The sequence below is a fragment of the Falco punctatus genome (assembly GCF_963210335.1).
Source record: "Falco punctatus genome assembly, chromosome: Z".
Lineage (NCBI taxonomy): Eukaryota > Metazoa > Chordata > Aves > Falconiformes > Falconidae > Falco > Falco punctatus.
Window position 1 is genome coordinate 55,506,631 of NC_137586.1, and position 288,358 is coordinate 55,794,988.

Below are 288,358 nucleotides of genomic sequence, written 5' to 3' on the forward strand. Positions count from 1 at the left end.
TGTACTACCATCAGATCTCATCCTCTCTCTTTCTTGAATTTTAGCCTCTTCTGTTTCTTTTGGCACATCTGAACCAAAAGATGAATATGTTGATGCAGTGACTTCTAACCAGAGTGTTGACAGCAGCTAACTCTCATCTATTCATACCTGATATGTTTTTGTCCACCTGCAGGTACTGGCTGAAGAGAGCTCCTAAGGGTTATCAGATGGGCAGTATGGATGGCAATGTTCCTGCCTTCCTGGTTTGTGATGGACTTGAGAAGCTGTCGTGCTTACAGTAATATTTTGATACACTTATGATCTGTTCTAGTTGTTCCTTTTCAGCCAAGACATGTCTCTAACATGCAAGAGAAATTCTTGTTCTTCCATCTGCAGTCACAGAGAGTTTGCAATGTCCAGAGAGGTATCATACATCTCAAAATATATAATAAAAATCTCTCCTTAATTTATCCTACTGCAGAATGCCCGCCTCTGCTGGCATTAATTGTTTATTCTTTCTCATTATGTTTAATGCTCTGACCTCTGGCACTGGTCCTGACTGGTCTAGAAATCTAGGTTTTGACATTTTTATGGAACCTCTTTCTAACTGTGGATTCTTCCATTTTCTGTGCTCTCTTAGGCAGACATGCTTTATTGCATTGTATAGGATTCTTTCCCACATTCTTTCTCAGTCATTAGTTATCTCAGGATAGTCATGATTTCTCTCTGAAAAATATCTTTTCTTTATGCTAATATTTGTCTGAGGGGAAAAAATAGTTCAGGCAGCCTGCCTGTATCTTTTTTTAGCTTGCTTCAGTGCTTCAGTGAAATATCAGCTGTGCTCTGCAGATTCATTGGCTTTTTTTGTGCAAATACATACTAGAAAACAAGCAGGACCTGGTTTGTTGATTAGGCCACTACTTTTGACAGGCCCTGCCAAGCTTGGCTTTTGAGCTTTCTACGGTATTTCTGATTTCATATTCCAAAACTAGGGGAGGTTTTGTGGCAATCTTTACTTTGTCTGCTAAATGCCTAATGTGACTCCACACCAACACTTTAACCAGCAGTTCATCAAAGAAACAAAACCCAACATCTTTTAGCGACTGTGAGACCCTCAGCAGTGATCCAACCATACATGGCTCAGGCACTCAGGGTACACAAGGTCAGAGCAGGGAAAATTCAGAAGAGCTATGCAAATCTAACATGCATATGTTAGCAGACAGCAGAGTTTAAAGTTATACTTTTTTTTTCCTTACTTTTGGTCTGTGATTATTTTTTTTTTTAGGTTTATTATGGTAAATATGATTCCCAGTGCAACAATAACCATTTGAGAGCAAAAGCCTCCATGGCAAGAAAAAATCTTCTGAAAACTATGATAAAAATAAAACTGCTAATGATGTTTTATTTAAACACCCTGAAGGCTCTCATATTTACAAGATACTTCATAAAACTATGACTTGTTTTTCACGCAAAAAAATCCAAGCAGTTTTTTTGTGTGCTAGAGGTAATTTTTACAGAACAAAGCAAGAGTGAATAAAATTAGGTACCAGCTCATCACAGCCAAATTTACTGCAGGGATTGCATAAAACACCTTCAGAACAACAGGGTGCCCACCCCAGGGAAGAGAGCACTTACAAAGAGCTCTTTCGACATCCACCAGCTTTTGTTTTGCCAGATACTTCAAGTGCATTTCCTACTAGACAGAAGTATTTTAAGTGCACACAACAAAAACAGGCCCATTCTAGTGGCTAGTTAAGATTCAGGATCAAACCAGTGGCATCAGATTAGTGATGGGTAGTTGTGAGATGAGGTTTTCACAGTGCTGGTACACAGTGTAAATTTATAGCAGGGGTAAAAGACTTCATGTCAAAGACAATGATTCCATGTTAGCACATAATCAGCTTGTGTAAAAGACATTGCTTGCTTCAGAAGCCTGTGAACCAAATATAAGATATAAAGCATATGGTGGAAAAGGTGGAAGGAGAAGAGCGTACAGTACTTACCAGCATGGTGGTAAGAAAGTCTGCTTCGGGAGGGTCCCTGCTGTGATTGTGATCAGGAGACTATTGCATGTTGAGGAAGTAGTGATCCACAATACAGTTAACCTGAGCTCACCAGCCCAGTGCCGTTTTGTGCTGAGCATAAGCATGGCCATCGTGCTTACGTTGTGATGCACAATACCTTGGCAGGATAAACTCATCCAACTCATTGTAGCTACAGGCAGCTCCCACCTGGCACCAGTAATTACTACATCTTCACAGTCTTGCCTTTATCTAACAGAGCAGCAAGAAGTTTTCATGAGAACACTCTTTCTGTTTGACAGCATAAATGGTGAACAGAGCTGTTTTGCTGTGACCAAAATGAAGGAACCTTTCTCCACAGAGGCAATCATCACAGCATGCCATGGGAAAATCCATCCAGGGTCTGTTCAATGCTGCACAGTCACGGGTTTCCCAGCACCTGAAGGACGTAAGATTTACTTGCTATTTATTTTGCTCTTTTTATTCTCTCTTACTAAAACAGCTATTTTGTTAAACCTTCTTTTGTCAGACCTTTCTCACTGAGACCCCGAAAGAGCCCTGTACCATCTCACTCTTTCTCACCTCACCTCACCTCCTTCCTGCTTGCCCTCACCCTCTCACCAGCGCATAACAGGCCAAAACCCAGCCTACAGTGGAGAAGGTCCCTTGGGTTTGGCTCACTGTGTTTAAATACCTGGATGGGAGTACAGGGGTGATAAAGACTTGGCTCTCTGTAGGGGGTGGTAGGAGCGGAGAAAGAAGAATCTGTCAAGTACCATGGTGAGGGGACTCTGTAAGCATAGACCAGAAAGCCATGCACAGGCAGAGAGAAAAGCTATTGAAGACAAGCAGCTGTCAAAGGCTGTGTCTTGTAGACTGGGGACTGGGTGTTTGTGAAAGCCATGGTTACTGATCCAATGTTAGATATGGAGCTGAGATGTCTGCCAAGTCTGTTCTGTGCTATTATTTTTGCTAGCCTCTGTCACAGGGAGGGGGGGAGGTGGAAGGGACAAATCCCAGCATTAAACCTTTTAACCTTTTGTCAAAGACAGAAAAAGAAGTGAATCAAGCTAGAGTGTTTTATATGTGCATTATAGCATGTGGCTTTCATTCAGCATTAACTCTTGTTCCTTACTGTTTAGCTGCTGAAAGCCTTTAATATGGAAAAGTCATGTCTGGCAACCCTATAGCCCAGAGGTCCTCACACTTTTTAACCAGGGCCCGGCGCGGATGCAGTGGCAGGCAGCCATCTGCGGCTGCTTGGTTTCCCCCCCCCAGCCCCCGGCGGGGGGGGCAGGGGGGTCTGTAAATACCAGGGGCCGGATTGAGAACCCTGGGGGGCTGTACCCAGCCCGCGGGCCGTAGTTAGAGGGCCCCTGGTATAGACTGTATTAAAGAGAGGGGGTGGAAGGCAAGGAGAAAAGGTCTGTTTAGATGTCTAGAGCTTCTGTTGTCAGTCATTTGTTTTCCTTCAGACACGCACATACACGAAAGTGTAGAAAGACAGCAAAGATAACTGGGGTTCAGCCTGTGGTGCTGACTTTGATTTGGAGAGCCACTCCACGTGGTCATCCACTCGGCAAAGCAAGCGATCAGACTGCATTGCCTTCTCCTGAAACATTGCTTTTAACTTGCCTTCAGATCATAACCTTAAAGTAGAAATGGAAAGGGTAAAATTACCACGGCTAAAACAAACCCTTATCAGAGGCAAAAGGAAATAATATGCCATAAGCAGCAGGTGGCATCACTGGAAATCTAAGGATCCCTTACAGAACCATGTTGAGGAATAGGAAACTATCTGATTTCTTCTTACTGGTGGCATGGAGGTATGGAGAAGATCTGTGTAGAAAGACGGGAATGAAGTGAGGACAAGCTGTTTGCAGAAACATTTCCTATTTATACATGGGTGAAGGTTCTGTTTTGTCAGCTGGTGGTGGCCTTGAAAATGTATGTAAAACCACTGTCTCAGCTCTTTCTCTGTGTCTGCTGAAACCTCTCAGCACTGCTGAGCTGGAGCTAGGGCTCATGGGCATCATACTAGATTCTGGACTCCCAAAAATTAGTGGGAGGCTCTTTCACAGCCTCTTTATATTGTCTATTTCCCTCACAGGCTGGGGCAAGTGACCTCTGAGCCAACAGTGCTCACATGGGCTGGCAGTCTGTTCAAGCATTTATCACTCCCAAACCCGCCATACTCTCACATCAGGTTTTCCTCCCAGCTGTTCTGCTCAGTTACCATTCCAATTCATGCCTTTATAGCAGCATCCGTAAGAACTCTTTTAGCACCATTCTCTTAAACCTAAGGAGATCCAACTTTGTTCCAGCCATCCTGCCTCTAGCTTTTTTGATTCTCATAATGAATTTTATGGAACAGGCTGAGCTGGATTTTTGTTGCTATGGAATATGTGAGCAGGCAGATCTTTACACGGTAGGGGCCAAATAAACCTTTTGAGAACAACTTAAATTTCTGCACCACTCACCTTTGCAACCCTTAATATTATTTTTTGTTTCACAGAGGAGGTAGGAGTGGTTTTCTTGTGTGTAAACCTATGAGTTAGGAAGGAAATGAAGTGTGCTTATGAATATGCAGCAGCCTGCTTAATGGCAGGCCATACAATAGGTCAAGGGAGGGAAATGACTTGCTGTATGCAGCTCTATTTTGCATTTGAATGCAAGCTACCCTCCTCTGATTACAACTTGAGAATCAAAGTTTGTCACCCTGTTAGAGGTTACCAGCCTACCTAGCACATGGATGTTGTGGCAAAGGGAAGGAACTGCCCTGTCTAGGATTCTAGAAGTGATCACAGAGACATCTGGTCTTTGGCAGTCCCAGGGATGTAGTAGGACCTAGATCAGTAAAAGTCAAAGGGCTGCATAGCATGTTCAGGGAGAAAAGACCCTCAAATAACAACTTTCTTCTGCAGGTGGGTATATTCATAAAGAAGGTTTCTCTGTGTCTGTCTAGGAGTCAGACAACTCAAAACAGCATTCTCTGCTGCATGCAGGAGGGCTGGGAGAAGTGTTTTTTGAAGTCAGACAGAACGATCATATATGGAGTTTTCCTCAGCCTGGTACTGATCTAAGTCAGGTCACTTTCTCCCCCAGGGCCCCAGTTTCCTGCACTATAAACAAAATAAACTGTCAGGTTTCTCTGTGAGGTGCTTTCAGCTTTACTGGTATAAATCTTATAAAATAGTGATTCCTAGTTGTCCTTCCTAAAGGGATGGATTCGTGGGGTATTTCATTCATGTCAAACCTGTTAGTGAAGCAGAGGATTTATTACAGGTAATCATAAGATGCCTGTCAGGAGGGAGCTCTCCTGATGGACAGTGAGCCTGGGGTAGAAGCAGGAAGAGCTCTAGGACCACTGACTTTTTCTCAAAGAAGCCACGTTGTTGCGAGATAGCCTGTGAGGAGAGATACTGGCTGCATATCCATTTATTCTTCTCTTTCCATTTCCAGTTTACTTGGGAAAGGATTTGATTAGACTGCTGTTATGCTGGTGGAGGCTTATTCAGGTGGTCATGGAATGGCTATTAAGTCATTTAGACTTAAATGCGTTCTCAGAGTGAATCTCATGCTTTCAACATGGTGGGCTTTTTAGTGGGTCTTGCATATTTTTCTTTTTTTTTCCCCTAAGCACACTGTTCTCCATAACAATCTTTTATTTTTGTTATCAACCTTGAGCCTATTTTGAGCACTTTATATATGCACGCAGGCTCATGAATATCTTAAATGTCACATATAAATGGAGGCATCATTTTTTCCCATCGTACTGATCACACAGCTGGTGACAATCATTCCAGCTTCAAGCTAGCTAAGGTCAGCATAATTAAAAATTATACTAAGGATGATTTTACTGAAGAAAGATTCATGGCAATAGTCAAAGTTTTTGCAGAGACTACAGATCATGGAACCTCGTGATTTTTTGTTTATTGGAGTAGAGTCTTCCTGTCTATTAATTCTGATTTTTGTATCCATTTCCTGTCAGTGCTATTTTCTCATGGCCTATCCCCAAATTTTTCAATTATCCTGATGTTTCTTTGCAGAATTAGCTTACTACCTTCCCCTATTAAAGTCAACTAGTCTGTGGCAAACAGGAGGAGCATAGTTAGGCGTTGTTTAATAGCAGTATTCAATATTTGAATTCATATGTGGGTTTTGTTGTGTTTGACTTTCCTTGTGAATTCCAATTTTCCATAGATCTGAAGGACTCTTCAGCATGATACTGCACAATATTGTAGTTAAGTCCACACAAGAACTTACTAGGCGCAATAAAAACTCACAATCTGAAGCCAAGCCTGTTGCAGAAAGATTGCCTCCCATTTCTAGAGACTTGTTAAACACCCACAACAGCAAGCAGTTTGCTGGCAAATACAGCTTGCTGGAAGACAGCTCTAATCCTAAAACTGTGACTGCCTCAGACCAAAGATTTTTAACCTGTCAGTGACTCAGCTGGCTTTGCTGAGATGCTGAGAGAGGAGCCACATCTGCAGGGAGGGCATGTGGCTTCCTTAATGAGGATCTTTATCAGTGTAAGTTCACAGCTGTACATGAAACATGTTAGTGTATGCATGCTGGGGACAAAAGACAGAGAGGGGAGAGAACCAAGAGCCCTCAATGCTTTTTCTTCTGCTACAATGTGAACAGATGTGTTGATATTTTTTATAGCCTTTCTAGGAAAGCACTGTTTGTTTCCTCCCTGAGCACAAGGAGACCATGGAGGCCACAATCTCAAGACTGCTGTTCTTTTCCCTTGAAAATTTAAGCTTGACGTGAAGAGCTTCTGAAGCTGTTTTCCCACCACAAAGAGCCTCACAGTTTAAAAACACAAGTAAGTGAGAGGTAAGAAACAGAACACTTTACTGCATCCTTTCTCCTCATGCTGTAGAGCTGGGCTTTTCTGGTCAGAACATAGAAATCTCCTCTTCTCCCAGAGCGGTTTCTGTCGCCCTGTGTCTTGGGTTATGGCCAGATGTACTGAACTAGCTAAATCAGTGTGCTCTTCCTCTTCTGAGAGTGTCCTGACTTGCCGTTCAGGGCAGCATACGTCAGACGTGCTAAGGAAAGCACGTTGTTGTGAGAGGAAAAAAAATTACAGGGAAGGATCCACAGGCTGGGAACTACTTAACTTACAGGCTGAAAACTATTTAATGATGGTCTGTGGTGTACTGTAAGATGAGACAAGAGGAAAGTTGATGGCTATTCACTATTTTGACTTAGTGTCTTGTGTGATCTGGTGGTAAACTGGCTTCCTGAAAGAAGATGACTGTAGGAATGAGATTTGGATCTCCCCCTACATACTGCCTGAGGCTCAGAACTGTGGTAACTTCTAGCAATAGTGGTCCTCCTTTTCTGTCTTTGACCATTTGGCCGAAGATCTCTTTACCTACACTGACAGCTGAGGCTTAGTGTACAAGCTAAATACAGACACACACCAGTTGGCGGAGAGAGGCAGAAACAGCTCTTGCAATGTCAGCTGGATGGATTTCCATACTGTCTGAGGATTTCTGATGCAGGGTGGGCTGGTAATAAGTAAGATTTTTCATGGCTTCTGGAGGAGATTTGGTCACTCACATTAAATCACTGGGTCAACAGGTAAAATACATGGGTGTCAGGATGGGTCAGTGATGGTACTGAGAGTTGAGAGATCTTGGTATATATACTGGCTTGTTTGAAGAGGACAGCCTTTGGTGAGAAGCCACTTTGCCTTATGCACAGCTACATCAAACTGACCCCAGGTGCCAGCAATGCAAGTCACATCTGTTGCAAAGCAAGGACTTGAACCCCATGTACTCAATCCCTATTAGAGCAGGTTTTCTTTCTGCAAGCTTTACCATGTACAGTCAGGGAACTGAGTTCGTTAAGTGATGTTAAGAGCATGACCACCTCCTATAGCAGCCCAAGAGTCCCTACTGCCTGGCTGCTGGCGTCCAGCCCAATGCCCGGGAATCTGGAGTCTCTGCCCATGCATCGTTATCCCAGATCTGGGTTCTTCACCTTGTGCACAAAAGCTGATCCGCACACTGATTATCGCACATCTGCGATTGTACAATTACATTTAGTCACACTTAATTCTCACTGGTTCTTACAAGCCTCATCTCCATTTAAAGGTACAGTGTTCTTTTTTTTCATAGCACATGTGTTTGGGGAGGGGGCTTTGTAACTGGGGTCTTCCTTTGTTCTCTGGTGGATGTTTTAGTATGGTAATTAGGACAGTTCACACATAGTTCCAGTAATTTTCTGTTTGGTCTCATTTACCATTTGGTTCTCTTCGAGACTACTTTGTTGTGCCACAACTTGACTATAGTGTCTATTCCTTCTCCCAAGGCCAAGTTTTGTTAACCGTCCATAAGGATTTAACAACATCCTCTGTTTTTCATATTCTTTCCCGTTTTTCACTATCGATATTTACAGTTCTTTTTCCCTCTATTTTTCGTTCATAAAGTAAATAATTTTTGTATCAGGATGAGGCATGTGGCTCTTGATTTTCAATTGGCACGTTTAAACAGCTGAGCACACACACACACACAGAGGACACTGTGATGTCCAGTCACACACAGTGCCACAGACGAGGCACTGCCTTGCACAGCACCCACATGCAGGATGCACATAAACACAAGGACAGCCAGCCGAGTCCCTCCTCCACATGGGCTGGCAGAGAGGTCACTAGTGCAGGCCCACACACATGACAGTCTCCAGGTTCACAAGCACACACAGGTTCATGGATATCCCAAGTGCCATCATGGCCCTCTGACTACCCGACACCTCTGCCTGGATCCCAGTTACTCGAGGCCACACATGATATATGGCAGAGTACATGCACGTTCATAGTACATGAAATATTCATTCTCATTCACGCACAGGGCTGGGTACAAGTTTCTCTCTTCTAATGCAAAGTAGCGCACAGCCTCAGGTAGCATGGCTGGAGGTTTTTCCCAGCTATGCAGGCTCCCTAAGCAGGGGCTTTCGGGGTGTGTGTGTGTGCGTGTGTGATATTTGAGTTGGAGATCATGATCTCTCACTACACTCCCACTACCACAATTACCTTCGTCCTACTTTCAACTAATTTTCTGTGGGTTGCAACACCTTATCAGCTTGTCTCCTCTTGAAGCCAGAAATTTCTCACTTGGAGGCTTCTTTCTGCATAATTTAGGTAATTGGGTTCTTATAATGATTGGTTCTTTGTTTCCCAGGGATTACTCCCTTGCTTAAAAGTCCTTCCATTCATCAGTTTTGATGACTTGAGAGGGTGGGTCAGTTTGACCTAAATTTTGTGCACATATTTGTTTAACATATAGTTAAACAGCAAATCAGAGTTTGGTGATTTGGGAATTCAAGAAACACTCCCTGTTCCCCCGCACTTTGCCTCCTTGGCTGGCGTAGTCCCACTGACCCGCTCCAGCACCCTGGACCTTCAGGTGTGCATCCTTATCCGTTGCAAAGCCCCAAGTTTGCCTGAGGTTTCTTGATGGCCCGTCAGCTGATGTAACTGACCCAGTTTGTTTCTGGTTGTTGGCTTCAGTAATGCTAACTGCTCATATTGTTTGTCTCCCTTATTGTCACAGCTGAGGAAAACTTTGTCACACTCCACATACCTGCGTGTGACTATCTCGTTTAGAATCTTTTCTGTCTACCCCACCTCCCCTAGCTTCTGCCTTTTCCTCCTGCATGTCCCTTACGTGTCTGTACAACTGTCAATTCCCACACACCCCATTGGGTGCCCAGCATCTCCCCACTTATTCACAAGTTTATCAGTTGCAAAGATCGAGATTCTCATGCTAGGCTGGCCCTGGTAACTGCTAGATGGCCCATCATTTAGTGAAATTGGCAAGGTTAATTTCTTGCTCATGTCTTTTTGTTTGGGTTCTTTGTCAGATCTATGCCCCAGTATGCTTGTTTTATTGTCTCCCTTTTCCTTATCACCCCAATTACAAGTCCTCAATCAGATGTATTGCTGGTATAAACTTTCTCAGCTCCACTACTTTATTTATCAATTAGAGCAACTGAGCAGATTTCTTCCTGGTCATTGCCTTTGTTAACATCAATTGATGTTTGTTCTCTTCCCTTTCCTGTCATATCATCCAAGTTTTGCAAAGCCCCTTGTCAGACAATCTTACTTCAAAGGGTAAACATTCCCACACTTAATGTATTCTTTCAGCGTTGTGTGACAGTTGTCTCCAACAGAATTGTCAAATGAATGGAAAAATTGAAAAGTAGATATTCCAGTTATACATCTGTCCGGCCACAAAGGTTGAACTGCTGCTTAGCTTGCCCAGCTGCCAGACTTCCAGTCTTCCAAGCTACCTGACTTCCCATCTAGCTTGAGCTGTATTGATAGAAATAGTAAGAGAAAGACATTATTTAAAGGAAACCCAAATGACTATACAGGGTTTGTGGTTTGTTGGTTTTTTTCCCCACAAATGAAATTACTAAGCAAATTCAGTCCCCCAGAAAATGGTGCTTATTTATATATTCATTCTAATTCAGGATGGAATAAATTAATATTTGAAAACTTGGTATTATTTTAGAGGCTGAAAAGTCCATTTGCTAGCCTTCTCTTGGTCTTGATCTCTTTCATAGGCTTTTGGAAAAGTGGTAACTGCATTACACAGAGCCACATACTAAGGAAATAATTACTTTTTTTTTTTTTCTTTCTTCCCAGTTTGGAAACTGACTCTTTTGGCACACCACAGAGCTTTGTAAGATTTGCTAAGTGGCTGATTTACATTAATAAGTAATACAGTTGTAGAAAATAATATGTTTGTATAAAACGACCAAAGGGTTTTGCCAAGTAATACAGTTTTAGAAAATAATATGTTTGTATAAAACGACCAAAGGGTTTTGCCAAGTAACCCAGGAAAAACAATTGCACCAAAATTGGGGAAGTAAGCCTGATTCATTATAACTTTTTTTCTATGGTTTCACTTTATGAAGTTAATTCATTAGTTTCTCCTCAAAATTGTTTAAAACAATGTATCAAGGAAACAGAAGATATCACACAGGAACTTTTAAAAAGCTTTTGAATATAAGATATGATGTGACCTGAAAAAGATTGGATTAAACCACACCTTGGAATGAACGAGAAGTTAAATTTTTCATTTTCCTTAAAGTCATTCCTCAGTTTGAGGAGGTATTTTACTGAAAATAGGAAGTGACTGCCAGCAAAATATCAATAGAAGCTCTGCAAAGGAGGTCTATTTGAGAGTTTGCCTTTGAACTGCACATCAAAACACAGCAGTTCTTACCAAAATTGTACGCATTTCTGTCACAGACAAAATCTCACAGCTATCAGAAAACTCAAGACTGTTCTGTGTAACCTCACTGACAATATGCAGATGTAAAACATACAGGAAAACACCAATCAAGGAAAGGAAAATCAGCTGTGTATTGTCACACCTGACAGATTAATGGCTGAAGGAGGAATTAAGATTATGATGGAGCGATTTAATAATTAAACTGAATTAGATGAAAAATGCTTAATTGTTACTTATCATGATGTTGCTAATGCAGTAAAATCTTGAGCACAAGAAAAAGTGATCCATTATTTACTCTTCGGTTACCTAACAGAGAAATGATCAGAAATTCATAGTGAGAAGTGGGAATGACCTTTCTAGCAGAAGAAATTTTCAGGGGCCTTACGGTACTGTTCACAGAAAGTTCTGAATAATTTAATCACCACTTTAACAGCTCTGGGGCAAAGCCTACTTCTTTGCTGTGCTGTCCCATAAGTTACGGTCCTGGTTTTACTGGGACAGAGTTAATTTTCTTCCTAGTAGCTGGTACAGTGTTTTGGATTTAGTTGGAGAATAATGTTGATAACACACTATTGTTTTCAGTTGTTGCTGAGTACTGTTTAAACTCAGTCAAGGACTTTTCAGTTTCTTAGGCTCTGCCAGTGAGAGGGCTGGAGGAGCACAAGAAATTGGGAGGGGACATGGCCAGTGACCCAAACTGGCCAAAAGGATATTCCATACCATATGATGTTATGCTCAGTATATAAACTAGGGGGAACTGGCCAGGGAATCTACAGATCACTGCTTGGGGACTGGCTGGGCATCAGTCAGTGAGTAGTGAGCAATTATTTTTTTCCCCTTAAGTTTTATTTCTCTTTCTCTTTTTATTATCTCCCTTTTCATTACAATTATTAGTAATTAGTCTTATATTTTACTGTATTTCAATTATTAAGCGTTCTTATCTCAACAATGGGTTTTACCTTTTTCTGATTCTCCTCCCCAACCGTGGGGAGTGAGCAAGCAGCTGTGTGGTACTAACCCTTGCATAGAATTCAGTTAATTAGTGGCTACTCAATCCATATTTTTCCCTTTCCCCACTTCAACATCCTTCTCTTCACTGTGTAACTGCTGTCTTCCTGTGGTTTTTACAGGGACACACACTGGGCAGTCTCTTGCAGGAACAGCATTTCTGATTTGTGTTTGATTAATCCTTGTGAAAGGAACTCTGATGACAATGCCAGGCCTTCACACAATAAAAATGCTTTTTAAACTCCTGATGCTCTTGTGTCCAGCCTTGGCTCTCATAACCACAGGAACAGAGGTCTGCTCAGTGTCCTTGGAAAATGCTGATTTTTCTGTAACAAGTCACAGAATCACAGGCTGGTTGGTGTTAGAAGAATCACAGAATCACAAAATGGTCAGGGTTGGAAGGGACCTCAGGAAACCACCTACTCCAACCCCCCCCTAAAACAGGTTCACCTACAGCAGGTTGCACAGAATTACTTGCAGGCAGGTTTTGCATATCTCCAGAGAAGGAAACTCTACAACCCCTCTGGGCAGCCTGTTCCAGGGCTCTGTCACACCTCAGAGTAAAGAAGTTTTTCCTCATATTCAGGCAGAATTTCCTGTGTTTCAGTTTGTGCCCATTGTTCCTTGTCCTGTCACTGGGCTCTGCTGAAAAAAAACCTGGCCCTATCCTCTTGACACCAGCCCTTAAGACATTTGTACACATTGATAAGATCCGCTCTCAAGTCTTCTTTCCTCCAGGCTAAACAGGCCTAGCTCTCTCAGCCTTTCCTCATAAGGGAGATGCTCCAGTCCTCTCATCATCTTTGCAGCCCTCCGCTGGGCCCTCTCCAGTTGCTCCCTGTCTCTTTCGAACTGGGGAGCCCAGAACCGGACACAGCACTCCAGATGTGGCCTCACCAGGGCAGAGTAGAAGGGAATGATAACCTCCTTCAGCCTGCTGGCCACACTTCCCCTGATGCAGCCCAGGACACCACCAGCCCTCTTGGCCACAAGGACATGCTGCTAGCCCACATCCAACCTGGTGACCACCAGGGCCCCCAGATCTTTTTCTGCCAAGCTGCTTTCCAGCTGGGCAGTCCCCAGCATTTACTGGTACATAGCATTGGTCTCTTGCTGCAGGGCCTTGTACTTCTTCTTTTTAAATTGCATGAGGTTCTTGTCAGCCCATTTCTCCATCCTGTTGATGTCCCTTTGGATGCCAGCACAACCCTCTGATGTCACTCCTTACAGTTTTGTATCATCAGGAAGCTTGCTGAAGATACACTCCGCTCCATCATGACAATTATTAATGAAGATTTTAAATAGGATTTGACCCCATATTGACACCTGGGGTACACCGCTAATGGCTAGCCCCCAACTAGACCTCGTTCCACTGATCATCACCCTCTAGGCCTGGCTATTCAACTAGTTTTTAAATCACCTCATTGTTTGCTCATCCAGCCTATCTTTCATCAGCTTCTCTATGAGGATGTCATGGGAGACGGTGCCAAAAGCTTTAAGTCAAAAGTCAAAGTAGACAATATCCACTGCTCTCCCCTCATATACCAAGCCAGTCTTTTAATCATAAAAGCTCATCAAGTTCATCAAGCATGACTTCCCCTTGATGAATCTGTGCTGACTTCCTAGAAGTGTCTGGGGGATTTCCCTGTAACATTGCCCTGTAAGCACCACATTGCTTACATGGAAATGGTGGAGCTGACTTTGTTTAACCCCCATTTCGTTGATTTTGTGATACCTTCCTGTCACTTTACCTCATGCCTTTTCCTTGTCAACCCTGTCCATCACTGTTTCACACAGCTGATGATTACTTTCTCCCTCCCCTGTCATTCCTAGTTTAGCCTTGCCCAGTTAGCTATCCAGTTAGCTGGCAAAAATATCTTTGCCCTGCTTAGGAAGGTGGATCCCATCTCTCAAGCAGATGCTGAGATGTGTCCCATGTCCCATGGCTGTAGAACCAAAACCTTCCATCACCAACACCAACACCAGCTCTGCAGCCAGTTACCGACCTGCATTATCACTGTCCTCCTCTCACCCTCTGCCCTGACCAGCAGGGTTGAAGAGAACACCACTGGGGTCCCCCTGCCCTTGACTACTTAATACTACGTGACTAAAGTGACACGGATACCCAGGTGGAATGAAGATTTGAACATAGCACCTGGCTCCCTGCATTGCTTCAAGGTATCTTGGAGCAATATTTGGAGTGCTTCATGCGACCCCTCTGCCAATCCCACCTCTGTGTATGGAGGTGCAAGTCTAAAACCAGCTTCTCCTGAGAGCAAGTATGCGGACGTGGTCATTCATTGCACATAATTGCTATGTGGACCCACAGAGTGTAATGAGGGCTCAGATGACAAGGCTTTAGTTTGGGAAATCTCAGGAGCTCTGTATCCAAATACTCTGGATCAACTAAAGCCTTAGGGCAAAAGCCATCTTCTAAACATCCAGGGCCTTAGGTGCTCCTTCCCCCAGTACAGACAAACTGCTTCTTTACAGCCCTCACAGTTTAATAGATATCCTGTGGAAGATACAGACATTAAAAATAAATGTCAGCAGAGATTTCTCTTCAGCATAAGGCATCTGTATTTTGAACAATCCTTATATCCTGATTTGCTTTTTTCAGGCATAGCTACAAGGACCAGTGTAATAAAAATATTGTCTCATGATCTGTGCATTCTCATTTGTCTCTGTTTATTTCAAAAACAGTGCAGACCTTCAGAATGGATCTGGACAGCACTTCAACAATCAAAAAAATGGTTTCACCCCCAAATATTTTTTTTCTCTGAGGTTTTAATTTTTTTTTCATTTTTCTTCTTTTCTGAGCAGCAGAATGAGAACTGAAAAAAGCAACCATAAAATTCCTGAAAAAGAAAAATGCCACCACTGCTCAGAGCCCCAAATCTAAATACTAATGATATTTATGAAATACTTCCCTGAAGAACTTCACATTTTCCATAGGACTTCCAGTACAAAAGGAACACTGACAGGTAGGAGTCTTTGTATGGCACACTGCGTAACAGGTCCTCTGCACATCTGACAATCTTCAGGTGGTCCCTATTCTTGTTCTCTCTGTCCCTCCCATTTACACGTAGCAGTGTTTTTCTTCCAGTGTTTTGGTTTTTTGGTTTTTGGTTTGGTTTTTTTTTTCCCCAAGTAATGCTTTAGACCTTCCAAATCCATCTGCTTTTTTGCCTCCAGTCACTGACCTATGGAGCACTATCATTGTGCCATGTGCCATGGACATCATTATGATCACCAGTAGCTGACTGTCACTAGACCAATTCAATCAGTTTTTAAACTGACTTTATTAAAATACAACCAATAAAGACAAATGTATTTAAATTCCCAAATCATGCCTAATTTAAGCCTTTTATGGAAACACTCTGGTGCTAGTGTTTCCAGAGTACCTTCTGGCAGTTTATCCAGAATATCCCTTTGTGTTTGATTTCTGCATTTTTAACAATATTTATTCTTTTCTTAAGGCTTATTCTTGTTCTAGTCATTCTAACCGTTCTGCCTTTCATTTTAATGGAGTAATGAAAATAACTGAACCTGGTCTTATTGTGGCCTGTACTTGTGAGCACTTAGAGTGTCCTTAGGGATTTCCTTTATGTAAATGACAATCTTTTCTTCAGTTGGCTTTCATTGCTCAATTTCTCTCTGATGAGATGAACCTTTTTTTACTGCTTTGGGGTACTTTTTAGCAATTTTCTCTAAAGGTTAGCCAGCTGACCTGGGGAAAAATAACAAATATATAATTCTGTGGCTGATTCAAAAAAAATGGAGGAAAAATCCAGAGTGAGTCTGACCAACAGGTGTTATCTTTTCTAAATGAGAACCCAGATCCATTTAACTTTAGCCTGTTTTGTACTGATTTTTGATGCTTCCTAAAAAAAATTGAATTATTTAAGCCTTTCTCTAAAGAACTATTTATCCTATTAATTGAAGACAGGTTAAAAATGCTATTTGTAAATGAGGGGTGTCTTTTGTTTGCACAAAACCCACAGAAAAACATTTTTATTGACTTAAAGCAAATTATAACTTAGAAAACAGCAACAAAGATATTCTGATTTATTTTTTTAAAAAAGTCCTTATTTTTGACAAAAGCATTTGTTAAAATTGGCTAGCTTTTTGTCCTTTTATTCTAATCATATTCTCTGTTCATTCCTTATGCTTTGCCTAGTTCTAGTTACATTCTATCCTATATCAATTTCTCATATAGTGGTATCGTTCTGCTGGGATGCGCAGATTCACAAAGTATTCACTACTCATATGATGATGCTTTCCCATGTATAACCTATGCAGTGTGCTTTTCCCCTCAGTTTTCCACATATTTGCAGCAGCCAGTGAGTTAGGGAGCTATTCTTGGGACAGTTTGGCACAGTGAAATTGATGGAGAGCGCTGAGCTGGTTTCATACACTTCTCCATATAGGTGTTTGGTGGATGTGCACTTGTGGGTGCAGCATGGAAAACATTCAGCCGTGTGTGTTGCTCAAGAAAATGAGCAATATTTAATTCCTACACAGACAGGTTCAATTATGAGTGTCCTGAGACGTAAATGATTTTTTCTTTTGTTGGCCCTGGGATTTGGCTTATAATTGTCCTTTTTATACAACTCATACTGCAGGAATTTGTCTTTTCTTTATTATTTTTAAATATTACATACAACCAAACAGCAACTAAACATTTTCCCATCACTTCTACAGATGATATCAAAATCTTCTCTTTATCTGTTGGAACTAGGTCAGTACCTGTCAGTAAATAGTCTGTAACTCCTTTTCTTTTTTTGATGAAGGCTTTTTGTCTTCCTCATTACACTGCAGATTACAGGAATTCACACAATCCCTCTTTTTAGAAATCTTACTGTAGACATTTACATTTTGAAATGAAGATCTTTTCTGGTCACTGTAAAGGCAGCCCAGAGAGTTAATATGATGTGGTAAAACAAAGGAGGTGATAGAAAGAATGTCCTTTAATATCAGAGGAATGTTTGGGGATGAGGAGGCATAAAAAAGGAACTACAGAAATTCATATCTATGCAGAAAAAAGATTAAAAATTACAACAAAGCCTGCTGTGTCTCTAGGGCTGTGCAGTTCTAAATGGAAGTAATAACAAAGAATTATGGCTAATTTTTTTTACAAGTAATCCCAATGCCATTTTATTCTCTTTAGTGCTGGATGTATGTCAGGAAATTCTTTCCTAACAAACACTTGCAAATGTAATGGCTCACAGAAAACTGATCTGAATGAAAATGCTCACTTACTTTCCACCCCTTCAGCATGGTTCTCATCAGGCATAGGTGCTCCTAGAAAACCAGGTGCTAGAGTGATGGTGTAGGGAGGGATGATTCACAAACAGCTGTCATCTTGCTTCCTCTCCCTCCTACAGGTCTCAGGAGAGCTACTTGCCTGAGTCCTTTGTAACCCACACTAATCCTGATAGCATGGTTCATGGTGGGAGAGGTAGAAGTTCCTTGGTATGCTACCTCCTTCACTGGCAGACCTGGGTCTGGAAGGGGATACCTGTGTACAGCCTTGTAGGTGGCAACACAGCCTGCTAACAGTCCTTATAGAAGTGACCTGTTTGATATGGAAAGAGGCTACTGCATCCCAAGGTCAACCTGCAGTGACTTGGCTTGCAATTATTAACATGAATCACTCAAGTCACAGGGCAGTGAAGAGCCTGGAAAGAATGTTAGCAGGTAGACCATTTCTGATACTGAAAAAATGGCAAAAAGAAAACCCTCTAGACTTTATTTTGTAAGTTCAGAAGGCAGCCATTCTCTATTGCAGCACTGGGCACACAGAGATTAGCATCTCAAATCAGGCGCACCCATCGAACCAGTAGTCCTTAGTTTACTACAACTAAGCATACATATTCATCATATGTCACTGAAATCTAATACATAGTATAACTACTTCCTCAAAAGATCTACATATGCGTAAGGCACTTTCACATGCGCACTTTGTTCCTGGGGGTCTTTTGAGACTGCTGGTGGTCAACAAGTTGATGAACTTCAGCTGAACTTTCTTGGGGAACATGCGCACTACTTGTATTCTTATATAACTTCATTCGTTCTCTGTGCTGTACTGTTTTGACTGCAATGCTCCATTACCCCACTTCTCTTGTCTATTGTTATATCCCAGGTGTCTCAGAAAGCATGCTACATCTTAGTGAGAGTATTCAATAGGTCAAGTTAATTATTGCTTTAGTTTCAGCCTCTGTTAGTGATTCTTTATATCTTAATTACATCATTTCCATCTTCCCATTAAGGGTATTCACCACTGTCTGGTGACTGGGGCGTTCTTTTCCCATCGCTAGAGAGCAGGTTCCTCTGTGCTTTGCAAAAAATGATTGCCACTGTGGTCCAACAGGACCTTCAGTGAGACATTTAAAGCCTTCTTTGCAACATCAGTGTCCCTGATGACCTTGGTTCCAACTCACTACCAGTGATGTGAATCTCATAGATATCTTTGCTTGTCCACAGGTATCCAGGGGTGATTTGATCCCACCTCTCTCAGAATGCTGTTTTGAGACTTTGTCATTCTACAAAGGGAGCTTAAGGAGGTGATTTGGAACAGATATCTGACTTTCAGACAGCTGCATTTGAACCATTGGAACCTTCACTTAGGAGATCTATAACCAGCTACTGTGCAAAGAGCATTGATATCTCTTTCCAATTCATGGAATAGGTTGAACACCAACTTTCATCTAAGATGACTGGCTCTGCACTTCGCCATGGTGTTATCATTGAACAATACAGCTTATATCTCCATTTTTACTGGTAATAGGTGAGTCAATGGAATAATTCCTTACAGATGTTCTCTGTATCTTCAAAGAGAAAAAAAAAAAAAAAACAACAACTGACCCAGGGTCTTCAGGTCCATCTCAGAGATATGTTTGACCCATTTCAGGCAAATAAGACAGGAATAACCTGTGGCTCCAAGTTGTGTGAAAGGGAAGACTGGCTTCTATAATTATATTCACAAGGAGCCTAGAGTTAATAAAAATGTCCCAGAGTAATGAAATATTATTGAAAAGAGATAATTAAGAACGTATCACAATTCCATAGCAGCTGGAAATACAAATGAATTAAAAGAACTTGGGAATGTAATTCCAGTGCACAACAGTGTTTCCAATGGTGACTGTTGCCAATGGGATGCTGAAGATCATTAGCTAGAATAGTTAGCTCTGGTTGTGGACCTTACTTGTCCTGGGAGTTGAGGCATATCCCTCTTCCATGTTGATGGGTATGTACGAGGCTGTATCTATCACTTGTCACCCTTCTTGGAGCAGGAATCAGCAGGCACAATTGGCCCAGTGCAGCACCATGGACCAGGTTAAGTTTCATGGTAAGCACTCGTGTCAATACCATTTTTCTTCTCTCCCTTAATAGTCTGAGGATAGGTGCCAGATCAAGTTTCTCGAAAAAGAGGCAGTATTACTGATGGCAAGTCCTGAAACTCCTTTGAAGCTGAGAGTAGGTGCAATTTGCCACTGTGGGTTTTTTTCCTTCCTTTGCACCAAATGTTCAGTTAGAGATGTATTTGGTATGCAGGATGCTATAATACCAGTACGTAGGTCACAGCTTCTGCAGTATATGTCACATAATGTTAAGCTTAATATGCAAAGTGTTTTATTACGAGTCTTACGAAGACCCAGCTAGAAATCATGATAGCAAGAAATTATACTACACATGCATCTTAATTCCAGCCATTACTGGACTATTTGTCATCATCAATATGTAAGTAGAACGTATGGTTAAGAATAAATGGGACAAAGTCTCCCGGATAGAAAAATCCCTAGGACTAAAGTCTTCTGCGTTAATGAAGGAGAAAGAAGGAAGGGACGTTTGAAAATCTGCAGGCTTGATCTAGTAACTGCTGAGTAGGAAACAGCTCCATTAGCAGCAATTCCTACAGTTCTGAAAAACTGAACTGAGACTTAGCTGCTTGGAGCCTTTTCCTGTGCTTGTTCTCAGCGTGGGAGAAGACTATAGTTCAGTGGTCACATTTGTACTTGAGTGTGTCTCTAGCCTTAACTGTAGCTGCATATCTCCACATGATGTTGTTTCAGATTAATTATATTTATGATAATAAGTCACAGTAGAAAACAGATGGACAAATATTCAACTTTATCAAAAGTGCAGCTCATCTGGGTCACAAAAGCTGTCTTTCTCTGGACTCTGGTAAAATCTTAAAAGTTGTTAAAAAACCTCATAGTTCATGGTGGGAATATAAAATTTTTGCTTTCTGTGATTGGGTATGAGGTGAGGGAGATTTTTGTTAAAAAAACCAAACACCAAATACACGTTTTCTGAGAATCCAGCTCTTTTTCCCCAGGTAAACTTTGTCTGTGCACATGCTCTACTCCTGGGAAACAACCACAAAAAAAAAAAAAAAAAAAAAAAAAAAGTGCTATTAAGGGGGAAAAAATAATCCCAGAAAGAAATGACAAGTCTCTTTGTCTAGCAAGGATAAAGGAAAGCAGTGTCCCTGATCAACAGGTGGAGTGGCTTTGGGCTGCCATTGAAGTTCTTGTTTCTACAAAGAAGGCAATCCTATACTGGAAGTGAAATGAGAGAAAGTAGAGCAGTAGAATTGTTTTCTAAAAGGATGTCACAAAAAGCACAACAGTAGACTTTGCTCAAGAGATGTTTGTGCATCCATGTGGAGGGAAGAAGGGCTTAGCCACTTGAGCTTATTTGAAGCAAAAGGTATACTTGTCTTAGGTGGACAGACAATGCATATTGCTGGTCATGTGCAAGCAAGGAGTAGTGTTTTGCAGTGGTCTCCATAGGAGAAGGCAATACTCTGAGGGAGGGAGGGAGGAATGCAGAAGGTAGGCCTACATGTTTCAGGGTTTAGAAAACTTTCCTGTTTCCTGAAGCTTGGAACCTAACGTCATTTTTATGTTAGCTGCAAGACAAAAATGATCAATAATAAAAATGTGTCCAAAGAGGTATAGTTAGGGAAGCAGAAGTCTTGTATTTTACAAAGCCTTCTGCCACTGGATTCCTATATGGCTTCAGCCAGAGGCAACTGAGGGTCACACTGTCTTCTAACTTCTCTTAAATCCTATTTGCAGGCAAGAAATAATCCAGACAATAATTATTTTTTCTTTTAGCATAGTGCTCCATGCTGGACACAGTACTGTATTTGAAACCTTTTCCCTCCCCTAAGACTGTATATCCAATATTCCTGTGAACACATCCCAGGAGAGGTGCAGTAGCATACCGCTGCTGTCTGTGAGCTAGTTTCACACTCAAAACCCCTAACGCTGTACTAGCCATCTGGCTACCTTTTTTGTAATGACACATTTGTTTTCCCTCCTTAGAATGTATCACTTGTCTCTGTGGCATTTCATCTTGTTGACCTCAGGCCAGTTTTCCAATTTCTAAAGATCATTTTGAATTCTGATCCAGACCTCCTGGGTGCACCTTTCAGTTTTCTGTCATTTGCAAATCCTATATGCGCCCTTACTCTCTATCTTCCTCGTCATTAATGAAACAATTGAATAACATAAGGCACAGGACAGACTGCCATGGGAACCAGTTTCCATCTCTCTCCACAAATTACAGTGATTAATCAATAACTATTCTAACTACCTTCTAAAAAAGAAACAGACCATCTCCCAGTCAGCTGTTTGTTCCCTAGATGGCTCGTCAGAGCCATAGGTTCATGGTTTGCTAACAAGGAAGTTATGTACAGGTTTACTGAAACTGATATACATTACACCCAATGAGTACCATGAGGAGCGAGGCCAGCTATGCAGTACTTGAAAATGCCTACTACCTGTCCTTGTCTTTTCCTCCACAGTGAGCTTTGTTTAGTCCCAAAGTCTGTTGTTCATGGGGCTGAAGTTAGAATGATTAGCTCAGAGCTCTCTAGGGTCTCTTTTTCCATTTTACAAAAGTAGTGTATGTTTGCACTGCACTTTCATAGGACTTCACCTTTCCTCTACTAGTTCTCAGAAACAGTAATTTTAAGAATATTTTGGTTGTTTCGTTCAATACTCAAGGATGAGTTTCTTCAGACTTGGCCAGCTTTTCCAGTATTTTTATCCTGTTCTTTTCCTTACTCTAGCCAGTGTTATTCTTTCTTTGTAACACTGTCTGGTCACCATTTTGTGAAGATGAAATGGAGCGGGGGGCGGGGGGGCGTGTGTGTGTGTGCATGTGAGAGTGAGTGAGTGTGTGCGTGCATGTGTGTGTGTGTGTAAAGACTGAGAAGTAGAATATTTGCTTTTATCACCCATTGTTTCTTCCATGAAGTAACAGACCTATACTTTGCTGTGAACTGCTTTGTTTTGCTTGAAGAATGTTTTCTCATTTATTTTTTTTTTAGGTGCCTTATACCTATTCCTCCCCTTTTATATCCTGGTATTGTATCTTTTGAGCCTCTAGGGTAACATTTGGAGTATATCTTTGCACTTTTCTCCACAGCTGCAAGGTTTTCCATTTGTGGAAAGAAAATTCTATGAAAACTATGCTGCTCCTGAAGATGGGATAGCAATAAAAATATAGATGTGATGCCACACAGTGTCAAACTGTGAGGAACTGATGGGGTAAATGCCAAGTATGGTTGGTAAGATCATAATGGAGTGTCCTGTAGACTTATAGGACATATCTCTGAAAGGTAAGACTAAGACATGTCCTCACCATTTTGCATTCACTTCATGTTGCTGTATTACTTCCCTCTGATTAAGATGTGGGCTAGTATAATCAGGGACTAGATGAGAAAATAACAGAACCTGGGGAATTTGGACAGGGCACGTATTTTTCTGATGTTGTTCCTCTTCCAGCATCTTGTTTCTAAGCTGCAAACTCTAGTCCAACTGGTTCATTAGGAATAATCACATGCTGTTGCTCTCTAAAGACAGCTGACTATCTTAAATGGTTTGATGGCATAAGCATTCTATATGTCTCTCTGAATGATGGTAATTGAGTCTAATACATAATTGCAGACTATGGAACTTCAAGCACAAATTGTTAAGAAGAGTAACTGGAAGCAGTTTAGGACCGTGACATTGATGGAGAAGTAATACTGCAGTTTGTGGGATGAATTAAAGCAAATCAAAGACCAGTCTTGGTGGCCCAGAGTTAAAAAGTAAACACCCACACAGTAAAAGCACAGATGGTTTGCAAGTCATGTGTGAGAGGGCTGTAATTAATTGCAAGGTTGAGCTGGAGAAACAGTCTAAGATGCTTACTGTTCAGCAGGGGTTTCTTACTGCATGATTACTCATTACACATCTTACTGGATGTGGAATAAGTTTTCATTGGCTTGGTAACCAGTGGGCAGAGGCATGAGTGATGCTACCTGACCATTACAGTGCTAATTTCCCAGCTATCATCACATCTTCAGATGCTACGGGTGCATCAAACAACAGAAAACTAGTTTTTCCTTAGTGCATGTGACTGGCATAGCTTCCTGTGTTATGTGCTTCTCTGTTTGGGAATGATGACCTAATGGCCTGGCACAGCACATAGTGTGGTGTTGAGCAGGAATGGTTGCACATAAGAAAGCTTCTTCAATCAGGTCAACTTCTCATGTGAATAAGAATACAGAGACAGTTGTGGTCATATCCAGCAGGGTCATGTCTGCTTGCCTACAGAGCTGGTAAACTGACCCTTTCATATCTTGGATGTAAGTATGGGGATTAGTCCAGAGGGCTCCCTCGTGGATTTTTATTGAGATTATGGGTATCAGACATCTGTGTTGAGTAGGCAATAGGCAGCAGATGCGTGTATATACTTAGCTGCCTTTTGTGGTGTGGTTTAGTTGGTTTAAGCATGTTTGGAAATATTTGCTTTTATTGTAAGAAGCTATTTCTCTGAAGAATTAATTTCTTTGTAGATAATATGAGAAACTAGTCATAACTGACACCCCAGGAACAGTCAGGAGTTAGTTCAGCAGTAAATGTAACCGATCTATGTTAGTACAGAAATCATTAAATTTTATGTTCTCCTACAATGCTGCTTGCTGTGAAGTAATATTATGCATGGGATACCTTTTGCTGTCATTGCAATTTGTTAGGCATATACAGCATGTTTGCTTGTTAAAAATGCTCTTAAGTATGAGCTAGGAAGGCCTCATCCACATATGACAGCATTGTTTTGAACATGAAGCCCGCTCTTACTTGTTTAATGGGATCTGGATTGTGTGCACAGGAATATTGAGCTAAGAGGCAAGATAGGAATCCATTCTGTTTTGCCTCATGTTCCTGGAAAGCTTCATGTCTCCTCTCCTAGAAGTTCCTTTCCATTGGAATAGGCAGTCTGCCGTCCTGGGGAATCTCTCTATTTCCTCCAGCATGTGTCACCACAGCTTTCAGCAAGTTCCAAACTATTTGTTTTTAGTCTGGAGGGTATGATGAAGAATTATAGCCTGTAACTTCTGTCTTTTCCTGCTCAGTGAGTAGGCACCTTCTTTTGTCCCTTCTGTCAAAGAAATAGGCAACCTGAGCCTCTGGTCCTGACTTCGTCTTTAGGCAGTTGCTCAAGGCGAGACCAAGGACAAAGTGAAGCAAGACGAAGAAAAACTTTTTTCTTATGCTTGCTGCCAACAGGACTCTAGGACTCTCCTCTTCCTCCAGTCCACAGCTCTGAAGGGTTTGTGTTCTTCCTTTTTTTTTTTTTTTTTTCTCCTTTTCTTCCGTTAAGCCCTTAGTTATTACCAAGAACTTATGCAGAGGAACTGCAGTTCCATTCACTCCAAAGCGATTGGATGGGAAAGTGCCAAGAAGGAAAACCAGATATCGATGACAATATCATAAGAGAAGAAAAAAGACGTTATTATGGAAATGTTCCCCTTTCACTGTGTTTCTTCATAGTATCTGTGAAGATAGTATTCGTTCCAGGTTCCTCAAGGACAAATTTACCAAGTGTGCTTCACTTGAGTAAAGAAGTTGAGAAGCGAGCTTTGGAATTGCAGAGTCCTGCCTTACAGATTAGGTCCATATGGGACTATTAGAAGGTCTTTAGCATCAGACTAGAGGTAAGGGATTGTTATTACTGTTGAACAATAAGTCCTATTGGAAGAAAAGTGCAGTTGCCAAGGGAGAAAAACACATTAATAAATTTGCCCTTAATTGACAAATATTGTTTAGCAAACAAATATTAAGGGAAAATGTGTAAGACCTGAAACATTATTTTTAAGTTTTGGAGTTTTTTCAAGTTTAACTTCAATGTTAAAAGGTAACAAAACAAAAAAAGAATTAAAGTTGTTTGTTTCTTTTTCAGGCTCCCCACACATCAAAAACCCAGACATCTTTTGCCATAAAGGGTGGAAAAATTAAGGGAATTGGAATAGTTCTGCAGTTCTACCCTAACTGCAACTGAACTAACACAGTGAGAAGGCACATCTCTGGGTGCATTATACCAACATATGCAGACATCCAGCACTTCCAGCTTGTGTAGGCTTCACCTTTCATAACAAATAGGTTGCATCTTTGTATGCACTTTGGCACAGAGTTCAGATTATACTGGGCTATTTATAGTTAACATTAGGAAGACACTTCAATGCGCTGGTGCCATTAGGGAATGATACTAATTTATGGTGAATCGTGAACACAATACTGCAGATGCTTTCTAGGAAAGAAAGTGAAATGGCAGGACTCTGGGGACAGCTTTGGACAGTGATGAAGGAACTCTCAGGGATAAAGAGATGAGGAAGGGCTTGAAATACTGAGTTCTGAAGTGTGCAGGTCTAGAAGAATCAGCATTTCCTATGGAATGGAATAACCTGGTCATGAAAACTTCATTAATTTTACAGCCATTCATTTATTAGCACTAATGAATACATCCATAAATAAGTAAAATTAAAAGGGAGTTTGAGAATATCCTTGGGAAGATATTAACAAGAAGGTAATTAAACTACCTCTAACTCAATGCTGTGCTTCGGTTAACACACAGGAAAAAAAAGGCTTCACAGCTTTGCCATGAAATGGGATGAAGTATTAGCATATTTGAGATGAAAGAATTTGAAAACTTAAGACATTTCAGGAACTCAGTTTTGCAGCAGCAGTGGTTATATTTCCTAATGAAAATGGGTTTTGAATGAAAAGCCAGTTTCATTTTATGGCAAACATTTTCTTTTAACAACTTCAGAATTTGTTCCTGCCTTTTCTTGGGGAACAAATATGTCATTGACAAATTCCTGACCGGATATTGTTAAAAAACAGTGAGATTGATTTCTTCTTCTCTTGTGTAATATTATGATGCTATTCATGCAACTGTGTCTTTTGAATATTGCACTTCTCCTGCTGACAGCATAAGTCACGATAATTCCCATGTCTCTCAAAGGTACAGAAGCAGAGAAAATGAGAGGTTACCAGGCAGCATGTTAGTATCATCACCTCAAGACAGTATGGAAGCTTGTTTTCCAGCCAGAAAAGTTGATACAAGAGAGCAAAAATCTGACATACATTTAATCAGGGAACGATGCACAACCCGGGTTATATAAAGAGGTTGGGTTATATTGGATATGCAGTTGAGTCTTGCTATCTGATTGTGATAATAATGGGTAACAGTTATGTCAATGACACTGCCATAAATTACCAATTTTTAAGCTAGGCGCTGCTGACAAGAGTAAGAGATAACTGATCACCAGATACTCTGCAACCAGTACCTTATTTTCTGGATATGAGTGAAACAAAAAGTATGAAAACTAACTTGGAGCAGGCTGACCCCTCTGTGCTGTGAAACAGTGTACCAGTTTATGTGTTGTGTATCATAACAGCCGGAAAACTTTGGAAAAAATGAGAAATTATTTTCTTTTCTCTCATATCACTACTGGTGTCAACTCTCACATGGGAAAAGGCAGACTCTGGCCTTTGGATCATTTGCCTTATAAGACACTGTAAGGGCCATTTCTGTTTGGGTTTTTTGGTGTTTGCTGTGAATTTTGCTTGTTAATGAAGCTGCCTGGAAGAAGAAGAGTATTTTCTTCTCAATGGTACAGAACAAAATACTAGGTTCTTTTTTAATCATGTCTTGATGATATTAGTTTGGGTGTTTAGTTTTGTTGGTTTTTTTTTTTTTTTTTTTTACCTGTCAGTTTCTAGTAGGGAATTTCATTTTGCTCCAGCATATGGGAAAAATAAACTTCTGACTGGCAAGTTTCCTCACTAATGAGAACACAGAAAACCCTGAAATGACAAGAAATATTTACCAAAATAAAGCTGAAGTATTTACCAAAAGAACAAGAACACTTTTTAAAGTTGCTTTTACTGAGATACTGCAACAACCACATTATCTTTTCATATTCTTTCATGTTGTTAGAAGACTTAGAAAGGAATGAGAACTATCCTGAAAGAATTCTCACTGGCTTTAGTAAGTTTCTTTCTCCTTAGTCTAAAATCCAAAAGATTCTTTCATTCTGAAGTCAGTATTTTTAATGAGGTCAAAGCATTCCAAAGATATTGTTATTTCTGGAATAAATCTGCCAAAGTGAAAGGACCTGCACTAGGGTTTACTTTGTTGAACTAAGCCAAACTACCTGTGGTGTTAAACCAACCAATAACACACATACTCAACAGTCTTAATCTGATTTTTTGAAAGAGTGCAGACCCCAGTTTATTTCAGCAGAATGGGTTCTAAGGAGAATATCCATCTTTTGAAAAGGTGAACAACACCTGTAGATGCCACAGGAGAGTTCAGGAAACAATGTGTGTGTGCCTGCAGCTCACCATGTAGTTCTCTGATTTGCCTCAACCTCATAGAGTCCAACTGAAGGAGACTTGAAAGGTATTTAGATCAATATGCCTTGGGGACTTCTCTTGTCCCCAAGTTCAAGCTTCACTTAGAAAGGTACATGTGGTTGTTCAGTCATTCCATATCTGGAGAGAACCATCCAAGGCGTTGCTTCTTGTGCTTGATATTGCCCATAGCACATGCCCTTATGCTGGAGTCTGGGAGATGGCCTATCCAGATACCTTTGATGTTTCAGGCTTACAAGGTCCAGCAGTATCCCATGCAGGAATCATGGGATAGTTACTTAATGCTTCTTTTTTCCTGCATGAAAATTAATGCCTAGAGTGATGTCATTCAACACAGGCTCACCAAATTCATCTTCTTCCACTCTGGAAGTGGAAAATTAAACAGGCTACCCAGGCATGAAGGAGTTTTTTCTCCAAGCCACATCTCCATGCCCACAGATCTGCTTTAGGCAGAAGCCTTCGCAAGCAGGAACCCTGAACTGAAGCGGTAAAGGATGTGGCATAACTTTGAATCAGGGAGCACACACCTCACTTGTTCTGCAGTGCCTGTGTTGAGCACTGCAGCATTCCTGAGACAGTTTATTATCAGCTCCAGCTGGGGTTTACAAGGACAAATATCTGATGGAGTCTTTTTGTGTGAGCTAATGTGATTAATTCATTTGTTCTCTATTAAGCCTGGCGCAGGTCCTCTGAGGCCAACATCTTAAAGACCTCTTTTCTGTGAAACTCTGTGATGGTGAGTCACTCTGGAATCTAGCAGGAGCAGGTAGAGGCAACAGTTCCTTACTTTAAGCTGTACTTTCAGAATATTTCTGTTTAACATTACTTTGATGTAGCTGGTTGTTCCTTTTTGTCTATTAATTTTAAGAAATATATGGCAAGCTGCACTTGGTGAGTGCTTTCAGAAACCTCATACCTGAGCAGTTCCAGCTCAGAAATTGAAATTGAAGAAAACATTTGGGTTTGAAGAAAAAGGTACCCATTTAGATTATTGTCACAACCTTGGTGGATGGTGACAGACTGACAACTGTACATACCCTTTGAAACAACAGTATTGCGAACAGGAAGGTGTCAGACTTCCCAGGCTGACATGGAAATTATTAAAGCCCAAAAGCCTGTCAGAGCACTGACTGTAGAACCCAAAATGTCTGACACTGTGCTTACATTCTGCTGTCACCCCAGTGCAGGGGACGAGCCAGCATGGGAGTAAGCAGCACCATGACCAGATGTGTTCCTTGCTCCTGAAACACTGATGAGAAATTGACTAGGAGCTGTTTGGGCTGTGCACCCTTCCTGCACAGCTTAAAGAGGTCTGTGCTGCAGTAGGAACTATGGAAAGGAGCTGGGGGACTGTCTGTGCTTAAAACATTTCCCTAGTACTTCTGCAGTGAGTTGTGCTCACAGACAAATGATAGCTACAGTCGCCACTAAGCTCAGTTCACATGGGCCTAAACCAATTTCAGACCAAGGTCAGTCATTTTTCTGTGTCAGTGAGAACTTTCAGTTAGTTTGACAGGTTGGGCTAACTTCATCACAAACAAAAAATATCTGGACAAGCCCCTCTCAAGTTCCCCTTTTGAGCAGTTAAGCTCAACAATGCTTTACACCAACTGTTTCACTTTTTTTCATTTTGTTTGCAATTTCATCAAAACAGTTTCCTTAATTTATCAAGGACTACATCTTAATGTTTCCAGAGAACAAAGCAGTAATGTTTGCTCAAGGAAGGGAGCTGCCTTTTGCTGCAATTCTACTTCCCTGTACGGAAAGATGAGGCAAGCTACAGTGATACTGATGTGAAAATATGCTGTCAGCAAGTAATGTCACTGCAAAGGACAGACTTACACTTCAGTGACTTCACTGGATCTGTCACTGGTACATGTAAAGCTGTAACGATCAAAGGATTAATTATATACTGTACAAGATGAACTAAGCAATGGATTTCCCATGAGTGTTTTCTAAGTAGCAACTATTATAGAAGCTGGTATTTTAAAATTATTTTTGCAATTTTATTTCCTGCACAGTGATTAATCTGTATCCTCTGTACAACTATTAAAAGATGTGCAAAAACTGCACTCTTGCATCAGGCTTTGGTTGTGATGGTGTTCATCCTTGTTAGTTGAAAAGTGACTGAATTAATGAATGGGAACAAAGAATGGGAGCAGAAGTACCAGAGACCTCTGCATGAAAAGGAAGAAACTTCAGCTGCCTGAAGAACTGGCCTGGTTAGTAGCCAATGCTAAACTAAGACTAAGGAAACTGTTTTACTTAGCTGGCAGCTGGGAAGGTCCATGCACTGTAATCCTGCTCACAGGATTATTCTCTGTGGGTTAAATCCCTATAGTGGGCAAAATTAACTGGGGAAAAATACATGACTTGAAGCAAAAGAGGGATTTGTGGCAAGCTCTGTGCTGAAAATGGGTCTCACTCATTCCCTACAGCCCTGCTAGTGGTTACAGCAACAGATTAACCCTGCCCTGAAGAGTAAAAGGCAGACTGAAGAGGTGTGGAGAGGCTGAGCTGTCCCTCTCCATGCTCTGTGAGCCCCAAGGCTCCAGCATGCACTCTGTGTATGCGTCATTATTGGTTTTATTCCTGAAATTTTTCCTTTCATCTACAATTTCTTCTTCCCTGTGCTGTACACTCTCAACTTCTTTGCAAGCTGTGGACACACCTCAGAGTTCTCCATTACATCTGTAGCACCTGCCCTTGCCTTTCTGTCTTCCAAGAAAATCCCTCATGATTTCCTTCTACCTTAACCAGCACCCTGTTCTTGCTCATTTATCCACTGCTAATCTTGCATGCTTTTTCCTTTTCTTCCCAGCATTCTGGTGCACGACTCATAACCTCTTTTCCAACAGCAACTATTTGTTACATTTCTCCTTCCTTCCTTCCTTCCTTCCTTCCTTCCTTCCTTCCTTCCTTCCTTCCTTCCTTCCTTCCTTCCTTCCTTCCCTTCTTCCTTCCTTCCTTCCTTCCTTCCTTCCTGCCTGCCTGCCTGCCTGCCTGCCTGCCTCCCTCCCTCCCTCTCTCCCATTCAGTAGGTTCACTCAAAATAAAGTAGTTTTTTCTGTCCTCATGGTACAACAATGATTTATCATTCCAGTGACCTGACATCAAAGTTTTCCAAATCTCCCAAACTTCCCCAAACACAGGTTATATAAACAGGTTGTGGTATATTGGGCATGCAGTTTCCTGCTCAGGGTTTCCAAGTCTGCCTGTCCAAATTATCTTAAGTTTCTCACCAAAGGATGTCTGACCCCCATGTCTTTATCTTCTAGAAGAATACAAACCCTTTGTTCTCATTGCAGTTTTGCTGCTGAGTATGGTATTGTGATTCAGGAGAACCCTGCATGCATCCAGAAAAATCAATATTGACATCCTTCAGTGGAGTTCATCAGGGGATTTTTTGTGAAAGCTCCTGTTTTGCATGAAAATGGCAAAACAAACATTCACTTGACAGCTGTAATTTCACAATATCCAAAGGGCTTTGCCCTGGTATCAAAGAAGATACTGAGTGCTTCATCTCAGACAGCAGCAGCCTTGCAATGAGCTGTGTGCTGCCTATATGTAGACGTGGGTCCTCACTCCAAGTTCATGGTTATGAAAATCTGTCACCAGTCACAACTGGTTCTGATTTCCTGCTTGAATCTGGAGTGACCTTCTCCCTGTGGACAGCCTAGCATGCCCATCTTTTCCATTGCTAGGTGTATTGTTCATATTATGAAGACAGGGGGTAGGGAGAGGGGGTAGGGGCACAGGGATAAGGAAGGTCCAAGACAGAAGAGGGTTCCCCCGTGGAAAATTGGCCAAGTCCCGACAATCACACCAATATGGCTACATGCCGTGCTCACTTTATTAAACAAACAGGTCATATTTATAACTTAAACCGACCGCTCACCAGACTTTACACACAGGTGCTTGGATAAAAGTCTCTGGGCCACGCGGGCGTCCGTGTGGCTGAGCGGTGGGCATGCTGCAGGCGCCTGATCAGAGTGTGCCGATGAGAGTGTGCTGATTTCGGAGTTCCCAGGACTTGCTCTGCACCTAGCTGCTTGTTTGTGCATAGCTTGTTTTCCTTCTCACACTGCTTGTCCCCGGGACAATTTAAAACTGCTCTGCAGCTTGAACTAACACGCCTGGGTTGTCCAACCCAGACAATGGCAACATATGTCCTCGGTCCTTTAAAAATCCCTCTACACAAGACATCAGTTGATCAGCACTGTACTATGAGAAGATGTTTTCAAAATTATGTCAGGACGAATTTGGCAAAGCTCCTATAAAACAGAAAGACCGTCTTGATTTTCAGACCACATCACAAGAACCCTTGTCTGTTTAGATCTGCATCACATGGCCAAGAGCTTGATTTTACCATCCACACAGATAGCTTTCTGCCCAGAGTACTGGCCTAGGGGTTATGTGAGTGCCTTTTTTCCCCTCTAGTCTCTGTGGCTGTGCTTACCTGTGAGGGGGGTTCACCTTCAGTCTCTGTGCCATACAGTCAGCTTTTGGTCACAGCCTTCTCGCAGCCTGCCTGTTTGTGGTTCTACTTGTTAAATGGCAGATGGGTCAAAACACCTGTCTCTCCTAAGAAGCTCCCAGTCTGACAGGAATACAAGCATACCCATTAGCAAGAATTAAAAAAACAAAAACAAAAACAAAACCAACACAGCCAACATAGAAATGCACTGTGGTCATCACTTTGGCTGTTCCAAAATGAGGGCCTTCCATTTCAAGTACTCACAGAGGCCTTGACCCTCATCAGAAGTTTGTCAGAACTTCTTCCCGCCTTGGGAAGACCACACTGTCTGTGGCTCAATATCTGCCACTACAGAATAGTTTCCTTCAGCAGAATTTTCTCTTCAGAAGCTTTTCATGGTCTCCTTGACAATGGATTTTAGTGCTAAAAAAGTCTGTCAGTGTCTGTGCTTGAAAGAACATGTGTTCAGGCCAGACCTTACCATTTGATTTCTTATTTGACCATAGCAAGTTACAAAGCCTAAAATTTCAGGGCTACTGAAGAGCCTGTTGTGACTCAAATGTGATCACTAATTTTGATATCCCTGGTATCTAGAGATGCTGCAGTTCTTGGATAGAAGTGATGCCCGTTCTCCATGTTCCACATCCAAACTATTTGCATGCAGGGTTGTCTAACCTGGCTCATGAACTCCTTTTGCTAAATCCTTCCCCCTGTTCCACTGGGCAGGGAGTCAGCAAGCGACTGTGTTGTGCTTATATGCCTACTGGGGTTAAACCACATTAGTCAACCTTCAACAGTAGGCAAGAACTCCTGACTTGATTCCCTGTTCTGCTGCTCAGCCATGCCAGGAGTGGAGTTCAGAACCAGCTGAATTTGTTCACTACAGCCTTTCTGAAAGATGGTTGGAGGCTTCCCTGAAGAATGAAAAGAAAAATGTTCAAAAAATTAGGCAGCATGCAGTGAGGCAAACCCTACCTTTATTCCACAAGGAACAAGTATCTGTTATGCCTAAGCCTTGTGAGGGGCAGCAAAGATCAGGAAAAAGCCAGAGAGCTGTTAACAGGACAAAGAAATTGGAAACAGCACAAAGTGGTTCTGAATCCTTAAATCTACTAGTTTTTTGCAACCTCCTGTTAAATGCACTTGTACTTTGAGTGCCAAGAGTTCCTTCTGTTGCAGAAATGCAATTCCCATTAATATGACTGGTGCTCCAACGTGCTGGAAAGAGTACCAGCTGCCAGAATACCAGGGAAACTATTATGATAGCAGCTTGAAGGTGGCAGGAGTCAGCTCCAGTGATTGGCACTGACTCACAGATAGAGCACTAATGAGCACCCACATCAGGAGAACAGCTAAGCTGTGCCAAAGGGAGCATCAGGGAGTGGAGAAATGGTTGGAGTGGAACACAAGTGAAAGAAGGTGGAAAGGGGATAAGCTGTTTGGTTCAGAAATATGATTGATAATCCTTGAGCCAGTTAATCCATCTCAAATAATTCCTGAGCTTTCTGAAGGCAGAATTGCTTTGTCTGGAACCAGCTGGGTGAGGAACAGTTGTTCCTGAACTCACTTCCCTGTATCATACAGCTGAAATACAACAGCAGGCCAAGAAGTAGTGATTTACTGGAGATCTTGAGGATAATTAATCTTCAAACAGTTGATTCACTGTGACTGTGCTGGCAGACTATGACGTAAGCCAAATAAAGCAAATACTGTTTTTCTGTTAGTGAGTGAAGACATTTTCACACGAATGTTTCAGCTAACTTCTCACAGGCTACGATTTTTTTGCAGTGGATGTTTTTAAGTAAGTCAGGGTTCATAAAACACAAAGCTCAGTACAGAAACATTTCTTGGTGACAGATCTTAATTCGTCAACCCTTGGAAAGCAATTAACTGGGTTTTTTTTCTTGAAACTCCTTGGACAATTCAAGTTTTATTCACAGATAATGGTCTGAAATATGGCAAGATTTTTTTCCCTACTTGCAATAAAAAACCCAAAGAAATTCCCCTCCTGAAGTACACGAATGTATCTTTAACCATGACAGTACGATAGTAACATAATTGCTGATAGTAGATCACAAAAGTAGAAAACATTTTCCTGATGCTGATCTTGTTACTTTCTGAATTTGAAATTAACTGAGGCTAGGGTACATAAAATCTAGGAATAGATTCCATCGTTGGCTCGGTGAATTTACTGTGCCTTCTGGAAATTTTACTCGTAATTTAGAGTGCTGTCAAACAGAGCAAATGACCATAGTGGTTGATGAGGAGTATTTGGCATAGGTATCTCTGTCATTGCAAAAATCTCTATGAAGAATCATCAGATTCAGGTATACTTTCATATCCATTTGCAAGTTTATCTGTTGCCTGGAGGTACTGAAAAGGACTCAGCAAGGGAAAGAATCAAAGAACACTATAATCAAAGCTTTAATTCGGCAAGAGCACAACTCAAGGTCAAATGAGGACTGTCACAAATAGGAGGTTTGTTTTACAAGGTCATTTTTTCAAAACTGAGTTTTCTTCTCTCTGGCAAAACTTAATGGTCCTTTGAATATTTCATGTCTTCAAGGGAAGTGCACTTATTCTGTTAGTTCTGAAACATACTAATTGTTTCACCTTACCTATGATGTCCAAATATACCTTAAAGTTATAAAGGAAGCACTAACATGAACAGGTAACTTCCTGTAACTATAAAAATATCTGAAGGCAGTAAAACCCATTCAGAATACCATTTCAAGGCTGTAATTTTCAAGGCTACTTAAGAAAAGGTGAAGCTTTTGTCCTGATTACTTGGCCTGAAAAATCTATTAAACTTCATTCAAAATCTCAGTGCTGTCATTCAGAGAAAAGACATGAAACAAGGTGAAAATGAAGCTGAACACCGCTGTAAGACAGGTGGGTTGTCATTCTTTCTCCACATCTGTAAATAGGAAGTAGAGTTTTGTCATGTGAAAGTCTGAAGGGACAAATAAAAATTTCTTCTGGTTATGGAAAGAAAGTAGAACAAGGAAACTGCTGCTCCACTTAGATGTGCACAAGTGTATGGGGCTTGATGTGATCCACCTGAGGGTAGTGACGGAACTGGTGGAGGACATGGCTAAGCCATTTTTCCGTCATTTGTCAACAGTCCTGGCTAACTGGGGAGGTCCCAGAAGACTGGAGGTTGGCCAATGTGACACCCGTCTACAAGGAGGACAGGAAGGAGGGTGTGGGGAACTACGGGCCTGTCAGTCGGACTTGGTGCTGGGCAAGGTTGTGGAGCAGGTCATCCTGAGTGCCATCGTGTGGCACATACAGGACAACCAGGGGATCAGGCCCAGCCAGCATGGGTTTATCAAAGGCAGGTCCTGCTTGACAAACCTGATCTCCCTCAGTGACAAGATAACCTGCCTAGTGGATAAGGGAAAGGTTGTGGATGTTGTCTACCTGGACCTTATTAAAGCCATTGACACTGTCTCCCACAGCATTGTCCTGGAGATACTGGCTGTTCGTGGCTTGGATGGGTGTAGCTGGGTGAAAATCTGGCTGGCTGGCCAACCCCAAAGAGTGCTGGCGAATGGAATTACATCCACCTGGTGACTGGTCACAAGTAGTGCTCCCCAGGGCTCAGTATTGGGTTATATCAATTCTGTTTAATATCTTTATCAATGAGCTGGATAAGGGGATTGATGGATGACACCAAGCTGAGGGCCAGTGTTGATTTGCTGGAGGGTAGGAATGCTCTGCAGAGGGATCTGGACAGGCTGGACAAGGACAAGGAGAAGTGCTGCACTTGGGTCACAACTACCCCACACAGCACTACAGGCTTGGGGCAGAGTGGCTGGAAAGCTGCCTGTTAGAAAAGGAACTGGGGGTGCTGGTTGACAGCTGGCTGAACGTGAGCCAGCAGCGTGCCCAGGTAGCCAAGAAGGCCAATACATTTTGGTTTGTATCTGAGATGGTGAGCTCAGCAGGACAAGGACAGTGATTGTCCCTCTGTGCTTGGCACTGGTGAGGCTGCACCTCGAATCCTGTGTTCAGTTTTGGGCTCCTCTCTTCAAGAGGGATGTAGAGGTGCTTAAGCGTGCCTGGAGAAGGGCAATGAAGCTGGTGAAGGGGATGGAGCACAAGTCTGATGAGAAGCAGCTGAGAGAACTGGGGTTTAGTCTGGAAAAAAGGAGATTCAACAACTGCCTGAAAGGAGGCTGTAGGCAGGTGCAGGTAGGTCTCTCCTCCCAGATAACAAGTGACAGGACAAGAGGAAATGGCTTCAAGTTATGCCAGGGAAGGCTTGGATTGGGTATTAGGAAAAATGTCTTCACTGAAAGGATGGTGAAGCATTGGAACAGGCTGCCCAGGGAGGTGGTAGAGTCACCATCCCTGGTGGTGTTTGAAAAATGTAGTGTTTAGGGACATGGTGTAGTGATGGACATGGCAGTCCTGGGTTAACAGTTGGACCTGACGATCTCAAAGTTCTTTTCCAGCCTAAATAATTCTATGATTCTAAGGAAATTCAAGAGGATTATTTTTTTCACAAAGTAGTAGCTAGATCAGTTTTTTTTTAACATGCGGTCCCTGAAGGACAAGTTAACAGGTGTACAGTATGCAGTGATCTCCATTTTTCAGAAACAAGTGACTCACCATGGGGAACAGTTTTTCAGAGTTCTTGGGCAACCCATTCATTACTGGCTACTGAACTCCTTCCAAAACCCATTCTCAACCAATTTTCACTTTCCGGCTGCAGGAGTCTGAGGCCAAGACCCTGGAAAGCAAAGGGGTCTGTCCATTATTCTAAGAAATATCTAGATTCAGTGGATTCTGTAGCACAAATACGATACCAGCTTTTCTTGAGCATTGTTTTGGCTGCTGTAAAACTATCAGGAGAAGAGTGGGAGTGGCAGGATAGATAAGCCAGGAGTGGGGACTTTGTTAAGCAATGAAAAAAGCAAGGATCTTCTAAACCAAATCTTGTTTGTCTGAGTTTTCAAGCACAGAACACGATTTCAGCTCTGATTTTTCCAAGCATGGGTTTTGTGCACAGCTGGGTGCAGGTAATAAGCTAGAGCAGATCATGCTCACCCCTTCTAGGCATAAGGTCCTTGTCAGTGCTAATCCAAGCTTTCACTATGCTTTTCTAAAACAAAAAAAAATAAATACCTTTATCAGACAATGAAAATATCCTTCCCTCTGATGGCGTTAAGACACTTTATGTTGCTTCTTACCTTTACCTTTTGCCCATAATGTAGCTCAGGTGGAGGATTAGTGCAGTGCACACCGCAGATAACCATACAGGCCTGAATCCCTCTCTTGCAAGAATGCTGCCCCTGCTGTGCCTTCTGCAGCCTACTTTCTTCTGGCAGGTCCATTCAGATGACTGATTGAAAATGAGCCATTCTAAAAATACATTTTTTTTAAAATCGTCTTGCAATTTTCAGATTATTTAATAATGCAAATACATCACTGTGACATATTTAATTAAAAAAGAAAAAAAGACAGATTAAACCGATGTCTTTCCTAAATGGTATGAAGTTACTTTCAGCCATTACACAATTAAATGATGTGAGCTTTTGCTAACCATTTTCTTGAGAAGTACAATTAGAAAAAAGGGCCCTCCAAAGATAGAGCAGAACCTTCAGAAAATGTTCTCATCTGTGATGAAACAGAATCCTTTAAACTCCAGTCTAAAGTTTTAAAGTACCAGAGCACATTTTTGTGGGACTGACATTGCAGTCTTTCAGTTTTCTAAAAGGTAAATGCCCCAGCCTTTGAAATTATTTTTCGTATGCTTAGAGTGTAGTGTATCCTCAGAAAGTTTTCTCAGCTAGGTGAGATGAGCTTGGGCACAATGCTGGTCTGACCTGGGCAGCATGCTGTGTTGATTTGCTTTGCAAGAGCTTCCTCTTCTTCCTTCTGTTGTGGGATGAGAACTGAGCACAGGTGCTGTTTGAGACAGAATTTGCTTAGCCTCCACTGCTTAGCCCCGTGTTATCCCAGTGCAATGTTAACCCCCCAGCAAACAAGTATTGAGGGAAGGGAGGACTAGCAAATGACAGAAACTGGACCTCTAGTAAGCCACCAGGCTTTATCTCATGAGGAAGCAGGGCTGAAAAGGGGTTCAGAAAGAGCACATAGTGGACCTGAAGGCAGCAGGGTGAGAGCTGATGAGGGAGGAAATAGGATGCCCCGTTGTCTGCTGGAAGTGCTGGCACTGACAGCTCAGAACATTGCAGCCAAGACAGGGCAAGTAAGACAGGTATCACATGAACCTTCATCGAATTTTCTTGCAGAAAGCAAGCTCTGAAAAGCAATGAACAAATATGATTTTTTAACTGATTAGAAGCTTACAGCAAGCACTTGGCAGCAACAGATCTTAACAGCATTCTTCAGCCCTGTAAACTTGTTTTTAATTCAGTTAATGTTTACAGAAAGACATGGAAAAATACTCTTCTACTAAACCTTCTCCATGGAGTCTGTTAATAACATAGGTCAACTTTAGGAAAGCTGTAGAAGTGAACTTATCCAAGGATTATATAATTTTGCCTTAGTACCACATGCATAACTTTGTAAATTATTTCACACCCCTGAAATTAATATTTAACACAAAAATTAAATAGAAATGAATTAGTAAGAGGAAACTTCAGTAAGTTACTGTCTATCTGCACCATTAGAAATGCAAGAGCTTTTCTTTATCTGTTTTCCCACCCCATACTCTATAGCCTGTTAAGTCATGATCCTGTCTTTGTTCTGCTGCACTTAGCTCTGTAACTCTGTATTCTGGTATTGTCATCAATTTAAAATAGCACTGTCATTTTTCAGTATGCATCACATTATAACGCACAATAAGCCTGTGGTTAAATCTCAGTACTGCCTTTAGCAGTGAAGTTTTTTACTGACTGTGAATGTCTCTTTTTTAAAATAGTTTTAGTGTTATTGATTAAAGACCTAAATTTCATGCTTTTATTCTGTTGTACAAATCTTGTCTTCCAGCATGTAACATAAAGATGAGAGAACAACATTTCTCTAGATCTGGAAGCATCCCCTTGAACATTTTGCTAGGTCTAAAAGTTTGAAACCCTCATATAGTTTTCATTTATAATTCATGCAAATTTCATATTTAGGTCTGAAATCTATAACCAGCCTCTTTCTGATAGTTCCTGCAAAAGAAAAACTCTTTGAAGTCTCAGATGGTTGTTTTTTTTCTTACAAAAGGAATCTAGTAATTAATCCATTACATAGGATTTAAATCTCAGTTTCTGTGAATTTTAATTTGTTTTATTTTTAAATCAAGTTCAGCTCTCTTACCAGTTTGCTTCTTCAATCTAAATATAGATCTATATCACGATTTATATTCTGGGAGAGTCTCATTTGAAACCGCAGTGGCACCCAGCACTTGAACAAAACATCGATGTGAAGTGTACAGCTTCCAGGTGGAAGGTAACAAAAAGAAGAGGCAGAGAAAAGCCAACCTAAATCCCAGTCTGGTGACCTAGCTCCCAGTCCACTTGTTTCCCTCCAAGCCAGTGACACTTCAGCATCCTTCCTTCAGGATCCAGTTCACCACCACTGAAACAAGCCAGTGCTTCCCCAAGGACGTGAAGAAGAGAGTAGTGTTCCTCCTTCTCTCCTGTGATCATTCAGTTTCTTTTGGTCTCAGCCATATAGCATTCTGAGAGCTGGGTGAGACAGCAAATGCTGCATCTTTGCCTTATTCTAATAATACCTTTTGCCAGCCAGGTCTCAAAACCAAGAAAATGTTAGTGGAAAAATAAGCACTCACCTCAAGTTTGCTACTGTGAAAGCAGACTTTTGCAAGCCAAGAACACAGTGTTTGTGACATAACTTTGTGGGAGTTTTGTGGTCTGAGATACTGTGTCTGGGGTGTGTGTGTGTGTGTATGTGTATGCCTTTTCTCCCAGGAACTCCTTATGCCTTGTGGACTTGCTGGGCAATTTCAACAGGTCAAAGTCACTTATAGCCAGCTCTGACAATTGCAGTCATCTGCAGCTTCCTGTTAGCTCTCCAGCATTCAGGCAGTCTTGTCCTCAGTAAGGGAGGGAAGTTTTGAAGGCTGTGTTTATTGCTGTGGGATTAGCTCCTCCACTCCTCTCATCAGCTGTAATTGTTAGTTCCATGCAGTCGTTTGACAGTGACAAAACCATGCTTGCCTACAGGTTTTCATCTAAAAAGCTGTGATTATGATTAAAACCAGACCTGGTTTGTTGGACTGTGCTGCCTTTATTTTTTTTATTTTTTTTTTTAACAGCTTAGGTTGTCTAGCCTCAGAATTAAAAGTCCTGGTGAGCTGTAGTGCCACACTTCAAAGTAATGCCTGCCTCAAATGTTGTGGCCCCACTGGACTCTCTTCTGTGGTGATTGCTATTAAAATGCCAGTGCTTGATAGTGGCTATTGCATTTGTGAGTTATTTTAAAGTAGAGAGGACGTGGTCTGGTTATTGTGTATTACCCAACACTCTCACTGTTAGCAAACATTGGCTTTTCACTGTGGGGTTTGCATGTAGGAGACTTCAAAGGTAGAGGTTAAAAAATGGTGATTAGTTCAATTTTTACAGTTTCACAGATAATATTATTAGAAATTAGATTGTGCTTTATAGTTAAGCCTGAATTTAAAAGAACTGAGTAACTGCCAAGTAGATTGATAGATCTGGTCTTTGGGAAGATGGCAGGGAAAGTATTTGCTAACTGGAGCTTGAGTTTCTCACTTCTTATTGTTAGAGGATATGTTCACAGAAAATGTGCAGGACTCCAAGGATAGAAGTAACCTTGTTCTCTTCAATGTCCTCATCTTCTGCTCTATCCTGTCCCATATCTCCTTGCACTACTCCAAATGAGGAGGTTTGTTTCTCTGCTTCCTTGGAAACTTTATGCCAAAGAAGCCCCAAGCTGCATCTGGTGACTCATAGAGACATATAATAGTGTATTCTCTTCCTAAAACTACATTTCCACAGCAAGCCTGGCCGCAAGGGGAGATTAAGAGCAGGGAGCTACAGAGGGAACACCTACTATATGGAATGCAGTTTAAATGGTGTACCATAGCCATTTACCTTCTGCCTCAACAATTCACACAAGCTCATCCTCCTGCATATTGGCATGACACAGCTGGAGTACTACCAACATGTCCTTGGAAGGAAATTTGTCCTTAGCAGCCAGCCTGCAAAAGCTAGTAGTCTCCCAGTGCTGTCTGGTCCTCCCTTTTCTTTTCTAGTCACACTGTCATTTGTATCTCATTCTGCCCATGCACCTGCTGCCATAGGATGGCAGGTGTTCAGCTACAGGATTACAGCTTCTATTTGGCAGAAGGGGAATGGGTTGCTCCATAAACACGAAGAATCAGTGGAAGTGGGAAGCTTTTGAGAATCAGGCTGATCCTCACACAAGTACTTCTGTTATGCTCATGTAGACGGCTGGTACGATGGCTACCACTTGCAGGGGAACTGCTGTGCATGCAGCTTGGAGTTATGTTAAGCCCCTAGCAGAGACTGTCAATTTCAGAGAAGGTAAAGGGAGCTTTTCCAGAACTGTCTTGTATCAAGCTATTTGTCAGCCAAAGGTATGACATCTTACATTACACTGACACCTAACAGTACTGATAGGTCTTAGTAGTGTCCCTAAGACGGCATTCCAGTTGCTCCAACAGTAACAAAAGGTGTTCCTGCAGAAATTGGGCAGGGCAGTCTGTAAGCTGCTGTTGCAAGCATGATGAGATGGAGAGTTTTCTTCCATGATCAGCAATAAGGATGTCATTCTGGCCTTCACTGAGACCACAGCAGGGAGGGCCTTAAGGAAACTTGTGACACATTTCAATTAAACCCTGCTGAAGAAAGGCTTATCTGAGATGGTGAGAGACTAACATAGTCATGTTGAGATCATGCCTGCTCACATGGTCCCAGTGCTGCCCAGAGGTGCTCTAAACTTACAGATCTGTTTTTTTATGTAGTGCATTTTTTGTTTAAGCAAAGCAGATTTCTATGCATTGGGTGGTTTTGTCAGATCAGTGTCTCTTTGAACCCACTGGGAAATGGTAGAGAAAGACCATTCTTTGATGAATCAATTAAAATTAATTTCTCAACAGTCAAGCCAGCTTCAGGCTTATTAATATGAGTAAATTTCATGTTGGTCTGTCATTTTTTATCACATTCTTATAACACTGTCCTAATACCACGGAAAGCTTAGGAATAATTAATTCTCTTGAAGAAGAGAATTGCTTTTTTTTCCCTCCCTAGATTATTGATGTCTTCCTTGGAGAAGCATGAATAGAGTTTCTTCACTGTCATCTGCCAAAGTCTTTTGGCAGTAGCAAAACAGTCTGTGAAAGATGTAAGCTTAAGTCTCCATCAATTAATGAACCAGAGTAGCATTAAATGCCTGCACAGACTTAGGGTGGACCAGAGCCAGCTGTACTCTGCCAAACAGCAACACACAGGGGAAAAGTTGTGCATTATCTCCAAATACAAGCTTATAGATGTTGCTGTTACCTTTCTTCTCTGAACACTCCACGGTGACTGCACGTAAAAATGCTGCATGAGCCTGGGTGAGGCACTCACTCTTGGCAAAGAATTGGAGCTAACCTGGCTTGGGAATATATTTCTTAAACCTACCACCCAGAAAAAGCTAGGCCCCAAGGCACAAGGAATGCCCTGGCATTTTTACCCAACAATGTGGAATCTCAGTGAGAGTTCAGTTGTCATATCTGTTAGGAAGGATTTCAAACCTCCTTCCTGGCCCTCTGGTCCCCAAAAGTTGAACAAGGTCCCAGATTCTCACCAAATGCATTGGTAACCAAAGAGTCAGGCTACCATTAGGTAGACCACTGAAGGAGGTGTGGAAGGGTAGTAGGGAAGGAGATAAGGAAACAGGAAGCAAAATATGAAAGTCCTGCATGCTGTCACTGATCTTCTGTGTTCCGCTGACATTTGGGAAACCTGCTGGTGCAGTGTGCAGCTTCTGAGGTGGTCTCTCAGAACAAATTCGGACATCAGCTTGAAAAGCTGTCGAAGAAGGCCAAGCAGAGCTGTCTACTCCACTGCTTGAAACTCCTTCATCATCAGCTTCTTCTCATCCTGGGAAAAGCCTATCAATATACCTGAGATGGCTGGCACAAGGGGCAAGGAAACAAAGAAGCTACTCATCTTATGAACTGGGCACTGTGAGGGTAGGGGTCCCAGTTCTACATCAGCAGAGAGGCACAGAAGGAATGAACCCTGCAAATGTGGCAATGGAAATGTAAGACCTATTTAATGTAAAGGTGGAGCTGGTAAAAATATTTTCACTTCAAAATGTTTCATATTTTCACTTTCCAGGAAAAAGGAGATAAGTTTGGAAAGGGAAGTATGTCAGAGCTAGAGTCTTGTGCTTTTGAGATGGCCATGTGTTGCTTTGCAGTCACTAGACAGAGCTGGGAATGGGCCTTCTGTGCTGGCCAAGGAAGGTGAATTGGTTTTCTGGCAGAGTTTAGTTGACATGAGAAATGAACACATAATGCTTTGGCTCTGGTCAGTGCTTCCGATGTGCCTACAGTCAAGCCCTGAGTTCCCAGGCTTATGGAACACTGCAAGTCCCTCACTGTGCAGCAAGCTGGAGCACTGTCAAGAGTGGCCGTGCAGAGACACTCACAAACTGTGGAAAGAGGGATGAATGTTTACCCCAGCTTTGTCTCTCCAGAGCACCTCAAGAGTCCTTCAGGCTTGCTGAGGAGCCACTCCCTGTCCCATCATATGCCACATCACTACTAGTCTGTTTCTGCCTTTTCTCACTTTTTTTTTTTGTCATCTTAATCATAAAATCTGGGTACTTTCTTTGCACAGAACCAAGCCAGAGATTTACAAGCCAGAACAGACAGGGTTTAAGAAGCCTTTTACAGTCATCAGTGGGGAAGTGTGTTTTAGCACATTAACTCACTTTCTCAGTACAATTCTTGCTTTCTCCTTTCTGGTCTCTTGACCAGACAACAGTGTTATGGCACAGGAGGTCTTCTGGGAAGCAGGCTCCTACTGGCAGGCCTGTGCTTTTTCTGACAGCAGCTGGTACTGTATCTGAGACCCTGGATGTAGCCGAGCCTACTTCCATGGGGAACCTGGTCTTAAATGGAGACTTTCAGTACCTGACAGTGACTACTCTCAGCCATGGGACTATGGGACATCACTCACAATGAACTCTGCATTTGTTCAGCCCTAAGCATTGCTTTCCATGATGACTACAACCTCTCCTGAGCCCTTGCTCTGAGCTACTGGTGGGAAAGGCAGGTAGAGGACTTGCAAAATTTTTGCTCTTCATTAATCCTTTTACATTACTTATTAATATCGAAAGTCTTAAGAAGTTTATTCTTCATCTGTTTTTTTTTGGTTTGTTTGTTGTTTTTTTTTTTAAACAAGCCAAGAATTTAGTCTTCATTCCTTTTCCTGGAGGATCTTTGGTCTGGGAATACTATGATAATAACAAGTGAGTAAAATACTAGAGTAAATACTCTTAGTTCAGAGAACTTCTTGACTTGGAAGAAAAACTCATGGTGAGATATTTAACGTTCCATTTCTGCTGAGTGTTAATTTACCACCCATGCAACATCCACCGAATGCCTTGCCTAAGGCCAGACTGTCTTGTCTCAGTATTTGAGAAAGGAAATGAGGGCACAAAGGATTTTTTTTAGTTGAAAATACTTGCAGTCTCTGAGAAACAAAAAATAACTTAAGTGAATAATGGCCACTGTATGGTCAGCTTTAAAGAGGCTTAGATTGGTTCATGGCGGGGGGGGGGGGGGGGGGGGGGGGGGCGGGGCAGGTCAACAGCAGGTAAGTAAGCTTTATCCTCGATGAACATTTACATTTACTTGTAGTGAACTGACTATGTCTCTCTCGTTTGCTAAGCTGCTTATGAAGCGTAGTTATCTTTAAGGTGGCACTCTGTGCTCCACTTTTATGTAAGTATGTAGTGGACTTTAATAAATTTCCATTTGAAAAATATATGCGATTAAAAATCTGACTATCACCTAGGCTGCTCTAACTAATTTTATGTGGGGTCATAGCCTAAAGTAACATTTGGTTCATCAGAACTTTTCCATTTGTTTCACCTCATCATTCCCAAGAGTCTTTCTGACACACATTCCTTGGATATTGTTGACATCTGAGTTGCCAGAGTCCTCAGAGAGGGCTGCTTATGTAAAGAACAGCATGTCTCACTGGGACATCTCAAAGAGGGGTCAGTGTCACTATCATTATCCTCACTTCACCAGTGGGGGAAAACAAAGAGCTCTGTAGCTCTAGCTTCTTCTCACGCAGGTGAACTAGACTTTAATATCCGGGCAGTGCTCTCCCTTGTGCTTTTTGCACAGGGATTACTTTCCACATCCTATTCTTGTGCATGACTGTAGTGTTCGTGCTGAGCTATTCCTCACAACCTTGGTGAGTAAGAGGACTTGTGTAAACTGCCTAGGAATTTTCTACTGAAATGTTCTATTCTCATTTTTCTGCTCCCAAATGTAGTGCAGAGCTGTGCTGAGCTGACCTAAAAAACACATGAACAATCGCCATCTGCCAGCCCATGATTTTAACTGCATAGTGGACATTTTATTTTTCCTCTCTTTGTCATAGCCTATTAAGCTAATCTGGCTCATATGCATGCTAAAAATGGCTGTAAATCCACAAAGAATGAAGGAGCTTTTTTTTTTTTTTTTTTAATGTAAAAACAAATTATTGTTAGGAGCTTCCTAATGCTACACTGTAACATGATGTGAAAACCTCCAAATGCCTTGCCTCTCATCCCCACTTAGTACTGTGAAACCCAATTCCTTATTTAATCATCTACTTAAGAAGGGCTTTCAACCTGTAAGCTGGTGGTCTGCTAACAGTTGCAATGTTGCGTGCAATGGATGTGCTGGATTTTCTTCAGATATTACTTAGAAAGAAATAATAGTTGTGTTTTTTTTCCCCAAGTCTCCCAGATGAGTTTCAGCACTAAAATATTTCTTCAGAGAGTCAATCTCTATTAACATATTTATTTGTAAATGCATTAGCGCCAAAATGTTCACATTTTGTCTGAGATTTGCCATGCTCAGACTTCACAAAAAAAAGGATTCTTTGTGGCTGAGGGGTGAGTATCTGATGAGCATCTGTTCAGTTGTTGATCTGTTCAGTTGTTGATAAGGTAGGGAAACCTGGAAAGGTGTCTTATTTTCAACAGTTTAAAAAAGAGCTGCTAGATATTGGGTTCATGTATGCAGAAAATTCACAGCTTATCAAGCTATGAAACTGGTATAATAAAGAGTCCCAGCCCAACCATGCACGGATTTCAGGATGATGGCTTACGTAACCAAATTTGAGGTGGCTGCACACATACTTTGGCTATTTTCAGCACCCATAAAGTGAAAATTGAAACAGAATATAGAGTTAATACTTCAACTCCATTTCAGTACACATTCTCCCTTCTCATGCAGACTGACTTTTACTTGGGTTTGACTTCTTTCACCAGTACTGACAAATTGGAAAGATGATGTTCCATTTTGTGTAAATTTAAAAATAATTTTTCATTAAAAATGTAATAGAACTGAACTGAATTTTCAGTCAGGCAGTTGTTGCTTGTCATTGTCTAACCCTCTCATAGCCCAACTGAAATGTTCACCACATAGGTTTTAAAGAAGTCATTTTCTGACTCAAAACACCCTCGGTTGCTGCAGCTAGATCTTGCCAAATACACTGCTATATCTGATCCTCTAGTATAGAAATACAGTTTGGGAAGAAAGAAAATCTCAGATGAAAAAATTGCTTCCATCACACATTAGTAGCAGAATTTTGCTTCCTTCTAAATACTGAAGGCTCAAGAAAGCATGGGTATTTGGCATCACATGCTCCAGCCATTTGTCTTTCTCAACTGTGCTTTCAGCACTTAAGCTGTCTGTAAAATCACCAGAGACATGCCGTAGCACAGCTGTCTTCAACAGGGAATATCCCAATAGAGTTGTAACCTTGTTTTTCCTGAAGAGAGGAGGAACAGTTGGAGAGGGAAAATAAAAAATATTGGTTGAGATTTTTAAACTGGGGCTGATGGTGTTTGCCACATACCTCCTGGGACCTACATAGGACGACGCTGTGCCAGCATTGTCCAGTAGCCTTCATTCAAGTCCCAATTGCAAAGGAAGTTTTATGAGGCCTAGATCATCCATAGAAGAAAATGAAATTAAACCATTACAATGGACTTAGCACAACCAATGGTGATTATCATTGCACTCATCTTTTCATTTAGAAGTTTATTATCTGCCCCAAGCGTGTAGTCTGTGCCTCCATTGCTGTTAGTGAAGGCTGAGAGCCTTCTCTGTGTGAGAAGTAGATCAGTAATGCACCTTTGTAACTGGAGTGATTTTCACCAGAACCGCTCATGGTGTGCCTGCTGACTTCTTTTTGTTTTGTTCTCCTCTGGAGAATGTTTTACTTGACAAAGCATACTTTTAAAGTGGGAAAATGTAGACTGCACCAGGTTAACCACTAGAATTATCCTTCTGTATCTTTTTAATTAGAAGGCAGAAGCTGTTTCCAAAGAATAATTTACCTCCATTGCAAAATGTAGACTGTCAAACTCACCTGCATTCCTTCTTTGGCATCTGTACCCTGTCTCCCCACCACACTGATCTGATATGATTATTTGGTTCCCTTGAACTGGCTGTTCTTAGGAAATCCAATGAAAAATGCTTCCTTGTCCAGTTATCTTCCTCAAACACAGATGTCACCTGGAACTCTGAGTAAATGAAGAGCCTGCCTTTGAACTTACAGGTTGCAGTAGCATTAGCATGTGTTGGCCTTAGCAGTGCTAGGCTCAAAGTCTGAGTAGATGTTATGGGATGTAAATAATACGGGTTGATCTCTGTGACAGTCCTGTGGCTGCTTCTGTTATCAAAAAAAACCCCAAAAGTATCACCATGCAGTGGCCGTAAGGAAGAGCTTTCCAAGGGGAATGGGTATCAGCATTTCCTATGGGAGGTATGGTTGTTTCTCTTCCTTTTTCTAACATGATGCAATGCTTTTATGCTGAATGTAGCAACTCCTGATTTATCCCTGAGCAAGAGGCTTAGCTGTGTGTAGCTTGCCACTCAGTTTTGTATATATCACAAATTCTGGATCCAGAGACATATTTGATGTCATTGCAAATCAGCTTTTTACCATTTTTGGTTTAAGATCCAAACATATTCTCAGTAAACCATAGCTAGATTCCTGCGTTTCATTCAATGAAATGTTGCTCTGCCCTTCCTAAGGAAAACTAATTTGTAATAGCAAAACTTATTTCAAATTTGAGAATCAACTGTAGTTGTCAAACCTCACCACTGTTTTTGACAAAAAAGAACATATTCATTCAAATAACAGCCATGTTTCTCCTTGATTCTACTACCACTCTATTTATGTATCAGCATACATACTTTGATTTCCAAGTGTAGCTTGGTAGGAATTTCACAGGAAAGCAATACAAAAATGTGTATGAAATCACTGTTTTTTTTATTGGCTGTGATTCCATTTTAAAAGAACATAATACCATTTACCCACATCATGCAGGAAAAAGTAGCAGGCAAATAACAAACGAAATCCACATTCACAAAGTCTCTACTTCAGATTATCTTCTAGTTGCTTGGAGAGTACTGCATGCATCTGAAAGAAAGCTGGGGTGCATTTCTGCTAGAAAATGCATGGCTAAGTTGAATTTTTCTCTGTGTGTGAGAGAGAAAGAGAGAAAACAAGCAATTTTTAAATGACCGTACCAAAACATTTTACTAACTGAATGCATGAAGAAACAGTTACCTTGATAACATATATTCCAAACAGATACAACTTTCAGATACATAAGACGTTATGTGAAGGTCACAACAGCTATATTCTAACAATGCTTATTCTAGCACAGTAAGCTTGCCAAAAAGGTGTATTCAGCAGCATTGGTATGGTCTTTCTTGATGAAGGAGAGGGTCTGGGAGGGACCTAAGCCAACGCATGGTACTAGAGACAGACAGAGGAATGCCAAAGTGACTTAGCACATGATTTTATATTTTGTTTCATTTATTTTAAACACAAGAGTAGCATTCATAATTAATATTGCAGTCTGATTTCATATGGCTTTCTCTAAATAGAAATGTGAGTTCACAAGGTCAATGGCAAACTAAATCATTTACCCTCCAAATGCGGAGGCCCTTTGACTTTTTTTTACTAACCAGTAAGGTCCTGGAGCTGTGAAGGAAACTGGCTGCAGTGTCTAGCCACCAACCTTTCTGTATAAATAAAAAATAGTTAAAAAAACAAAAGACCTCATATACCTGAGATTGAACAGACCAGTGATACAAATAAAACAATGGCGTGGAAAGACAAGGAGATATTCAGAATCTAAACAATGAACCATGCTTCTCTTTGGTCTTGTTTAAGTGCTTTGACATCTGCTTGAGTGCTGAGGGGGAAAATGTCTGAGACAATGCTTCTCACATCCATACATGAGCCAGAGGTGTCTGTGTCCCATGTTGCCAGTTCAGAGTGGAAAGAGAAATGGGTGGGTAGAAGGGAGGGGAGAGTGCCTGCTCTCAAGTCTGTTCAGCATGGCTTAGGCACTTTGGGGACAGTAGAATGACTTGAGGAGAGGTCCAGAATGCATGCAAGGTGCCAAAAGTTATGTGAGGCGAAGCCAAGCAAAACCTGTGCAGTACCTGTGGTAGATCTGTCATGTTCCTTTATTGAAAGAAAAGGAAAATTAGAATGGGAATACCAGCTTACACCTGGCTGAACTCTCTGCTGTCCATGGAGAAAGGGCTGCTGTGGATATGGAGTGCTGAGGTACGAAGTGGAGACATGGCTGGGCTGGGCAGCTCCCATAATGAAAAAGACCCAGCAAACAACATCTAATAAATCACCTTCCCTTTCCCTCCTGCTCTGTGAGCCTGGCATGAAGCCTAACAAACTCAGCACAGAATTCCTATGACCCTCTTCAGGGTTTGGATCAAGATGCTCATGAAGCTCATTTCACAAAAGGAGTATTTTTAATGCTTTGAGCCCAGGGGTAGCAGTACTTGCTTATGAAATTTGAGCACAAGATCCAACTTAGATCTGCCAATTCAATCACTCAGCTGCTAAGGCAGTTAGCACAGTTAGCAAAAATAATACCAATCACTCATCCTTTTTCTCTGTTCTCCCTCTTTTCTCCCTTTTCCTTGTCTTCCCCACATATGTGCACACACAGCATATCAGGCTGCCAGGGAGGTGGTGTGTGAAAATAAACAATTGGCAGCAAAATTCTGCAAGGACATCAGGCAGAAAAATTCTGATTCTGTGTCAGGAACACTATATGGATGGATGAGGAAGTGAGTCAATGATGGAGGTTGGGGAAAGGTCAGTAGGCAAGTGGTAGAAAAAGGCCAATGTAAAGCAAAATGAGTTCATCCTCTTTGTTTGTTTGCAGAGTTCTCCAGCACCAGGCCAGGGGAAAATATGAATGGATGTGGGTTTTTTTATTAGTTGGGACAATTTCTGCTGGTTCTGCTTATGTATTATGAGATGCAGGGCACAGAGATTAGTCAGAACATTTCAAAAGTATTGATGCCAGTGTGTCAGTGTGATCTGGGTTAGATTTCACTACCAATAAGTGGCTGAAGCAAAGAGCCGGCCTCTGCCTTTTAGCTTTCAGGGGTGTTGGATTTAGTTCCCTTTGTGGCAGGATCATCAAATACAGCTGCTGCCTTTGTGACAGAAGAAGAGTTTTCATTTTTTTGAGGTTTACTTGAATAGACTCAGATTACTAGTTCCTGAATTTGCATGGGGTGAGTAGGACACTCTCCCTAGAAAAAGGTAAATTGCTCAACACTGCTATGCTATACCCAAGCACTGATTCAGAAATAAAGAGTACTCTGGGTCATTAAAGTCATAGGGGTGGTACACTTATCTTGCTTTAAATAAAAGTTATGGAAAAAAAACCACTGACATTACCCAAAAGAGCAAAACCTGCCTTCTTTTTCCTCCGGGAAGATTACCCAAAAAAGCAAAACCTGCCTTCTTTTTCCTCTGGGAAGTTTAGGCAGCTTGTACATGAATGAACATGCCTTATTTGTAGATCCAGCTGGAAATAAGTTGCACATTTATGAGCTGGTTCTGACTTGTAGATCAGCCAAACCTTCTCAGCCTCCACCTTGGCTAAAATCACTTGTAAAGAAGCAAGGACTATCATACCTGAATAAGAACTGGATGAGGAGGGCAAAATAAACATATTTCTTCTCTTTCATAATATTTTTCCCTGTTATGAGAGATGCTGCTAAAAGGCACAGAGTTCACAAGCTCACTGCCTTAACCATAGTGCAGGTTTCTTCTGCTTACCTGAAAAGATGATAGTTATCTTTAAAAATTTCTCATTCTGAGATGTTTGCCTAACTCAGTTCCACTGAACTAATGCATGAAAGAAGTTCCACCAAAGTTAGATGCTTAATTTAGGTACATAATGAAGTGTCTGAGATTGCTTTCCTTTCTGTGGTCAGTAGAAAGCATGTATTTGCTTCCAAATTTCTTCCATGTCCTTAGGAAAATTTTGTTCCGTGACAAGCTATGCTAGTTCTGCCACACAAACCCCGATTCTCTGACAAGATTATGTGAGACTGAGATAGCATGATGCTCTCACAACAGCAACTACAGAGACCTAGCCAAATGCAAAAACTCCAGGATCAGCTCTTCATATGACAAGCCAGACAGCTGATCACAAGGCTTTGTGTTCAAAATGAGTCTATGTATGTGAGTCTGTGTATGCACTAGCAAGCCAAGATCTCCAGTAGAATTTGGAATTTGGCTTATCTTACGCAGTTACTCAATACCTACAGTGCTGTATTGAGAAGCCCTCTGTATCTGTGTCTGGGAAAGGCAACAAAGATAGTAGTGAGAGAGATTTCCTCCCACCCTGCTAGCATCAAGGGATGTAACACACTGTTACAATATCAATTAGCTCCTGCACAGCAATGGAGAAGCATCCTCACTTTATGCCTTTATAGTAGGTAGAGACTGGAACCCACATTTTCACAGTTGGAGAAGCTGGGTGGGGCAGAAAAATAAGTGTCCTCATCAAGGCAACGCAGCAATTTAGCATGATACATAGCAGGCATACTCAGGATTTCTGGATCTCCAGGGCCATGGCTAACAATTCAGACCACTGCACTCTCCCACACACTGCGGGAAGGGGTGGGCGTGTCACAGTTGCAACAATATACCTGAACCCAAATATCCATTCTGTAAGCACTGCGGGGAATGGGACAGCTGAATATGGCACTGGGCAGAAAGAGGAAAGTTAGTTAATCAGAGCAGCCTGTGTAGTTGGTCATTGGCTTCAAAGGGGTTGAAGAGGTCCTCTACCACAGCACCATGCACTCTCCTGTGGTTTCAGCACTCTGTATGGCAACTGTATGACCAAATCTGCTCTTTCAAGCTAAGTGTATGGCTAATTCCCAAAGTAACATGAGTCTTGCTTAGATTCTGAGGCATTTAACTTCTACCACCATCTGAGGGCAGATGACTCACTTCTTGAACAGGTCTGAGTGATGTCAGTTAAGTCACGCATGATTTACCTTACAGATGATCTCTTACTTATGCCAGTCATGGAATTAAAACAGAAAAGCTCTGCTTCCGTGGGAGAACTGAGATATTCCTTCCAAGGGCAGATGTGCCTAACATCAAATGGCTAGTGTAAGCCAATCAACAAGAACATTTATAATTATGATGACTGATTTTATTATCAATAATAATAAAAAGAGAATTAAAGAAAATTAAAGAGGCCACTGTTCACACTCAGTGAACACTCCTTCCTGCTTTGGATGGAAATGCATGTGAGGTTGTTCCTTTTCTATGCTTAATGTACAGTTGCCTTATTTAACATACATAGTACTATGGCTTATAATAAAAGTTGTGTAGTCTGCAGCTTTTTAATCTTTACATCCATTCAGAGGCATCTACTGGATGTGACTATGTACAAAAAAGGAATGCATGAGTCTTGGGGTGGAGGGAAGGGAGAGGCAATCAGAAGGGAATGGGAAGCAAAGGGATTCCTAGTGAGCAGTACGGGCAGAGGTGGGGAGAGCTGCGTGATGGATGGCAAGATTGTAAATCCCCATTGGGCAAAAGAGAAATCCTTTGCAGTACTGTTTATGCCCATCTAACAGTCTGCAGGTATTATTTCTTGAACATGTCCTGCAGAGGCCCTGGTAGGTATTTGATGACTGTGTCTAGAATGCTCTCTTCTTCCTCTTCCTCCTCATCCCCACAGCCAGGAGGGATTGCCTTCTTTGGGCGCGTCAGACTTCCTTCAGCATTAGCTTCCAGTGCAGCCTGGGCCTCTGCTTCCTTTTCTTCCTTCTTCTTTATCCCATACTGCAGGGGAGAGAGAACACATCGCCAGTCACCCACTGAACAGGATGACTGATGAAGCCAGCCACCACACATGGCACCTCCTATTCTGCAGTATGAACATCGCTGTTAATATTCTGCTTTTGGTCTTTTACACAGACACCCAAATTATCCATCCTAACAACTCACTCCTAAGTACATCCCAGTGGATGGACAGCTTTCACAAGACAAGATGGTCAGTTGCTCAGATCATTCAGAAGCAAGCACAGAAGACAATTTGGGACTATGCAGCCATGAGCCTAGCAAAGACAATGCTAGCTGGGTTAGTTTAAGTTTTGGCATGGTATTCTACTGGTGTTGATCCTTCTCTTTTTCTGTTAACAAGTCTGCTGCTCAAATTCGTCATGTGAAATGATTTTGAAATTCCATCTGCAGCATTTTATAGTAAAGGTTAATGGATATGGCAAAACTTCAAGAAAAAATGTAATTACGAACAAAAGAAAGCAAACAGGATAGGACAGACAAGCATACTGCAATGAAAAGGACTGGTTTAGATATTCTCATGTGGGAGATATCCTATACAACCTCATACCCATTCTCTTGGTATAGGTGGACAGGAGCACCTCTTAGTGAAAATAAACCTTCATGAGAAACTGTCTGTATTTGCACACTGAACTCTGTACATCTGGGGGTAAAGCTGACTCATACTGTCTGAAGAGAAACACCCTTAAGCCTGTGAGTAGAAATTCAGATAATTGAAATTCCCTACCCCATTAAGAATTAAAGGCATGCTACTAAGACTTTACATGAGTAGCCAGAAATTCGTTTTATGATTTTATATTCATAATGCTAGATTTAATAGAGGAGTAAAGATGTGGATGAGTGAATCAGACTAGGGACAGAAGTGCTGTAGTATCTCAGCTCCCACAATGATTAGGACTTTCTTTCCAACTGCTAGTTTAAAGGCATGTCCAAAGAAAACAATTTCTGCACCACCAATCTTCATCATTCCTTAGCCTTCAAACATTTCAGTAATTCCCAGGTTTTGCTGCAATTTCCATAAGTATTTGCACAGAAATTTTGGAGATTATGGTGATATATGATAAGAAAAATCAATTTAAACTGTCACATGCAAATCTACAGCAACTAGGATACCTGCAAACTACCCTCTATATTACAGAATTATGAAATTACTTGGGTTGAAAGGGACATTTAAAGATCATCTAGTCCAAATGCCCTGCAATGAGCAGGGGCATTTTCAACTAGATCAGGTTGCTCAGAGGTCTGCTTTGTTTATTCAGACCAATTCAAATTTCCCAGACTGTTTCCATTTTCTTTGATGACAAATGGAGGTTAAACTTTCTTGATTTTGTAATCATCAGTGCAGTCTCAGGAGATGTTCCATTTCTCAGTGTCCAGCTGTACATTGGAAGGATGCTTCTGGTCCCCAAGCTTACATTTTGCAGACTGGCGGGAACATTCCTCTCGATCATTTCTAGCCAGGCACCTTTATGTCTGCTCGCACCTGCCAGCTCCTGCTTATCAGCTCGTCAGCCACCAATGACCTCACAAGCACCTGCACAATTACTTAAAATCGTTTCACTTCAGCTACATTAGAGAGGTATTTGACCTTTGTGAGGAAGAGGAAAGGCATTCAGGTTTGCTGTAGCAGCCATCAGCTTCAAAATTATTGCTCTGTAAAAGCTACTCCTTTACTTATGCCTAAATTTTAATTAAAGCACCAAATGGAATTAAGATGGCTCTCAGAATATCAAAACCATAAAGTAACTAACTTAAACTCATGCAAAGGCCAGAAAAATATCTTGCATAAAGAAGCTTGAAAAAAACTTTGAAAATCATGTTTGATTTCAAAAGTATCAAAGAATTATGTTGGTACAAAATAATTAGTATTTTCTAGTATCAATAGTATGGTACTGCCGAATAGACATGAAGTAGATGCTCTTTTCATTATTTTCTCTTTGTTTTCTCCATTAAGAATAGACCAAATTGTTTACCACTAAAGCAAAAAATGCATTGTTGCTGTCATGACTTTCTGATTTCAAAGGGCTTTTGGGTTTGACAAGAAAATCCTAAACATTTCTGAGCAAAGGCAGCATTTTTTCTTCCTTTCTCCATCATCATTAAGATTTAAGATGACAGCCTGCAAGGTTGAAACCAATAACTTCAAAAATCCCTAGTTCTGTAAGTCAATTCTTTCAAGCCAAAATGCTCATTAAGAACATTTGTCTTAAGATTTTTATACCTAGTGGATGCCAGTCACACCAGATTTCATGGGAGAGATGTTCCAAACAAATGATGTCTTCATTCACCTCTGAGGCAAAGGAAACATTTAATCAACTTGTAGTTACAGGGCTGAACATCAACCACAAAGAAGATCCAGCATAGGGTCAGCAACCACTGCACGGGGAATCACATATACTGCTAGGCTGTGGACAGTCTGTATGGCTGGGTGATACTGTCTCTCCCTCTCAAGTCACAGGTAGATTCCTCTAGGTGATTCTTAGTGTAATTTATCTACAGCCTTTACCTTCCTTTTCCAGCTAGATGAGAACAGCAGTAGTGGAGACAACACAAATCATAGTAGCACACAGGTCCCCTTCATGCTCTCAAATTCTCCATCTCAAAAATAAGTATCAGTTCCTGGGGGTTTGATTCTCTAGCTCATGAACTTGTTGAACAAACATCCAGGCCACTGGAAACTGTGGAAAACAATCACTCAAGTGCTCCTGTGTGCTAGGACAGAGGGAAGCTCAAAGGTTATATGGAGGAATTAGCACTGTACTTGTCAGCGTGTGCTGACACATCTCCTTAGGAAGCCTCTGCTGAGTGCCCTCTGCACAGCTGTAGACAGACCTTAGGCATGGCCAGTCTGACGGGACAGCTGCAGAACAGAGCAATACATGGCCTGGGAAGAGATTTTTCACTATAAAAGGGTATTAAGGAAAACCAGACTCTATTGTTCCAGCTTACTGTCACAAATGCCAAGTAGAGATATTAATTTTTCATGGTTCCTACCTGTAGTGATTCTACAACATGTGGAAATGAGTCATTTCCCCCTAGTACATATGCAAAACCCAAACATAAATTTATTTTGGACAGAATTATTCTTCTCTTGGAGAAATATGACATTGCATCAAAAACAATTTTTACAAGAAAGGATCAGTTTTGAGGAATCAGTGTTATCATTTAAACTTTGTGCTATTTTGTAATGCTTTATATTAATGAAAATATAATGCTATGATGATTCATAGGTGAATAAAATAGCATTTTTCATGTTTGAAATTGTTTCAGAGGAAATCAAATTATAGAACGAAAAGTCTTAATATGAGCAAAATCTTAAAAATCTTAGTGTCTTCACATGAAACCTTTTAGGTGAAGTCAACAAATACTTTTAAAAAATACAACTAAAAATGATGGGTTTGGTACTCTGGCTTTCCTGAGGATGGGAAATGTTGCATTACCTCCAAAAAATATGAAGGATGAGAACACTTTCATTTTTTTTTAAGGTCCACCCCGAAGTTTAATATCAGAGGTTGTATTTGTATCATTATCTGCTTGGCCTTTGCTCATGCCACCATATAGTTAACAATGCAGAATCATGGACCTAACCCAACAAGTTACTGAAACATTTTAAGTACGTAAGCCACCTTGCTGGTCCTGAAGTCATTACTATGCAGTCACATAAGGATTGTTTTCACTGGACCACATGTTGGTGAAATACCAGCAGGCTGGAGTCCTGATTCATTAGATGGAAAGAGTAGGGAAAAAAATGCCATGGCCCTTGGTATACCCCACACCTACCAACTGCATGTCAGGAGAAGACTAGACTAGCAATGCCATCAACTTCCTCCCCATCTCTTCCCTTCCCTGTTCCTTCTGCTTTCAACCGGCAGCCAAAGTAAGTACATGATCTAGAAACATGCTGGTAATTCAATCTAACTCTAATGGCAGTAAGAGTGTCAAGGACTATTGAGTGAAGCTGGACCTGCAGCTAAAATGTCAACTCACCAAAAATATGGTTAACATTTCTTATGATGAGCTAACCATTGTTTGCTAAAATTGAACCTATCTATCTAGTAAATATCTAGGCCACAGAATGATTAAAGCAGTAACACCTCAGTTAAGGCACTTGCAGACATAACTGCTGATCTATGGGTCAATTGTGGAACAAATTGTCCAGGAAGACAGCTGCAATCAAGGTGTGAGTGGTTACCTTTAGATCAGATTTAGTACTGACTCCTTAGGAACAACAACTGATTTATCTGGACTAGCTAAGGAAATACAGAAGGAGTTTTGTGGAGGTTACAAAGACAATTCAAAGATTTCATGCTGGGACCAGCAGGAGATTATCAGTGCAGAGGATCTTGGAGTGAAAATGAACTGCCTCCAAGATGAACGTCTTTTCCATTAACGTGCCAGGCAGGATGCCCCTGGTACTTCCATACTCTGTTTGGGGATTCAAAAGACCAACAGAGTGGTCTTCCTGACCTTAGCAGGTTGGGTTTACCATAACACAATAACCATAACATTATGCTACTAATATTTACCATGATTTTATGCTGCTAAATTTATTATAGTTACTTGCTAAGATAATTACTGTTATTTACAGAATTGTATCTGCTATTGTCATGATTGAACTACAACATTTTACAGTCTCCATAAACTATTAAATACAGCTATGTATATACCTTGCATAGTCAAAGCTTCTTTCATGACTGGGTATTTTCACTGCACACTTTTCTTCCTTCCTAATACCTGGATAGACATGGAATGAGGACTGGTGCTCTTAGTACTGCACAGCTGCCTGGCAGCTCAGGCTTGCAGCTGCAGGGCAAGTAAAGAAGATAAACAAAGGTCCTTGAAGCAGAGAAAGGAAACCTGTTTCCTTGGCCAGCTTGGTGTGTTCACAAGTCTGACTAATGCAAAGTTCATCTGACTTAGGATGTGCATGTGAAGCCTACAGCAGGCAGTGGGTGCAAGTAAAAGTTGTAGTGCCTTGCTATTTTAAACTCATGCAGGTTTGGATAGCAGGAATTTTATAATGCAACAGCACGCCCTAGGTAGATCTGTCTGGCCAGCACTTTCTGTGGCTGTTAACAGCTGTCAGCCAAGTCTCTTCCTCTATGGCTGCATCTGGGTGATGGAAATCTAGAGGTATGTATACAGGAACCCTGCCACACAGCTGTGCACCACCCATGGTGCTAGGCATTGCTCATGACTGGTTGTTTTCATTGCGGACAGCTGAAAACATTGCTTTTCTTTCACTTTGGAAACGCTTTTCCCTCCCAAGGTGCTCTGAGAGCTTAAAATTTGTTTTCAGTCTGCATCCTAAGAAATAATACTGCATGTTAGCTAACACTGAGCTTTAGATTCTGGGTAAAGGTTGGTATATGAATGATGTTGGTTACATTTCTCTTCAGAGAACTTTTCTCCCCTGTGTTTTTTTGTAGCTACTGGTAGTACTGAACAGGTGCCTGAACAGGTGTGGCAGATATAGCCATCTCTGGAATTACTATTTTATTTACCATCTGAGCTTTTAAAAGGTACCTAGAGACTTCAGTGCTTGTTCCTTATCCTGCTTCATATACTAATTAAGGGGAGACCTTGTCTTTTCTTAAACATCCCTGACTATTAAATTTAATTCACATTCCAATGCACAACACAATAAAGAAAGAACAAAATTATCAGCCAGACTTGAAAGCATATGCTTAGAGAAGACACTGAGAGAGCAACTGGCCCACCCTTCCACCTCAAGGGTTAACTTGACCCAAACCAGTCTTTTTCTTAGAGACCTCAGCTGGTGAAGAGCTCTTACCTGCTCTGGAACTTGATTACCCTTTACAATAATATACTTCCCCTCATGTCCAACCTGATTCTTTCTGAAATGCCTTTTTAAAAGAAAATAATCTGGAAAACTGAAAAGACACAGCTACTGCAAAAAAAGATTTATCTTTCATTTGTCCTTCTGGGCTTCATTTATTATATGTGCTGAGTTGCGGTTGGTGGTTTGTTGGTTTTTTTTCTCTTCCATTACCAAAGAGAATACCAGCCTAATTAAGATCTTTCCATCATTACCTCATAGAACCTTCTGCCAGAACTATATGTAGGACTGAAACAAATTGAGAGCAACAAGCAGGGTTTAGCTCTGACCTTTAGCTCTACAACTGTGAGAGTCTGCGGTACAGAAAAAGACTCCATATGTATTTAATTTATACAAGCCTGAAGTCTTTTACACAATTTCATTGGTCTCTCTGTGACTAAGCAGGCTGCCAAGCACATTTTTGGCTTCAATTTTAGGTGACAATAAGGCAGTGTTCAGCTAGAGGCTTAGGAAAGTATCTGACACTGAGATGGACTGTGGTTTTGTCTTTTTACTGATGCCACAGCATTGCTTACAGATCTTTCTGTGGTGAGAGTGCTGCTGTGTGTTTATGTGGCAATGGAAACAGCATATTTTTCTTCCCCTACATCTATTCCCTCCAAACCCCTGAGTTGGGGATGTTGCAGAGTGAGATAAGGGTTTTCCTGCAGGAGATGACAGTGCTGAAACCCAAAGTCCCAAGGACTCTGTTCTGAGCACACAGACCTGCTTGGATGTGGACTTGGCCCAGTAATGTGCACCCACCCCAATATTAGGGATCTCTTGATTTCATTCATGTCTCTTTTTTTGTTTGTTTGTTTTTGTGGGTCTCCTTGTCCTTCTGGTCAGTTCATTTATCCCTGGCTTGATGTCCAAGGAGTTGCTATGGAGAGGGGGAGAGGATTAGTCCCAAGAAAACTTCTGTGGAGGGCTTTTAAGATATTTGAAAGGAGGACACTATTTTTGTCCCTCATTTTATCCATTTCAGTTCTGCGATACAAAGTTACAACTACCCAGACTGCCTCAGGTAGCTCAGCCATGCTGATCCTGGATAGTCTCTGTGCTTTATGAAGAGTAATAAAGAATCACAACGTGCCACATGGGGAAGTGTGCAACTTTCCAGCTGTGGTAGAGAATAAAAGGTCAGAGAGAGAGTGCTGGGTGTCTCCAGTCCCTGCCTGGGGCGCGGGTTGTGGGATCTGTGTTAGTGGAAGAAGGCTGATTAATAATGGAGAAGAACAAGGCAACGAGGAAACTGCAGTCCTAAATTACATTGTTCAATTGCATGTAAGCCGAGAAGGAACGCAACTCAAGAGACAGGTGGCAGACAGAGAGAAAAGAGGACAACAAAACTTCAGGAAGCGGGCAATTAGGTGCAAAGGCAGACATATGGATATATGAGCAGCTTCTGCTTTGTGCCTCATCTTTACTGGAACAGACCTTCCCAAGCCATCTGACTGGGGACTGTCAGTTTTTCAGCCAGGTTTCCTGCAGATGCTGATTGTAGACATGGCTGCTGTCCTTTGAGTCCTTTACCTCACCTAAGGCTCCATCTCCCCACAAGTTCCCTGTGGCTACATGTGCCTTTCCACTTGCAACACAAACAGACCAGATGCAGATGTGGATTTCAAAGGTCTCATCTGATCTTCATCAGCGTATCATCAGCATTGTCTGGTGACACCAGGGGAATCTGACAGTCACTACATTCTCCCCTATGGCAACGTGGCTGCCTGAGAACCACACACTTGCTTTCCATGCTGATCAGCTGTGGGTTTGCAACATGTTCCTGTGGGAATACACATTGTTCCCAGCATCCAAGAGCAGTGCTGCCCAGATCAATAGACATAAAAGTTGCTTTTCTGCGGTCCCACAACAGAGACCGTAGAACATAAAGTCCTGCTTTCCTGAGCAGATCTGTTCTGTACTCCACAAGCCTTGCTACTTTACCTTGATTGGAAGTAATCACACATCTGTCTAATGTTTACTGTTTATGTAACTGTAAGTGAAAACAGAGCTGCATCTGGTTCCTGGTTACAGAAGATACTGTGAATTTGCTCTAAGATCAGATTAAAGGGAATCTTTCCATTGGTCTCAATGAAGGTAGGACCAGACATTTCTGGTTAAGAGAGAGAGATGGGAAACTTGATTTGCCTTGATCTACTATGGTTGCTGAAGCAAAGTGGCCATTTCAATGTAATCATAGAATCATTTAGATTGGAAAAGAACTTTGAGATCATCAAGTCCAACCTTCAACCCAGGACTGCCAAGTCCATCACTACACCATGTCCCTAAGCACCACATCTATGCATCTTTTAAACACCACCAGGGATGGTGATTCCACCACCTCCCTGGGCAGCCTGTTCCAATGCTTCATCACCTTTCAGTGAAGAAATTGTTTCCTAATATCCAGTCTAACCTCCTCTGATGTAACTTGAGGCCATTTCCTCCTGTTCTGTTGCTTGTTATCTGGGAGAAGAGACCGACCCTCACCTGCCTACAGCCTCCTTTCAGGTAGTTGTAGAGAGCATTAAGGTCCCCACTGATTCTGTCCTCTTCTGACTGAACAACCCCAGTTCCCTCAGCTGCCACTCAGAAGACTTGTGCTCTACACCCTTCATCAGCTTTGTTACCCTTCTCTGGCCACACTCCAGCACCAATATGTCCCTCTTGAAGTAAGTAGCCCAAAACTGAACTCAGGATTTGAGGTATGGTCTCACCAGTGCCCAATACAGGGGGACAATCACTTCCCTTGTCCTGCTGAGCACCATTTCTGATACAAGCCAGGATGCTGTTGGCCTTCTTGGCCACCTAGGCACACTGCTGGCTCATGTTCAGCCACCTGTCAACCACACTCCCAGGTCCTTTTCCACCAGGCAGCTTTCCAGCCACTCTGCCCCAGCCTGTAGCATTGCATAGGGTTGTTGTGACCCAAGTGCAGGACCCAGCTCTCCTCCTTGTTGAACCTCATGCAACTGGCCTCAGCCTATGGATCCAGCCTGTCCAGATTCCTCTGCAGAGCCTTCCTGCCCTCCAGCAGGGCAACAGTCCTGCTCAACTTGGTGTCATCTGCAAACTGACTGACAGTGCACACAAACCCCTTATCCAGGTCATTGATAAAGATATTAAACAAGACTGGCCCCAGTACTGAGCCCTGGGGAAGGTCAGACTGACAGGCCTGTAGTTCTCTGGATCCTCCTTCCTGCCCTTCTTGTAGGTGGGTATCACACTGGGTAACCTTCAGCCTTCTGGCAACTCCTTGGTTAGCCAGGACTGTTGATAAATGACGGAAAGTGGCTTAGTGAGCTCCTCCACCAGCTCCCTCAGTACTTTCAGGTGGATCCCATCCAGCCCCATACACTTGTGCATGTCTAAGTGGAGCAGCAGGTCACTAACCATTTCCTTCTGGACTGTGGGGACTTCATTCTGCTCCTTGTCCCTGTCTGCTGGGTGCTCAGGGGGCTGAGTACCCAGAGGGAAGCTGGTCTGGCTGTTAAAAAGTGAGGCAAAGAAGGCATTAAGTACCTCTGTCTCTTCCTCACCCTTTGTTGCAATGTTCTGCACTGCATCCAATAAAGGATGGAGATTATTCTCGGTCCCTGTTTGTTTCTCATATATTTCTAAAAAAATTCTTTTATGTCAGTGGCCAGCCTGAGTTCTAGTCAGGCTTTTGCCTCTCTAATCTTTGCCCTGCATAACCTTGCAACATCCTTATGGTCCTCCCTAGTTGCCTGCCCCTTCTTCCAAAGGGGTAAACTCTCCACTCTCCTTTTTTCCATGAGTTCCAGCCAGTTCCATTTCGCTCACTGCTCAACTGCTTGGACTATGCTAAGCTGTCCCAGTCAAAAATGCTTCTTTCCCATTACTACATTCAGGTGGTGTGAACTACAATTTGTGAACAAATTTACTCCTCTTTGGTAAGCAAGACTATGAGAAAGAACAGGCACAGGTATCACATATCATGAATTTTTCAGAATACTGAGAAGAAAACATGTTTTATCTGTGTTTGCAAATATATTAATTTGCTTCCTCTTGTGTACAAGGCATCCATATTAAAACAACACCCTAATGCATAATGGTCAGCCTCAGTGAGAGGAAATGTGGTTTAGGAAGTTTCAGGAGTGAATGTAATTAAATTACTGCTGAATAGCAAGACTTTGTCTTGTAAATAGAGGAGAAATCTCTAAAGTGAGCAGATAATAATAATACCTGACTCATAAGAAAGACCTTAGGATCAGAGTCTCCAAAATATTGATTTTAGGTACCTGGAGTGTTGACTGAAATCACTACTGTAACTCATGACCACAGGAACCAAGATAAGTGCTGTAACATATTGTACTCCGAAGCCTGTTAGGGCATCGGGAAAATCTCTCCCCTAGAACCCAACTCACAGCTTCAATTAGAAAAGTCTGGGTCAATTCTATCCTTCAAAGCAGTTGAGGCAGGATAATAAGAAAAAAAGTTACATATTCCCCACTAACAATTACAGCTTAATTGTATAGGTTACAGTGAAAATTTAGATTTGCTCTATGATCACTAAGATGAGGTCAAGCAGCAGAAGGTTCCCATAAGAACAGAGGCATTTTCCAGTGACGCAGAGCAGGTGCACTCCTAGCCAAGGTATGCTATGATATCTTGGGTTTCCAATGTCTGCATTTAGGTTTTTCACAAAAAACCCCACAAACTTCCCAGAAATCAATGGGAGGGACCCTGGAATGTGCAAATGCAGTTGCTTGTATAAGTTTAGAAGAATTTAGGTTACAGCTATGAATCTGACAGCGTAAATAAATCCATGGGATATATCTGTGCTTATGTGTGCATTTTGGAAGATCAGAACATGGAGTATAAGCTGCTCCTCCTCCTTCCTGCCTCCTGTAATTTGTTCCTTTGCCAAATGAAAGCTTTCCTTTTAGTACAACACTGGTAAAATTAGTTTCCCAGGATGCTGCAGTAATTTAGATTTGATATAACTGTTTATTTTCCTTAGCCTCTCTTTACCATATGTGAAAAGCTTTTTTAAAATTATTTTTTAATTAATATTTTTGCTTTATTTAGTGTTATTTTGAAAACTCTAGTCAAGTCAGTGTAGGTCTGGGCTTGTGTTTCAGCAAGAATCTAATACAAATGCTCCAGTGGATGAGGAGTGGTTCACCGCAGGATGAGGAGTCAGCTTTATCTTACAGGGCAAAGTATGGTGAAGACGCAGATAACTGCCAACAGAAATCACCCTCTCCAGGGGAACAGGAAACTCACTGACTGCTCATGAAGCTTAGAAATCATTATCATCCTGCATTGCTAGGTTTGTGCTTGCTAGGGTTCATCGTTTCATTGCCTTATTGATCACAAGCACTTTAACAGTCTGTAGGTTGAAGCCAGCAGAAATTCAGACTGAACCCTAAATGGCTGATTCATTTCAAGTTCAGCTCTCAGCAGATAAACTATGTGATCTCTGTGCATTTGATCTCATTGCAAATCTCTGGGAGCCACTAAAAGCAGATTTTTGAAAAAAACAGTTGCTGAATGCCAGTTTTGTTTCTAGCATGGTGCATCTATTTCTCTGTGAGCATGTCAGCTCTTGCTGTTATGAACTTTAGGTTGTCCTTGGCATTTTGTAGTGCACTGAAAAGTGCTCTTGAATATGTAGGCATGTGTTACCAGCAAAGCAGCAGGTAACAGAGCTCATCGTGGCTGATCAAAAAAGGAATTTAGAAAGCATTCTGGAAGTGATATTGTTCTACATGATTGAAAACATGCTCCAACTAAATTTATACTCCTTGCTGTAGTTCAGTTCCATTCAATTATACTCTTCTATTAGATAGTAGATTTGAGGGAAATGAAAAAGATTAAATTCTATCTAAACAATAACAACAGATTATAAACATAGCTTAATTGTTACATAAGGAAAGAAACCCAAAATATTAGAAGAGAGCCAACTAACAGACCCAGATATAAAAGAAGCCTTCATATCACCACTGCTGAAGTCCTGGGGCCTAACATGGAAGGAAAATAGTCCTCTAGATTCACATCTGGGTATGCATCTGCAACTTTTTTGCCAGCTTTCTGTGTGACCTCTATGGGAGAGAATTAATTTCTTCTTGATGGACAGAGAACTTAAGTAAGATTTACCCTTCCAAATGAGCTGCAATGAAAGACTCCGCATTGAAATACAGTCATTGCTTATAATGATGCCTCACTGAAGTACAATAAGTGGCTTCCACACCATTCTCATAAGGTTGTTGAGTCCTCGGTAACTCACGTGGGTTGGTAGGATGAGTTTGACAGGACATTAACCTCCCTCAAAGTTTTCTCTAAGTTTTTCTTTTTTTTCCCTTCAGTAACCTGCACCAGTGTTTTCAGTGCTGACTTTGCTGACAGCCCAGGACAATGTAATTCTGCAATAGTAATAGCTCAGGACAGATTAGTTAGGTGATTATCTTTAGTCCTTGCTGTGAGACTATTTAATCTTTGTCATCAACTCCTTAGTGATTCTTCTGTGTGGAATAAATGCTGCCATACACCATTGTGGCTAGGATCTCATTAGCACACCCACCCTGACAGTACATCTGTGGAGACCAAGGCACTGCCGCAAGCTCAGAGCCAAAACTCAGTAAAATCAAAGGCAGATAATCAATTAGTCTCAAACCTTTGACACACACTTCCCTCTGCAGTACAAAAGGTACTTCTCAATCCCATTAGCCATCAACAGAGAGGAAAACTCTAACATCAAAACACTTTGAAAATGAGAAACTTTTGACACCCAAAAAAAGCAAGTAAAGAAGCATGAGTGTTTATTCACATGCTGTAGCCCTGCACAGGGACATAAAAAAATGAGGGGTAAGTCACTTACCTTTCTCTAGCCCTTTTTGATCTGGCAAAGCAGCCTCTCCCTTTTGCAATTCAAGGTACTATTCTTCCCAAGAGGCTGTGCAAGTCATGTTTATAGTGAATGAAAGTTGATTACGGAGAATATCTGGTGCATCTTAACAATCCAACTGAAGAGCATTAACGATGTTACAGTGCTAGAGGGACCCACTCTGGCTCTATACTGCTGCAGGGCTGGATTGCTATTACAAGCTTGTAGAACTGCTGTACCTGTGAACAGCCACTACACACAATAAAGCTCCCACCATTGCAACAGCCTGCAGCCAGCCCTGGGCTAATATCTCAAAATCTGCATTGGACATGAAGTGCATGTTTCACATTTCTTTCAGGTGAAATCAGCTGTTGTCCTTTTCGCATTCTTTCTGTTGACTGGCTGTGGTCAGAGAATAGATGTTTAGCCTTGTCGGTGATACGTGAGCAGGGGCAGATTCCATGAAACTCACAACTCACAGCAAGCTAAGAGCTGTACAGCTAAGAGGAGAGACAAACCTGGTATGGAAGACCTTGCTAACTCTACTGTACATTTTTCATACTCATGCCTTTGCTTTATGGCAGCAAGATAAAAGAGTTTCATCTTGCCCCTACCTGCTTCTATTTACTGAAGTAAGGAAAGGATAAGGGAAAGCAGTTACTATAATAGTTTCCAAAGATACTTGAGCTCTTGGTTGTGACCTGCAGTTTTTCTTGCTCTCTCCATATATGCAGGACCTCATAGCAATTCAGATGTGAGGGAACAGAACAGCTGAAATGTTAACATCTTGTTGGGTGGAGTAATTCATGCTCCAGACAATGAGTCAGGACAAGAGTGACAAGCCCATTTTCTTTCTCTCTGGATGTGATTGGGTGCTTTTTATCTTTCACAGGAATGAAGGGTGTCTTTTGCAGTGCCATGTTGGCTTTTTGTCATGTCCATTTCAAAAAGCAGCAACTCTGAGTACTCACTTACATGATAAGTGTTATCCAGCCATGCTCATGTTATCATCACAAGCTGGGCAAATGAAGGCTGACTATTTCATATTGTCTGAGCGATTTGGCATCAGTAATGAGATTTTTAGTACTCTTGATGAGGGGCAGGGGTATGTGGCATGAAAGACAGCCCTTACAATCACACTGAAATTGAGCCTTGGATGATGTGAAGTGGCGGGGAGTGCCAGAAGGAAACACATTGGTAATTGAGCCTGCACATATATAAGACTATACACATCAAAACCATACTCAGCTGATCATGGTGTTCCATGCCCCCAACCATTATTTAGCACCTTTCCATAATCTTCCCTTCATAATATATGTGCATGCCTAACAGAGCCATGATGACACCAAGTTGAGCAGGACTGTTGCCCTGCTGGAGGGCAGGAAGGCTCTGCAGAGGAATCTGGACAGGCTGGATCCATAGGCTGAGGCCAGTTGCATGAGGTTCAACAAGGAGGAGAGCTGGGTCCTGCACTTGGGTCACAACAACCCTATGCAATGCTACAGGCTGGGGCAGCGTGGCTGTGTCCTGGTTTCAGCTGGGATGGAGTTAATTATCTCCTTAGGAGCTAGTTTGGTGCTGTGTTTCTGCTCTGATGTGAGACTTTTCAGTTCCTTGGGCCTTGTTAGTTTAAAGGATGGAGGGACGCAAGGAATTGGGAGGGGACACAGCCAGGACAGCTGGCGTAAATTAGCCAAAGAGGTATTCCATACCATGAGGCATCATGCTTGATATACATACCTGGGGGGCTGGCTGGAGCAGGCAGATGATTGCTGAGGGACGGGCTGTGGATTGTTCAGCGGGTGGTGAGCAGCTGCAGTGTGTGTCACATGTTTCGTTCTTCCTTTCCCTTTGGATTTTATTCTTTCCCTCTCCCTTTTCATTATAACTGTTATTGTCATCATTGTTATTATGTTGGGGTTTTTTAATTTTTATTCTATTTTAATTATGAAATTGTTCTTATCTCAACTGAGTTTTACATTCCTTTTCAACACTTCTCCCCATCCCCCTGGGTGTGTGGGGGGGGAAGTGCTGAGCAGCTGTGTGGTACTGAGTTACCATCTAGGGTTAAACCACAATAGGCTGGAAAGCTGCCTGGCAGAAAAGGAGACAGCGGTGTGCCCAGGTGGCCAAGAAGGCCAACAGCACTCTGACTTCTATCCAAAAAAGTGTGGCCAGCAGGACAAGGGACATAATCATCCTTCTGTATTGGGAACTGGTGAGGCCACACCTCAAATCCCGTGTTCAGTTTTGGGCCCCTCACTTCAAGGGAGACATAGAGGGGAGCGTGTCCTGAGAAGAGTAACAAAGCTGGCAAAGGATGTGGAGCACAAGTCTTCTGAGAAGTAGCTGAGAGAAGTGGGGTTGTTTGTTCATGGAGAAGAGGAGGCTCAGTGGAGACCTTATTGCTCTCTACAACTACCTGAGAGGAGGTTCCTCTTCAGCAGCAAGGTTCCTCTTCCCTTTTCTCTCTCTTTCAACCTCCCTTCCCTTAGGCATAATCAATTCCTTCTGCAGAAATGGAAACAGCCTAGGAATACATTTGGGTTCTGCTAATGAAAGCTGGTAATAGCTGTGAGATTCACCATAGCATGTCCCAACAAGTTCCAATGTATATTAGTCACACGCTATCATTTCACAGCTAACAGCTACCATGAAGAAAAAGTCTTCTAAAATGAAGGTCAAACTACCTTTATTTGATTGAATATATCTCTCGGTTTACTGGCATGGATTCAATTTAATGTAGTTTCAGGATAGTCTTTCTGTAATTCTTATTTCCTTACAAGACTTCTGTTGCTTGCCAGATCTTAGCTCTTTGCAAATGTGGAGCCTATCCCTGTGAGGAACTTAAGATGAGCTTCACTAAGTCATGCTCTTGGCCTTTTTTGGAAAAGATAGATATGTCTCCCCTGACTAATATCAAAGACCTTCCACAGAGTTAACAGCTTCCCAGTCAGGATGATAATACTCACTGCCTGCCCCTCAGTTGAGAAATCACAAACAAAATTATTATTTCAGCTGGGGAATGTGCAGCAGGAGTAGATGAACTCTTGAAATGTCAGGCCTGATGGCCCAGTTACTATTTATCCCTGTTTCCCTCAGTGACCTGGGGACCTTTCCCAGTGATGCTGTGTAACTGGAGAGTTCCTGCAAGTAAAAGTTCAGGGAACAAGCTTTGGTTGTTTTTCTCTGCACACCCTGGGCCACAGTGCAGTAGGCTCATCTCCTTTCTTTGGGTACTGGTCTGGCACCACTACTCTCATGTAATCTGAGGCCCTCCCAGACTGACTCCTTGAAGGGAGTTAGTGGGTCTTGAACTTTGAATGGTTGCAGGGTACTCAAATCTCATCAACAGTCAAGTTCTGGAGAGCATTTTTGTTTTCTGGGGAGAATTAAGATTTTTCTACAAGAATGAGCTTTCATCAAGTATCACTTTATGACTGTCTGAAGAAATTATGTCAGTAGTTGTGTGTTGGGACAGTCTGTGAAACTGAACATTGTACGTCGCCAAACACAGTCTTCTGTTGAGCTTTGAGCAGAATAGTTGTGCTGTGGTTTAAACAATGGACCCTAATCAGGCACTTTCCTTTATGCCCTCCAGTATGACACAAAGCCCAGACACATCACCTAGAGTTGGGATGAATCAGGATGAATTCTGAAGTAGAACATATGGATTTGTGGTACAGTAATTTCTGTGCCCACCAAAAGCAAACATGCTTCTGTCTTTGAGTTTTTCATAAACAAACTGACACATTTTTTCCAATGAGGACAATTTAAAATACAAGCAGTTCACATCCCAGACTAAGAATGTGACATGCTTAGTATAAGCCAGGACTAAGCAGGGAGGAGAAGGAGGAAGAGGGGGAGGGGAGACAAGACATAATCACCAGAACCAACAGCCCAGACTTGCTCTCTTCTTTATATGTAGTAGACGTTAAGTCACAGCCTGGGATTATAAGGGAAAGAAAGAAAAAAACTACAGAAAAATGAGCAGCAGGAATGCAATAGTAGAGCAGAACTGCAATACTGTGTTAGATCAACGGGCCTGTTGGCAGGACGGAAATTTCTGCTTTGAGAAGGATTGCAAGAATTAGAGTAATATTAAGTAAGCTTGCCTCTGGCATCAAGGACTTTCAACTGTCAGCAGTTCAGGGACATACAATCAGAATCATAGAATCATTTAGGTTGGAAAAGAACTCTGAGATCATCAAGTCCAACCTTCAACCCAGGACTGCCAAATCTGTCAATAAACCATGTCCCTGAGCACCACATTTTTCAAACACCACCAGGAACGGTGACTCCACCACCTCCCTGGGCAGCCTGTTCCAATGCTTCACCACCCTTTCAGTGAAGAAATTTTTCCTAATATCCAATAGAAAACTCCCGTGGTGCAACTTGAGGCCATTTCCTCTTGTCCTGTCACCTGTTATCTGGGAGGAGAGACCGACCCCCACCTGCCTACAGTCTTCTGTCAGGTACTTGAAGAGAGCATTAAGGTCCCCACTGAGCCTTCTCTTCTCCTGACTAAACAGTTGCCTGTTTAGCAGCCGGTTTCTTGAGCTGCTTTTCAGAAGACTTCTGCTCTAGACCCTTCACCAGCTTCATTGCCCTTCTCAGGACACGCTCCAGCACCTCTGCATCCCTCTTGAAGTGAGGGGCCCAAAACTGAACTCAGGATTCGAGGTGCAGCCTCAACAGTGCAGATTACAGGAGGACAATCACTTCTCTAGACCTGCTGGCCACACCATTTCTGATACAAGCCAGGATGCTATTTGCCTTCTTGGCCACCTGGGCACACTGCTGGCTCATGTTCAGCTGGCTGTCAACCAGTTCCCTCAGGTCATTTTCTGCCAGGCAGCTTTCCAGCCACTCTGCCCCAGCCTGTAGCATTGCATAGGGTTGTTGTGACCCAAGTGCAGGACCCAGCACTTCTCCTTGTTGAACCTCATGCAACTGGCCTCAGCCTATGGATCCAGCCTGTCCAGATCCCTCAGCACAGCATTCCTACCCTTCAGCAGATCAATGCTCCTGCCCAACTTGGTGTCATCTGCACAAGTTTGCATTTGGGCTACCATCTAGTGCTTCTCCATAAATGGATATAATGTCGCTTCTTTTTTAATCCTGTTATATTTTTGCATTTCCCATGCTCTTGAAAGACTTCTGACATGATGCTTGGAGCTGGATGCACATAGAGCAGTGCAACACACCTGAAACTGTGACAAGTTAATAACGCTTGCAAAACCCTATCTTTCTCCTACTTCACTGATGAGTTGCTAGGGTGATTTGCCTAATACCACCCTTACTGGGGATCTCTGTGATAATTTGTTGAGATGGATGCAAGTGTCACACATTCTTCTGAGTTTCCGTGTTGCAGCATCACAATTCAGGTGCTCTTTCAATCACAGCTAGAGACTGAGCTACCGCATTAAGATAAAATTCCAGAAAGCATGGAAGAAAGAGTGAGTGTTGTGAGTGCATGTGACCATTCTTTAATCTGAAGGAGCATTTATCCACTTAAAAAGCTATTATTCAACCAAATGTAGCACAGTTAGATACTCTGCTAATTGTTCATTACATATATTTAAAGACTTATGCATACAGCTAAATCTACAATCACATGGAAGTCAGGGGTCTACCTTTATTCAGAGTCAGCAAAGAAGTTTGAGTCCTGGAGAACATGCCTGCTAACTGGTTTCTCTTGCTCAAAGACGTAGTGCTGACTTGGGACAGCATATGCTTAAAGAAACACTTTTGAGCATGATCTTTCCATTCTGTATGTTTTCAACTTCAGAGGCTTTTTAAAAATCAAGTGACTCTTCAATATTTAGTGAAATCAGTTCTTTACAATCCAGCATTTGGCGTCTGTGTCTTCTCTCCAGGCAAAACTGAAATGCGCTATGAATATTTCTACACTGTGTGCATGTCATGACTACTGGTTAATTTACAATTGGCAAATGAAAAGGTCAGAAATGTGTCAGCTCTCTGTTATGTTTTGAGACTGCATAATTAGAGGATAAAAAAGAGATCTTGGCACTTCACGAAATACATATCAGATAAACATTAAATATATCCTATATTTTACCATGCTGGTCTTTATGATTGAGTTAAACATTATGGTCATAATGAGATTTTACTGAGCTTACTTACACTGGTGTGAAAGTACAGGTCAGAGCTGGCTTTCTAATTTTCCATTCTCTGAATGTACCAGATGTACTTATTCTAATTGCTATGCTTACCCTTTTCTGAGTTAAACACATCCATGTCCTTTACCAATGTACATTTTATAAATATTAAAGGCACTGGGGCAATATTTTATCTATTACTTTGTGTCCTCTCATCATAATACAAACTTACATTCTTAATATAAGATTGCCTTTTCAGCTGTGATTTCAAGCTAACTTAATGCTCCTAAAAAGATCAATCCATTCCAATTAACAGTAATGAAAGTCTTTCAATGATTTCTCTGAGCAGGGGATCAGGCTCGGGGCTGTTATTTCTTCTCCTCATCTCTGTTAAATTGATTAAATTTTACAAATATTACTCTGCTAATCACTTCACAGTAATTTGCATTTGCACAAGGGAGTCTGTTTTGCCTAGTCTGCCAGGTTCTAACTTATACAAGGGCTTTGCTTTTCTCGACACCACACAAATGATTTCTCAATCAGATTTCTTTTCTTCTTACAATATTGGAAATCAGTGGGATTACCATCTCAGGCTGAAAAGCCATACAGTTAAACAGATACAGGAGTTCCAGATACATGGGATTTTTTTTAGCTTTGCCACTAAACTGTCATGTCATCCTGATGATGTCACCAAAACCATTTTGCCTTCTCATTCTTTGTCTTTTCTCTGCTGTCCTGAACTCTTTATGACCAGCTATTTAGACCTTATTTTGCACCACAAAAGTCAATGGTAGTTTTGCAATGCTTTAACAAAACTCAAAGGGCATGATACTTTTGCTGTTTTGGAAGAAACTCTCCATGTTTGATTTTCTTCCCCCTCATTGAAATCGTTTTATTAAAAAAAAAAAAAAAAAAAGTACTACATGAGAATGAGTTCCAAAGAAACGCTGAATTTATTTGTTTTACTAACATTAAGACATTCCACTTATACTGGTCTTGTCACTTGATCTCGACAATGAGTACTTGTTTGAAGAGAAGCTTCAATATTAAAGAAAAGTATTTCCTAAGATAGAGCTGTTTCATCAGGCCAGAAACATTCCATTCTTCTGTTACTAGACAAAGTCTTTCAAATGGATGTATTTTCTTCAAAGATCTTCAACATCAGTGTTTTCAGCAACATTTTCTTCTTTGACAACTGGTTGATGAGATTTTCAGAACTATCCACAGCACACATTCTTCTCACTTAACAGAGATTTTGCTTCAGGTCTATAATGCTCCATTGACCGTAACAGAGATATACTTTAGGAAATAAGCATAAATTTATCTAAAATTTATCCTGCAGCTGTCTGTTCCTCTGGGAGACGGGAAGAATTTCTTCCAAGAAGGCTGCAAGCCCTTACTCCCCTCCCTCTCCTCCCTCACACCAGGAAAGGGCAAAGAAAGCATTCAGATTTCAGCTAACTTGGTGATTGGATTCTGGCAGCATCAATGGCTTAAGGGCAGCTAAGTGAACTGGAGTCATTAGCAAGCAGAGCTGTACATCTACACTAACATCATTCAAAGCACAAATAGTTGTTTCATTCTTGCCTTCAATTGTCTGAGAGAACACAAAGACATTTCCTACTGCAGAAAACTTGTTTTTATCATCAAATGCATTTTCCCCCTTTTATTCCTTAATGTTTAAATAATTTATATATATATATATATATATATGTATAAATAATTTATTATTTCAACAATGGTTCTGAGTAAAGCTGCAATTTTTGGAAGAATTGGATCTGCCTTTATTTCCATCACCAAACCTCAGGTTTGATGGCTGAAATGAACTCTGCCCACAGCACTGTTATTGTCACATGATGATTCACCTGAATTTTTCATGGGATGTTATTTCTTGCTCTTAATCTGTTGTGCAGAAAAGGAAACAGATTTTCTGTTCTTTCTGTATACAACCATCTTTATGTCCTTAACAAAAACATTCATTAGGTCCAGGGCCACGGACTAATAATTCACAAGACTTGGAAGCTACTTTCTTGATAAGGATTCTGTTTGCAAAAGCTTTTATCCATTTAGTATGTATTTGAAGCTAACAATTCAGAAGTGATATTGTGCCAAGCCTAAGAATGTCCTGTTACATTATGAACCGAGCTTCTAACTGCACACAAGAATCAATTCTGTCTTCCAGCTTCAGATGGTCAAAGGTAGTCTCACTGGTATCATCTTATCTGTATTTCTTTTTCTGATGTATCCACCTAACTGGCCCAGTCTCTAGTATCAGCTGTATAAATCACCTAAGTATGGTCTTTTCATGTCAGACCTGTTATCTAGCACCATCTTTGGTTATGAATGACTTTTTACATTTTTCATCTCATATACATTCTTTGTGTTTCCTGTACCCAGAAAAAAAAAATTTAGATCCTAGAAAAGCTGGCTGTGCAGTTCTCTGTTGCAACATAGTGAGCCATACCAGACACCAACTTACAGCCCATCTTGTATGTGAAGCATGAGAGTATCGGTTCAGAAGTATTTGGGATCATTTGCCTCGGAGCTGCCTCAGAAAGCACAGGCAACCCACCACATCAGAGGAGCGATGGGGAATTCAGCATACGGTGCCAAGGAAGGTCTGACTGGAGTTTAACCTTACAGTCTTTCCAACCACTAATAGAGAACGTTTCTGTTCCTCGACGGTCTAGACCACAGGCATAGCAAGTTGGTGGCATGCATCCCAGCTGTTTCCTTGCATCAGAGTGGTGTGGACATCTGTATGTACAGAGGCCCAGACAGGGGCCAAGCTGGGTGGAAATACTCTGGCTAATCAGGAACAAAGCTGTTTGGCAGAGCACTGTTTTTACATTCATTTATAAGCACTAATACTGTTTCTATTCAGATCAGAAAGGAGAGGGAGGAATTACTGACCGGCAGCCAGGAGACTGCAGCAACATGGAAGCAGCTCATGCTCCCAACTCTACATAGATGGAGTAAAGGAGACTATGGTATCATGGTCATGGTCTGAAGTACAACTATAGCGTACTTTACATCTCAGGATTGTAAGGCTGAGGTGTATCCCCAGAGCCTCTCTTGTGTTTAAGCTCTGTCAATAGCACTCCACTTTGTACCTGACAGAATCCAGCAGCTCACATCACACACAAGCCTGCTGTCCAGAAAGGTATTGAGGACTAGGAGTGATTGGCAGCTGCACAACTGTCCTTGGGAACAGGTGGCAGTTAACTACCACCATGTGCACACTCATTTATTTTTTTATAGGGAGAATGCCTTTAAACCTTGGCTTTTAGATTTTCCTTCTTTAACTTGCTTAAGTTAATGACTTAAGTTATGACTTAAAGAGTCAGAGGGCAGAGAAAATATTGTCAACTTCACTTCATATATAGTGATTGTTTCTAGCCATGTAAGAAGATCTTGGATACAATATCAGGTTCTGCCATTTTCTTATCAGTTGACATTTAGTGATACTGTTTCAAGAAACAAAAAACACCGACAGGCTGTGTGAAAAGCAGTCATGGAGCAGAAAGGCTGATATCTTGCATCAGATAAACCATAAACAACCATCTGATGCACACATACACAAACAAAACAAGTTTAACTGTCCACACAAAGAGCATTGCAAACCTTCCTCCTTTACAGTATGTGCAATATCTATGGCAAAACAACTCTACTGATTGGTTCAGAACAAAGAATCAGAGCACACCAGCTCTTACAGAAGCAAAAGAAAGGGAAAATCAATCTTTAGTTGAAAAGATTAAAAAAGTTGTGATTAACATAACAATATCATATTCCTGTATTAATCTGTACATTTGCATTTAAACAAGTTAAATACTGTAGGACATTTCTTTGCAGTTTAAAAGTTCTAAATAAAATCATCAGTTACTTTAATTTGTAGCTAATATTTTCAGAGCTTTTTTCAGTGGAAAAAAAAATCCATGCATGTATTATCTTATTGAAGCTTATAATCAGCCACATACTGTGACTTTGAATTAATTTCATTTCTTTTTTTTTTTTTTTTTTTTTATGCTCTGGCAGTAGGAGGCAGAGGGTGATGTGGAATTCGAATTCAGTAAGGGACATAGACTGCAAAGAATCTTGCACATGTCTTTGCTATGCTCTGTGATGGTCTTCAAAGTGAGACTGGTTCTTAAATGCACAAGTGGTAGGAAGCATCACAAACGTAAGTTCTGCTGTCATCATTAAAATAGCAATCTATAGCAGAAACATTAACAACACTTTTCTGCCACAGGGTATTTTCTCTTAGCTATGATATCATTATCCTAAAATGTTCTGCCTCTGATCTAAAGGCACCTGGCTGATTAAAGGAGCTGGACAAGGACCCAGAGTATTACAAAATGAATTTTTCAAGTAGGATGGGGGAAACCACCCACCAATCTGTGATTCAGGCCCTGTCATATGCCTAGCCTACACCACACCCCTCTCTGCATCTGCTTTTCCATTCAGTTTGGCACATCTGTCTAGCAGCGTCCTTAGGACAGGGATAACCCTGACACCAAGTGCATGCTGTCCTTCCCACGTGAGACTGTAGAGGCAAAACAAACGATCTTACAGCCCTGACTCAGACAATTGCTGGAAACAGAAGCCAGGCTGCTTCTTGAGACTGAGATCATCTTTTCCAGGCTCAATGGAGGTGAATTTATCTCTATTCTTATGTATTACTTCACCTTTCACTCTAAAGCACCACTGTAATTTCTGTTTTAGAAAGCACGAGGCTGCTTACCGGGGTGGTACTTACTGTATTTTGTAGATTATAAAGCCACTGCAACTCTTGAATTTTCCCAAGCACTAACCATAACTACAAAGAAAGTCCTTGCCTTTGAGTTCCACCTTTGTAAATCAGGAAGCATCAGAAGTTTTAGCTGCTGTGATCAGGACTGTATTGCATGTAAGACTGGAGGATTTTACAGGAGGGAAGCTGCATTTAAGAGCATGATCACTGGAAAGTTCATAGACTACCTGCCTTAATCAGACTAGTGAAGGCAGTGTTATGTTTTATTAATCAAAATCGTGATAAATCAATCCAATGAAGCCTTTTGTTAGCTCTGCACCAACTTATAAATTAGTCTATTTCTACAGAAATCCTATTGTGCAGCTTCCATTTTGGTTTTTCATTCATATTGTGAAGTTGTTCAGTGTGCCTTTGAGTACAGTAAAGACAGAGAGACCTGGTATCTCTTAGCAAGACCCAGGTGCTTTAATAACTATTACTCCACTTAGCCAACACTTCAGAGCTTTCAGGTTTGATTTTAATTAGAGCAGCTCTGACATTTTCAGTACTTTTTAAGCAACAGCCTTACTTCATAATCATGATGCTCTGATTACAAAAGACTGCGGGAGCAGGAACTGTGCAATGCTTTTGCAAAACAGCTGCACTAGGGAAGAGCCGTAGTTTTGTCCTGTGGGATTCTTACCAAACTCCTTAGCTGTGCTTACCTGGTATTGACGCTTTGAACTTTTTATTTCAGGCTTCTGTCAGAATCATGTACAAACTTATGTGTGCACAACAGTGCAGGGATTACTGTATTGTTTCTGTGTCATCACTGAGCAAATGTCAAGGAATTCTAAAAAAGCAAAGTTATATTTTGTGTTAAAATTTTGCAGTGTATATGTCTGAGATATGGGAATGGATTTCATGTTCAGTGATATCAAGACAGACAAAACACCTTTTGTGGTCTCACTGCACCTGAATTATCCCCACCCTTTCAGTAAATCAATAGGTAGTTCCTCAACTCCATTTCACATCAGACTTGGAAGGAATAGATGAATTTTTACATTTAGCTTTTGAACTAAAAACTCAAATTTATTTCTAAACTTTTTTTCAAGCCACTAGAGGGGAACAGTCTATGTCAGTCAAATAAATCACTTCACTGGAACTAAAGTATACTTTTTTCATTTCTGGGCACCCTTACTAAAAGCAGACAACAAATCACAGACAATCTTTCATAGAGCTACTGTGATCATGTCAGTGCTCTTATTCATGCTGCTCTGTGGTTAAGACACTTCCCAAGACAAATATTGTAGAAATAGGCAGGGAAGAGCTTTGAACTACCTTCTCCAGGATTTCAAATATTGTCTCTGCCTGCCTCAATAACATACATGAACAGCACAGGAAAAACACAAGAGGTGTCCAAATCACTGAGACTGGAAACAAAGATGTCTCATAACTGTCCACGTGGTGAGACTTCTTAAAAAATATAATGTCACTGAGCCTAAAATCTTTCACCAAAGAAGTTTTAATAGGAGTATAGTTTCATAATTTTGTTAAGCAGATTTAAATTATTTTAATGCCTTCAAATTCTGTGTTCCTGTCAGATATTTGCTCTTGTTACCTGTCATATAGTACCTCTAACATTCATGTGTTCATGTGGATCATTAAATTGAAAAGAAGAGAAAAAAATTTAAGCAGGTCAGTTCTCAGTTCTGACAGAGCGTGGGAGTGCTGAATCTAAGGCAAAGCACCCTGCCTTCTCTCCTTTGCCTCATGCCTCTGTAAGTGCTCTCAATATTCAAAAATCCCAGGTTTGCTCTTAAGAAATAGCTGTATTTTTCAAGGAGAAGCTGCCTTTTGGAAACTTAGGGGAAGGAGAAGAACACAGTCTTGTGTGTTTGGTTTAAGATGTGATTTTGCATTTGTGAGACGAGCAGAGATAAAAAGCAGTACTGGGAACATAAATTGACCATTTTATGTGAACAGCCAGAAGGTGGAAGAGAAAAATCAATGCAAATGTTGGGGTGTTGAGTTCTCCCATAATCTGTGATTGCTTTTGCCAACCAAATTCACTCAGAGATTCTTGCCAAAAATGTTGGTGAACAGCCCTGTGATTCCAGTCTCTGGAAGGGCCTGGAGGGTGCAGAGTGCCTTTACACAGGCTCTGATGTGACATATCAGAGTGAGAGGCAGATTATGACTAACACAGTGACAGGCCTTTCTCCTTGACACTCACTGGGCCTGTCAAACAAGGCTGACTGCTAAATCTCTGAGAAAATGGAAGCTTACAAGGGACCACACACACCTGTCAAGGGAAAGAGCCTCCAGAGCAGTTCTGAGCCAGTTAGATTCCTGCTGCTTCCCTCACAGTGTCAGATGCCCTTCAGAAGCAGGGGTATCCTATTTCTGGGAATAGCTTGGCGGTTTCTCATTTGAGATTCTCCCACTACCTGCCAAAAGTGAAGCCCTGAAGTATCCCCTACCTCCCTCCACCTCCAAATCCACGCCTAAAGCATGTGGCAGCACAGAATCAGCTTAAACCACTTGCCAAACACCCAGTCTGAATGACAGAAGAATGGCCATTTATCCAAAAGCAGACCAGTGTTTTTCCACTTGTTCCTGTTCGCAGATCTTCCTTCCCTAGCAAATCTCTCGGAGGAGGATTCTTTCACCATGCATTAAAATTTAGCAACAGCACATTACTTTCCTTTGCACGAACCTGTCAGAGATAGAACATATAGCCTCACCCTACCCCTACATCAAAAAAGATTGGTTTTGGGATGGGCTGACCATTTTTCAAATGCCTGTAAAGAGATAAGCCCACAGTCCTCTTGCTGTCCAAATCAGACTTCCTCAGCAAGAACACAACACAGAGCCTCCCTTGCAGGTTTCAGCTTGATCTGTGGTCCTCATATCCTCCTCTGAATTCTGCCTCCCTTCTCAAGACATGGGAGACAGACAAATGAAGTCAGAAAGCACACATCAAGGCTGAGACTGTTTCAAGAGCACATGCAGGTTATTGCCTCTTTTATTGAAGGAGACAGCATAGTTAGGACTGAGAGTTGGCTCTCTAAATTAGAAAAGACAGATTTGCAAAGGCTGAAAGACCAGCTGGTGCATGGATAGAAGACATTGGTGTTGTACTTCCTGACTGATAAAGCACTGTCAGAGTTTCAGAAGTTAACTACAGTAAGCCTGCTTCTGCTAAACAGCATCAGCCTGACAGGGCCCTCTGTGAAGTCAGGAAGCTGTTCTCTCAGATTTCCAGAAGGCTCTGCATCATGTTCGAGGCTTCATGGGGATCTAAGCATGCCTCAAACACATCTCTCTCTGTTTGTGTTTTAAATCTTCTCATCCATCTCTCCTATCAGAGCTGGCCAGGAGCAAAATCACTGAGGTATGGATGGAGAATTTCCCAGAAGCCTTGCTCTCCTAAAACTCCCAGCTTCAACTCCAGATCAAAACTCAACTAAATTCAAGTAAACTGAAGACAGTTTACTCACTTCCTTCCTTCCTAAACAGAGCTACAGTACATGGAAATCCATGATTACTACATCAGAGCACAGGAAATGTGAACACAGCAAGCAAGAATTTTCTAGCCAGATATGCAGCTGGACCAAGCACACAGACATGATGAAGCTGAATCTCTGCTGCGCTGCAACACTGTTTTGCCACTTTTGCCTTTGCTGGCCAGGATTATAATTTAAATTGGTAGGTTCTGCCTACAGCATCTTCACAAGCAATCTTCACGAGCACAAGCCACTGATTAGACAGGAAAGAAATACTTTCAGCACCACCCACTAGTCAATAACCAGGGATTCATCAGAAACACCAGAATGTGACAAAACATTCTAGAGACTTTCAGGGAGGCACAGTGGGATATCTCTATGCCCCAAACTCCTTGGCAGTAGCTGGAAGAAACTTCCAGGAAGGAAATCAAGCATACAAGTTCCAAATAAAAACCACCCACAAACCCCATTTTTCTTTCTGCATTTGAGTGAAAAGTTCTGTTCAATGGACAATTTGTCAGCTGCTTTTCCCACATCAGGCCTTTGCTTGGGCTGTCTTTCTGGTTTGATCTCTGATTGATGAATCCTTCCTCTAATTTAGCATCAATCTGTTTAATAAAGAGACAGAATCTGAATCCCTATTACAGAGCAAGACAGAAATAATCCAGCAGCTGTAAAATGACTAGTAAGATTGTATAGATATGGTGCCAGTTTAAAAAGTCCCTATAATAACCCTAAATTTCTGAAAGGTTGCTTGGAGCTCTGGCTGGGATGAAGAGCATAAAAGCACTGTACCTGCTCTACTTGGTCTTGTGAAGACCATGCCAACAGTTCCAGGAGATGCTGGGTAATTTGAATATGGTGGCTTGAAGCTGACAGGCTGCATTCTTCCTCTCTTCTTCCTGAGGAAAAGCAATTCTTCCATGGAGTCTCTCTCTCAGCAGGTAATGAATAATGTGACTCTGTGCTTCCCAGCAGGTGTAGGCATGCTTGCATGCTGTTTTAGCAAAGCAGAAGGCCTACAGCACTAAAGATTGTGCTGAAAGGAAAAGGAGGGAATCCTGAAAAACCTCAGCCAATGGAAATGATGAAAGGGCAAGATATCCTATTTCTCCCCCAGCAGCAGCCAATCTGTCTTCCTCAAACTCTGACATGGTCAAAGGAAGGCCACAGACCTTCTCCTGCATCAGCAAGAGGGCTGCCCTGGCCTGAAGCCCAGGCAGGGGACCTTGCACTGGAGTCTGGTGAAGATTAATTCAGCTCTGCTTGTGAGTGCCTCAAAGCTGGCCAGTGAGGAAGGGGAGAGAAAGAGAAATCCTGAGGGCTGTCTCAGACCCTCAGGAAAGCCATACGAATTGACACTCATCAGGAGCGGGGATGCAAGCCCTCTCTTCTTTTCCCAGCTTAACCATAAGCAACAAGCATCCATAGGGAGCAAGGACACACAGCAGGCAAGCAAGGCAGGCATGCCTCAAACTTTGGCATCCTGTCCCATGCATGAACTCATATCTGGCCTGGTTTCAGCCCTTCTTCTTTCAAGCATGTGGGGGGACTAATTGTCCCTGACAGTCTTAAATCCCAGGCTGATGAAACCGAAAGCAATGTCAGAACAGATGCAGACCTTCGTGATGAGGCCAGCATACACTCATGTCTTGCTCCAAGGAAGCAGCAGCATTTCAAAGGCTGAGCCTCCATTAGCTGAGCCATGAAGGCATCAGGCTGCATTCTCAAGCAGGTGTAACTCCACTGGTCTCATTAACTCCTGGTGAATTACCTGATTGTTCAAGACTCAGATAGCAAACTGCCAATATAAGAGACATAATGTGGCTGATGCTTGATTTTAAACAGTAATGGGAGCTCTTTGGCTGCAGCAGAAAGGGAAAAGACCTTTAAATCCTCTTCATTGACCTTCACAGTCCTTGAATTAGATTGACATAAAAAAGAACCAACAACTGTACAAGCTCTCCCTTGCTTTCACAGCTGATTTGTAAGCTGTGAAAAAAAATAAGTTACATGAAAAAAATGGTGTAGCTGTGCTTGTTACAGGCAACAGTACTCGTTAAATTACTTTCATGCCATTATCTGCATTTTGAGGCTGATGTAAGCAGCATGACCCATGATAGAACTGTCTACCTTTAAAGATCAGATGAATCAAAAGATTTAGAGAGGTTATCTTGGAAAAAACTCAGAGGTACTCCAGCCACTCAGCCAAATTTTATATCATCCTGACTAAGGGTTTTTTTCCAATGAGGAAAGAGTATTTTATTCCTCAGAGCAGCAAGGCAACAACTATGCTGTTCTGCCTCTCAATGCAAAGGGATGCATTTATGCCTTTGGTTTGGATTTAGCCAAGAAATTATTACATGTGGTCTTGGCTCTACTGGCTAAAGAAATTTGAATTGGAAGGGTTTGGGCATGGCAACCATTTCTATAGACCAGTAGCAATGAGGATGCAGGTCATACAGGCTCTGGGATGGTGTTCATTTCTAAGTCCTAACCGTCTGTTATGGACTGCTGCCTGTGAAGGTGTCCAGGCTTTCAGGAGGAGATGAAATCCCATTTGCACAAGGGTTAGACTATGCCCACGCCTCTGGCTCAGGAAACTGATTTCCTACTCAGCCGCTGCATAGTTTTAGGCAAGTTGCTCAATTTCTTCACCCATGAATCACAAACAGTAATGCTAAGTAAAAAGTATTACTATTAATAAAATTATTAATCACATTGTATACTTAATATATAATATATTATAAAATATATTATATACAGTATATGTTATATAAATACTATGACATATACAATAAAATAAAATAATAATAAAAAATCAGATTTTCAAGATCTTTTGGGAAAAAGACCTTCCTCCGTGCGGCTTGGTCTTGCTGGATGATGTGAAAAAGAAGTATCATTTGGTGACACTTAGAATCACAAAGAAGCATCAAAAAGGCAGAAACTGAGCTAACTGGTATTTCAGAGGTGAATGCATACTGTTACCTTTGTGTTTGTTATAGCAAGTCCAGGCAGAAATCTACTGCAGAGACCTGCCATTGTCTTCTGCATACAGGTTCTCAGGTTGCTATTTCCCATTGCACTGACTTGAGTAGTTTCTGTTCTGGATAGTCAGCACGAATGACTCCAGCCAAAACTCAGGTAGACGGTGGGCTGTGCCTGCTCTGCTGGGGAAGTAGGCTAAGACAAGTCTGCAGCCTTTGCAAAAAGAGAACTCTGGATTCAGCATGCATGTAGGTAGCTCTCCACCTTCTTCATGTAGTAATTTGCTGTCACATATGACTGTGAATGCTACTACCCAATAAGCTACAACTTAATAACCTCTTTATGTAGGTGTTAACCATTGCTAGTCCGCTGAAGAAGGGCAGGTTCCTCACTGACTTCCTCAAGCTGTGGGCTAAACATGGTGAAGACTGAATGCAGACTGTTACTGAAACTGGAATAAAGTAAGGTTTTATCCATGACGCAGACATTCTCTTTGCATTCATCTTCTCCTTTACGCAAAGGAAAAAAATCTTTCTGATTAAAGAAAATGTATTCAAACTTTCTTTATATACATTTCTATGTGTCTACACACACAAAAACTTGGTAATATATATATTGTTTCCATATAGTAAGACTGTTCTGTAGAAATAAAGCAATTCCTCATAGATCACACATTCTTGCTCTGCAGTGTAGTCAGTCTGTCCTTGCTCTGAAAAAACGGAAAGCTCCTAAACCAGCAGTTCAACCAGGAAAAAAAAAGGCACAAGGGAAAAAGAAAGAGAGTATGTATTGTGTTATCAGACAATAAATTATAAGTAGTTACTGCCTTCCCACCTTCCATATCCTCTGCATGGTAATGTAAGTGAATACCTGACGGGTTAGGGAGTGCTGTACTGAAGAGTTCCTTATTATGAATACAGAATAATTTGTCAATTAAAATTGTTGGATACTAGTTTCCAAACAGATCTTCTGGTAATGGGGCACCTTGATATGAGGGCCAGAAGTGTAGATTGGACTGTGAGGTGGTATAACAGCACCTACAGCAGAGTACTAGTGTCTGGCTGTTCAAAGATGCTCAGTTGCAATGGTACTGGAAGAGAACTTGCAAAAGGCCAATTTTGGGGGTAATTGTTTCTTGCCTTTCCAAGTAGGTAAGCCAAATAGGTCGCACCCAAGAAGGCATGACACACCATTCGGATATCCTTCCTAGCTAAATTCCAGCAATGATCACTGTACATCATCTGCTTGGGTTTATTTTGCACCCAGTCCTGAGTGGATGAATCTACTTAGCCCTGAGCCAGCAATTATAATAGGTTTTGCCAGCCAGCTCAGTGAGACAAAAGTTAAGTGAGGATTTCAGCTGAATTACTTTACAAGATACCCTAATCAGTGCATAACAGTAAAAAAAGGCTGCATTTCAAGAGACATTTCAGTAACTCCAGAAGCATTGCCCAGTGGGATCTCGTTAGCAAGTATCCAAAGTGACATCTACTGGTGTAGATCTGGATTAGCGTAAAACGTAGAAACGAAGTTAGAAAAAGGCAGAGCTGCACAAAAAAGCGGACTAATGAGCCCCAAAAGGTATGAGTGGGGAATCAGCAGCTGGAAACTGATCCTGCTGAGTTCTGCTAAATAATCAAACCTCTAACTACTATGATTGAGGACGAAAAAGATACCACTTTGCTTCCAAGCTCCAATGGTTTGCTCCCTTTTCTGAATTTTAGAAACTGCATAAAGCTACAGTACAGGAAGGAATCCACACAGCTTTTCCCATCAGATAAGTTCTGTTAGTCTAATGTCAAGAGATAAGACCTGGTACAAATACTTTCATTCAGACCACCTAGAGAATTCTATATACATAGGTGGCTGCAACAACGAAGACCCAGACGTGTTGTGTATCCTGGCACTTCCAAGGGAATATAAAGATGAAACTACAGGGGTTAGGTAGGAACACATGCCCTAAAATCACTTTGAAGGTGACTATGTTTAGTAATGGTCTTGGAGGTCCTTAACAGGTACATCAATCCCTGTTCTGTGCTAAAAAGCACACCTGGGAAGGCACAATGCTCTCTCAACTTTCAAGAGAGACTGCTGAACTTAGGCATACCCAGATAACTTTGTTAACCTTTGGCTTTCCAGCTGTGCTTCTTCTCACTGAAGCAGACCAGTTTATTAGCCTTCTCACAAAAGACAGCTGCTGCATCACAGACAAGGGTGGGGTTTTTTTTGAGATACAAAACAGAAAATCAAATCTGGCTAGAATTTCCAGAAGTGAGAAGTGAACTAAATCATATTGAAAAGTTCTGTGGTCTGGGAACAAGTTTGATGCTAAAGATCTGTACTCTAAGCTATGAAGAAAACTGATTCAGAAACTCAAGAGTATGGCTCAGAGGCAACACAGGTCAGTCAGGACTTCTTTGCAACAATCGCTGGGGGACAAGTTCTGGCAGAAGGTCAGAACTCTAGTCCAGATCAAATCACTTTATCCCCTTGAATGCCTCCAAATACCAATATGACAAAGATCTGCAGTGTTATGGTGCTCTTAAATCACCCTGCAAATGTTCTTTCCTTCTTCTGAATTGTCCTGGTTTCAGCTGGGATAGAGTTAATTTTTTTATTAGCAGCTGGTAAGGTGGTGTGTTTTGGATTTAGTATATTAATGTTGATAATAAACTGATGTTTTAGTTGTTGCTGAGTCATGCTTACTCTACATCAAGGGCTTTTCAAATTTCCTATGCTCTGCCAGCAAGCAGGTGTACAAGAAGCTGGGAAGGAGCACAGCCAGGACAGCTCACCCAAACTAGGCAAAGAGATATTCCACACCACAGAACATCAGGCTGGGAGAAGAAGGAAGGGGGTGACATTTGGAGTGATGGCACTTGTCTTCCCAAGTAACCATTATGTGTGATGAAGTCATGCTTTTGTGGAGATGGCTAAACACATGAATTCCTTGTTTTGCTTTGTTTATGTGAACAGCTTTTGCTTTACCCATTAAACTGTCTTTACCTCAACCCACAAGTTTACTTACTCTTCTGATTCTCTCCCCCATCCCACTTCAGGGGGCAGGGGTGGTCATGGGGAGGTGTGTGTGAGCAAGTGGCTGCATGGTGCTTAGTGGCCAGCTGGGGTTAAACCACAACATGACTTTGTTTGGGCTTACTCCACCTTCCACTGTCCTCAACAGCCTGTGAATGGAATGTGTCCAGAACACAGTAAGCACCACAGGACATTGCCCTTGCAGCCTTCTTCACCCAGATGAGCGCATGATTTAATTGCTGCAATGAGTGCAATTCTTCTTGGTTGTCACTGTTATTGGGGTTATGACTGTTCCCACCCAGCCCAGTGCCCACTTCTTGGAAAGCACAATATAATCCCTGTCTTGCAAAGCATCACTCTGGGAGTGTCATAGCCAGGCCTATTGCTTTCTCATAGCCAGAGGGCCAGTTGTAAACACTCTTTGGTCTATAGGACAAAGAGTACCTGTACTGAACTAAACTAAGCAAGGATTTTTTTTTTCTTTGTTTGTTTGTTTTTTTTTTTATTGTGAATTATCAAAAGCTACAGTGGAAGCTGGAGAAGAGTCAAGTTAATGATACTTTTCCATCTGTGCAATACATACACAACTCTGAAAATCATTTTAAGACCCATACACTGAACAGTAGCCACAGCTTCATTAGATCACAAGTGCTGGATAAAAATTCACATCCCTGGTTTAATATCAGTGATTTTAAAGTGAAGAGATCAGACAGAATGTTTCTGTTTATGGAGATACGAATTTTATCATTTGAATTACAGAAGATGATTCATTGCAGAGGACAATCTTCTTTGTTTGAGATCCTTCACCTTCTGACATGCAAAGAATACAATTTCTGCACTTTTTTCTGTTGTGGATAGTCTCCAATGAAAAATGTGCTATATTTCTTCCTCTGAAGAAAGACTGCACTTTCAAAATTGCATTTTCACACAGCAAAATTTCCTTCCTTTGTACAGGAATTTTTAAAGCCCTTGGCAATATCTGCATCTGAAGTCAGACAAGAATGAAACAACCCATAGATGTACTAATACTAAAGAGTTTAGCTAACAATGTAAAGCTGTTTCATAGCAACAAAGTTTTATCAAAGTTAAGTTTGCACTCCTGAGCTTGGAGTTTAGTTTTAATGGTCTGATATTGCTGGAGAACAGAGTGAATCCACATTCTGGTATTTTTCCTGTCCCAAGATGGGATTTTCGCAGCTATGTACCAGTTACATATGGAAATAAATAAATGAAATAGTAGAAGTAAATAATTGTATGATGTTGCATGTTGATTATCTCATGTGAGAATCTAGTACTGCAGCTATAAATGCTGATTGCCTTTTTGTCTGAGTGATCTAATGCCAAAAGTGAGTTCAGCAATCAGATTTAAAGTAAAAACAAAGAATAAAACCCCAGCACTATGAGGACACATTCCCAACTGGAGAGAACAAAAGCTCTAACTTAGGACTTCTCACATTGCTGGTAATCCAAATGTTCTCACTTTTCTAGAATTTCAAAACCACCAACCTTATACCATGGACGACCTGAAGATCACATCTTAAATATCTACAAAGTACTGAATAGATTTCATGGCTCTCCTGGGAGATGGACAATTCCAAATACCGCAAAGACTCTTACTGCCTAACCACTGAGAGTGTTTGATGGCCCAGTAGAGAAAATGGGAAGAATTAATGGCACACATCCAGAGACAGAAGGACTTACACTTAAACAGAACAAGGACTGCACATTCTCCTGCTGTGTGATATGGTGCTTGCAGGAACAAACATCAAACCCCAGACTCCACCATTTTCCTATCACCAGCAAAGGGACAAGGAAGCCCTGAGCTTTTCTTACTACGTGCCATAGAGGCTCACTCATGCCACAAGATGTTAACATTCTACTATCACCAAGGCTTTAATCACGTAACTCTTCTGCTTTTGTACTTTGCAAACAAAAAAAACCTCATCAAAATTCTTTGTTCTACACCCAGATAAATTTCCGAAGAAACCGTGTTTGGGATGAACTTAACAACTATATTCGTGAAAGCATAATAATAATAACAACACTGAATTAAATGCTTAAATGAGGAAATTCGATATATTGCTGTCAGAATTTGGATACTGCTTAGTATATGAGCTTGAGAACACACACTGTTCTCTTCATGGCAGAGATGAAATACTGAACTTCTGCTTACTAAGAAAAGCTGACCCTCAGCTTGTGCAACAGGAGAGCTGACGTTCCTAGAAGCATAATTGTAGGACCATGCAATTAAGCACTATGCCACAATCTTTGCACAGCACCCAACAGGGTCAATTACAATGGTAGAGACAAATCTAATTCTTCCAGCATTTGAATTTTCCATTTGCCACCTTTCCATACTTCTCATGCAGCTGCAGGCTACAGGCATCGTCCCACTGGCAGCCAAGACAGGTAGTGTTAATTACAGAGCATGTACTAGGGCTCTCTGAGGCCTGGGTTCTACCACAGTGGTGGAAATAATTAATCATGTAAATAAGTAATTATGGATTATTACATGAAGAAAGTAATTAGCTTTCACTGCTGAGATGTGCAAGTATATAACACAGAAAAAGATCATCTGTCTATAGAAGGCAGTATTTCACCCGAAAGCATTGGAAATAAGATGGCTGCTCCAGCACAGCAGGTTGATAGAACTCGGTATTAGCAAGATAACTGGAGAGCAATTAGCTCTCCAGTCCCGCCACCAGGGTGCTGGACACAGACCCTGACCTACCAGGCATAGGAGCACTGAAGACCTCTCACAGCCTTGCCTGCACTGGTCAGGTGAGGCACCTCTGCCCAGACACAGCTGTGGTAAGGCCCAGAAGATCTGTGAGGCAGTAGTGCTGAGATCAAGCCCAGATGAGATCAGAAAGCAAGCTCTATACATGCACCTTGGGGCAGCAGGAAGCTGGAGCATTCCCAGTTTATGTCCTTTACACTCTTGCAATCCATTTTCAGTATCAGATGCTGGACATTAAGTAGGAGCTAGAAGACAACTTCCTGGTGGTCCAGTTATTTCAAAATGTCATGTCCAAACATCATTCTTAAAAATTCATTTCCATATGAAAATGCTGCGTAAGTTTTATAAAAATACTTGATTGTTGCATAATTCATTCTGTCCTTTCCCTAAATCATTTCTCTGCCCAGCTGCCATGCTGGGCTCAGGGCACATGCATCTCAATTTAACAGATTGGATTTAAAAGCTGAAGTTAGCACATGCTGGAACATATCTGTGGTATCTGTCCCTTCCAAGCTCTGCCATAGCTCCCACATTTTCTGAAGCCCTAAACAAGAGAGTGCATTTATCACACTCATTGCAAAGCCATGGCAAAAAGATCAAAACAAACATGATGAGCCTGTCCTTTCTGTGGGCCTCACCTAAGAGCCATATTAACTAACTGATGAAACCGTCATTCCCTGGCTTGTTTCCCTGACATCCTGCAGCTGCACTAAGGTAGTATCTTTGCAACTGTGGATTCATGACCTATGCACACACTTTCAAACTTGTATTCTGCATAAATAACCTGTTCCTACTCACTCAAGTCACGTGCTCATTTCTCACTTTTTTACGTGAGAAATAAGCAAATATCATCATGGAGATCTCTAATACCTAAAACTTCTTGGATTTCATTTTTACCTGCCAGCAATAACTTGTGTATGTACCAGATAGAATCCCTGTTTCAGTTTTCTTTTCTACATTTCTGCTTTTACTGGAGTTGGTGAAGAAATGAAGGTAACTTCTAAATAAACAAGAAATGGATGGAATAATCCAGCCCTTTTTTCTAGTCTTTCAACATTTTTTTCCCACATTTCCAGCCACCAAATTCACAATACTTGAGGACAAAGTCTTGTATATTATCAAATCCACCTCCTTGTCAGGACAAAATAATCTCTCTTTTTCACAGAACTCTCAAACATAAAAAAACCCACACACACACCAAACCCACATCCCAAAACCAACTCCTTTCTACAGCTTTATCCATTTTTTCTGATTTCGTAGAAAACAGCTTCATCTTTCAAACACATACTACCTGGGATTATTCCCAGGAGAAAGCAAACCACAGGAAACTGAGGTCCTGTGTTTTCACAAGCTGGGTGCACTCTCCAAAGCAGGACTTCCTGTTGCTAATCTGAAAGATAACCCAGCACATCACTAGAAAAGCTGCAATCCAGAATTTCAATGGAGGTCAAATAACATTCCTCCAAGTGTTCCTGTTTACTCTCTCTGCAGAGCCAGCCCTTTGCTTTATCATCCAGGAGTCAACGCATTTCCAAGAGACTTGAGCAGCCAGTACCCAGCCTGACTCAGCAAAATCTAGATAGCTGACAATATCCCAGGGAAATCCTCGTTGGCTGGTTGTTTCATTGAAACTCAGGCTGTATACATCCTACTCATGAATGCATGAATTCTAGTCTAGATCACCTTGGATTTGCAACAGAGGGCATCTTGGATTTTTCAGACGCTTTCACAGCAGTTTGCCCAACAGCAAGAAAAATGCAACAACCCCGTCTGCCTCTGGGAACACTTCAATGGTCTAGCAGAAAGATGGTGACAGATGAAAACGGGGCATTAGGCCCATCTGCCTTCAAGTCAGAAATTCATCATCTCTCCCCTCCCCCCCCCCCAATGTCTAATACAGACCTATGTCATTGCTTTGAAACAGTTCCACCTGTAAATATACATTAAACATATACCGCACACATTGATATGCTTATATTAATATATTACACTGTCTAGATATGTATTAATTAAATACATTATAAAACAACAAATATTGACCAGGTAGGGGTTCTTCATCTGTCTCTCTCTCTGCTAACTAACACCCTCTTTTAAATTATCATATGGATGCCTTTCTCTGGCAGTGTCACAGGCTGACAATTCCCTGTAAGTACCGTCTTTTCTTAGAAGCATACTCCCAAATTTCTTTATTTGCAGAACAATTCTTGATACTCTTTACAAGATGCACTATCCCACTGGAACAATTCATCCTTATCTGTGCTTCCCTCCTGAACCATAAGGATTAGGTCAGAAGTCTGACTCAGTGCAAACACAGTTTTGTTTATGGACAGTTGCTCTGAGCTCTGTGATAAGACCTTGAAGCTTTCTCCCTGGCATATTCTTAGGGCACTGTAACGTGCTCAGAGGTAGGCACTGCAGAGGGAAGATCTCTCAAGATTTCCTCATTCTGTCTACAGGTATTTTCTATTGTTCTTTGGTATGTGATGTAAGTCAGCATACAGGCCTTCATTATCAGAAACCCCTTCTCCAACCATTACCCACATTTCTTTCAAAGTTATCTGAGTGCCAGGACCTCTTCCTATAAAATTAAGTTATTCTAAACAGACAGTTTTGACCCAGACTTGAGGGTGAAGCAGTAAAACTACCTTCTCCCTCCACACATCAATCCTTAAAAGCTAAAGTATAGTAACAATAGCTTCAACTATCTTAAATTAAGCTCATTTCTCTACTAGATGTTTGTTTTGTATGTTTCTTTTCAATCTCATTCTGAACTCTCACAATTATTCCTTTCTTCCTTGTGCAAAATTGTATCATTACAAGAATCAACTTAAGTAGAAGAGAGTGCTTCTCAATGGTTAAGTCCCTCGGGTAAATGAAACGTGGTTTCTTTCAGATTAACGGCCTGTGAGTAGTAGAAGCCTAAATATGAAAAGTAGAGTAGATTTGTCCCATGTCACCTGTTAACACAAAGAAAGCTTTGGAAGCAATACAGAAGATACTTGGACTGTATCTCTCAGAAACACTGAATTATGCCTTTCTCACAAACCACAAATGCAAGCTTAGAAAGCACCTGCATGGGGACAGAGATGTCACTAACATTTAAAGTAGTGCAAGTAATTAACAGATGATGAGAAAACCAGACATTTTTGTCCCCTTATCTTCACTCTCTTTTTCATCTTTGCAGAGGACTTATCTGTGTGGGAGGTATGTTTAAACAGGAACAGAGCTCGAGGGACAGTGCACAAGATTAGAAAGTTCAGTGTGGCAAAGTAATTGCCTGGCTCTATCCAGGTGCTCAGGGAACTGGTCACAGATCAGCTGAAAACTGCAGTTCTCCATGAGCATTATGAGTTACCTGGTCTGTGCTGAAAGCCAGATCCTTACCTTGTCTCGAATCCCTTGTCTCATAACTTCTCTTTCAGCCTCCATCTTGGCATATTTGGCTTTCCTCTCTTCTTCTTCTTGCCTGAGAGCTTCCTGTCGTTCCTCTTCTTTCTTGGCAGCATCTGGATCTTTCTCCTCATCCCCACCCAGCATCTTCCCCATGTCTTTGGTAGCCCCTAGAGAAAGCACATGAGAAAGTCAGCCCTGTAAGAATGTGGGAAAACCACCACAATGCCAGCATCCTCCTTCCACACTCAGGACCTTATTCCACTTCTGCAACTGCAAAGGTTTCTCCTTCCACTGAGGAGGAAGCACACTCCACACAGAGGAAGAAGGTGGACAAAGTATCTTGCCTGACCAGGTGGGTTACCACCCGGCAATGGTGGGAGAAGCACAGAAGCAAGAGGAAGAGACCATCTCTGTACACTTGCATGATGGCAAAACAATTAGTTTGCAGTCCTGAGGGGGGCAAGCTGCCATCCACACAATGTTTTCACTCCATCAGCTCAGTAAAGTGAACTGAAGCTTGATTTTGAAGGGTCGTTAATGTTACAGGTAGATGATGCATCCAGAGAGAAATGACACCAGGGCTAGGAAAGGAATTTGAAATTTTGATTGCAGGGATGAGTAATCACAGGCTTAATTGTTGCCAGAAATTACACATCCCATGACAGGTAGGAGCACACAGCATTAGCAAACATTTGGAGTTGCTGATGATTTGTAGGCTTCTACCACAGATCAGAAAGAAGCAGCATCTCTGCATGTCTCTTCTCTACCCTTGGACACCACTGCCTCTAATGCCTAGTATCTAGGAGGGACCTTGGCTTGGCTTTGCCCTCTTTATACCCCTGCATGAATAGTGGTCCCAAATTTTCAGCCTATGTGTGACTCCTGAGCCAGCTCTTTGTTATTGTGAAAAACCCTTGTACAACCACGCAAATGGGGAGGCTTCTTGCATGCCCCTTTGTCCCCACAGGGCCGCATAAAGCCATTTACCCTGTATTTCAGAGGAACCTTTACTGGCAAATGACTGTCAATCATCCAGCTGCGGAGGAAAGCAGGTGCCAGGGAAAGGGGTAGGGCATCTACTCTGGTGCATCATCACCACGGCACTGCAGGGCTGCAGCAGGATCAAGCATGGTTACATGGATGAAGTGAAGACATGTATCCTTTGGGAGTTGTGTCGGACTTTGTCTACATCATTTATGAAAGAAAGTACCTTCACTGTGGCAGAACACCGTAGGTTGCTGGTTACTGTCACAGAATGATACAACCATGGAATCATTTAGGTTGGAAAAGACCTTTAAGTTTATCAAGTCCAACCTTTAACCCAGGAATGGGTTGACCCAGTCTGAACCCAGGTCTTTAGTTCCTGGGTCAGGACAGCTTCAGACTGGCTCCTTGCTGAGGAGTTAATCTGAGATAGCCTTGTTGTAACACACATTCACATGCACATACGTGTATACACATTTAACAACTCTTGCCTTGCATAAAGCAAAGTTATCTGGTCTTTTCAAAGGCTAGGCTGGAAGGACACACTGTCAAAGTTCTTCCAAATAACTGTTGGCATCATTAGAGGCTAAGTGAAGGGAAAAGGTTTTCAGAACCCCCTTATCCCTCTCTTCTAAATTAGCTCTTCAGTGTGACAACAGTGCAGAGGACTGTGTTTGCTCTGGCTTTCCACATCAGTACTTGGGATGGCAATGGTGGAACCTTGATTGTTACAGGAAGAAACAACTGCAACCTGTCAGAATAACTCCTCCTGAATTGCCCCAGAGATGACAGTTATCAGACTAACTACTGCCTCTAACAACTACCATGGAATTTGTTGAGAGGTGAGCAGATCCTGTGGCTTTTCCCCTCCACATTTCTTTTCCAGGTCACATGTTCTTCCAGAGTCCTAAATTGAAAGCAGTTCTGAATCCATCTCCCATGGAGAAGTATGGGGAAAACAATCATTTTAAGCCTGCCAAGATCTGGCTATTATAGGTGGGGTTTTTTTGCTGGCTGGGAAATGATAACAGTAAACATGACTGTCTCCATTCAGCTAGCTAACCACAGGCCTTTCGACACTTGCATCCTGTTGGGAAACCTGCGGATAAGAAAAGGACATAGGGACCCCCCCAAAAAAACCCAGCTGGAATACTCATGGTCCCCAGCTACTGTCAGCCTTCCTCTACTGTCATTTTGCGTCCTTCCTCTGCAGGGTCAGAGTAATACAGAGTGTCTTGCACTTTGAGGGCAAATTTACTCAGAGCATCTGGTGATTTCTTTCCTGGGATGCAAGGAAGGCTAATGGAAGGCTAACTGAAATTGTAAGCAATCTAGAATTTCATAGCAAGTGGAAAGGGAATGCAGACAAGTTGAGTACCACATCCCTATTGCAGGAACCTCCCTAAGCAGCCTTATTGCAGAACCTGTTTGGGTTCAATATATCAAGTTAATCTCTTTGTAGCTTCTCTCCACTTAGAGCCATTCAGACAGTGTAACACACTAGCTACTTATGAAGCAGAATTCAGCAGCAGAAAGAGATTATTTTTTCCCCCCTAAGCACTACTTCTAGGCTATCACTGAGTTACAATATCAGCTCAGCTCATCATGTAAGGATTGAAATTGTGTAGACTTTCTTTTATCTCTTAGACAAGACCAAGATTTTGAGTGCTTTAGCCAGTTGATTTTGCAGCTATTCAGCACACAGGACACCTACAAGCACAAGAACACAGTTTCAGGAATCTCACAGACTCTCTTAACTCACCACTGATTTCAAAGTTGCTTTCTAAATGTGCAGAAAGCTGCACTGTGCTATCACTGTTAACTGACTGGAAGCAAAAGTTTACACTACATTTTAACTTCGATCTCTTGTGTTACTTCTGGTATAGAAAAGCTTTTTTTTCTGTCTCATTTGTTCTTCATCCTAAATTTTAGGCTTTGTTTTTAATGTTCCCTGGATAACAGTTTCTGGTTTTAGCAGTTCAGCAGTGGAGGCCCCAGAGAATTCATTTGCATGCAACTGAGATGCTGCAGTTACAGGCACAAGCAGAAGGGAAGAGCAGAAGTTCTGTCCTTAAGCCTAATTTTGAAGCTTCCAAGGAAGCAGAGGGGAAGGACACGCTTACTGAATCTGTTCATATGATATGCCTGGGTCTTTTTGTCTTCTTTCACACCCCAATCATAACACCTACCTTGACATGAAGAGAAGACAGACAACACCAAAGTAATCACTAATCAGTAACGAGCTTCAATCAACATTAATTCCAATATCTCTAGACAAAGCCACAGGAAGAACACAGAAGTGGCTAAAGCTCTAGGACAACATGTGCAAGTTTTCACCTTTCCGGCTATAATAAACAGCCCTGTCCCTGAAGGATAAAAAACTTTGGTAAGGGAAAACATCTCAGACGTGGTTTGTTTAGAAGGCAAGTGCCACAGCAGACATTTCAAACTAGTATTCATTCCCTTCATCCATATGGGCTGAAGAATTAGGCAATCAGGTGTTAAGACAAGTAACTATGAGTGCACTTAAGACACATTTCCATGGGAGGCTTGTTCGTTTAAGCTGTCAACAGCCGTCTGAAAAACAGTATTTTAGATGTTTGGGAACGTGTGGGACACATTCCCTAGTGAAACAGCTGGAAAGCAGGTCAGTGTCCAGAAAGCAGTTTTGCAGTAAAGGCCTTGGGATCCTGGTGGACAAGCTGACCATAAGAAGGCAATGCATCCTTGCAGCAAAGAAGGTCAACAGCCTCCTGGGCTGTATTAGGAGGAGTGTTGCCAGCAGAACGAGGGATCCCTCACTTCTACTTAGCCTTGATGACACCAGATTTCAGAGTCATGTGTCCAGTTCCGGGCTCCCAGACACAAGAGAGATATGAATCTACTGGAGTGAGCCACTTAAGGGCCATGAAGACAATTAGGAGACTTCAGGATCTTTTATATGAGGAGAAGGTGAGAGCTGGGACTGCTTAACCCAGAAAAGAGAAGGTTCAGGACGTCTCAGAAGTGTGTGTAGATATCTGATGAAAGGGAATGAATGAGAGGGAGTCAGACTCTTCTTTCTGTGCCCAGTGACAGGAGAAGAGATAATGTGTATGGGGAATCCCATTTAATACAAGAAAAAAAAAAAAAAAAGTGTTGCAGAAAGAGGCTGTGGAGTCTGTCTGTGGAGATACTCAAAACTTCATAGACCCTGAGCAGCCTGCTGTAGGATGCTCTGTTTGAGAAGGGGATTGGACTAGATAGCCCCTGTGCATCCCTGCCAACCTCGGATATTTTGTGACTCTGTGAGACCTCACAAATAAGTGGTTTAAATGGCACCAGAAAGTGGCTGAAGTGAGTTTGGCAAGGAAGAGGGTGAAAAGCACATACCAAAACACATCCTACATCTGAACTGAAGGAAAGTAAATTCTTAAACTGCCTGACCTCTGTCACAGGAGCACCACTTCCTATGACCTAAGTCTTCAACAGCTGACTGACATCAATCCAGCTTTCACACAGAAAACAAAACTCACAGAATTAGCTTGCAGGAGCAATGCTCAATTTGTTACTTGTTGAAAAAAAAATCTGCTTAATATTAACATGCAAAGTTATTTGCCACAAAAGCTACACAGAAAAGGATTAGGATTTTTAAGGATGACTTACAGAAAAAGATTAGTAGAAACATCTTGGGCATTCTTAATTAAGCAAAGCATGATGGAAATTTGCACACATCATTGCTTCAGGTAAGGTAATTAAGTGAAATCAGAAGAATTTCTTTTGCACAAATTCATTTCATATTGCAAAAAAATAGCATCCCATAGCTGTCTTTCAGGAGGGCTGAATATGTGTGTGCATAGATCTCAGAGGATGTTGCAGAAGCTTGCCCTCTTAATCACAGGTGTCAGAGGAAGGAGCAAGAAGTTTACCTGAAACAGGCATGCCCTGAAGAAATTTTGCAGGGTCTTTTTTGGTATTACTATTCGTGGCTGAGCCATATTTAGATCAGACAGGATAACTGATCTCTCAGAGTTTCTAAACAACAGCATGATTTTTATCACATCGTCTTTACAATTTGGAGCTAATCAGATAGCACTGTCCTGGAGCAGGAATGGGTCACTCATTTTTGCAGCATTACTTCAGAACTAGAACTAAGAATGTTTTATTGGTACCACTGGAGAGAGACCTTTTTCATCAAGGCCATAATGTAAAGCTTATGTCTGGTATACAAGAAGTCCTTTCCCCATTTTAAGGCGCATGAAAAGGTGAATTTGCTATTAAGAAAAAAGCCTTATAACAATCATTATGGGACTCCTTACTCTGTCCAGAAGTCAAGACATTTAATTGCTAATTTGTCAGGAAAGGTTAAGCTGGTGTTTGTATGAAGACTTCACTGAACAAAGCAATTTCATATGGAAATTTTCCCCCAATATGAATCATATCTAAAAGAATCAGATTTGTTCAAGTGTTTTTATCCAAAATCCTTAGATACTAGAGATGCTTTCAAATTATTCCCCCTGGCTGCTGTGACATAAACTTTGTCCTCTGTTGCAGCCAAAATACACACCAATAGGTGAGATTATTTTAGACAAAATACAAATTAAACTTCCGTTCCCCTTGTCCTCAAAATATGGAGCTATATTTCCAACATGTCTACCTTCTTCCAGCAAAGTCATTACATCTGCTGGTTACACCTGAATGAAATAGACTGGCTGAGAGAGCAGTTCTCACCACCAGGGTGAAATCCAGTTCCCAACAGCAATGGCTAGATTCAAGTTTCTGCTCAGAGATGTATCCATGTGTGATTGGTACCTGGCTTCCCATTACAGCAACTGGAAGCCCACTGCAACCTTCCATTGCCTCTGTCTACCGCTTAAGAGACAGGTTTCCTACAGAGCCTGAATCACAGCCCAGGAAATCAAGGCCAAAGCTGCCTCAAGCTTCAGGTAAAGCACAGTTGACCTCCGGTGAGTTTTGGTGAGTTTGCATACCTATTTGCCGTGTCAATACCTCATGTAGACTCCCTGGCCTATGTGTTTTATACAGCAGGATTCATCTCCATCCATTCTGATCTAGCAAACAGTCAGCTAAACATCACGCTGAGATCCAGATTTATATACACATCTTAGTCAGAAATAGAGTAAAAACCCCAAACTACAGTCTACAGGAACTGAAGGGGGCAGGGATGAGTGTAACTCTCCCTGGCATAAAATACAGACAAGAAACAGCAGGCTCCCAAACACGTTATGTTTGGACAGCAATCCCATTTTAATGCACTTCCTTTCACCTTTAAGCAAGAAAAAGGTGTTTCCAGCACATCACCAACTTCCCCTGCAGCTAAGACAAAGTGATAGATGAGTGATCACTAAAAGGTATTTTATAAAGAAGCTAGTTCAGTCTCAAATAAAATGGAAAGTACTGAGTATGTATTCTACAGAAAGACCTAACCCACCATCTCTAGAAGTCGGATTTTTCAGTGCTATGCACTTCCATTTTATAATGCCTTGCAAAATCAATTGAATCATCCATGAGTTTTTCTGACTCTGAAAAATGAAACAGCCCCAAACTTACTACCCAAAGCTCATTATCTTGTAGACAAATAACTCCTGAAACTTTGTTTAAATCCAGCAGGAATGTAAATTTTCCCTCTTAGGACTGGGTGAAAATGAAACAATGGCTTTGAGATTTCTAGCAACCACACGGGCCAAACAGGAAGGAGCAAAGAGCAGTCAATGATGGATGGGCTGAACAATCTTATTTTTGTCTTTCACTCTGAGAGTTGTTGACATTACAAGATGTCTTTGATGACTTACACTTCCCCATAGTTTTTTGTATCACTCTTCTTGGAAAACAAGACCAGGCAAGAACAAGCAAACTGAGCTTTTCAGGATCTCTGCCCAGGAAGAGCTCCTATGCTCCATTCTCTTCTAAGTCTTATGGTCTGTATATTATGAGCTTTTCTGATATGCCCTGCTGCCTCTCCTTTCTTAAGTGTCCCCATCTGTAAAGCAGCAATGAACCTAGATTCCAATCTCACTCAAAGACTTTGTGTTCCACACACAATGTAAGGCTGCTCCTATTTTCTTACTTTTTTTGAGTCAGTTTCCATCAGGTGATGCCTGTTTCAATGCAGGGTTTGGTACAACCCAATAGGGAGTTATCAGAGTTGACATGAGCGAACAAGGTTACAATCTGCATAATCCAAAATCACTATATCCAGAACAGGGCAGACTAGGGCCAGCGCAAGGACCCTTTACTGCATGGAAATTTTTTTCTTGTCAAGGATGAGATCAAAATAACTCATCCACAAAGAACCAGTACATACTGTCAGCTGGTTGGAATAAAGGTGCTGACTTTTCCACACCACAGGGGCAGCTTGGTTGTCTGCCTGGTCTTTCCATCCCATTGACAAAAGTGGGAAGGGCAGAGAGGGATCTGGAATATAGGCCATCATACCTGTTTTGGAAGCAAAAATCTTCCTTATATGAATACAAAACAATGCTTTTAGGAATGTTTTGTAAACTAAAGGGTACTGCTTCATGCTTGCTATAGAAAGCTGTTTTCCTGCAAATGTTTGTACATTTCTTCAGTGATAAGAACACAGATGCCTCTACTATCTGCCTCCTGCTCCTTCCACTGGCAGATAAAGGTGCGGAGTCTTTTCCTTCTGCAGTTTTATTAGCCACCAGATTGCTATTTTCCATCAAAAAAGTAAATGCCACATCAATCCTTTCAGGTGAAAAAAGCCCTGACTTCCTCCTGTTAATTTTAATAAAAATACAACAGCCCTTCAGGAGAGCATCACATGATATTCCAAAGTGGTACTTGCGTGAATGAAATAGGGTATTTATACATTAGTACTGAACAGCTCCAAAGGAACGACCACAATTTATTAATTAACTATAACTACAGACCTACTGAAGTGCATTACCAATTTCCCTTTCATAAACAAAGAACTGATGCCAAGTTAACTTGAGGAGCTCACTTAAGAAATAACAAATGGCACAGAAAATGGCATTGTTCTGGTCTTTTTGGCACAGTGGGGACCTCTGAGAAGGATTATTAGCATTGTATTAAATGAAGAAATTCTTAATGAAGTTCAAAGCTCAAAACAGACAGGAACTCTTTCACTGTTTGCTTTTCCATATCCATGCAGCACAAGTGTCTTGCACAACTGAGAAGGTGCACATTTATACACATTTCTGCTCCCTGAGCCAGTCTATGGTTTTAGGCTTATTTCCAGGTCAGTGGGATGCCTATCCCTTTCAGTGTCAAGTCTTCCGAGATACCACAGAAAAATAATATTGGAAGGATCTTAGTGAGGTCCATCTGAACATATTAAGTGTTGAGCCATGGATCACAGGTACTGTGCAAGTTATGTTGTGGCAGAACACAAATGGCCACGACGAAGGAGCAGAAAAGGAACACTCAAAGCTTCAGTTTAGTTTGTTTATAAATGAACACTGTTGAGAAAAAGTTGCACAGGAAGGTATGAATTTTGGGTTTTTTATTTTGTTCATTTTCCCCACACACTAAATTGTTAGATTACCTTCCAGATAAACGAGAATGCAAGACACCACCCTGGTATATCCCTTGCCCCAAGGATCAGTCTGATGCTATTCCTGTCAGCCTTTTGTCTGACTGCTGTCAAAGGATTGTAGAATTGAAGACAAAACAGTGAATAAAGCTGTGGCCACTGTAATACTCATCACATAGCAATACAGACATGGTCTGCTTTCAGTCTTTTTGTTTTTCCTCTATCTCCTTTTTCCAGGTTGTTGGTTGGCTTGCTGTTTTCTCAGAATCTGTAGTAATTCCCATTCCTTGGCCTGGTAGAATTCACTGACTCAGTTCTTTCTGTTCTCTGAGTGCTTATGCTGGAATCTCAAATATTCCTTACCATCAGCTAATCAGAAAAGATACGGTCTGTGGATACCCAGTACCTAGAACAAAGGCTTCACTGAGACCCGTCCCATGTAACAGATAGCAAGACAAACAGATCCAGGTGATAATAAGAAGTTATTCACAGAATCAGCACTATGACAAGACACTAAGTGATCATTTGGGTGATCAAGACTTTAGGGTGATTATCAGTACAATATCTATTCTCCATCTTTCCTTCTTCCAGATTCTGGGATTTTTTACCACACCTCAGTCTGTGTTCAGGCTGTAATGCCATAAACTTTCAAGTCTTGCCATTCCCTGTGCCTTCTTCAGAAAAGGGTCCTAAAAAAGCAGGTTTTGCTCTGGCTGTCCATGTTTAGACATATAACTCTTTATTTTACTGTCCTTGGGGACCTTTACTTCAGCCATTCCCCTTCCTCAGACCCCAGCTTTCTCTGCCTCTGGTATTTTACTTCTTTCTTTCTCTCTCTCATACTGTATCCAGCCAGACAAACTGCATTGCTCAGAGGTCATCTTGTTGGGAAATAAACTGGTAAATTGAGGAAACTCTGTGTAAAGGTACTTGAAATATTTAAGAACATTTGAAGGTATTTGGAATTCCAGCTATTTGGAAACAAATGCCTCTTCTCACCACTATGGTAATATTACATTTCCTTTACACACCCTAAGGCAGACTTTAGAGGCTGGTGTCGAACGGCCTTTTTCAAACTTGGTACAAATCCATGTGGAGGCCCACAGAACTTCCTAGAAACTATTTTCCCCCACATTTTTCTGAGATAGCAGTAGGTTCTAACATGTGCAAGAGCAATGTTTCACCCTGCAGATGGGTATTAAAGCCCAATAGGTGAGATAGATAGCCATGTTAACAGAACATAACGATTTTCCTACTTTACAAGCTACTGGAGAGCCTCCTTTGACAGACAAAAGAAAGTACTATTTTTGGAGCAAGACCCTGCCAGCCTGTTCAGCATAATTTCTTTTGCTAAAATCTTAATCTCTATGGTTCTTGCTCTGTGAAGTCTCCATGTCTGCACAGTGAAGATTTTTCTCTAACTATGCAGAGCTGTACAGTACTTGCACACAAAACAACATCTAATCTGAATGGTACTTGTGCGATTTTGCAACAAGTAGTTAAGTTCCTCTTCGGTTTTCTCTTTCTAGCTTACAACTATCAATTCATGTATTTAAGTGAATTCTTCAGTTAATATATGATTTATTCCTTTCACTGGTGCTAAGTCCTTTTTATACTGCTTTAGCTAGAACAATAAAGTTGCCTATGTAATGCATGTGGAGAAATAATTTTCAGGTGACATTCGTCTGACCTGATCTCAGACCCAGAGTGGCACTATCCTGGACATATGAGGCTTTCTCTTCTTCTTCTTCATAGAATCATTTAGGTAAGAAAAGGCCTTTAAGATCATAGAGTCTAACCTTAAACCTAACACTGCCAAGTCCATCACTAAACCATGTTCATAAGCGCAATGTCTACACATCTTTTAAACACCTACAGGGATGATAATCCCACCACTTCCCTGGGCACCCTCTTTCAATGCTTCACCACCTTTTTAGTAAAGAATTTTTCCTAATATCCAATAGAAAGCACCTCTAGCATAACTTGAGGCCAATTCCTCTTGTTCTGTCACTTGCTATTTGGGAAAAAAGGCTGATGCCCACCTTGCTACAACCTCCTTTCTGGTAGTTCCTGAAAGCAATAAGGTCCCCCTGAATGTCCTTTTCTCCAGACTAAACAACCCCGGTTCCCTCAGCTGCTCCTCAAAAGACTTGTACTTCACACCATTCACCAGCTTTGTTGCTCTTCTCTGGACACGCTCCAGCACCTCTACGTCCTTCTTGAAGTGAGGGGCCAAAAACTGAACGCAGTGTTCAAGCTGTGGCCTCACCAGTGCCAAGCACTGGGGAACAATCAATGTCCTTTTCCTGCTGGCCACACTATTTCAGATACAAGCCAGAATGCTACTGACCTTCTTGGCCACCTGGGCACACTGCTGGCTCATATTCAGCTGGCTGTTGATGAATAGACGCAGGCTCTTTTCCACCAGGCAGTTTTCTGGCCACTCTTCCCCAAGTCTGTAGCGTTATGTGGGGGATGCCGCACTTATCCTTGTTGTTTGTTACTGGTTTTGTTTGGGGGTTTTTAATTGCCAGTAAGAACTTCCATTTCATGACAAACTAGAAACAACCACTGGGCTAATACCTATTTGTTACTCAGAATGACCTGATAAGGCTTTTTCCAGGTTGAAGCAGGTACTGCATTTTACAATCAATTTGTGAAAGATGCCAAACACCGTTGATGGCCTATCAGTGGTATCTCATTTGCATGCATCAGAGTCAGTGTTCGTACCTCGTGTTGTGCTGTGCACATTCAGTTTAGTATACTTAATATTTTTAAGCAGTGAAAGGTTCACTTCAGTTGATTCATTAGCTTGCAGACCTCCTCTGCTGTAAAAAATAAAAGCACTTCCTAGCTGAAATAGCATATACTCCCTGATGGACGTTCATTCATTCCCTTTCTGCTTTGTGGCTCTTGTGAAGCCTGCAAGGCAGCATGAACCATTATGTTCTGATACGTAAGTGTATCGTATGCCAAACAGCTATTAATATCATAAGATGACACCATTTAATGTCAGGAACTACAAGATGGTGGCACATGATGAGATGATTGAGAGGAACATGCATTGTAAATGTGGGAGGACAGAAGCTGCGGGAAGGTTATCTTCTGCCTCTGATGTGGGGGTAAGGTTTTGCAGCAGAAAGAAACCTAGTACTAGTAGAGGTGTCTTGGTACAGTCTGCTGCATTTTGGTTTTGAAAGGTTAAAAAAGTCTCCGTTCCACATATATACACATCTCACATTCTGCACGAGATTGGTTTCTTTTTAATCTGAGTGCATCGTTCTCCAACACACAAACCACAATGAAGCACTTTTACTATTGCCTTTAGACACACAGGCCCTTATGAAAGGCTGACTATTACTTCAGTCACTGGTAAAAGTAATACTCCTGGATTATTACTTTTATATTATATATAGTGTATATATATATAATATAATATAAAATATATTTTTATATTATATTATAATAATACTGTCCGGAAAAACACTGAACTTACTTAAGAAGGTCCTATTGAAGATGAGAAAACTGTCTCAAAGATTACAGTTTTTCTGCAATATTTTAAACATAATTTATATTCCAGCATTTTTATAAAAGGCTCTTCTTTGGTGTGCATATGTGTTCAAGTAGCACACCTGCAACTCTAACCCTGACATACAAGGCAACATCTCATGATGCACAGGTAAAGCTCAGCGTAAGCAAGGCCAATGTGTCTAGGTTAGCCTGACCCAAAAAGATGCCTTGGGTTGAGGACATAACACTAGACAAACCCAGCTAGCTCATCACCTTACTGGCCCAGATAATTCTAAAGCTAAAATTTAGACTTTCACTCCCACATGCTTCAAGCAGATGTTTTCACAGATTATCTTGAAGGAGCATTTTCCCTTTCCCATCCCACACTGATGCCTGTGTCCACTGCTGAAGAGTACCAGGTCATGAGTCTTCAAGGTCCTGCAGCTGTGCAAGGGGCCAGGAGGAGATACATTTTGTTCCTGAGACCAACACACACAGCAGGCAGGTTCCTGAGCTTCCTTTTAAAACTTAGCTCTTGCCAGTTAAATCCAGGCAGCAGAAGAAAAAAACAAAAGGCTACTGGCATGGAGGGGCATTAAATGCTACTTCCTGTGTGGACTTCGGTGTTCCAAGTTACTCAGATTATACCAGTTACCTTCAAAACATTTTGCTAGCACCAAATTCAGATGCATTTGTCTAATAGTATTAAGGGCAAGAAAACATTTAAAAAAAAAAAATTACAAAATAAAACCAAACCAGAAGACCAGATATTTTAGCAAGATGTAATGGCTGCCTCAGTTGCCTCCTCAGTGGCTGGGTGGGAGATTATTAACTGTTGTTCCCCGCAGCAGATTTCTCAGGAACGTATGTTTCCTTGAAGGACACCCCTGTAGGAGCCTATCAGCAGGAAGTATTGGCACTGGGACTAACCATGAGCTAAACCATCACTGAAACACAACATCCTCCCACAGAAAAGTTCCAAAGGGAATGCAGTCAAATCTTCAATAATCATTACAAGCCTTTCCCACACAGTTGAGTTCTTCTGATGAGATATCACTGTGAACCTCTTCATAGCAGCAAGAGGTGTTTAAACAGCTGTAATACACTCTAATTAGTGAAATTACTTACCTGTCAGAAAAGATAGGAACTCCTTAGAAATAATTAATGCACCTTCACGTATTTTCTTAATGTACTTCAAGAAATGTAGGTGCTTGATAACAGCAGCATAGCAAGGCACTGGTGCTTTGATGCTTCTTGGCAGCTACAGCGCTAGCAGTGGGGTGGTACTATACCAAACAGAGGAACATGTTCTGTGGAATGGGCTGTTACTCAAATTAGGTGCTTGTAAATCTCAGCTTATTGCATACAATCAAGTTCTGCTTGAAGAAATGTTAACATATTTTCTGTCAGTGATTTGTCACACCTTCTCAAGCCTGAAGGTCAGTAGGTAGGCTGTGAGTAGAAAAGACAGAGTTTTCATGAGAGGCTGTGGAACTTCCATAGTCAAGAAGTAACAGTGATGGCAGACACACTACACCCAGAAAGAAACTTTAAATTTGGTTTGCTCTCAGCAGTTTCTTCATACACCCACAGACAGAAACATAACATATATGCTCACACACACAAACATTGTATCTGCTAGCCAGACTAGTTCTCTCTTCTCTCTGCAGCTTGGGCTATTTCAGCTCAATGTGGGCGTTTCATCTAGGATGCAGCACTGATGAAAAATAAATAAAACCCCAAACAGACAAATCTATCTGGAAGGAAAAATTTAAACATTCAAAGGCGAAGTGTGCCTCCAGAACTTTCAGAACAGAAGCTATCAAAAGCTGTTACCTTCCCTCAATATTTTCTTTAAAAAAAAAAAAAAAAAAGAAATTGCTTCAGAGATGTGACATCTGCAGTCATCCATGTCATAACCCCAACAGGCTTATTAACAGATTTGACATCATTTGAGGTGATGTAACTCTTTGGTAATGCTGAAAAGTTTCCTGGGCAAAAGGAGTTCTGTGGCACCTTTCACAATCCATATCCTTGCAGAGCACCACCAAAGCTGGCCCAGAGTCAGCAAAGGGGTGCACACACACATCCCTGCGGCACAGGAACAGTATAATTTGCAGTGTCTTTTGCATAGAGGTGCAAATGAGAAGTCCCAGGCTGCAAGGGCTTCCTTTGGTGAAATGGAGGCAAAGGAGTGTGTTTTCAGTTTCACATGAGGTGCTTTGAAGCCCTGCACCTGCACTGAGTGACTTCTCACCCAGGAGTCTCTGTGTCACCTGCTCCAGAGCTTTAGGTCATTCTTTCCACTTGAGGATGCAGTCCTGCCTACATCCCACCAGCACTCGTGCCCAGTCTGACCTTTCCCTGCCACTCATCCCTGGCCTTGTCCATTGCTGTGGCTTGAGGGAGCCACCTCCATATTAGTGTTAGGTTGCATATGCTGTCCTGGCAAGGAAACCCTGAAGATGCTCACAGCCCATTCTCACCTCCTGTTTCCCACTGTCTTTGATTCACAATGTTGTGTTACAAAAGTAACACAGCCTGAATGGTCTGCAGCCTCCCCCCGCCGCACACACCCCTCACAGCCTTGCCGGGGGGCAACCGTGGAACTGCAGGACAAAGGATTTCCGAAACGAGTTGACAACGTGCTGCCACCTGCAGGCAAGCTCAGAACGCAGCACGGGGTATCCCAATCTGCTGGAACAGTCGTGCAGCGGATAAACTTGCTTTTCTAGGCACCTACCTCCATGATTTAGAGCTATTAGCAACTGCAGACAGAATCAGTCCATGAAAGAACTAGCACATTCTGCCCAATGTTTTCTAAACACTGCAGCCTGTCTAATGGCCTTGGGTCTGGTTGTTACTATGGAACTTAGCAAGATGGTTGCCTGACCTTTTCAAGAATTCCATGCAGGTCACTAAAAGAACTATCTTCAGAAAACTGAAAAGATGAAAAATATCTCCAAAAGGTGAAGAGGAAGCAACGCTGGAGCAGTTGGAACCTGCTCAGCTGAGAGCTTTCAGGAGACCTGAAATGCCAAAACTCTGTCATGAGAAATAAAGAACTGAAGTCTCTTTCAGCCTAAGACATATGGCTTTATTTGTAAAAAAGTAATAAAAAAATCACAACAGCAAGGCATTCATTAACGTATTACATTGTTCCGTATATTAAGAGAGTGGAAGTGCAAATGGAAGCCCGAAAATACATTTTGAGAACTACAGAATAAAAAAATAAAACAAGAGAAGTAATTCTCTTAATGTCTAACAAAGTTCACTGAACATGTTGTTCATGCTTCAAGTCTAATAATTAGGTAAGATGTATGAGGTTATTCTCAAAACTCTCATTGTAGGATTATTCTGTGGTGATTGTATCTCTCCTACAAATCTTAAATTTTTTGTCCTGGCAAGGAGGAGATTCAGTATGAAAAGTCTGATCTGCAAGTTCTTTGAAGTCTGTATTCATAGAAGAGAGACCTGAAGAAGTTGCCTTCACCAGCATGTAGCTAAAGAGTGTTGGAGTCTGGATCTCTATGCCTCCTTGCTCAGTAAACACAGCTCCTGCATATGACCTGGCTGTTGTCTCTTTTCACATGCACCATGCTCTGGTTTATTCTTTAGGGTTGATTAACACAACTCTGAACTACACATCACTATCATCTTCCTTTCTATCATGGTGACTTTACACTTTATGTGTTTCGAGACTCTCATACACAGTCTGCAACTCAGGCATTTGAACACCTCAACAAAAAAAGCTTTGCCATTTTTCGCTGACTGTGAGCAGTAAATCTACTCTGACATCCAGAACATCCTCTCTCAGGACTTAGAACACCCCAAGGTAAGTTCATTTCCTTCAAATATCTGGAAAGAGCAAGAAATATCTTCTACTCCCAAACCAATGAATGTAGCATTTCTGTTGCACACGTTCCTACCCTGGAGGTAGGCCTTTTTTCATCCCAGCATATGTGATTCTGGGTCCTGCAGACCCCAATGAGTAACACCCTCAAGACAAAGGCTGCTCTTTCTTTTTATATTAAAGAAATAGATTTGTAAGACAGACTCTAAGGTAGGTTTTCAAATTTGCTGACAAATATAAGGACACTCCAGCTATCTGACAGTACTGAAGTTTGTACCATAGGCTGCTCTGAGGATGCCAAGATGAAGCCGTCTCCCTTTTCCAAAGCAAGAGTCATGAACGTAGCTTGTGTAAGAAAGATCCATATGGCCACCTGAAGCACCACCCAGAGTTTGGCCACACACTAACCCAATACCAACAACAGTCCTTTCCTGTCCAAACAGCACAAAAAAAAGTAAGGGAAATACAGTAGCACTGTTTCTATATTCAAAAGAACTTTCTTTTATAATTTAATCTAAACATTTAACCAATCTGAAAGGAAGAACAAGGCAGGATTTTCCTCCTGGAGGCAGAACATCAAAGGACTCACTGAACTATCCCAAGGCCATCAGGATGAGAGGCCACAATGACTGCCCAGTCTGCCATCAACTTCTGTTGGCCTTCCATCAAGACCAGGCTACATAACCCCGTCTCATACAACATAGCCAGGCTGCATAACCCTGAATCATGTAAAATCCTAATTCAGCAGCAGTGTTCACGCATCACTCAGAATAGAACCCACACACATAGAGAGCAGATTAGAAGAGTCTAAATAGCTTTGTTCTTAGTACTTTGGTACTCTTTCATACCTTGATGTCTTTTTCACTCTCCATCATAGTGAGACCTGCACAATGCTTCTAGAACATGCAAATGTCAGCACAAACATTCTTAAAAGAAGGAAGGTAACGTTTGTTGCAGAATTTTATAGTAATTTACTTCAGGAGACAAAGGCCCACAATGCTGCTAACACGGGACCAAAGACCTCTTTCAATTCACCTTACAGCCTTGATCGTACAAGATGTGCTTGTTCTATTTTTAGTCTTCTATCAGTTGCTCTTTCTCTCACTCTTGTTAATATATAGGCCATGCCTGCTATTGATCCATGCATTTTTCAGCATGGTATGGAGTTACCTTAGTCTGTAGAATTACTCAGAAAAGCTCAAGGGATCAGGATATAATTGGGCAAGAAATATAATTGATGTAATTTCTGTACTTTCTTTTTACTGCAGGAGAGTCAAAAGAAAATTGAAGGGCATGGAACACTTTTGAACCAGAAGAAAATGTTTTTTTGAAACTTTTCTGTAGAAGATTTTTAAATGTTGCCCAATTTGAGATTTTACATCCTCATTTAGGGATGGAAGATGAGGAAAGCAATATTTTAATGACTCACAGCTCTAGATAAGCCTCAACTCACAGATACTATAAATTAAAGAGCCAACAATGCAGTTCTAAAACAAAATTTATTTATATAAATGCCTACCTAGTGAAAAAGACGAGACTGTTGCTTTGACTCCTTGAATTCATCTGGATTTACATGGGAACAGTTTACTACCTAAGCAACACAGCTTCATTCATCCTGTGTTCATTACTTGTATGAATGTTACCTTCTTTTGCGCTCCAGAGAAAGTATTACAAATGGTTGTCAGAACTGCTAAGACACCATCTATACTTCATGGAGACACTTTTTCCTTTGGGAACTGCTGTTGTCTACTAAGCCTGTTCTCCAGAGACACTCTGTCCCTCTTGCTGTCCTGTAGAATGGAGAGTACAGCAGGAGGATACAAAGGAGCCCTCCACAAGTTCTCCTTTAAGAGCCACAGCCACCTCTGTTGCCTTATCCGAGCAATAGAAAAGTCAAGGTTTAAAAGAAATTCTGAGGGTACAGCCATGCCCAAAAACTTGATTACTGCACTGTGTAACAGGTTTGCCCCAGGCAAGGAGTATAGCATATGGTTCTAACCATCCTAGCAGCAATTCCAGCACAATCAACTGGGATTGCATCCTGCTCTCCTTGAAGCAATTTAAGGTGGGGAGAGTGCTATACCTCATAGCCTTAAAAAAAGGACCACCGTAGTCACTTGGTATATAAAATGACTACTTCATAATCTGAAGTTCCAATTTACATAAAAAGCTGTATTTTTTGCTTGTGGTAAGGATTTTATGCATACACAGTCTCTTCATTGGACCTTCGTACTCACATATCTGCATCTGAATTATTACTAAACTGAATGTTTTACATTAGAAGTGTGCAATATTCAATGGTTTGTCAAGCAGCTTAATCCTGTCATGGAAACATCACAATGAGGTCTCTTACCTAGAGGAAAGATGACTTGTAAATTTTCTTACTCCATTTTTTTTCCCCAGTCCAAACCCTATGGACTATGCTGAATGCAAATATGATTCAACATGTCATTACTGCCAAAATGGAACGAGAAATAGAATGATGCAGACTTAAGAATGGAGTAATTGGAAGATAACATGAGACTTCAGCAACAGATTACCTTGATTGGAAAATTCTGCAGCTCTGAGTTTGGTCCTGGTGCTCCTGTCTTCTCTCCTCTAGGCTCACGGAGAATCCACACACAGCTCATTAACTACACTGACCCCTCTTTGCTGTGAACCTAAGCATTGCAGTATTTGCAACAGGTAAGAGTATACTGTCATCAGATGTCCAGCAGAGCTCCTGTACATGCCTAGGTGTGGTGTCATAATAGTAGCGCATGTACCTGGATGAACCCCACTGGGAGGTTTCCAAGGTAGATCCTCCAGCACACTCCTTTCCAAGCTCTTGGTGATGTTAGAAGTGCTGTTGAACCCAGGTGATTCCCACCCAGTTGGGAGCCCTCTGGCCACCTGAGCCATCCAAGAGAGAGCAGGGGAATTCCTAAGAGCATCTCAACATACCTGTTGTTGTTACCTACAACATGTCATCAGGATCCAGAAACAGAGTGTCTACTACCTGTTAAGAGTGCTGTCTTTCCTTACCCCAGGCTGAGAGAGAAAACAACTGGCTTTTTGCTACCTGCATTCTATGCTAGAACATGGAATTAGCATCTCATAAAAACTCCTCATCCCTGGAGGGAGTGCTGCTGTTATACCACTTTGCCATTCCCCATGTCCACAAGCCTCAACACCCAAGGGAGCTCGAGGAACACGTATAAAGCTTTCAGTACCGAACAAGAAAATCTGATACATAGAAACTCCAGGCCCTCAAGCTTCAACTGGGATAAACGTGCATAGAGAAAGAGGCTGTTTTATCTCCACTGTCACTAGCGCAGTAAAGACACAGTTCTGCAGTGCAACCTAGTGCTGGTAAGCACATACATGATTTGTCAGGGGGAAACTAGTTCAGTCTAGGTCTTGTGCTCCCTTAGTACTTGCTCTGGTATCAATAGTCACTGGAGCAAGGCTGACATGACAGCACAAACAGCAACCTTTCAAAGCTACAGCTTGCTTGCTGTTAAAGACATAATCCAATGTGTGGCCTGCTGTACTTGGCCCTGTTCTTCCTGATCCATAACACTGTAGTCAAACACAGACTATATGCAAGGGAAAGGAGTGAAGGACACAATTAAAAGCTTTACATAAACAAATACTGTTCACTTCAATAGCCAATTAAATACTTTTAGGATCTTCATTTAAAGCCCAGAACTGCAGACATAAGGAAGGACACCAAAAGGACAGTTTCAGCATTGAGATGTTTAACAGAGGCACTCCAGAAGAATTAATAGGAGGGATTGCTGTTTTCCATCCGTCTGCAACCTGAACTGCAACTCTATTCAGTCTCATTTTTGCAGACAGATGGGCTGCAATACTGAGGAGCTGCCCATTTTTTCCTGTGAAAAGCTGAGATCTCGCCATTCCCTCTATGCATGGGGAAAAAAAGGATAAAAAAAGATATAAAGAGAATATATTCTCAGTTATAGGAAGTGAACATCTTTTAAACAAAGTCAAAATAAACTTACTAATCGAAGGTCAGAAAGATCTTCCAGCAGTAAAACAAAATTTATCAATATCCACTAAATGAAATAGTCTGAAGTGGTAACCTGGGAGAAGCACAGTGCATTTTGTGGTGTGTGTATGCACTCAGCATCTGTCACAAATAGGTGTAGGTTCACATAAACGTGTGATTTAGACTCCATTTGCACTGCAGGAAAGGTCTGTAGAGATTTTCAAGGTAAAATGACGTGAAAGTAGGTCATCAGCAATGGTGGGCATGGGATAGCTTCAATCCAATAAACTATTAATAGTATGGACCTTTCCAGGCAGGTAAAAAGGCACATTGCTGGAGCTCTGCAGAATTGAGAACTGCTGGGAGAAGGAACAACTCATCACTGTCTGTAAATACAAGAGCTAAGCAGGAACTACGGAGGAAGCAAGTTTCAAACAAGGTTAGTTGTTTCAAAACTCCAGAGAAACAGAAAAATACCTTTATTCATAAAGCAAGTAAGTGACCTGTGAAACTCTTCAACACAGGATATTGCAAATCCTATAAATTTCCATGGCATGGAAAAAAGAAAAGACCAAGAAGAAAAAGAGGGCTGCTAAATATTAAGAAACCATTTTGTGTTCAAGAAGTTCCTTAATCAGAATTTTTGGAAGTTGGGAAAATATCTGGGGCAACATGATTCTAACCTTCCTCTATTCTTATAGCCTTCACTATGAGTAGTAACAGGATGGGGAGCTCAAGTGACCTATGTTTTTACCATGTTGGACTGCGCTTCCAGCAGTGCATGATGTTGAGCCTAGATTAGGATTAAGGTAAAACCAGAGTTTACACCTATAGATTATTGAATTTCAGCACTAGTCTGGGGGCAGGGGAATGAATGGAAATTGAGGCCTTTGTGCAAGAGCCCTTTAAAAAAGAAAACAAAATGTGACATTACAAATTCTGTTATACTTTCTGGAAGCCAAGGCACATCATCTTCCCTGATGTGCCATCAAGACATGATTTTCCTTTATTCCCCACAGTGAAAGCAACATATGGGTATCTGTGTATGTATTTTACAGTGTTACCACATGGTATGGATAATTTTTTTGGTGTTCGGAAGTTTCAAAAAGGCTATTACCATTAGAAGGTTTAAACAAAAGAAGTTTATTCCACCGATTATGTTCTTTAGTAAGTAAAATAAGATATCACTAAATATAACATACTAAACTATTGCACTCGCTTCCATTCCTTCCCTAGCTGAGGAAGAATTCCTTCAGGCCATAAACAGAGTATGCCAAGGGAAGGATGCCCGAGCTCATGCTGCCATCACTTTCACAGACGAACTAAGTGCAGTAACAAAAGTGCCTTACTAGAAGTTGAATAGCCCTCCTCACCCTCCAAATACACCCACTTCTAATGAAATGGGTTTGTGCTTCCTGTTCAGGAACCAACCATAAACCAACACTACGGATGCAATGTAAGGAAGATGTATTGACAGCCTGACTTTACATAGCTGTGATGGACTTCATCTTTTCAGCACGATAAGAATTATCTTCCAGCTTTCTTTTTTTTCTCTTTCACATAAATGAACAGCATGTGTGGATGACTAAGCAGAGAAACAGGCTGTAAACCATGTAATAGTCACATAACTGTTAGTGAAGGAGAAACTAGAGCTAGACCAAAAAGAATATTGTCCTTTAAAAGGTGGAGCACGTCTAAGTATTGGTTTCTGAGTTTAACAAGATAGAGCATACTGCTCAAGGTCAACAGCTCTTCGGTTACAGACATTCAAATTAAGCATTTGGATATTTATTTCTGCTAGTAATTTAAGGGTACAAGCAACATACTCACTCAGAAGGCATTTGGGAGATAATATCCCTAAAGCCAAATAGAGTCATTTTACAAGTTCACATAATTTTGTCTTGCTTTGGGAATTAACACATTGTCTTTCTCTGCTGCTTTAGGACTGGGCTTCTATTGAGCTAGGAGCTTTGAAATAAATAGATATCCAAGCATGCTTCAGGCTTTTCGAGTTCAGTACACAGTCTAACACTGCACTTCAGCGAAAAATTGAAGGTCACAATATAAATTAAAAATGCCATCAATTTTTGCAGCAGCACATGGAGATTCTTCCTAGCCCATCATCAAACACCTTCTATGTCCATAGAGAATTTATACTTGAACAGAAAAAAGATAAGTTGCTTGTTCATCACAACTTCATTCTTTAACAAGAACGTAAATGTATTTTCTTTAATCCCAAGAAGTCCAGAAGTTCGAAGACGGTTCCATTTAAAACGAAAAGTCTTGTAATGTAAGCCTACTGTTTCTTTAGGCTAATTTTATTTCATCAGTATTTTTCCATTAGCAGTTGTCAAACTTCAGCTATGAAAGTTCATCTGTGACGTGCAATGTGCTGTCTGTATGAAATAGAGCAAGCAATAAACCCTCATCTCCCCATCTGCTCAGTGACAGAATTACAGGGCACCCAACTGGTCATGCTTTGTCAAACACTGACACAAGTACTTTTCTTTTGAATTGCAAATTTTGTGGAGCTATTTATCTAATACAAACTCTCTTTGAAGAGGCATTTACAGCTAGTAGATTCCTCCTTGGAGAGGGAAGAAAGGAAATATATATACTCAGAAATTTTATATTTTATTTAGGCAACTGCTTAAGTCCCGGGTCCTTCCCATGTGCATGTGTGTGACACTTGGCTGCAGATCATGCTGTTGTGCCGAGTACTGCACAGCAGTGCAGCTGAGATGTGGGTGCAGAAGCACTTGCCATGACAGGGCCTGGTGTCCAGAACCTTCATTCTGTTCTGGAAGCAGGTACAGCCTTCTGCCAGACTAAAAGTTTCCACTGTTACCCACCAAATTATACACCCAGGGAGAGATTTTGCCTTAAATCAAGAGTTGAATGAAGTGTTTCCATCCTCCCACTTCATTCCTCTTACTCTGTGTCTCACAAATGTCCCTGTGTAAATCTTTGCATGGCTTCTCTGAAAATGGATGGGAACCTATGCCAGAAGGAATTGCTGTGTTGAGGACGGCCACTGTCTACCATTCCTGGAACCACGGCTTGCACCATTTGCTTCACAAAATGTGAGGCTGAATGTAAAACCAGCCATTTTTCAAAAGCCTCAAGAACCCCACAGCAAATTAGCCCTTGGTGTCTTTTCAAAAAGCAAGCCGCTTTGCTGGCTGGGTGCAGATGACATATATGCTGCTAGGACTCACTACATTCAGCCAGTCATTCCTGTCCCTTCTTTTTCCTACCAGAAATTGTCTTCCTGAGTTCTTCAATTCCGGTCATGTGGCTGTGATCCAAGATGAATGTGTCAAACCAAACCGGACAATTTGATCGGTGTGGGAGGCCTCAAGTGCTAACAAAGCAGCCCGAGCAACATGTTTCTGAACCTTCAATATATTCAGCTGTCTGAGGATTCTTACCATGAAACAGACACTAGTACAAAGGTGGTTCCAAAACAGGTTAAAAGAGTATGAAACACTTTTATACAAAGGCTCCTTGTGTCTTTGAGTTTAGTCATAATACCAGCATAACTGTGCAAATATGTAATTAGGTAATCATACCGGTAACTTCCCATAGTCCTCAGCAAATTCTTCTTTGACACCACACTGCCAAGAGTATTAGGACTATACAAAATACAGTTGCCTAATAATAGGCTTTGAGTTACCTTTATTGTACAGTCCAGGCTACAGCAATAACAGATTCTAGCCTAGTAATAAGTGACTATTCTCAAGAACAGTTACTGTCGCTAGAAATAGTGACTTCCTTCTGCCCCAGGCACCATAAACAGCATTAACAGCCACAAAAGGATGCCAAATTATTCCAGAAGAGTGCTCCTGTAATACACAATGGAGTTTCCAGTCCCATTGACAGTACTATCAAATACCATTCCTGGCAGTATATTCTCCTCAGCTCTACCTAAACCATTAAGGACTATCAAGCAAAGATTTTTCACAACTAGCTATGTCCTTATCCCTGCCAGGCCAACTGAGGGGAAAATATTTAATCTGTTCCAACATGGAAATATTAACCGCACAAAGTTTAAACCTGTCTGTACAAATGGTAGGATTTGTACAGATAGTCTTTCACAGAGGATCTTTAAGGGAACTGGGGAAACAGACATCTGAAGGACAAGGATTTTTGTGATGTACTGCGACAATCTTCAGAAGAAGCAATGCAGCTTATGCAGGCCAGAATGGGAATTCAGGGTAATGAAAGTCTGAATCATGCTGAAGTAAAAGTTGTTCCGAAAACAGTAGACACCCACTGACTTCAGTGCATGGTGGAGCAGGTTTCATCTGTGAGCACTATTAAAAGCTTGGACTTCTTAATCGCAGGAGGCCTGATGCATATGATGTCTTATAAGCTGAATGGAATTCTGGGGGGAAAAAATGCAGCCACCCCCATAGTGGCTCTGCAGTCTGAAGTGCCACCTGTTGATACCTCTGCTCCATTTAGATCACTGCAGTTTCATTTGCTGTCTTCCCCCTGCCACCATTTTGGGGTTTACTACATCATTTTTCCAGCCCAGAAGCTGACATATTAAATTTTTTATAACCTTTTGGACAACTCAGCCTCTATCCTTGGGAACACTGTCCCTTGACAGGTCCCCCAGACCACTAACTATGTACCAGAGGGCAAGGCAATCTTCAAAGAAACATAAAGGTCTACTCAGAGAAAGAGTTTCTTCAGACTGCCTTCTAGGTTACCATGGCATGCATCCCTTTTACTATTCTGGCTTTTGCTTTTCACAGAATCATAGAATACCAGGTTTGAAAGGACCTCAAGGATCACCTGGTCCAACCTTTCCTGGAAAAAAGCACAGTTTAGAAAAGATGGTCCAGCACCCTGTCCAGCCGAATCCTAAAGGTGTCCACTGCTGAGGGACCCACTACTTCCCTAGGAGATTATTTCAATGACTGATCTCATTATGAAAAATTTTCAACTTGTATCCGGTTGGAATCTCTCCAAGATTACCTTTTACCCATTACCTCTCATCTTTCCATGTGACTCCTTGTAAAAATGGACTCTCCTTCTTCTTTGTAGCTACCTTTTCAATACCGGAATATCGTAATAAGGTCTCCCCAAAGTCTTCTTTTCTCAAAGCTGCACAAACAAAGTTGTCTCAGCCTTTCCTCATGTGTCGTCAGGATTCCCAGAAGTTTGATCATCTTTGTGGCCTTTCTCTGGACACACTCCAGTCTGTCCACAACTGTTTTGAACAGACTTTTAGAATTATTTTATTGGAAAAGAACTTTGAGATCATCAAGTCCAACCATTAACCCAGGACTGTCAAGTCCATCACTAAACCATGTCCCTGAGCACCACATCTACGTATTTTTTAAATACCTCCAGGGATGAAGGTTCCACCACCTCCCTGGGCAGCCTGTTCCAATGCTTCACCACCCTTTCAGTGAAGTAATTTTTTCTAATATCCAATTGAAACCTCCCTAGTGCAAATTGAGGCCATTTCCTCTTGTCTTGTCACCCGTTATCTGGGAGGAGAGACCTACCCCCACCTTGCTATAACCCCCTTTCAGGTCATGGAGTGCTCTTGTAGAGAGCAATAAGGTCCCCCTGAGCCTCCTTTTCTCCAGACTTAACAACCCCAGTTCCCTCAGCTGCTCCTCAGAAGACTTGTGCTCCACACCCTTTATCAGCTTTGTTACCCTTCTCTGGACACACTCCAGCACCTCTGCATCCCTCTTGAAGTGAGGTGGCCAAAACTGAACACAGAATTTGAAATGCAGCCTCACCAGTGCCCAGTACCAGGGGACAATCACTGTCCTTGTCCTGCTGAGCACACTATCTCTGATACAACCAGGATGCTGCTGGGATGCTGCTCTGTAAGGCCCTTCAGCCTTCAAGCAGATCAACAACACTTTTCTTCTGTTCCTTCCCTTTTACTGCTCCCAAAATACAGAAAGCCTTGAATATCTTCTGGGCTTGACATACAGACTCTGTCATTCCCTGACACATCTCAAAATGTATTTATTCTTACCAAATTCGCAAAAATCACAGTCTTCCTTCTTGCCTAAACTCTCTAATGAAGGGATTGCCTGTGATATGTCCCAGCTCATTTTCTTACTAAATAAACATCATTTTTGGATCATCTCATTTAGCTGACAAGCTCCACCAAGCATTCTACTGATCTCCCTGCATTTTCAGCTTTCCTTTTCTCCCTCTGTCATACAAGTTTAACTTTTTCTTGTGCATGAACAAGGTCTCAGTGTGACTTGGCAGCATCTTTATTTACAGTATAGGTAAAGACGTTTATGCAACCATCAGAGAAATCGACTCTGAATATTAATCTGATGTTGCTAAAAACTAATTTATTGGTACAGCAGCCTACATCTTACTCTCAAAAATCCATGCAATAATCTTGTCAACATGTATTACTGTAAATCAACTGTCAGAATAATTCTAAACATAACTGTCTTACTGGGTTTTAGGCTGCATTCAAGGCATCAGTCAATGAACTGCAATGGCCAGGCACAGCCTGGTCTGCCACTAGCTGGGCTGTAGCTCAAAATGTGCAAAGGCCCAGTTTCTTTTCACAGAGTCCCTAGCTTCCACCAATATTTCTAGCCTTTCTTGCATACTTCTTCATGTACCTTGAAAAACATCAGCCAACAACACCGGCCTGAACATAATGTTGATTGTGATGTGGTACCGAGGATAAGCAAGGAAAGGAGATCCCTTCTTACACACTTGCATGGATTCTCCCACCTCATTGCTAGCTCAAAGCATAGGAAGCTGCTAAGAGTTACTGTGATGCTGGTCAAGTACATATTTACACACAGCCATCATGGGTTTATGAAAGGCAGGTCTTGCACCCAATCTCCTACAACAAGATGACCCACCTAGCAGGTGAGGGAAAGGCCGTGAATGTTGTCTGCTTGGTATGGAGACCATATCTCAAACTGACTGTCTCAAAGCTTGTTAGCTGAGCTCCTGCAAGACTTAACAGCTGTGGCAGATAAGGAGCCAGCAGCTGACTGACATCAGTTTTTGGCCAGGGTCAAGGAAAGGCCACACTGCTGTGAGGGATGTGCCTAGACATGGATGATCACCCCTACCTATGCAGTAATCCCATGTGCCCCAGAGAGGAATGCAGTACATGTTGTTGTTTGGGAAACAACCCCCCTGAATACCCTATAAAAAACTGCCACCAAACAATAAGTGGTGATCCAGAGACGCCCATCACTGATTGAACAGAGCCTATGGACCAATGGGACGCTGCTGGATCCATGGTGGTGACTTTCTCTTGCAACTCTATCCTGACTGCTTGCTAGATTTCCTTTTTTCCTATCTTTCCCTCTCTTTCCTACCGCTGTTTTCTTACCACATCACATGAATGTTTCGTTCATGTAAGTGCAGACTAAATTTCCTTGATTAGCGGCATTTGACCTTGTTTGTATCTTAATCTGGGAATAACAAAGAATCTTCCCGGCTCGGACACCTGGACCTTATTAAATTAAAGCCTTTGACACCATCTCCCACAGCATTCTGACGCAGAAATTGGCTCTTCATGGATTGTGGATGGGTGTAGTATACAATGGGTAAAAAGCTGCCTGGCTGGCCGACCCCAAAGAGTGGTGGTGAATGTCGTTACATCCAGCTGGCGGTTGGTCACAAGTGGTGCTCCCCAGGGCTCAGTACTGGGGCCAGTCCTGTTTAATACCTTTACTGACAACCTGAAAAAGGGGATTGAGTGCACCCTCAGTCAGTTTGCAGATGACAACAAGTTGAGCACGGATGCTGATCTGCTCTAGGGCAGGCAGGCTCTGGCAGAGGGATCTGAACAGGCTGGATCGATGGGCCAAGGCCAATTGTATGAGGTGCAACAAAGAGAAGAGCTGGGCCCTGCACTTGGGTCACACCAGCCCCACACAGCGCTACAGGCTTGGGATGGAGTGGCTGGAAAGCTGCCTGGTAGGAAAGGACCTGGAAGTGCTGGTTGACAGCCAGCTGAACGTGAGCCAGCAGTGTGCCCAGGTGGCCAAGAAGCCCAGCAGCATTCTGGTTGTATCAGAAACAGTGTGGGCAGCAGGACAAGGACAGTGATTGTTCCCTGGTACTGGGCACTGGTGAGTCTGTACCTCAAATACCATGGTCAGTTTTGACCACCTCACTTCAAGGGGGGCATAGAGGTGCTGGAGTGTGTCCAGAGAAGGGTAACAAAGCTGATAAAGGGTGTGGAGCACAAGTCTTCTGAGGAGCAGCTGAGGGAACTAGGGTTGTTAAGTCTGGAGAAAAGGAGGCTCAGGGGGACCTTATTGCTCTCTACAACTGCCTGAAAGGGGGTTGTAGGCAGGTGGGGGTAGGTCTCTCCTCCCAGATAACAGGTGACAAGACAAGAGGAAATGGCCTCAATTTGCACTAGGGAGGTTTCAATTGGATATTAGAAAAATTTACTTCACTGAAAGGGTAGTGAAGCATTGGAACAGGCTGCCCAGGGAGGTGGTGGAATCTTCATCCCTGGAGGTGTTCAAAAAATATGGTACTTAGGGACATGGTTTAGCAATGGACTTGTCAGTCCTGGGTTAATGGTTGGACTTGATGATCTCAAGGTTCTTTTCCAACCCAAATGATTCTATGATAATGTTGCACAGAGGTGGGCAAGGAGGTGGAGAGGGTGAGGAATGCCTTTTTGCATCTATCCTGAACACGCTGAAAGTACGGTCTAACTCCTAATGAGGTCCATGAAATGCTTGTCTTAAATCTCAGTACAGAATTCAGTTGTTTTCACCACAAAGTACAGGCAGATCATTGGCTACAGTTCCGCCCTTGGGAAGAATGCAAGGCCTGTTTAAGCTATCATTATCAAGTACATAGTCCTTCCTGAACCATCTCTAGAGAGTAATCATTTTGCTGTTGCTCTCAAATCTCAAAGCAGCATTTCGGAGCTACAGTACAGGTCCCCCTTCTTTCCTAGGCTGGGCAAACAGTCCACTCCACCAACAGCAAGTTGAACATGCCAATAAGGACACAGAATCTGAGCCTTTTGTTATGGACTCCACTATGCACCATTCCCAAGTTGTGTGTCTTTTCACTGCCAACGCCCTAGCAAAGCTGTACAAACTTTCCTGGCTAAATTAGCCACCAAAAAGACTAATTAAAAAGCAATTTGCCATCATGCTTGTGGAAAGATTATTGCCTATAACATGGCCACAGTTTTAGCAAATCTCCATATATTACAGCCTTCATTATCTCTGAAAACCATTATTCAGTACCTGGCATCAGTGTGTCACCAGAATAACGCAGATAACCTTGTGGTCTCTGCGGGACTTTGCTGGGTCATGGGGCCAACTGGACACCCAGCAGCACAGTGATCTAGACCACATCTGGACCAGCATCTGCTTCCCATCAGTTGAGCATAGGCTTACCAGCCCTTGCCTTGCCAGCCACATAACAGTGCACATTTTAAGCCTATGGTTTCTGTTTGAAAGGACATTCTGAATCTGACCTGGGACTCAGCTTTAATCCATTCAGTATGCTGTTTGGTAATATCCTAATGTATTTAATGACAGTACACAGTGCTTACTTTCACATCCTCCAGAACCCAAGGCATTATATCAGCAATACTGCAACTCTTGTCTGGCATATCATCTCCTTTCCAGAAGAATTGGCTTAGTGTGACATGACATACTTCTAAGAAAATGCATATTGACTTGCATTAATTAAATCACTCACACTGAAGCATGCACCTACCTTCCTTGTGTCAGATATTTCCTTGATTTTTTCAGCATAGAGATGAAGTACGATCATCCTCTTTCCCTTTCAACATTTAGCTGTTTAAGTAACATCAATATTCTTCTGGACTTCCAGCAGTATTAAACCAACTTACTGGGAAAACACAATTTTACTTTTTTAGAGAGTTCCTTCTTCAGCAATTTTAAAATTTTGCAAAAGCCTTCATCCTTTCGGGATGGAAAGATTTCACGAGTTTTATACATTGTGGCTGTACCATTTGTCCCCCTAGAAATACTTACTCAATGCATCCCTTCTTGTGCAGAACACTGCAAGCTCAGCTGTCATTAAAGAAACTAGGTCTAAGCCTTTGGCCACTTGCTAATTCTTCATGCCTCCCTTGTCAGAAGAGTTGGGTTTCCCTTTCTATGCCAGCTTGCTCCATTTTGCTCATACACCCACGTAATTCACCCTAATTTATTGCCACACAAATATTTCTTCATTGGAAGTTTTTGCTTAAGGATGCTTAAAGCACACACATACGATTTTTTAAAATAAAAGTGCAATGTGATTAGGCTAGAAATGAAGCTGACAATAAAAGGAATACTTGTTTTCCAAGATAAAATATTTGCTGAACTGCTTTGCATAACTGTTTTTACAGTTCTATCAATATTTAGATAGTTATATGCACAGGGACCACTTTAAAATGCAAACATATCATGCTTCCATCACTAACAAGGACTGGCTCTATTAAAATAGAAAAGCAAAAGCCCACAGTGGCAAAATCTATTACCTTCATTTTCCACAGCTGATTCTGATGACAGTCACAAACAGTTCTTCCTTTAACTACTAGTGAGAATGGTGTGCTACTGTGGTCAACAGTTCTACAAAATGCAGCTCCATGTGTGGGATATTTCACTGACAACTTCCTTCAAGTTAAGGGAAATGTAAAGTTTCAAGTACAGTATCTTTAAAAGGGAATTAAGTGACCCTGGACTCCAAATTATTTGGGCAGGCATGTCCAGACATGCAGATATTCCCAGATGAGCTGTTCTTGAAATAGGACTTACAGATAAATCTTAAGAGAAGATGTATTTGATTGTATTTCTTTTTGATAATTTGTAGATTTTGGTTTATGACAGAGCTACCTGAATGGTAACACCTACTAAAAATATCAGTGGAGCTGCAAAACCCAAGTCTAAATTTCCAGAACTGAAAGCACAATTCTAAACAACGTCACAAGCTGGAAGCAAAAAGGACTTGTAGGTCTCCTATCTTATGAATTCAAGCCTAGATCACCTGGAGATACAAGCCTATGCCAAATCTACAGAAATGTTTCATCACAGATTGTTGGCATATGTCCACCTGAACATTTGAATCAAGAATTAAAAGATTACTCCCCAAAAAAGGAAAGACTGGGCCCATCATGCTTCCTGCTCCTATGACATCCTTGACAAGGAATCAACAGAAAGTCTTCTGGGCGATCTTTTAGCAGTAGACACAGGACACCACAATACACTGACAATAGAAGAACAAAACCTGGGACTGGGTGAGGGGGATGGCAAAGACAGATGGAAACGAAGCCTGCAGGGCTGATGAAAAATATGTATTGAAGCAGTGCCAGACCTTGGTGTTTGAAGATGATTATGTCTATCACCTTTCATCTTCTTTCTCTTTCTTTCCTTCCTTTCCCCCCATAGATAGACAAGGAGGGAAAGGCAGCAGGCTACTGGATAGCATCTGGCACCAAAGCAGGATTTTGGTGGCAACAGCTTTGGTAGTAACTCCAGGACCAGCTTTCCAATGGACACTGCTGGCTCAGGATTCACTTCTAATCTGTCCTACCTTTGTGTTATACTCAGTGCACAGGGTGACTGGTAAATTTCTATTCTGGATGACTAGCTCAGGGAAGTAGGTCTGAGGCACTTAAATCATTAGTCTAGCACCTTTGGGGTGTGGGTACAGACAGTTGTCCTGAACATTTGGCATCTCTAGAAAGGATTATGCTGCATGCATGGCCAGAGTCACACAGGCTGGAAAGGGGTCTTCATCAGCTCCCAGAACTGCTTTTAATTGTGCTATTTCTCACCTATATCCCAGCTCAACCATTTTTCCTCACACGTCTCAAGAACAGAGGCTGAAATTTCAGTCAGTACTCAGCAGGAGGTAATAAGAAGACACTAGCAGAAAATCTTACCATGTCCCGGAGCTTTTTAATGGAATTGGCACTTTTAAAAAGCTCAGCTAAAGACTGATACATCCATTTTGTAAGTCTAAGCATCCAGCCTCTGACAGATCAGACTATCAAGGTTTTCCAGTTTGGTACCGATAAATCTCTCCAGTTCCTTGACTTTCTGCTGCCTTTTGAGAAGTGAACCTTTTTCAAAACATAAATTCCATACCCATGTTCTATGTCTCTGCCTTGCTTACCATCTTATTACCATCAGACCTTGTTTGATGCTGGCATATGCATTCTGCTATCCCCAAAACATAATAAATAACAGCACATCACCACCAGTACCATGATGCTCATAGATTCAGTGAACTAATTAATGTCTCAGAGGCAGTACTTGTTTGGGAACTGACAAAAAGTCTCAGCCCTGCAAGAGAGCCTCCCACTCCTTCTCCAGGATTCTGCCTTCTTTGTGGGCTTTTCCTCTCATCCTTGTGTAAATACTGCTAGTCCACTAACATAAAGTCAACCTGACCTTTGATTTCGTGTTTAACAGAACAGTCAGATTTGCTTCCCATTTTAAGATTCAGTGTACCCTGGGAAGATAAAGTAAGATTATTTGACTTGATTCTGTTTAAATAGACAGGATTTTCTCAGGAACTATCAAGGTTCTTTTGTTTTTGTTTTGGTTTGGTTTTCTGGCATAGCATATAGGCATGAGCTCTAGAAACAAAAATCGTACCTGGCATTGAAGAACTGACCCTTAAAAACCAGAAATCTGTTAGACTCCTGTCTCTTCGTCTGAAATTTGCTGAAGTTTTACTTGGTGAAAAAGTTCTCCTTATTTCACAGTCCACACAAAAGCAATTCTGTGCACTCCCAAATTCTCCTTCCCTGGGACTCAGTGGATGGAAATGCTACAATTTTCTTGTATGGTTTCCAAGAAGGAATGTCTGAACAAGCAGTTAACCTCATGTTGTATCATACTGGTCATGAAAAGGAAAGTTCTTACAAGCTCAGTGCAGGTCTTCTATAATCTTGATGCTATTTCTAAAGCATTCCTGCAGTCATGTGGTTGGAGATGGAACTTTTTTTTTTTAATTGTGTACTGGGAAAAGGATATTCCAAGTAGCTCTTTAATGGCTCAGTAACTAGTAAGCACAGTGAATAAAAAGTGACCTTAGTATGACTTCTACACTCCCTTCATAATAGGCTGAGCCATATGACTCAGCCCTCTGCAATCCTAAACTGTCTGTTGGAGTGACTTGGCTCCAGAGATCAGGAGACACCTGCCCTGCTGCTGTCACAGCTTATTTCACAGCTTCAGTGGGACTCTAAGAGAGGACTAAGCTTTTAAAATGCTGGGGAGGCAGCAGCAGGCAGAATTGCTGCCTTCCCCATCACAAATGTATCCTTCCTGCTGCAGAGCAGCCCCAGCTAATGTAGACATCAGCAAACCATTTCCAACACAGCTAGAGTGAAGCTTAATACAAAGGATTTCTGCTCTGTATGAGGAGTTTAACGGGGGAAGTGTTCATCAGGACAACATCTCCCATGCTTACAGCATTCAGTCTTCTGCACCGACTGCTTTGCAGCCAGGTATAACCCATGCAAAGGTTCATCTCAGTTCTGCCAGCCCAGAAGATCTACTGACAAGGAACATGACTAATGCAACACTCTCTAGCTTCTTGAATTTGGACACCAGCAATAAAGAGGCAAAAGCAAGTCTTGAAGCCCTCAGGGTTCACCCAGTGGAGAGAGCCCTGCCTAAGCAGAAGAGCTTTTATCTTAAATCATTCATGTCCACATATTTTCCTTCTGCTGCTCTCATTTCTTCTTTATCTTGAACATTGTCAGGACATGACATGAGGCTATACAGACTTTGCTACATAAATAATGACAGAATGGCCTTTCAGCAGGTAGAAGATGCAAGGATTAAGGCCAAGGTGAGGATACCTGAAGTCCAGGCTTCAGCATCCAGTCTGTAAGCTGGGACTGTGTTAATGTCTCATACACTTATACACTAAGTAAACCATGTGGACCACTCAAGCCTGCACTGGCTTAAGGCATAAGTCAGCACAGTAGACTTACCCATTCTCGCACCACTTAGTCTTCTAAATACATGGAATTTACATCCTAGCTGTGAAATTCTAGATAGAGGTAGGGTCAGAATGGAGAAGAACCTGCTTTTCCATCCATAGATCTCATGGGATGTTTAATATGGAGAAAAAGGCTTTCCAGAAAAAGCCTACCTTTGGAGTGACTTGTGTTTATCAAGAAGATGTCAAGACAAGCTGAGCATTGGACTTGCATTTTGCAGCAGCAACCTAGTTGTTCCCTTAGCTGCCAAGCAGGTTTATAACAGCTCCATTCTCACTCATCATGCTTCCCTTCAAAACCAGAAGGGATATTCTTTGTATTTTCCAAAAAAGTAGGAAATAGTAGGAAGTTAGGATTCATTTAAGTCCTCAGCATCGGCAGAGGTCACCTGAGCTCTAGAAAACAGCACAAGTGGTTGAGTAGAGCAGTGCCCATGGTAGTGTGAGTAAAAATGAATGCAGATATATTACACACAGAAAAGTCCAGACTGCCAATTTCTTCTAGTTCAGAACAGAATGAAGTGACCTGGGTATGAGACTGTCTGTTTGACTTCAGGTCTTATGGATTATTGCAGAAACCAGCCTTAAGAGTTTGAGCCAGTGTACTGTCTGGAGGCTGCAGCAAGCACCTTCTGCAAATTTTTCCAGCACAGGAGGCTGACAGGGCCCTGCAAAGTAAATTGCCATTCTATATGTGTAAAGCAATGCACACTCAAAATGAAGACGCAAGTGGAAGGCAGGTTACAATTTTTGTAGAATCTCATTTGTTCATTAGCGCAGACAGATCAGACTGTGATGTTGTTTTGACATGCAAGCGGGTGGCTTCATAACTGCCAGTCCTGTTCTCTGGCTTATTATCCGGGCAACACACCTGACAATTTCTCTTTTTCTGTCAAAAAGTCACAAAGAAGTCACAGATGCCTCTCAAATGAGGCATTCGCTCTTCCCACCTTCTACAGCTCAAGCACAACAGTGTGCTCAAGTGGCTGTTTTTCTAACAGCTTGTGTTAATTTTCAACACCAAGCAAGTACGTGTTAGGCAGAAGATCTTCTCTTTCCCACCAACAGACAAATGACCTTCAGCCCAGGTCTTCAGAGGATTTGGGAGTAAAACCTATTTCACAGCAGTGGAAGAATTTATCTACCGAACTGCCATTTTGTGCTCCTGGAAGGGATCACGAAGACAGGAGCACAGCATCATGCGCTATGACAAATCCAATCCTGTCTTGGGAGCTCATTCTTCCACTGTTCTCTCAATTTCTGTGACAAAAAAACAAACTATTGAGAAGATGAACTCTGCTAGTTTTATGACTGGCAAAAATTATTCTTTATTTCCCTGACCATACAGTCTGGGGACCAAGCCTTTGCATGAAATGTAGTCTGTCTTTGAACTTTGTAAAAAATAAAATAAATATATATGTATATATAGTCTGGCAGAGTCCTTAAATTTCTCTATGGCAGGAAGGCCAGGATTCAGTGAACCTACTGACCAAACCTGAAGTTTTGAGCAAGCTCAATTGATATCCTGGTGAGGCCCTCATCCCCTGAAGCACTTTTCTTATTATTTTCCTACTTTGACTTCAGTCTCTTACTATGGAAATCAGATCTGAGCAGGCCAGAAAAAAGACTAACCTCTTTCAAACTATTGGAGAGAATTTCCCTTTGCCTGCTTTAAATGAGAAGAAGTTGGAAAGAGAGCAGCAAGACTAATAAAGAAAAATTTGCAAACTAATAATAAAATATTTACATATATCCAGATGTTCAAAGAACTGTGGCAAGGGCCCTGGTTACCAAAATACAGCAAACCCCTGCAAAAAATAATATTTCAATCACTGTTCCTTAACAAGATATTCACAAACCAGCTGGTTTATTCATCTAAAGGCTTTTTCCTACATCTTCAATTGATTACTTGCTATAAGAGCATTACTTTCTGGGGGAATCCTGAGAAGCAGTCAAAACCCAGTAGGTGCTCAGTAAAAATATCTGAAATTGCTGGAGCATTGCCAAACTTCTCTGAAAGACTTCCCTTAGCAGGGCTGGACAGGACATCATCATCTCCTCAGAAAACTACCCACTATATTACCTACTGCATCTTTTGGATTGTTTGGGGCTTTTTTTCCTGATTTTTAAGCTTGCTTCCTTGGAAGATTATTTGTACGCCACCACACTGCAATATATAAACATGCCACACTGATCCTCTCTCTGCTTTCCTACTGACAGAGGGACACGCACAGTTTCAGCCCTGTTTTCCAGTTGCAAATAGATTAGATGGAGCAGACCAGCTTGAAAGCTCTTGATGTGTTACACAAAAATTCTAAGATAGAGAAAGGTTGATGAGCTGAAATTAGCATTCACAGGGATAGAGATGATGACTTTCCCTATGCCAGTGGGCAGTGATAAGAAGTGACTATTTTTTCACTCCAGCAAGCACATTGCTTGATTATTGAAATACATTACATGCTTCCGTACACCCCCCACCCCCCACAAAGACATAGTACAGGTAACCAAGATCCCCTTGTTTCCATAAGCTTCAGTGTGGTTACATTTTAGTTTGTGTTACAGCAAGGAGCTGTGGCATAACATAAACCTGAAAAGAAGCCAAAGCAGGTAGGAAAGTTGTTCCAGGTAAGTCAGACTCTGCCCAATGCCAGGATGCTGTCTTGCTTAGCCAGCCTTTGTGGCCTGGCTATAGCTTTACCTTCCTATAGAAAGCCACAGACGTGCTACCCACAATTGTAAGCACAAGGGAAAGATTTACACCAGAAGTTCAGAGTGTGCATCCTTAGCAATATTTACAAAAGATGGAACAATCCCTGAATAATTTACCAGTCAACACCCTTCCACAATCCACTCCCAGTAGAAAGCATTTGCAGCACAACTCATTCCCTCATGAGTCTCTGCAGGGACCTGAAATATTCTTGAAGATGCAAGTAGTTACATACTCATTGCTTTACCCCAGTGCTCAGTGATGGCTTATGCTCCCATGCAATTTGTTCAAACAGCAAATGTCTGAGGGGTAACTCAAGTTATGTCTTCTAAATTTCAGAATGACATAATTGAGTATTCCTATAAGACATAGAGGCCTTGTTTTGAACAAATTTACTTTCATGAGCAAGTACTTCCTAAGAATGTCAAGGAATTATCTGCTAGGTATTACCGTCCCATCTGGAAATAAGGTAGTGTGAAATCTGTCCAGCAGTGGAGCCAGGAGATCTTTCCACTCTCCTCGTAATCAGCTGAGCTATGCACCTGGTGCTGACTTCACTCACTGCCACAGAAACAACTATGGTAGGAGCCAAGCTGGAGTCCTAATATCACATCATGACAACTTACCAAACTTCACTGCATAACCTGGATAACCCTGGCCATGCATCTATATATTAGGCAATCAAGAGCCTTGGAGATAACATGTCAAATCAAGTCACAGAACACTGCAACCATTCCAGCAAAACAGCAGCCTACTGGGGAAAAAAAAAAAAAAAAACACAAAACTACCACCCCCATCCCCTCTCCCCCGAAACCCTAAACCCCTCCTTAAACACATTTAAAGATAAAAAACCTGCAATACCAGATGCATCATATGGCAGGACTCAGGCTAACTACACTCAGGGTTAGAGGTCTCCCATTCATGGGGCTCTTAAAGCAATGTTTGGAAGTCATTGCTCATTTTCAGTCAGTCCATCATAGATCCATTCTCCTTGTACCCATGACCTGTCTTACCAGAAACAAAAGGGCCAGGGGGAAGAAACAGTGTAACTTGAATGTACCAAGTGAAAATGTTTCATCCAAGCTGCACAGTAAGAACAAGAAACACATCTGAACGAATGAAATCAATGACAAACAAACAACTGGGAAAAAAAAGTACTATAATTCCCATAGAACATGTTAATTACTACTAATAAAGTAATTAACATTTTTTAAAACCTCTGAAAAATGAAATTGGCTATGCAAGTTCTAATTAATACTGTAATAATTTATCACAACCTAAAATGAGAAATCTTTGCTCCTCATTAAAGCAATAATTCAGTAGAAATTTATCAGGGAAAAACAACCATGGGAAATAGGGCTGGAAAGATCCCAAAATAATCACACGCTCCATCCTCCTACTGTGACTAGGAAGCTGTTTCTGCATCACTTTATCTGATGGATTGTTTTCTTACCTGTTGCTAATCTTTTGGTGGAAGAAACTCTAGTCCCTGCCCACCCCCAAGAAGGAATTTAGATTTTCTCTGCCAGGTATCTGAACCCTGAACGTTGTCCCCTTCCCTCTCCTTTAAGTCAGTATAAACCAGTACTTTGGCACCACAACATGCATGGAGAACAGTTTTTCATTTCCTCCAAGCGTATATATGGAGATGTTCCAAACCTGACTGTGCACAGTCCTGGGCAGTTCAAGTTGACCCTGCTTGAGCAGGGTAGTTAAGTGGAAGATCTCAAGAGGTCTCTTTCAAATTCAACTATTCTGTGCTTCTGAGAGTATTCCTACTAAGTGTATGAATTAAGATCCAAACCAGTAGGCACTATCCTTCAGGTAAATATTTGGTCCAAGACACAGTGTTGTGCTTTTCTGGGTTGGAAAGAAGCTACTGGAGACTTCACTACTTCTCATTCTCTCACACTTATGACAAATGTCAGACAGGTCTGTCTCTATGTATTCATAGATACCTCATCCAGGAATTTGCCTCAGTACAAGATATTGTGATGGTATGTGAGCAAAAACTGAGCTCTAAAATGCAACCATCATCTCCATGTCCACTTTGTGCAGCAAGGGACTGGTGCTGTCACTGCTATGATATCTCACCTCACAAAATGAACATAGCACATAAACCAGATGGCAACTGTGCTCAAAGCTAAAAAGAAAAGAGCCACAGAAGAACAAAGAAAGATTCACAAAGCCTTTTCCTGAGTGCTGAGGAAATTTTGGACAGTTGGTTTTCTTATAAATGCCAGTTTTCTGTGTGTCTGCAACAACAACTAAAGCTTCCAAGCCATACATTCTCCAAGTTTTTCTCCTGATTTCAAGAGCACTTTAGGACAGACTAGTTAGCATGAAAAAAAAAAGTAAAAAGCAGAAGAAAATCAGTATTTCTCTTTTCTATTTCTACTTTATTGCTTGCCTTCCTGTAAGATATTTTTTTCTCATTACAGTGACTTATGAGCAAGTTCACTGCCTAAATATCAGAAAGAGATTTTTATTTTCTCTATGTACAAAATTTCCTCAGGGATGACACCGAAAGTTGCAAGTCAGGATAACTTTAGTGCACAAGGAAGGCACGGAAAGTTGGATACTTATGTTTCCTCAAATCTCTTATCCTCTTCATGATCCCACTCACTCCTGCTAAACATCAAATCTAGCTCCTGTTTTCTTTCCCTTGCATACCAGTAATTGAAATGTAAACTAATGCTTTTGTATCCAATCAAGGCATCCTAACAAATCTGCTATATCACCACATCAAGAGTGAGAAACTCAGTTCTCCACCAAAACTACTCAGATGAGGGAAACAGCTAAAAGAGTGCTGCCAATAGTATCATCTGCCAGAACTGATATGCACAGACAAAGTATTAAGGCAAAGCTGGAACCTCTCTGCTTCAAAAGAATCAGAAGCCATATTAGTATTATTCCCCACAGAAATTACTTTCTGGTTGTGACATGCATACTAAAAAATAAGCCTTTAGTCGTGACACTGTGGCCTGCAGAACATGTCACTACTGAGATTTTATCTGGGGGAGAATACCAACTTGAAAGGCACAGCCAACACAGAGCCCTTGACACTCTGCAACAGTTTGAAAAGAGTAGGCTACAGACTGTGGCTGTTTTATAGGCCAACACCATCTATGCTTACCCCACAGAAGCATGCTAGCACCTCTAATGAACTAAATTTCATCTTGCAACATCTTCTCCATGGAACATGTCTCACATCTGGCAAATTTAATTCCCTGAATTTATTTACATTGAAATATTTCTGTTCCCAATAGCAGGATGTATTGTCATCCCGGGAAACCCTTTCTAATGCATTTTGTCTAGAGGAAGGCAAGAGAAACTGGTTCTATAACCTGCATAAAATACAGACTTGGGTGCGGGCCGGGGGAGGGGGTGGGGGGTGGGTGAGCAGGGAAGCACATGTACATTATGTTTATAGACACAGTTTCCATTTTTAATATCAGAAGTATTATTACCGCTAGCTCAGGCAAAAAGCCAAGATTTGGCATGTCCCAAACACCATCTTTATACTGAATGCTTTACAAATATTCTGCACTAAAATTGCTGCGCTAGCTTGGACAGGAGAGGAAGCCTGAATTCCCAGCCCATGAAAGTGCTTAGTGGCTTAAGCAATGATTTCACCAATCTGAGAGACACTTGGAACTTCTTTAGGTCTCATGGCCACCCACATTCCATATTGATATTTGTGCATAGTCATGAGTGGGTCTGGTTTACCATCTGAGCCAGGGAGGTTATGAATAAATTTGTGCTGGCAAAGGTAGGGGGTTGTATTACACCATTGTCTTTTTCTGAAAGCAGAGGTACAGATATTTCTCAGCTACTACCTTCAGCACTGCAGTCACTTAGCTGCAAAACTATGAATGGCCCAGAGTTTCAGTTTGCACGTAAGAGAACACACACTTTCTTTGCACTGGGGCATAGGATAGGAAATCAAAAGGAATTTCAGTTAACCCTTGCTACCTCTACAAAACATAAGCACCCCTTCACACAGAAGCAATTTGCTCTATACAAGTGGCTGTCATGCTAAGGACTGCAGAGGAAAGATGCAACTGCCCATTTTCTGCTCTTCAGCCTCAATCATTTGATATACCCATCTGTTGTCAGAACAAGAGCTGATCCTTTTTCTCCATTTTTTCATTGAAGCTAATTTCCCCAGACTAACTTATAAACAGTAAGTAACAGCAACAACAATAATAACAGCAGCAATACTAGTTTAAAATTACCAAGAGAGAACTCCCCCTTTCTTCCAAAAGGCAAAAAAGATGGAGATAGTTAATGTAACGTCTTTTTTTTTTTTTCTTTTTTTCTTCTATCACTTTCTTTCTAACCACATGGGTGGGGCTATGATCTTGGTTCCTGTCTCAAGCCAGGCTTAGACTTATATGAAATGAGGTCATCCTACTTGATGAGCAACTTGAGGAGCAAGTCAGGGAAAGAATAAACAAGTGAGCCCTAATCTAATTATTCCAAATACATCCTTTTTGATGCAAGCTTCGCAGTATCACTCAATCTTCTTTCTAATTTCTGGAGGTGCTGCTGTTAATTCTCCACATTGCCATCAAACCATGGACAGAGAATTGACAAGTGATGGAGCTTTCTGAACTGTTCATTCATAGTTAGTCTGCTGCTTCTTTTTTACACCAGAAAGATAATTATTTCCTTAGGTCACACAGCATGTTCTATCACTCCTTAATTGACCTATTGAGTATGTAGAGACACCTCTGCCGAAATAGAAATGTTTCTGGCAGGTAGACAAAGAATTCCATTTGTTTACCAAGGCTGAGCTTGCTCTTGTATAGCCAGAAAACTGTACAGAGGTTGTGCTCTTAATTGATCAAATTCCCTTACTGCTCAGGATCAGAGCTAACACTTTCAAAAGTCCCTTTACTACAGAAGACTTTCAAGAGTCTTTGCAACTCTGGTTCAGTGGCACAACAGTGCTACCCCCTGCCCCCAAGTACACTGTTCCTTTCAGAATTCTTCTCAAACTGCTAGGAGGCAAAGTGGATTTTGTCACTGAGGATGTGATTTCCACTTTTGATTATGCAACCATCTTCATCAAGAAGTTCTTGAATGCTTGAGATGTGCACTGGGAATCATGCCTCTCAGAATTCCTTTAGGTGTCGTGTCATAGGAAACAATACACTTCCTCACTACAGGGAAGCATGATGCATTTTCCCTGATCCATGGACTTAAATTCAGAAAACCAGTTGAGAAAGCAAATGAAAGTACAAGGACCAAGATTCAAAACCACCAGAAAGAACTGGATCTTCATGCTATAGGTTGCAGGCTGGTGGAACACCTCCATGAAGTGCTGTGGACACTAGAAGGTGCCAAAGTTTAAAGGATAGGTTGGACAAGCTCATGATGGATAATTCCACTGAGGATCATTAAATACAGAGAAACTACTTATAGCCCAGGAAGCTGGACTAAAAATAGAGAATGGGAGAGATGAAAGAATATTAGAGGAAGTTATTATTCTGCCCTCTACTTACACTTTCGTAAAGTATCTACTTTGGCCAGTACTGGAGACAGGATGCTGACAGAGGCACTGTATACCTGCCCTTCTACACATATTTCTGGCATAATGGATCCCAGAACAGTAAAAAGGCCCTACTGTAAGCAGATGATGTGAGACACTGGTAAAACAAAGTGTGAGCTTCCCACACCACAAGTAGGATCAGAAAGGTCTGTGTTTCTTTGCTTAGCCTTTTCAGAACTTAAAAAACCCCACATTAACTTCAGTGGTGCAGGATGTAGGCAGAAATCTGCCTACCTCCTTGCAGAAAAGGACAGCCAAAGCTGGCATCTGAATGACAGTAGGCAACAGCTTTTTGGTAAGATTTTCTAAATATTATGTATCCTAGTTACACAAATGGACAGCCAATGAGTTGCAAATTCCCTAGCAGAGTCTGCCTAGCACAAGATCTTTTAATTCCACCTTTCAAGTGAGTAATTTTCAGGAAATACACTAGAGATTTCAGTGCTGACTGCAATCAGGCCACTTATCTTTACAATGAGCATACTTTTAGCAATTTTATGTTGATGGCACTCTTCTATCATTACCATGAGAGAGTATATGTCAAAATTCTTTATTGACCCCAAGCCATACAACACCAAGGCTTTCTGTCCAATGGCTTTGAGTCTTTGATTGGGACCTACAGAAGCAAAAGGCACAGAGTGCTCCACACAATGACTTTCACAGCCTTTGGACAGCCTATAAAATGTCAGCTTTTTTTGGTTTCAATGACAAATCCAGTTCAATGCAAAATACAGAACAGAGGATGGAGATCCAGTTTTATAAGACGAATGAATAACATTTTTTTTTCTAAATTCAAATCCCATATCACATTAATTTTTGACATAAATACTCCTTTGCACCCAAACAGTGAATCCTCACATTTATCAAATGTCTACAGAGGTAACATGTCTGTATCTGAAAGCTACAGCTACTGGAGGCTGGACAGTGTTTTGGGGCAGATCTCCGCTACACTTAACCGGTTTGCTGTATTCCCAACACATCCACTATTGAAGGCAACACTGGGCTAGATGGTTCTTTCATTTGATCTGCTGGAGCCATGCCATCTAATATTCTTTCGAACTGACTATAAACAACAGTGAAGCTGATTCCACACAGTTCTCGTTTGTCCACTGTTCAAAAGTAAGGATTAAATTTACAGCCTGAGGGACTAACAATAGGAGCTGAATCTTGAGGGAATGTTAGTCATGGTAGGCACAGAGTATCTGCTAGGAACTAACAAGAGCTAAAGGCACAGAAAGAGACTTTGCTGTATCAAGATTTGCCTGCCCAGCACTTCTTCCAGCTGGATTTGTAGTGAAGATTTTCAGCTTACGTAATTGCAACTGTGGTTTCAGTGATCCAGGCCAATCCCGCTACACACTGAGCAGCCTTGAGTGCCAGAAGGCAGTATCTCTCTTGCTCAGCACTTCTTCAGTTCTTATCAGGATCCCCTCTGTGTTCATCCTGCATTCATTTATAACAAATGCTTTCCTATAGGCCTGCTATGCCAAATACCAAAACTTGCTCCGAATCACTGCAAGGCAGAAATTCTGTCCCTGTGTAATTTATTCTGTCTTTACATTTCTAACCTAGAGTACGGAACAGATTCAAACAATTTGCAAGCTTTCATCATCTTCAGATATAATGTGGGTACTGCACTAACCTTCTCCCGCACACGTTAGTCAGCTTGCACCACAGTAAGTGTGTGTAAGGGGGACACAGAAACTGCTGCTTCTGAGAGCTACAGGTAAAAGCTGAGTTCTTACATTCTGTGAACTAGCCTGCAGTTAAGTGAAGTTAACATCAATGGAGAATATGCCCTGGTGACTAGAGACCTACGATCTATTTTGGTGCATGTCAGAAGAAGTGCAGGATGGGTAACCTACATGCACAGTGAAAGTCAAAATTGTAGCTCCTGCTCAGATGGAAACTGTCTTCAGACGTGTCCTTGTTTCATAAAACTCTGGACTGGTTCTGGCTAGTAACATAATCAGTGTTTGATCAAAAGGCTGTGTACGTCCTTCCTGGAATAGCCTTCCTGGCCATTCATTACCAGTAAAGATATTTGTATTCTTTGTATTACCCTCCACTTCTTTCTTCTTTTTAATCCTTTCCAATTATATTTTGGATGTTGCCTGTTCATGCATAAATTTTCTTCTTCAGTGCTCTAAGTTTGCACATGAGAGCTAGGCCCCCTCTCAGATCCATAGCAAACTGCTGAAGGTGTTCCTACTATGGGTCGCCTGAGGTGAGATTCTGCTACATCTCACATGAAAACAAATTGCAACAGTAAAACAATGTAACACACACATTTTGATTAATGTGGCAGACCCAGGATCCTGTGACAGAATTCAGTGTAGAGTTTGCTACACCAAAGAACACATTGTGCTTGCCCCAGAAAATTCTCCATAGCAAGATCTTGGTAACAAATCCTGGCAGATTCAGGTTGCTGTTGATTATGGCAGCCATGGAACATTTCCAGTACAGCTTTTCTAAGCATTAAAAAACATGTAACAAACAAAAAAACAAACAAACAACATAAAAAGATATTAAAAAAAATAAATCTGAGCCCTAGATCACTGGTACCATGGGTGCAATCCTCATCTGCATGAATGATAGGTCAGCATGGAGAGTTCAAGTCATTAAAATGCAAATGAAATTAAATTTGTGGTACAGCTAAAATTACCCTCAAGAAAGCTGTTAATAACACTGTGATGTCGGGATTGTATATTATGCTATACTAAATTCAGTTGGAGACAGTAAACCTGAGAAACCAAACAGGCCTAAGCCATCTAGGTGGACGGTAAGAGTCAGGTAGGCAGCCACAACAGCCAGAGACCGTGCATTCCAGTTCACCCTAGCTGAAGACTTGTGCTGACAAGGCAGTCTGCAATAACTGCCAGTATTAACACCACAGCACAAATCGTGTAGTGAGTCTGCGTGGCCTCAGAGCTAAGGCTTGCCAGGCCTGCTTTGTTTGAACTGGTTTTGACCCTGGGGTTACAGTTGTGCTTGGTTTAGCTCTAACAGTTTTTTTTCTAATGACCGGGCAGCTATAGCGAATTTGTCTTACTCTTGCTTACCTTCCTACAGCAAAATCATAATTTTTTTAAAAAATAGTAGCAGCAGGCAACTATCCTCTGTAGCTGTATGACTCTAGAATAATTTGGTATAGTTTAGGGGAAAAAAAATGTATCAGGGGCCTAGAGAAATAGAGACACAGGATGTTGTAAAGAAGACCTGATGTGAGCAGCCATAAAGGTGCCCAAGTAAACCTCCTGACAAAGACGGATACCTGCTTAGCCAGGTTCCCTCCACCTCGAGGTCTCCCTGATGAACTCAGTGCTTTAGTGAACTCAGCAAGAGTCTCAGATATTCCCAATGAGCTCAGCGAGAGCCCAGGTTATCCCTGATAAGCTCTCCAGGAGCCAGGACACACTTGGTTAGGTACCACTGGCAGAACAAAGAAACCGTGATGATGAAAAAATCTGGGAACTGTGTCCTATGCCCACTTATGTGTCTACGCCAAAGCCATATAAAAATTAACCGACTATCTGCCCAAGATCTGTGGAAGCTTCTCTGCATGAACTTCTCTGAGAAAGGTACTCTGCATGACATTGCCCAGATTGGACCCTCACTGGGAATGCCTGGCTGACTCCAAACCCTGTGACATGGATCATCTATGAAGAGACACTTTTCTATCATTGATGAGTCACACTCCTGGAAACAGTTTGGTGAGTACTGTATTGGTAATACTTCTCATATATAGGTAAGCATAAAGGTAAATGATCATAGGTATATACTTCCTTTTGGCAATTCTGTAATAACAACAGGTTGCCCAGAGAAGCTGCAGGTGCCCCATCATTAGAAATGTTCAAAGTCAAGTTGAATGGGGCTTTGAGCAACCTGATCTAGTAGGAAGCAGAGTGGCTGAAGATAGATGATCTTTTAACTTCCCTTCAAACACAAAACGTTCTATGACTCTAAGAACTTAACTTATACATATTATATATATATATATATATATATAAAAATTACTAGTGGTCATTTTGTAGCAACCTGTAATATATACTTGTTTTACTAGTAGTAATTTGTAATAATCTACAATAAAGAATTTTACTGAAACCCAAACCTTCATGTCCTTGTGTGTTACAGAATCCTGAGAACACCACAGTCTCAATCTTACATGCCTACACAGTATGTAAACTCTTGTAGGTAATGTCTGTTACTGCTACAGGAGCACAGGATAGAAGATGTGGCACAGGTTAGGCCTGGAGATCCTGCAACAGACTAAAAGTCAGTTAAAGAAATGCAGACCTGAAGATGGTCAAAAACAATTGCAGAGATAACAGAACAAAGGATATACATGTATGGAACCATACATAGTTTATCTGAAAAGAGACTAAAAGAGCAAGGTGTCAAAGTGTGCTAGGAAACATAAAAACGACCATAGCTGGATCCTTAAGTGAGGAAGAAGAAATCATTAACATCACCATCATGTTTCTACTGGTAAAGGACTTCCAGTACTGATGACTCAACCACATCCTCATCCAGATTGAAGCTATTCTCCTTAGGACCTCAATAAGCAGCGAAACAGCAAACATACCATCACAAAATGGGGTAGGAAGATAGACACCAGAACATGTGTATGACAATGTTAAACACATTATTATTACATTTTATGTACATATTACATGTTTATTACATATTATTATGGCAAAGTTAATTTCTGGTTTTCATTTTCTGTAAGAACTAAATCTGAACTAATTATATTTTGATTAGACAGCTTTCAGTTATACTAATAATACATTCTTGGCTTTACATATGTAACATATGTTTCCTTTGTGCCCACAACAAGATTTGAGATTAACAGAAGGGCATGCTGGATTTCTACCCAGGCTGTAAAGCAGCACATCAGACAAGAGACAAGTTCTCAGCTCTTTTGTGTCTTCACTGAGTGTTCTTTCAAGGAGGACTGACATGAACCAGCACTGAGCAGACTTCTCACACCACAGGATCACAGAACCACTTGAGTGGGAAGGGACATTAAGAGCTTTCTAGTCCAACCTCTGCTGAAAGCAGGTCTGATGCATCCTCTTTCAAGCATATTTGCTGAATTTCAGTTTCTAGCCAGAGAAACTTCAAAATATCTCCATTTTTGTCTCCTTCCCTCACATGATGTTCTAATTTCATTCCCCCCTCCTTTTTGCTTGCTGCAGAGTCTGCTCTTCTATCATAGGGATGCTATCCCAGGTGCCCTGGTGACTGAGTTAATTTCAAAGACAGTCACTCTACCAGCTGCTGCTTCAAAGGCTAACAGCTGTGGCTGAAGGTAGGAGCAGAAGAGAACCGTCTTCCAAGCCTGTGTCAGTCCTTTGTCATTCCACACATACCACAGGACAGATGAGCACTGGGGGACACAGCTGGTTCTTAGTCAGGGAGGCAAGTTCATCCTATTCACATACCAGTGAGTGGGCTTTACCTTCGAGCCTTAGCTCTCTCTTCTGTGAAAAGCAGTAAAGACCTTCCCATTCTTTGGAAAATATCTTGCAGTCTAGTGGGTTCTGGAGAAGTAAGGCCCCTTGTTGTTACTGAAGAGGTATTCCAGTGCATGCGGGAGGGATGGGGAGGGTACCATCTCCATGGCTGTCAAGAAATCTAGCTGATTTCTAAGCAAATGGTTAATTTTGCAGCAACTTATCAAATTAGAAGAAAAACAGTGGCTACTCAGCCCCAGGAGGATGGAGAGCCTTCAGACATTGTAATTACAGAGTAGCACAAGCTCCCCTAAAATGCAAACGAAAATATATGTGTCTCTGTGAGCTAATGAGCCCCTAAGCCTCACTTCCAACTAGCAGCTGCTTATCACCATTTTAAATCACCATTTTGCCATGCAAAAGAACCCAGAAGTACAGCTGTATCTGAAGCAATATTGGAGACAGAGAATTGGATGCAAAGAAAGATGGGATGTGACCTAGAAGAGTGGCTGGAAAAATTTGTGACTGCACACTCTGCAAATGGGCCAAACACCAAATGTTTGAAATGAGAGGCAAACAGGGCTTTCTGCTGCGAAGAATAAATGTCAGTGGCTGCAAGAACCAAGGCTTAAAGACTGTCTTATAAAGGAAGGTAGCAACTGATGACTGTAGCCTGGATCTCCTCACAAGTCTCAACGCATCATGGTTTTTACTGATATCCTTGCCAGCTGTTAATAATTCTGTATCCATGTTCAGTTTTCTGCCGTGCATAGATCTCAATCTACACCAAGACAACAAGGAGAGTGCAGCTATAAAAGCTGGGCAAGTTTTAGTTTCCTCATTGTGTACAGAAAAGGATAGACCCCCAACCTAGCAAAGGAGTTACACATAGCTTAAATTTTAGTCCATATTTTTTATCTTACTGATGGCAAGGGTGAATTTTTGAAATGCTTCTTTCAGCTAGGGACTTGGATAGTTTCTGACAGACCATAATTTAAAGTATCTCCAGATTAAAGCCATGAATCATCAGCCAGGATCACAGGAATCCCACTGATCTTCATCTTCCTGTGCTAAACATCCCAACTACTTAGTTTACAGAGAAAGTCATGCCTTGAGTTAAAGTTTACACTGTTAAGGCAAGAACCAACACAACTGCTAAAAGCAAATGCTTTTTTTCCCCCCTTTTAAGTCTGTGGCAAGGCTGACAGACAGTGACTTAGAGAGAAGGAGGGAGCTGGGGAACAGGTAGCAGCATCAAAATAGCTGTTTGAAGTGTCATTTTTTTGCTTAGAGCCAAAAACAAAGCTCCAGCTTCATACACAATGAAAAAAAGAGAAGACCTCTAACAGAGAACAATTTGAATGCTCTTGTGGTAAGCCTTTGTTGAGTGCCATGCCTCAGCTATGACTACCACCACAAACAGGACAATCTGATTAATCCTTGAGTCAATTCCATTCTGTTTCTTTCTTTTGCGAACACCAACAACAAATTTCCAGTTATCCAATTTTAAAAGAACAAAACAGGTTCACTTGTTTTGTGAACTCAGTGCATGTTCTCCAGTACAGAAAGAATTCTTCTCCCATTGCCATGTAGGCAGCCTACACACAAGGAGACACTACATTGGCCACAACTGCTGCGAAATCACACCTCCTCCCAATAGCTGGCATGGAAAAAAAATAAAAGAAGAAATAATAAAAAAGAGAGATTAAGTGCCAAAGCTGCTAGAATAGAGCTCAAACATGGTCCCAAGTCATCACACACCAAAGACTGCTGTGGGTTTAGATGCTTTTGCAGAATGGAAGACAGAATTAATAAGGGCTGCCTGCCTTTTTAGACTCAGAACTTGAAGTGCTGTTAGACTGGTGGGCATAACCAAAATGACTGTAACTTACATTTATGTCAGTTACTCCTGTTCAAAGAAAGTGCAACTGTGATGGATAGTAAGAGGCACAGCACATCTTATTCACAGCAGCTTCAGGCAACTTTTCAAGGGACCTACTCCCAATGCAAGCCACTGTACTCTTTTTTTCAGCTCCTATAAACCATACTTCTCTTTTTGGCAACACGGCATCTCAGCTACTTTCCCCTGTATCCTCACCTCCTATGTTCATAATGTTGCCCCTGCTTAAGATCAGCCCCTTGTTGATTCTGACAAGGGTTCTGAATTTGTGTCAGAAGTGCAACTGATAATCTGGTTGGGAAGGACAAAGCAAAACCAAAACTATCACCATTGTTGCTCCCGCAGATGAGCTACAGGAACATCAACACTGCTCACCTTGTCAGATAACTTGCCTTTGCATGCACAGAGCTGAAAGAACCAAAAGAAGTCCACCATATGACATCACATTTGCATTCCTGCCCAGCACGGAGTTTCTAGTTGTGCTGCACTGTCTCCTTGTGTGGCTGCACTCTCAATGGGAAGGTGTAAGTACCCAGAAAGAGCAGTGGGGATAATGAAACCATAGACAGACTCATAGGAAACATATCCTTGAATTGCATTCAGTTTAACAGCTCCATTTCTAACTCCATTGTGTCATGGAGCAGGAATTCTACTGCATATCAGTGCTTTTATCACTGGTTTGCAGAATGATGTGGCTTTGGAAGACAATCCTCACAAAAGTCTATTCACAAAGAGTGCATTTGTGTGGTATCTGATTTGTCTGGTATCTGGCTAACATTCTGAAGACCTCCTCCCAACTTTGGAAGTGAAAACTATGTGAGACATCTTTTCCTCCCACTTCACCTACCTCAGCTTAAGATGTCTCCACTGCAGAAACGTTGTGTACTGTCTCAGAACAAAAACTCTCCTGCTTGTTGCTGTAATTTATCCAGGTGACTAGCATGTATGCAGCACTGAAAAAGTTAAAGGGAACCACAGCACATAGAAATTACTCGTGCTGGTTATGTCTTCCTTTCTATGAAAATACAAAGCAATGTCCCTGAAATAAGTGAAACCACATTCATGCTGCCTCTTGCATACTGAATTAAGGCTCAGATGCCTCCTGCTTTAAATGCTACACTTTATGAACACAGCAATCCTTTGAGAGGACTGCATTACTCATAGAAGGCTTTAGTTTGCTCAAGAAAAGACGACCAACATCCATCAAACCAGACTGAAGAGCAGACAAAGAGAGGTAATAGCAACAGTGCTAACATGCAATAACCTTTTCCTTGCACCTATAAAGGATGCAATACATTAGAATACATAACACAAGTAACAGCTTGGTTGATTGGCTTGAGTGTAACACTGATCACACACCTTATTGATGCTTTGCCAGCATTATTATCTAAATTCTAGATTAGGGGCATGTCTTAGTTCCAGGATACTTACAGCTCCAAGGCTGCTAATAATACATGACCCGTCAGACTCCATACTGTACCAGCAGGATACCTCTTTGCCTCTCTTAACACCTTCTCTAGTCTCATAGCACCTCTCTTTGTTCCGTTTGTTTACCAAGGGGCAAGCAAAGAAATAAAAAGAGTAAGTTGTTGCAAAGAAGCTATGAAGTTGACTGCTGGTTAGCGACATGAAAGCAAGGACGGACTTTCTTCTTTTTGCAAACATTTCAAGCCAACGTAAATTGGGTCTATAGCTGTGACCATGCCTTCTCCCAGGAAGGTATCCCTAATGGGATCCATCTCAGCTAATATGGGCATCCAGCAGATATGGTAAAGGAACATTGCCTGTGTTCTCTCCATTCTCCTAAATGGAAGCCAGTGCCTCTGGAAGGTCCCTTAGAAGGTCAGTTAATGTTGCTTCTTTGAAGGGGCCTCAGAATCTGCTGGTTAGCTGCATTAATTGTATTCATCAGTACATTTGCAGAAAATGCCCCTGAAGCCCACTTGTATTGCTTTGTTTAGTCTGGAAGCTGAGGCACAATTGATTTACTGTCAGGTTGGAAGGATGCGCTGCTGTGAGAGTGTTCTGCAAGGTCTATCGCTCATTTTAATCAATTGCTTGAATGACAACATGGACACCTATCTCATTTTTGCTGTAGTGTAAGTGTAAACTGGATAATGTAAGGAAGTAAGAGATGCACAGCTTGTTAGGAGACAGAATACTTTGCATTACCAGGGGAAAAAACAGGACAGGTTTCATGCACACTAGCTTTTCTGCAGCTCTTTATCTAGATGATGGCAAGCTAAAAGGGGCTGCTACACAGAATAAAATTAACATTACAAGTGCTCTCAAATATTGGCATGCAACAGATGCTTGGAGTGCAAAACCAAAGTTGTCTATCAAAAGAGGAATATTCAAGTGCACAAGCACAAGTGCACTCCCCGCAAGGGAGTGAGGACTCACCAGCAGTTCTGCTGAAAAAGAGACAACAGAGATCTAAACTACTGTCACAGTTAAGGCATGGAAGACACTAGAAAAATGAGACTAGGTTTTGTCCTGCCTCTATAATTATTACAAGATCAGGATGAGATGGAAATCAATGCAATGTGCCAGGGAATAGCTCATATTGCAGAGTAAAGAGAAGAGCTACTAAATACAGCTCTCTCATTCTGACATACTGTAAGTGTATCGGGCAGCAAATAGTCCCAATGTTCCAAGTGATTGTGTTCTGCTGAAAATGTTTAAATGACCTTCACCCCGTTCCTTTTATTGGTGTTCAGCATATATGCCAATGCTGTGTTTCATCCTTCTCTAGCGAAGAACTACCACAGATCCTGTTAAAGACTTCATTATCACTTTTTGGACCAGAGAAAGAACACATGCTTACTCATAGGAAGAATTTGTAGTATCTTCCTCGGAGGTGCTGAGATCTGCTTGAGGAAAGCACATTTTTAAAGTGTTAAATAATGAAACAGTCTCTAATTAAAATTATTTGTGTTACCTTCCATTGTCAAGCTGGTGTATCCATTTCAGCGCTGTGATGAGCTCAATGCTTCAGCTGGAATGTTACACAGATGAGTCTGTCACAATTATGCTGAAGTTTAGATAACAATGGAGAGCTTTTCATGACAAATATATTCTTCCGCCAAAACCGGTTCAACACTCTGCATCCTTCAATGTCATGGTGGCTGACCAGTTTGCAACACATGGCTGTGTATCTGTGCTTGTGTTTATCTGTCTGATACAGATGCGCAGCAGTGAAACCACAGACCATTGTTTTTCACATGGACTATCACAGCTGAAGTCCAGCCTATTTCTGCCACGACACTGCACTGGAAAACTAAAGGTCATGCCCCAAAAAGCAGCAACAGCACCACTGCCTGTCCAGCTGGTTTCATCTCACACATTTGTGGCTACAGGAACAGTCTTGGAAGAAATGCGTATTGGGTTCAGGCATACACTCTGCACTCATCAAATGACTAAATATAACCATGCTGATACACATAAAGGTCAGTGTAGTTATAAGCCAGACTGAGATTGCTAAAACCCAAAGGTCTGTTGACAGTACATAGACAGTGTTGAGAAAATGTCTGAAAATTATCTGCCATTTGGGACCAGAAGTCAGTGACATGCCAGGAACGAGAGCTACTGGAGAAGTAGCTGTGCTTCTGATAGCAGGCTAAGGCGATGGTGAACAGGGAGAAGAAAGCTCTCTGCTCAGAGTTTCTGTTCCCCAGTGTCCCTCAGGAGCCCCAGAATATGCTGTGAAACTGATAGGACTTCCCATATTGCCTTGAAAAATTATGTAATCCAACAGGCCAGAAAGGGAGAAAAATCCCTGGATAGGCAATTCTGCCTCATTTATCAAACTGGCATGTGCTCATGACCACAGAGTCAGCCAAAAGTCAGCCAGGTCTCCAAGTGGCTGATTACAAGTTGTCCTTGAGCAGCTAAGGCTGCAAGGGTAGGGCAGCTTCTCCAAGGAGAACACAAATTATGCCAGTACTCCTCTCTCCTCTCACTGCCCCAGAGGGTGCGTCTTGGCTTGTTTTTGAGGGCATGGAAGTGGATGTGAATGATAGAAAAAAAACCCCAAACAATTCCTGTTCTGTCCAACGCAACTAATTTCTTATTTTTTAAAGAGCAGTTACTGTCAGTTTTAATACATGTCTTAATAAACACTGACTCTTGAGCTGGCTCCCTTATAAAGGCTTTGTAGTTAAGAGGAATAGGAATATGGACCTAGTTAATATGAATGCGCTGTTGAGTGTTCTACATTTCGTAGAATTATAGAGTCATAGAATCATTTAGGTTGGAAAAGACCTTTGAGATCACCAAGTCCAACCATTAACCCAGGACTGCCAAGTCCATTACTACACCATGTCCCTGAGCACCACATCTACATGTTTTTTAAACACCTCCAGGGATGGTGATTCAATCACCTCCCTGGGCAGCCTGTTCCAATGCTTCACCACCCTTTCAGTGAAGAAAGTTTTCCTAATATCCAATTGAAACCTCCCCTGGCATAATTTGAGGCTGTTTCCTCTTGGCCTGTCACTTGGTTTCTGGGAGAAGAGACGTACCTCCACCTGCCTGCAACTTCTTGTCAGGCAGTTGTAGAGAGCAATAAGGTCCCCACTGATTCTCTTTTTCTCCAGAATAAACAACCCCAGTTCCCTCAGATGTTCCTCATCAGATTTGTGCTCCAGACCCTTCACGAGTTTTGTTACCCTCTCTGGACATGCTCCAGCACCTCTACATTCTTTTTGAAGTGAGGGGCTCAAAACTGAAGATGGTATTCAAGGTGTCACCTCACCAGTGCTGAGTACAGGGGGACAATCACTTCCCCTGTCCTGCTGGCCACACCATTTCTGATACAAGCCAGGATGCTGTTGGCCTTCTTGGCCACCTGGGCACGCTGCTGGCTCACGTTCAGCTGGCTGCCAACCAGCACCCCCAGGCCCTTTCCCACCAGGCAGCTTTCCAGCCACTCCACCCCAAGCCTGTAGTGCTGTGTGGGGCTGGTGTGACCCAAGTGCAGGGCCCAGCACTTCTCCTTGTTGAACCTCATACAATTGGCCTTGGCCCATCGATCCAGCCTGTTCAGATCCCTCTTGCAGAGCCTTCCTGCCCTCCAACAGATCAACACTTGTGCTCAACTTGATGTCATCTGCAAACTGACTGAGAGTGCACTCAATGCCCTCATCCAGATTGTCAATAAAGGTATTAAGCAGGACTGTCCCCAATACTGAACCCTGGGGAACACCACTTGTGACCAGCTGACAGCTGGATGTAACAGCATTTACCAGCACTCTTTGTGCTTAGCTGTCCAGCCAGCTTTTAACCCAGTCTAGACTACACCCACCCAAGCTGTGAGCAGCCATGTTTCAAGCCAGTTACCTCTTACAAATTTCTTTGTTTCTAATTAAAAGGTTAGCAAACACAATGAGCATTTGCCAGAACAAAAGGATCTTCCAAGTTTCTCTGAATCCTGAACTGAATTTAACTACTCAGAGACTGTCACAGATATAATCACGGCTTGTACCAGGGAATCCTGGTACAAACTTGAACATGGAATGATAATAATGGGGAATGGTGGGTAACAGGAGTTGTTCTCCTACTGTTCTCATATAATCAATGCTGTCAAGGAAGGATTCCTTCTTGTTTATATTCAATGCCCTGTACAATGGCACCCTGCAACTGTGTGTACACACTAGTCCAGGGGTCCTCACACTTTTTAACCAGGGCCCGGCGCGGATGCAGTGGCAGGCAGCCATCTGCGGCTGCTTGGTTTCCCCCCACAACCCCCGGCGGGGTGGGTCTGTATGTAACCGGGGGCTGGATTGAGGACCCTGGGGTGCCGTATCCAGCCCGCGGGCCATAGTTTGAGGACCCCTGCACTAGCGGGAGGTACACAGAGGTCACCTTCTCAGAAAGGCTAGCAGTTTAGCAAAGCCAGCCTGGTGTTTTTTCTGTGTGGCAATGAACATATCTAACAGATGGAGAGGGAGAGGAAATGTACTCTTAGCACAGAATGGTGCTTCAAAGGGTGCAATGGGCCTTCTGGAAGGAGATATCTGCTGGAACTGAGATTGTGAGCAGGCTCCATCAGCTGTGGTCCATGGTGCAGTACACTTAGAGGCAGTACAGGGTACCCTGTCACCATATGAATAAGGTCCTGTGCTTACCACTGGAAGCTCCAAAGCTTGCCCCATGCATGAAGGAGCTAATTCTCTCCCCATCCTAGGTGAGGATGCAATTTCTGCCAAAGATCGCCATGCTTTCTCATTCAAGCCAAGGCCAGGTCTTTCTGGGGGAGAACTGCATATACATTGCCCCAGTGCAAATTGTTAAATTCTGTTGTGAGTCCAGTTTGTCACCAAATTACCATGCCATCACTAGCAGAGAGAACAAAAGCTCACTGGACTAAAGTCTCTGATAGATTAACCCTTAGGTGTATGCTTCACTAGCAGTTCACACCAGCTCTTTCAGCACCACCATGTGGATATTAGCTCTGTAATCCAGAATGATGAGCTATGTAAATTCACAGGGTAACGTTTATGTTTTCTTCATCTTCACTGCTGGGCCCAAGAAGCACCTGGCTTTAAATAATGGCAAGTGCCAGAATTTAGGCAGATGGTTGCACTGAAGAAGAAAGGCAAGAGTTTTATTGATGGGTAGCTGGAGTGCAGAGCCCTCGAACAAGATTTGCTGTTCCATTTTCACCTTTCCATTTTTGTCCTGGTAAGATGTCACCAGGAAGAATAGACACCAGCATTTCTATGAAACACTGACAGCAGCTCTGGCCATACCAAATAGCATTAGCAAAGTGTCATTAGATTTATGATGTTACCCCGTATCAGCTGCACCATTAAAAAATGTAGGCTCCTAAGGAGTATATGAGAAAGGGATCCCCAACAGTGCCACACAGGTAGACAGGGGTGATTTACTGCTCTGTGCAGGGTGATAACATGGGTGTGAATCATCAGATGCCTTGACAAAGCAGCTAGATGGGAGCTTGCATGACAAGGTAAGAAAGAATTATCAGGGCAGAGGCCTGCCGTCTTTCTCACATGGACTATGTATAGCATTCCTGACCCTGTGGGATTGACTAAACAAACAGGTCCTCTCTGTGCCTCCTCGGGGCACTGCAGCAGTCCTGGACTAGCCGAAAGGATACAAAGGATGCCAATGAGATCCTTCTGCTAGGCACCGCATACCGGATGAGGAATACCACATAGTCTGTTACTGATGGATACATCTCCAACTAATGGTTCCTAAGCTCTCCTGTTAAGTGGTTTCAGACCCTTGTTAACATTGAAGTAAAACAAAGAGAAATAACATCCTGACAGGAGGGTTCATGAACTGAGGGAAAAACCAAGACTGTAAGATAGTCCAGTGTCCATATCTGTGTATGCTAGCTATTGAGACAGAACAGAAAATTAACCATGAAAGTCAATATAAAAGCACAGCATGGAGGAGATATGGAAAAGCATCTGAAATCATATGCAAATGTGTCTCATATGCTTTCAAATTTCAGATGGCACTCAGACTACTTGAAATCAAGTATGGCCTTTCCCCTTGATGTCAGTCACATTTAAGGCCTTCTAGGGCCTTCAAAGCCCTCGAATTACACAACTGGCCTTTATCTTCTGTGGTATCTTGGTATCTCTGAATAATCCTTCCCAATGGAGAAAAAAATCCCTACAAAGGTGAATAGCACTTCCTTCTTACAAACTGTTTGAAATTATTAGAGTGTGAACTCCAAGCTGCACTTGGAGCAAATCTGGCTCATGCCATAACAGATAAGCTCAGCCATCAGCCTCGTATAGTGTCCCCCTGAACATCTGCATACTGCTTCCTTACCAACCCACTCCTCCCCAATACCAGGAATTTCAGCACAAATACAGGAACAAGAATTTTCCCAGACACTTCTCCCTGAGCTCTCCCCTGATCCCCGAGGAACTTCTTTAAGCCCTGAAGTATCAAAGGCAGATTTTGGCACAGAGGGATACTTCTTTCATGTGTTGCTAAACCAAATGTATCTCCAGGCTGGTAAGGAGACCATCTGCCCCACACTGTAGAGAACAGACCTCGCAGCTCTGAGACACCTTCCGGAGACCGAAGCAGTAAGTGAGCAGCAAGACTATGCACTACAGCTGAACCTGGGTGATGGGATTTTCAGAGGAGGAATGGGTATGCCTGCTCTCTCCTGCCATCAGGAAATATATTTACAGCATCAGCTTTCCACAGTGTCAGAGACAGGAACAAGAGCAGAATGCCAGCTGCTTTTTTACCTGGTGAAGTTGTCACACTTGAATGTGCAGATGGCAACAGTGTGAGGGCATGCTGCTCAGCTGCAGATGATGTGGTAATAAAGCAAGAAGCCATGCTATACATCAAGTCCAAAGAGACAGAAGGTACTTCTCCTACCACTTGGAGTCCATGCATAAATCTAGTGCTAGGTTCCATCCACAGCTTCATCCCTGCTGCAGATATCTACCTAGAGACATCTACCTAGGAGTGTAATTTGAATGTACATATCTTCAGGGATTAAGACCTCTTATTGGATCCTTTCCCTCCCTGAACTTCATGGGAAGAGGAATTTTATTTTCCAGGTTGTCCTGTGCTGAACAGACTTGGTTTTGTTCTGTTTTCTGAGCTTTAAGTAAAAGGAGAAAATAGATGAGGAAACAAATATGACACTGAGCCAATGCTACCTGGCTGTCATGTCCTTAACCTAAAGGATAATTTGGTTACCCAAGACTGCATAGGATGGGTTGTTTTCAGCTGGAGTTTGGTCACCTGCTTTGCAAACTCTACCTGGATGACTTATTTGCCCTCCTGATGTCTCTGACGATTTATTAGAGAACCTGCAGGTGCATTAAAATTATAAATAATGTACAAGTGTCAATGTGTTTTATGTATTCACATAAAAAAAACCCACATTGTTAATTAACATGCTGTTAATGCATTTCCTGACTTTGGGCTTATTTTGGATTTAAAGCTTATTTCAAATCTTTTATAAATTGGATCATAACCTTTTCTTCTTACCATGAAATACGTAACTTTTCATTGAATCACTTTTGCATTCCCTACTACCAGCCAAGGCTATTGCGAGATGACTGTCACCCAAAAGCTACTAAAACTAATGCTTGTCACTTAATCCCAGCTATAATTTCCAGCTAACCAACAAGGCAAAAAAATGAATTACTTTATCAACCCCAGCCTCTTTACAGCTGCTTTATTCCCAACTATAACACAACCAGTTATAATTGAGTTGCAGTTTAATCAACTAAGTGGGCCACCCCGTGAGGAAAAAGAAAAAAAAGAAAAAAGAAAAAAGAAAAAAAGAGTAAAAAGCAGAGAGAATCTAGGTCACTCTGTTCTTAAGACAACAAAATAGATAATTGCTTCACTCCAAAGCATCCACACTGCACTTGGGATATGATTGAGATCTTATGTAACTAATATCATCTCTGGCTTAGTCAGCCCCTCCCTAATTATGTGCCACAAATGCCTCTTCCATGCACATCCAGCACTGGAGATGTTAGATCTAACCCACCATTTTCAGACTGTGTGGAAACAAGAAATACCCCAACCCATGAGGTTGAGGAGATTTTTGTGAGTTTTTAAAAAGAAGGGGAAGAAAACCCCTGTGATTATTTTACTTGCAGCTGCAAGAAATTAGTAGAACTGCTACTGTAGAGTGACAGATCTCTGTCAAAACTGACATGTTTAGAACAGTTGAAATTTGTAAATTACATTATGCTGTATCAGAACAGTGCCTGTGAGGGCTCATGGCCCTGTTGTGCAAAATCAAGCCTCAGGTTTCACTGACAGTTCAGAGTTTGCCTCTTGTCAATTGCAGTCTTTCAATTAGGACTACTTTTTTAAGCACATAAAAAGGACCTAGACTTCTACAGTACAAAGCACAATACACATTAAATCGAGTCCTAAATAAATATCAGGCAGATAACCATGTAAGAACTAGCAATAAGACAGCATGCCTATTAGTTGAAAGAAAAAATAATTGGTATTCTTAACACAGAGTAGGCAATTCACGGTAGCTAGCTGGAGGTAAAACAACATTGAAGTTGACATATCCTGCATTTATCCCAGAGAGGGGATTCAAGATGTGAAGCAGAGTTACAGCTGTAGCAGCTTTGCCTTCACTTTAGCCGCTGTGGAAGCAGAACATTCTTGTCTGTGGTGGTGATCGAGAGGATGCATTTTACCCATCTATTTTAAGCAACTCTTACAGCAGCTGCCAGCATAGCAGGAGCACATGTGCACTGTCTTAGAGCAGGGGAACTGAAATCCAGGCAGAAGCAGTACCACCTGAGAAGTTTTACTAGGTAACAGTTAAAAGGCAAAACCAAAAGTCCCAATTGAGTGTCTTAGCCAGGAGGCAAGTCATTGTCTCCATTAATGGAGAACTCGAGCCACATGACCAGAAAAGGGAGCACCTTGACATGGTGTTCAGAGAGATATGAATTGCACTGGGATGTCTGTCTGGCAGAGTGCTCGCTGGCAATACAAGAAGATGTACAGTCAGCAGACAGGGATGGCAGATTCGTCTTCTCTTCCAGAAGCCAATATCTTGCTATGGCAGTGATCTGGTGTCCTACCATCTGCGTCTGTGCCCTTGCAGAAGGTTTTGTTTGGGTAGGCACTCCTGAAGTAATCAGGTAGTTTTAAGGAGACTTGGGGTGGAAAGTTAACAGCCGTGGGGGCAGAGCCTCTTAATGCTACAGGGGACATTTAAGCCCAAGGGATTCATACATCTACATATATGAATATAAAACATGTCTTTTTTCCTCAGTACTAAGATAGCATAAGGCACCTTCTTAAAGTGCCTTCCTAGGCAGAGATTTAAGCCACATCAAAATGTGAGCCTAAGTCCAGGATATTGCCAGGGTAGAAAGCAGGAGCATAAACTGAGTCTAGTAATCTCCCATCACAAATAAGACAGTAAATATTGGTATTGAAGAAGATAACAGCAATAGCTTGTTCTCAGACGACTGTTCAAAACTGGGAGAAAATTCCAGGGAAACACCTCATTCTGAAATCATTTATTTCTCAACTGTAGCATAAAACAAACAAATGAACAAATGTATTGAAAACAACTGCTTCCATCTGAACTGCAGGTCAAAGTCAGCATGGAGGGAATTTCAAGTTATGCAAAACTCAAAACCTCTGCTCGTGTTTAAACACCACAGGTAGAAAAATATCCACTGTAGCTGTGAGCTTGCTTTACTCAGAAGCAACCTGGTCAGCTAGTCTAGAAATTACTTTGCAAATCCACAAAGTCCTTTGGAATAAAATCACTTTCAATCTTATAGTTGATTTCAGATCATCCTTGAGGCAGTGAGATAATACAGCTGGTAGACCTCTCCTCCTCTCATACAGACATGAAAGGGCTAAAAGGTTTTCAGAAAAGGGAAAGTTAACTACAGCTGTTTCAGCCTCACCCAGAGGGGCACGCTGCTAGTTCCCACTGAGCTGGGCCAGACCCCTGGGCATGTTGTAACACATATTGTAACAAACAAGCTAAGCCTCTTTTAAAGATGATTTTGTTATTATGGACAGTCTCACAAGTGCAGAGCCAAAGATGTCTGCTTTCTATAGAGGCACTCAGAACAGAAATTTCCTGACTCTCTGGCTCTATCTCTCTGGGCATGCACAATTACACTGATACATTATTTGAAACCGACCTGAGACTCGGCTTCCATTTCTCCCAGCTTCCCCCAACAGCAGGCTGCCCCAGCACTTCTCTTCTTCTAGCCAGAAACACTTCTAATTCCTGGCTTGAGTATGCTCATGACCAATTTATTCATATTATTCTTTTACCAATATTGTCCTTCACTTTAAGTAGCTCATCCTTCACTGCAGTGTTTACCTCTCTCATATATTTAGAGAAAGCAGTTGTGTCCCTTCTTAACCTTTTTCCTCATGATTTTAATGCATCTCCATGTAATTATAAATTTACTTTTTCATGCTCTTTTTAATCTGTCACTGTGCAGCTTGGCTGACATGGAACAGGAACTGCTGATATTTAATTTAGATTGTGCACTGAGAAAAACACCAAGGAGAAAGTTGCAATTGTCACAAGAAAAGTGTTCTAAATATACAGAATGAAAAAATATTAAAAAGACTGTCTATTTCTAACAGGGACTGAGGTTTTTCTAAACACTCTCCAAAGTTTTATTCCCAGCTAAAACTGTGCACAGGAGGAGCTATGTTGATATGCTGGCAGTTACCAAAACCTCTGAATATTTTCTCATTCTCCTCATTTTTTTTGTTTGGGTTTTTTAAATAAAAAGACTTTCATTTAATGAAAAAATACATCTGAAGGAAACCGCAAAGAGAAATTGGTTCATTCACAAAGAACAAAACATTTCACTCAGTAAGAGCCATACATCGATTCAAGGAAGAGTGGCATGCATCCACTTAACCACAGCATAAATTAGATGGCTGTCACAGATTAAAAATACATCTGTTTTGATATGATGTCTTAGTCTCATGCAGTCTTTCAGGTTTGTGATGAGTCTTTCTCTTCTTGGTTGCTGAGAAAAGGCAAACTGTGTATTTAAAAGCTTTTAAAATGTTTTAGTAAAACCTTTACAAAACCCTCTTGCAAATTAAAATTTTAATTAATACTTGCATTTTCAAGGAATTTAATGCACACGTACACTTAAGACAGGCACTGGAACAGGGACAAACCAGGCAGTCCCACACAGTTTCTGCCCCTTCACTGGGCATGAAGAGTCTTACACTGCATGCAATAACATGGTGGGAGGAAGGCAAAATGAACAAGAAAGTTTCATTGCCAATATTAAGTCAAGTACAAACATTCAAGTCCATTACATGGACAAGTTCAACTCTGGCAAGCTGCTGAAAGCAGAACAAGGAGTGACAGAAGGCAAAAGGAATGCTGTTCCCTTCCCATGAAAAGAAGGGCAGTGTTCAGATGCCTGTGAATCATATGCAACTGCGTCCTGCTCTTGGGGTAACGGAGCCACATACTGCTTCCTATGCAAAGGGAACTGGGAGAGACACCAGAGAGCAACTGACCTTCCCAAGCGTGCCCAAGGTTCTCCCACAGACAAGGCCAGCAGCTGAGACTATTTCCCAGTTACCTTAAACCAAAGGTTCAAACTTCTTTTCTGCTGGTCAGCTTTGCCTGTGCTTACCAGGAAAAAGGAAGAGGTGGATCCAGGGACACAGAACCATGGCACTCCAGCTGTCTGCCAGCCTAAGCATTGGCACACATATCTTTGCCATCCTTTTTCCTTTAATTGTTGTCTGCCTCCCTCTTCATTGCTCCTATTCTCTACAGAGACAAAGAGTTATCAAAACAGCTGCACCATTCCAGACTTAGGGGTTTTTATTTCTCTCCTTATTTTCTACAGAAGATAATTCACAGCTCTTTGAATCCTGAATTTCTGTTTGTGTTGCACGTTTGACATTCCTTCAAGGTCACTATCACTGCAAATAAGCCACAAGACTCAAATCATCCTGCAAAACCGTAAGTAGCTGCTAAGCAGCTTCATTCCTGTAGGTAACGAGAAATTCAAATTGTAAAAAGATGCACATCAAAGTTAGTGATTAAATTTATTGTTTGTACTAATGCATTGCTGCAGTGACATCATCCACCCAATTTGAAATCAACTCATTTAAAACTGTGTGTGTGTAAAAAAACTAATAAATTCTTGAATTGCAGACCATGATCAATTTGTCCCTAATAGAGAGACACAATTTGTTTGAAGTATTTTGTTTGCAATATGCACCATGATTTGTAGGAGTGTTAGTAAGATCACTAGTAACCTTTGCCATGTCTGTATCTGCAACTGTTACCCTTTAGCAAACCACACTGACGATCTGCTCAGCAACCTGTAGAAATTCTCAGCAAAGCCTTACACCCTTTGAGACATGTCATCCAGCCACTAAAGCCAATCTGCAAGAAACAGAACTGCCTGTATCCAAGCTCTCACAATCAAGCTGTTGGGGGGAAAATAAGATGCCAACCGACATAGTTCTCAAAGCCATAACTTAGCAGATGCTTACAGTTCTGTGTAGCCTTGAGCGAGCACTTGATTTCAGCACATGCAATGACTATACAAAGGCAGTGCAGAGTTGCAAGTTCTCAAACAGGAGTACCCAAGGCTAAGGCAGAGTGTTCTCTGTCCCACCACTGAAAGAGGAGAGTCAGAGAACCTGGAAGAGCCACAGCATGCTACATCTCCAGCTATTGGAAGTGGGAGTATAAATCCTGCAGCTTTGAGGGACTAATATCCAATAGTCACCACTTTATGAACTATATCCATTTTCCAAGGGCCTGAAAAACTATGGATTCCCACCCTAGAAAATACTAGAACCTGTATCTGTCAGCCTCAGCACCAGCCTCTCTTTCCTTTGAGCACTATCATGTCAGGTTTGAAGAAGTGACCATGGTATTCAAGCAGAAGAGCATGCATTTTCATGCAGCTCTCTGACCTGAGACAAGCCAGTGGCCACACACTGGAGATCTGTCCCTTTCTTTATGCCAGCCTTTCCTGTTTACCAGCACTTCTTTTCCAGGCCTCCTCAACAATCTGGTGACCTTCAAAATCTGCTGGAGGATTTCTGTTCTCCATGCAGCTTCCAGAGAATTCATACTGCAATTTTCCATGCAAATATCTTCCTGCTAGGATGGATTTTTGTGCTGTTGGCCTTGGAGGTGCTCCAGAATGAGACAGTCATTCCTGTCCTCCACAAGGGCAGGGTGCCGCTCTTCCCTTAAGAATGGAGAACCTCTGCAGATATAAATTAGATCATTTGGAGCCCTGTACATTACTGCAGCACTAACAAACACAAGCAGTCCATTCACTCTCAACTTATCTCAGCAAGATTTCTAAAGACATGGTCTGCACGTATTTGATTTCATAGCTTTATCTTCACTTCTGATCGAAGCACAAAGCTCTCCCATGTATATCAGCATTCAAATATACCTGCCTTCTTTCATGGCTGTCCTTTTGCCAGCACATGAGCAAGTGAATAGGTCTCCACAGCTAACAGCTGAACTACGGTCTGAACTTCCCTGTCTCTGAGGACCAACACAAAGGCAAACCAGCAGCTTACATTTTCAGAGTCTCATTTCACCAGGAAGGTCTGAATAAGTGTAATGCATAATGCACTAGTCTCCTGCCCAGCTCTAAATCCACTGCTGCAGGTAGTGTTTTCTATCAACACAGGACAACAAAAATCAGCATTGAAAAATGTTATTTGTGCCAAAAGTATGTAGCTGGCAAGAAACCATAATTTTTCTCTACTCTACCCCCCTTGAGAACCAACTTCAATTATGAAAGACACACACAAAAAAAAAAAAAAAAAAACCAGAAATATTCAGGTGTACAACAACAGATGTCAAAATGAAAAGTATGCAGAATTTCCTTTGAAGTGAACAAAGAATCAAAGAGAAGCATCTTTTGTTCTGTCATGAAGGAATCCTAGACAAACTCCTCAATGCATGTGAAACTTCCTTATTTCTTCCTCTCTCTCCTCTCCAAGTGGGAAAACTTCCTGCTTATCCATGCCATTCTATTCCAAGCAGGCTCCTGGCAAGCAGATGCTCAGCAGGAGAAATCTTAGTTAAGCTCTTTGTGGCGTACCTTTACAATCAGCAGGCTGAAGGTTGCTCATTTCCTCCAACAATACTAAATAAGCATACTGCTCTCAGCGCCTGCTTACGAATAAGGCAAACATAGTAAGATCCCAGCAGACACAAGTGAGAGTATTTGTAGGGTTCCAACAACAGGCCCAACAGAGGCAAACAAACATAAAATGAAGGTTTCTCAAGAAAGGCACAGGAAGAAAGGACCTGGCCAGTTTTCCTCCTTCTGGTTTGGATCATGGATGAAATAAATCAGCTGACCCTCAATGTAGTTGTTTCACTGGTATCATCTCCACGATCAACAATTTGCTTCCTTGGAAGATATCTTGCTCCTTGGCTTTAATGGGAATTCCTGAAGAACAAACTAAGCACTATAGGCTTCCATTGGAAGATCTGGCATCAAATAAATTAACAAGGAAAATCCAAGGCTGATATAGATTAATCAGCCTTGCACAGCTATAGAACCGATGTTAGTTTTGTTTTTCTGGAAGCACTAAGACACCTCCATGGGATTTTCCTTTCTATCCTTGTCTTGGCAACAGATATCAAGACTGCACTCAATCCAATTTCTTGAAGAAAATAGCTTTGCCAGCAGCATGCATTACGCAAAAAAAAAAAAAAAAAAAGGCCTATAAAACCATTCCTTGTGAAAAATGTATCCATCAGACACCAACACTACCTCTTCATCTTCAAAATGTCATTAAAATGCATATACTCAAAGCATGAGACAAGGAAAAAGGGATCCAGAAGATAATACATCAAGAACACAACCATACTACAAACAGGCTGCAGAATTCATCTTATACTCTTACTCAAGAATTTATAGAATAGAATAGCCTAGAATAGTATAGTTCAGTGGAAGGGACCTACAATGATCATCTAGTCCAACTGCCTGACCACTTCAGGGCTGAACAAAAGCTAAAGCCTGTTACTAAGGGCATTGTCCAAACACCTCAAATTCTGACATGGGTGGCATGGGGTATCAACCACCTCTCTACAAAGCCTGTTCCAGTGTTTGACTGCCCCCCCAGTAAAGAAGTCTGAACCTCCCCTAATGAAGCTTTGAGCCATTCCCATGCATCCTGTCACTGGACCCCAGGGTGACGGGATCAGCACCTCCCTCTCCACTTCCCCCCCTCAGGCAGCTGTAGGGAGCAATGGGGTTACCCTCAGCCTCCTTCTCTCCAAACTAGACAAACCAAGTCCTTTGCTACTCCTCACAGGGCATGCCTTTCAGCCCTTCCACCAGCTTTGTTGCCCTCCTCTGGATGCATTCAAGTACCTTAACATCCTTTTTAAATTTTGGGGCCCAGAACTGCACAACATATAGGCAGATGTTATCTGAGAACAAAGGTAGATAGGCTCCCAAGATCTACCACATGCTACAGGGGGCTGGAGACCTCTGTCTCATCTCAGATTCTTAAGTCTTTGTGATTTGGAAGCACCTGACTGCAAAATGAAAGACCTTACGTGTCACAGGTTTCAAGGATTACAAGCTAAAGAGACCCCAGAAGTACACCAGTGCTATTTGTTGGCAGTGCAACTTGCTGTTCTGCATTACAGTTTCTGTACTGCTCCAGGACTTCACACATTAACATAACCAGAGGAGCACAGTCTAGCTGATGCATGAGGTCCCAGAACAGGAGAAAGGCTCAGCAGAGAACTGCAAATGTGAGAAACAAGAGGCTGAATTGGAGAACGAAAAAGCAGAAAACACTGGTTATTTCACTGTCTGTTCCATCCTGGACAGGTCTGTATTTCCTCTAACTGCAATCAGTCTCACTGAATGCCCCAGGGAAAATCAAGGACGTAATCCTCACATCACAAGCAAGTAAAGTGAAGCAAATGCAGCAGCAAAATACACACTCCGTAAGTCACACAGAAGGCCACTGCTAAGATGTTGTTAAACACTGGTACTGTTTCCATTCAGGCTTGTCTAGCATTCACACACACATCTTCACTAATGTAAGCTTAGCACAGGGGCTGCTTTTTCAGAGCTTATGGACAGTGACTTATATCCCGTTGTCTTCAGGAGGGTTTAAATCGCTGCCTACCTTCAAGGACAAGGGGACTCCCTCTGGACTGTGTTTGTCATATACCTCACTGAACCAAAGCTGCCAGTAAGGGACATTAAGTAGGCAGTCCCCCCCTGCTGACATATTCCAGATGGCAATCTGGTTGCATTTGCCTTCTGCCTACAGTATTTCAAGAATACTTATGAACGAAAACAAGTCTCCGCTGAATCTTGACAGATAAAGAAGTGAATGCCAAGCAGCAGTCCTCACTCTAAGCTGCTGTCAATACAACAGAAAATCATGCCTGTAATATAGCACGGTGATTAACTATCCAGAAACTCTAACATACCCTTCCTCCTGATGGGGTTTGCATTGTGCAATGAGTTCAAGGGGTAGCACAAAGAAGAAATTTAGACAGTACCATTCATATGCATAATTATTCATGATTATTTTTATCATTATATATTATGATTATTTATGAAATTAATTACATGATTTATCCACAGGCTGATACTAGGAAAAGTCACTATTTAAGGCAGGCATCCCAGCTAGACATTTCTTCTATGCATGGTAATAAAAGAAGCACATCAAAAGGGGCTTGCACAACACCATGTAGTACAGAGTCAGAGCTATTGTGTGTTCTGTATATCCATAACTTCACAGCATTTTGGCCTGCACAATGCTAGTTTCTGCTGTAAGAAATCTGTCTCTTCAACCACATCATGATCCCACCTCAGACAAATCCCTTGCACCTTCCCATGGGCTTTCTCCTTCTCCTTTTCCGTATGAAAATGGCTAAGAGCCTTGGGCCCTCAAGTATCCCGGTAACAGGATGACAGCCAGCAGAACTTTTGTACCATTCAAAAAATCCCAAGCAGACAGCAGAATTAATTCAGAGGTGTTCTGAGAAAAGCCACATTAAACTAAAATAATGAAAACCACAAGAAAATCTCCCTGAAAGTGGGGATAATTTAAAAGCTTACTAGCAGATCACACCTTGCATCCTAGCCAAAGCAAGCCTGTCACCCACCAGAAGTTTAATGCTTTACTCAGTTTGGGCATTTGCCTTTGGATGTCAGAACTGGCAGACAAAAAAAGGTTCTGGCTCCATAATTAAGGAAACAAACTGTAACCTTTAGTCCTTGGTTTGCTGCGCCAGTGTGGCCAGATGGCATGCTTGCATCAGCTTGAGCTTTAGCTCCAGTGGGAAACAAGTATCCAAAACCACCTTTACTTTCCATGTTATATTTGCTCTGAGATATCTTGTTTATCCTCTTTGAAACTATTTCTGATTTAAAAATAAGTCTCCATGAATTAACATTTCCTGGATTTTATCACTCTGCAGTGACTTCTTTATTGAGTAAGCGGGCAAGTTCCAGACACATTAAGTCATCTGGGAGAAGAGCTGGTGACCTGGGCAGCATCTTGATAGATATCACCAAAAGATGCTTCTTGAATTTGCCTTCTCATCAACTGCTATTATAACGCAAACCCTGACCCTGGCATGCAACGTTATGTTAGAATGAAAGTCTGCCCAGAGTGAATGCTGTTAAGCATCAGCAGACAGTTTCCAACTCAGGTTAGTCACTAAGCTGCAAGAAAAGGCATGCATCTCAGCTGTTACTCCTCTGCTGCAACCTTCCTCCCCCTGCCTCTAACTGCAGTCTCTAAGCAGTTATTTCCCTTTAGTGGATTCAGTGATCTCCAGCTGCAGTGGCTGTATTTCCAGTTTGCAGGTAAACTTTCTCATTTCTGTGCAAGCAACCTTATATCACTGTAGCAAACTGCAAAACCTGCTCTTCTCAAATCTATTTGTCCTTCAAAATAGGCACTGAAAAGTAACACTACTACCATAAAGAATGTTAGTTTCTCACATAGTTATCTTCATATCTTGCTATTCTGTGCAATCAAATTAGACTCTTTCTTCTTTAGTTCAATCTTCCCATTCAGAACAGCCCAACTAAAACTTGGGTTGCTTTTTCTGTTCTTAACTGTGAGAATTTTTCTCCGTTGGTGGAAAAAAAGGGAGACACACACAAGAGTTCCTTTGCTTTCAGAGATGAAAATCACATTTCCATGACATGGGAGGGAGTCCTGCAGTAAATGCTGAAGCCGCATAAGACACCAATAACACTATGCATGAAACATTCTTACATTCCCATGATTCTACAGTTTCATCAAAGGAAAATGAACACATAAGATAATAGTACAAAAGAGAATGAGCAGAACCACCTCGCTGACTTCTTCTGATGACAACTATTCCAGTTCCCAATAGTAGACAGCATTCAGTATAGTCTCAGTGACAGCCTTGTTTTGACTGAATGTTCAGGTCAAGCAGCCCAGAAAGGCAGCACAACTGTGGCAGAACGAACGAATCTCATTCCCAAATACTTTTGTACCGTTTTCAGTTTCTCCCCCTCACACCACTGCCTTTTCTATTTGCCACCATTAAAACAATTCATCACACATGGAAGGAAATGTATTGAAACCATGTAAGAAGTTGCCATCATATCCTGGGGAGCGGGGGGAAGGATTCTTTATTACTGTTTCCCTGCATATTGCAGCAATATTCATATTAAAAATAACTCTCCAAATACCAGATACCAACATTTCTGCACTGGCTATTTTTCACTAAAGGTCGGGCCAGCATTTGGGGGAAGGATGAAAAGGGGGCTCATACACATACACAAAATGCTACTCTTTCTTTGGGTTTGCTTCAGCTAAACCTGTCTGCAGCCTTTGTAATACCTGCCTCAGTATCATTGCAATAAGCAAAGCAAAGACCTGTGCACTGTACAGCAGGATGTGCAGCCAGCTGGTAGGGTGCAAGATTAGGTATAACCCAGGGCCTGCACACTTTGTGTGGGAGGTCTCTCCCCTGACACGGGCTTTGGTCTCTGCTTGATGCTGCCCTCTCCCGCTCAGATTCTTCAAAACACTTGGCTCTGGGATCATGAGCCAGTGAACAGATGTGCTCTTCCATGTTCCCAAACAGCTCTTCCAGCTACAGACCCTACCAGAGCCTCATAGCAGTCCATGCCCTCTCTTGCCAGGTGCACAGGGGAGGGGAGGGAGGGCTGCAAGACTCTTCACGTGCCAATCACACTTACCTCCTAGAGCTTGTTTCATAACAAAATCCATGGTGATGGCTTAGGGGTGCTGCCCACCTTCACACCTCACATGCACCGAGACCAGGAATCCTTGGAGTGCAGCCTACAAAGAAGCACAGTCAAAAGAGGAATGGTGCCTCCAGGAGCAGAAAAGGCTGCTGCCCGGTCTCGGCTCTCTCTCCAGCAGCTTTCCTCCCCTTGTCTGAGGGCAGGCAAGTTTCCCACCCCCCATCCCTGCCAGGACAAGGCACCTGGGGAGCAGAGCTGTATGCTGGTGAACAGGGAACGGGCGGGAGGAGGAGGAGGTAAGGGGACACGGTGGTTCCCCCCGGGCAGGGCAGGTGGCCGGGAGTGAGCCTGGGGGAGCAGTGAGGTGCTTCTCCCGGCTTGTCTCCTGCAGGCGGGCAGGAAGGCTTTAAACCTTTGAACTTTCTCGTTTCCCCGCCTGTCTCTCGCCCTCTCGGTTTTCGGAGAGCGAGCTCCGGAGCGGCAGCTCCGCTGGGGACAGCTGAGGGGGCATTTGAAGGTGAAGCGCTCCGCAAGTGCCCGTGCGGGCAAGCGGGGGAAGCCGGGAGACTCGGGTGCGGATGCAGCCGGGGCGGCTGGATGGAGAGCACGGATGCGCGACCAGCTCCCCCCGCCAGCCCCGCGGAACCCTCACCCGGGGAGCCCTCAGCGCAATGCCGGAGGGGGCTGCGCCTCCTCAGGAAAACCCGGGACGGCTCAAGGTTGAGACCGGGCGGCCCCAGGTGCAGACCCGCAGCCCCGCCGCGCAGGCTGCTGCTTCCCTCTGCTGGCCCCGGCCGCAGGGAGCGGCGGCTCGGCTCCGGGGCAGGCTGCCGCCCTCCGCCCGGTACCGGCTCTCGTACAGGATCACGGCCGTGCCGCGGGGCTGCGCGGCCCGCCAGCACCCGGAGGACGAGGGCGTCCTCCGTCCCTGAATGCCTGCACCCCGCCGCCCCGCTGCCCCGCCGCAAGCCGGCCGGCTCGGCCCGGCCCGCCCGCCCCGGCGCCGGTACCTCGCTCGGCGGCGGGCGCGGTGCTGAGCTGAGCCGGTCTGTGCTGTGCCGGGCCGGCGGCAGGTGGCTGCGGCTGCTCCGCTCCTCCCCGCTCCGCACAGCTCCTAGAGGCTCCGGCCGGCGCCCATGTGCCCGAGGGCTGCCGGGGAAGTTGCAGGTACGGGGTGGGAGAGAGAGAATTTGTCCAGAGCTTCTCCCTACTTTTCCCCCGCGCCCCTCTTTTTATCACAGGATTTCCGGACCATCCCACCAACACGGTCCCTCCTTCCTCCTCCCCTCGTTGCGGGAGCTGGGCTCTCTCCCTCCCCCTGCCTCCGGCTCCCCCGCCCCTTCCCTGCGCCGCCCTCGCCCCCCGATGCTCGCCACGGAGGAGGCCCCCTGTGGTCCCCAGCCCCTCGGATGGGTGCGTGTATTTTGCGTGCACGTCCCCCACCCCATCCCCAGCCGTCTGCAGCAGCCAGGTGTCCTTGCGCTTTGCCTGCGGGAAGGAGGGGAGTCTGTCAGCCCTCTGTTGCATTTTGCAACTGCTTCCATGCATCTCCTCAGGAGTCAGTGTGTGCGTGTGCCAGGGGGAATCTCTGCAAATACGGCTTCCTGAAAAGGGGGGAGGGTGGGAGAGCTATCCGCGTCCTCTGTTCTGGTCCTTCCCGGAGATCCCCTCTCATCCCCTCGGTCCTGGAAGGAGTTGGAGAGGCATATGAAGAAGGTAGGAAGGGAACAGCCTTCTCTTCCCTCCTCCTTCGCCTCGGATTTTACTGTGGCCGGAGAAGGATCGCCAGCTGTTCGGCTATCGGATAGCTATCCAGCGGTGTTTCAGCACAGGAGGAGGCGGGAAGAGGGGGTGGGGGGGTGAGGGGGGGGCGAAGGGGAAAGTCCCCTCCCTGCCATTGCCCGTTGAAAGGCGCGCGTGCAGCGTTCCGGTGTCCAGCCGGGATTCAGGACGGCGTCTGCAGGGGAGGGGGAGGGAGTCACGCGCGGTGCGAGCGCTCCGTGGCAAAGCGGAGCAGAACCCCTGACGGCACCGGCACTGGCACCCGGCTCGGGGGTGCCGCCAGCACTGGAGGCTTCGTGGGGAAGGGACCGGCTGTGACTGCTGATCCGCCCTTCTGTCGCCAGCGAATGAGGCGGGACAGCAGCCCGCAAAGCAACAGATACGGGGCTAAAAGGAGGGGGGAGGGAGGAGGGGAATCGTGCCGGCAGAAGTGGCTGCCCCGGGGGTGACGCCGGCACCTCGGCTGATGGCGTCGCGGGGAGGGTCCTGCAGCTCCAGCAGGCGCGGCGGCCTCGAACCAGCCCCTCCCGGGCAGCGATGCCGGCCACCGCGGCCGGGCAGCCTGCGGAGCCCTCGGGTGTCAGCTCAGATGCGGGAGGGCATGTTTCTGTGCTCAGGACAGTGAGCGTCCACCCGGGTCTGCCTCGGTGTCCCGTGCTAGTCACTGTCTAAGAGGCAGTTGGGCAATGCTCTTAATAACATGCTTTTCAGCCCGGAGGTGGTCAGGCAGTTGGACTAGATGATCATTGCGGGTCCCTTCCACTGTTCGGTTCGGTTCGGTTCGGTTCTGTTCCATCTCATCTCATCTCATCTCATCTCATCTCATCTCATCTCACCTCACCTCACCTCATCTCATCTCATCTCATCCCATTCTATTCTATTCTATTCTATTATTCTATTCTATTCTATTCTGTTCTGTTCTGTTCTATTCTATTCTATTCTATTCTATTCTATTCTAAAGAGCTCCCAGAAAACCTCTTTTCCAATATACACTAGTATCAGCCTAAGAAGCTCAGCTGGGTAGGCATGTGCTGCATTTTTACAAACTTCGGAAAGGAAAAAATAATGTCTAGAAGGGATGGGGAACTCTTTTATTTTAAGCCTTGACTCATGCCCAGCATTTCTAATCCAAAGGGCATACTGGTAGCTTTTTGATTCTCTTACTTGCATACATACCATAGCAGTAGCTCAGCATAGATGGCTGTGCCCAAGAAATTGAAGCTTGCTGGAATTGTGCGCCCAGATTCTTGTGCAATTAATACACCATTTCCAGGTCTGTGTTCCTTCCCCAAGTGCACATATAATTTTGAGCAGAACTTGTAGTTTGGGTTTGTTATACAGCACCTCACATTCTTTCTTCATCGTGTGATTGCTCCTGGGGAGGATGGCATTGTGCCAGCTCCATGCTACTAAACCTCCAGGTGCACACCTTGCTCTTATATCCTGGAGTCTGGGAAAGAACAACTCAAATGCCCTCAAACACAAGGATCGGAGAGTTGTGGGCTAGTAGTTAAAACACCTAAATGCCTAAGACCAGGTTTTTCCTTCCTGCTTTGGGGATCCTAGAGAATGCTATGTCAAGGAACTCCTGTAGCAGTCAAAGGTCAGCACAGCCATGTGGGATTGCTGAGAAATGTAATCATTCCTCTCCATAAGCTACTTACAAGCTTTGCAATGGCAAATGTCCTCCCTTTTGTGCAGGGAATAAAGCAATGTCATCCACAGGGCTTTCACAAGCAAGGCAAAACAATAGGTTTATCAAGAAGACCCTGAGAGATCCTTGAGCTTCTCATTGACCTGTTTAGAGCTGCTGGTCAGTCCTCAGAGCCAGCTGACTCTCCAAAGGTCATGTAACCATGGTTCTGTCCCCAAACTACTTCCACTTTTTTCAGATTATACAACTGCTTCAGAAAATCAAGATGCATGAGGCAGTGAAACATGACCCCATGTAGTGTTTTGACTCTGGGTGAATGCCAGGTGCCCACCAAAGCCATTCCATCACTCCCCTCCTCAACTGGAGAGGGCAGAGAAAATCTAACAAAAGGCTCATGGGTTGAAACACAGACAGGGAGATCACTCAGCAGTTACCATCACAGGCAAAACAGACTCAACTTGGGCAAAATTAGTTTAATTTATTACCATTCCAATCAGAAAAAACACCCTCACCCCTCCCTTCTTCACAGGCTTAATTCCTGGTTTCTCTCCCTCCTCCCCCCAAGCAGTGCAGGTGAATGGGGAATGGGGATTACAGTCAGTTCATCACACGTTGTTTCTGCTGCTCCTTTCTCCTCACGCTCTTCCCCTGTTCCAGCGTGGGTTCCCTCTCATGGGACACAGTTCTCCATGAACTTCTCCAACACAAGTCCTTCCCTTGTGCTGCACTTTTTCAGACACTGCTCCAGCATGGGTCCCTCCCATGGGGTGCAGTCCTTCAGTGTGGGTCCCACATGGGGTCGAGTCCAGCCAGCAAAGTCCACCTTCAGTGTTGGCTTCCAGCGTGGGTGTCCTTCATGGGCTGCAGGTGGATATCTGCTCCAGCATGGACCTCCATGGGCTTCAGGTGGATATCTGCTCCACTGTTAACCTCCATGGGCTGCAGGGGGGCAGCTTGCCTCACCATCGTCTTCACCACAGGTTTCAAGAGAATCTCTGCTCTGGCACCTGGAACACCTCCTCTTCCTCCTTCTTCATTGACGTTGTGTCTGCAGAGTTGTTGTTCTCACATTGTCTCACTCCTCTGTCCTGATGATGCAAATTCCCACCCCACCCCACCCCCCTTTTTTTTAATATGCTATCACAGAGGTGCCACTACCTTCGTTGGTTATTTCAGCCTGGACCAGCAGCAGGTCTGTCTTGAGGCCGGCTGTCATTGGCTCCACTGGACATGGGGAATGCTTCTGACATCTTATAGAAACCACCGCTGTAGCCCCCTCACTACAAAAACCTAGGGTACCTCCTGTCTAGGCCACACTGGTACTGACATCAGTTAGGAAAGATCCCACCAGTACTCTCCTCACCACACAGGTTTCAGGCACAGAGGCAAGAAAGGGCACAGTCAGAACAAGGTGATGTAATCTATAGACCTGTGTCTAATCATAGTCTCAGAAAGGTTTCTGGAGAAGGATTTTACCTCGGGAATTGAACAGAGGGATTCTGACACAACCTTTCCTCAATTTGCTGAAGAATCCAACTGACAGATGGACTCACAGGGATCTGTTATGTGATTTACATATGTGATTATGTTATGTGAACCTGGACAGTTATGAGATACATAACTCCTGCTACAAGAGAAATAGCTTGCCCAGTCATGGCAATGATATGAGCAATGCTTCATGGATTTTCTTTCTGATGGCATATAACAATGTATTATGTTTGGAATATTTATGAATATTAATCTGGCAGTAATGCAATTTAATGGCCTATTTACTGGACAGCAACAAATCTCAGTAACAGCAATGTTCCCTCATGCGGCTAAGAGATGGACATGGGTACCTCCATGCAGAATCCACCCCAGCATGACAGACAGCAGAGCACTGCCGCACACACGGAGGCCACTGCTAGCACCTCCAAAACCTCCCAGAAGACCAGAGACAGTTCTTGGTCTGGTTTGCACTGTGTGACTGAGATACAACTGCTCCTGATTGTGGGAACAGGCTTATTCTTCCTTTGCAGAACTAGGACAGGAATCCACTCTGTGACCTTGCTTGCTGGAGATGAAGAGTACAGAAAACTCAGAGCAAGGAGCTCCTCCATGGGGCTTTGTCCATGGAACTCAGACTCTTTGCCAGCAGCTGGGAATCTGTGCATTACTGATGTCTGTGTAGGAAGATGGAAAAAGCCAATAATTGGTTTGGGTCATGTTTTCCATAGAAAAATGAATATTCAGGTCCCCAAAAAGAAAGAGAAGAGGGGAAAAAATATCGAATGAGTCAAGATGTTTCATTTCAACATCTTTAAATGCAATGTTTGATTATTCAATTCCATATGGTGTTTGACTGCTAAACTGAAATCAATGCCATGTAAAAACAGTACTAATAAGAAAGCTCTCAAACCAAGTATGAAGGTTACAGAAATACTTAAGCCACTGCCCAAAATAAACCAACTTTGTCTCTTTTTCCCTTCCCCCCACTTCCCCCCACCCCCCACCCCCACCTTATTACTAACTCACACTGATGTAACTGCAGCACTGTTTAGTGCACTGCAGGCAGAACCTGGACAGCAGCAGATGATTAGCTTTCAATCAATACAGCTACCGAGACAGAGGAGTCAGACACTTGCTAAAGGTAGTTTGTGGACAGCAGATGCAGCCCCTCCAGTGATTTAGCTCATTGAACACAAACCTACTACATGTAGCTGGGTTTTTTGTTTGTTTGTTTGGTGTTTGGGTTTTGGCTTGTTTTGTTTTGTTTTGTTTTTCTCCAAAAGTACTGCTTTGTTTCTTGTTCTTCCACTCAGAGCAGGTTTTAAGTAAGCTCTTTATTTTCTAACCAAAGAGAAAATATATAGATACATTCTTTTAAAGAAGTGGATCTTTCCCTTAAGCCAAAACTGTGAAAGACTTTTCAACCATTTCTGCTAGCTCTGAAGAAAAAGTCACTTCAGAGTTCTGGAAAATGACCTTTTTATGTGAACATTTGCTGCAGCTATATCACAAGATCAGATTTTAGCTGCCTGTGCTTATAAATCCTGAAACAAACATGTACTGATTGCCCTTTCTCCATGACATGCAGAAGCAGGTATGCATATTATATTTTCCTCTCTGTGAGCACAGGTGTACAAGTCTGGTTTATGAACAAGCTCCTTGGTGGCCTGCTGTTTACAGCTTCTAGCTCCTAAGCTGGTGGTTTCTTTCTTGTACCCTCCTTGTTCTACCCATCTGGTCCCTGTAGCTCTATCCCTTTCTCTGTTTTCTGTTCTCTGAACAAGCTCTTGCCTTCGCAGACAGAGTCCCATCTCAGCAGGTCTCTGACTCCTGTGAATAGATAGGCATGATGTGGTAAAGATCTGTAGCTCTTATCTCCAGGATTTACTTTTTCTACATTATAAGACTTCTTTGGCACGTGGAAATTGTCCACACAGGTGAGAACCCTTCTGTATCACTTGGGTCATCAAATCATCATGTGTCCATCAAAAACATATCAAACTTTTATTATGAGATTACTATTTCAATTATTTTTGACATTAATTTTTCAATCAGTAAATAAGTCATCCAAATTGCTGCATTATATGGAAATGTGTCAGTTCGTACAGAGGTTTAAAGGCAAGCAAGCGAAAGAAAATATTTTTATTTTCTTATATTTGATGTTGTTAAGGCATTCTTCTTTGATACGGCAAAAATGCTGCACTTTGGCAGCATTTTGTCTTGACCCTTTTCTTCCAGAAATACACGTCTGTATCAAAACTAAACACATAATCATATCAGAGTACATCTTTCAGATTTTCCATGTCATGGAGGCAAAGAAAAGGGTCACAATTTTCTCCTTTGTTGCAATTCAGAGTGGAAGCAAGATTCAAAATTTTTAACATACTTTAGAACAGAATTTCCATTTTCCCAACTAGTTCCATGCCTTTCCTTCTTTCATTACTCTGCTTCTTGGCAAAGAAAGGGAATGCAGGAAAACAACATACTCAGCTGAGATGCTAGCTTCGTATTAGATGCTATGGCCTGTATTTCTTTTCCTGTGCAAAAAGGTAAAGTCCCAGGTTCTGAACTCAACTTGGCAGGGAGCTATTCACCCCAGTAGTCATAATTTCCCAGCCATAACAAACAACTTAATCATTTATTCTTCTTAACTTTCCATCAGGCATGAGGTCAGCGTGTGCATATCTCTTCAGATACTTCAGATAGTTGCAGAGCAATTTCTTTTAGGTGTGACATGTGACACTAGCAAATTAAGCTGTCATGGTGCTATGTTTTTACACTCGGATGTCTCCAAAGAGACCATAATAGTTAGATACAATCCAACAGTTCAGGAACGCTCATCCTTTTCTATTTCAGTCTTGAATTTGCTTTCCATTGCCTACCTTTGATAAGGAACCTAAGCATGTGATGAATTAATTTTCTAGGTAGAGGGAAATTGTTGAATCATGATGAGGGAAATAGCAGTACCTGGAAATAACAAATCTATGTAATCCACAAAATATAAGCATACATTTCACCTTAGAATGAGGGGCGGTGGGGGGTGGGGGGAGTGTCCCCCTCAGTGGAACTGTGAAAGGGAATTTGTAAAGTCATATAAATAAATAAATATGTCCAGCCAGCTCATTTCCTGCCTTTATTGGCATGATGTTTCTTGCACTGGTCCATTTACTGTCAAGTAACCTAACAGCACCACAGCTTTGTGGAAGTAAGGTTACATGTATGTAGCCATGTTGGGGATGCTATCCCTTCGGGTTGCACAATCAAACACGATGTTGACTACACAATGAAGAAATCCATCTGCAAGGGCAGCCACAGCCTGTTCTTCCATCAGCTGCTCTCCAAGAGGCTCCAAGAGGTTCCACTGTCATCCCTCTTCCTGCTTCATCCTTGTCTTGCCAGTTGATCATCTATGTCATAGTCCTTATAATGATTTTTTTCCCTTTTGATATTTTTTTAAGGCTTCCTCTCTTCAGGAAGTGCCACACACTTCTGACAATACTGTAAGTCTGCATTTCATATCTCTCGCTCTGAAAGTACCCACATGTGTACTAATCCATGCAAAAGGAGCTAAAATGTTGCATCTATTCTTGATTTGTCTTTCACAGCTTGTTTTTTACACCACATCTCCCACTGTCCTCTTGGGTTATAACAAGTAGTATGTCAGACCCCAGGGATTTATTCTGATCCTGTAGTAACTTTTATAACTAAAACTGATTTAAAAAAAAAAAAGAGCTTAACTTTTTATTCTTTCCATTCGCACATCCTCCTCATGCACTGGGCATGCAAGTGAAACCCTTGACAAGAAAGAAATACTAGCTATGCTATACAATATTAGTGTCTGTGGAACACATCAACTGTGATCCTATTAAACAGTCACAAAATGGATGGCTGACTACTGGCTGACAGAAATGAGACTTCAGTAGCCATAAGAAAGTTCTTAAATCTAAATGAGATGAGTATTAGACAAGAATGGCCGAAACATGGATTCCAATTTAAGCTAAAGCCCTAGAGGAGTTTGACTTAAAGCACCTCTTTAAGCTACACCGAAATAACTGAACTTAAGCAGATACATCCATTAGTGCATGTGTGTAGGTGCTTCGCTGAATCCAAATTAGCTCCTCTAGGCCCGAACATCTCAAATTACAAATTTATCTGAATACAAATTATGTGGTTTGGAAACATGATTTGACAATTTAACTCTTATACAGGGCCTTCCTGTATGATGAGTCTTTGCTAAAATTAGTTAGAGTATTTCATTGTGTTTAGTGAATCTTCAGGAGATGCTGATATAAAGAGGAAAATGTCCTGTGTTGAGAGTCAAAGAATTTCAGGATTCAATAGCTGGAATGCTTAATCATTAATATGCCTGAATCCTGTGAAATACAAACATTTTTCCATACGCTTGTCTGCCTTTTAATTTCACTTTGCTTGCCACTAATTAGTTATGTGTCACTTCTCATCTAATCCCCTTTTGTAAAATCTAATCTTCAAATGATAGCATTTATCAAACACACAAAGCAAGCTGATGCACATCAAGCAAAGCAGATCATTACTCTTGCAGATAAAAATGAATGCCTCTCTGCAAGCTCCCCTTTGCTGTGCCAGTTACAGTTTAGCAGAGTGAGATCATTTACCCACTTTCTGAAACTAACTACAATACAGTGGCAAGGCAGGTGGAGCTGAGCTGAAAAGGCCTGAGTTGATGTTGCATTCATGCTTGGCCCAAGAAGGACTGAGAAATAGGTATTCAAAGCAAGCTTTAGCAAACACATAGAAAATTTTGTTTTCTTATTCCATTGGTGTTATTTCTTATCCAAGCTTCCAAGCTGTCTGCTAATGGTGGCAAACACCATGCTGGGCCTTCCTCTACAAATTTTTGTTTGTTTCACTCCCCCACAGTCTGTACCACAATTACGCTTTCAACTAAACCACTCACTTTGGAGAGTTTCCTGATTTAGTATCATGGTGGAGTAGAGATAGACATCCATATAATGGGTTAGGACTCAGTGGTTAAGCACACACTTCAGCACCTTGCCTGAAAAATAGCTGTGGCTTGATTCAGACCCCAAAGGAGTAAGAAGGAATCAAAGTTCCAACCGTGCATTCATTTGGTATTGTCTATCTGCTCCATAATTTTTTAATCCATCAGCAAGTTCCAACCTCACATAACACAGCAAGAAAAGTCTCAGACTATGGGTTTTGATTAATGTAATGGAAATTGTTGGCTTGATAGAGAGGAGAGATCTAAATTTACTAAGTCTTCATGAAGCAAAAAGTGTAGTAAGATTCCCTACTAGGCAACAGAGAATCTACCCAGGAGACTTTTAAAGGAATTCATATTATATTAGCTTGGGGATGTGTTGGAACTTTTCCCCTTCAATTTGAAATGGTGAGAGACTCAACTGAATCCATCTTTTCCACACTCCACTTTTTACTTGGAACTACCTCTGTCGCAAAATGACTTTATAAGCTAATTTTAAAATGAACGTCTGCACACTTGTGTGATCTGAGATTTGCCTTCTGCTCCGTGCTGTATGACACTGCACTGGCACTAGAAAATTAAATAAGAACTAGAAATTGTACTTTGAGAGGCTCTAGAAATCTGCTGCCTATGATCTGCATAGATTCAAATTGCCTCACTCATTTATTGAAAAATTTTTGAACATGTTATTTCACTGCTGATAAGGACATGCCCCATGAAGCCATCCTTGCTACATGGAGAGAATAGGTAAGCAAAACAAGAAAGGCATCAGCTTTCTGCAGGAGCAGAATCTGAACACAAGTTTTCAGGAATTAACAGAGTGAACGCTTACTCCTAAGATGAACCAGCAGCTCTAGTATTAATGTTGCGTGATACCACAAATGTGGATATCTGAAGTTCATCAACAAAGTCAAATGGAAGAAGTATTGTGATAGCTAATAAAGGAGGCCATAAAAGGAAGTTTAACCCGTGACAACCACAGTAGTGTATCCAGAGGAAAATCTATGTCAATTCAACTTAGTGACAGAGGCAGAGCAAAGGCAGGCCTCCAAGCACAAGAACAGATTTCTATGGAAGGACCTTTTCAATTCCAAATGGTAAGTGTGATTTTCAATGTCCTAGCTCTAGACAAGGTGGCAGTCCCATAGGATCCCCTTAGGAGTTTGTTTATACAGAGCAGATACCAAAACACTGATCATGCATGGATGGAGCCTTCTTTGTGAACAGAAACCTCAAGAAACAAGTGGGTTCCCACTGCCCGTATAAGGCCGGACAAGAGCCAGCACTGCATTTTGGCTTGTGTCCCAAGGCAGCTCTTGTCTAGATTAAATCATGTTCATTTATTGGCTAGCACAATTGATGTGGCTAGATGTGTCTTGCTGTCCACTCATAAGTGTGTGGGTATCCAGGAAAGATCACTGGTCCCTAAGGAGTTGATCATAATTCCTGGGGCCATGCAGGACAAGTACCTTCATCTTTACAGAAGCTCAGAATTTTTCTAGTGAGAATAAGAATTATTTTCTGTGTTATTAATGTCTTATAATGGAAGGGGTATGGAAAAATCACAGGTAAGTAGGTATGTTCTCTTTACCCTGCTGGGTAGTCACCTCCTTTCCTTGGCCACAGATCAAGCTACACATGGATAAACACCCCCATGATAGTAAGACAGTCTTTAGGGGAAGAAATGTTTTGGGACCTCTCATGGAGAATGACTCTTCTATGATGATGATAAATTGTAGATAGGGTATACAGATGTCCAGGGTAAATCCTGCCACATCCATGTACAATCCTGCAACATTCTTTTGATCCTTGTCTGTCAAATTATACCACATCAGGTAACCTAGCTCCTGATAGCCAACCTCACGGCATATCCTGAAGAGTACAAGCCCTTTGCCCCCAAGATACTGCCAACATCCTGTATTTGTGGAGGTGAAAAACATTAAGGTTCTGAAAATTTTACTGGCTTCAGTGGTGGAGCACTGGAAATCACTGGGCAAAGAAGTCATTTGATGCCAGAGGACCCAAATGAGATCTCAGAGACATTACAATGGAGTGGGAGATCAGCTGACTGTACTGAAAAGCGGAGTGCTCTGCACTCAGAACTGTGCCACCACAAAGTATTCTGTGTTCTCCAATGCCTGATTTTACCATCACTTCCCCACTTACCTTTAGCAGCTCTTCGCAGGCCTAGTAAGGGAAGAGAAGGAACAAACAGGTACAAAGCTTACGTTTATAGAGCCCAGTCTTTCTCCAGGGAATGTTACCCTACAGGACTGTTCCCACAGTCTTGCTAGGTCTGGTTTTATGACATCTTTGCATGCCCTACTGTGCACACATCCAGACGGAATGCATATATCCTCAGAAACTGATTCCCTTCTCTGTAGAAGGTCTTCCCACTGGAAAAGCTGAATCCATACTCATAAAACATAGGTAGTTTCTTCATACTCATCTTCTGCCTTAATTTTCTCTGCATGCTCATTTGGGAGAAAGTTATCCACATAAGGATCCACTTACTTTGTAGGCACTGAGGTATTTGGTTTCTAGTCTGCATGAAGAGCAGATGACATTGACTAGTGGAGACTGCCTGGATTCCTTGCCTGGCTCTGCTAAACAAATTCTGAAAGACCTCATGTGAACCACTTCTCTCCATATGGGCACTACATCCTTTAGTGTCCCGTGGGTTTGAAATGGATTGCTCCCAGACACATTGTTTTTAGCTTGACTTCTCAACCCCATTAAATACCACACCACCATTTCCGTTGTTACAGTGTTCACAGCAACTACCCAACCTGACAGGTTTGCACCTGAGCTAAATGTGCTCCACTCAGAGCTCTTAGACAGGGGTGTTGGAACAATTTTTGAGAGAATGTTAGCCAAGTTTCTTTTCAACCACTGTGCTGCTTCTCTGCATCTGGCTCATTTGAGTATCCTAAGACGTTGTACAGTCACCACCCTGAGACCATAGCCATAGTTTATGGATGAGGAAGATTTCAGAGTTAGCGGTTACTTTATACCATTGCATTTCCTGTATGGATTTTCCCCTAAAAGGTGACGCATTGTAGTGATTTGGGTTTGGGTTTTTTTTTTCTTTTTTTCTTTTTTTGTTAGAAATGGCATTAAATTTCTGGCATGGTGTCAGCATCATGAAGTTCATTAGCAAGCTCACAGAAGATGTCTTCTAATTACTCTCAATTTTCTTTATTAGAACAGCGGCCTTTGAAAATTGCCGAAGAAGCCCACAACCTCTGACAACAACCCAGCAGAAGTGACACTTCTCAGTGGCTCAGAAAAGCAGAAAAAACACTCATTGAAAAGTCTTGATGTAAGCTAACTTTTTCCAAAACATTAGAAGAGGTTAATCAGAACATTTTTCGAGGTACCTGTTTCTCAAAAGGCTCAATAGGAAGGCATGAAGACATCTTTTCCCTCACTTCATGGGACACAGAGAGTTTGAGCATTTTTTTCTCCCCTTTCTGGGGCATATCTTTCCCAGAGTTTGTGACTACATGGTGTGGTGGCTGCCACCAGAGTGTGGCCCCTTGTAACTCTGATTCTTGCTGTAGTATGAAAAGCGTTTATCTTCTGATTGCCATGACTCAACCAGGGTGCTCCTGGAAACATGAGTACTCATAGAAAAGGCAGAAGTGAATGTCAGAGCAGGAAGTGTAGCCCGTTTAGCCGACCTTTTCACGTTTATAAATTCCTCCCTTTAATGGGACACACTTTCCTAAGCTGAACACACAAGGATCATGAGACCCCTTTGCAAACAGAGCCTGAAAAGGAAAGCTTGCTGTTTTAGCCTCCTGCAGCAGCAGCAGAAACACAGCATGACATATGAACAGAGTTCACTCAATCAGATAACATCACTCTGATGGATCAGGGAAACATTACTTTCCATCCGTCAGAGGTGCTCACAGCGAGGGTCCAGGAACAACGCAGTCAGAAATAACAAAGTAAGAGTGTGACCTGCCACAGCCTTGACGTGTACAGCTGTAGATGATCAGGTTTTGAGAATGTTGTATAAAGATTTTTAACACTAAGGGAACAGCTGGTCTGAAAGATGAACTAATGAAAAGTGTATGTTTGTGCATGTGTGTGGATGCGTGTATGCACCTAAGAACAACAGAGGTAGAGTACATTTTACAAAACCAGACTGTGTTGGTAACCAAGGACATAAGGCAGAACAATCAAACTGCTAAACACTGGCAAACGGATTGCTTTTTGCATTGACCCCAGAAGGTGAGTGCCCTTGTAAGGTCACAACCCATGACTTGTCACTGACACCTTTCTTGACAGGAAGATGGCAACATAATTACAGAACATCCTATGCTGGTCCTCTTTGTCCTATCTCAACAAGACAGACTATATGTTTAAAATGATGTAACTGTCAGGAAACAAGGACAATAGGCTTATCGTGTTTAGTATTCATGAAGGGTGGAATAAGCAAGTCTCAATGCAAAACAGCTGATGATTTCTCAAGTATATGAAAGACCTATCAAGAAACAAATTTGTCCAAGAACCTATCAAGACAAACCCAAGAGATGAACTGAAGAGTCAGCAGTGAGTTGTCCCCTGTGTCATACATAACTGATCTTAGAGCAGCTGGGGACACTCATCTTGGTGCTGGTGACTGGATGTGAAAGATCGAGTGCATAGCTTTAACCTACTTAGAAAGTATTTAAATAGAAGTCCCTCCTCCTTCAGTAAGGTCTTGCACTGAGTTTTGTTACCGTTATCTCCTGCAGTACATATTAGTGGGGAAGTACAGAATAATATGGTGTAGACTTCCTGAAGACACAAGGAGATTAGTGGAAGATGTCAAGTTACGTTGGGACAGGAAAACAGCAGAAATGTCACAGTTAATTGGTAACCAGTTCCCTCCTTGGCTCCCTGCATAGGACAGAACTTCATAATTAGCAGACAAACAGGTTTGGGAAACCTCACTACAGTTCTGGGATTGAATTATTTTCAGGCTAGAATTAAATGGGTATTCAGCAGGTAAAGGTCAAGCTTTCACAGTTGTACCAGTCCAGAGGGGATAGAGAAACCCTCCTTTCAATTCACAAATCCAAGATGAAAATTCAAGTTATGGTGATATATATAGCTGGCTAAAAAGGGCACTTCCTGTGATGCAGCTGTGGTAAGAGCTCTTCTGACTTCAGAGAGGCTGCAGCTTAAAATATAACAAAAGGCAGAAACTGAAATCAATGAAGCAGCATTTACCACACAAACACTAATAAGAGTTTAACTCCAAACAAAATAAATGCAGCTGTTGAAAGCAGCGTTAACACCCACCTAGAAAACAGGATTGAAATAAAACCCACAAGATGATGGTATTTTTCGTGAGAGTTTCTGTAGAAGGACTTTTTGCTTTAGTTTGATTGTGCTTTTTTCCTTTTTTTTTATCAAGTTTTCATTCAAATTAATTGTGGTCAAGTTTTTAAAGGGTTCAAGAAACTTTAAATTTTAAAAAAAAAAAAAAGTCACTAAAAAAGAGCCAAACAGAACTCCAGTTTTTCAAAACAAGTTTTAGATTAAAAATAGTGGTAATTTAATTTCTGGGAAAAAAAATTTACAAATGGTATAAAAAAAATTCATCTTATGCATTTCTATCAAAACCACCTGAATACCAAAGACCAGCAGAAAATGTTACAAACAAAACCTGATGCAAAAGTTATTATTCATTTCTGCTTCCGGTTTCTAGAAGAAGAAAATTTTCAGCCACAAACAAAAGGTTGCTTCACAACATGTTTCTCTTAATCTTACAAGGGATTACTTTGACCACAAAGTCATCTAAAACTTCTTTGTTTTTGTAAAGGGATTCCATGGAGCAAATGGTAAGATTTTTGGTATCTTTTTATCCTGGGGAAGAATCCTAAAATACCATGGTAGGACCCTTTTGTAAACTTCTGTGACTAGATTAGCTTTTAGAGAGGAAGGAAGAATAGGAACACAGTGTTCTTCCTTTTAAAATAAAGATACAGACAGTGTCAGAAACCAAATTCTCATTGGACTTCAGGGGAGATAAAAATGTCTTTCACTAGTTCAACAGTAAAAGGGGGACTGAGACTTACCTAGAAAGTAGTTCTGTCAGGGTATTTAAACATTGCTTGGCTTTTACTAGAAATTCCAAAATCGAGGGGCTTAATAAGTCAACAATGTTTTCTACATGATTACAAAATTGTGCGCAGAGCTGTGATTGAGTTATTACTTGATGACACTACAATTTCATGTGGGCCTCATTTTAGGCTGATTACTTGCATTGCTTGATTATAAGGTACATCACTACTGGAACTGATTTACTGTTTTGATTATTGCATCATGTGATTGCCTGGTTCACAAAAGCAGTTATGCTCAAACAAAATCACTATCAACAGCTCAGAGGATTCAACTCCTGCAGTGAGCAAACTGTGTCTTCCCATGTGGATTTTGGTTATTATGGATTTTTTTCTTTACCTTTCCCATTTTTAAGCCTTGTGCTTCTTAGGAAAGACAAGTATGAAATAGCACATTGATTATTTGCTCTGGACTGATTGTGTGAGCTCATCTTTTATGGTGCATAAAGCTGCATAGGTGAGAGATAATCTCTTTCAGTTCTCAGCTAAAATCAGACAGGTCTGACATTCTTGTAAGCACATCAGGAATGGGTGCAGGATGACAGTACTTATATTTAAAGATAAATGTTTTATGTGGAGAAAGGTAGGTAGAGGTAAGCCAGTTCTTCAGCCCTAAACATTTACCATGAGAACTTCCTCCTTTCCCCACCCCCACTCTCCTCCCCCAGACAAAAGTATCCAATTTGTCAAAGATGAATCCGCCTTTTGAGGGCTTTGAAGGAAGGCTGGAGCATAGTTTGGAAAGAATTTGGCCTAATAAAACTGAAGATGAGGTTATGACTAAGGCTAAATGCGATGTTGCACACTTTGACTGTGGTGGACAGATTTCTGCATTGTCACATCAAAGATTAAATCCAGTCTTAGGATAAGATCCTGTCCCTTATCAGGGAAGGAAGCCACAGCAGGGGAAGGAGGGAATGAATAGCTGAATCCTTTGATATTACTGAAACAGAACCACCTGTAGTAGTAATCTTTAGGGAACTGCCCTTCTCCCACATCCAGGGCTGCTCCATCTCTCTTGCCAGCAGCATTTCAACCAGGATTGACAACTGCAGCAGTCAGGGAGGAACACCACCAAGAAAATAGTGCCAGCGTGCAGGGGAATAGGTATTCAAACAATAAATGCTACTAGCAGAGCCTTGTTTAAATGAATCCCCCTTTCAATCTGCCATCCATCCCAAAAGTGGTGGGTGGCATATTCTCAGGATGGATTATTCCTGGCACAAGCACAACTCTGAATATTTGTCAGAAAAAGCTATCTACTACTATGTTTTCCAGCTAGACTGTTGGTCCTGATTTCATGGTGAGAGCACACAAGTCATCCAGAGGGAAGAAAGAGCAGTGCATTTATGTGTCACAGGGAAACCTGTCCCTGTTGAATTTGTGAGATCTTGCTGCAAGGCATACATTAAAGCATGCACAGAAGCATGCTAAAATTTTCAGTTAAAGTAAAAAATACATGCTGAGGGTGATGATAAAGGAGAGAAGGCCAGACCACACTTTCAAGAAAACTCTGTTCTTGGACTCTTTGATACCTGGACTGCGCTCCAGGCTGCCAGTACTGGTGTACTGGTTCTTCATGGGATGGAGTTAATTTTCCTCACAGCAGCTCATATGGTGCAATGGTTTGGATTTGTGACCAAAAAAACTGTTGATAACTACCATGTTAAAAAGGGGGGTTTCCTCAAACCCTTTGTATTTGATCAGGCTGTCAGTTTTGCAAGAAAGACGAGACCCTTGTGCCCAACCACCCTGCCCGCTCCCTGCTTTCTGACAGCCCACCGTATCAGAGGGTGATTCAACCAACCTGTGCAGGGACCCTCCCAACAGTGTCACCAAGTCAAATACCTTATAACAACTACTCAGATCTCTGGAGCCTTATACAAAATGAAGTTCAGCTGAAGATTTTTTTTATGGTACAAAATACAAGTTTGTGACAGAGTAAGGTTCAAAGATTATCGGCAATAACACATGCCTGCAAAACAAACTTAAGGCAATACACTTGATATCAGCTAGCATGAGTTGGTGCTAGAATAAGGTTCTTACCCAACAGGCATCCCTATGGGGGAGAGGACAGTTTCAGCCTGCCAACTGATGCCAGAAGTTGCAATGGAGTCTTCCCTAACTTCTCCCCTCAGCTGTCCACTTATATACTTCATAGTACTTCACATGTTTGTTATCACACACAGAATTGGTTGAAAGTTTCTCGCTTCCAATGTAAATTAGTATGCCTCCTCAGATAGAACTACTGAAGCTTTTCCCTAACTACACATGCTCTCCAAGTGGGGTTCTGTCCTCTTTTTTTTTTTGGAGGGGAGCACTATTTGAGTTGGAGGTGCAACCTACCACTGCCACAATTACCTTATTACCTCATCCTACTTTCAACTAAGTTTCTGTGGATGTATGAGGGTCATGACACCTTACCAGCTTGTCAGCCAGAACTTACATCTTTAGACAGTGGGTCAGCTTGACCTGACTTTGTTACGCTAAATCAAAGTGTGGTATTTTGGGTGTTTATACAATTTTCCCCCTTTGGATTTATTTCAGTCCAGTCCATTATCTTTACATTTAGGTGAAGCTTGAGTGACTCTAGACATATATACTTTTGTTATTGATTGATGTCATGTACCCAGTGAGGTGCGGAAGTATGTTGGAGGCTGATAACTTTGGGATGGAGGTGTGCATTAGTATTACAATGAGATTATTTCATCTAAGGAAAGCAATTTTGACGCAATGGTTGGCTTAGCAGCGGACATCACCATGACAATACGATAACTGCTATGCAGCTTATCAGACCATCAGGTCCCCCTTCCTTCAGGGAGTACAACAGTGCCTGGCCACAGCTCTCCTCTCTGCTCCACCCTCTGTTACTCCTATCAGCAGGTGCTAAAATGACATGGTGTGTGGCTTAGGGAGCTGTGGTGAAGTAGATTCTGTGTGTGCTGGCCATCCTGAAAGTGACAGCTGTATTTTACCCTAAAAAAATTTCTGTAATACTACACTTCTATTAGGTCCCAGTTTTCTGTAATTCCCTCCCCAAGTAATTTTCCCACAATAACATGAGTGTTTTAGTTGTTTCTGAACAATGCTTACACAGCATCAAGATGTTATCTGTTCCCCACAGTACACTGCAGCAAGCAGGCTGGGGGTATACAAGAAGTTGAGAGGGAATACAGCTGGGACATCTGACCCCAACTAACCAAAGGGATATCCCATACCATTATGGCATCACACTCAGCAACAAAAACTGGGGGAAAGAAGGAAGGTAGGGATGTTCACAGTTATGGTGTTTGTTTTCCCAACTAACTGTTACATGTAATGGAGCCCTGTTTTCCTGGAGATGGCTGAACACCTGCCTGCTGATGGGAAATAGTGAATTAATTCCTTGTTTGCTTGTGCATATGTCTGTATATCAACCCATAAATTTCCTCATGTTTACCCTTCTGATACTCTTCCATTTCCCATTTAACAGGGAATAAGGGAGTGTCTGTGTGTAGCTGCTTACTGGGGCTAACCCACTACAACTGGTCATGTAAATGTGGACAAATCATCTAACCCTGATGTGAGGTCTATGAATAACTATTTCTGTTGCTTTTTGCCATGCAGTGCCATTTGTGTGGGCTATGTATCACCTGCATGCATAGAGGTAGTCCTTATGCTGGAAATTCATTGCAAGCTCAGGGCCAATGCAACTCTACATCTGCAAACAAATGTGCTGCTGCATTCCTCCCCTTTGTCTGTCTTCTCCGATTCTGTAGAAAACTCTTTTGTGTAGTCAAAGGAAAACTCTCACATGCCACATGACACAAGATCACACAACTCCTGGTACAGTTGGCCAAAAGAAGCAAACTATGGTGTCTTTTACCCTATACTAAGAGCTGCAATAACGAGAGGATAATCTTGTATTATCCATCCACTTTGAGTTTTCAACACTGATGAAAACAAGCAATGATAACATGCGGCTCTGTCCCTCTGCCTTGATATGAAAACAGCCAGCTTGATACTTAGATGAATTGGTGTTCCTCATACAGGACCTACACAGGCCACCCTTGTGTCTACCCATGGAAGTCAAGATCCCTCTGAATAGCAGCACAACCATGTGGTATATCAGTCACTCCTCCCAGTTTTGTATTGTCTGAAAACTTGCTGAGGATTCACTTAGCTGCTTAGTCCCAGTCACTATCAAAGATGTTATAGTATCATCCTCAGTAACACATTTGAGAATACTTTAAAGTGAAACCTTCTCACAACCACCCAGACAGCTGAGTTGTCCTAGGCCAGTCATTCCCATCCTTGGGCCCACCCACCTAGGACCTTGCTGAGATGCCGAGATACCCACATGCAGGCTGATGACATGCGCTGTGTACACAGATCTCAGAGATGTCACTGAAGTTTGCTGATACTTTTTGTCTTTCTAGCTGAATCCTGTGTTCAGGACAATGGGCTGGTTTTGCAGAGGTGCTAAGTGGATCTTGATTAATGACCACGTTTAAAAAAGCTTCTTCCCGTGTACCATGATAACACAGATCTGCTGTTGCTATTTAATTACTCCTGTACTCATCCATGCAATAGTAATTTCAAACTCTGACAGACCAAGAGAAGATGAACTAACCAGAACACTGACTCATATAAGAAATGTGCTAGTAACTCCTCCTCCAAACACACAAAGTTTCTCAAACGCTTGTGTTCAGATATACGTCCTGAAAAGAGTTTCTGGGAGAAGAGACGGTGTTGGCAGCTCATTGTTTCTTTCACAAATGGTCTCTTCCTGACATAACGGAATGGAGGAGATTGAGAGGTGGAATGTCTCTCTACATGTCTACTCTTAACACAGCAGTTGGAAGCGTGAGACGCATGCTTGATTCACCAAGGCTGAAGAAAAATGAGACCATATGCTTACAAAATGTTCCTGTTTGGGGCAAAGATTTGTGATTGCGACAAACTGAAATTCCTTTGTTTCTAACACTTTGAAAACTTCAGTAGATCCTGTTTGATTTGTCTTTTCTTGCAACACTGTCTCCTTTGAATTCATAGATCCCACTGCCATCAACTCCTTTCTGATAAACAATTCAAAGTGGGTAGGTTACTGAAATTAAACATTTTCACCTGCAAGGATTGTATAAGAAAGGTGACATTTTCTTCCAGCTTCATGCAGATAAACAAGTATCAACGATATTAACCCAGCTGTCCAGATGCAGTCAACTATGACCATGTCTAGGAAAGCATATCCCAGTCAGTTCATTTTATATTTATTGGATGGATCTGGAGGACAGGCAAAGCAAAAGGCCATCTCCTGTTAATTTTTTTATACTGCACTTTCAGGAACTTCTGGGTGAGTTACTCCACTGGAAAGCTTCAGTATCCAATTAACTACAGTTAAAGAGGATTTTTTTAAAAAATGCTTGAGAATTTTTTCCGCACTTTAAAAGCTTGTTATATCTTAAAAGTTCCATTTATTATAAAAATGGAGCAATCAGAGAATAAGTATATGAAGCTTTGATCACTGCCAAATTACTTGCAGTTTTGTAAAGCTGACCTTTCCCCTCAATGTGAGTTTCCCAAAGTTTACATTAAAGGTAGCTGTGAACTTAAAAGCTAATTAAAATGAAATTACTTGTGGAAGTGAAGACATCTGGCTTTGCCAAACGAAATTACAAGTAAGGTTTTAACACAGTGGAAAAGAGCTGTCCCATGACTCATCTCCAATTACTTTATAAACTTTATACTTTTTTTTTTTAATAAGGTTAGTAGTTAACAGGTAGGTTTATCTCAAAAAGCCTCCTTGAGTTAATTCCCATTACATTCAACTACATACTGAAAGAATATGTGGAAGGAGGGTGCCTGCTCCTTTAAGGGCATCTGGTCAAAGAAGCCATAAATAAGAACATAGAGAGACAGAAACCTGACTGACAAATCATAAGGGAGGTCATGATAAGACAAAACTTGGTCAGTCACACTAATTGGTAAGGGTATGTAGAGTGTGAGAATCCCTAGGACTGGGGAAAGGGTGTCGGGTAGTCAGAGGGCCATGATGGCACTTGGGATATCCATGAACCTGTGTGTGCTTGTGAACCTGGAGACTGTCATGTGTGTGGGCCTGCACTAGTGACCTTTCTGCCAGCCCATGAGGAGGAGGGACTCGGCTGGCTGTCCTTGTGTTTATGTGCGTCCTGCATGTGGGTGCTGTGCAAGGCAGTGCCTCGTCTGTGGCAGTGTGTGTGCCTGGACATCACAGTGTCCTCTGGGGGGGGGGGGGGGGGGGCATCCATCTGTGTGCCTGTGTCTCTGGCATAAGTGCTCAGCTTCACTGCTTCTTGAACCTGCAAACAGGCAAGAAGCAGCCATGTCCCTCAACTTGGGCAGACACCCCAGTTCCCCAGGCACCAGGCTGGGCTCCAGCAAGGACTTGGGCAGAGGGTCCTTGGCCAGAGCAGCTGGAGAAGGCAGCCACTCATAACATCCCTTAATATCTGGAGTGGTTGACAGGTTCATTCTTAACATCCCTTAATGAATACCAGAAAAGAAAACATATGATCTATTTTATCTTTATACTTATTATTAATTGACAGCTTTGTGTCAGGAAGCAACAAAAAGGCTGCTCTTCAAAGGAAAGTAAGGTGAGAGCAGAATACAGTAACAAAGCAGGCATGAGCAGGTACCTCGCCAACAAGAAGCCAGGATGCAGAGCTGCAAGTCCAGGTCAGGATGAGGGCCAGAGGCATTGGTGAAGGTCAGATACAGTCTTCTGATCAACCAGAATTTCTGTAGTGATGAGACAGGTCTGAGCTCAAACCAAGAAGCCAAGCTGTTGGGTCTGTGTCAGGGTTAGGACTGAGGAAGTATGAGGCCAGGCACAGATGTGGCTGCTGCATGGTTGTGATATAGATGGCAGGCAGGGGACTGCAGTAAAGCTTCAGCCTAAAGGTAGTTCCCAAGAGAAAAGAGGGGCATGCCCTTGTTTCTAGCTTTCCTCACAAGAGCTCGAATCAGTGAAGGACCTGACCTTGAACTCAGTCAGTTACACTAACTTACCCAGCTAAACTGGAAGGGGCCTGTGTTCACACCTTGTTGGGTCACTCAGGCTTAGCCAGGCTTTGCAAACTTAAAATGTGTTGATGTATTGAACACTGTCAGACAAGGCTTGGCTTCAAAAGGAGAGGAGGCTCTTCACACCTTGGAGACAAGGCTGGCAACAGTTTTGAACACTTTATTCCTTGCATTTTCAAAGGTGACTCCATCACCATCATTTGGGAACTTAGAGATAAGACCTAATTTTGATCCAACCAAAATACATTAAAAATTGGGTGTTGTGTATTTACCTTTTCATTTACCTGTTTGTCAGAAAGTCATCTCTGGAGCATGTCTATCCTTGCTTACCAGCACTTTTCTGACCCACCAGCATATTGCTAACCTTCCTTCTTCCAGAAGCAATTCCAAGGGGTAGGAAAGCATTCAATGAGTGCTTGAGGATCATAGTATTTGACTAGCTCCATAGCACAAGACACAGTGAGGAGCCACGTCTCTAATCCTTGCACCAAAAGCTATGGGTGTGGGTTTTTGTCAGCGTGGTAGAAAGATGGTATAGCAGGATCCGCAGAGCTGAAGAAAGACTGTCATAGGCTTCTTGGGCCCAACAAGTCAAGGAAGCAAGGCACAGAAGTAGCCTTTCAAGGCCACCCGTATGGCTAGTAGCAGAAACAGGAGTTAATCTACTTGTTTTATGAGCTGACCACCTGCACCAGCTGATTTTTGAAACATTTAAGAATCCCCTCTCAGCTACAGGACAGGCCTGGTTACATCCACAGAGTACTTGTCTTTGTCTTTGCCCCCCTTTGCCTACAAAGCACATCAAAATTCTTAGGCCAGAAGATGAAAATGATAATAGATGCCCCATAGACAGTTCACAGCTCTCCAGATCAGCCTTTCAGTCCCAGTAGGACCTCTCCCATGTCCTTCCCAGCCCCAAAAATCCTTGCAGAGGAAAGAAACTAAGTGTATTAAAACTTCTACCCGTCTCCACTGTCTCCAACTACGGATTGTATACAAGTCCAGACTCACCAAGGAATACAGCTTTGAAAACCGTACCAATTTCATCCCCATCACTCAGTCTAAAGCAACCGCCTCAATGTGGGAGAGAAACTCCATTTCACTCTCAAGACAGACTGGACTCAAACAAGCTCTTAGGCTAATCAATAAGCTCTTTATATACACCAGAGAAAAGATCTGAAAATCCAAAAGCAGTCCAAAAGAGGAAAGGGAAGTCCTAGTTGCTTTTCAGAGCCAGATCCCACTGACTGCATCTCTGGCAAGGGCTGAAATTTCCTGCTGATCTCTTGTTCCTGCACTTGGATAGTGCTGAGACAGCAAGGTGCAGAGCAGCTCCATTAATTGTTGTCTAGCTGCCAGCTCAGAAATCTCCTTATTAAGAAAGCTTTCTGAGCAGCACTAAATACGGCTGCAGGAGACAGACTTGGGGTAGAAATCTTTTTAAAAATTAATTTACATGGAAATTCCTTTAGAGGATTATATGAATATCCCAGTACATATGTACTAACACTTGTATTTATATTTATATTAATAATTAATTTTATATATTTATATACTTACATATCTATTTACATATTTTCCACAAATATTCTCTACTTCCTGAAAAGGAAATGACAAGCTCAGAAAACATCCTCAAAGGAGGCCAAAGATAGCAACCAGCCTTCAGGTGAACCCAGCCAGAAAAGGAACCGTTTAATATAAATTGACACCGGCCACAAATGTGTTTCTAACTAACAGTAGTGAAACGTCTAATTTCACCTCTCAAAGAACAATGTAAAAAAAGGCATTTCTGTCTTGCTGGGTTAACTGCTGTGAGTACTACAGTGGCGTAAATGGTGTGTTTGACTAACATAGAATCCCCTTCTTGCAGTGTTCAATGTAAATCTAACCATAAGTAAGCTTGCTTTTTACTTGTGAGTTTGTGTTCCTCTTCATCTTGTCTGGTTGCAATGCATCAAACTCTTTGCTGATGCACTCTTCCCCTGCAGTTTTATCTGAGATTCATAGAAATGCGAAAGGTTCTTATACTGTGAATCACTACAATTATTTGTTCAATTATTCATTTAGATGTGTTTCCCAGTTACTATGAAACTGAGATTTGCAAACAGAAAGCTAAGAGATTTCAGGTGCCCTTGGGCTGCCAGGGCAATCCTGTCTCAGACACTTTTCCTCTACAAAAGAGGATGAGGAACAAACACTCTTAGGTCAGAATGATGACTTCTGCCAATAAAAGGACTCAATTGCACTGAAAGCTTTTCCACTGACTCCGCTAGATGTTGGAGCAAACCATTAAAGTGATTTGGTATGCCATCAGTGTCAATAAGAACCTGTCCCCCTTACAGTATGATGAAAATTCACTCATGGATTTCAGGAAAGCAAGATGTCAGGTTATCTACTCAGTCTTTTTCCTACTTCATGTTCTAGTTTCCTAAATATGGTTGTTGTTGTACTAAGGTGGGTGGAAAGAGTCCTCTGAGGATACTATATCTTTTTCATACATCTGCAAACGTGGGCTCCATGCCCTGCTTTGCCATAATTTGTGTGAGCTTGAGAAAAACACTTTGCTTATCCACTAACAAGATAACAACATTGATGAACATCTCCAGCTGTGTCAGAAGAATAAAAACAAGGTACTGTAGAGCAGATTCACTTGCATGAAGTAACAAGAGTCATTTGGAAGAGAAGAGAGGATGAGTTCTACAGGAAGGACATTTTTTCTTGTTTCCTTGTTTAACTCTGACATTGATTGTAGCAATACAGAAAGATATTTTCCTCTGAGCCTTGTTACATTCCTTGTTGTGCACCAATAGTGTAATACTAGTTCACTGATGAGTGAAAACAGTTCTAAATCTCCCCAAGCTACATGGAATTTAATTCAACTGATGCACATCAGAAACACACTTACACTTACACAATGTTTTTAATTCACTGTTCCATGGGGAATGTGAAATATTTAACACCAGGCCTGTGGATTCAATCAAGACTCAGGAAAAAAAACTGACAAAAATGTCATACACTGAGAAAGGAGAGCAGCACACAAATTGCATTTGTTTGCAAGTGATTTACAGTACAAAAGAAAGCACTCAGTAAGTCATTCATTTTGAAGGATGTATCCAAGTCCACCTGGAAACCCTTTGTTACAATACCATGGTCTCATTTGTAACCTAAAATAAAAATAAAATAAAATAAAATCTAAATAAAAATTATGTATATTTCAAAATGCTTAGTGAAAATTACGCAATTAACTCTGTTTAGGATAGCGTGGGCTCAGTCTTCAGTCAGTGCTTAAATGAATCTGATCTGGGTTTGAGAATTGCACATCAGAGCCCTCACTGGACAGTCCCCACTTCAGCAATGTCATTGACGGTAGATGTGCCTTTCAATAGCTCCCACGTATTCTGCAGTCTCTTTCCTCAGACTGATTTCTTATATGCTTTCAGGCAAGCAGGTACTATATCCAGTAATTCTGGCATTGCTCCAGGGCTTCACCTGGCCTTGCTGTATCAATTCAGACTGGTAAAGCGCAGACATGTTTTTCAGTCTTTTCTTTCTGAAGTGCCCAACTGAGCCCTGCTTCATATCTTCCGTATAACACTACCCACAAACAGACGGACTTAGCTTTACAGACAAATATATCACTAGCTTTGAAAAACCCAGCAGCCTGGAGGACTTAAACATAGTAACAGCAACAAGGGAAGAAGTAATTTTCATATGTGTAAAAATAGTTCCAACTTCAGACCAGCACCTTGGTTAACAAGCCTTCCAAATGTCACCATCAGAATGTCAACTTCTGCATTTTATCATAAGGAAATAAACACTTCCCACTAGTATTATGCCCAGAAAAGGGAGTGCATGTGTTGGCATGTGCAGTGTTCCTTTCTTTGCAGCAATGGGACTCCATTCAGCTACACAAAAACATCTGAGTGCTCAACTCTAACTCAGTAGAACTGTAGAAGATCATCATGCTGTACAGCACAGAAGGGGTGAGAAAGAGATGAGTTGGATCATGCTGAAGACACTGAGCTTCAAAAGCCTGAACCTTCAGCTGTAGCAGGGGAGCAGGAAAAGCCCATGCCTATGAAGTAAAAGTGAAAAATCTGGTCATGATGAAGGCTCGAAGTTGGTGATGGCTCACATTAAGAGGAAGGTCCTGCCCCACCTAAAGACTTGCAGCTACAGAATGCATTCACTCTCCTTATTGCTGATGAGGAGCTAGAAGTGCTTCCAAATGGATCTTTTCTTGCACATGAGTCTGAGACATTCAGGACCACCAGAAGGAAGTAGTGAGTGATAGTGGTAGGAGACTCTACTGCAGGTGATGAAGGCCCTCAGTCTGACCTGCCATCCAGGAAGGCTTGCTGCTTGCTGGAGGCTCAAGTTCAAGATGATGTATAAAGGCTACTAAGGCTGATCCAACCTGTGGCTGCTTTTCTATGTAGGCACCGCTGGTGGTGACCTAAGGCTCTGGAGATGGTGATGAAGAAGGGCATGGGGAGCCAGGTGGTGCTCTCCTCAATACTGCTGGTGAAGAAAATGAGCTTGAGGAGGACTGGATGGATACTACAGATTAACAATTGATTGCTCAGGTGCTGATAGCAGCAGGATTTCAGTGTCTATGACTTTGGGACTCTCCTTGAAGGTCAACAGCTGCTTGAAAGAGGCAGGATCCATCTGACAAGGTGGGGCAAAAGGATCTTTGCCAACAGACTTGCCAACCTGATAAGGAGAGGTTTAAACTAGGAATGGTAGTGTCCTAGAGAGATTCCTCAAATAACAAGTGAAAGAGTTATGGATGAGGTAGGAAAGCAAGGATCCAGGGTGACTAGAACAGGAGACAGCAACCAACAAAATAGAGGTGACATACGTAGTCATGTACGTAAAGAAGGAACTGCCTGCAGAATAACCTTATGGGGAAAGTTCTCATGCCTCTTCTGGATAATCAGCATGCTTGGGTGTCTCTCTGAAATGTCTCTACACTAATGCATGCAGCATGGGAACAAACAGGAGGAATTAGAAGTCTGTGTGCAGTTACAGGCTATGACTTTGTTTGGATTATAGAGATATAGTGCAGTAATTCACATGACTGGAGTGCTCTGATGAATGGATATAGGCTTTTCAGCAAGGACACACCAGGAGGGCAAGGAGTGGGAGGTGTCTTCTATGTGACAGACCAGTCAGAATGCGTGGAGCCCTACCTGAGGATGGGTCAGGATCAAATCAAGAGCTGATGAGTCTAGATTGGTGGGCAGAATAACATGTGTGAACTTGTTGTGGGTATGTGTTGGAGACCTTCTAATCAAGAAGAAATAGACAAGGCTTTCTGCAAACAACTGGAAGAAGTCTTTCATTCACAAGCCCTGGTCCTCATGGGGAACTTTTAACTACTCTGATATCTGCTGGAAAGAGACATAGCAGAGCACAAACCTAGGAGATTGCTAGAGCACATTGGTGACAATTTCCTGATGCAGGTGTTTGAGAAACCAGCAAAGAAAGGCACTCTGCCAAACCTGATCTTATAAACAGGGAAGAACCAGTTGTGAATGTGAAAGTTGGGGGCAGTCCTGGCTGGAGTGACTACAAGGTGGTGGAGTTCAGCATTCAAAGAGGAGAGAGCAAAGTAAAAATTAGGGGCCACAGCCATGGACTTAGGGAAGGCAGACTTTAATCTCTTCAGCTATCTGAATCCCAAAGTATACAGCCCTGGAGAGAAGAGATACCCATGACAGCTGGTTGATATTCAAGGATCCACCCTGAAACTCTAGAAAGACCCATCCTGAAAAGCAAGGCAGCAGGAGGCCTGCATGGATAAGTAAAGAGCCCATGACTGACCTCCGGCATAAAAAGGAAGCAAAAAAGAGGTGGAAGTGGGTGCATTTGACCCAGGAGGTATATTGAGATGCTGTCTGATTGTGTAGGGATGGGGTGAGCAAAGCCAGCCACCCCTCTAGAACTGAATCTGCTGAGAGATGTGAAGGGCAATAGGAAGGCCTGATACAAGTACATCAACAGAAAGACTAGAGACTAAATGGAGCAGGGGCCATGGTGGCAAATTACATGGAGAAATAACTGAGGTATTCAATGCCTTCTTTGCCTCAGTTGTTACTTTTAAGAGCAGCATTCAGGAACCCCAGGCTACTGAGAGAAGAACAAAAGTCTGGAGCAAGGAAGACTTAACACTCAGTGGAGGAGAATAGGGAGCAGTTAAAGTGGATGTGCAAGTCCCTGAGGCCTGACAGGATGCACCCACAAGTTCGGGGGGAGCTGAACTGATGCCACTGCGAAGCCGCTTTTGATTGTCCTGGAAGGATTATGGTGAAAGGGAGAGGTTCCTGAGGACTGGAAGGAAACAAACACCACTCCCATCTTCAAGAAGGGAAATAAGGAGGATCCAGACAATCTCAAGAGGTCCCTTCCAACCTAAATGCTTCTTGTGATCCTTTGATGAGAGCAAGGACTTCTGAGTGGCTGGAACCAATGACAATACAAGTACTGGAAGGACTCAAAACTTTCTGTGAATTGCAATATGCAACACCTCAGGAAACATTCCTTCATCAGGTCTCAAATTTAATATTTTTTTTTTTTTTTTTTTCATTTTCACCCTATGCCTATGTTGCATAACAAACACCTGATGAGAATCATCTCTGAAATATGCTACAGTTATTTAAAGTTCTTACAGGGTGCTTGACAAAAATAAACATTTTCATCTGATGAAATAATTTTTGTCAGCTAAAACATTTTAAAAGATCAGATAAAACATTTTAAAATTAATTTTTTTATCTGGAGAAACATCACTAGAAACCTCAGAAAAGTTTATTCCTATTTAAACAGTGGACTTTTCTACATCTGAGGAAACTTGTAAAGTTTAAATGTTCTTTAATGATTTATCTGTTTTGCTACCCAAACTCTCTAAATCTGGATTCATAAGACTTTACAGATGGGAGTTTGGAACCTCTTTTTGTAAAGTTTTTTGGAAAACCCACATTTGCAATGTGATAATAGTTTCAGCTAACCAAAGAATATGCAATAATCCCAGCAGTCCTGCTAGAAGAACATCAGAAAGAATAAACACAGCCCTTCTTCATCTCCACAAATTTCATTTTTTATTGGAAAATGCAGTAACTGGTGATAAAAGACAAAATGTTGTTCTGATGTCCATAAATACCATTTACTGATCATTCTTTTAAAGAAAGAGGTCAAAACTTTAAAAAAATACATTATACTGGGCTTTAGCATCCTTCCCAAAAAATGGGTGGAGACTGTTCAAGTTGCTGGAAACTTTGAAGGTACTGAGCTCTTAGACAGCCTGATAGGTTGAGATAACCTCAGACACATCAGAACTATTACATATCTTGTGGTGTTTGTATCACTAACAGTGATCAGTTCATGGCCCTTGTACTTTGTTAATTTATACTATCTATATTAAGTATTATATATTGTATATGTATATTTTATGCATATAATATAGGAAAAGCTATTTTATATATATATAAACACACAGAGTACAACATACTATACAAAATCTGTATGTGTCAAATCCTATAAGGAATAAATTAATACTGCACCTCTTATATACATACATGCTAACTATACTTTTCATGCCTGAGCAAGGCTTGCCCAGCATAGATCTTGCCAGCCAGATCACGCTAAAAACTTTATGATCAGCATGTCTTTGAGGCTTTCAATTTTCACATACAAATTAGTTGACAGCCTGCTGGGAATAAAGTTGATATGCATGTTCTTGCCCACATATTAAGGATATTAAAGAGTAAAAATGCCTAAAATATATAGCTTAAATATGTACCATCTACTTTCTTTAAATCTGTATTGCCAACTGCCAAAATTAAATTAAATTGAACAAGTAAGAAAAAGACAAACTTAAATATTGACTATAACACACTCAAGCACAATTGGTTTCAGGTTCTAGCCACAACAAGAAATCTCATTTCTCTTTCCCCCAGCATACATGAGCAGAAATTAAAGGAAGGACAAGCACACATCAGTGATATTATCTCTCAGAACACATATGTTTAGTACCTTTATTGACGATCTGAATAAGGGGATTGAGTGTACCCTCAGTCAATCTGGAGATGACATCAAGTTGAGCATGAGCGTTGATCTGCTGGAGGGTAGGAAGGCTCTGCAGAAGGATCTGGAAAGGCTGGATCAATGGACCAAGGCCAATTGTATGAGGTTCCACAAGAAGAAATGTCAGTTCCTACACTTGGGTCACACCAACCCCACACAGCGCTTGCTACAGGCTGGGGCAGAGTGGCTGGAAAGCTGCCTGGAGGAAAAGGACCTGGGGTTGCTGGTTGGCAGCCAGCTGAACGTGAGCCAGCAGTGTGCCCAGGTGGCCAAGAAGACCAATAAAATCCTGGCTTGTATCTGAACAACTGTAGACAGCAGGACAAGTGAAGTGATCGTCCCCCTGTACTGGGCACTGGTGAGGCCACACCTCAAACACTTTGCTCACTTTTGGACCCCTCACTTTGAGAGGGACCTAGAGGTGCTGGAGTGTGTCCAGAGAAGGGCAACAAAGCTGATGAACGGTCTGGAGCACAAGTCTTCAGAGGAGCATCTGAAGGAACTGGGGTTGTTTAGTCTGGAGAAAAGGAGAACCAGGGGGGACCTTATTGCTCTCTGCCTGGAAGGGGGCTGTAGACAGGTGGGGGTCAGTCTTTTCCCACAGGTGACAGGACAAAAAGAAATGACCTCAAGTTATGCCAGGGAAGGTTTCAATTGGATATCAGGAAAACTTTCTTCACTGAAAGGCTGTTGAAACATTGGAACAGGCTTCTCAGGGAGGTGGTGGAACCACCATTCTTGGAGGTGTTTAAAAAACATGTTAGATGTGAACATGATTTAGTGGTGGAGTTGGTAGTCCTGGGTAAACAGTCAGACCTAATAATCTCAAAGATCTTTTCCAACGTAAAAGATTCTATGAAATGCCATAGAATATTACATAACCTCAGACTTAGGCAATCCAATGAAGTACAGTTTAATTTTAAACACGGCTGTTTTCCATGCAAGACATTTTTCGCACTCTGATTAGGTTCAAATAAAATGTTCAGATAAAGGAGAAACAAAATCCAAACATACCTTTCTCTTCAAAAATTCAATCAAAATATTTTTCCTAATTTAATGACAAATTCTGTGCCAGGATCTCCATTGCCTTGCGACCAGGCATTCAAGTGAACCAGAAGTGTTATTTGTGCCAAACCAAGCTTGGACAAAAGAGAGAGAAAACACATATAGTCAGGCATATAGCTTAGGCACCATACCTAAATGCCCACATTTGTTGACTGTGCTAAAACACCAGCTATTATACCTCCAAAGCAGTAACAGGATCATAATATTTTTTTATGTTTTCAAAGAAAACAGATTATTTTGGCAAAGCTGTCTTAGAAATAGTGTTTCCAGAATGGCTGTAGATGTGGAGATTCTAAGCAAGCAAAGGCTTTTTTTTTAATCTTAACTTGAAAAAAAAAAAGGTTTAATTCCAGAGAATGGGTTGTGTGTGAAGGAGAAAGAGAGAGAAAGGAAATCTCGAACAATTTCAAGCTAAGGTTTAGGAAGTGCAAAAAGCTTGCCTAGTCAACTTTGCTTAATGCAGGTGAGAACATCACTAAGCCAGCCTCATCTACATACTTTTGTCTTGTGGCTCAAATGGTTCTCCAGCTAAATGGTGATCATACACACTTAGTAGAAATTTAGTGCTTTAAACTGGAGCTGAAGTGATCAGTTTAAGCTTGGGAAGCACTAGCAGAGGTAACTAGGCACCAAGTGGGATGTGAGGTTTCCAGATGTGCAGGCATCATAAAATCTCTGGCAGGATTGTTAACAAGTCATGAGCACATATGTACTAAGAGGAGCTGGTTGTGTCCAGTATGTATATCCTGAAATTTGAGACAGAAAACACATTTGCTGGATCAAGTATTTACTAGAGTTCATTCATTCAGCTGTTGCTAAATATGCGAAAAGAATGGGCTTTATAATAGGAAATCTGACAAGGTCTTACTTGGAACAGCAGGGACAGATACACAGCAATAAATTACAGCTCTGCTCCATTTCAAAGGCGGCAGATACAGCTTTACTTGTTAGAAAAATGTCTGCATTTGCTATTACCGCCTCAATATTTCTTAATGGTAACCACTGCGAAAAAGCACCCACATTACCTACATCAGCATTAGTTGGAGTCCTGCAAAGGCCCCACTTTATTGCACTTATTGTCTATGACCTTTACAGGTTATATTTTCCATTACGTTCACAGGCTGTATTTTTCTTTTTTCTGCAAAAATAGATGAGCACTGTTGTTCCTCTGATGTTGGAGGGAATTAAAAGGAAAAAAACTGTTTTACTGTGGTCTGTTTCTGGGATCTGGGGACTAAGGGCTGTGCATAAAGTGTCACAGTGCAGTCGTCTCCCCCTCAAGAGCTTACTACCTAAATGAGGTAGAGTTGGCAACCAAAATTGAAGTCAAGGCTACAAAAGTGTTCCCCAAAATCCTTTCCTCCACTAGATTCTCATTTCAAGAAGGCTTCTTTGCATTGCCCTGATGGCACTGTTTATTTTACATAGCGATGCTTTTTAATCCCAGGCATATGTTACAGCCATGCTGAGACTCCTAAAACTGAGCTGGTTACTTGCCTTGGCAGAACAACAGCAAGGAGACTCTTATCACCACACCACAGACCAGTTGACACTGGGACAAGATCTACAGAGTGCAGGAATCTACACCTGGATTTGACCAAGAGGAGTCAGTGCTTCTTCCAGGGAGGAAGGGAAAGTTATGGTCCTGATCCAGTCCAGGTCCATTGCATTGGATCCTTATGTAACTGCCTTGTCTCCTGCAACAAATCTGCTTCCTCTTTAAGGATCTTTAATGTCATACTGCATTCTCTTCCTTCTTAGGCTACCTAGCACAGTTCAAAGCATCTGCACAAGCTATAGCAACAAGGCTTATTAAAGCTCTACCACATTTCTGGACTCCAACCCTACACCCCCACCCCACCACGACCCCCAGCTGCAGCAACCCAGCAGTCACTAGGTTGAGAATGACAAAATCTTCTTGCCTTGCAGATGTCCTCTGGGTTTAATATCCACTGCGTTCCTCTGCCCATTGTGGTGTGTGCTGGTTCAGTCACCACATATAGAAAGTTATGGTATTGGTAGAAAACAAGACTGTCCAAACAGTTCTGTGACCTGGGAACACTGCAATCTGTAGCTTGGGGTATTGCTCTTTCTACCAAGATCAGGCAGTCTTTGACAGTCTTAATGCCTCCAGGGGAGCAAGTGTGAACAGAATCAGACCCATATGCCCACACCTTTAATTTTGTGACTATCCAGTTTCTAAAATTGTTCCACAAAGTAAAACCAGATCAAAGACGGGAAGGAATTGGGATCCCAGATATCTATTCAAAGCTGCTCTGGTCTCTTAAGAACAGCTCACATCTTCAATATGCCTGAAACCTGCCATGAATTCAGATAACTCACAAACTCCTCAAAAGCTCACTCCTGCTTCTCAGAGCCAATTCTCATCAGAGGTTACAGGAACATGAGGGAGAAATTGTGAGCCTCAATGAGCCGTGAGTATAATAGTGGTGACCATATGAGCTGAAATGCTAAGGATAGGTTATTTGTAGAGTTTCTGTCCTTGGATTGATAAGGCACTTGGAATAACTAAGTTGATTTTATCCAGAAATGCTTATTTATTAAAGTTTTGTGGTAATCTCATCCCAAGTGAAATATGGAAACAAATGAGAGCTTCCCTACATCTTGAATTGCATTTCAGATACTGACAAAAATATGTGGTATTGAGTTATTTTAACTTAGTAATATTGTCTGCTCTTGCTTAAAACTTACAGACTATTTTGCCTACAGATACAAAAGAAAAAAAATGAACCGAAAACTATCTGTATTCTGTAAATGACCGAAACCCTCAAAGTCTTATATCAACTTCTAACACGGTTTGCCAGATACCAAAGAAATATTTCCCAAGCCTCCTCCTAAACCAAATTTACTATCTGTCACATACATTACAGAGGGCTCTTCACAGAGACACATTTATTCCCAGCTTTGAAACAGAGGTGTTTCTGTGTGAGAAAAATCTTACCCGCCATGCCTCTGTCCAGTCCACCATTCAGCCTTCCTTTTGCACCAGCTCACATTTAGTCAGATGTGACCCTATGAAGATCACTTTCTAAGTTGCAAGCAGTTAGTGCACAACCCCATGAGATTTCTTTGTTTGCACTCACAAACACTTTGATTACCCGGCTTCTTCATAATTTTCCTCTGCCTTCCTGTTGGTCCTGCTGAAGTGGTCAACAACAGGACCAAGCACATGTCTTTATGGCCTACTCCTCTTCCATGAGACAGAGAACTGCAAAAGAGATGAGAAGTGGAGGTTGGCAGAAAGTTAAGATGTCCAGAAGGTGGATGCTGACATGCGTCAGAATGACAGAAGTATCCCATAGTACTCAGCTAAGGACTGCAGTTCTTCAGAAAGTCGAGCTATCATTTCTGTCTGACAGCTGCAGACTTTTCTAAATCTGACTGGAAGCACCAACAGAGAATTTTATGAACACATGTTGATAATAATAAGAAAGTACAGGCACTCCAAAAACCTTTGGAAGAGGGTTTCATCAAGCAGATAAAATCTAGAGCAATAATGGAAATCCTTTAAGCAAGAATTTTTATTTCCTTTTGTGGCAGGTTAGCCTTGGCTGGCTGCCAGACCCCCACCCAGCCACTCTTTTACTGGGCCTCCTTAACAGGACAGGAGAAGGAAACAAGATTAAAAAGCTCCTAGGTTGGAATAAAGACAGGGATATTACCTACTGATTACCATCACGGGCAAAACAAACTTGACCCGGAGAATTCACTTAAATTTATTGCTGATTAAAAACAGAGTAGAATGGTAAGAAACACAGACAAAACTAAAACACTTTCCCTTTCCCAGCCCTTCTTCTCATGTTCAACTTTCCTTCACTCTCAACTCTTCAACCTCATTCGCTTGCAAATGGCACAGAGGAACAGGGGTTAGAGTCAGTTGGTAACAGTTCCTCTGTTGCTCCCTCCTACTCACACTTTTCCCATGCTTCATTATGAGGTCCCTCCCCAGAAGATGAAGTCCTTCATAAACTGCTCCTATGTGGGTTCCCCACAGGCTGCAGATTCTTCCAGAAAACCTATTCTTATGCAGGCTGCTCTCCATGGACTGCAGCTCTGGCATGGGGTCTTCACAGGCTGCAGCTTCTTTCAAGACTTCTCCAACTGCTGCAGCGTGAGGTTCTCCACAGGCTGCAGTGTGGCTATCTACTCTGCCATGGTCCTCCAGAACTACAGGGAAATCTCTGTCCCAGTGCCTGAAGCACTTAATACACCTCCTCATTCTCTCACTTTGGATACTACAGGGCTGTTTCTCTTGAATTTTCCTCACTCTTCATTCTCACAGCTGCTGTGCCGCATTTTTTTCCTGTATTAACTACATTCCCAGAGGTGCCACTGGCTTGGCTGAGAGACTCAGCTGTGCTCTGCAGTGAGTCTGGCAAAGGACAGCATCACCCACTCCTCACAGGTGCCACCCCTGCAGCCCTTCCCGTCCCCTCACTACCACAACCTGGGTGTGTAAGCCCAACACATATTTCTGATACTTTCTTCTTCTCACATCAAGCTAGCACAGGAAAAGTCAGAGCTCATTTTCTTTTCTTCAATCGCTTGCCATAAAAGCAGCATGGAAAATAACAGAAGGGGAGGGGACTAAAAATGAAAATATTTCATTTATAAATCTCTGAATTTATAAATCTCTGAAAGAAGATCTGAAGAAAAATCTCTGAAGAAATTTCTTCTTTACTTATTTAAATTCTTAACCATGCAAAGAAATGTTTATAAAATTTGGGTTCTGGTCTGATATGCTTTCCTGGGAGAAGTTATTTATTTATCAGAAGTTATTTATTTATCAGAAAGAGCAGAAGTCAGAAAGAAACTCATCTTATTTTAGAGGTCTTCAAAAAACTGTGCTCTCCTAAAAAAGTTTGCAAAATATATCTCTGTAGATATATTTCTTTAAAAAAACTTTGGATACTATTGATTCTGTAAAAACCATTGTGGTTTTGTATGCAGCAGAGAATAAGTCAGAACTGCATATTAAAGAAGGATGTAAATATAGCACACAGGCCATCAACATATTCTGTTCCAGTTTGCTGGCTGGATAGGGTGGGGAGGTGCAGCATAACTGTAAATAAATATACTATTTCCAAAAAATGGAATGGCAAGGGAAGACATATAAACGAGTTAGGTTTTTGCCTCAGGACCACAAGTCCTTTGCTGTTCCTAGAAGTATGATCCCACTGTAAGTAGCCTGTATCTTGCCTGGGATTATCGTCTGTGTGCTGCCAAATTAGCACTGTAGGGGATTCTCACTCTTACCTTTTTGTAACACTGCCTTGAAATCCATGGCAAATTGTCTTGTGCCAAATTGCATGCTCTCCTACTGATAAGCCAGCCTTTTCAACGCAAAGGAATGCATGAGTTAACAGAGTAAATCAGGACAATGTCCATTCATTTCCACACCTGTTTCATAAACAAACACAAATAACTAAAATGAAACCTTTTCTAGCTAACCCTATTTGTAGAAAGAAATGCTCTGTAGAATTTTTTTCTACACAACATTTCACAGTTAGCAACAAACTCGGGGTTCTCTGCTTCTTAGGGCTGGGGAGTTAGGAGTAGGGCTGATAGCTTGGTCAAGGATACTGACACCACCATGTACAGTTTCTGTTTTAGTCAAATGGAAAAGTGGATGGAATAACCTTGAAAGCCATGAGAATGCGGCTCAGACAAAGCAGATGACATTCTATGAACAATTTATGCTAGTCAGTATGAAACAGGCCATAAGCAAGGCTTTTAATAGCTTTCATCCCTCTCTGTGTAACTTCCAGTGAAAGAGACTTGCTCTTTTGGGAGGATGAGACCAGGTTCTACCCACATTCAGAAGGGGAGTTTTCTCTCTCTACAGCTTTTCAAGGCAGCAATATCTAAACAGCTGGCTGCTAGGAAAGGGTTCTTCACTGGGAGGGTAGTCAGTCATAGGAACAGGCTCCCCAGACAAGTTACAGCACGAAGCCTGTCAGAGTTCATTTTTAGGTAGTCCTGCGAGAAGCAGGGATTTGGACTCCACGACCCTTATGGTCTCTTCCAACTTGAGATATTCTATGATTCAATGATCGTATGAGATGGCTGCAAGTTCCACTTCTTCCTGTGACACTTTTATTTGTAAAAGCCCCAGCTGCTCAGCAAGGGAAACTCTCTCTACATGAGTGTGCACTTTGTCTGAGTTCGTCTCATGCTTCATTTTTGCACAAGCAGAGAACTACCATCTTCCAATTCTAATACTGGAGATGGGTGGCATTCCCATGGGTGGATTGTCCAGTGGCTTCAGAGGATGCCTTGTAAAATGCTGGAAGAGATAAGTATATGTGGGGAGGCTTCATACCAGCTGACAATCAACCAGGTACCAAACAGTCCCAGGACACTCAGAAAATGTGACTATGAGAATGACACCAGAGATGTTGCATCATGATAGGGCTGATGTGCCAAAGAAATTGAGTGGTTTGCAGAGGTCACTGAGGGATAAGGAAGTGCTTTCATGCACACAGATGCAGAAACACAAAATCATGCACAAACATAACTGGGTTTCAAGTCAATTTTCTATATTTTTAAAGCCTGACAACATAAATAGGAGGATAAACAATACTGCAACCCAACATTCAAGAACGAGGACAGAATATATTTTTACATCCATGCCTGAAAGCAAAAAAATCAAAAGTTAGCACAGGAAAATAAAGTATTTATTGAGGGTGCTTTCCAGATGAAACCAGACCTGGCAAACATTCTGTTAGATTTAACATCAGTCCTGATTATAAAAACAGAGTCAATTTTTCTTCCCAAGCAGCCCAGCCACTGGGCCCCTTCATTTGTCAAAACCACTCTCACTCTGGTGAATTGTGGTACTACCCAGCTGCAGCCCCAGCTGAGATGGGCAAGAAAGGAAGCAGGGGGTACTGGAGCTGGCTGGGATGGGGTTAATTATCCTCATAACTGCTCACATGGTGCATGGTTTGGATTTGTGACCAAAGAAGTATTGATAACATGGGGTGGTTCAGTTATTGCTGAGCAGTGCTTGCACAGAGTCAAGGCCTTTTGTTTTTCACACTGCCCCACCAGTGAGTAGGCTGGGGGTGCACAAGAAGTTTGGAGGGGACACAGCACAAGAAGTTTGGAGGGGACACAGCCATGACAGCTGACCTCAGCTGACCAAAGAGATATCCCATAGCATTTGGTGTCATGCACAGCAAAAAATATAAGGGAGAAAGAAATAGGAAGAGGCTGCAGAGTTATGGCATTTGTCTTACCAGACTGTTGTGAAAGATGAAGACCAGCTTTCCTGGAAAAGGCTGAATGTCTGCTGATGGTAAGTGGTCAATGAATTCCTTATTTTGCTTTGCTTGTTCATGCAGCTTGTGCTTTGCCTATTAAAATGTCTTCATCTTAACACATGAGTTTTATCACTTCTATCATTCTGATTCTCTTTTCCATCCTACTGGAGTGTGGAGTGGGGGTGGAGGTGGGCAGCAAGTGCAAGTAAGCAAGCAAGCAGCTGTGTGGAGCGTAGCTGCTCACCAGGTTAACCTGCAACACAGAGTTTTATCAGGAAATGGAACAGCTTGCTTCTGGGACAGAAATGAACTCTGCCAGTTTTCACTGCTGACTGACATGCATAGTGAACACCTAGGAAGACAGCTGGATGACACTGGAGCAGCTACTGACACTGTCCCATGGACAGCAGAACACAGTAGGCAGCTGCAGAGGAGTATCTGTACTCTGAAGAGGTGTGGAAGAAAGTCAAGAGCCTCACTTGCCCACTATTCCATTCCCAGCATCCACACTACTCTCCCAGTTACCCTTCTTATGCTTTCCAATACCTTGCATTGCACAGCTAGCTGCAAGGGGAGAGCCTATAGCCCTTGCCCCCTTCTGACAATGACAAACTATTCTACTTCCTCACTCTTCTCCAACTCACCAAGCACTGTAGAAGGCTCTGATCATGTTCAAGTGGAGCTTTCCAGTTTAGTACCTACCAGGCAGGCATCTGCCAATCACAGCAAACCTATTTACAGTGGCGTAAATGCCACTGCAATCAGAAGAAACCTGCCACAGACCACCCCTCTGTATGAAACACTGCAGAAATCCTACACTCCTAAAAGCCATGTTTTGTCACAGTTTTGTCTGTGTGTATGCCTCGTGTTATAGACAAGGCCAGACATGGCCTTGTTTGCTACTTTAGTCTTTGTACTGTCACACAAAGATTAAAAATAGTACTCAGAACATTCTGTCTTAAATAAGGAGCACCTCCTTTCCCCTCTTCATAAACAATTGCAGTGTGCTTTGAAAGGTGAAGTCCCACCTGGAAAGTGCACAATCTGCCCCATCTTCAGTAAGTGCAACAGGTTACACCATCAGTGTTCACATTGACTTCTTTTGGACAGTCAAGTAATACCAGGTGCAAGAACTACAGAAAAAAGCAAGTCACCCCATAGCATAAGTATTCTGCTTACTAGAATACTGGTGAAGAAAAAGTTTTACTCTTAGCATTAGTGAACCAAACAAAGACCTAACAATCCTTGACCACCACCTGCCCCATGAGCTGGTACTCATTTCCTGATTATCATATCCATGCTCCTGGTTTCAAAACCGGATTCCTCTAAAAACTGAACACCCAGAAAACTTAGTTGGGTATGAGAAAAAATTGCAGAAAGAATTCCTGTTTTGATCAGTCAACATTTTTCAAGATATATGGCTATGCTGAGAAGCTCCTGAATAGCTTGGTGGTTGAAGCCTAATACTGATAGATCTCTAGCAGATGAGCCAGAGAGTTCAATTCATGACAAATACTGCATGACAGACAAAGCCAGTAGGAGCAACATTCACTGAGAGAGCTGAGGTGACCACACAGAAGGAGATCAACCATCAGTTAAATGTTTGGGCACATATTGGCTGTCAGACTCACTTCTCAGCTAACAGGCAACAGTAATCACAAACCATAACTTGCAACAGTACTTCCAGAAGGCATTGCTTTCATGAAGTAGAGGTTAACAATGAAAAGAAGAAGGTAGAAGATTTGTGTATTTCAACTGGGAGACCTTAGCAACCTCTTTTTCACAGATGAGAGAAGAAAGGCATGTGAGTGTGGAAGGAATATATAAATCAGCAGCTGGAGATTATAGTATTAGCAGAAGAAAAAGCAGAGTCAGGAGGCCAGCTCAGTAGAGGAAAACAATACAGATTCTGAAGGATATCACGGTGAACAGGAGTGAGACAGTGAAGTGGATTACACAGGTGTTAAGTTGGACATGTCAGTGAGAACCAGCCTCATCAACAGCATATTTAATGGCCTAATGTTGCTAGCACACTCCAGGCCCATGTAAGGCTTTGGTCAGATGTTCCAGCTGTTAAACCAGTAACCACAGTACCATGTCCTTATCAGGGACACAGTAATGATGAATGAAGCAAGGCTTAGGCAGTGATGGGGAAAAACATTCAGGTCTGAAGAACAAGGCAGGCAGGATGGATGGAAGGCATTTGCAGCATGAAGGCTGTGGGCCAGCATCCCTCACAGAATGAGCAATGTTTTAAGTAGCATCATTCACCACCCCACAAGCACTTTCTTTCCCATAGACAGAGGTGGCTTTCCAAAGCAGTTCATTTCTGTGGGACATGGACTGTTAAGCAGACAGTTCCATGCTTCAGGACATGTTCCAAGTTGCAGAGTGGCTTGCAGAAGGCGAAGGTACTAAGCATGTGAAAAAAAAACCCCACCAAAACCAAGTTCCATTTTACAAGGTCTCACCTGATTTTTGTACGCTATTCTCCCTGGACTTGGTTCAAATGTGAAAACTAGGCTCAAAAAATTCCTTTCCTACTTACATGCTCTGACCTAGAAAGTGGTTTTAAGAGTGGATTCAGGTGCTTAGTCTGGTCCTTTGAATAGTTTCTTTAGAGAGTCAAACATGATATCAGTGTATTCACATTCTACAGTTATGAATAGGTGAAATGTTGAGGTACAGCTCTTCCAAACTACCTAGAAGCCATGCCAAAAACTGCACCCTGGTCTCACTACCAGCTCTGTAGAGACACTGTACTCAACAGGTCTTGGCAGGACCAACTGGGGCTGGTAGAAGCACTTTGTCTCCCACTAGTAGTATTCCCATTTCCTTTTGAAGAGGCAGCCACCAACCTGTTGAAAAACAGCCTTGCACTGCACAGACCACTGCTTTGTTGCCCTTTTGGAGAAGCAGGTTGTTATGTGGCAGCAATGGATCTCAGACTTTCCTGAAAAGATCGGTTTTCCTGTCTGGTTTTCTGATTCCAAGGACCAGTGTAAGTAATTTGGTCCCAGAGACAGCATAAGAAGGAGCTCACCCCAGTTTTCTGTTCCTCCTGTCCAATGCACTATGAGTGTTCATGTAAAGACTGTGCCAAGAGACAGGTGACCTTCTTCACCTCCTCGGTGCCAAAGGTCTTATACCAGTGGATTACAGTTTTCAACAGCTGACTCTCATTTGGACTGAGGTTCTAGCCCACCAACATGTCAATTTAGTCCAATTGTTTTATTTATTGGAGATCTCTAGGGTAGATAGAATGCAAAGCAGACAGTGGTTTTGCTGGACAAACACAGGGGAGGGAAGGGAAGGGTGCTAGTGACACCAGATCTGTTGTAAACTATGTATTTGAAAAGGGCTTTGAAGACCAGTCAGCACTGTGCGTAAGGACTCAGGATGTGGTTACAAAGGAGTCAAACTACAGTTACAGTGTCATTACGCTAAATATGCTTTTTTGATAATGTATGACTAATTAATCCAAACTAGATTATTAATTACTTTTGCAAGACTAATGCCTCTTTGCTTTCATAGGCAATACATGTGGCTGGGACTTTCACTGGAGCTTAAGTGTTTTCATTTAAGAGCCTGGAGGGGCTATGCAAATCTTAGCCTATATTTTTGTGACTTAGGGCAATTAACCATAATGTCTTGACACAGAGAAAGATCTCCATCATGTGGTTACTATTCTGGTTGTGTGAACCCACCAGTAACTGTGACTATTGAAAACCAGGTTACAGCACAATTAGACAGCCTTGTAGACAAAAGCAGAAACTGATACCAAGTATGTATTTTTTCTGCTACTTCCTCTGTGTGATGCCAAGTTCCCTCACCCTTGAAACACAACAAAACCCAAACTCTCAAATACCATGGCTCAGGTATAGATTCAGTCACAAACAATCACATTCCAAGTCCTTGTAGATGAAGAGAAGTTGATTCAGTTTTGAACTGGAAAAGCAGTATATAAGGAACAAGACCACAGCCTCCCAAAAGGCCTGCGATATGAGAGCTGTGGATTTTCAGTCTTGCTCAGCCACTGCAGAGGAAAGACAAGCCAAAGAAGTTCTGATTTTAAAAAGGTTATCTTCAGTTTTCCCATCACTCGCTTTTGCTCATGGTCTGTGCAAGGTTAAGAAGAGAAACTCGTGGAGCACACTAGCTTGGGAACCTCTGGCAGTTCTTTGAGAGTGGCAGATGTCCATGACAGTTTGTAATGGAAAACTGGCTATGAGTATCTCCTAGGGGCTTGGCTTGTTCTTTTGCAGAGGTAATGTTCTTTTCTTCTAAAGAGTGTTTTTCTCATCCTGCTTATTAAGAGACCAAACAAAGAAAATTCTCTTGAACATCAGGGTTTTAAAGCCTTTAAAAAGAACTTACCTTGTGCTGTTACATTTCTGTGGCTTATACTTGCTCCTCAGAGAAGCCATTCTTTTGGGTTTTTTTCTGACAAACCTTTCATTCTTGGGATGGAAGGCTAGCCTTAGCTGGACTTGCAGCTAGGACCTTATTTCTGGTGTTGATTCAGCAAGGATCAGAAACTGCTGATGACCTTTTCTACATTGTGGTAGGAAACATTTGTCCAGCTCTTGTCACAGCATAAAGAGAAAAGGTAGTCACTCTTTAAAATGTTGTCTGTGCCTTCTTCTGTAAAAGAGGAGAGAGAATGACAATCTGACTCTCCTTCAGGCCAAGTGATGGACACACTCTCTTAGGGTCCCCTTTAGGTCCATTCTCCAACACATGGAAGTCTTACAGAGATGAGTTTGAGCAAGATTTTCAGTTGAAAGGGCTTTCCAGTGAAGATGTCAATTGGTTGAAGCTTGATTTTTTTGATAGAAAGCCAGCACAAACTCTCAGTACTTAGATTTTGCCCCACAACAGTTAATTCCCTTGATGGGAAAACAACCGCAGGAATGAATGTTGTGTGCTCTGGTCTGACAAGAGGGATGGGAAGACTGCCGGGTAAAAGAAGTTTCTTAAACAAGTCTCATGTGTTTCCAACTGTCACAACTCCTAAGCTCCTTTTTATACCTCAGCAGCAATGTTTTTGATGTCTTACAGGCTAATTCTAACTCGGCGTAAGTATCCAACTTCCCAAGAAGTTTAATTATGTTTATCGTGGGATGCCATAAAATAAAGTTCCCTGAAAGGATAGAGTCTTTAATTACAATGATATTTGCTTTGACAGCACATTTGTGAATTGAACGTAACCTGATTATTGTTTTGACTACCAGTAAGGAGGATTAAACCATTTTTCTACAAGAGTGAATTAAAGCTGCCTCAAGGCTATTAGGTTCCGGTTAGTTACTTTCTAAGCCAGTATATCACTTTGCAAGACTAAGCTGCCAACAGTAATCAAATTGCCTTCTTGCTCTATCATAGTTAACATGAAATATATACTTTTAATATTTCCCTGATTAGCCCACAAAGCCGAGGCACAGTATGTAGTGAATAAATACAACATAGCTTTCTATCCTCTTTTACAGCTGATTGTTTCATAAACCCTGCCACACTGTTTGGTTTATGCAATTGTCTGAGTGCTCCTCTGGAAGATCAGGGTAGGTCTCTAATCAGGATGAAAGCTGGTGCTGTACTCTTTCAGGATCCAAAAAGTGGGGACTTTGGTTTGGGGAATGGAGGACCATCTGAAGAATTCTAAAAACAAGTTGCCTAATGGAACTTAGGCCAGCACTATACATGCCATCCGAAACTTTCTCTTAATGTCTTCTTGAATTATCCTTCTGGATTTTTAAATCTAGTTCTAGGTCTCCATCCCCAGCGAAGAAAAAGAACAGCTTATTCCTTTACTTGCTGTACCAATCTTCTTTATCTGAAGAATAGATAATGGCCATACCTCTACACCATAACCTGAAGATGAGCAATCTCTGGTTTAGGTGGCAGGCACATTTCCAGCTTTGAAGAAATACCTGAGACACAACATCCACACTTACTAAATTCCTTCAGAAGTATTAATCTAAAAGAAAAACAGGAGTGAGATTGTAATCGTGAAAAGTAAAGAACACACACCACTGCAAACATGAGTTTAGAGCAAGATAACAAATAAAATGTATCAAAAATGGTGAGAATTGTGTGCCAAACTGCCATTTGCCTGTTTGGGATGTGTACATTTTGTCTGAGTTAACACCACTGTAAATGCAATCTTCTCTGACTGCTCATGTCTCAGGTAAGGAAAACAAATTCCTCCTAGACATAGCAAGGGGGCAAATGTGAAAAGTGCTAAGAAGTAAGACAGACTCATCAGCTGAAATGTCTCTGAAAGTAAAAAAAATCCATAGTATCTATCATTGGTTGCAAACAAGTAAGAGAAAGCTCAGGGAAAGTGGGTTCTTTCCCAGTGTAAAACCAGCCTTCCTGTCACCAGGCCAGTCCTCCCAGCACAAGGTCTTACAGATACAGCAGAAACCTCACACAGACCCACACCACAGGTTTGATGAGAAGCATCTCTCCATAACCAGGACTCTCCCCACTCTTTGGGTCAGCACTCTCTACTCTGGGGTCAGTTGCAAGCCTCCAAAATCAGGCTTGTTTGTTTTCTCCTTCTCCCTCAGTCAAGCACTGGACTAGAGAGGGGGACCGTGGGGAGAGTGTTTATCACTGATTTAACTGAATGTTTGTTCAATGGCCAGTTGGGTGGGGGAAAGGAAGGGACTAAGTTCTTCTCTTGAGCCACCAGTAAAAAATGGTGAAACTGACAGAGTAAAACAAAGGACCAAGCACCACAGCTCAAACCTAAAAAGAGAAGCGGAGTCTGGAATGAGGGTAGATCTGTAATGTTTGTAATTTACACAACAGATATGAAGCTGTATTGGAAGGATAGGGACATGATGAAGTGGATAATAATCCATTGGAGGAGTCACCATGGTCAAGTCAGCCTATTCCCTGCATCATGACCACTTCTACAGAGGAAAAAATGGTGTATTAGTTTCTTAAGTGACTCCATTATGAGAGGAACAGAGGGTCCGATACATCAGCCAGAGCTGCCCGTCAGGGAAGTTTGTTCCCTCCCTGGGTCAAGTTAAATATGTTACCAGGAAATTTCCTAGCCTGGTACAGTCCTCAGATTATTATTTTCTATTGTTTTGTCGTGTGGGTAACAATGAAGTCAGTGAGAAGTCCAAGGGCTACCCAAAGAGCATCAGGGCCTTGGTCACATCGCTAAAGGGATCAGGAGTGCAGGTAGTATTCTTTTCTATCCTACCAGCTGTAGAGAATGACATCAAAAGAAATAGGCAGACCCATCTTATCAACACCTGGCTGAGGCTGGTGTCACTAGCAGAATTTTGGACTTTCTGATGATGGCACCATCTATACAACACCAGGCCTGCTGGGTCTCACAGGATTCGCATTTCTCAATGGGGAAAAATATTTTTGCTCACAAGTCAGCAGGCCTGGTTGAAAGACCTTTAGATTAGGTTCAAAAGGGGAAAAGGATAAAACCAGGCTTACTAGTGACAAGCTGTGGGATGCCATGACAATGTTTGAGGGATGATGTACTAGTGAGGGCTTTCACTCTGGTCCACAATGTACTGAGAACACTGAGGAACTTTTGAAATGTTTGAGCACTAATGCATGCAGTATGAGGAATAAACAAGAGGAACTACAAGCTTTGGCTCAGCCCCAGAGCTACAACATTATTGGTACAAGACTTTGTAGAAAGAGTCCTGTGTCTGAACTGCTGTGATGGACAGTTATAGGCTCTTTAGGAGACATAGGCAGAGAAGGTGAGGTAAAGGGGTAGCACTGTATGTGAAGAAGAGCTTGGATGGTACAGCATTTGCAGTTGGGGACAACGTGGTGGAAAGCCTCTGGGTAAGGAATAGGGGGAAAGCTAATAAAGCAGATGTTATAGATCTATAGATCACTCCTATAGATCACACAGCCAGGATGGTGACACTTAGGAGGAAAATGAAAGTGTATGGACTTTGGAAGCAAAGTCAGGCTACACAGGAGGATTACTGAGATATTGTAGAGGGAAAATTCATATGGCCAAAGCTCAGCTGGAGTTGAAGACAGCCAGTACTGTGGTGGATAACAAAAAAGGTTTTGTGAAGTATGCTAACAGCAAAAAGAGGACTAAAGAGAACACTGGTCCATTATGTGATGAAGTTGGTCACCTCACAAATAGAAATGAAGATAGAGACATTTAATGCCTTCTTCACCTCTAACACTAGCGATGAGCCCCATGACCCCAAGAACCCTGGGTGGGGACCATAACTGTGGGAGTACTGTGCTCCTAGTCAGCTTTGAACTTGTACAGGATTTGCTGCTGCAGCTGAATGCACATAAATCTATGGGGCTCGGTGGGATTCATCCCACAGTACTGAAAGAGTTGGCCAATGTTATTTCAAGACCTCTTTCAGTTGTTTATCAATGTCTTGGGAATCTGATGAGGTCCCAGTCGAGTGGAAGCTAGCGAATGTTGTTCCTGTTTTCAAGAAGGGCAAGAAAGAAGACCCTGGCAATTACGAGCCTGTCAGTCTCACTTCAGTGCTGGTAAAATTATGGAAATTATTCTGAGAGTTACTGGAAAACACTTCAAAGAAAATGCAGTCATCAGTCAAAGCCAACATGATTTCATGAAGTGAAAGTCGTGCCTTACTAACTCTATCTCCTTTTATGACAAGGTTACCCACCCAGCGGACAAAGGGAAGGCAGTGGATGTGTGTGTGGTTTGGTTGGGGGGGGGTGGGGAGGGAGGTGGGTAGCAAAACTTTTGATACTGTTTCTCACAGTATCCTTCTGGAAAAAAACAAAATCCCAGCATACAGCTGAACACATTCACAGTACATTGCATGAACAATTGTCTGAAGTGTCAGGCTCAAAAAGTTTTTCCCCCATTGTCAGCTGTTGCATTTCTGCAGAACCCGTATGAGAAACAGACTTTTCCACCTTTCTGCCCTCATAGTCCTTCAGGTTTCTCCAGGGCAGATGTTGTGGGCCTGTTGTGTAGAGCTCTAATTTGGGACTCAGCAATGTAATTCACAACAGTACTGTTTCCCTGTGAATCTGGACCTTGGACCTTACTGGGCCTGAGCAATCCCGTTTCTTGTGCAAGAGGAAACTGCAGGACCATCACCCATCCTGCAACACCAGATGCCCCCACTTTGTCTTCTAGTCCCAGTTCCAGGGAAGATGTCCTGCTCTATCCAAAGTGTTTTCTTTGTAACTCTTCATGGAGAACAGAAGAAAGCAGCTTCTGGTGCCTGGTCACTTACCTCCTCTTTGATTGAGGTAGCAGGTGCTGGCAAGTATCTGCATTCACAGAAGGGTCTGTGCAAACAGTTCTGGAATCTGCCTCCAAACCACCCTAACTGGCTGCTTTATCTGAGCTAGCAAAGGTACATTTGCCCAGTGGGACAGTTCTTTCCCATGACCCAGTTCTGTGCTCACACAGATTAGGAGAGCCTTTCATTTGACGTGCAATACAATGCCAGCTGCTTCTTGCTTTCACCCTGGTTGTGTCTGGTTATGATCGTGTATGTGTATCCAAGATAAGTGCTAGGGAGACTCCTGATAATGGAGAATTGCACATGGGCCTTGACGAAACTCTCTTCCCATTAAACTGTCATCAGGCAGAGAAAGAGCACATATCAGTTAAGTAAAAGAGGAAGAAAGGGGCTCCACCTGAGCATGTTTGTTTGAGTTGGCACAAGAGATAGTCGCTCCATGGCAGAGATCATGGAGTCACAGAATCATAGAACCATAGAATGATTGAGTTAGAAGGGATCTTTAAAGATCATCTAGTCCAAGTACCCTTTTTGTGGGCAGAGACATCTTTCACTAGATCAAGTTGCCTAGAACGCTTTTTAAACTGACCTTGAACATTTCCAGTGATGGGACATCCTAATTTATCTGGGAAAACTGTTGCATTTTCTCACTAGCCTTATAGTAAAAATTTCTCTTTTATATCTAACCTAAATCTGCCCTCTTTCAGTTTAAAATGGTTACCCCTTGTCCTGATAAAACCCTGGTAAAAAGTCTCTCTTCATCTTGTTATAAACCTCTCATATATTAAATGGCCAGAACAAGGTTTCACAGAGCCTTTTCTTCTTCAGGCTGAAAAACCCCAAATCTCTCAGCCTTTCCTCATAGGAGAGGTGTTCCAGCTCTCTGGTCAATTTTGTGACCCTCCTCTGGACCCACTCCTACACATCCATAACTTTCTTGTACTGGGGGACACAGAGATGAATGCCGTACTCCAGGTGTGTTCCTGTGTGAGCAGAGTAGAGGGGGAGAATCACCTACCTTGACCTGTGCGCCACACCTTTTTTTAGGCAGCCTGGGATATGACTGGCTGTCTGGGGTGTAAGCACACTTTGTCAGCTCACATCTGATTTTTCATTTACCAATAGCCCCAGGTCCTGCTCCACAGGGCTGCTCTCAATCTCTTCATAGAATCATAGAATCATTTAGGTTGGAAAAGACCTCTGAGATCATCAAGTCCAACCATTAACCCAGGACCGCCAAGTCCATTAGTAAGCCATGTCCCTAAGCACTGCATCTCATATCATCCCCCAGCCTGTACTGATACCAGGGGTTGCCCCCACCCAGGCAGAGTACCTTTCACTTGGTCTTGTTGGACTTCAAGAGACTCACATGAGCACACTCCTCAAGTATGTCAAGGTCCTTCTGGTTGACATGTTCTGGATTACATCCCTCCCCCCAAGCATATAAACTGCACCACTCAGTTTGGTGCTATTCACAAACTAGCTGAGGGTACACTCAGTCCCACTGTCTATGTCATTAATAAAGATATTGAACCACACCGGTCCCAACACAGACCTCTGAGAGACACCACTTGTTACTGATCTTCATTTGGGCAATGGAAAGTTGCCCAAATGAGATGGCAGAGGTGTTTAAATCTTATAAGTGCCACTTCTTTAGATAAAAGTAACAGCTTTCAAACCATGGAACATGAGGTTTGGTGAAGCCATTCTAAGTAGATGGTTAAGAGTGGGAAAACAGCTAAGTGGGATGATGCGTGTGTGTGCATCTGTCCGTCTGCAGCTGAGCATATGAGCTCTTAGTGGGAAAATGGGAAAGCAAATTCTTGGCAGTAGAAGAGCATGTTCTGGAATTTTGCGGTCTGTCACCTCCAGAATGACAAGGCAAGGCTGGAGAGAGTGTTTGTAGATTACTTCACTGACTCTCTTTTGTGTAGGTGATCAAGGGCAGAATGACAGAGAAAAAGGCAAAGAACTAGACAGACACAGAGACAGCTACATTTTTTCTAAAGCACTTCGTCTAGAGATGAGAAAAATGAGAGGTCTTGGTGTCTAAATAAACTCAAGGGCCCGAGTTCGAAGGAAGCAGCAGCTAAGAAGAGCTTGAAGAATATAACCATCTGAGGATAATGGAGCAAAGAGAGATTCATGGAAGTATTTCAAAGGTTAGTATATGCTTACTTTCTACTGGCTGCTTTGTCTGGGATTACTAAAACATGAGGTAGCAAGGACATTCTCAAGTCCTGCTGAGAATCCACTACGTAGCTAAAAGATTGTCTGCAGCAAGAAAGCTGTATTTTATTTCTGAGAAGTGTCAAACAGCAAAGGTCAAAGCTCTTCCCTCTAGTGTACAAATAATTTTAAAACACAAATCTTATTTAATATAAAAAAGGAAAAATTTATTTATTTTACTTTCCTCATAGCCTTTTGGAATATATATGAACAAAAGTCAAGCCCATTAAAAGCTTGGCCCAATACAGAGGAGAATGCGTAAGTTAGGGCTATTCATTACAGAGGGATTCATTCAGGAATATACTGCTTACCACTTTCTCCAGCTGCCACTGCAGTATTAACTATTCTTTTGTCCTTGATATTTTCTTGTCAAAATATCCTGAGACTGCCTTCGTTACTGGAAGCACTTGTTCCTCCGTGCCATAGGTCAAACTCTACCCTAAAAAAAATCTCTTGCAGCCCATTTAGGTTGTGGATGAGAGAACAGATGTTGCTGAGGTCAGAGCAGCATGCACTTATTATTGTACCAGGACAGTTTAATAGCATCACCAACTTATTCCACAATATTGGAAATCTGACCAGAAGCAGTCTAATGGCTAGCACAGCTCTAAAAGAAGGCAGTTCATGGGAAAGGGCTATTCTAGAAATTAAGAGCAAACAAATTCTCACAGACAAACTTAGAGGGGAAGTCAGCTCTGGGAACAGCTGTTAAGTAATTTAATTGTTCTTTTATAAAGCAGCAGAAGAAAAAAAGTTCAACTTTAAGCCATCAGGTAGTTTGTGGTATTAGAGTATGTTATGGATTCCCACATGAGTGACATTAAGATGGATTTAAACGGCAGTGTACACATTGGTAAATTAAATTGCACAGATGGTGCAATTCCCCAGAAATAAACATCAGAAACACAGGGAAGTTAGTGTTGCACTTAAAATGAGATCCTAATATATGTAAATGCAGTTAAAGCACTTAAAAAGCCTTAACTCTGCTTCATAGTGACACTATGAGGAAGAAAAGGGAAAGGAAAAAAAAAAAAAGCACTAATTGAAATATGCCTTCAACTTCGCTTGTAAAATGTACAGTATTAAATATGCTTATCATAAACGTTGACTTTCTCTTCCCCTACAGCAAGAGAGTGGAACAACTTCCAGCTTTCCATTGCTGTGAGATTACAGACCTGACCCTTTCTCTGCTTTGGGGGACAGCTTATAAGATCTACAGGTCTTATGCAGGGGAATAACTCTTCTTCCCTGAGTGCTGAGTCCTAGTACTTGGCTCATGGACATTCAGTACAAAGACATCTGCATTTCTAGACTTAGTGACAAAACTTGTAAGCCATGTGATTTTCAACAACCACAGGAAATTACAGAGAAACATCAACTGCTGTTCCTGAAAAAGACTGAGAAGTGTGATACTGGAGACAAGAATGAGAGTATGCCATAATGAAGGCAGGTTCACAATCAGTTCTCTGCTGCTTTTTAGCACAGCCTACTGTTTGAGATTTTCTGAAGTCCAATAGCTGAAGGTCTGAAATGAAGGACCAGCATCAGCTCAGCAAGCTGTTAATGGCCAATTTGTTCATTTAAAGATAGTGACTTGCGATATCAATCTGAATCAGTGGACAGGAAAAGCCCCAGATTTTGTATTAAGCTGATCAAAGCTATGAAGGGTGGCCAGCAGAAGAAACCAGATGAAAAGACAACTTTTGGTGCTAAGGAGAAGTGGAAGGATACACATCTTGCTAAATGCCCTGAGTGCCTGGGTATCTAGGGTTGTTGCTTTAGAGATTACAAGCCTTTTGGTTCATACCTGCCAGCTAACCAGGCTCCCTCACACCCCTGCTTGTGAAGAAACATCAAACTTCTAGTACAGAGCAGCTACGACAAACCAGATTATCCCATCTTTCAAGACATTTCAGATCCAAAGAGCAGATGTAATGACATAATGAAGTCCACAAGTGAACTGTCCACCAGTCAGCCCTCCAGTGAGATGAAACTCCAGTTGCCACCATGAAATGTAAGTGAATTTCCACGTGACATGTTCAGTCTGTATCTGATTTTTATCATAGCTATTGCATTCAATTTTCATTTGAGCCAAAGCTACTTCCTTCCTAGCCAAAAGCAGCTGGAGCATATAGGTTTACTTCCCTCCATGATGAGAGGTGTTTCAGACACTCATCACCTAGCAAAGCATGCCCTTGTGCCAAGATTTGTCACTGAGAAGCAAGAAAAAGCACTGAAAAGGTTCACAGATTCCCACCTGGGACTTGTGACCCAGCCCTTGTTCAGTGTCTCATCCAACAGCAGGCCTTGGAGAGAAGGTGATAGGTTGTGCCTTTAGAAAGATGGGAGTGGTTAAGTGTCCCACAGAGATAAGATTTCAAGACACATGTGCCTTGCAACTGCTTGCTGATGTGGGTGACTTCCAAACCAGGAGGCCAACTGTTGTGTGAGCCCCACTCTGCAAAGTACTCAATGTATCTGTACACCCTTGAAGCAGCGTTCAAGCAGTTCTGGGTGCCAGGACCTGACCACTTGGATATCTTGCCTCTAAATGCCTTGGAGAAATTGGTTGTCATCTTTCTGAACTGTGGTTCTCACCTGCAGATGGGGATAATAACACTCCATCTTTTGGGGAGGACTAAATTTATTGGTGCCTTCAGTTGTGTGGGCCACATGTTGCACAGCTGCTGTCGTGCACAAACTGAGTTAAGACAGATGTCAAGTAAGTGTGCTGTGTCATGAAAACTTCAGATGTGATGGGCCTGGTCTATATATAAGAAAGAAAATGTGGTGGAATGGATCAAGTAAAACCTTCCTAAATCAAACACAAAGCAAGTGCAAGGACTATGACGTCAGAACACAGATAAAGTATAGATCAGGATCTGAGCAGCAGTCTCATACAGGAATGCAATGAACACAACTGATGAGAGGTGCGTGCATAATTTGTTAAACGATACTGGTGACTTATTTTATTCATCGCAGCAAAAAGAACAAATCACAATCAAAGCTGAGTTTTAAGGGGGGGAGGGGAGTGGGAGAAGAAAATCCAGTTGTCAGCTGCCTCCTTTTCCAAAGACCAGGCCTTTCTTTGAATACTAAACATGAGACCTTTTAATGTGCATTCATTGACCTTATCAAACTCTCTAGATGAAGGGAAGAGAATACGATGGTTAGCTACTGAATATGCTGAAATAGGAGTGAGAGTAAGTTGTGTGTGATCTGAAATGCATTTTGACCATTTTGAATTTTTAATGTCATTTTCATTTAACACATCACAATTACAATTTGTCCTGCAAGCTGTGGTTCCACTAATATCAATTAGCCGGCCTCAGGGCATGTGTGGTCATTGAGAGATGGGCATAACCTTTGGAAGATGGAAAGGGTTTTTTCTGCTTTTTGCACCTCTTCTGTGATGAAATTATATCTCTACAAGAGTCTTTCGCTATTAGTGCTATTTATTAGTATGTTTTCAGAGTTCAGCAGAGAGAGTTCATGCAGGGAGAGTCACAGCCACAGGCACAAATCAAAATACAAGCCTGGCAGCAAAAACCCCAAAGTTAACTGGCCACAGAAATATGCAGGCCCCACAGTAGTACAGTTGTCGTGTCAAAGTATTTTTATTCATTATCTACTTTCATTGAAACTCTCAGCATTTGACAGATCGTTCCATAAGGACTGACTCGTAAACTTCGGTTTTAGCTGAAGTTCTTGTGTCCTGATTTCAACTGGGATAGAGTTTTCTTCTTAGCAGCTGGTGCAGTGCTGTGTTTTGGATTTGGCGTGAGAGCAATGCTGACAGCACACTGATGGGTTTGGCTGCTGCTGGGTGATGTTTATACTCAGTCAAGGAGTTTTCAGTTTCTTGGGCCCTGCCAGTGAGAGGGCTGGAGGGGCACGGGAAGCTGGGAGGGGACACAGCCAGGACAGGTGACCCGAACTAGCCAAAGAGGTATTCAATGCCATATGATGTCATGCTGAGCATATAAACTGGGGGAAGAAGAATGAAGGGGGGGGGACATCCAGCATTACGGTGTTTGTCTTCCCGAGTAACCATTATGTGTGGTGGAGCCCTGCTGCCCTGGGGATGGCAGAACACCTGCCTGTTGATGGAAAGCAGTGAATTAATTCCTTCTTTTGCTTTGCTTGTGTGCGTGGCTTTTGCTTTACCTATTAAATTGTTCTTATCTCAACCCTTGAGTTTTACATTCCTGTCTGACTCTCACCCCCATCCCTCTGGGTGAAGGGGAATGAGCGAGAGGCTGAGTGGGGCTTGGTTGCCAGTTAAACCACAACACCTTAGCATGGACTAACAGAGTGCCTTGTTGGGGTCCTGAGCTAGAAGAACCAAGATCTGATGAAGCCTGTAAAGTCTTCTGTTTCTAAAGAGTATTGTTCCTTCAAGACATACACAGTCTCAAAGCCTAGAAGCAGAGCACTTTAGCTAACAAAAATGTAAGGTTATGTCCTGCCATCCACCAATTTTTTTCAGATAAATGGCATGTATTTCAAAGACAATTGAATTTCTTCTGTCCCACCAGCACTAATCAGATCCCCTGTTTGTGCTGACTGTTGCATTCATTGGGTGCAAGCGACCATTACTTCTTATCTGTCTTCTAGAGGTCTCTGTGTCTTCCCCTCAGTAGCAGTTACTTGATCCTGTAGAAACACTCCCCATCACAGTGAGAGATCCAAAGACTGAACCAGGAATATAATTGCTCCCTGGGAAAAAAAAAAAATTGTTCTAGTCAGCAAATCAGCATCCAGAAAGGTTGGCTTCCCGCCCAACACAGGCTTTAATCCTCTACACTCAAGCAACCCCAGTTCTATACACAACCTGTTCCTTTGGCAGAAAGTGACAAATTATACCCTTATTTTGTCCTTCTTGACCTGGAATTAATCCTGACTGCATTTTGTGTAGAGTCTTGAAGGAGACACTGCTCTGGAAGCTGTACAACAGGGGAAAGTAATACCAGGAGTCACAGGGACTGTTTGCTCAAAACCAGGATGGTAGGAATTCCCCAGGGGGCAGGGGTTTTCTTCTCTCCTAGGGCACCCTGAGTAAGCCTGGCAAGCTACCTCAGAAACAAGCAACATCTGCCCGCAGAATGCTTTCCCTCTCTGTCAAAGAGTAACTGACTTCTGAAGTCCAAGTAGGATTTCCACCTGGTTCTCCTCTAACTAGTGCCCGGACTCTCAGCTGCAGCAAGCACGCAGGTTTCCCAGCTACTGGCTTGCATGATTTTAGAAGCATCAGTTGTGTGGGCCATGTGTTGCACAGCTGCTGTCCTTGTGCACAAACTGAGTTAAGACAGATGTCAAGGAAGTGTGCTGTGTCATGAAAACTTCAGATATGATGGGCCTGGTCTATATGTTGTTCCTCTGAGATACTGAGACCAGACTTACATTAGCGACATCTCTGGAAAGAGAAGAGGACCCAAAATTTGGACTGTCTGGTATTAGTCATCTTCACCTTGGTCTCCCCCAGCCTGGCAGACCTGCAAAGCTGGTAGTGCTTTCTCACATCAAGCCTTTTTCACATTCATATGGACTTGCAGCCAGCAGCAGAAGAGCTGATAATGAACAAATACTTAATTAAAGGCAGCAAATAAAAACCTACCAGTCCCCTGTGAAATTTCATCATTCCACATTGACAGAAGATGTGCACTAGGCCGCTTAAGAGTCTAAGACTGCACTTGTAGCTGCAGGAGTTATTTAATCCTGTCTAATGCAACTTAGAGAAAGTTTAGATTTTAAAAAAAGGCTGATTGTTATATCTAAATCTTTATGAATTCATAACCGTCTCCTCTCTCGAGAGAATCCCAGTCACAATTAGAAGACTAATTTGAAAAAATATATCCATACTATTATACATGTATTTTTTGAAATTTTCAATGGAAGTGGGAAAGAAGGGTAAACATTTTGATGAAGCCATTTCTTACAGGGGAGAAGAGCATTTTTCACAATCCAATGGGAGAGGAGAATGGAGGAAAGAGCTGACATGAAATATTTCATCTAATTATTGTCTTTAATTAATATATGGCCAGTCACATCCAATGCACTTGATTTCAGACACAGCTGAAAGGCCTAGCAAACATCAGGGAATACCACAGAGATAAATATCAATGTAAACTAAGGGATAATAAACTTGTGCTTACAGTTTATATAATACAATGCACCATGGCTAACATTAATGCTGACAGAGAAAGTGAACAAAGAGACAAATATGGTTCGACCTGTTCGATCTTGCATGGTAACAACAGAAAGCTGTACCATGTCCCTAGTTATGCTAGGATCTGTACAAACAGTACCATTAATTTAATGTCATGGATAAAGAAACGTCTAACAAAAAGTTCTCCTACCAGTATAAAAGCATCTGTATTTTCAGAAATTTATTTACAGGCAGCACAAGATTAACCTCGTACATGCATACACCTCTGCAACTTTTGTGTCTCCCAGGTGCCTGGGGGAAGGGGGGTAGGTAGTCAATAAAACTCAAATACCAAAGGCACAGCTGGGCATCTTTTGTGTGACAGTGTCAGTGCAGTGTTTTTTGTTGCTTGCCAAGAGGTCTTCGCTAAGATTTGACGTGTTTATTCAAAACCAAAACCAGGGATAATGATTTTAAAGATTTCTTTATGGTGCCAGTTTTGCTCTGTGCCTTTCACATCCAAGCTTCTTCTTGAAATGAGCAGGTTTTAATGAGTCAAGAAAATTCTTCTCGAGGGAGAGAAGATGAAAGAAAATAGTCTCAAGAGGCAGAACTAAAAATCTTTCCAAAGGGGTGTCTGCAGAAACCAAGTACCAGCTATAAACGACCCCAGGCAAGAACTGATGAAGTCAGTGGAAATACGGCACTGAGACCGTTCAAGCATCCCACTAGTAGGAACCTATTCACCTAAGGTCAGTTGCATCAAGTTGGAAATAAAGAACTTGGTTTAAGATACAAGAAGAAAATGGAGTATGATTTTAATGGCATAATTATCCTTTATAGGACCATTACTGTTTAAGATGCAAGGAAAAGATACCCCTCCTTCAAAATACAGAATGCTCAATTCAGAAACAAAGCACCTATGGCTCAACATTGTTATGACCAATTAGACCAGAGACATTAGAATTTACATTCCCATTATGCAGAGCAGTGCCTTCAAGATACTGCTTTACTGTGCCTGATGGCCTGTTCTGACACCAAACACGGCTGCTGGTTGGCCTGGTCTGGAGGCACAGGGCATAACACAGAGAAAAATCATTGCTTCCCAGAGAAGAACAGAAAAGTGCATGGGCTGAGTTCTGCCCCTGGAAACAAGACAGCTTTTTTCTGGTTGTTTGTTTTTTCTTTTTTTAATTTGGTGGGGATCACTTGTGAATGTCCTAGGAAAAAAAATGCTTTTCAATGGACCCCAGCAGTCCTAAAAGCTGTCAGACTTGCAGGGCTGGATGAATCTGTTATTCAGATTGTTGCCTAAGCTCCCGAATTATGGACCCCTGATTTAGTGTTTAACTATATATGCCCAAAGTTCAGATCAAGCTAACCTCTCAAGCTGTCAAGTGACTGACGCTCTCAACTGACCCACCTTCTCAAGTCATCAAAACTGATGAATGAAAGGACTTCTAAGCAATGTAGCCAATCTTGGGAAACAAAGAACAGATAATAAGAAGAACACTGTTACTTAAATTATGCAGAAAGAAGGCTCCAAGTGAGAAAGTTCTGGCCACAAGAGGAGACAAGCTGGTAAGGTGTTATAACACACAGAAAATTATTTGAAAGTAGGACGTAGGTAATTGTAGTAGTGGGAGAACAGGGACGCAAATAGCCACTGCCCCCCAACACACCCTCGAGAGAGGGCAACTGCGGCGAATGAAGAGACAGGACGCAGCTTGATGCAAGCAAATGTCCATTTATTGTACACAATGACGAGTTTATATATGTTTTCAGAAGCTGCGCGCTTTAAACAGATTGGTTCTTTAAGCTAAGCATTGCATACTAGGCAATCCCCGATTGGTGGTTAACTACAAACAAAGGACACTTTAAGTGTTTACAGTCATCAATTAACAGCAACGTGTTACTTCTCCTTGACGCTATCTGTGCCTCATTCCCTTATCTTTTCTCGGCATGACTCACCCTGTTGATTGTTATCTATTCACATTCCTTGTCCTCCCAGGGTTTGTGGCCTACAAGCTCGAGCACATTCCTTTCAGCTGATTGTTACTTATGGTCCTGATTTCCAGGCCCCCTCCTGCAGGCAACCCCTGGCTTAGGGAGCCTGTGTAGTTGGGAAAAACCTTCTGCAGCCCTGCCTGAGGCTGCACACTAATTTGCACTAGAAGCAAGGAACTTGCAACCAACCCTGTGTGTGAATGAAAATGAATATTACATGTACTATGAATGTGCAAGTACTCTGCTGTGTGTAATGTGTGCCCTCGAGTAACTTGGTGAGCATGTTAGGGAGAAAGATCCCCCCTGCACCCAGTGCTGCAACAAACCAATGTCAGCCTTCTAGACTGTCATTTGGTTTTGAGAGTTTTCCTGGTTACAATCTTGGGTTACAAGATGGCTTGGGGATCTAGCTTATTTCTAGATCTCATTGCCTGAATTTACTTTGCATGTGTCTGGCAGCTCAGATGATTGACTGTGGCCCACACCACAGTGTGAAAATGCGTGTGGACACTGCATAGGGTAGCATCTGTCTGCTTGGTTTATAATGCTGGCAACAGGCTAATGACACATGTCTGACTGGTCGTAGACATCAGCACAGGTTGCCTCCCGTTGCCTCCTTAGAGATGCTTAGTTATGGTATGCCAACTCTATGCAACAGAAAGCAATGCCCACAGCAATGTCTATTTCCAAAGCAATGCTCTGACTGAAGCTGGGATGCTTATAGGGTGCAGTGCTTGAGTCCTGGAAGGAGCAATGTTCTGGAGATGGACAAGGCTCAACCCACTGCATCTCTGGAAAGAAAGGCACATAAGCCCCTCTTTGTCACTATGTGCCCACCTGTTTACTTAACCTAGATAAAGATCTGCTACCTTAAGGATGATGTTAACACTTCAGTTATTGTTGTTTGACTTAAATAAATGGCCCTGAGTAGTAACTGCCTGGGGAATTAAGATGAATGTGTTTTTAACGTGAATGTAAAAGAGTGGCCAGTAATATGTGTTGGGAAAGGTATTGCAAACATCACTTACTTGTTTTTCTGGGGAGCAAGCCTGCCTTTAGTGCTTCAGACTTAACAGTAGAAGACTCAGGAGGACAGCACTGACATATAATTTGAGAAGGGACAGAATTTCTTAGCCACACTCATGCAGCTTCCTGTTCAGTATGGTACAAACTAGATTGAACCACAGTAATATCATTAGTGCTGGATTATGGACCCCATGCTCTGTCCCTCTCCAGTCCCCATTGATTTGTCTGATTAGCCTTATGTTGAGCTGTGATTCTGGTCACCAGAACACCAGTACATCAGAACCACAGTTCTAGGTGTCCCCCCAAAACCTTTTTATTTTCTGACTAGGTTAGCACAGTTAATTCAGCAGTCCTACAGTGAGCATTATCCTACAACCTGTCTGCATAAGCTCATACTGTGTGGCAGAACTGAAGCACTATTAATCATTTAGACAGTAAGACACAGGCAGTAACTCATCAGTAGACCTGCATAAGAATAATTTCATTTCCATTCCTGTTGCTCATCCTTCAGGGTTCCTTCTGCCAAGAATTTGCCCCATATAAATATTTACAGCTAAGTTAATTTCCTGAAAATAAACCTTTGTAGTGGAAATGGTGACAGAACTGCAACTCTAATGATGTAGTAGACATCACTGTAGTATACTTTCAAATCAAATTGAAATCTAAAAACTGACTGTAAAAAAAATGTAACAATCACTGTTTCTTATTGTCCCTAACCAAGCTGCTTGTACTGCTAGGTAGATTTTCAACGCAGTCATCACGTAAGTATTACAGGCACAGGATGGAGCAGAAGCTTTTGAATCAGGAAGCAGAAAATAACAATGTAAATAAGTATCAGGCTTGTTTTACATTTATAACAGTTGTTAGCTTCTGAAAAATGGGGTTTCGGTTTGGTTTTTTTCAATTTTAATTTAGTTGTTGGCAATCAGAAAGCCATGGCAGTTACTTAACATAGAGAAAGAGCACCTTAATTATATTTAGGACAAATGCATCATACATCATCTTCTTAATGCAAATCAGGTTTTTAGTCATGCTGTTATATCAACTTGTGTTTGAACAGAAATTGAAATTAATTAGGAGTCTGCAAAACAGCTTTTAAAAATCTGCTTTTATTTATATTGTCTACCTTAAGTCTGTTGAATGGATAAAGAGAAAATAATTAATGAAAACAGGTTTTGCATCCTGAAATTAACTTTTTAAACAAAATAAACACAGCTAATAAACAAATATGTTTAATTATCCAGTTGTGGTCAATCTGGCTTTCAAGACCTCAAATACAGTTCCCACTCAAATTACACAGGAAAAAATACTTTCTGGTGCTCTTTCTCCCAACCTCAACCATTTTCCTCAATTCCCAGTACACCAGTCACTGATATAAATTTGATAAATAAAGAAAAAGTACAAGGACATTCTTGCTTCAGTATGTACATGGGTGTCAGGCTGAGTCTGTCTTCCTACACCAATACAGCCAGGTTTTTCACCAAAACCTGTCACAGGCCAAGTTTAGCCAATGTTTTGTTTCTGAAAATGCAGATAAAAGCAAATAATTATAGCAAATGCTAGCAAATGTAGTTACCTCCAGAGATTATTATAATACAAAATTTATTTTCAGTGAGTGAGTTTCCATACGTATATTCAATATTTTCATTTAAATTTCTAAGAAAAATTGCTTTCACTTGGAGCTACAAAGCAATATAGCAGCCTGAGGAAGACAACAAAGACATCTTCTCCTCAGTCAGGAATACATGTTTTTCTATTCAGAAGAAGAAATTACACAGAGCAGCAGGCCTTTTTATAAGTCACAGCCAATTACAAGTAGATGAGTTATAAAAAAAAAAAGACTGTACAGTAATAGATTGTTTTTCCAGTACCTTTGTTTTTTTCTGTACTTGTTATATCATGAAGTGATGATGCCTTTTTGGAGACCTTCTAACTACCAGAATCAGAATCCCCAGAGTTGCTACGAAATTCTCATCTTGGTTTGTGTGTTTTCCTGTCACCATTTGCGAGTGGAGTCTTTTCTCTTTCCACTAACACCATCTACATGTCTGTTGCAGAATGTCTCAATGTTTAGCCAAGAGAAGCACAGCTGCTTTCATTTTCCAAGTGACCTTGTAAGAACCATTAGCTAGTCATGCAAGAAAGAAGATAAAAGAGCATCAAACAGACTTAGGGTTTCTTGACACAGAAGGCCAAAAATAGACATACTTCTTCTTCTAAATACCTGCACTTCCAACAGTTCAATAAGACTATGTATTTCAGGAAAAAATCACTTTCTGCTACAGGATCTCTCTGTGTCCTGCCTCTCTTTATCAACTGAGAGAAGGAGCTAGTTCCAGAAAGATACAAGATTTGGGTGCATACAATTTATTGGATGTTCTGTGAAGGATGCAGCTTCATGACTACCACAGCAAACCTCGGTATAAACCATGTGTCTCCCCATGCAGAAAAAGAACTGTTATCCAGCTGTGCAAAGTTTGCCAGGTTTGCTGCTTTGCATGATTGCCTGCCACAGCACCATCAAAGCAGGATGTATTGCAAGGTCATAAGCCTATTAACTCTGGTGATATCACTCAGGAGACAAGCTCAAGTTCAGAGTCCTCTAGCCCTGTACAAGTCCTCACACCCTTACATTTCTTCTTGCAAATGTCCTGAGAGAGGGTAGACTACTGAGAAGAAACTTTATCTAATGTTCTCCAGCCTCAAAATGCCCCAAAAGCATGGAGCGTATACCTTTTGGAAAAGCCAGACCTACCACTGCTGTCCCCACTACATGCAGGTCATCCTGAGGCCACCACTAATGAGCTGTGCAGAATGAAACCCTCTTCCCCCACAATGCAGCCAATGTGTAGCCTTTAGCTCACACTCCATCACAATCTTGGGTACATCCAGCACAAAAAACTGGCCTGTAAACAAGCCTAGCCTCAAATAAAAAAAGATTCTATGGCCCAGAATAATCCAGGTCCATGTTGCCACAAGAGACAGTTTTTAATTTAGAGTCAGCTCTCCCTAATATGTAGGATACAATTATCTCTTCAAAGCTATAGACATCCAGTGTCTGTGCTAGATAATGTACAAACCTTCAGGACAAGAAAACATGCAGTCAGCATCTAAGGAAACGGGAAACCAGAGCATATCCTGGCAAGAGAAAATGGCCTCCTGGACAAGGTCTGCTCCTGGCTTTATATTCAAAGGCAAAGTGTACATACACATGAACACACACATGCATAGATGTTCAGAGACACATACAGGCTTAGATGACAGGAAAGATAAAGACAAAAACATAAGTAGGTAGGTAGGTAGATACATAGATAGACAGAAGGATAGACACACATGAAATTACACAAAGGCAACACACCACATACAAATTGCTTCCTCTTGTAGAAGACACCACCTGAAAATCTACAGTGTCTCACAGTTTGAGAGGATTGCCTTGATCCTCTCTTTGCAGTCCTCTTTGATGCCAAAGGTGCAGGGACAGGGAGTTCTCTTATCAAGGAAGTTAGGAAGGTAAAAAGAGTGCCACATCATCTTTAGCAAACCAACACACTTCTCCTGTAACGTGGATGAAGGCAGTTCAGCAGACACTTTTGTACTTACTGTAATTCTGGAGGATTGATACATTAAAACATATGGGAATCCTTTCCGGGAACTCTGAATTCTCCTGGATTGCACCCTGAAAGAAAGAAAGAGGAAACAGCAACTGAGCTAAAAATTCTGGTTTGTTTTGGTGTGAATCAGTGGTTTTCTGCAACAGTGACTTTCCTCATAAATAGAAAATTCTGGTTTGGTTCCATTACTGACAAGAATTGTAGCAGATTCAAAGTAATACAGAAAGTCACACATAGCAAGTGTGTGGAATTTCTCTGAAACAAACACCAGCTCCCTATGATATGGTTAGTAATCAGTGCACCAGAGACTGGCTTTATGGTTAAAAAGATAGAATGAAAAATCTCAAAGCTATTCTTTTAACTGCAAGCAAAATCTTCAATAAAAAGGTAACAAATGAGTGCTTTTTTTCTTTTTTTTTTTTAAAAAAAAAGTGCTTGACAAAAGGAATTGTGGATTACTTTTCTTACAGATTTCAGGAAGTGATGCTTTCTTCTTTGATTTTAATCAAAGACATGTCAGATCTTGTCTTTCATGTCCTGAAAAACATTATACAAGGGATTTAGGAAGAATAAACATCTTGCAGGGTGCATTTAACAAATAGGCCAGTTCTGATAGGGGTTTTCTTTACACTATGTTCTCCCTGTTGGCTCACTTTTATGTCAAGTAGCATTTTGTGAGGTTTTTCAGTACTGTGAGAAATTCAGTGCTAGTGAATGCTTTATAAAAAATTCACTAGGGTTTTTTTATTTTTTTTTTTAAGCTTTAGAAACATGGTGAAGTTTTCTATGTTAAGAAGTTTATCCTGACACCAGGTCACAACATTTCTGCAGGCACTAATAGTGATCAAGAGACTGGAAACCCAGCACATTTTACGTATTATGCACTATGTTGATGGTCTTTTAAAATTTCTCATTAGAGAGTTAGAATGCATTTGAGCCTTTCAAATTCTGATGTTTTAATAAAAAATATAAGACAACAATGTCCACACTGCAGATACTCAGGATTTCTACCTCTATACTTCGAGACTCATGTTATCAGCCCCCCATATCACATGAGTACAATTTTAAGTCCTGGGAAGATGCAACTGCTGGCAGAGCATATAGTACTCCTGAGTACTCCAGTATCTGCTCATTATTTCTGCCATTCCCTAGGACACAGTGCACTTTTCTTGTGTCAGGGAGGCACTTTTATTCTGAATAGGGTTGAAGGCTTAAGGTGTATTTTACTCTGTCAAAATGAGAGCTATAACAGACGTTTGTACCAAATGGGAACAAACACAAAAGAAAGCATATAGATTTTAAAGAAGACATTTCATTTTAACTATTTAAATGCCTCATCCTAAACTTATTCCTGTATCATCTTGCTAGTATTAGACAGCCTTCCACCCCTCCTCCAGGAGCAGGAGTGACAGGACTCACAAAGCTCTACTTGTTCACTTTTCACCAGGCCATGAAAACCCTTCTTAATTTCAATTCCTTGCAAAGTTTTAACTTTGTGGTACTGCTGATGGGTATGGGATGTCACACAGCAGTCCATACAATTCTACTTCTTTCTTTTTCTTATTAAAGTTTCTTTCCCAGCTGTAGTTCTTTGCTGGATTATCTTGTAAGGATCTCTGAAGACAAAGTATCAAAACATGATTTACAACAAAGAAACAAAACAATCCTTCTATAAATCAACTGATCTAACTCACAGACATTTTATGAGCATTCTTTAAAGAGCTGTCACAAAGGAAACTGTGGTGAGCTCGGGAAAGGAGTAGTTTCAAAGTGTCTCCCCCTTTGTATTTTCTGTACATCTTTGGTACGGTTCTTGTGAAGGTGGAAAGCTAGAAGCTGAATCATGGAAATGATCATAAAAACAGGGTTTGAAAATGCTGACTGTTTCTCCATAAGTACAAGTTAAATTGTCCAGGATGTGAAAAGCTGGCAATCAAGTCTGATGAGGGTACTGAAGTAGTTGTACAAGCACTCATGCAAAAAACTGAGTATAGGTGTAAGCTCAAGGCTAAAAGGACCTATGATAGAAAGAACATGGTCAGATCTTTGAAATCAAGGTTTTCGTTATAGACTGAATACATCAGATAAGTCAGCCTGTGCTGCTCTGTTATTACAGCTTTGTTCTTACTAAAAAAATTTTTTAAAGTATTTCTCAGAGCTGTCCAAAGAGTCAAAACCAGGCACAACTTTCCTGTCTTGGCTTTCATGTTTTTTCTCCAAAACATTAGTGGCACTTGACATTTGGCAGATACTTAATCTGCTAGTACGTAGATCCCAGAAGAAAGAAATTTTTGAGTGGGAGAGGGAAATTAGACTGGAAGCCATGCTTTGTCAAAAATACTGCTTAAAGGTTTCAGAAAAATCTGGGAAACTGCACAAAGAGATGAAAAGTGATGGAGGAAAGCAACTACAAAAGCAGCCTTCACCATCATAATAAAACTGAAAACATTCATTGCCTTTAAATCCAATAGCCGGTCCCTGTAACGAGGAACTCAAAGCAATAGAGGCTTTTGTGGGAGCCATCTAGAGTAGAGTGATGTCACTGATATCAGAGCTATAGGGTGGAATCTGATCCAGTATAACAGGGACCAAAGTAAGCAGGAAATCAAATTTTCCAAAAATGTAGTATAGTCTTTGCCCCTGGCACAAGACATAATAGGATAGCAATATAGCTGGAACAACTCTATACTGTCATTCCATATAGACCACAAACAATCTAGGTAAAAAATATCTTCAAAACCAACTGCAGGGCAATGTCAAAGATCTTTCAGATCAGCCATCACTTGTTGAGCTTTTTTCTGTGAATGCTAAGCTCTTATGAGTCACTCTCAGAAAGATGGTAAGGGTAAAGTTCAGATGAGGAGGAAACTGTCTGTCCCACTGCCTAAAGCTGCTGTTGAAAGTCTTGTGGGAAATATCCTGGAAATTATTTTTATTCCTATACAAAGTCTTGATCTATTGAAATCACAAAGGAAAATACCCCTCAGTTGTAATTAAGTTTATTACTTCCTTCACCCTTCCTCACAAATGACTTAACACCGTCTAACATCTAAGCTCCTATGCTATCCCTCAGATCAGCTAAGCCACTAGTTGAGCAAGGTAGAAAGGGTAACAGCACCGTGTGAGGAAGGGCTGCTGTGCTCTGCTTGCTTTTGTGACAGTTGCACCTGCAAGTATGATTAGAACAAACTTCCATAATATGTATTCTCCGTCTTCTAAGGACAAAACAGGGGGCAGACAGATGCAGCCACAAGACATGAAAAGATTACAGCTGAACTGCTCAGAGTGAACAATTGTCTGGGATCTTTGGTGCAGAACCAGAGGTGTTTGCCCTCTTAAAGCCAAGGAGACCATATATTCTTATCATCCAGTTCATGCAGGGATCTGATTCAGAAGAGGAAAGTATATGAAATCCTTTCTTCTAGAGTTTCCTCATGAAAAACAGCAATTACTATTGTATTAAGAAGTCTAACAATAGGTTAGAGAAAAATATCACCCCTTCCCTAAGTCAGCAATAGTCCTGGCAGCAGCACAGCTATGACCGTGGTGTAAGTTAAAAAGGGCTCCCAAAGACATGCTGCTGTTTGGAAGAGCTCACATGTTGCTTGTGCCTGTGAGAAGCAGTAATGCAGATTTTTCCCTAGGCAAACAGCTTGGGATCCCAGCTCACGTCTTGGCAGTCAGAGAGAAAATAAGAAGAACTGTGAAAGAGGTTAGTGATGATAGATTTCATCAGTCATCCAGCCTGGCAAGTGGTAACACTGCTTCACCATACACTGGTTATTTTCCCATATACAGGGCTTTCTATAGATGACTGGATTTCTACTGTTTCTTCTGCCTTCTGATTCCCACCCAGAGAATCTTCTTGTATTCAGTTTAGACTTTCTTAGTATTCTCTGGTCATTCTACATTGGAATTATCACTGGTCAATCCTTCCCATTAACTCAGGTAAGCTAGCACTTCCAGTTTTGCAGTCCTTGGTGCACCTCTTTGGTTAGTATAAGATTTGATCTAGCCCATAAAGAGAGATCTTTGCAGATGTATGTGAAAAGTGAATAGTTATGTTTGCAGCAGACTGCCTACAATCACATTTTGTGGTCCTGTTGGCCTGCTTTCTGCTTCCAGCTTTCTCTTCTGCATAGCTGACTATACTTTCTGCTCCCACCCCTGTGCCTTTCTGTGTCATACCGTGATCCCCAGACCGCTCTCCTGCTCCCCCTGCCCCTTCACACTTGGCATATATGGGTTTTAAATACCCCTGATTCATGAAGATGTTTGTAGGTGCTGATACTAACATTAGAAGCCCATTAGAAAAGCCAAAAAAGAGGCTCAGCACCTCAGCTCTGGCTGTTCCTACACAGAATGCACACTTTTCACTAACCCAGTTCAGTCACACACTGCTAGAAAATCACCTCTCCTGTACAGCAGAAGGGTAGGAGCCAGAAGTCAGTCAGAAGAACCTCCTTTCAGCAGCAAAGCTGTGGTTACAACCTGTGAAGGTCAAGAAAAGGCACACAGAGAAGAGGAAGAAAGCTGCAGTTTTGCAGGACATTTTCCAGCCAAATGGTTTTGAACCTGGGAATGTCTGAAGTACCAGAAGCAAATACATCATGTGTAGACGTGTCACTTCAGGGAGAATGGCAATGCAGAAAAAAGCTTTGTATGAGTGCATTATGTTCATTTTGACCATTTTGAAACTAAGGACCTGACATTTCTAAGTGGGACTGTTTTTTTACTGCAGCATCTTCTGCAACATTTCTGAAAGGTCAAAGCTAAAGCTCAATTAACTTTTTTGCAGTGACATCTGTATTGCTGGTTGGTAGAGGGAGAGTCTTCACAAAAAACATTAGTTTCTTAATAGTGAGTTGAACTAAGAACAATTAATAGGAACATAATCAAGCAGAAAGACAGGGAGCTCCCTGAAGGTGCCAATTCTCAATTTTAAATGATTTTGATCCATTTTGTTACAGAAATCAAACACAAAAAGAAAAATTATTCTTCCCCACTCATACATGCCACAGATTCAGGTTTTTTCCAGCACCCATAACAAAGATGAACAGTATCTAGGAAGGAGAATTACCATGAATACGTGTTTTCCAAAGCACTGAGGACAGGAATATGGGATAAAGACTATGAAATCAGTGAGGAATTCCTGTGGTTCCACAGCAGGGTCATCCCACCACATGGAGCAACCACCAAAAGAAGGAAAATTCTTTTATGATACCTGGTCTTTCTCCCTGGCTGGATAGTTGTTAAAGACAGCACAGAGAGAAATTTTGTCTAAGTAAAAAATGGAAAAAATGTTTGACTCCTCACCATCACAATCATCATCATTATCTTTATCTGAAACTAAAATTTTCCTGGGCAAGCATACAAGGAACTGGGCTTTTTTGGCTTGAACCTTTGAATTTCTTCTGTTCTTTCCTGGTGTTGGAAAAATGAAACATCAGACCAGAATTAGCAAGGTAATCCTCAGAAGCAGCTTTCACATACCTATGCAGTTTTCAACCTCCTGGTAATTCAACTTGATTTGAAGATCTGAGTAATGATGGAACTGCTGACAGATCTCACTGTTTCCACTGTATTCCTTCTTTACGCTACAGCCAAATAAAGCCTGGAGGAAAGTTAGTCTTTTGAGCTGATATTTTCTGAGGAAATAGAAGTAGATCCATTCCCTGTACTTTGAGGATGGAAATATTATAATATTTCTGTGCCTGGCTGGATTAAGACTATTCCCTGCTTTATTGCAGTAGCAAGTATCCGTGCAGCTATGAGAAAGGCAGTATCCAAAGTACTGAGAGACCATGATGTTGAAAAATTTCAACACTGAGCCTGCATCCTGAAGATCTCTATAATGTCCAAACCTGGCAGAAAACAGAGACAATCCTTTCTAATGTCTGATCAAACTACATAGCCACAATATATCAAACACAGTAAATGAGTATACTGCAGTAAAAATTAATGTGAACACAAAACCAGCGTTCTTGAATCAAATTAAAAGTCTCCTAATCATGTATCCTGTCCTCAGCTGCAGCCTACAACAGATGTGTAAGTGAAATGCAAAGTATCCTTTTATTATACATCCTCAGTATCCACCAAAAGCAACTTTGAAAAGCTTCCTGCACTGAGATATCATCATATCTTCGTTTGTTAAAGTGCCCAGGAATAAACATATGTTTCACTACAGCATTTAATCCCTTTCTAAGACCACTTAAAATTCTGACAAAATTCTGTGGCAGTGAGTTCCACAACTGAAGTACGAATTAAAATAGTTCATTAGATACAAGTGGTTTTCATTTAACAGAGAAAAAAAGCAGAAATACAAGGAAGAAAGAGTCCAATGGCTTAGCCATGATCTTAATAACACTTAGGAAAAAATGCAATTGTAGATGGCAGAAACTAACTGCATATTTCCATGTTAAATTCAGTTAAATTTCTGCTGTGTCTTTGTAACAGTTTTCCAAACCTGTGAAAAGTAATCTGCTCTGTATGAATAACCAGGTTTCGATGAGAAGAAAAACAATTTTTAAAAATTAGTTTAGTCAGTCTGAAATTAATTGCATGGGACAGAAACAAAAGAAGTTCACTGTGAGACTAAATACATTTTTACATGTCCTTAAAAAATGGTTTTAATGAGTTTTGAGCATTTATTTATTTTTTTAAATGCAGCATGTTGCAAAGTAACATTTTGTTTTGAGCAACATCAGTACCAATGATGCATCACAGGCTTTTTGTGATCCTTTGTCAGTTTTCTTGCTGTTGAAAACTAAGCCAGAAACAAACTACATTTTTTAAGACCCTCGACACGAGGTTTTTTCCCCCCACAGTCAAAAAACATCACATACAATTTTACCTACCTCATACCACTACTTCTCTGCTGTGAGGAGTCATCCTTTTTTTTTTTTACATGCAACATTGTAACAAAACGTGCTAACAAAATGTGCTTGGAAAAAGTTCTTCCCACAAGGTCATTTCTTTCTCCAGATTTCTCTTAAGTGTTTTGCTAGTTTCTTTTATGGTTTGTGAATATTGAGCCAGCTTCCGTGTCCATTTCGCATTTGCTGCGCATCTAAGAGCTTATATCTTCTTTCCTTACATTGGAGTCTAGTAGCACTTGAGACGCCTCCAAGATTTTGTGTTGGATTATGGGGAGAAACCAGCCTGGATTTTGCCATCATATAAGAGAATTTACCTTTACAGAATTCCAGGATGTCTCATTTGAAAATCAGTGACCACCAGTCCCAGTCCAAAACAAATCACAAAGCTATGCTGATGAAAAGTGCTCCTTGATGTGCATATCATCACGGACTAAAACCACACTGTTTAGTAACCAGCCATTGAAGTAGTGCATTGCTTGCATGTAAACCTCACCCTTGAAGCTACAGCGAGAACTTCCTTCAAGGAAGACATATAAGACAGGAGAGCAGGCAGGCAGAGCAAGAACCCATTCTCTTTTGATACCAATTAGCAGTTCACTCAATCCACAAAGGGAGTGGTTTTGTTGGTTTCCCTCACGCTGCTTCCAAGACCTCAGAAAGCCCAGACAAGGTAGCTGCCAGGTAGCATGTTCTCCCTCCCCTTTTTTTTTTTTTTTTTTGAGATGCAGGAGGAATAAAGTAACATTGTTAAGCAACTTTCCTCCTGGAGGAAACCCAGTCAGGTCTCATCTGGTTATACTCTAAGCCTCACACTTCTCACAGACAAGCTGTCATCCTGGAGAAGTTCACTATGTTCACCAACAAAGCTGTGTGAACCAGCTCCAAGGAGAATCACAGCATCTTATATGTCCTCCTTGATAGGAAGTTCTCACTGTAGTAGCTTCAAGCATGCCCAAATATTGGTACCCCAAGGCGGAGCAGAGAGGAGAGATTTCAGCACATCTACATGGTATCATCAGTGCTGCCTCTAAGCAGAAAAATCAATAGTGTTGTGACACTAATGCTAGAGAACTTGCAGCCAGTGGTGCCTTTTTCAGTGTCAGAATGAGATTTACCTGTTATTGTCCTTCCTGTTGTTCAGACAAAGCCCAAAATACTTGGGCAAATACAGTAACAGTGCAGAGAAGGGGAGGAGGGGACTTCTGTAGAGCTACTCAGACCACTCATTTACTGTCTTGAGAGCCTGATGAGACATTCTCTCTGTGTCTCCTCCATGAAAACAGGACCAGGAAGCAAATTTTGAATGGCATTTCTGGTGAATGTCTACTCTGCAGACCAACAGCTCTACACTGGAGCTCCCAGCTCCAAGATCTGGAGCACCATCCTGAAGACAGCAGACCCCAGAGTCCTCTGCATCCTGTGTGTGTGCCAGACTTGCCATGCTCCAGCCGCCCCATGGGCATTCAGCAGCATGGTAGACAAAGTCCTGTATCTGGGGCTGCCCAGCAGGATGAGCATCAGTAACCAGGCTCACAGACAGCTTTCAAAGGCCAGAAATAGGAACATCACAAGAAGCTGCCAGAAAAAAATGACATAGCAGGGGCTAAAAAGTGTCTGCCAGCCTTCCTGCTCAGGGTACAGGATGCTCTGTGGCACTCATTTGTCTGTAGTAGGGCAGATAGTATATTCATAACATGGTCTGAAGGACTGTGGGAAATGCACCATATTATGGATTGAGCCCTCTCTGGTTTAGAGTGTGAGGAGACTAACTGTGTGTATGAACTGGGCTGCCAAGTCTTAGAGACAGGCATCTTTTCTTTAGAGTCTAAAACTCCTTTGGAAAACCAGAGCTGTCTTTTTTATGGAAAATATAGGCAAAACAGTTGGAAGCATCTGTATAAAATTGCCTCTGAGACACTGAAGACTTCTTGGAATAATTTGCGTTCTATGGTGGGTGTCCTATTGAAGGAGCAGTTGGGAGGTAGCACCATTTAGCAATGGCTACAGTAATTCACCTGATGTGTCAGGTGCAAAAGTATTGATAAATCAGAGGAAACATGCACTTGAAAGGCAAGGGCACTTGAGGTCCCAAAAAAGATAGAAGACTCTTCCCTGCACCAAGGTGTAAAGCAGACTCTTCAAGAAACATCAAATAATTGTGTCTGTCCTGGTCAGGACAGACTGGTAGGTACCACCAGCACACGTAAGCCTGCAAAGCACAGAATGCAATTCCCATCAAGGCCTAGACATCTGCATTGAGGACTCTGTTTTGTTTGGCTTATAAGAAGAACTAAAAGCCAAGGTACTCCCAGGGCCATGGGCTGACAGCAGCACCTTGCATCAGGTATCACTGCTCAGGTCCACATTGTAAGTCAGCTGTCACACAGTAAAAGGTATCCTCCAAATCTCTCTCCCTAGCTTCTTTTCCTCCTCCTTGTCTCTCTTCCCTGCTTTCTTCTATTTCCGCCTCCTCATTGTCTTTGCATGTCATTTTATGCTTTGCTCCAGCTCTTGCCCAAACTCCACATCATTCCCCAGTGACATGACTTTTAGCCTCATCCCTCCAGCACCTGCCAAGGAAGAGGCTGAAAAGGTTTAAATTTTTGGTTGATATTGGACCCAAATCACAGCTCCTTAAAGCTGTTCTACACTTCTTTTCCATCCAGAATTACAGCAAGAAAAATCTGAGAGTTGATTCTCAAGCACTAAATATTCCCTCTGCCTGTTTCTCCAAAAAGGTAAGAATTCTCCAGTCTTCTATTATTCTCTCCTTTGTTAAAACTCCATCTTGCGGAAGATCTAATTAAATTATAATCTATTTTGGGCTGACAGATGTGCAGCAGACTTATTACTACTGTTCAGTTCCGCTCAGTCTAATTAGCTTCTCCATACACTTCTTTCCATTATTTCCCATTGCATATGGAAATATATGTTTTGAAACCTTTCCATGGAAAAAAGGGGAAATTTTGACTTGTCTACCTTAAGGCCATGAGTTTAATTAAACTTGTCAAGTATTGAAGTTGCTATTTAAACAATATTTTCCTCCTTCATTTACAGATGTATTACAAACTACCAGTTTTTAAGTGCCTGAACTTCTCAGTAATTTTTACATCAAACAGGTCCATTTGTCTGTGACAAGGAGTCTCCATAATCTTAGAAAACTTTCATAACTAAATACTTTTGCTGGAGTTTGCTGGAGAAAAACTTCCTTTACCTTGCAGTGTATTGGGTGCAGGTGCCGAGGTTTTGGCAGCAGGGGGCTGCAGTGTGGTCACTGTGAGCGGAGGCCAGGGCCGCCCTGTGCTGGACTCGGATGCTTCCCACAGCTGCCAGCAGATCCACTGCAGGACATGGGGTGAAGGGGTGAAGGTGAAGCAGGGAAAGAGGGGAGGAAAAATGTTTTCCCTAAGCTGGTATATAAATGCTTTTTGCTTTTTGTTTTCCAATAGTCAGATCAATAGCTTCATAACTTTATATACACACACACAATATTATATAATAGTATGTTTGTAATTATACATAATTATATATAATATACAGTTGTGTAACGTATGTGTTTCGTATTTGTATATAAGAAATTATATGTTTATTTAAAGTATAAATAAATTATTTCTGGTTTATATATAAATATCTGTATCATAGCTTGATACATATAATGTATAGATACATTAAAATGGATTTTTAAATCTAGCAATAAATTAAGCTAATTTCCCCAGGTCAGGTTGTTTTTCCCCACAATGGTTACCGGTAAGCAGTCTCCCTCTCTTTGCCTCGGCTCATGAACTTTCTCACTCCTGTTCTTCCTGTTCTCTCCCCTCTTTCTACTTGGGTGGTGGGAGTGAGCAAGTGGTTGGGTGAGAGTTTGGCTCCAGTGCCAACCCACTACACAATGAAAACTAACAATAGCCATCCCCTGGACTGCCTCAAGACAAATATGTGGCTTAAAGGACTGACACTTAACTAGCTTCTGCTGTATTTTAACTTTTAAAGTGGACTTTTCTTGCTGAATTTTGAACAATATTATTTTTTTCCCCATTTAGCTCCCTCCCTTCAGCTCTTATAACATCAGAGTGATAATAATAAATCCACTTTCTCCATACCCAGAGGATGTATTTTCTTTCATTAGTGAGATGAATCAGGGGAAGAAAACTAATATTTTGCCTGGTTTACAGACAGTCTAAGTCCAAGGAGCTTTACCCACAGTTGTTCTTGGGATGTCAACACCAGATGATCACTCTTTTTGCAAGCTGAAGATCACTGAAAATACATTATACACAGAGGACAGTCAAGCACTCCCAAGAAGCTCCTTTCAGGTTGAAATTCCTCAGATAAAGTCTCACTATTTCTCTAATAATTTCTGTAAACAGAGGTTGTTTCTGTGTGCCCATCTCTCTAGCAAATATTCCCCCTGCCTGTTCATTTTGGAGACATTCAGTCCACTTCAATTGAATTTGCAAGTGATATGACAGCTTGGAAGGCATATACTACCCAAAGTTTTTATTAAAATGTATGTTTTATAGAGAAGAATACGAGCATTTAGTAGACAAATGTTGATCCCATACAAAGGAACTCCAGAAGGACACCACAAATAGAGCTGGGCAAAACTGTGGCAGCTAAACTTCAGTGTAGTCAAATATAATATAACACCTTACCCCTAGGAAAAGACAACCCACACCCCGATCTTTGATTCTCTCTGGCTGAAAAAGACTACCTGTGGGTTCTCATTGGCACTGGCATCACATGAACAAGACCCCTGCTGATACTTGTGTGCTTCTTGGAGACAGTGGTGACAGTAGTTGCATGCAGCCAGGTCCCACACCAAACAGGTCCTACGGGCATAAGGAACACCACAGCTAAGGGGGCTGATGTGGGATTGTCTGTGCCTGAAGGTGGCAAGTCACTATGAAAGGATCAGGAAGAGAGCTCTGAGGAAATACCCGTGTTATCTCCTTCCTAGTCCCTCCCTCATTTGCTTTCCACACAAGGGATGAAGGTATCCCTGCTTTCTATGGCTCTTACTTCCCATGAACAGGAGATGGCTGTAAATGTAATTGAACATTTCTGCAGTGCTTTGAACACACAGAATATTAGGAACATAACAGCTATTTCTGAGATCAAGGAGTGGGGAAAGCATATAAAAAGTAAGGTCTTTTCTCTACCCAGCACACTGATTTGACATGTGTATCATCCTTTAACTATGTCACAAGCACAGAGTATTCTAAGTATGAGCTGTGGTCAGTAGACTGTCAGCAGAATGATGTTTCTCCAGAGTTAAGCTCAGCTGGGGACAGCAATAATCTTACAAGCAGAGATCGTATTTTTCCCCAGGAGACTTGCTGATTCATTCAAACCAGAAAATTTTCCTTAAATTCCAGAACAAAGAACTCTTTCACACAGGGAGAGAGATGCACAGATTCAGCTGGAAACTGCTCAGCAAAGGACTTGTTCAAGGTGTCCCTAATACATCAGTAATCATAGAATCAAAGTGTTTAGGTTGGAAAAGACCCTTAAGATCATGGAGTTCAACCATAAAACTAACACTGCCAAGTCCATCACTAAAAAACGTTGCTAAGCGCCAGATCAATACCTCCAAGGGATGGTGACTCAAACACTTCCCTGGGCAGCCTGTTCCAGTGCTTGCTAACCATTTTGGCGAAGATTTTTTTTCTAGTATCCAATTGAAGCCTCCCCTGGCACAACCTGGTGTCATTTCCCCTTGTGCTATCACTTGCTACTCAGAAAAAGAGACCCACCTCACTGCAACCCCCTTTCAGGCAGTTCTAGAGAGCAATAAAGTCCCCCTTGAGCCTTCTCTTCTCTAGACTAAAGCCCCCCCGGTTCCCTCAGCTGCTCCTCACAAGACTTGTGCTCCACACCCTTCACCAGCTTCATTGCCCTTCTCAGGACACACTCCAGCACCTCTACACCCCTCTTGAAGTGAGAAGCCCAAAACTGAGCACAGGATTTGAGGTGAGGCTCGCCCATGCTGAGTGCAGAGGGACGATCCCTAGTCCTGCTTGCCACAAGAACAACGATGTTGTTGGCCTTCTTGGCCACCTGGGCACGCTGTCAGCTCATATTCGGCCAGCTGCTGACCAGCACCCCCAGGTCCCTTTCCACCATGCAGCTTTCCAGCCACTCTTTTTGAAGTCTATAGTGTTGCATTGGGTTGTTGAGACCCAAACGTAGGACCCATCACTGAGCCTTGTTAAATCTCATACAATTGACCTCGGCCCGTTGATCCAGCCTGTCCAGATCCCTCTGTAGAGCTGTCTACCCTCAGGCTGATAAACATTCCCACCCAATTTGGTGTCATCTGCAAAGTGACTGAGGGTGCACTCGATCTCTTCATTTAGATCATTGATAAAGATATTAAACAAAATATATATCAATACTGAGGCTTGGGAAACAATGTTACAGCAGCTGTGAATTCTAAGGAAAAAAGCAAAACTAGGCTGGTAGAGAAGTATGCAGCTTTTCTCAGACCAACTAACAACATAGATTTATGGTATCAGTGACCTAAATTGCCTCTAATTTTTCCTATTCTGTCATTTGGTCTAATATGACATTTCCTCTCTCTGTACACAACTTGTCTACCTCTACATGTGGGTAAGATATTTTACTAGGGATCACCCAGTTTCTAAGGAAGCTGTGTACATGTTAATCAAATGATGCAGTAAGCTGGACTTAGCCCTGAGACACTATTGAGGCTGGAGTCCCAGCATCAAAATTTATTGAAAAATGTTCACAGAACCTCCAGGTGAGTTGTATAGATCTTTAAAAATATGCATAATTACATCAAGTTCCTTCTTAAGTGTTCTGAAGCCTTAGAACAGTTGCAGTCATATTTACTTTATTAAATAGGCAAGTGTGAAGGTACTGGCCTGTATGAAGCATTTGATTCAAGAGGAATTAACTAACTTATGGATCTTAACTCAAGAGCTATACAACAAGTAGGGGAAAAGAAGCTCTGTTTTCAGCTTACTTGCCCAAAACCGGGCATCTTTGTGTTGTCGAGACATTTGCATGTCTGGTGCAGACTCACCTCCTGAAATCACTATAGCCTTGGGGACATTTATGGATTGATTACTCAAACCCTGCACTGTGATGGGAGGATTTCTCCAGCACGATCCAGTAGTGATCTGTACTCTGAGGCCATGTAGCATCTGAAGGAGATGGCACAGCCCTGAAGCAAGGTATTTCTGAAGCTGCTTTCACAGGTTTCACAGGAGGAAACAAAAGACAGTGTTGTCCCATTCTTAGTGTCTTATTCAGGCACTAAGTACCTGACCTTTCCCACTGTGATTGAGCAGACCATGTGTTTCCTCTGGGATGCAAAGTCAGGCACAGACAGCTTTTGCATGTCATTTTCAGCAGCTGGAAACTGCGCTGGTAAGTGGCATAATTTCAGCAGGGAAATATGATTTACTTTCTGCACCCTCTAAAGCCCTATAGCAAGCAAGGGAAGGATTGCTCTAGCAGCCTTTTTTGTGAATTTCCTTTCTGTGCATGATGGGAGAGCAACTGGCTTGAGAATTTGGAAATCTCATCTTAGTACAATACGAACAGATTCTACTCTGTCTTAAATTAAGAGACCTAAGAAACAGGACATTAGTACAATGACTGATTACTTCCTAGAATACCAAAAGAAGATCAGAATATACCTTGCAAAATATGTGAATATTTTCTTCTCCTTAGTCTTCACCCTGCAAAAGAAGGCAACAAAAATTCTGCCTAATTATTAGCTGACAAAAAGGGAAGACAAATTTAGACACTGAGAAAAATTGTTTCCAGAGGACAGAATTTGCCAAGGCATTCTAGCACTTGGTCCATGCTTCAATAAAAAATATGGCTATCTTAGCTCATACCTAGTGGGTTTTGTCACGTCAGCAAGGCTTTCTGTGAAAAGCCATCCTTCAAGCTACACCCCAGACTGAAGAGGAAAAAAAGCAAGACCCATAGATGAAGTCTTGTTACCTCCCAAGTAACAAGAAGATCTGCATGTTCAAATGAATGGTTGAGAGAAACCACAAACACCTTCCCACCTCACCTGAGGGCCCACAGACAGGCAATATTCAAGCAGACAAAGGCGAGCAGGAAATATCAGGACAGTTTTAATCCATTCTCCAAGCCCTGGGCACAATCTCTGTTTCCCTGTTCTCACAGGGTATGGTCACATTTGCAAACACACAGACAGCTGGAGGTATTGGAGCTGTTTTGCACTAGGAGAGCAGCTGCACAGTTGCTGTGGAAATAGATGCACCTGGTATCAGATCTGCATCACAGGCTGTAAAAAGACCTTGATAAAAGAGATTTCAAACATCAAGACATCAAGAGAGTATCATGATGGGACTTGCTTAAGTTTGTCCTTGATTTCTTGGATCATGGAGCTATCATGATTCAGACGGGTTGTCCATTGTGAGCTTGGCAGCCAGCCAGAGCAGGGCCATCCACCACCTAGGCAAGCTGTTCGCTGTGCACGGCACCCTTTGGTCTGCAGCAGCCTGAGAGCAACAGTGAGCTATGGCAGGAGGTATGGCAAGAAACGGGCCCAACCCAGCATGGGGAGGGTGTGCACCCCTAGACACTGTTCAAACAGATTTATTGGCTTTTATTTCTGCATTCATTAAATTATAAGTTTCATTCAGCTCCTCTTTCCCACACACAAGGACCAAAAACATTCATGGTGTACAACAAAATGGAAGATTTTTTAGAAAAATGTTTGTGGAGGTTTCAGCTTTTCAAAGTTTTGTGGTTGGTGTTTTTTAGTGAGTTGTTGTTTGGGTCTTTCTTTTTTGTGGAGGGGAGGTAATAGAAAAACATTAGTTGAAATATACATGTTTCTTTTATTTAGCATCAGATAAATTTTTTTAACATATATTTTCACCAGAAAACAAACAAACAAAAAATAACCTCTATTTTGATTAATATGGATAAGGGAGAACGGGGAAGCCTGAAAACATTTATTGCTTATTTGTGAAATCCAGATATTTCTGAACAAGATGGTAAAAGGAAGGCAGTAAGATTATCTCCGTTGACAATATTCACAAAAAAAATGTTTATTGGCTGGTCCTCTTTCAGTCTTATGAAAACCGGCCACATATTTTTAGTGTCAGATACTATTTTGGCCTTAAAATCATCACCAAGATGAAGAAGTGACTAGAATCCAGCAGCCTGGATCATAGTCCACATGTCTTCACAGACTGGTAACAGGAACTGTGAGGTGGGGATTCCAGCATAACTGCAGGGTGTTGGCTGCATTTCTGTATGGGCAGGTATGTACTATGTTGTCTCACTACTTGGGAGCAGAGTATATGCCTAGCCACAGCAGTCCTCTTGCAGTCAGTTACTAAACACTTCAATGGTAAGAAAAAAACGGGATTTCTTCTCAAGCGGGTTTCCTCTGAGAATAATTTTAAAAGTTAGATTTACTCTCACTCATCTGAATTATTTATTCCACTCACTACTGCCTGTATCAGCTAGGCACTTCAGTGTAGTGTAATCATGGGCTCTATTATTGAGTACACAGTCCAGAATGCAAGGCTGTTCTGTCTGAGACAATTCTACATTCTACACTTGAATAAAAACTGTTTCACACTGCTGCTGGGGATGTGTTGTGGCCAGCACTGAGCAGTGGAGATCATTATGCTTTCTTTTTTTAGTTTAGTCTCTAATATCTGCTCAAATCTGTGTGAAGGTGTGGTTGTCCACAATTGACAAGTTATGTCCCTTCCAAATAATTCAAAAGTGTGACAACAGTTGGCCACTGTTGTCCAATAGATTCACCTGAGCTACTCTATCATTTTTGGCCTCTTCTGCCCCTGGGTATTGTGAAATGCTCTTATTTTATGCTGAATCTCACAGGCAGTGGGCGTTCAGGACAATACAAGCATTGTTCTTTGTGAGAGTATAGATGCCTAAGTATCACAATAATACCTACATGATTTTGAACATTCTGGATACCATTGAAATGTGCAGAAGGGGTGCTTAAAGAAAACAGCAACCTAAATTTCTGCACAGGTGGAACCCTCACTTTAATTCACAGTGAATATCGGAATCGGTTTTAGTATTACTGCTCCTCGTGAAAATTTTTCTTGTGTCAGGATATATTTCAGGCTTCACCTCCTGCAAGATGCATTATCAGCCTTATAATATTTACTGTTCCTTTCTCTGATCCATATCTTAGAATCACCTGGCTATATAGACTATCTATTTCCACTTGACTAAGCCTATTTCTAGCCCTGAGAGTCCTGAGGTGAGTAACAGAACAGCATGCTCTATAAAGATTAACTATGCCAGTAATCTTTTTTTTTTTCGCTCTCTCTTTTTTTTTTCTTTTTTTTTTAATGAATAAATCATTTTCTTGGTTTTGAACTGTGACCTGCAATTTTCTGCTGGTTTTCCTTATGATGTGGAAGCAACTGGAATCAGTCCTGTCATGTTGTCCATCATACCAGTGTTATGCCCTGCTCATCAAACTGTTCTATGCCTGAAATCATACCACCCACTAGGTAGCTTATTAAAGAAGCTGATGCAATACCTCTTCTTGACCACATGAAATCCCTGTAAATATATATTAATAACTGTTAAAACCCCCATCCTCACCACCTCTTAGCACCTTATAGGCTCATTTGCACAGGATTTTTGTATTCAATCTTTGTTCTGTTTTATTTCAAATTCTCCTGCAAGCAAAACATCACAGATGTTTCCCCACATCTTGCTTGCCATTATCTCCACAGACAGCAAATTCCTTCTTTGTGTTCCCATAAGTTTTTTGCTACAACATTGTTCTGTCACTACCAAAATTCATTACAAACCAGCTGCTGAATTGCAGGAAGATGTATATTATTGGCCGTAGCAAGTCCCACATAGAAACAGATTTTCATTGCCAATGTCTCTACTAAAATGTCCTGTTAAAGGTGTGAAGCACATGGATGCTTCTGAAAGCAGGACATGATCTCTGGTAAGGAATTGTGTGTCTTGAATTTCTCCCAGGTAATGCAGGAGAGCAGGTGTTTTAATATCAGCATATGTCGTGTAACAGGCAGACTGTTACACTGTGGCCACACAAAAAAGCATAATTAGCTACAAGGCGATATGCAAGTATGAAATAGGTCAAGAAGGCTATCCAGCACACAGCAAGGGAAAACATGGACTGCAGCATATTCCTCTTCTGACAGAAATTACGTTGAGAGATCCTGTCACAGAGCCCAGTCCTTTAAAGCTGGAGGCAAAAGCCCACCCTGGCCCTACTACTGTATCTAGCTGATGACTGGCATCAGAGGAGCAGGTTCTGCCAGGTGTATCCACCTCTCCCAGCCAAGACAGCAAAGCAAATGTACTACTTTTCAGTACAAGCATCAAGTAAAAGTCAGCCCAACACTCTCCCCACCAAGTCTGAGCTACAGCAATGTGTTTGAACAGCAGTAGCTTCTCCAGCAGCCTCTTGTTCAATCTGCATGCTCCTTCTTCATTACATAACTCCCATGGGCCTCTTCTCTTTCCCTTTGGTCAGGGAAGCAGGGGGTTGGAGACAGGAAGAAGAGGAGATTGGACATTGTGTGCCTCCCCACGCCCAAGTCAGAGGGATGGAAATCTGTAACAGCTTTGCCCCTGGCACTTGATGGTATTGATAATTATTTTGTGTCTTATTCAATGTTACCTCATAGTCAAGCTAACATTTGTCACCTAAGCACTGAATTTTGTTTGCTTCACCCTCAATTCACATGGTATCCATCAGGTTTCTAACCCCTGTGGAAAATGAGTTTGCTTTCGTGTGTGTTAAGGCAGGCTCAGGATAATGAGAAGAGAAACCGTTCACTTGCATTGACAGCTTCAGCGTCTTGCACTGCTGTGGCCCTTCTGTATCTTCTGTTTTATTCCCATCGCAGATTTTTTTTCCACCTCAGCTATCACTCTATCAGGTCATTTCAACAGGTTAAAGACTATTCTCTGCAACACTATTTCATGTCCTAACAACTTTTCTCCATGTTGTGATGAAGAATTCCATCAGAAAGTTTTTTGCTTCCACAAAAGCAAAAGGTTTTTGCTTCACTCCTCCCTTTCCTGCTAGCTTTCCATGCTTCCACCAGTCATCCAGCCAATAAGAGCAATAATAATTCTTCCTTAACAAAGTGATGTGACATTTACAGGAAGAGAAGACCAAGGAAGTTACAAGAAACAGCATAAAATAAATCATATTCACTACCCCATCAATGCTGGTAGCAGCAGCCAGCCTCACCAAATAGCAGATCAGTCCCAGACCACCCCAGCCATTGCCAAAGAGTGAGCTCATCTGGGGAAAGCAAAAAGCTAGCTAAAATGAAACCTAATACTACAGGTTAGATGAAGCAAGAGCATGAGAGCACAGAATCAGCCAGGCCTGAGTTGCAGCTGAAAAGCTCTGAGAAAGGAGAGCCTGAAAGCTCTGCAGACTATTCATTACCCTTTTAAGTTACCTTAGCCCATGCCTAAATCTAAGATTGTATCACACCTTTCACACCTCATGGTGCCTGGTTAAAGACAAGGATGAGAACCAGCCTGATGTGCCCAGGAAGCGGCAGTACAGCTACATGCCTTCATTGACTAAATCCCACTGCTTGACTGCAGAGAGGTCTTTCACCCTCTCTGTAGAGTTGTGGGTGTGGAGGACATGTGGAGGCAATGTTTGACTGATGAGAACACACAACCTGGTATTGGAAGATTCAGGAAGGGTAGAGGATAAAGGCTTCTCATTGCACAGCCTCTATTGTACCCAGATGGCCCAACACTGTATGAGAAAAAGTGTTTCTGTAATTAGGTAATCAGACCTGGTGTCAGGATGACAAGAATAGAAGCAGTTTCTCCAGTCTTGATTTCCAAATGAAAATTAAAACCTCACAGATGAAAACTGTGAACACAGCACCACTGGTAAACAAGTATTTGAACAGCAGTGACAGGGATTCAACACTTTGCAGCATCAAAGTACCACAGAAACCTCTGTTCCTGCTCATTGCTTCCAGTGACTTAATTAGTGTTGCTAATGAGATCTGAATCTGCCTGTTAGTTGTTTTGGAAGACTACCTGTCCTTCTTATGTTGGTGACAGCAGCAATTAGCACACTAATTTTCCTGAGCTGCAGCATCTATTCTTTGTCCTCCAGTCCCTTTGTACATCTCCAGTTGACTCAAGGTTACGTAACCTTGTAGCAACTCAGTATGCTACTCGGGTCATTTTCAATTCCTTAGTCACTGCTGACTCAGTCCCTGTGTTCAAAGAGCACCAACCAGCTTCACTCTACTTCACCCCAGCCCTCACCCTGCAGCAGGCTAAATTCCTTATTACCTCCTAATTTTCATTCTCTGAAGCCAAATGCACATGCTTTCTAAACAAAGGAGCAGCTTGTACTTACTACTAGTCCTCCTTGTGGGCAAATCCTGCTCTCTGCTCTATCATTACCTGCCAGCAGTGTGGCAGGCAGGGATTATCCAGGAACTACCATGGCTTACCATGGCTGGTGTCTCACCAATAACTTGTATTTTGGGAGGAAGTTACAACTGTTCACTTTCTTTGTCTCAGGTCTACAACACCTTGACAGAGATCAAGGACCCCCATGCAACAGGTCGTTCTTGTTGATGGAGAGAATCATGGTGTCTTTGCAGGATCAAGCAGGTTTAGTCTAATATCTGAAAACAAAGACCATCAGGAGCATGCTCCAGACTCCTTTAGGGTGTATCAGTCACTGCATTTCTGAAAGATAATAAATCTTTTTCTTATACTTATATTCTACTGTTGGTTACATTATTTAAAAAAAAAAAACTAACCACCCCACAACAGATATCTCTGAAAGATCAGAAACTCCCAAGTGATCAAAACCTCATGGTGCTCTTCCCTTTCCACCTTGGTTCCCATCTATTGGCCTGTTGAGAGTAGTTTGGTCAGCCATCAGTTACACCTTGATGTCCAGTGCATTCCTGGACTATACTTCTAAAACTCATCCATCTGTTACCACACTGAGTTCCCTTAAATCTTAGCAGTCACTGCAGAAACACCCCATATGACACCAAGATGGGGACAATTCTGGTGCAACACTGTACTGACCTATGAGCTTCTTAAGCTTCAGTGAGTCATTGCACTGTCATGAGGAAAGAGCATTTTCCAAAAGTAAAACCTGTGTGTCCTGGTTTTGTCTGGGATACAGTTAATTTTCTTCTTAGGAGTGCAGTGCTGCTTTTTGGATTTAGTAGGAGAATAATATTGGTAACATACCATGTTTTAAGTTGTTGCTAGGTAATGTTTTTCCCAAGTTAAGGACTTTTCAGTTTCTTGGGCACTGCCAGCAGGAAGGCTGGAGGGGCATGGGAAATTGGGAGGGGACACAGCCAGGACAGCTGGCCTGAACTAGCTGAAGGGACATCCTATACCATAGAATGTCATGCTGAGTATATATAAGCTAGGGGAAGAAGAAGGAACAGGGGCCTGTTTGGAGTGATGGTGTTTGTCTTCCCAAGTAACCATTATGTGTGCTGGAGCCCTGCTTTGCTGGAGTTGGCTGAATACCCACCTGCCCATGGGAAGTGGTGGATGATTCCTTGTTTTGCTTTGCTTGTGTGTGTGGCTTTTGCTTTACCTATTAAACTGTCTTTATCTCAACCCACAAGTTTTCTCACTTTTACTCTTCTGATTCTCTTCCCCATCCTGACATGGGGAAGTGAGCAAGCAGCTGTGTGGGGCTTGGTTGCTGGATGGGGTTAAACCACAACACTGTGTAAAAAAGGTAACCTGGGAAAGAGCAGCAGATCTTCACTGAGCCCTCATAGTGAATGAACGAGGACGGGTCACCCTGAGGTGCAGCATCGTAACTCCCAAAGCCAGCAACAACACAGGCAGCTTGTGCTACTGTAGTCATCTTTCTTCTGATCTCCTTCTCTCCTCTACTCCTAATTGCTCCTTACCCACAGACCAAGCAGTCGAAACTCCCTATTTTAAGAGCCAGGTGACTCTCTCAATCTGAAGACTCCTCTTTTTACAATGACATTGCCTACCTGATGAGTGTCCCCTCTCTTCCCTCCATGGACATGCCCAGATGCTGTGCACACTGACCTGTAGAAGGAGAATTCCCATTCTAAGACTACACAGTAGAGAAGGCAGTAAGATACCCAGAAATAACTACAAACTTAAAAGCCTAGATAACACTTTAGCTGGGGGATTTCACAAAATCACAGAATCACGGAATGGTTGAGGCTGAAAGGGACCTCTGGTGGTTACCTTGTCCAGACCCGTGTTCAAGCAGGACCACCTAGAGCCAGTTGCCCAGGACCATTTCCAGAAGTTGTTTTAATATCTCCAAGAAAAAGTATCCATGGCCTCTCTGGCCAACCTGTGCTAATGCCCTGTCACCTTCACAGTGAAAAAGTGTTCCTTTATGTTCAGGACTAATCTCTCATGTTTCAGTTTGTGCCCATTACCTCTTGTCCTGTTACTGGGCAACACTGCAAAAATCCTGGCTTCACTGTCTTTACACTCTCAAGTATTTGTACATGATGACAAGATTACCCCTGAGCCTTCTCCAGGCTAAACAGTCTCAGCTCTCTCAGCCTTTCCTAATAGAAGAGATGTCCCAGTCCCTCAATCAGCTTAATGGCCCCTTGCTGCAGTAACTGTCCCATCATCCAAATCATAAATCAAGTTATTGAGCAGGATTGGACCGAGTATTCATCCCTGAGGTACAACATTAGTGACTAGCTTCCAACTAGACTTTGTGCCACTGACCACCATGCCCTAGGGCTGACCATTCAGCCAGTCCACCTCACCATCTACTCATCAGCTTTGCTTTGAGGAACTAATGGGAGACAGTGTCAGAGCCTTTCTGAAGTCCAGGCAGACAATATCCACTGCTCTTCCCTCATCTACCAAGCCAATCATTTAATTGTAGAAGGTTATTGAGTCGGTTAAACACAAGGTGTGCTTCAGTTAAACACAAGGTGTGCTTCATAAATCCGTGTTAACCGCTCTCAATCACCTTCTTGTCCTTCTGCATCTGGAAATGGTATTCAGGATTAGTAGCTCCATCATCTTTCCAGGGATCAGGGTAAGGCTGAATGGCATATAGTTCTCTGGGTCCTGCTTCTTGCGATTCTCGAAGATAGCAGTGATATTTGCTTTCCGTTAGTCCTCAGGCACTGCTCCCACTCACCACAATCTGTCAACATGATTGAGAATGGACACAAAATTACACCAGCCATATCACTCAGTACTCACATATGCATCCTATCAGGGGCCATGGACATATCTATTTCCAATTTGCTTAAGTAGTCCCTAACCTGAATCTCTTCCAACAAGAAAAGAACAAGTCCTCCTTGCTCCAGACTTGCCCCCCGGGGCCAGTGATTTCTGAAGGTCTCACTGGTAAAGACTTGAGGTGGGTATTGTGTTCAGTACTTCAGCCTTTTCCAAGTCATATGTCTCTAGGGCCCCTAAGCCCATTCAGCAGTGAGCTCACATTTTCCCTGGTCTTCCTTTTGCTGCATATGTACTTGTAGAAGACCTTCTTGTTTCCTATGACTTTCCTTGAGACATTCAGCTCCAGTTGGACTTGGTCTGCCCTGTACCTCTCAAATACTTCTCAGACAGTGTCTCTTATGTTGTCTGTCCTGCTTCCATCATTTGTATGCTTCCTTTTTGTGTCTGGGTTTTGCCAGGAGCATCTTGTTAAACCATGTAAGCCTCCTGGTTTCTTTGCTTGACTTCCTGCTCATTGGATGATGGATGTTGTGATTGGAGGAGATGAACCTTGAACATCAACCAGCTTTCTTGGATCTTATTCTCTCTAGGGCCCTCTAGGACTCTTTGAAGCAGGTCATTAGAAAGGCCAAAGACTGCTTTCCTGAAATCCGGGGTTGTGATCTTCTTTTTTGCTCTCCTTCCTCTCAAGATCCTGGACTCCTCTATCTCATGGCCACTGTAGTCAAGGCTGCCTTCAGCCTTCTCATCCCCAGTCATTCTTTCCTTGTTTGTAAGTAGAGGCCTAGCAGATCACCCCTTCTTTTTGGTTTCTCTATCAATTTTGTCAGGAGGTTGTCATTGACATTCTCCAGAAATGTCCTGGATTGTTTATGCCCTACTGTGCAGGGCAGATATCGGGGTGGTTAAAGTCTCCTATGAGGACCAAGACCTACAAACATGAAGCTACTTTTACGTGTCTATAGAAGACCTCATTCATTTGTTAGTCCTGGTCAGGCAGCCTGCAAGAGACACTTACTTACTACAGTGTCGCCCATATTGGACTGCTCTTTAATCCTTACACATAAGCTTGCATTTGGCTCATCACTCACCCCTAGGCAGAGCTCCATGCACCCTCTAAAAAGGCAAACTCCACCTCTGATGCAAAACTCTAGTAAATATCACAAGCCTAGTGATCACTACTATGTACTACATATCTCTCAGTAGTAGTGTCCCTGCAGTACTATCCCAACCACAGATGCTGGTCTCTTTTTTGTCCTAGAGAGGTGCGACCATCATTTCTAAAAGGCTGAATCAGAAACACTCACTGGTATTTGTAAAGCCACATAGTGCTAATTTTCAGTTGTCTTCTCTATCGCTCCCATGAAGTCCTCCTGATTAAAAAACCACACAAGTCTCAAAAGTAACTAGTGACTGGGGACATGGTCTTTTCTGGGCCCTGGGAGACTGTGGCTGTCAGTGATGTTACAAAAACAAAAGCCTTTTGTTATAATGTACTGTCACACCAAGTAACTGAGGATGAGGCGCATGCTACTGCACCTGGTATGAATGCACAGCATTGAAGTACCCAGAGATGCTGGTAGTGAACTGAAGGAACTGAGTACAACATGAGGTACATCCATCTTGTATGTCTAGACCCCAATGGCTCAAACTATGTCAAAATTCCCAGGTACAGAAAAACTTTGTTTACTCTGGATCAGAGGTGAGGATCAAAAATACACATGGTGTGGATAACGCAAGATGCTGATTTCTAAAAGAAACAAAAGCCTCATGTGAATCGGGATGTAGCCACAAATTTATTCATTGCCTAAGTCAGGATGTAAAACAATCATCCTGATGCCCATTTTTTTCTGATATTCTACTGAGTTTGACAACTGCTATTGAATTGAAGGGCATCCAGTCATTTTTAGGCTATGAACTGAAGCTAAAAATGTCCCTGTGTTTCCTGAGCCTGAGCCTGGTGTGATATGGGTTGTCCTAGAAATTCAGAAGCTATAAAAAGTCACCCTAGTTAGTCTTTCCCATTGAGTCTAGCTACCTAATCACTAAGCAGAGCATTACAAAAACTGAAAACAAGTGAAAAAACAATCCCCCCCACCTTAGGGACTCTTACAGAGAAGAATAAAAGCCAAAACAATTTGTAAGAACCCACAGCGTGTAAACAACCATAGCCATGTTGTATCAAAGGTGATCTGTCTGCGGGCATAAATGTCTGAGAAAAGTGGGGACTAGATTAGGTCACAACTTAGATTTGCAAGGAATGTGTAATGATTCAAAAGGCCCCAGTGACTTTCCACAAGTCCATGCTCAGTCACCTAAGTGAACAAGTGTAGAGACACCATACCACACAGTCTCGCCTGGATTTGCACCAGGTAGCTGTGATCTGACCACTGGAATTCAGCAATTGTTACTGAAGGTCACAAACAGTATCATACCACAAAAGTATCAGGAAAACTGCATCCTACTGTTATTGTGTTGTCTCTCTGCAGCACTGGCATGCTAAAAAGCATATTGCACTTTCTTGCTTTTTGGAATTCCTCTTTTTTGTGACTTCTAAGGGAAGATAGATCTGAAGTGGTAAGGACAGCAGAACAAGGCTGAATATGATGTTTGTAACAGTGAACTATAACTCTGCTACCAAGGTGATTTTCAGCTGATTCAGCAGCAATTAACCTGGCTCTTCACACCATGGGGGTTCAAGATGAGGACACATGATTTAATTTTTATATCAATAGATATATGTTTTTAATAAAATATATAATTTTAATTTATATTAGACTTGTTAAAAGAAGGAGAAGCTGGTGTGAGTTTTGTCTGACAGCTTCATCCTCAAGAATATGGTTTCATATCTTTGCTAAGCCATGTGCTTTGCTCATTTATTTCTGGTACAGATTTCTACAGGACAGGAATCCCTGGGCAAGCTGAAAGCCTGTCCTTTTCTTGCAAGGAGGTAGTTCAGTGTTGGAAGAATGTAGCAAGAGAAGTTGACAGTCAGTGTCTGTCCAGTCCTTTGGGAAGTCAGGGCAGATCTGTCACTGTAATCATAACGTTCCTAGATTCTTGTTGGACCACCTTGTCTGGTATTACAGTATTACACATAGAGAAAAATCAGACAAGCATCCACCGAGTTCCTTTTCATAGGGTCCTAGAAACAACCTGAATACAAGATTGCTCGGGTCCTGGCACACAGAATTATTTTTCTTGGAGAGTGTAAGTTCATGCTTGTGAGGAACATAGATCATACCTGTTCTAGCAATAGACAACATCCAAGACCTTCTAGGAAGAATATAGTATTACTGTCAAGGGAGAACACTGGTCACCTTTCATGTTGCCTATCAGCAGCTGAAGGGCAAATAGGAAGGCTGGAGGCTGACAGGAGCTAGGTCTTACTGACAGAGCTGTGAACAGGCTTTGTGGAGGCGGGATTTCCAAGCTCCAAGTGCCCTAAGGTTTTCCCTGAATAATACCAGCAACCATAAAACTAGAAACCCCACCTCTAGACTTGGCCATTGAGTGACAAGGGGACTGTTTTGCCCCAAGGGTGCCTGGAGAGAGTATTCTACATGGCAATGTAGATGCAGCCTTACAGAGCCAGGAGACATGGTGGAAGCAGCTTTAAAAAGAGAGAGACAGACAACAGTAACCCCCAAGCTGAAGTGTCCTTACTGGCCTTTATCCCAGAGTCATGCTGTCTGCTATATGCACTACACCCTGATAGGCTGATCCGTTAAGCATCATATAAATTTACCAGTGCACCAGGGATCATAAACTTCACCTATGACCTGGCCACAGAACCCTAAGTGATTCTTTCATTTAATAAATTACATGCTGTTTACCATTGTTTCTGAGATTTCTTTACGTTATATAAAACAAACAATGAATTCATTCAAATTATATTTTACAAGCTGTGGGGTTTTACAGCAGCCAAATTACACTCATTGGATTTCCAAGGCAATACATTAAGCTAGCTTTCATTCTATTTCACGTAACATATGGTTTCTCTTTTTAAAAAGAAAAAAATGTATAAAATAGACAAACATTGTAACTTAAGCCATTTACACATTTCTCATTTTGCATGATTTAATGCTTTTCCCTTAAGTTAATTTGAAAAGAAGATTCTTCATGCATGCAGGTAATACACACAAATCTCCTACGAACTCCAGTTTGACTAATAGGCCCACCATCCCTCTACAGCAATTTTCCTTCTCTTGCTTTCTTTTTTCCTTCCCGACCTCTCTGTAAAAGCTAAAAATACAATATATCAAAACAAATAAGCCAGTTTTATTCAAGTCTTTCCTAAATAAAGACAATATGCAGCATGGAAATCACTCTTCACATTTCATCCTTAGCAGAAAATATACAATATTCATGCTCCTTCTGACATCACGTAGAAACCTTTAAGAATAGACTGGACAGAAAAGTCTTCCAGTTCTATGTGGAGAAAAGCTCTAAGTGAATGCCTGGTACATCCCATAGTGACTCTTGCCGCCCACCTTTTCGCCATTGTCGTTGGAAATTAGTTTGTTCCTGTACAAAGCATTACTTCACTCCTAGCTCTGCTGATGAATTTACCTCCAAATCTGAACACCTAACTAGCAAAAGAGATGTAATCATTTAGTGATTTTCACAGCTGAGACCCCAGCCCTATGCAAATGACACATCAGTGTTTCTAAAGATATTAACTCTTCCAAGAACTAGCTCATTCACCTTATGCTATCTGTAAACACTTGATTTATATTATCTCATGTAATACAACATCTTAGGGGCATGTGTGGCATATTCTGTTTCCTAAACAGAAGTAGCCAAGGTAGGAAAAGAGAGTGTGGAAAGAGAACATGCTGCAGAGCTGATCTCAAGGTGAGCAGGCCAACCCAAAACTCCTCCCTGGGAAACACTGTTATTTCCCACTCTTTCAGCACTTTGGAATGCCACAGATGCCTCCTTCCAAAACCATGTTTGCATACTTAGGCATCACAGAATAAAAGAATTGCCCTTAAAGACATACAGGGAACTGCTATTAATAACTTCTATTGTCCTCATCGTTGACGCAATACATTTTCCACAGCAGTATTTGTAAATTAGCAAGTAAAGATGGGTTGCAGCAGATTTGTAGGTGACTTATGGGGTTACAGCCCCGGTCCCTGCCTCATAAGCTGGATGTCCTTGTATCTCTGCACTGCTCTGCCATGGCCCTGTTCTCGCACTGTAAGCTTCAGTGAAATCACACATCTGAATAACCATTCCACTTTACAATAGTGTTGATGACTCTAGGCTCCTTTACTAAAGTCAGAGAGAACAGAGTACAGCTGGGCAACATTTATAAAGAGAGAATTCATCACAAAGCATGCTTTTAGGGATACATAGCTTTTCTGAGAATTTTTGTGAAATGCAGTTTGAAATTACATTATGATTTTGGCTAAAATCATCATTGTACTATTTTGTTTACTTTGTAAAGAACACATTCCAGACATTGTTTTTGAAATAACAATTTTGCTTTTAAAATAAAGCTGAATGGAGGAAGAGGTACCAGGAAAATAGTGCTGAACACTCAGGAAAAGGAAATAGAATAGCGCAGTTTATGATGAAGAAAATATGGCTGAGAAAACAATTATTTTTTAGTATTTCTGGTTTTGCCACCAGCCCAAAATAATCCATTGCTCCCAGAGTTGTAAAACTCAGCAATGTAGGGAAGCTAAATGCTCAGGTATCATAATAAAATTTAGGTTTCTCATCTAAAGTGACCTCCAGAAGCTTCTTCAGTGAAAATCTTGCCCTAAGAACTCTGATCTAGGCAACAAGGGTTATCTGTAGACCAGCAAGCTGAACAATATCCCTATGCTTTTGAGGAGTGGTAGATGGGATTTTAATTTCTCACCACTTCACTATGGGTCTCATATTTTTTGTTAGTTTTCTTTAAAGTCCCAGCCTCTAGATTCATGGCATTAAGTAAGAATCTAATCTCACCATGTTTAAAAAAGTAATTTTTTCTTTTTGCAGTGTTGGAGAAAATTGGAAATGTGGGCCAAGTAAATCAAGGAAATAATTTAAGGATACATGCTCATCAGAATTTGGAAGTTTCAACTATGATTTCAAGGGTACAGAATGATACTAATTTTGAATAGAGCTACGCATAGATTTCACAGAAGAAGAAACTTCTGGAGGTCAATGTTCACCACCTAAGAAAGCAATACTCAGTGAAAACAACAGCATCTAGTGAGCAATGTGCCCACACAGTCCTTCAGCACCCTGCAAAGGGCTATTCCTGTGCTGCCAAGCAGCAGCCAGGCATGTCAGAGTGTCATCACAACTGTCAGGTTCCCCTGGGCCTGTGACGTCTGTGTAGCCTAGACCAGAGGGGCAGGGATCTAGACATTTGTATGTGTGTCTATGACAGAAGAGCAATCTTAGAAGAGAAATTGCTAACAACCTGCTTTATGCATCCTACCTAATAAAAATCAAAAGTTTGTGTCACTGATGGTCTGGATTTGCTCTTGTGGTTACCTCACACCACAATGTCCAGAAACAGACAACCCGTCACCTTCTAGACCAAAGGACAGACATGAGACTAGGCCCATGGTGATGTAGTTCACTGTCCTGTGCAGAGACTTCAAAAAGAAAGGAAATTACCCCCTCATGAGGCCTGCACATAAGGAAAATTTGCCTTTCCTTCAGGAATAAATCTCATTCTTCTGTCCTCATTTAGCAAGTAGCTTTTTTATTGGTGGAAGTTTTAAGAGTAAATAATTAAGCGGAATACTCTAACTGAAAAGGTTTTGCAACCTAAACCTTTCTTCCCTAGGGTTACAGACCTTATATACCTTTTCAGTGAGGTAGTTAATTAAACATTGTAATTATCCAATAACAGTTTGTAGATCGTAGTGCTAATTAAGTGGCAAATGAAAAGTAAGCCATTTGATGCAAGAGCAAAGGAGCTACAAAGAGCCTTAATAAGAACATAGTCCTTGGAAAGAGTTACTCAACACTTCACTAGGATCTGCCAAACTCCTTGGTGAATAGTTCATTGCATCCTGTCTTTTGTCATTGTGCAGCTTTCTTCCTTCACTTTTTGAGCAAAGACTCAGAAAGTGAAGGCAGGGCTTCCAAGTGAATGTAAGAGCAGAAATATATGATGTAGAAACAAATGGCAGGAGGTGGGAATCCACCAAGACCTCCCCCATTAAATAAAGCTCAATGGAAAATAAATAAATAAATAGATACCTCTTTTTTATGAGACACCCAGGAACAAGTATTGTATTTTGGAAATTTTAAAGTAAAACTTAAAATAAACTGATTTAAATATATATCTTCTTGAAATGAAATAAAGAATTAAAATACTCTTTTAATGCTTAGAAGAAACAGGAATTGCTTTTCTTAGCAAGTTGTAGTATTATTGCTCATAAATACTGCTGCTTTAAACTACAGATGATAGGGGCTGAAAAATGATGACTACCACTGAGGAAATATTGTGGTATTTTTCATGTAAAAGCCATGTATGAAATGTATAGGGAGTATGAGAATGTTGATTTTTCAAAAAACATTTTTTCTGGAAAAAGCATCTCTCATGGTTTAACACCAGCTGGCAACTAAGCACCACGTAGCCACTCACTCACTCCCCCTCACCCAGAGGGATGGGGAGGATAATAGGAAAGGAACGTAAAAATCAAGGGTTGGGATAAGAACAATTTAACAGGTAAACCAAAAGCCGCTCATGCAAGCAAAGCAAAACAAAGAATTCATTCACCACTTCCCGTGGGCAGGCAGGTGTTCAACCATCCCCAGGGAAGCCGGGCTCCACTGCATGTCGTGGTTACTTGGGAAGACAAACACCATAACTCCAAATGTCCCCTCTTCCTTCTTCTTCCCCCAGTTTATATACTCAGCATAACGTCATATGGTATGGAATACCTCCTTGACCAGTGTGGGTCACCTGTCCTGGCTGTGTCCCCTCCCAATGTCCCGTGCCCCTCCAGCCCTCTCGCTGGCAGGGCCCAAGAAACCAAAAACTCCTTGACTGAGTATAAACATCACCCATCCACAACCAAACCCATCAGTGTGCTGTCAGCATTGCTCTCACACCAAATCCAAAACACAGCACTGCACCAGCTGCTAAGAAGAAAATTATTGCTGTCCCAGCTGAGACCAGGACAGCGTCTTTCAAAGAAAAGAAAATAATGTATGGATACAATAAGTATTCTTTACAAAGAGAGCATGTCCTCTTGTTTGTTTTCTATACAAATCAGTAAAGATTATAAAGATTTTTTTCTGGTTGTTGAGTTTTCCACAAGCACAGTAACACTGTTAAATGCTAGTAAAATACTTACCGTTGTTTTATAAAATTTTACATCCTAAAAGCATGTCTGCTATAACTATTTCAGGCAAACAGCCATAGTAGCAAAGGAAGTTAAGCAATTAATTTCCATTTATTACTCTGTTTTCAGTCCTTTTTTTGTTTGCTTGCCTCAGGCCATTTGTATGGTAGAGTAATGTGTGTCCATGTGCTCCTGAGATCCAACAAGTCTTGCAGTTATTTATAGACTACCTTCTGTTGACCTATGCTCCACAGATCTCAGGCATTCTGATCCTGATCATTAGAAGCACAGGCATATTCACAAGCAGCAAGTTACTCACCTGACAACATCTGAAAAGGTGAGATCTCTGAGGTGAGACTGCACTGACTCCAACAGAGCTGGGATTCGTCTCTTCCCTGCCCCCCTGCCCGCCGCGGTGGGTCATTTACAGTGAGCATTCAGTGATCCTGATTCACCCACTCCAGAAGCCCTGGGTGGTCCTTAGGAGACTGTCTCATTTCAAATACAGGCTGCTGCTTGATGATAAGTTAGTGTGACACAGGGAACAGAAGACATGCTCATAGTAACAACCTCCCCTTTACCTCCATTGCCAGTGCACTGTGTGCTAGGACATGAGGCAATGGAGTCATGGGACAGACTTGTTACAGACCTCCTCATCATATTCCCTTCAGTCCTTGTAACAATCAAGTTTGTAATACACCAGCGGGATATGCACCAGGAAAAAAAAGACCCCATTGTCTCTCTCCCATCACTGGCAGCCTACAGCCATCGCCTGCAATTAACACTAAAGGTGCTTTTTTAATTTCTGTCTGAATTTAGTTCTGCAGAAATGGTTTTCAGATATCCTTTATTTGCCAGACATTAGTCTGTTCCTACTGACTACTGCATTACTCCTTTTTCCAAACTTCTTTTTGACTCCTTTCTTAGCTCTGTGCATTCGACAGTAGTGCTGAGTGCGGAACAGACTTCCATGGAGAGACCTTAACTTCATTTCCAAATGTTGTCAACCAAACTGCTTCCTAAAATCTAGCCATTGTTCCAAACTTAGCTGACTTAAAGCGCTTTTTCCAAAGAAAACATAGAAATCCTGGCCTTCCCTTGCTTAAGAGCCCTGCCTGACAGGCCATGAATTCCAAGGCTGAAATTTCAAGAAAAATCAAAAGAACACTTTCAGGAAAGTGAACAACCAAAGCCTCTGAGAATTTGTCCAGCTTGAGGTTTCACCAGGGAACTCTTTCCCTGTTGACAGGGATGTTTCTACTTGTCCTCTGTCTTCCCCTTTCATCTGACTGACATGGGAATAAGTGGTCAAATCCCTTCCCCACTCTGAAAGGGTGAGTAAGACCAGCCACAGCTTCTGGGTGCTTTCAAAGGTGGGACAGTGCTTAGACCTGCCTTGCACAAGGCAGCTTCTTTGGCCAAGCAGGTAGACTGAAATGGAAGCTGCCTGTGGAAGAAAATCTCCCCTGGGCACATCTGTCCCTTTAAGAAGGGCAGCAAGTTCCTCAGGACTGTTTTTCAATTTCAAGGCATGGTGTTTCTGTCATCTGAGACAAAAAGGTACTCTTTCAGGTCCTCCACATCTGGTGTGTTCTCTTTCATGGGACCCAAATACCTGCTAGGGCCCACCATGCCATTGCAGGTGAGTGGCATTACCCTACCTACATGTGACTTACTAGTTATAGGGCAATTTGCTCTCACTTCCTAAGCCAACCAAAGGAAACAATGCACTTCATAGACTGTCTCAACAGAGTGCTACCCTGGGAATCCAAAACTCCTGTGACTTTCTGTTTTGCTATGGGACAGGTCAAGAAGCCTGAGCAAGCACTAGACAGGAAGCCAGGGGTGGGGAGCCCTGCAGGAACAGTACTAATAACAAGTACCAATTCCTTACCAGGAAGCTTTCCTCCTGTGGGAATGTGATAAACGCAGTCATGATTCATGTCAAAAATAGAATGTACTGTGATAAGTGTAATTGTTGTACCCTGTGTAAATCTGGGACCTGTATCGCAGTTGTGGTGAGTGGGCGCGTGTGGTTCTCCTTTGAGACAGCGTGATGGCTTCCCTTTCCCCTGAGGCAATCGCTCCTTGGAAAAGCCCACCAGAGGAGATAAGGAAAGCGAAATCACACCAGGGAAGGCCCGCCGGCCCTGGCCGCAGAAGGAGACAAAGACCTTGAGATTTGAAAAAGCGCCAAAGGAGAGCCAGTAGGAGGAGAAGGCGTACCCTGACGGCCCAGTGGGGAAAGGGCAGGACGGACAGCCGGCGAGAGGAGACTGGTCAAGATCCGGGCATAAAAGACACTGCTTTTAGGACTCAGGGGTGCCTGTGGTGGAACTAATTGAGTTCTCCATGCACCCAGCACTGGTTTTGCTTATTGTTTCTTAACCTAAATTGATTGAAACCAAAATAAAATTGTTTTAATTGTTAATGTTTATAACAGGAAGAGAGTTACCTCAAAAAAGCCTGGAGGCTTTCCCCCACCAGGAAAAGGATCAAAGATGGCACGGCTGGGTGGGATCCAGATCCATTAGAGGACAACAAGAACACCTAGTCTGTAGATATTCCCCTGGCAATCCCAAGGAGACCCTGGCTGTGTGTAACTAAGGCAGGACAAGGCATGGCAGGAATTGCAGCCTTCACATATGGGCCACAGCTCTCAGTGGAGGCACAACTGTCAGGAGGTCTGAGATGGGAAAATACCAACTGATTGACAGAAAAGACACAAAACAAGAGCAAAACCATCCTATCTGGACCAGTGCAGAAGGTTTAGAAAAGGAGTAGTTTCTTCAAGATGACTAATGGGCTTCCATTGACTCTATGGGTCTTGGTTTTGAATGTTGCATCAGCTGAGCCCTCTATACAGGCACGAAGCAAAGCACCTCCAGGATTCCTCTGGAAAAAAGACATCTCTGAAGCTTCTGTGCATCTCCATTCATATGCACCACCAGCACTTAACTAGCAGACAAAGTGTGGGGGCCTAAAGAAGCAGTTCCCATGACTTCTATACCTGCTGCTTACCTGTGAAATGAGGAAATGGTTGTCTGCAATCTGCACAGAAAAGTCTTGTGAGCCTGTGTTTACATAATGTAGAATCATTTATCAAAGCAGGTAGTTCAAATTATACTGGAAACATATCTCAAACTGTTTGCCAGCTGGGCTCATGAGCTACAGTCCCAAGGGCTGAAAATGCATATTTAATAAAAAGATACTGCTATTAAAAATTAGTTCCTCCTTGCAACATTACATCTGATTGCTCATATGTTTCATTTCCCAAAGTCAACCTAAGATGATTTCATTCCAGACACTTGTTTTCTCTGCTGCCACTTCTTTTCCAGAAAAGCTTTTCTGTTCCCAAAAAGCTGGATGCATGCTGCAGGAGTTTCTCCTTGGGGGACTGTTTCTTCTCAGGTCTGCATTCACATGGTCTGGCATTTTTCCAGGACCCCACTTTACCGCACACCAATGTGCAGTGGGCAGAACTGAGTTTCTTGACAAGGCTGTGATTCCCCTAATTCTCACACTGGTTCCCAGTATAACGGGTGTTATACTGTTCCTTCTTGGAAGTGCCTTAAGGGCTGCTGACAAGGTGCCTTGCTTGAAAGGCACAAACAACAGTCACTATTTAACTGTTGCTATCCCCAGACTCCTCCTTCACCAAGAAGGTAAAGACTGTCTTGTGGAGATGTGCCAGGTAGATCCTGAGTTCCTGTTCAGCTTTCAAGCACACTCAACTCACTTTTACATCTTGCATTGTGAAACCTATGAAACCCACCTCCTTGCAGCTGCTGATGTCAGCTTGAGACCTGAGCATAGAGATCCTCTTCCCCATAAGTGCCTCACAGGATGAAAAGACAAGACAAACATCCTGTCAGCTTTTAAGGAGGAGCTGAATGAAAAAAAGTAAAGGACAACTGTGAGCAAATCTAATCTTCAGTCCTCGTGTACAACAAAAAACAGATGAGTCAGAGGAACTACCCAAGTCATGGTTGCACTGCAAGTAATATGGGCAGCCAGCTCTGTCCATATGTCCCCAGAGAGACGTCACCTTGGTCTTATGTTATTGACAGCTACTTTGCAGGATATCTAAAAGAAAGAGGGAGACTGGTTTTCGTTGGAGAAGTCTTTTACTGCTAGAGGCACATTTACATCACTGTGGTCCAGCTGAGGAGCTTCATTCTCTGAAGAGGATGTTATTGGGACCTCACAGAGAAAAGCAAGTGGGGGACACTGCCAGGTGTGTCTGCTGGATACCAGCAGCCAGAAATAGTGGTTAACAAAAGCAATAGCTCTGCTCTTCAGGGTCAACCAAACCTCAGGTGATGCCTTTCAGGCCAGCAGCCTAACTGGTGAGAACTAGGTAGATTTCCACCACTTGACATCTTACCAGGCCGACAGCTTATGAGTGGGGTGTTGATGAAGGTGGCAGCATGGAAGCAGAGTCCTTGCTTTGATTTAAGCCAGCAAGCTGCTCAAGAACCTTCCCAGGGGCACTGCAATTCAGTCTGTTGAACTGCTTGCCATCCCTGGCTCCAACACAAACTTCCAGGATGACCTTGGCAAGTCAATTTCTGCATGCCTCATGGTTCAGATACTGCTAACATGAGCTTAGATTGTAAAGCCTTTGCTAAACCACTTCTAGGCCTGAGACAGCCTTTGCTGGAACAGTAATAATGTAATTCATACCGCAGCCTGGCCAAGATCTCTGAGCTTGAATGTTGCAACTTGCTACTTGTAGGACTTGTCTAAAGTGCATGCACTTTTCAGCGTGTCTCAGAGCTCTGGTTTCTTGGTTGTCCAAAGCATGAACACCACCGCTTCCTTCCATAGCATACACCTCTCTGGACTGCTGGGCCCTCCAATTTAAATGTGATATAAATGAGTTCTGCCATTTTGTGTGGGTGAAACTGGTAAAGTACCAAAAAGCAACCGAAAGGCACATTTGCTGTACTGAACACAGGAAAACCTGCCTTTCATTATCAGCAAAAATTGTCATATTCCACCATTTACTTATGTGTAAACATGCAAGTCACTATCACTTCTGGCACGGTGACCTGGAATTAATGAAGGTACCAGTTTAAAAAAATAGCAAAAAGAGAAGGAAAACCTTACAGGTTTATTTTTCACTATTTCTTTCCTCTTTATGTGGTGGGTTAACCAGTAATTGGTAAGTGATCTCCCTGTGTTTATCTTGAGCCACAAGATTTTTTATCTTATTTTCACTCCCTGTTTTGTTTAGAAGGGAGAGTGAGAGAATGTCTTAGTAGGCTTCTGGCAGTGAGCCAAATGTTAACTCCCTACACCTTCAATTTGATTTCTTCACAAACCATTAGTGATTATTTGATTGATTTTGCAATTTCTGCACAAATGACTAAGATTTATTCACAGCCAATAAATTCCAGTGTCAGAACTTAATTAAACAGGCAGCATTAGTACATAATAATGATGCTTCCACTGAACTTATTCCTTTAAAAGATTGTATGCATATTAACTGTGGAAAAGGGGAACGTAACTTAAGTTCAGCTAAAAAAATAACAGTATTCCCATACATTATACAAGATCTAATTTGTTCCTTTCCACCCCAGTGAGTTCAGGGACAGGAATTCTGTTAAATATATATTTAAACTTACTGTGGGCTTTAAGTGGGCCTGTATCTGCACATAAGACATTCCCATTACAGACATGCAAAAGAACATACAAATGGAGTTCAAAACTAAACGGAAATCAATGGCATTATGAGGCTTGCAGCTACTGTAAGCAAGCTGAAATACTTGGAATTCCTTGCAAGTTTTGCTAGACTAAGTCACAATGAAAGATTTGCTTATTTGCAATAACACCATTAGTCTGTTAACCATTTAGGAGGATGCTTGTTGTTGTTCTCTGTTCCTTTGGTCCAACCATAGGGATAATATTTCATAAGCAGCTTTTTATGCTAAGTTAATTTTCAAAACTCCTAATGCCAGCAGATGAAAGAATCATCCCACGCATAATTTTGAAAAATTGCAATGAGCTCCACCTGGTTGTAAGTATGCAGAACAGGTAATAAAACAAGACACTCCAAAGATATCTTCTGGTCTGGTATTGCAGTAGGCACATTTGTTTTATCTAGTGTGGGGAGTATCCATCCTTCTCCAAGACAATATCAAGACCAGCAACAGGCTGAACCCTGGAGGTCAAATAAGCTCTCAACATTGAGGCAAGTGAAGTTCCAGCTTTACAAGTTGTTTACATTAGAGATGAGGATTACAGCCTGAGTTAGGCTGAGAAGAAATTTCAAGGGAAGAAAACTCATAGGAAATGGTTGTAGGTTAAAGCAAGAACTTTTTGCCTTCACAAAAGCAATGGATCATTCTGGAGACAAAATACAAGTGTAACCACCTGCCAGATCCATAGGAACATTTGTATATGGCTGATGGGAGTCAATAGATCTGATATCTAATATCAGATATTCTACATTCCCAAGGATGATGGTTCAGCTCAGACTATGGTCTTGTTTGCAATAAGTATGCCTGGCTGACCAACCAACTGAAGGTAGCATGGACACAGAAAGAAGAATAAGCACCTTATTGTCCTTATAACCAACTGACCACTGGGATGTGTACCACTCAGGCTACTGTTTAAAAGAAAAAAACCCCAAATTCACCTGCCTCTGTCCAACAGAGTATGCCTCACACGTAATGATTCTAACACCTATCTGTGGTGTTAGAAAGCCAGCTAAGTATAACTGTAAATGGAAAAATCTGTTAGACTGTTGAAGTTGTGCAAAATAGGTATTATATATATAAAATTGTACAGATTTTATAATCTTGTAGTTATATAGTAAAAACATGCAGCTTTTTGTTCCCCAAGGTCAGAAAGGTAAAAAAGTTAAAATCATACTTAATCAGGCTGTGACTTGAGAAACAGGTCAGGTTTTATCTGCATTTACATATGCTTTGTACATGCAAGATAAACACAAAAATCTTTGTGTCATATTCTAGTTCTGAACATGTTCTCTGACCTTCAACACAGTTTTCTAAAAGGCAGTGAGAGGGGCAAAAAGGGAAGTAGACAGGTTTAGGGAGACTATCTTTGATTTTGGAGAAGTAGATACTGAAGTTTCTTTGGTAATCTCTGAGGATCTTTGCATCTGCACAATAAACACTGAATAGAAACTGTTGTGGGAACTGGCACAGCCAGAAGTAGGAAGTTAAAGAGGAGTATGTGTGCCACAGTCTGACAGAGGAAATATTTTCTTTTGGGCGTTGTTTTCAGAACGTAATGGAGACATTGTTATGGATATATGTAGATATCAGGAGGGATATTGATACAGGTAAGGACAATTTTATTTGATGGGAAGTATTGAAATGCTGAAAGAAAGTCAAGTTTCCCAGGCACTTTGGAACTCCACACAAATTCTGTTAGTTTTGGACTCTTAGTTCTGCATATGTGATCCCACTACAAACACAGACATGAGCAGAACTTAGTATGCCACTGCTTTGTCAATGACCAAAGTTTGAATCCTGCCCAACTGTCCAAGCTTACTTCTGCATCCATTATTTTCTTCAGTTCTTTTTTCTTTATTCTCCAGACACACATGGAATGGTCTCAGAATATGAAAACTGCTTCACGGCTTGGAAAAAAAGACAGGCACTAGACAGACAGATGGGCCTAAGCTACAAAGACACAGCCCAGAACTAAGCTCCTGTTATGGTTGGCTCTGTTCTGAAGGGGGGGAAAGCTCTTCTTGCTGACTAGCCTAGCATTCCTTCTCCAGGTCTACGCAGGTGAAAAGGTTAGATATTTTATTTCTTACTTTGTTTAGGCATCTGATTCTTATTCACATCAATTTCCATGCTATGTCTCCACAAGCTTATGTAGTCTTCTAGAGGTTTCTGCATTTTAGCCCTCAAATTGACCTTTCCAACACCATTACAAGCACACCAGTAGGCACAGAGTTAAGCAGAAGTAATTACACCATGATATATTCTGCAGTACAGTCAAACAGGACAAAACTTTTGCAAGGTTTGGCCTTGGAAACAGAATGCAGTTAGAGAAGAGAATAAGAAAGGATGTTGATTGGAAAAGATGGTCTCACTGCACAGCAGTATGAACATAGTGCACAGCACTATAAATATGAGACATCTGAGGCACAGTCTTTCCGAGTCCCTGCGCTGCCACGTCAAAAGGCACTTTCTGAACAGCAGGACTGTATATGACCACACCAAGATACAGACAAGTATAACTCTGCATGGCCCTCCCTCATTTCCATGGGACAACATGCAGCCCCAGCATCCTCTGGCAAGACTCATGACATAGACAGTGCTGGGCAAGACCACAAGTGCCTGACTCTGCATTTGAGTTTTCATCCAAAAAACTTTCTGATAGTGAAACTCAAGAATTCATTTTTCATGGTACAACCCAGTTGCTACTGTCACGAAGGGGGACAGAGGTCTCTGGGTGAGATAAGCCAAGAACACAGCTGCCTAAAGTTAATAAGGGAGTGACTGAAATATTTTTCACTTTCTTGTCCTGTGGGACAGAGGACCCTGACACATTGATACAAAGTCCCCATACAAGACAAAAAACAAAGCTCTTCCTTTCAAAAGCAGAACTCTTCATTGCCATGTCCCATTGTCCAGCCTCTTCATTGCCACCTCCCTCCCATTGAAGGATGGACTTCTCTGACTTCAGGACTGTCTGAAGATGTGACTAAAATCTCATCATCTCTGGGAATGGGAGGAGAAAAACTCCCTGGTTGCTATGCTGTTGAAACTGGTACTGTGCCCTTCAGAGGTTTTTGGGTTTGATTAATCAAAACGTATCTCAGGGGCCCATTTAAAGAACATTGTTTCAAAGTGACAACAGTGAGATTATTGGAAAACTGGAGGCTCAGAAAAAATGTTTGTGGAGATCAAAATGATTCTCCCAGAGCTCAGAGAAGTAGGTAATGTGGTTTTGAGCCATATGAGTTCTAAATTAGCCTTGAGTAAAAATTCATCCCAATCATGATTTAAGATCACTATAGCAACACAATCATACTTGCCAAGTATGCGACAGTATAAAATTACGGCAGACTTTACAAAAAAACCCTGTATTTTCTTCCAATTATTTTTTTAATAGATGTAAATCTCTATTATGAAAGTGGCAACAGTTGTTCAGGATCAAGAACTAATTTTGTTCTGTGGTTAAAGAAAAACCATGAGAGTCATAGGCTAGTTAAGTTCTCAGTAGGTGTCTCCTGAAATATGGAACCACCACGTTTTCTAAGGGATTCATGAACTTTTACATGGCAGAAACAGATGATACAGTAAGAAAAGGATGAAAGGAATGATGCAAGGAGACTGTGTTAATTGTGCAATGACAGGGAAGACTGAGAAACAAGGTCTGCTAAGGTAAATCCTTCCCCACAGATTTTCAGACATTTGTGTCCAAGGAGAAGGTATACATTTTGCACAAGAGCAGAAATTACACATTGGTTCTGCATGCTGCACAGTTCATCTGGATACAGAGTTGGGGAGCCAGACAAACTAGCAACCTCGAACTGTGCCCTGTGATGTGTACCACCCAATACCTCAGCAACAAATGAAGATTCACAGCTCATTTATTCCCCATGCTTTAAGCACAGATGAGTTCCCGGAGAAAGGACTGCAAACAGTTCAGCCATGCTCTTCTTTTGACAGCAGCAAAGCTCCATGGTCCTCAGTGGGAGCATGCTGGTAAGATCCCAGACACAGAATGCAGTGCTGACCTGTTAAATGCAGCACCATTATTGGGACTGGCACACTCAGCTTCCTTGCACAGGAGTTTTACTAGCTTCCCATAACAGCTCTGCTGCAGACTCGCAGGCATTTATATCCACTGAACATATCTACCTGGGATGCTGCAAACTCGAAGTTAAGTTTGAACCAATGCCAGACTTGAGAAAAAACCTGTAGACTCATCTACACCTGCAAGCAGGATTTCAGGGTGTACAGGCATATACTTGTATTTACAGAAGCTTTGGGGAAATCTGAATCTGGGATGTTCAAGTGAAAAGGGCGGGGGACCGGGGTCGCTGGGGGAGCAATTTCCTTGTACCTCTCTTCCCTAAGGAAGGTTCATTCCCTGCCAGCCACAGAACACGGAATAAAACGGCTGAATCATTTCATACGCTGCACCTTCCATGGCACTTTTTCTGTCCAACAAGTGACATGGTGTGCACAACAGTCTTGAGCAGCTCTCAGACCAGCCTTCCCATCTTGTAGAATGAGAAGGGGTTGGAATGGAAACCTACTAGTCCTGAAGGCTGGATGAGGCACAGATAAATGTTTGCAATGTTACTTGCTCTAGCAGGGGAGCATGTGTGTCTAGAGTGAAGTGACTATTGCAGGCAAGCTGCTCTGGGCAGAGGGCTGGAAAACAAGCATTGACAGCATGCTTTCAGCACCACTGCTAGGAAAGGGAGAAAGAAAAAGTGCCTTCCCTTCTACCCCACTTGCAGCAACAGGCATACCTAGATTTAATAGAAGACAAGAAGATCCATCTTATCATCAATGGAACTTCTTAGTGGGGGGGAGCTGGTGCCATTTGCAGATGTCCCTTCACTACTCAGCTATGCAGTAGGTGGTAATTTGTGGTGGTCAACAGCATTCACAAGTGCAGCAGTGTTCGGCTGTTTCATCAGTGCTTCCCTTCACACCTGTACAGAAGTGACAATCCACATACAACCTGGAGGACATTACCCTGTGGTCAACCTGAACACCACTGCCTGATTCTAACCAACCTGCAAGTGTCTGATGATCTTTAAATTATATTGGTTGGATCAATTTCTTAACTTGAAGGCCTTTGATTAAGCAGTGAACTTAATTGTTCTCAGAATCAAGGCATTTCAAGGTCTACATAGTCAGTCTTCCTCCAAAGTCCTTTTTCGTAAGTATGCTCACTGGAATTTGTCTCTTTAACACTAACATTAAAAGTGTGAGTTTGCTGTGGCCCTGCTACAGAGGTGCATAGTATTGCAGAGTGTATCTATACCTCTGTAATTATAGGAGACACTGATTCAGCACCCATCACTGCCCTGATTTCTCTCTTCCATGCTGAAAGAGCTCTTCCAACTTCCCTGAGCACTCCCAGATCAGGTGGGATCATCCCTTGGGAACCTTTGTTTTGCTACTGTTCTCTTCTGTGTTTTTTTAAGGGGTAATGAGTAGAAACAAGGAGGAAAGTAGAGATTTCTTATTAAAATTTCCCCAGGACTGTTAATTATGTGAATAATTTCCCTTGTTATGTGACAGTCTGATCTTTCCAGAGATTGACACCTTTACAGTACAGATCTCTATCTGAAACTTCCTCACAGTCTTACTTGGAGACAGCTGCTCTGCAGCACTCAGCTTCAGGGAGACAGAGAACAGCATTTTCTTTGAAGAACTGCCACCCATTCCACCAACAGCCAACTGCTCACCTTTCAGCTTGCCTTGATCCAAGTAAGAATCTGGAGAGAAGCAGGGCGTAGATGCTCTCCACCATGACTGGCATTCATCTGTCCTGAAGAACAGCATGCTGCTAACACCATCCATACAGCCTCACATACTCGTATTTCTTCTCTGTCAGGATACAGAAAAGGTGAGCCCAGCCTGGCTGGCTGTTGAACATTGTTTATTTATCTCCCATCACAGTATAAAAGCAGTGCTGTTGTAACCAAAATTACACCCAGAGCTTTAGAATGAGCATTTGTATCTGAAGTTGAGCGGGATTAGTGGGTGGAAAAGGATGTGTCAAAACAGCAGTTGTGTTGTAGGTTATGAAGCCCTGGACAGACTCTGTCTCTCCACCCTATCTGGTAGAACTAAATTACTTAATGCACCATCAGCAACCTACACTATATTCCAGCTACCTGAAGTGATGTGTATTGAGCAGGCAGAGGTTCCTTCTGCTTGCGTTATATTTTTGTAGTGCTCAGTCATATCCCTGAACATCAATGTTGGGTAAAAACTTGTCACTGCTGCGTTTTCTTATACCACACTGTCATGGTTTAACCCCTGCTTACAACCAAGCACCACATGGCTGAAAGGAATATAGAACTCAAGGGTTGAGATAAGAATGATTTAATAATTTAAATAGAATAAAAATAAAAGAACAACAATAACAAAAGCAGCAATAATAGTAACAGCAACAACAACAACAGTTATAATGGAAAGGTGGGGGAAGGGATAAAATCCAAAGGGAAAGGGACAAAGGAAAACAAGTGATGCACAGTACAACTGCTCACCACCTGCTGACTGATGCCTGGCCAGTCCCTGAGCAGCAATCCCCAGACCCCAACTAACCCTCCAAGTTTATATACCAAACATGACATCCAATGGTATGGAATACCCTTTTGGCCAGTTCGGGTCACCTGTCCTGGCTGTGTCCCCTCCCAGCTCCCTGTGTCCCTCCAGCCCTCTCGCTGGCAGGGCCCAAGAAACCAAAAACTCCTTGACTGAGTATAAACATCACCCATCCACAACCAAACCCATCAGTGTGCTGTCAGCATTGCTCTCACACCAAATCCAAAACATAGCACTGCACCAGCTGCTAAGAACAAAATTAACTCCATCCCAGCTGAAACCAGGAAATATTCATAAACACATAAAAATTACAATTACTGCTGCTGTGTGTAATGATCTGACGCCAAACCTGCTCTGCTTCATTTTGGCAGAGGAAAAACTAGTCCACACAGCAGTAGCAGAAGCAGACCCTCTGTGTCTAGCATCCTCACATATCACCACAGCAGCCCAAGAGAAAGAAAAGCAGAACAAACTTAGGCATTGCTTACAGTAAACTGCCTAAGAACTTAACTAAGAAGTCTGGGACAAGATGGAATTAGCAGCCATATCATCTAGAGTCCCCAGAGCAGGCCTTGTTGTCCTTTGTGAGGCTGGGGAAGTGCACTAGAGAAACTAGGTCAGTAATAATAAGCAAAAGAGTAAAAATGTTTTCTAAAATGGCTGCTACTAAAAATCTGCATGAAGAACAGCCATGTTTTGGCCAAAATGCATGCTCTCAGAGAAGCGTTTGTGTAGGTATAGCAATTTTTCTTCTTGAGACCTAGTAGGACCCTGAGGTTTCCAAGTGTCTGGTTGCAAACAAAACACTAGAAATAAAAATACGTTTTCTGTTAAACCTAGAGGCCTGGCTAATATTAGCTGCATTAAATATCTCCTTAAAGTAGATAGCACTGCTTTGCCACTTGAAATGAGACAGGCTTAACCTTTTCTGGCTGGGGACCTGAGAACTTTTAGCAGAATATTGAACAAGGATTTCAGCTGCTATCAACAGTACAACTCCATGAGCATCCATGGACATCCACAGGCTAGCTGGCCTAAATCATCCTCTGGATAATTAAGCGCCTACTGCCTCTAGCTCCTTGTGTTCTTATGCTGATGAGCATTTCTCTACTGTCCTACTAAATGAAAAGTTTTACTTAGTCAAAAAGATTGCCAGTATCCCTTTTTTTGCCTAGGCATTTTCCCTCATTATTAGTAGGTTGTACTCAAGCAAGAGAGATGGCTTTGCATTGTCCTCTGACGTGTGACTAATGTCAAAACCACTTAAGTGGTGACAGCTATTTTGTACAGTCAGATACTCAGAAATGACCATCATAAACCATTTCACTTCACACTAGAAAGTTTTGTCCAACATGAATGATTTCTGTATTCTTCCATAGTCCAAACATACATTATCTACTGTGGAAAATCCCTTCTTTCTCTGCACATGTGCTGAAAGATTTCTGGGTTTTATTAAGAAACATACTGAAAATATTCTTCCTAATGTCTAGTGGCTGTGGAGAACAGGTTATCAGGATGAAAGTGAAAAATTCAGTAGACTGCTGCTTCTGGTGATGCCCTTTTTGCTATTCATTTAGAATTAACACAAAGCACAGGAATTGTGTTATACTTGGGCAACTACTTTCAGGCCTTGAGTAGCCCCAATAGCAACAGTCCAGAGTCCTGGAGATGTTAAAGGAACTGAAGCAGTACAGCTGGGCTTGCAGGCAGCACTTCAGAGTCATCAACTTGATACGCTACACCATTGTCATGGTCATGTGTGGGCCAGGACACTTCCTGTATGGGGAATACAACACCTAACTTTCACACTAAGATACAAGTGTTCATGAACGACAGAGTGGAAGACTGGAATGGCTCCTGTCAACATACTTGAACAAGATTACCTCAGCATACTTGAACAAGATTGGTAAGAATATAACTCATGTCTGCTTATTCCATGATTTGTATACAGTGAATGATTGCTGCATATGTATTCTATGTGGTTCAGGACATTACTTCTTCTGAGTATCAAAACTTCACTATCAAGAAATCTCTGACTTTTAATAAGAATGTTATTTTTTGCCTGCTTGTCTGTCTCCACTGAGCTGTATCTTTCTTTCTCCTCACAAAGACAAGACAATCAAATAATCAAAAGACAAAGGAGGAACTTCTCAACAGGGAAGGAGAAATACTGTTGTTTGATTTCATCATGTTTACAAATAGCTGTCTGACTAAGCATTGGTGTCAGCCACTGCCCAGATGGACCTCTGTGAAGAGCAGATGTGAAAAGAACGTGACCAAATGGACTGTATGCTGATGAGACAATATAAGGATATGCAAGCAGTGGGCACTCACAGGTTTCAGAGTGCCAGCACACTGAAATGTGGGCAGGGAGGCAAAAGAAGCCATTTTCCCAGTTCTAGAACGAAGATGGCTCTCTTTCAGCTCAGGAAGAGGAGGCTAGCAGTGCACTTGCAGATCCAATGTCTCCTCTGCAGCAAAGTCTGTCCGTTCTGTCAGTATCCCAAAAGCCACACACTTTTACGTGCTGCAATGACCCAGAATGGATATTTTGGCTGGGTCAGCTGTGATACTGCACATCTTTGTGAGGAGTATCAGCAAGCCTCTTTCAGCAGAATGACAGTGAAAGGTCTTTTTAACTATGTTTCTAACAAAAGTCAGTGTCCTCTCTGTAACTGCCTTCTTGGCATTCATGACATCCAAGTCTATGCTTTGTCAGGAACTGATTCTGGCAAAGGCATCCCTGGGCCAGGACAAAACTGGTTTGTGCTGATGCCTCTCCTGATTGATGTTATAGCATCCTTTGAACCTGCAGATGCTCTAGAGGAGTCAGTGATATGGGCATGACAAAGGGATACCAGTAAGCTGTCACCTGCTTCCCCACATTTTAGCTCTGTGTGTGCTTGCACATACAGGACGTATTTGAAAACAGCACACTGTCTCTCCATCGTGACTTATATTGGGCCTAATGCTTTTCCCCAGCCTCAGACCTACTAGCTTTGGATATCCATCTTTCATTTCAAAGAGCTTGCATTCAATCTCTGCACATCAGCAGCTCATTCTGGTCTGGTGCCTCACAATGTATGGGCATGTCAGCTGAAGCGTGCATGAGACCCTACCTGTTGGACCGCATTAACAGCAGACCCTACACCGTAGCAAGAGGAGACACTATGGTTATGTGGGTGCGGAGTCTTTGCCTACATGCAAAAAGCCCGGACTACACGGTCTGTTTCTTGCAGAAGGGACTCCACCTTTTTTTCAGACACTTTCTACTTAAGGTGAAGAAACTGTCAAATGGCATCTTGTAACTCCACTGGTGATGGCTTGTGTGACTTGTCCAGTAGCTGTCTTCTAATGAGCTCTGAATTGTCAGGGAAAGGATAGAGTTCATTATCACGTAAAAATCCATAGTGTCTGTGCTGTTCAAAGACTGACTACAGACCAACTGGAAATTAATGACACTGCAAAGAAAAGATTGGCTGACTACAGAGACTGTGCAGAGCAAGAGCCATAGGGGACTGTCCTGGTCTCAGCTGGGACAGCAATAATTTTCTTCTTAGCAGCTGGTGCAGTGCTGTGTTTTGGATTTGGTGTGAGAGCAATGCTGACAGCACACTGATGGGTTTGGTTGTGGATGGGTGATGTTTATACTCAGTCAAGGAGTTTTTGGTTTCTTGGGCCCTACCAGCGAGAGGGCTGGAGGGGCACGGGACATTGGGAGGGGACACAGCCAGGACAGGTGACCCACACTGGTCAAGGAGGTATTCCATACCATATGACGTTATGCTGAGTATATAAACTGGGGGAAGAAGAAGGAAGAGGGGACATTTGGAGTTATGGTGTTTGTCTTCCCAAGTAACCACAACATGCAGTGGAGCCCGGCTTCCCTGGGGATGGTTGAACACCTGCCTGCCCACGGGAAGTGGTGAATGAATTCTTTGTTTTGCTTTGCTTGCATGAGCGGCTTTTGGTTTACCTGTTAAATTGTTCTTATCCCAACCCTTGATTTTTACATTCCTTTCCGATTCTTCTCCCCATCCCTCTGGTTGAGGGGGGAGTGAGCAAGGAGCTGCGTGGTGCTTAGTTGCCAACCAGGGTTAAACCACAATAGGGACACTGCTTTTTGTTGTGTAAGAGTGTTCCAATAGAGGCTGACTAAAGTTGTTAGCTCTTTCTGTCTCCAAGCCTGTCACAAATGGCAAGGTTTGAGAAAAGCTTTTTACTCTATTTTTTAGCATAGACATTAACTAAAGGCCTGATTTTCTCAAGGAATTATGTACCGGTATGTGTCTTTGTCATCACCGTAATTTTTGCTAAGTGCTGAAAGAAGTAGGCTTTTTCTGTTGTTATTAAATGGGTGATTTTTGTGCCAAATTTTTTTCTAGGTTCATGACTCAGGTATAATTTTGATGACAAAAGGTGATCCATTTTGAACTTCATTTACCTTTCCTCTCATCATTGCTATAATTCTACTAAGTAGCAGACTGATTAATCTACAAATAACAGAAATTATGTGCCCTCATCTCTAGTTGAATAATGTTGGTTGTATTGTCACATTTAAGCCAATTATTAATCTTTCGTATATGTGTGATGTAGTGTTTGTTCCAAGATTATATAGTTGTATGCAAATATAAGTCCTATACACAGAGAGAACAAGAGATACCCTAAATTAAAAGTACTTTGCAATACCAAATATATTTTCTTTCTTTGCAGCAAGGAGAAATGGTCAAATACATTATTTTCATACTGCATTATTTTGGTATAATGTCAGGAATACCAATAACTGTTTATAGCATGATTAATGCTATTAAACCGGCTGGCAGTTAAATTTGTCATTGCAGAAAACACTTTTGTCACCAGAAGCCAAGCCCCCAATGTCTAGAGGGAATAGGAGGTAAGTACTCAGATCTTTTTAGCCACTGAATTATTCTTGGAAAAGAAGAAAACTATTTTTACTGGGTTTGAGTCTCCATCCTCAACAAGAACTGAAACCTTTTTCAACCAACAGAGTCACACCAGGGTAAAAGCTGAATTATAATGCAGAGTCACAGAGACAGTGAATGCCTGCCTATGGATGCACGATCAAATGCACAAGTGCACTGAAGTATCAATGTGCAAACACTTCTTTTCAGCTTACTACTCTGTGGATCACATTCTCCCTAGCCACAACCTCTAAAAAGATGCTTTAATATTCATATGAAAAATTGATCTGATCCAGGAAAATCAGAGCAATTCGCTGTAATTACTTGTCTTAGTTTCACAGTACAGCTGATGTTGGCCTCAAATACACATGTTCCAGCTCTAAAAATAGCCCACCTTAAAAAGGTACAGAGGAAAAGTGCATCATCTAGAATTGAGGCAGTAATCTTGGTTAATCCATTACCAGAAAAAAGATCCCTTAGTGATAATATTTTAACAAACACTAATAACTTTTGCTACTTTCAGTAACGGCACAGGTGGACAGTTACATCTACATGAGTGGGTTTGTGGTTTGTTTGGCCTGGGATGTTCAGAAGGACAGAAGATCCCCAAGAAGCTTTCCTAAGAGGGTGCACAGTCTCTTCTTGGCAGACTGTTTCCTGAATAGCTTTTTGTACTCTGGATATCCATCATGCAGACTCTTAATCAGCATAAACCAGTATTTCACCAGCAAAAGTACATTGATTTGAGGTTCCACACAGCAGCTCACTGTAAACTCTTCCCTCCATCCTGATGCATATAAAAGAGTCACAGCTAACCCTGGGTGTGAGAAGCACCCTTTCGTGCCAGCATCCTCCCGCAATATTTGTATCTTTGAAAACTCTGGGATATTGAGTCTGAGGTAAGAATCTTGAATTCCATTTCCAAGGATCACCTCACATAAAGAAATGGAGAAATTTGTTATTTGTCCAGTTACCCATAAAAATTACCCCCAAAATCACCTGCAAATAAAACATAGAATGTTTTAAGTAAGGAGAACGGAAGAATTTATCTACTTTATTGTAGGTACTAGTAACAATGTTATTATGTTTACAGACTGTTGTACAAGAGTTGGTGGCAAACTATGTTTGCATCAGCTGCCACTTTTTATAAACACCATGAAGTTTGTCTCTTCCTCACACCCAGCTATCAAGCTGCCAAGTTGCTGAAATTCATAGGTGAGATTCAGTCCCTCAAGGAAAGCCAGATCCTACAGATTGCTTCTAGGAAAGGTGAAATGCTTCAGGACTCTTCTGAAATTAATAACACCATTCCAGAGGCAGAGCTGGTGTGCAAGGACCACAAGATTTTCTCCCAAGGCTATTTCAGTATTTCACACAACTAGCTTTGCAAGCCTTGCCTTTTCTTTACCTCTGGACCCCATTGTCTCCTTCTTCTCCCTGATTCTTTGAAAAAAACCCCGAGTCTGCCATGGGCAACTGTGTGGCTGCAACCCCAAGATATCACGACCCTTCAGCTTCACCATCTCTAAGACTACCAATAGAAAGATGAGACTGCAGGGCTCTAGTCTTTGTCTTCCAGATGTATAGGTCTAGGGAGTGAAAAAATATGCAGATTCTGATAAGTACCTTTGGTGGTGAAAATTATCTTGGTGGAAGCTCCCCTCCTACCTGCAGTCTGCACTGCAAGAGGCAAATGCTTACTTACGTGGGATAAAGCCAGAGATGATCTGAAAACACCAGAGAGTTGGATAATAGTATTTTTCCTTCAGGAAGATTTCCTTCCTACTCTCGAGAAGATGGTTTGCTTATGCTTTTCCAGCTAGGTTGTTGGTTTGATTTTATCAGCCTCTGGAGTTTGAGTTGGAAGGTCAACCATTTGTGGAGTTTTCTATATCGGGGTCCAGCACTGTTTAACATTTTCTATATGTGGTCTTCTTAAGCTAAGTGGTTGATGTGGAGCACCTTCATGCAGATACTTCTCTTCAGATCTTGTGCTTCTCATGAAAGTGCCTGCATAAGCCCTTTCCCCTGCTGGATGGCTGATTTGAGAGCCTTATCACAACATACAGAGACAGAACTACCCACTTGTGGATGACCACTGCATATTGATGTGCTGGGAATGCCATTCCTTGGGAGCTGGTTCACACATTGAGTGACCACAGCCAAGAATGGTTGAGAAAAAGCTTACCTGCAGAAGTAAAGCCAGATCTATGAATATGACCACTCCACTAGCCCAAAGGTCTGGCTCATTAACTTCTCCTTTCCTATTAAGCAAGGATTAGGTCTAATTCCTGTTAGAACAACCTGGATTTCAGAGGTCCATGTTGCACAAAGACCTGATAGTGTGCCCTTGCAGCAATCTCACAGGTGCCTGAAAGGACCTGCAGTGCAAAGGAGACACCGTCACTAGGTAGCTCTCAGCGTCCATCTGGGTGCAGGGTTTCAGCTGCTAACTGACCCTCAGCTTTTCTCTGCCCACCCCAATAGGAGCCTGCTGACCATGGGGTCACAAGGCAGGCAAAGGCCTGTGCAGGTGGGCATGCAACACAAGCATGCTGCGGTGAAGAACAAAACTTCAACCAGGAGGACAGCCCTCCCACCCCCTCCATCCTGAGTGACGCACTGCTGGGACTGGCCACAACATGGCCTCTGTCCTCCTTCATGTAGCAAACAGAGCGAGTCAGAAAATCCCATCTGGCACACCCAGGACAACTGACACAAATTACCCAAAGGGATATTCCATACCACAGAATGTCATACTTAGCATATAAAGCTGGGGGAAGAAAAAGGAAGGGGGGATATTCAGAGTGATGGTATTTGTCTTCCCAGGAAACTGTAACACATGTTGGAGCCCTGCTTTGCTGGAGGTGGCTGAACACCTGCCTGTCGATGGAAAGTAGTGAATGAATTCCTGGTTTCACTTTGCTTGCATGTGTCACTTTTGCTTTACCTGTTAAACTGTCTTTATCTCAACCCACAGTTTTCTCTTTACCCTTCTGATTTTCTCCCCCGTCCCACCAGAGGGAGTAAACAAGTGGCTGTGTGGTGTTCAGCTGCTGGCTGGTGTTAAACCATGACAGAATCCCACTGAGGTTTCTGAGTCAAATTCCCAGTAACAGAGAGCATACAAAGGTTTGTATTCTGGTGCTGAGAAAAAGAGCACAACACTGACTCCATTGTGCTCTGGAAAGTGCTAACATGGAGGGTATAGAATCATCGAATTATAGAATCATTTGGGTTGGAAAAGACCTTTGAGACCATCAGGTCCAACCTTTAACCCAGGACTGCCAAGTCTGTCAATAAACTATGTCCCTGAGCACCGCATCTACATGTTTTTAAACACATCCCACGGATGGTGACTCAACCGCCTACCCTGGGCAGCCTGTTCCAATGCTTCACCGCCCTTTCAGTGAAGAAAGTTTTCCTAATATCCAATTGAAACCTCCCCTGGTGTAACTTGAGGTCATTTCCTCTTGGCCTGTCACTTGTTAGCTGGGAGGAGAGACCGACCCCCACCTGCCTACGACCCGCTTTCAGGTAGTTGTAGAGAGCAATAAGGTCCCCCTTGAATATCCTCTCTTCCAAGACTAAACAACCCCAGTTCCCTCAGCTGCTCCTCAGAAGATTTGTGCTCCAGACCCTTCACCAGCTTCGTTGCCCTTCTCTGGAAACACTGTAGCACCTCTACATCCCTCTTGAAGTGAGAGGCCCAAAACTGAATGTGGTATTCGAGGCGCAGCCTCACCAGGGCCGAGTACAGGGCCACCACTTCACTTGTCCTGCTGGCTACAGTGGTTCTGATACAGGCCAGGATGATATTGGCCTTCTCGGCCACCTGGGCACACCACTGGCTCATGTTCAGCCACCTGTCAACCAGCACCCCCAGGCCCTTTTCCTCCAGGCAGCTTCCCAGCCACCTTTCTCCGAGCTGTAGCATTGCATGGGGTTGTTGTGACCCAGGTGGAGGACCTGGCACTTCTTCGTGTTGACCCTCATACAACGGACCTTGGCCCATTAGTCCAGCCTGTCTAGATCCCTCTGCAGAGCCTTCCTACCCTCCAGCAGATCAACACTCCCCACCAGCTTGGTGTCATCTGCAAACTTACTGCAGATGCACTCAATCTCATTGTCCTGATAGCTGATAAAGCTATGAGACAGGGCTGGCCCCAATACTGAGCCCTGGGGAGCACCACTTGTGAACAGCTGACGGCTGGATGTAATTCCATTCACCACCACTCTCTGGGGTTGGCCAGCCAGCCAGCTTTCTACCCAGCATAGAGGACACCTGTACAAGCCATGAGCAGCCAATTTCTCCAGGAGAATGTTGTGCGAGACAGTGTCAAAGGCTTTATTAAGGTCCAGGTAGACAACATCCACAGCCTTTCCCTCATCCACTAGGTGGATCACCTTGTCATAGAAGGAGATCAGGTTAGTCAAGCAGGACCTGCTTTTCATAAACCCCTGCTGGCTGGGCCTGGTTCCCACCTGTCCTTCACATGCCATGTAATGACACTCAGGATGACCTGCTCCATAACCTTCCCTGGCACCAAATTCAGACTGACAGGCCTGTAGTTCGCCGGATCCTCCTTCCTGCCTTCCTTGTAGATGGGTGTCACACTGGGAAACCTCCAGTCTTCTGGGATCTCCCCAGTTAGCCAGGACCATTCATAAATGATGGAGAGGCGCCTGGTGAGCTCCTCCACCAGCTCCCTCAGTACCCTTGGGTGGAACCCATCTGGCCCCATAGACTTGTCCATGTCTAGGTGGAGCAGCAGGTCACTAATGGTTTCCTCCTGGACTGGAAGCAGACTTCATTCTGCTCCTTGTCCCTGTCTTCCAGCTCAGGGGGCTGAGTACCCAGAGGGAAGCTGGTCTTACAAACAGTATGAACAGTTCTCCACTGACCTCGGATGCACAAGAGTACAGAGACATAATAAACAGTAGCAGCAACGGCAAGACTGAAAGAGAGCTGTAATGAGGCCTGCCAAAATTTTATGTCTTTTTGGACACGTGTCTGCAAGCATATTTCTTGATCTCTATGGCGGACAGCTGTTGGAGACTGTTTCTTACCAAACAGACATGACTCAGGTTCTGAGAAACAAGACAGTCAGGCACTAAGTGTTAATGTTGGATGAGCCACTGGAAAAGACAGAGCTGGAAATTCAGAAAGTAAGCTGGGGGCTTTGAGCATTGCAGGCTGAATATCTGACACCCCAGAGCACTTGCAAACACTCCTGAGGACCAGTGAGAATAAATAACCTTGCTTTGGTGATGTGAGATGAACTCTGAGTGTCTATCATGACATAATTCCTGCAGTACTAGTGATAAAACATGAAAAAAAGTCTAAGGGGAAAACTACTTTTCTACTAATGGAGGACTTTGGGTCTGTATTACAGCCAGGAATGATTAGAGTTTTGGACTATGTCATAGCTGTGAAAACTACAGTTGACAGCTACAGAGATGAATATACTAGTTCTTAAAATCAGAACCCTCTGCCTCTGCCCAAATTGTGAGCATATGTTGGTGATCCTGGAGTCTTCCAGACCAAGCAGAGAGCCAGTCATACACCCACCAGATTCCACCAGATCCAAAGAACAAACAAAGCAGGAATTCTCACCCTTGCACTTCAGCTGTCCATTTCTCCATTTTTAATGACAAGGGAAATCCTCACTTTACCTCTAAGTAATATTCATGCAACATGCTGAAGAGTAAAATCTCCAGTACCAGATCCACTGGACTCATTTGGTCAGAAAGTGATCTGCCATTGCAGCCCAGCACAGTGATCAACATGCAAAGCTGCATTTGTGTGGTTCAAATTGCAATTCTCTTTTCGGTTTCAAGTTCTGATTGTGTCAGTGCAGCTTCTGTTGCTACTGCAGAGGAGCTGCTCAAGAGCTCTTATGTGTTTGAGATGTGCATAGTTCTCTGCACTGGTGAGCTGCTGAAGTTCTGCAGGAGACAGGTCTTTTGCAAAGATGGTCTGTGTATACCTTCATAAAAGAAAAAATACTATATTTTTTCTTACTGACAATTGAATTATATCTCTCCTGTGTCCTGGAGTAACTAGAAGATGTTAAAGAGAGTTGAGGACACAGTATTCATTTACATTCGGGACTGCTTTATGTTGCCTAGACCAAGTTCAGCACTGTCCTCCCACTTACAAGTCTAGCTCCTCTGTTAACCTTTAGGTCCTAACCAGGGTGAGGCAGTCTTCTCCAGACAGTTAGTCGTTATGCTTTAGCTTCTATTCTCATTGGCTTGCTGAGTGCAAAGAAGAAAGTATATCAGAATAATTTTTTTTTGAAAGGCAGAAGTCTGATCTTTATTTTTTTCCACAGACTGTAGAGTCTATTTAAGGAGAACACGAGCTCTGTCCTCCCCTGTAGTCTGTAGTGCACCAGGTACAGTTTCACACAAGAAAATCATTATACAAAGTTGAAGAACATACCCATTTTAGCCTGTTGCATGTTTTAAAAACAGGTAACACTATAAACTCCATGAAAGCCAGGCTTTATTTTCCAAATCCATGTTTCTTTAACAGAGACTATGATGGACTATGAACTCCCAGAAAGTTCAAACTGACCATCTACATTCTGTACTGCTTTAGACCCTCTCAGCCAGCTATAAAGGAAAGGCACACATATAACCCAGACCAAAAAAAAGTATAATAGTGGCCTGGAGTCATTAGTTATTCAGTTATTGTTCAACTGCTAATTATCAATGAACATTCATGTATTTTTCTTGCATTCACAATATGAATGTCATAAGAAATGCGGGACCTGTCTGCTGTCTACAGCAGTTTTCAACTCCTTTACTACAGTCCTACAAAAAACAAGCTGTAAGTTAAAAAGTTTTAAATCTCAGCAGCTGAAAATGCAGGCAGGTGCTTTACTGTGTTTATAAGCTTGAGGTTCTCCCTGTAAAAAGTATATGTTACTTGTAAAAATTCATAAACATTTGCTCCTGTATCTTAAATAAAACAAATCCTGTAACTGAGACAACCACTTGCAGGACTGCACTGTTCACCCATCATAGATATGGTTTCATTTAATCAAGCAGAGAAAAGATTCCCATGATTTCCAGTAGAATGTTAAAGAATTCCCTTTAAAAGTAATTTCAAAGTGAGCAGAATGTAGGAGGGTGGATGGGAGGACCTTGCAATGAACTGATAGAGTCCACAGGTACCAAGAAGAATTACTTCAACCTTAATTACAAACAAAAATAGCAGACCAGTCAGGAGGAGAATGTCAAGGACACAATCAATAGTGCGTCTGGATTTTAGACTGTATTGATTTTTTGATACATTCAAAGTTTGCCCTTGCAAAGCCAGCTAGCTAACCTAAGGGAAAACTCAGAAGCACATAGGACTTTGCCCTCCTGCTGTTTTCTTGTTCTGGTGACCCAGCAATAAACTCCAAAGCTGTCTACTCATGCAAAGGTCACAAGGAGCTGCAACTACAGTAGCTGTTGAGCCAAGAATCCACACTTCCAAACTTACCGCTTCATCCATCTGTAGGTGCTTATCAACCTCGTTTTGGAAAGGCAGTACTAGAAGAACTTGGAGGATTGGAAATGGAAACCTGAGTCTGTTTTCCTGCCCTCTCTACTACACTTACCTGCTTGCACACATAAAGCAGCCAAAAAGAGGACTTGTCTTGACTTTGGTGTCCTTCTCAAGGTCAGCCAATGCAGCTGTGTTTTGTACCATGTCATTACTGACACTAAGGCTCCTCTGAGGTTAGTTGATTCTTTTGCTTTTGATGAGAAAATCCTACCCAGGATTTGCATGCATCCCTTTAAAACTGCTTTTCTGAAATCCAGTACATTTCTTGCAAAAAATTTGTCATTTTCACATACAGATTAACGCCGAAATGTCTCCTTTGAACTTGTCCAATCATATAAGCACACTGACCGGCAGCAAAGAGAAAATATCTCAGGAAACTTCAGCCTCTTGGTCACCAACAGTCTGTGGATCCCATCTGTCTCAGCTAGGCTAGAGACCAGCTCTACTCTAAAGAGACCACTAGACTACTGTTCCAGTAGGAAGAAATACCAAGCACCTTGGTTTCAGGCATAAAGCAGCATTTGCAGCCTGCAAAAGTGGCAGTCCTCAGCTACACTGTCCAAGGAAAACTGCAAAGACCTAAGGTCCCATCTGGCTGTAATGCCCATCATGTTCTGCTCTGCTGACTGCCACATCAGGCAGAAGTACATCTGGGATGATCTACCATCTCCCAAAATTTTGTTTCTAAACCCTCATGTTTGAACTTGCTGCTGAACATGCCTCAGGTTTATTCTTTAGCTTTGACTTTCTCTCAGGCTGAGACAGAGGACAAGAACTAGACTTCAGCAGAAGTCAATACTGACATTGTGAATATGACATTGACAAGAAAGAAAGATAGATTTGTTCCCTCACTCCTTGCTCTCCCTCTCATCTGCTCCCTGGGTTCTTCGCCTATTACTAGTATCCTGCTGTATTTACATTTTATCTATTGGAGGGAAGTAAACAAATACGTAAGTTAAAACTTCCTCGTAGATCTGGCTGCTTATCACACATATATTGCATATTTGTTTTCGTTTTTATGTGATAAATCTGTGTGCTTTTCTGGCCCAGCAATCAGTTTTCCAGAGCCCACTGTAAACAATGCAGTTTTTCAGATCTGTGAAACATCTGGTATGACTGTAATGTGCTGGCAGTGCTACCCATGCCATTCAGCCACCAGTGAGAATTTTTCTCCTAGTGCCAGATTAAACCTGCAGTGAGCTGTGGGAACACTGTAGCTTTCCCTAGCAGGCCATGAAATGAGTCATGAGGAAGCCACAGCTCTGAATGAATCTGTGTGTTACATGGATCACATGTTAAGGGGATAAGTAGTCTCACTGAATACATTTTCACATCCTGAGAAAACGCAAGGATAGCATTTCAGTGATTCTGTTAGCCACAGGCATGAATACCCTTGGATTCAGCCTCATCTGTACTCCTCCTTTCTTTCCAAACAGATCCTGTTCCTCCCTGGAAGAAAGAATAAATATAATTAACTGCCTGTGATACATCTAAAGATATCCCTTTTGTATCACGTCTGAGGCACTTAGCCTAGAGTCTTATGATCCCTGTGCTTCACACAGCCAGACCACACACACAAGCAGTACTGTGGATTCTCTCTTGCCTCCGCATCAAGAGCTAGGATGCAGCAACATCCAGTCACAGAGTAGGAGAAAATCTGAGACTGCAATTCATTTAGGGACTGTGTCTGCTTGGTTTCCTGTGACAGCATCCCTGTTAGACAAGAGTCAGAAAAAGAGGCCTTTCTTCAGGCCTCTTGAGAGCCTGCCTAATGAGCCTGCCTAATTTTTCCAACAGCTCAAAGCATGCAAACTTTCAGAATGTATAAAACAGCCCAGGCTTTCAATAACATGCAGTCAGAAGACAGCAACCTTGTCACCTTCAAGAGAACTCTGCATCTGGGAAGGATTCTGTTTCCTCCCACTGTGCTATCCATGCATCATGTTTATATCACACAGCCACCTATCTCTAGAATCAACCTCATGCTGATACCAGACAGTAATAGATAGATTATAGCACAGACTGCTTTGGCAAAGGAACAGCCCCTTGCTTTTAGCATCTCGTTTTCTAGTTTATTTACAACAGATCAAGCAATGGGTTTGTGAATGTCCAGCCCTACCAGCACTTCACATAAAAGTGTGCCAGTTGATACCCAGAATCACATTGGTGTGGTACCACTAATAAAAGCAGTATTGCTGGAGGTCAAAAAATTTAATACAGCAGGCATCTCCAAAGGCTGCAAACTGCATATAAATTTGAAAGAAGTTTGTGGGTAGTGTCTGCACGGACATCAATGAAGCATCCAAAGACCCAGTCCCATACCTCAGTGCCATGGCTAAGCACCAAAGCAGTGCTACAGGGAACCAATGATCCACAGATTGAGTATGAGTGAGTGCATGTTTGTGCATGCAGCAGCTGTAGCTAACAAAAATTTAGATGTTTTTTTCCCTTGCAATGACCTTGCTTAATTCAATTAAGGATATTATTGAGAACTATTGTTGTCAATGATTATGTTTAAAAGGTAACAGTGAAAAAGCACATCCTTTCAAGATGAACTCCCCAGTCTACCCAATATCTCATCAGAGCTTATCAACTTAGAGACAGAGATTTACAAAGCCACCAAAAGTTTTGAGCCAGGTCAGCTCATGTTTCCTCCTGTGACTTCTGAGGCTGATCTCAGTCAATCTGAGCCTCTGTTTCGCTGCTTGGAGAGCTGACTGGCTTACTTTGGAAGAGCACCAGAGAACAAACCAACATGTATATGTCTAGAGAGTACTAAAAAGTGGATGGAGGCCTTTGTTCCTGTTGTGTACCGTGTACAGCATAGCACCTTCCTACCCATGTCAAATTCATTCACTGACACAGAAGGCCTTTGAAGGGAAGTACCATCCTATCTAGCATCCCTATCTGGGTGAACCAAGACACAGGGTAAGACATCATACTAAGCACTTAGGGACAAGACAGGAATAAATCCCAGGTCACCATTTAGCCTCCCTTTCCCCATGCCCATAATGGTCCCTGCCTCCCACAGACCCTTCTCCCTGATTAATGATGAAACATTTCACTGTGTTATACAAAAAGTCAGGACCTGAAAGTCAGGACCCAAGAGATGCCTTGCCAGGCTACTTCCGAGATAGTTGCCATCTAATGGGGGCCCTGCATGATGTCACATCCCCATCCACTGCACCACTCCATAGCTTCTGTCCTGCTGGGAACTCTGTATCCCATGCATTCGATGTCCAGAAAGCTAGACAGATTTCCTCTCATGTTACTTCATGTCCCTTATCTGGTGCAGAGGGACACAACTGTGGGATTGCTGCCTAGCGTTTGAGAGAAAGCTCTTTCGGCTCCCCTGGGGTCTGATTATTGCCTTTACCTTTGCTGTGTGCACTATGGCTTCTAAGTGAGAACAGTGTGTAGGATTAAGCTTCAGAACATCTTTAGAGCTGTTCAAAGCCCCCTTCCACAAGTGGCAAAGAGCACAGCATTTCCCAGAGTCCATATAAGAGCTCCTGGTCCTGCCTTACGTCCACCATTTCTCCTGTTGCTCTGCTGGTTGACATTCCCAGCAAATTTGTCTCAAGACATCACAGGTGAGTCAGAATGCTCTGCCTTTACTGATGTCCTATGCACCACAGGAATGCTGGTGCACCTGGGGGAAGGACTCTTTTCTTGTGCAGTAGGTTGGAAGGATTTCTCTTCTCACATTTTGCTGCTCTTCAAAAAGGAGCAGAAGATGCACAGTCTGCTCTTCCCAGTGCAGCACCAAGCAGATCTGACAAGGTAGAGATAGCACATGTGAGAAAGGGGCCGGGGGAGGTGGGTGGGGGGTGTGTGTAAGTACTTCTGCTAATAGTTCATGCTTTCAAGTCCACCAATATCTGCTTCTACACAAATCAATGTTGAATCACAATGGATTAAAGAGGAGGGAAAAGAATAGTTACCAAGATCATTACTGTCTCCTTTACTGCATTCTGCAAAGGGAAAAGTTTGCCTGATGAATCCAGTGAACTGCTTCTCCCTCATATTGCCCTGCCTCTACCACTTGTAACATACAGGTTTTTCAGTGTTGCTGGAGTAGCCAAGACTGACAGGGTATGAAAGGAGGAGCCTGTGTATCTTACTGTCTGAGCAGCGAGAGACACATTAGCAATAGCATATGCCACCTGATCCCAAGTTCCCTTTACATCCCTGATTTGCTGTGAGCTATGACTTCAACCTTGATTTCTATGATTTCATCTGACAAATGATTTAATTTCTCCCTCTCTGAGAGTGGGGCTGGGATGTGGGAATATGACCCCTGAAAGGAACAGTGATAGTTTAAGCCCAGGCTTAAAAGTCAGCCCTGCAATCTCCTCCTTTTTGCCTCAAATAATCCCAGCAAGTCACTGACTCCAGACTGCACAGCCCCCAGCCTCTCTCCCCAGCCACACTCCAGACAAAAGAGAAAACACACCCAGCACCAAGCATCAGATATTTCATTGTGTTCTTCCAGAGCCTTAGCTAAATCCTAGGCCACAAAAATTAATCTGCAGTAAAGATCGAGCCCCAGCATCCTGCTCTGTTTTACTGCCAATTTCCACCCAGGCACAGTTTCCATTAATGTTGGTCTGCTGCCTACACAGGTGCTCTCTCCCCATCCAACAAGCTCAGATACGAGCTGCCCAGCCTCCGCTTTAAAACATGTCACGAGTCTCTCCTCTGCTTAGCCTGGGTCTGTTCATGCCTGTTTCTGACCAGTTTCAGTGAGAACCTGAGCGGCCCAAGTTACCCAACAGCCAGTGCACATTAGACCACAGCCGAAAGGCATAGCCTTTGAGCGCAAATCCTTGAAGCCTGCCCAAATCATTTGCCAACTGCTTCTTATCTGAGCCAAGCCTAAATCTAAGACAATCCCCGTTCTGTTACAAAGCTTTCTCCATGCCATAGGCATGCTTGCTGTATTTCTAATATTTATTAGCTATCACTATGGCACAAACTCTGTCTTTAGCACCCCAGCCAAAGCTATGGTTACAGCCATCTCTCAAAGGGTCCTTCAGGCCTACCTTAATTCTTTCTCCCAGCTTTAGACCCACAAACACACAGTCTCAGCCTTCACACCTTCATATTAGTATGTTCCTGTGGAATCAAGGCAAAAGGGTGTAAACCATAAAGCAGTAGGTGTAAACCAGCAATGCCCAGAGCTTAGCTTAACTTGACTT

General features: G+C 42.1%; 1 protein-coding gene and 1 long non-coding RNA gene across 3 annotated transcripts; one reads left to right on the forward strand and one right to left on the reverse strand.

Annotated features, from left to right (window-relative positions):
* Positions 1 to 45,236: 45,236 nt before the first annotated feature.
* CPLX1 (complexin 1) lies at positions 45,237 to 165,427 on the reverse strand. 2 transcript variants are annotated; one of them, XR_013925003.1, is made up of 5 exons: positions 164,214 to 165,427; positions 163,195 to 163,297; positions 93,018 to 93,193; positions 51,447 to 53,802; positions 45,237 to 51,402 (listed from the first exon to the last, which is right to left on the reverse strand). XR_013925003.1 is itself a non-coding variant. In XM_080372750.1 (4 exons), the coding sequence occupies exons 2-4, from the start codon at positions 163,223 to 163,225 to the stop codon at positions 53,605 to 53,607; spliced, it is 405 nt and encodes a 134-aa protein (XP_080228876.1). In that variant the 5' UTR covers positions 163,226 to 163,297; positions 164,214 to 165,427; the 3' UTR covers positions 45,237 to 53,604. The 2 variants fall into 2 exon arrangements, 1 of the variants encoding a protein (XP_080228876.1); XM_080372750.1 differs by having other exon boundaries at positions 45,237 to 53,802.
* A 2,054-nt stretch (positions 165,428 to 167,481) lies between these two features.
* On the forward strand, positions 167,482 to 192,052 carry LOC308056868. The gene is made up of 2 exons (XR_013925008.1): positions 167,482 to 178,945; positions 187,879 to 192,052. It is a non-coding gene; the product is annotated as an uncharacterized lncRNA (long non-coding RNA).
* Positions 192,053 to 288,358: the final 96,306 nt, after the last annotated feature.

Coding starts and splice junctions, on each gene's coding strand:
- CPLX1 (XM_080372750.1), bottom strand. CDS start 163,225: ATGGATTTTGTTATGAAACAAGCTCTAGGAG. Junction 93,194..163,194: donor TATGAAACAAGCTCTAGGAG/GTAAGTGTGATT, acceptor TGCTTTCTCTAG/GGGCTACCAAAGACATGGGG. Junction 53,803..93,017: donor GACAAGGGATTCGAGACAAG/GTAAGGATCTGG, acceptor TCTCCCCTGCAG/TATGGGATAAAGAAGAAGGA.